The sequence below is a fragment of the Poecilia mexicana genome, unplaced genomic scaffold, assembly GCF_051168715.1.
Source record: "Poecilia mexicana isolate PSO_F unplaced genomic scaffold, ASM5116871v1 scaffold_19, whole genome shotgun sequence".
In the NCBI taxonomy this organism is placed as follows: domain Eukaryota; kingdom Metazoa; phylum Chordata; class Actinopteri; order Cyprinodontiformes; family Poeciliidae; genus Poecilia; species Poecilia mexicana.
The window spans coordinates 16,405,331-16,658,331 of NW_028263388.1; the positions used below are offsets into that span (position 1 = coordinate 16,405,331).

Below are 253,001 nucleotides of genomic sequence, written 5' to 3' on the forward strand. Positions count from 1 at the left end.
GCCTTTAACAAGAAATGTTTACGTTGTCATATACGTTAATGGGTGTTAAAACTACTGCACTGCCTTTACTTTACGCAGCTTCTTGGTGCCGTGTAGACGGATTGCTTTGATTTCTGCCGGCGGCCCGAGTCTTGTCAGGATAATCTATGCACAAACAAGGAAGAAGTTGAAAGATCAAGCTTCTGATCAAACTTGGTGAGTGCAGCGCTGCTGTGTTCAAAGACGAAAAACTCTCCTTCTCCGATCAGCCTGGATCTCCGTTTATCTTCCTGACTCCCGCCTCAACCCCCATCCCGCCTCTTTTTTGTTAGCTCTTTAGGCCTGTTTAGGTTCCATTTACTTTGCCTACAGTGCCGTCTGAGTACTGTGGGACAAGAGTCAGGACAGATTATTTTCGTGTTGATTTAGAGAGTGACAGCTGATGACTTGGACAGCACTACTTAGGGAAACTTATGAGAAGCAAGCTGTTTGCCTGCCAAGCAAGTCATGAAATTTCCATTAAATAAGGCAGAAACAGGATCTAATTACTGGCTGGGGAATGAAAGAGAGATGCAAAAAAAAAAAATTAATAAAGCTTACTTTTCATAAAAACAGACAACCAATAATCTGGACCCATCTGCAACATATCCAGACAATTGGCTAATATAAGTAATGAGTTGAGGGTTTTGTGTTTTTCTTCCTTCCTCTTCTGTCTGCTTTTGTCAAACTGTGAACCTGTCATAGGAATCCCTCCTCTCACTGTTAATCGATCAGATTGTCCTTTTAATTGTGTTGGAAGATATGATACCAAAAGACAATAATGTGCCAATAATGGAATTCAACGCTTTTGCCTGTTATTTCTTTTTTACCAGAGAAGTCAGGGTGGTACAGATTTCCCTGACATGTCACAAAAATTTGACCACATCAGTTTGGCAGCTTCAGTATTGAATACTAGGAAAAACACAGAATCCTGTAATGATACAGCTAAATGCATACACACCTTTAGAACATCGTGTGTCTTCATTCTTTTGAAATGCTGGAGTGATGGGCTGTTTCAGTTTCACCTAGAGGCAAAAAAAGAGAGAGACGTTTGTATTGAGTTAATATTGGAATAAAAATGTTCTCCACCGATAGATTTAAAGGTTTAAAAAAGAAGACTTTTGTACAACAATCGATTATGACTGTATGTAACATTTGCTGGTTGACTGGGCAGTCGGAAGAAAAGGGATTCGCTCTGCACATCAGTTCAATCAAACCCCCCCCCTCCCCCCGCCCCCTGTATTGCACTGCAAATTATTGATTGTGGAGACGTATTATAAGTTAACTGGATAATGCTGTGCTCTCATTGATTCAACTTTGTACATTTACTCGCATCCTCTCTGGGAGCTAAGCTCAATCTTAGCCTTTTCAGCTCCAAATTAGTCGTAAAGCTTTCGAGAAAGCGTCGAGATCCTGTCGAGTCGGCTGTTTTCAAAGGACGCCTGAGCTCTTCCATCTCCCTGAGTAACTCAGACTCTACACTACAAATGGCCCTGTCTGGCGCTACTACGCTCTGCCTGGATCCAAACCACCATCACCTTCGCAGCATGAGCCTTCGCTGCCTCACAAATATTACAAAATCAGAGCAACACAACCTGAGGGGATATCTTGTTACAGATTTGGGTTAAACAAGCTCAAAATCTTTACAGAATGTTTTCTTTTTTCCACAAAGGGAATATCCTCAAAGGTACAAAAGTTGTTCAATGATATTCTATGTCATGCTAATCAATGGTTATCCAAACTAATAGAGTAGAGAAAATCAAAGGATGCAGCTGAAACAGACGTAGTAAGATGGGAAAAATCAATAATTATGATGCTTCCAGTTTGTCATATATATTGTCTAAGGTTTTGGAGCTGTCTTTCCCTGAACACATTAACAAAGCTGCTTTTTACATAATTGTATAATGTGCCTAAAACATGTGTTTTTGTAATAAGTGTTTGATGAGATTATTGGGTATTTCGACAGTCCAAACTGACTAAGAGACACATGACATCACCATTCCAAATTCAATTAAATTTAAAAATACTTTATTTGTCCCAACGGGGAAATTAACTGTTGTCATAACTGGTGTCATTCAAGGATCTTCAAAGAGTCATTGTGGATGGTGATTCTGTCGGCAATGAGCCTCATCAATTGCTCCATGTGTTTGCTCTAAGTTTGCATATCTCTGATATTTAAAGATCAAAAGGGAGACAAAACAGTGAATAAAGAGTCCAATTTAGCTGCTCCTGTGTAAGTACAGTTATTGCAAGATGAAAATGTTAAAGATGTATTTCTTTTGGTCATTTTGTACCTTCCAGCCTTCCTTCTTGTGTCTTTACAATCCATATTATTTTTATTTCAGCTCATTTCTCTTTAAATGGCTCCTTTAAGACTTCTGTAAAAGACAGCTCATTGGTCAAATCTGACAGAGTTTTTATAAGTTTGAGGTGTGCTAAGCTGTTAATATATGAAGGTGCTTCATAATGAGGTCTTTAAATAAAGGCTTTAAACATTGAACTATAAATTAGTTGTTTAAAGAAGTTAACTAACAGTAACTGCTGTTCCTTAACAGCAATTAATTTTGGAACAGGTATTTTGATAGTAGGTATATTTTTATGAGAGGCAGAATGTCAACCAGAACAGGAAGACAAAAGAAATTTTAAATTTGAACCCGAAGTAAAACTTGACTTTCAGCTTTGGCCCAGAGGGTACACACAGCAATTCCTGTATTTGGTCAATATGTTTGCACACATCTCAGCAGGGATTGTGACCCACTCCTTTGGACAGAAGCTCTGGAAATCCTTTTGCTTTCTTAGCTGCTGCATTATGGCAACTCAAAGCTTTAGCTTCTTCCTTAGATTTTCTGTAAGATTTAGAGTTTGGCTATGCAGCTCTATGACCAAAAAGGAATTATTAGCATTTTGGACACACCGTGTCTCCATAGCAATAATTAGACCCCCTCTACAAGGGTCTAATAATTCAACTAATTATTAATTTTCAACTGGTTGTTTGGGAGCGATGGGAGAATAAAAACAACTTTTTCTGTATTGCCATGACAAACATGACTAACATGTGTCTGCTACAGTCTACTGGAACTGAGAGCTCTTATCAGAGAGCATTGTTTGTGACATTGTTTTTTGACAACAAAGACTTTTGATGGGTGGAAATGGAAATCACCTCATGCACACTGTCAAGTATGATGGATAATCTATGGTGCTGTGGGTCTGTTTCTCTTCCAAAGGCCTTGGAAATGTTGCTAGAGTGCACACTATTTTGAATTCTTTGAAATACCAAAATATTTTAAATAAAATTCTGCATATTCGGTATTTCTCTTTGTTCAAAACATGGCATGCTAATGTGGCTAAGTTTATGTCTGTTTTAGTCTTCACTTTGGTTTCATTTGACCACAACATTTCCGTCTTCTCTGTTATTCTACATATTGATTATTATTTTATATTTCTTACATTTCCAAATAGTCATATCAGTCCAAGTTAATGTTCGCTCTCACCAAGCTTCTTGCTCATGGTCTGCCATAGCTTTGTAGCCTAGAGGAGATCTGTTATATGTTTCCCCCTGGTGTCCTGTGACAGCTTTTTAGTCTTTCCCACAGTGATGGAAAATTGGCATAGCACAAACTTCACATGTTACATGCAAAATACATAATGGGCTGGAATCAGGAGGATCTGAAATTATGCACTTGTTTGACCAATATAATCTGTGACCCACATGAGTAAATATCCTAAATAAATAAATAAAATCAAAGTATGTCTTATATATAATCTGTTTTTGTTTTTTTTTGTTGTCGGTTGATCATTTGTCTTTTACCAGTAAAATGAAACTAAAGAACAAAATTCAAAACTTCAGAATAAGCACAAGTCAAACCCTTCTTCCCCGACCCCTTTCTCAAGAAGCTAAAACAATTCAGAAAATGTTAGGGAAAACTAGAAGGAGAGTGTGCATGATTTAATCCACTGTTAGTTACAGGGTTTGTGTCTATCTTACTTGGCCACCTGATGCGTCCAAGTGCTGGTTTTGGGCGCAAGTGTTCCCCACCATCATTACTCTTCTCTGGATTGGCAACCAACCAATTTTGACTGGAGCAAGATAACTGAGCTGAGCTTGTTCCTTTGATGGCGAATTCACGATGTGAGCTTTCTCCCAGCCTCCCTTGCGCTCTGGAGAGGGAAACCACACAGTTTGGAGGGACTCCTGGCTGCTGGGTGAGCTCTCACATGAAGACGAGGCTGCGCTGAAGGAAGAAAAGCCCGTCTGCCTCCATGCTCTTCCTGATGCTTGTCCCTCGAGAACAGGCATGGATGCAGTCCGATCGTCCAACGATGCATTGTGAAATGGTGATTGGCCTTTGCTCTGCATTGTCTTGAGGTGCTCCAGCCAGAAGTCCAGCTGGCGCCCCTCAATGGCGCTCTGCGGCCGAGGCGCAGGGGAAAACAGAGATCTTCGAGGTAAAGACTCTTCTCCTGACGTAAAGCTCTCCCAATAGGACTCGTCTCCTGACCTTCTCCAGCCGGGAGCCCTCCTTGGGTGGGCAGCTGGCTTGCGGAGAGTCATCTCTCGGGATCTCAAGTAACCACTTTCAGGTCTTGAATTTCAACCAGCAAATTAAGCCCTTTTACATAGAATCCATTTGTGAGTTTAGGCATAAATATTTGGACACACTCTCGAAGGGATCCAAGTAATCCTGAGCAAGAGTTAGCAACAGGTCATCTTTCCTGTTGATCTGTTGTGATAAGATATAAGACATTTCAGGTTACTATACCAGTGACTATACCAACAATTCCCTGCATCTATAAGATCATGTTTCTAATACTCACCAAATACATCCCTTTTTTTCTCTTGACTCCAACTCTTCTCAGTCCAAAGCTCTTGGGAAGCAAACACTGTCTGTCTTGGTGTAAAGTAGGTGCTGGTGGGTACTGTCTCCAGTCAGGCATGTAGCAATGTGAGGGATGCTTTGGCAAACAAAAGAGTTACTGAGCACAACAGCTGAACAGCCAATAAAGCAGGAAAAAGAGAAAGACACGGAGGGATGGGCTTGCTGGAGGAGAAAAAAAGAAAACACTTGTTGACTCAATGCATGCTCATCTAAAGGAGGACAGTAATCAACGTTGAAATTGGGATACCGTTTCTTAAACCAAAAACCATACAGAACACTGAATGCTTGTGAGGTGTTGTCACAAATCGAGGTGTATTTCTAATTAGTAGATTATCCGTGTTTTTCCATGGCTTGCTTTCTGCGTCATATTTTGTCTCTGGTGAATCCCCATCTTCTTTCTCCCCCCCGTCTGTCTGTGATCTCGTGGTCAGTGTCTGATGATAAGCGTTGTCACCCTCAAGCCTCCATTTGAGCCGTGTGACTCCAGCAAGACCGTCTTAAAATGGGCCAGTGTCTTCTTAGATAAGCAACTGTGACCCACATGATGTCCCATGCGGCATGTGGAGGCAGAAGAATTCGGCCCAGCCAATGTTTCTGTTTATTTTATTTCTTCGCAATAAAGAGATAATGTACATGGGTTCATAAAAAAGGGATGCAATTATTTCCCTGAGAGCTTTTGAAAACGAACCAAGTAGCAATGGGTCGATAAAGCAACAAAAATTAACCAAAACATTATTTAAATCTTCAGAAGAGGTTGTTTTAAATAATTTTTATTCAACCAAGATTTTAAATTAAATCTGTTTTTGTCAACATTTAATAAAAAATAAGCCTCGTTGGAACATATTTATACCCTCCTCAATAATACAAACAAATGGCATTCAGGAATTATTTTCATTTTTTATTTTTGGTGAGCTAGAAGTATTTGAGATTAGAAGGCCTCCTTATCATCACTCAAATCTTTTGCTTCCTCAACAGATATTCCATCAGATTCAAGATGGGACTCTAAAAAGTTATAATAATCATTGATCACTTTAAAAGATTACTTAAAACCTTAATCTCTCAGGGGGCATAAACAACTACTGTCTTAGCTGTTTGTTATTCCCTTCACCTGCCAGTGGTAATAATGTTATGCCTCGACAGAGTAATTTTGAAAGTAGTAACGCCCTCTACTGGAAAAACACCAACACAGCAAGTGAGGGTGTGAAGGTCGTGCAGCTGAGAGACTTCAATGAAGCACAGGATGGACCCAGTAGGGTTATCCATTCTGCAAACCAGATGAATAAAGATGAATGAATTCAAATGTGTGGAGCAGGTGCATCTTTCTTAAGGTTTGTTTAGCAAATCACAGGAGAGAAATCCCTTATTGGCTCAGGAGATAACAGGCTCGCTTGGATTCCTCTACTCTGCCAGCTTCACACCAGAAAAGTCAGATATTGGTGTATGCTCTATGCATTCTAATTCAGTGTTTGAATGTTTGCGATTGGAAGTTTTCTGACTTTCTGAAAGTGTTTCAAAGTTTTCTTTGCACTTTAGTTGTTTTTTTTTTCCTCCCCACCATCTGTTAGTAGCTGAATATTGTGTGGTATTAACTTGAATTGAAAAGTGTCAGAGTTGAAAACATCTGTTCTATTTGTTCATATGCATTTAGCTAAATGACTTTGCACAGTTTTTTATCTTGAACAAGCTGCCAACAGAGTGCCTACAGATCTAGTTCAGAATTGTTTTGTGTCAATAATATATAGACAAAAGTTCACTGGTATACAGGATGTGCAGAATTTGGATGTGAGAAGCAGAATTTGAGGTTTTTGTAAGTTGGTGCAACATTCCAGTCCCCTTTCTCATTAACCTGGTGAATGTGCTGCTGATGTTTTGTTTGTTTCAAGTGTGGCTTTTTATAAATCCAGTAGTTGTAGCTCCTGTCCTGCAAATGTTTCAGTGTGTTGGCCCTGGAACCACCAACTCCAGTCATAGTCTTAGCCTTGTAAGATTCCCAAAACACTTTTAAATGGACTTTGTATCACAATCCTCTCAAGCACTGCAGTTATACATGGTGTGTGTCCTTCCACTAAACTTTCCATTCACTTTGGATACAGAGCACTAGGGTTAGAGTCACATTTGAGAAATATACTCTTGGTGTTGGTTTTAGAAATAAATATTTGAAAATTTTCACTGTGTGAAATTATATAACACAGATTAAATTTTTTTTTTTTTTGGATAATTTAATTTAGTGGGAAGAAGTCATACATGCATAACATTGCATGTCTATGAAACAACGTTAAAAGCAACGATTATTTGCTTATGTTTTCAGTCATGCAGTGTCAGTCACACTTTTCAGAGCAGTACAAGTCGAGCAGGATGCCTCCTGCATGAACGCCTACTGAGTGAAAAAGTTGTGTTCCTTTCCTCCCCCTTGCGGAGCGTCCTGTCACTGTTGGAAAATGGCTGCTCGGAGCAGCTCCCCAAAGCTCAGAGAAAACTGAGGGGGAGAAAAAGTCTGTTTTGAAGTCAAAAACAAACGCTCGTTTTGACGTTTTCTAAACCGGCGACACAGGACGAAACTCGAGGAAGCCAAGCCTCGACTCCGAGGATGTCTCGCTGGGTGCCCTCAAAGAAGGAAAAGTATGGAGTTGGTACGTAACAAAAACTTGCATGCTCCCATCGCTAGCTCTCGCCCTAGCCCTCTGCTCTTCTATCAGTTTCACTGGACAAGTTATGGGGGGGTGGGGGTACTGGATTAGAAAGCGGCCGGCTGAGGGGGCTCTGCTAAGGCGGCGTGGGAGAGTTTCAGGTAGAAATGTGCCTGAACTGGAGGAATGCAAATCAAGAGTTTTCCCGCTAGTTCGCCTGAAATGCAGAACAAGGAATGTGCGTCTTTTGTGGGGAAGAGTGTGGATTGGGAATTGTTAGAGGCGCGCCTAGTTTCAGCGCTGTTTCCTGTGTTGTTGGGGCCTCGATTTGCTACAAATTGACCATCTAGTTCCAGGCTGCTCGTTATTTGTAGCCGTTTAGGTCTGTTGACTGGAAGCCCTGCCCAACACTCTAAACATAAGTTCGCGATTGCTCCTTTAATTCTTCCGCTTGCTCAGACGCTTTGCGACTTGGTCGGAAAACTTGGCTCTCCTGTGGGATATCTGGACTCGCAGTTTCTGTTGCTAGTGAGCTGTACACGGAAGAGTCCAGCTAAAAACGGACCATGCCATTTATCACTTGTGTTTATTTACATGGGAAAAGCCGTGATTTATTGCTGTGCTTTTTCGGAGGTTACCGTCAGCGCGCGGATAGACAATCAGAGATTAAAGCTACCCAGCAGTAGCCAGAAACACAGAAACATTGGTTAAAATCATGCCTATTATTTTCCTATCTAAACATAATTATAGACCAAAAGTATTGCACAGTTTGTCATGTTACAATGGATCAATATATAAGCGTGTATTATTGTAAAAATGAAGTAAATCATGCTTTCCCCTCTTTCTTATACAGTAAAGAAATTGTGAGCATCTTTATTGACTCACTAAATGTTTTTTTTTTTTTTTTTAGAACCATTTTGAAATGCAGCTTTGCAAATATACAGATGGAACATTTTATGTGTTGCAGTCATGCTGAATGGCGAAAGCCTGTGAAAACCTACTTTTAGGTTTTGCCACAGATTCTTGACTGGTTATAGGTCTGGACTTTGACTGGGCCATCCCGACAAATAAATGTTTTGAGCTCAACTTTGTAATTGTCCAAATTGTCCTTCTTCGAGATTGTAAGCCATTTTCGGCTTCCAGCAGGTTTTCTTCTTCCCCTCAGCGTTGTTGGGATCCTTGTTCCTTTCTGACAAAAAGCACTCCCGCAGGATGATGCTGCCACCACAAATTTACGCAATTCTTTTCAGATTGTTTTTTTTTTTTTGTAAAATGTGCACTTTGTTGTGTGGGTCTGTCACATAAATTCCCAAAAGTTTCTGGTTGTAACTGGAAGCAAAACTTTCAAGGCACGTCATGACTTTTGTTAGCTTACTAACCGCTGAGGCATTTCTGGATCACTTCCTCAACAGTCAGCTGGCCCGAGATCCAGGTGAAAGGGATGCACAGCAGTGACGGAGGCGGTTTCCTGTTAAAGGAGGGGGAATCTCTAATCAGGAAAAACCTCTCAAAGCATTTTAAGTTTGTCAAGTTGTCAACTGTTGACAGCATGTACAGCACTGACAATATAAACAAATACCCGGTTGTCCCAGGAAAGTTTACATAAAGTTTATGTTTGTGATGGTAGAAGAAGATGCCAATTTTCTGCTATAAACAATCAGTTTGCATGCCGATAGCATCTCATAGTTGTTTTGCAGACAATCTGGCCCCAACATGGCGCTTTTTGCTGTGCTAAAAGAAATGGGCTTCTATCTCTCGTCTACCTGTAATGTTTTTTTATTTTTTTAGAAGAAGAACTATTAAACAGTGCTTTATTTCTGCACTACATTTTACATTTTGAGCAATGCATTTTGCTCAAACTAAGGGTTGGCCTTGTCAAAATTAAGGAAAAAGTGTCGAATTATACTTCTGCAGTAAAACATGAATTTATTTTATTGCTTTCTTTGCATTTTAAACAATAGACCCCATAAAGGATCACATCAGTTCAACCAACTGTCTAATATAACAAATGTATTGCAAACGCTGCATGCTTTGTTGGCAGCCCTTTGCAATCAATGGGGGTCAAAAGAAGACAAATAAAAATTACAGTGAAACCTTCAAAGATTCAAAACTCTGGCAGTTTCGAGGGAGATATTGGTATGTGTTGTAGATGTCATGATATTAGAGAAATAAAAATGAAAAAATGGATAATGCTATTCTGTCAAACCTTAATCAGGGGTCTTCAACCTCTTTGTTCCTACGGACCAGATTTACTCTGTCCGACAAGTTTGTACCACTTTCGACACTGTAATTCAGAACATCATTTTATAACGGATTAATTGGTATAATGACATTAGAGGTGTTATTGTGCATTGGCCTGCTAACTGGGCATGCGTTTCTCTGAGCCAGTGGATGAATATTTATCAACTGTTACTCTATTTTAGGCCCCATAGTAGTTTCCTTATTATGCTACTGTTGGGTTCTTTAGTAGGTACCATATCCCAGTCAAGTGCTTTGCTGATGATACTCTAAATAATCATTGCAGTGCAGCATCTTGGTGCAATTTTATTTGTTTGAAGTGTGATATAAAGAAGATTGACATTTATATTGGCAACTACTTTGCTTCCTAGGACGGAAAAAAACATAAATGACTGGAGTGAAAATGTTGTAAACAGCCAAACAAAAACATCGGGGAGAATCGCATTTCTCTTGATATGTGGAAACACTTGAGCGTCACTGTCTGTGCTTAAAAATGGCGTTTTATATATTTCGACGACGACGGCGACACATTTTTCTCCAGCTTTTATCTCAAGGACTTATGCTGTTGATATCCCCCTCTGAGTATTTGCACGGTCCTCTGGATTTGTGCAATAAACACCTCTGCACTGTTTACAGGAATGTATGTGAAGGAGCAACCTCATAAAGCACTCCGATAAAACGAAAGATGGGCAGGAGTGCTTGCGTCTATTATCTGAGAGAAACACTGGTTAGCGTGTTGAATTTTGATGGCCTTGTAAAAAGAGAGTGTGAAATGGGATACTGACATAATCTGTCAGGCATTCCAAAAGTGGTATATTACGCATTCAAACGATAGCGTGATGGAGCTACACGTGGTTCTCCTGGAAATCCCACAGAAAGGTCCAGATCCAGTTCCTGGAAACCTTCATCCATTTGAAAACGGTTTTTCTTTGATTCCGCAGCAGCACGTTGGTTAATTTTAAAGCTAGCAATTTATGCCACTGCGGCCACGCTGAGCCCTTTTTTTTATGTGTGTGTCCATTAGTGAAAGTTTGCAGCCGACAGACGGGTGCTGATGCTGACTGATGGATGATTTCAGCAGGTGAAACTGAACCTTTGACTGCAGCTTTTAAACGAGCTCCGGTGTTTCCGATCCGGTTTGTGCTGTGTTGAACCCGTGTGTGTGTGTGTGTGTGTGTGTGTCTGAAAATGAAGAACCGATGCTAATGATTCCCTCCCCCCCCTCGGCGTTCTCGTGTAAATTAAAAAGTTGACTTTCCCTCAAAAAAATAAAAATAAAAAAATTGGAGAAAATTCTCGGTGGGCTCGCTGAATGCAGTCGTGGGATGACTCATTAGATGAAAGAAAAGCTGCTGCCACATCATGGTTGGAGAGGACTGGTAGGGTGCACAGCTGATGCACTTTTAATACTTCATGTGTTGACCGAGGAGTGCTAATGAGCACTCTGTGAGGCCTGTGTGGCTGTCAGTGCTCTCTATCTGCATCTATTTCTGTTTCAGAAAAACTTTTTTTTTTTTGTCTTCCCACTTAAACTGCTCTCATAATGGGCCCAATGGCTTTGTTGGTGGAGGTGGAAAAAAAAAAAAAAACTGTCTTTAAGACATTTTGCAGATGTGCTGAAAATAATTGCTGCTGGCTGTCTACAAAGTGTATTGTGTTTATTATCATGGTGGAAAAAAACCCCCCTAAATTGATTAGCTTGATTTGCTGTTGAATGTTTTTAAAACAGTTGATGTGATAGTTGTGCGAAAACGAACAAAAAAAAAAAAATGTTAGTGAGCACTGATCAAGAACCTTGGTTTTAAAGGCGATGCAATGTCTTAAATTAGCACGTTTATAGCTCTGGAAAAAAAATAGGCCACTTAAAATGATCAATTTCTTACTTTTTACAGGTATATGTTTGAGTTGTTCTTTTATTCCCTTACGTACTGACAGCATGTCTGAAATTCCAAGCAAAAATTTTGTATTTATTTGCAGACAATGAGAAATGGTCAAAATAACGAAAAAAGATGCAGCGCTTTCAGATGTCAAATGATGCAAAGAAAACAAGTTCATTCCATTAGAAACAACAACCATCACGTTTTAATTTAGGAGGAGTTCAGAAATCAATATTTGGTGGAATAAACTTGAGGTTTTCAATGGGGTTCAGTGCGGTAGGCTCTTCACTTTTTCCCGTGCTGGATATCTCTGTGTCAGAACCTGGAGGGTTTTACTTCATTTGGGGAGTGTCATTGGATTATCAAGTTTATTTTATGATGAATAATTAACTCTATTAACTTATTATTGAAGTAGAAATAAAGTATGTGTCACTAATTCCAGAAGGCAAATAAAAATAGGCTGAGCTCAGCATTCACGTCATAGAGACTTACAATTTTGGATAAAGGCTAAAGACTTTCTTTAATGGATCCATCAGAATGATTAATGGTGTGTTTTTCCTGTTTGCCAAGTTGCTAATTAGGCTTGATCTTGATTTGATTTTTTTTTTTCTTTTACAGTGATGACTAACTGCTTGACAGATGAGTCGAATTTGGTGTCGCCACGGCATTATGTTGTTTGCAGATGACTTTGCGATCTGTATTGAAGTAGGAAGCAGGTGGAATGGAGCTTGCACTTGTGGAGGTTTGTGCTTCTGAAGGAAATAAAGAAGACGAAATAAAGAAGCCATGTATTCTGACTCAGTTAGTCAGAATACTGAGAATACATGACTAACATGTATTCTCAGTTAGTCAGAATACATGGCTGGGGAATAAGAGAAAGGCAGGTGGAACAATGAAGCTTAAAGAACTTCGGCGAGCTTAAGTACCGAGGGAGACTGTCCAAAGCAAAGGGCGCTATATGAGAGAGGCGAAGAAGAGAATGCTGGAAGGAAGCAGTGGGTGGAGATGATTGTCAGAGGTAATTTGTGACAGAGGGATAGCTGAGGGTGAGGATTTTTCTGATTTATGGCTTTTATGATGAGGGGAAGTGAAGTGGAAAGAGGATGTAATCAAAGTGGAGAGAATTACAAACGAGGATGTTAAAGGGAAAGCTTAGGTTTAGCAGTTCTGTGACAAGGTCAGACTAAAAAAGGTGGAAACGGTTGGACATGGCCAGGGGTAGGGATGGTGGAAATATCTGACATCAGACAAAGAATACGGAGCTGCCAAAGGAAAAGTAGTGAGCAGCTAAAAGAACTGAGATGTGACAGACAAGAGCTTAGCTCGGTGATAAATGCAACTTCTGAGTTTCTTTCCTCCAAGTGCATAAATGCGTAACACATATAATATTATGGCTTCCCAAATATTGGACCCAAGCAGTCCTTTCCAACTGTATCGCATACTGCACTGGCATGTATGATGCGATACAGTATTTTGTGCAGCCCTACTTTTAAACTTGAATGTGTATTGCTTCTAGAAGCCTTCACATCAGGCTCTGGTTGCTGTTTATTTCATTATTATGAAAATATATTTCTACTATATTTAGTGTACGTTTTTTGCTTTAAAACGTGATTTATCAAAAATAAATATGGCAAAAAAATAAATTGCATTCTTATAACAAAATGCATGTCATATTAATTCAGCAGAAGAGAAAAAAAAAACATTTCTCTTTTAAAGAAAAGCAATTAGGGGATGTTACAGAGACTCAAACTTACGATTTAGTTTTGTCAGTGTCTCGTACATTAACATGGGGAAGTTGGGACTTAAAACTTGTACTTGACAGAGGCTTTGTTGTAGCTTCAACTTCCGGTTTGGTTTCGGCCTGAGTTTATTCAGTCTTTTTTGTGAGATCAACACAGAACAGCAATGAAGGCCATTCCTCAAAAAAGGAGTTTCTCATTTGCCTTTGCAGATTTTTATTTCTTGACAAATACCTAACAGCTAAGCATAAATTAGGGAGATCAAGGTTTTTGATGTTTAGTTATTCTTGTGGCATCCCTAAAATGACTCAACAAGGCCCCCGAGGAGATCTGTCTCGCTCTGTCGGGCTTCAGTGATGAATTTACCGGAAATACTTTTTGATGCTAATTTCAAATGTTGCCTCATTAATTCTGTTTCATCAGCATGTTGCTGTTCCTTAAGAGAGACTTCAGAGACTTGTAGCTCTAGAAGGAGAACCCAGGGAAAGCTTAAAGATGATTTAACTGAATCAACACGTCAGTTTTGAGTCTTAAGCACAGATTGCCTGTGAGAAATTCCTTCCAACTAGTCTCTTCTCTCTGACGTTTAACACGAGGAAATCTATTAAAATACCAACTCAGAACAGGAAATGTGGATTTTGTTTTCTCCCCCACCATCGTTTAAGATTTAGCCTAGGAGGAAATGCTTCCTGGGGGGGGTCAAATCACGGAGTGGCGGCTTATCTGAAAGGACAGTCGGTCACACGAGAACACACACTTGGATCTAAATTTCAGGACCCTTGTTGCTGTGATTCCCATTTTAAACTTGGAGCTGACAACTTCAGAGAGCTTTCTCTTGGAACAGGTTACTGATGAGTGACACATTGGGAGCAGAAAACAGAGATGCAGTCGCTCTGTCTCTTGACTTGAGCCAAAAGTGATTTATAAGAACCCTGCCCAGCACTCTTAAAAAAAAAAAAAAAAAGATAAATAAAAAATTGGCTCTCACCTCCCGAGTGCAGTAAGCTAACAAATGTGGCTGCAATTAAAGCGCCGTCTCAGCTACTTACTAAAATTCCTACCATATGTTTATTAAATTGCGCAGCCCGTCTTTTTATTCTTCTTTACAGCCCTGATTGAAGCAGTTTCTTGTGAAATGTTTTCCTATCTTTATTAGGCTGCTTTCCACTAATAACTTGTCTCAGGGTAAAATCAACATGGAACAGACATTCCCCTCCCCCACATGTTGCTGGCACTTGATGCCAAAAGGCTGCTTATATTTTCTCCCCCACTTAATGTCAATTTCTGGAAACCTTTTAAAGCGCAGAGGCCTATATTGTGTGAAATTGACAGATTTTTGATTCATGTTATAATCGTTCTGCAAACACTTAGCAGCCTTTCCCTAAGGCACATCAACAAAACAAGGAGCAGTTGGTAGACCTTCTCAGGTGTGGCCAGTCCATCAAAATTACACCAAGAGTGCGTCAACGACGGCCGTCATTGTGTGTGAAACGATTGTAGCGGAGTAAATACATTTTCGCGGCAGCATCAAAAATAAAACAATCAATCTTATTGATGACGCATAATCTGTCCTTTGTAGCTTTCTTGTTAGAAATAAAACCGGGTCGATCATATTATACATTTTCCGAAATAAAGATTTAGATTTTGGTGTGAATAATGCGGTAACTCCAATAATCCGACACCTTTAAGCGAGGTTATCAGTAGATCTCACGTTGGCTCATATCTAATATGGAAGAAGAGATGGTGAGAAAGCAATCCCTGCTGCGGTCTATTAAAATCACATCTAACAAAGAAACAACAGCTTCAGCAACAGTGCAGCTTTTTAAGAAAACCCCCCCGAGTTCCCTCTTTCTCAGAATAAACTTTGTTGTTGACTTGACAGAACATGACGGGGCCCGGCTTGATTGCAAGGTGAGACGCTCATTGAACACCAGGAGGAGAACTTTTTTCTTATCTTTTTGTAGTGATCACAGGGTTTGTCTGGTATGTCTGAAGTGCGCAACGGATCCACAGAGCTGTGTGGCGGTCTGTTTTGTTTTTTTGTTTTTTTCTTGACTCTCACATCCTTCCTTCTGGTGTTGTGCCCCACAGCTGTGTCTCTTGATAAGTGGGAAGTGTGTGACTGTCTCATCACTTAGCAGTTAGCCAGACTCGCAAAACTCAGCCAACACCACTAATTCTAATTTTATGTCTTTGTGCATCACAGAGTGAAATCATTTGTTTTCGAATACTGAAACCTTGATCCATGAGACCTCAGCTCTTCCAGGTCTATTCTTCCCCTCCTTTAACCCATCAGTGCTGCAGTTATTGACCAGATACGGTACGAGACCCTCTTTGTATAATAACCTTGAGTAAAACTGCCACAATATCATAATTTGTATGCACCCATGTTAAAACCAACACACATGACATCAACTACTGCTTTCTTGAGCTTTTAAAAAGTTGCTAGTAGAAGTGATTGTGTTTGTTACGTCATATAAAACATACATAAAAAATTTGCTCTGATCAGTTTACAAAGATAAAGTGTTAATCGCCACTCGTTTAGTTGAAAACTATTATTTTCTTCATTTTAGATTTAATTTTTCTTCTCCACTGAGTAAATGTATCTGCATTAAAGACAAAACTTTTGTAGAATGCTCCGTGCAGAATTTGTGTGAAAGTCTTGAAATAATAAGAAGGCAATTATGAACATAATTAAATCTATATTAAACCATTCATTAGATGGCCCTAATTTACCTTTTCCAGATACTCCAATAAAATCATCATGTTTCTCCCTTTCCCCCTTTGGAGGTCAGTGTGACTGTTTATTCATTCTGAAAGGGAATCATATATTTACTGCGGGCCGTGTTGCTCGGTGAGGCAGTTCTAATAGTACAGCTCCCAGTGGCTTGCTGTGAGATGGTGGCTAAGACAAATGACAGCTGGCCTATTTAATCAGTGCATAGCTAAGTGCTTCCACAGTATTTTATCTTGGCTCAACACTGAGACAAAGCTGGGACACTTTTGTGTCGAGCTCCAAAAAGCTCGGTGTGTGCACACATCCCGAAGTCACAACCCAAAATATGTAAACAATGTTGATTTCAGCCAACATGCCCTGAAGGTGAATAATCATCTCTGGAAGATGAAAGCAGAAGTTGCATCTTATTTGCTTTAGGTAGACTAATGAGGCCTTCCACTTGCTTTGAATGTTTATGGGACTTGATTGTCTCTGTATTGGTGGCAGACTCTGTGTCACCGCATCGCGTCTGTGGTCAAAGTCGACACTTGTAGGTATGTGAACTTTTATGACAAACAACAAAGGGCCTTTGTGTTCCTTTTTGTCAGACGAACAAATGCAGTGTGACAAGAAGACGGCGAGACACGTCGGCTGTCTTTCCCGCTCGGGTGTTTGGACGGGTGTCCTCCCCGGTATCCTCGGCGTCGATTGTGGACATTCCAAGCAGCTTGGGCCTTTGTCTGAAGTGAATCCTGCTGTGCTGCTCCGGCTCGCTTGACAGATGGTTAATGGTGTGCAACATGTCAAAGTGAAACAAAGGTCACGGATGCAGACATATGCTGTTGCATAATTTAGATGCAGTAAGCTCAGATTAGTAGGTGAGAGCCTTCAAACAGGCAACACCTTCAGTTACTGCACTCGCTAAGTTTGGACACATTGTGTGGTGTGAGGACAAAACATAGCCACGCATTTATTTAGTAGAAACAGAAATAAGTCTTTCAACTTTATAGTTTTTCAATTTATTTTTAATTTTTTTTGTATATTACTGTCTCAACCATTAGTTTGTCTGTTTGACCAGTTAGCACATTTGTCACTGAATAGATAAACTCTACTGCATTGTACTTTTAGCCTCACCCTACGGTGTGGATGTTGTTGCCGTGAGAAGGCTTAAAGTTACCCAATGTAACATTAACAATTAAGTATTATTAATGTTTTTATTAATAAGCACATAGATGTAAGAAATTATCTGATTAAAAAATGACTTCTCTGTTCTGATGAAAGACTTCAGCGGTTGATTGAGTCTGTCAAGAAGAGCAAGACTTGAAGCGGATAAAAAGATGGTTGAACTATGTACAACAAAGTTTTATTCTTTGAAAGCGTCATGGGACACACTGAACTTGCATAGCTAGCACATCTAGATTCTCCGGGCAAGACATGAGGAAACTACTGATGTAGTGATGCTGACAGCACTAGTTTCTGATATAAATTGAGGAGCATTAAGTTCAAAATGTCAACTCGCTAATATTATTTTTGTTTTAAAATATTGAAAACCTGCTTTACAAGAACTGTTTTATGCCTGCAAATATAGTTTTACAAGAAATTCTAATCATCCGCGTTAGCACCTGAAATGGACGACAAACATTTAATGGTGGCATCTATAAATGTTACATACGGTCCTCTGAATATCGTTGTTTCCTGTCTGGTGACCTTTGCTCACTCATCAGTCTAAAAACCTTTGCTACTGATAATATAAAAAACTATCAGCCTTCCCTGATAATACCTACTCTAAGCGTATTAATGTAGAACTGCATTAATAATAATGCACTGTATAAAAAAAACAAATATATTTTTTTCAGTTACAATATCACAGTGGCTACCTATTGATTATGACCCACTTTTTTTTTTTTGTTCAGTAGTACTTCAAAATGCAATACCTAGCTGTAAACTAGTGGGAATAATGGAGTATGCAGGCTTTAAATGTAATTACCAATGGCATCAACAAGCAAAATGTTATAAACTGTCCACGCAGCCCGTTTATTTTACTTACTCCAAGTTAAATTTTCGTATTATGCTGTATTGGTTTTGAGTCCTCTAATCTAATGTTGAGATTCATGCACAACAAAAATCACCGGGCTCAACAGCACCGAGGCTGCTCAGATTATACAAATGTCAAACCCAATATTAGCAGCAGTCCATATTAACGTTGCATTTGTCACCTTTAAAATGTCCCATCGGTTGTTGTGGAGACTTGTAATTGAGGTGTCAGTCATTGATTGTCGTTGCAGACGAGCGAGGGACGCCTGCATGCAGCAGGAGACGGCCCTTCATGAAGCCTGGCATTTGATGAAATGGCCTTTTGTGTGTTTTTTTTTTTGTATCTTGTGTGTGCGTGTGTGCCTAGCTAAATACTCGGAAAAAGTCAGAACCTTGCAGCTCAGAGACTCGAGAGGCACTTTTGGATTTCAGTGACTGGCAGGTCTACTTTGTGAACAACCTTAAGGGACTTAAATGAAGTTGTGTCGCAGATGTCACTGAAATGTAAATTTCATTTTATTTAAAAAAAAAAAAAAAAAAATAGGTGAACAGATTGGATTTTCATTGGGCCATCACCCCTTCCAAGTAAACTTGAGTACTCCTCTTTGCAAATTTAAATATTTGCGTGCAGCAGTTATGTTCATCAGGTTCCCCATTTTTGTTTTAAGATCTAATGTGTGTATATGTATGTATATATATATATATATTATACACTATAAACACAATTTAAGAAACCAGCAAGTCGTCTAGAGATCCCACAGAAACCACACGCATTATCTTTCTGCTGCCAATGTAACCACTGAGGTTTTGAAAGAAAAAAAAAATAGGTTAAAGCTCTGCAAACATGTCAACGTTGCTTTTGATTATAGATGATCCAATTACAGCTGCATCTTGAAAAATTGAGTAAAATCAAGCTGTTAATTTCTTCAATAAAACAAAAAAAGTGACTCAGTGATATGTATTTCTGACTCATTTCTATTCTGTTAATGATCATTTAAAGCTAATGAAAATCCTCCTCAAATAAATATTTGAAATATTTGGCCTATTAAAAAGTATGTTCTTGCAATGCATTGTATATGCACTCAAAATAACAGCATTATTAAGGTGAATTACCTTTTCAATATGTGGGCTAGCTTTCAATTATATTGAAGGGTATTAAGATGCACTTCTATACCCATCAGTTTTTATTGCAGGTTTCAAATTTGTCTCTCTTGCTTTAGTGGCAAAATCATGGGAATTTGTTGGACTGCTATTAATATCATGTCTTTTTAAGAAGGCGGCTGGTGTTATTTGTCTGTACATTGTGTTTAGACATGCAGTTCTTTTGACACGCACAGAGAGCATAGTCAATGGCAATTTCAACTTCTGAGGTCCGAATTAATCTTAAGGCCAAATGCAACATTAGTTCTTTGTTTCCCCGGGTGACCAACCCTGCTGCCCTGAGAGAGAAAGAGCTTCAGTGGATTATATTGTTGGTTAATTACCCTCATCTATCCCAGCAATTTAAAACAGGGAATTTTGCACTTGTGCTTAGTTTTTAAAATTCAGCAGAGGTATGCCGATAATGAAGGAGCATATTAGAGTTTGGGATTGGCGTTAGTGCATTTAACAATTTTCCAGCTGTCTCTGGAAAGCTATTTCATTGCAACAACACTCAGGTCTTTCAGGAACGTATGCGACATCTGTTACGGTAAGACGCGGCCACCAGTACAAGATTATAAATAGCAGCAGCGAAGAACAGGTTGCGAGCATTTCCTGTTGTCAGTCTGCACCTCTTGTTGCAGCAGATGTGAAGGGATAAAAGTTCCGAGTCACGACGATGAAGTCATCGTGTTGGCTGAATGTCAGCGAAGGTGTTTCAAAGTAAACTTGCTGAGTCAATTCTAGAGTTTCTCTATAAACGCTTAAAGGTAATTACCGGGTCCTTAGCCTTGCTACATGAGAGTCGGAAAGCAGAGCAAGAAATAATTGGTGCATATTTCTGTGCAATTCTAGTTTTTGAAAAAGCACTGCAAACATTTTTGCCACTACGTAAAGAAGAAATTATGCGCACCTCTTGAAACCTCAGTCTATGACTTATTGAGATATAATATGTTGAAGCAGCAAAAATGTGAATGTTGCGAAGTAGAAGAAAAATAAGTGTGCTTTTTTTTTTTTTTTGTTTTGCCTAATTTGCTTCCCTAAAAAAAAAAAAACTATTCAAACCTATAATGTGTTATGGACAAATCTATCTCGGTATGAATTGAACTGCCTTATGCATACGGTGGTGGAAGCATCATGTTATCAGGAAGCTTTTCTACAGCAGCGTGAGGGAAGATGGCCAGAGGTGGTGGGACCCAAACAAATTAAAAATCAAGCTTTTATTATTGCAACATTGCAGACATCGACATGGGAATGGTGATTTCATATAACGCTTAGCTTAGAATGGTGCAGTCAAATTCCAGCCCTTAATCCTGCTGTGAGTCCATGGCAAGGCATGAAAATTGATGTTCACCGATTCCCTCCATCCAGTCTGAGTTAGCCTGAGCTGTTAGGCAGAGAATGGGCAAACCTTTCAATCTCTGCTATAAAGCTGCTAGAGACAGAAAGGTTTGCTGCTGTCTTTTGAGTCAAGATACTAAACTGCATACCCATGCCACAGTTTTCTTTTTGTTTTGCTTCTAATATACAGTGACGCACTATGTTCTGTTGGTAGTTTGTCACAAAAGGACACATTGTCTGTGGCTGCAATGTGATAAAATGTGAAAAATTTTAAGGGGTGTAAGGACTTTTGCACGATGCAAATAATAAAAAAAAAGAAATTCATAAAACGGAGTCATGCAAAATCAAAAGATTACTCTTTCTGCAGCTCTGGATTCGTGTGCAAAGTGCAAGCTAGGCTGCTTTGCAAAGCCAGCGCGCACACACACACACACACACACGCACACACACACACACACACACACACACACACACACACACACACACACACACACACACACACACACACACACACACACACACACACACACACACACTCATGCACTCCCACAAATAACACTAGACCACTGTGTTGGAAATTCTCAGTGAAAGGCTTTGCTCAGTGCTCTGTAAAGAGCTTGGATCTGCTCGTTCTGTCTCTCTCTCCCTGTTGTACTACGAAGATGATTTTCAATTAAAGCTCCACAGAAGCGGTGGCAGTAAAGTTATTGCCCTGCCATATTGTGGCCACAGGCCTCTACAGGGGCTTGGTGAATGGCAGGAAGTTGTGCCAAAAGACATTACTGACTTTGGCGTCTAAGTCTGGCACCAAGTTGTTGCTGTTTTCTGCCACCTGCTCCTCTCTTTGCATTTCTTATCTTTTCATGCATGGAAAGAAATCCCTCCTTCCTTTCCAGTAAACAATAAAGTTTTACTCTCTTCACTTCTTTGTACATTATTCGCTACGTGAAGTATTGTTCAACTTCCTAAAGACATAAAAAGCATCAGCATTTCCTTCTGGAAGGGTCTCATCTATTGTGATGCAGTCGTATCTTCAGCAGTATTTCCTCTTGGGATTTTTTTATAATTTTTTTGAGAGCAAGAGTAACAATGTGGTTCTAGCCCAGCAACTTGGGGGGAGGGAGGGGGGGAGGACCTGTGGCTTTCTCTGTCTAGCAGCTCAGCTACACTTGTATTAATTTCAGTTTAATTACAATAGCATTATCTCCACTTTCCAACTGCAGACAAAGCTAAAAGGCTGCTGTGCGTAATTGGTCTGAGAGGAAATGGGTTTGTTTTGTTGGTGTTCTCCTCTTCTCTGACATCGCTGTCTGAGTTTCCCTCTAAATTAGAACCATCAGACTTCAGTCTGAATACTTAAACCTCTTATTAAACCTTATTAGAGAGGAACTTGAAATAATTATGCCTTCCTGCTTTGTAAGCTTCCCTTTATCCGAGTGCCATAAAGTTGCTGCATGGCTGATCATCTCCGCTCACATTGCAAGGCTCTGCTCTTGCTAATGCAGCTCTGTATTTGGATATTTTGGCTACACTCAGGTGAATCACTTTGTATCGTATCAGGAGTATTCAATGGAATATGGGGGGGGGACAAACACTTTGTCTCTGCTGTTTAAACAAAGTTTAATGGCGTGTTAGTAGATTGCTTAGGAGGACTAATGCAGGTTCGTATTGCATTGGTCAGTAGTTTTATATCTGCTTAAAGTTTCAATCTTGCTTTAAAAGTATCATTCTTCTGTTTGGAAAACATTGCAAGGGACCTACACAAATGTAGGTCCTTCTGAAGTTTTTTTTGTGTGTGTGTGTGTGTGTGGGAAGCGATGCAGACTCACCTCACTGTTTTTTTTTTTTTTTTTTTTTTTTGTAATTATAGCCAACAGCAATACTGTGTAGCCTTGTCTAAATTTACACTGGTCAAACGCAATATGATAATCAACAACACTGGTAAAGTTAGCCTTCCTGTGTTTACTCTGTATATTCCAGTACAGAGCGGCCAAAACCGCATCATCCTACCCAGCATGCATTGCGCTGGCGAAAACACGGCGATCTCTGAGGATGAACAACGTAGCAAAAGATGTGCATTTTTTGAAGTAACTATGAGTTTTTTTCCCCCATATCACAAAGAGCAATTTTTTAGTTATTAAGAAAATTATAACGCATTTAGGTCAACTAATCGTGGATCCCTCTATTTAAGAAGTTATGTCATTGGTCTTCAGCAAATTTGAGAGCGTGGTCTAAATGTGTATTTTAAAATGTGTTACACAATACAGTTATAAAATGATGTAGCCTCAAAATACTGAATAATAAGAGGTCCAGCTCGTCATTTACAGAAAGACATAACTGCTGTCTGTAATCTGTGTCTGTGGAGCTACTCTCTGCTAACTTGTCCTTCTTTCCTCTGAGAGCTGAAATGCAGCTGGAGTGGAATAATCATCCTCTATTCATTCTTGCTGCACAGAGAAGGGAGAGTGTTCGCAGCCCACTCTATGCTTGTTAAAGTCCACCTCTTTCAAGTTAAGCTCTGTATTAAATGTATATTTCCTTCTTCAGTTTCACTTCTTATTTCTATGTTTTTTTTTCTTTTTCCAGATTTTTGAACAAAGGCAAACCTTTTGTGTTTATCTACATATCCGTATCATTCTCAACGTGGAGATCTAATCAGTTTCACATCCATGAATCTGCATAGATTTGAGATTTCAAACGCTGTTGGTTTAGCCCGATAAGTTTCAATTGTAGCTTTTTAAGGGGAGCTACTTCTCTGCACTTTATGCAATCAGACAGCAATTAAAGGATAATTCTTGTATTCTTCGGTGTAGCTGAGACATACACGAGACATTAAATGCAAAGCGAAAATTGGAAAAGAATAAACTAGTCAGTCTGTATTTAAATAGAGAGATATATGTATCATGCCCTGATGCTGATTATTTTTTATCAGCACTCAGTGACGTAGCGCTCTTCTTGGTTTTGTTCTTTTTTTTTTAAGTGTCACTACTAAAAAAATAAATACCCTTGACTAAAGTCCAATGAACTGTTGTGACTTTATTGCGACTTGTATTGTTGTGTTAATGACATTAATCGCTGCTCATCGTCACCATCGTATTCTCGTTTTGCTTTTGTCTAAAATCAACAACAACAGGTTGACTTCAACCCTGCTTGCGCGAGCGGTTCTTTCAGAAACAAGAGATATGGTGAAAAGCAAACTATGTATGGTCTAGGAGAGTTTTCTGAAAAGAGAAATTTGGTGGTATTTGCATACAAGGATAAGTTATGAGATGCTGGATCACAATTTCTCCAGGAGAGGCAGCTGACAAATCAGCTCATTATTGCCACACATTAGACTGGAGGGTGAAACGTCGCTGTTGAATGATTCGGATTGTACAAACGCGAGCAGATACATTGTGGCACAGTCTCTGGATTTGAAAACCCCATCCGGTTTATTCTAAACAACATTTTGATACGAACCTTGGCTTCTTTCACAGATTCCCTTCCAACTTGCTTGACAGTTAGGTGGAAGTAGAAAGCCATTATGTTCTCTGAAACTTCTTTCATTAAAGCAGTTTCCACGCATTGCTCAATATTTGCATCATCTTTGAGTTCTCTGATGCTCGAAAAGATGCAACCAGGGCTTGACATTGAAAAACGATCAACCCAACGCTGATCCTCATTGGAACAGTGGGATATTTGCGCTGGAAGCCTCTTTTAAGTTTTAATCTAAAGTTGCACTTTAGCTCTGTTACTATATAGCAGCTCAGCCCATCCTGATTCAGAGTTGCCTCATGCTCCGCTTCTGGGTTCTCCCCTCGTAGAATCCATTTTGTCTGGGATTTCCTGGATGGCTCGGAGCCTCCTGCCTACTGGGACTTCAAACAAAAACCTCAGTTGACTCAGACTCTTTCCAGGGAGCTTTTTTTCAGAGCTATTCCTTCTTTCCACCCCTTCTTCATCAACCTACAATATTATCTTCAGAGTGTAATGATATGTTATACTGTGCGTGGATTAGTGCAGGCCATTGTCGAGTGCAAAGTGTAGCATTACAATCAGTCCACTATTTAGATGAGTCTGCTTATAATTGTAGAGAGGGCGTAGACGTGTACTGGCTAAGTAGATAGTTCCATAATTTGATTCCTAACTCGTCTCCTTTGATGATAATGTTTTGTGAGTTTACACGCCCTTACGCGAGAGGTTATGTATGGTAATGAGCCCACCCCCCCCAACCTCCACCTCACTCCCTATCAAATGATGCTGCTGTTTATCCCATTTCCAGAAAATAATTTGCATGCCACACTCGAGGGAAAACATGGTCCACTTCCTAACACTTTTCGTCTTCTTCCTCTGATGGATTTTCTCTCCCTCGCTGCTCCCTAATTGACATCAGTTTACTTGGATATGCAAATATAGGTTTATGAGTAATCAGAGCTGTCATTTAATCCACACGTGACTGGAATCTCTCTGGTGATTCCGGCAAACTGTGCAATGATTGCCTCGGATGTCAGGGCTGTGTTAGATGGCCGTCATTTAGTGCAGCATCTTCCCAGGGTTGTTTGTGTTCATTTGAAAAAATAAAAAAATAAAAAAGAAAGTTCTACCCAGAGAGGATATCCCTGGCTCTCCCAGCTTCCATTTGTTTGAAATCGGAGGGTCTCATTGGAAGCGATGACAGAGGCGTTTTATCATGTTCTGTTGAAATATGGAGTGTTTTTTTTTGTTGTTTTTTTTTTGCCAGAGCTCGTCTTGCCGTTTGGATAACATCCAAACATCAGATGAACTCGTCCAGGTTTCAATCAAGCACTGTGATTTTCAAGCTGATTTTAATATCTTTACGCTCATTGAACATTATTACATGTTGTCACCAGGCAACCACAAACTTTATTGGGATTTTATGTAATAGACAAACGCAAAGTAGCAATGATTGTGAAGAGGAAGGAAAATGAAAATTTTCTAATAAAATTCTAAATGTCTGCAGAGCATCCATATTCAGCCGACCGAGTTGGTATTTTGGAGAATAAGGTTGTACTGCAGCTACGGGTCGAATTCTTTTGACATGGATCTTTGCGAGATTTCAGCAATTGAAATACTTACCTCCTCTTCTTTCCAAATTGATAAAGCCTCAATCACAGCGGATGGAATATAAATTCTTGCCAAATATTCTCAGACCATTTTTAATGCTTGGATCTAAATCTTTCCTTTTGTAGCTCTGGCTTTACGTTTAAGAGGTCATTCTTAAACATGAAGCTCACATTCTGGAGGATTCGTCGGGCTCGTTAGATTGTTGTTGGGGACGACTAAATGCACTGTGGATGTGCTGAAAGGTGAACCTCTGCTTTAGTCTCGAGTCCTTTGCAGCTTCCTGCTGTTGTCCTGGCTTCCCTGTTTGCTAAAGAAACCCATCCCTTTAGCATGACGCTTACACCACCGTGTTTCACTGTAAGGATGCGATGTTTGGCGTGTGTTCATCTAGCAAACTGTTCAGCCTTGCTCTTTTCTGACCAGGGCACCTTTCCTCGCACATCTGCTGTTTTCCTCGGTCTTCATAATGCTTTGTCCACCAGTGTTCACCAACAGTCCTATGAGGTGTTTACAGAACTGCTTGTTTTACATTATGCGCTCAGTATTTCTTCCCTTTACTGATTAAGGGACTTTTGAAGGCAATTGACTGCAGGGGTTTTATTTAGGGAAATAAGAGTAAAGAAGTCAGAATGGAAACCCGTTTCGTCATAAATTCATCTGTAAGATCATTTTGAACATTTTGTATACTTTTCACTTCATATTTAGGCGTTGTGTTGGTTTATTTTTTTTAAAAATCTACAACATATGTTAAAGTTTTATGTGATCAAATTTAAAAAAAAAAAAAAATCTTTGCATGCATGCATTAGCTAGAAACGGTAATAACTGATCGTCGCCACTGCTGCAGATAGGCTATTCTGCCATTACTATTCAACGCAGATTAATCCCGCCTCCCTTTTGATTGCTCTGTTGTTTTCTATCTTTCTAGGCACCTTTTGTGTTTTAGTGGGGCTGGAATGAATGCCGTTGTCTTTGTTCTGCTGTCTGCCAATGGCTCACATTCTGGAGGATTCGTCGGGCTCGATAGATTGTTGTTGGTGACCACTAAATGCACTGTGGATGTGCTTGTGAAAATGGACAACAAAAACAACAGCATTGAATTAACAGGCGACGGACACGTTTCATGCTCTCTCTATGCCACACAGAAAATGGACAGCTAAATAGTCCACATAGATCAAATCAAATCATCTTTTATTTATTTTTTTTTGCATAATTAGCAGCATGCAAGCAAAAATTAGCGTAAAAAAATGCTTAAATAGATATGAACACACAATTGATGAGGAATTTTGTGTCACGTTTTGTTCACCACCAGTTTAACAGCCATCTACCTGTTGGGCTTCCTCCCTGTACATCAACCCAACATTCCCATGAATGAGTCCCGATATTGGATATTGCCATGACAACATTTCCTCACTTAGTTTTTTTGTCCTTTTATTAAAGTCTTCCTGCCACGATGTCTGAACTTTCAGATCTTGGTAACTAATATTCTTTGGTGCGGACATAAAGGGCAGTGAAACTCCACCCAAATGACTAAGCACATTATTAGCAAATATGACATCTAAGATATTTCGCAACTGCAATATTGCATGTTAATATTGCAACGACTTCTGCAATTCAACATGCTGTGCAAGAACACATGGTTTGGTTGTGGATGCTGTTACTGAGGAAGTAAGACTCAAAATTGTTATTGGTGAGCTGTTAATTAGGCAGCTAGAGAGATTATGTTGTGACATGCCGTGACTGCCTAAAAGGAAAGCAATCATCACAACATTACCACAAAATATTGTGATAAAACTTTAAGTTGACATCGCACAGCCTATGTTCAGCCTCGGTCTGTCATGGAAGGTGTTGGATTTGTACATTTTGCGTCAGACTCCTGGATCGAGACAGATTTGTATACGTTTCTGTAACATGAGATGTCAAAGGCAATTTAAAATGTCAACACGGAATAACATTTTTCTTTACCTTGAACATATTAGTAAAATGCTGTTCTTACGGTTTCTCCCAACTTCTTAAGATGATCAGAATTGGGGAAATATCAGTATCTTTGGTTGAAGCTTTCAAACCAAAGACACAATCATTAGTAGCTTTTGATTATATCTACTTCAGGAAAGGTCTGAAAATCAACCACTGTCCCCTTTTGCTCTGCCATGACAAACCCACCCACCAGGTTAACTGTTAACAACTCAGCGACTTTCTTGTTCTATTTAGCGACGTTTCAGACAAAGAAATTGACTAAAATTGGAATATGCAGGTCAGGTTTTTTTTTTAAAGATCGGTCATGACCGATCGCAATTTAGTTTGCATTTATTTATTTGCTTAAATACAAAAATTGTCGGTACAATAAAATATTTCTATAGAAATGTGACTTTCAACCGTCCTGCTGGTCAGTGAGTCTCAGCAACTGGACTTTTAAAAGTTTTACCGACTAGCATCTTGAACTGACTGACGTCTTGTTCTGGAAGAATCCGCTGCGGAAAAGACACGCTTTTTTTTAATTTCCTGTGTGGGAGCAAGACGCATAAAACGGTTTGGAGTCCAGCGGCAACAAAAGCAGAAAGACTTTGTTTTGCATGGCTGTCAGACATAAGCCCCCTAGAGCTAGTGGGAACCAAAAAGAATGGCATGTCCCACCTGACGTCTCTAATGAACTGTAATGAGCACTTCAAGTGGCAGGTGGTTCTTGGAGGGGGGAAATGGATAATACACTTGCAGGATAAACCTGCTGGGAAGGCTGCAGTGCCTGAAGCTATGGTCTTTTTTTTTTTTTTTTTTTTTTTTTAATTAAGCAGTCATTCACCTCTGGAAACCTCGGTTCAAGCGGCTCAGTGTGCATTCCCACACCAGGACATTGATGCCTTCATTTAGATGCTTATTTGGTTACTTTTCTGCTCACATATTCTTCTTTCTGCATTGTCTCGATTTTAATGCACTCTGTATGGTTCTTATATCGCATTCAAGAGGCTTTTTACCCCCCCATGTAATTCCCTCACGCATAATAGTGTTCCTTTCACCACGAGAACTAAAGCCCTCCTCCTCTTTCTGTTACAGCTTCATTACATGCACCTCAATTGGTACTTTTGTGCCTTACTCATCCAGCTTCTCTGCTGCAGTGGGGCTCCTTGAATACAGACAGGATTTGATGTGTTAGGCTTAAATATTAACCTTTGCGCTGTGTTATTATTGCTGTAGCTTACTTTCAAGCCACCATTTTTACCTTTTTTTGGTAACTGTCTAAAATCTAGACCTAAATGTCTCAAGTGATCATCATCAATGAAATATGTGCACATCAATTATTTTTCTCTTGTTTAATGAATTTGCCCTCTTTTTAAACTGTTTGTCTCCAATTGCACCTGTGATCAGATACTTGAAAAATATTTATAATTATTGCCATTTTAATTGTGTCATGTATTAAAATGGTCCCACATTCATGTAGTTTTTATTTTTTATTTTTTGTCTTGTATATACGGAAGAACCGATCAGCTTTTCCTGACCGATATCTATTTCAGTGTTTCTTTACATTCTGAAAAGAAACAGAATGTAAAGAAACATTACATTCAGGTTCTTTAGTAAAAGTAATAGTTTTGAATCCAGTATAAAATTAAGGAATTACAAAATCATTCTTAATTATGTCGTAGCTTATATCCTTGACCTTTTATTGGATTTTCATTAAACTCAAAAACTTAGATGAAAGATAATTGCTGTTGCTGATGGATTTACAAACTGAAACCAGATTTGTTCAACAGAATGATTGATTTTTTATTTTTATTTTTATTTTTATTTTTTTTGGTATTTCACCTCCTGATCACCAATCGAGAGAATATTGCCCAATTCAAATCTCTGAATTGACTGACTAGTGCATCACTTTTATTTTTTTGGACTGAAATTTTTGCAGTGCTCTTTTACAGTATCGTCTTGAAAAAAAAACAATGCTCAGGCTGAAGGTGCTTGTAAACAAACTGCTTTTTATTATGACTGCATATTGATTTTTCTCTTAAGATCCAGAAATGAAAAGCACAGCGTCTATAAAAGCAAGATGCTCCGTAAGACATTAGGTTATTATAATTTCTACTGCATGGCTAATAAAAAAACAAAATTAACCCAAAAAAAAAAAAAAAAGTAATCAAGTATTATATACTATTTTGTCTGGAGACAGTCCAGATTGCCATCAGATGTTTTGTTTGCTTCGTCTTGCTTCAGGTAACTTTGTCTTTGTCATCAGTGTTGTTTTTGACATCATTCTCTAGTATTGATTTCTCCGCAGTAGGTGGTGGAAGTGTGTTGATGTCACAGCTCAAACTGGTGCTACACCCAACCACCACACTGTGTCACAGAGTGTGGGTGCATGTCGTGTAAACGTGCGCTAACTTTTACTACACATCGCAGCGGCACACATTTGGAGCCTCGAGGGAGCCAAATACTTTATTGCCTTTTTCCTCTACCTGCACCTCTCCTTTTCTCATATATTGTCCTCTGTTTTTTTTTTTTTTTGTTTGTTTTTTCTTAAGCAATCTATAACTACGATGCCCGGGGAGAAGAGGAGCTGTCACTGCAGATCGGAGACACGGTGCACATACTTGAGACACATGAAGGTGAGAACGGACACTTGGTGAAAGCTGACAACCTGGAAATGAATATTAAGTAGCTTTTCACTCTCTTTTCAGACTTTTGCAAATAGTTTTAATTTGAAACGTTCACAACCTTGGTGGAGAGAAATGCTGTTTAATAACTTCTACATTGTCAGCTGGGTTTTTGTATGAAGGCCTTTTGCAATCTCGGTAAAAAGAAAGTTCAGTTCAGCTCCTGTTAAGTTATTCTAACTCTTGATTGGCTATTAAAAATACATTGTGTTGTGTTGAAGTTTATTTTTTAGTCTTACTTTTATGCTAAATAGTTGAAAACAAAATGTATTATTTTTGCTTTTCACTAGCCTGGTACAGAGGATACAGGCTGAGGAGAAAATCAAAAAAGGTAAGTGACTGATAAACAAAGACTTTGATTCCTTTGTGACATAATTTATTACAATTCTAGTGTTTATTTCTGTGAAACAGTGTTACGTATTTCTTACTTTCCTATTGCAGGGCATATTTCCTGCTTGCTACATCCACCTAAAGGATGCCACAGTCGAAGGCAGTGGGTCAGTATCTTTACCATCAGATGTCAATACAAGGTTGTCCTGTGATCAGAAATCTTGCCATTTACAAAATCATATCTATTGGAAATCGTAATGAGGGGGAATTTCCAATCTCAAACGATGATATTTCCCAGTTTTGCATGGTAATTAGAATACTAGAGCATAAAAGGTAGATCTCAAAATATTTTTATTTGCCTTTTTTCCATGAGGTGTTGAGGTTTTAAACAGTCTTAAAAAAGTCTTTAAAAAAATACATTGTATACTAGTGTAGCAGTTAGCAAGAGTAGCATTCCTATAATAGCAGGCAATGGCAGTAATTGAAAATGTAGATCCTTAGTGTAAGTCACCCATATTTCTAAATTCAGCTTGTTTCGCGACAGACAGAAGTTAAAAGCTGAAGTGGCTAAAAGAAAGCTGGATTAACATATATGCACTGATTTCAAAAAGGATTAGATGTCTTATTGATTAAGTCAGATATTAACTGAGACTAAGATGTAATCCAACACGGGTTTGACATGCCTCCTGAGTTCACATGTTGTTGTTTTTAAGGGAATAAAGTTGGATTGTCCATTCTTTGTTACTGCAGGCAAAAGGAGACTGTTATTCCCACTGAGCTGCCTCTGGTTCAGGAGGTTACAACAACGCTGCGGGAGTGGGCTACAATATGGAGGGACTTGTATGTGGTGAGTCATCCTACCACCCACTCACTCACTCACTCACTCACTCACTCACTCACTCACTCACTCACTCACTCACTCACTCACTCACTCACTCACTCACTCACTCACTCACTCACTCACACACTCACACACTCACACACACACACACACACGCACACACACACACACACACACATTTGGAAAACGAAAGATACACTCTCTTTTTGCTCTGGGACATTTTGTATCGGTGTGTTGAATCTGGACTTTTTTCTGTGTTTTTTTTTTTTTTTTTTTTTTTAATTTTTTAAGTAAAACATCAAGTGTACGAAACACAGCAGATTCCTCTCTCATTATCTATTAAACAGAGATGAAGCCATAATATATAAAAAAAAGATGTGGTTGAGAAACAAAGAACACCTTTTGAATTAAGATCCACGCTTCTTTATAACATTGATTCATTTCATTAAGCTTTAGCCACAGCTCTGTAAAGGTCCCACCATAACATGTTGATCAAGTTGGGATCTGGACTTTGACTGGGCCACTGGGTATTTTGGTGGTTTGCTTTTTCAGCTATTTTTAAATAAATTTGATTAGGAGTTTCTCAATGATTGTCCTGTTGATGTCTCTGTTTTGACCAAACTTCATCTGTAAAAACACATTATTTCAATGCAAGGCGCATCATCACCCCTCTACCGCTGTGCACGGTGGTTGCTGTGTTTATGCTGATGTGCTGCAGTTTGTTTTCAGCACACAAGGAGCTAATTATAATTGCAGTATTCTTTTCATAGAAGACAGACTTTCTAATCACAGTCCTTCCAAAAATAGCAACATTAATGAAATGTTTTTCTAACTTTACAGTGACTGAACAATTTAGCATGCTAACGGAGTCCTGTAGAAACAGCCCTTCTATATATACATGTTTTTCCTTTTATTTTAGCATCTCACTTTTAGGAAGAATGGCAATTGTCTTCTTCTTTTCACTTGTGAATAAGCATTTTTGCTGTAGAATGACAAACTTTAATTTAGTTGCTTAGCGTCTTATATTAATGAGTAGCCAAATTATTGTGGTTGGCATTACAAAAACGACAGTGTGCATTCAAAAGAATGTTAAGTTTTCCATATCCAGGACATGTGGATATACCACAGCAAAGGTTGAAACATCAAAAGATTAACAAGTGCAGAAAGTCCTAAAGTGAGTTTCTGACACCTTTTGCTGTCCGATTCTGTTCACCAGGGGATTTCTCTGCATATTCCTTGGTCATATTGTTCAGAAATAATCTCATATTGATGGGAAGCAATCATTTTTTTCCTATAAGTTCCTCGCTGATGTTTCCCACCATTGTGTGTGAGAATATAAATGTGTCCTCTGGAGCTTATAGGAACTACTCTTATGCTGCAGATGCAAGTAGCAGCTGCTTTTATATCTATGGAGATCCCTGCTGATAATTGTGTTTTTTCCTTTCCTTCATAAATCCCACTGAAGCACCAAAGATGTACTTTGTTTTTCCACACACAGCATTTTAAATATGGATTTTGGGTGTTTTTGTTTTGCACGAAACAATGGAAATGCTTAATCTATTTTGTTTGTTTGTTTCTTGTACATGAAGGTTAGATTTAAGTAATTTTGGACCATTATGCAAAATGTAAAACTGAATATATGCATAACTTTTGAAGTAAATGACAAAGTTCTATCCTTTTCCCCAGAATTTTAAACGAGACTTAATGCACATCGGTGAAGGACACAGAGACAGCAAATGTTTGTCTTTCTAAAAAAAAAAAAAAAAAAATGGTGCCAATATCCATCAGGCTGTACCAGTTTTGACATAAATCTATTGCATTATGTCCTCGCAGAAATGAAGCACAGAGCGGCTAACCTGCTGTTGAGATTTAGTACGTCTTGGCATGTAGTTTCTTCATGTCTTGATAGTTGTACAACATTCTGTCTAAAAGGGGGACAAGCGCGAGATGTTCAACTGTGTCCGTGACATGATCTACGACCTCATCGAATGGCGGTCACAGATCCTGTCTGGCACCCTCCCGCAGGACGAGCTCACTGAGCTCAAACAGAAGGTCACCTCCAAGATAGACTACGGCAACAAGTAAGCGTTTCGTCTTAAGGATTTTAGCCTCCACTTGTCCTGGATTATAATTCCTCTTTTCAGAAGAAAGTAAAAAATTAGCACATAGCTTCCTGGAAAATGTGCTTCATTGGAGTGGCGGTGTATGGCACTACATTTGAATATCTTTGAAACGTTAATCTATAATTCAGATTAAAAAAAAGTGAAAGCCATACGATATAGATTGTTTACACACAGAAGGATATATTTAATTTGTTTATGTCTGTTAATTTCAATAATTATGGAGTACAGTTAATGGAAATCCCAAATTTAGTTGGTCAGAAACTTTAAATATTACATAAAAGTAGAAAAATCTAAACATTTATTGCAGAAATGAACCACTTCAGTGTTCACAGTTCTGTATCCAAGCATATTAATGGAAAGTTTAGTGGAAGGAAAAATGCTTAATGAAAACAAGAAAACAGCTTGCTCAGCTGTCCAAATTCCTCTTTTCAGAAGAAAATAAGAATTGCATATTACTTTGAAAATGTTTAACATTTCCGAAACAAATGAGCTTTTCAGTAACGTTCATATTCATTAAGATGCAACTGTAGGAAGCCACTGTACGCCTGCCTCTGCAAACTCCAGGGTGTTACATCACGAAGTGATGACTTTCACTGTGTCTGCAGTAAGACAACAAAATTGTTTGGCAATGAGTTTTGTGGAGCTCCATTCTGCTGCTGTGATGAAACTTTAAATCCTGGTCCTGTAGAGATATTGCTTTTGCCACTGCAGAGGCAGATACTGATGTGTTCAAAAAGAAAACCATTAGGTGCGTGTTGGCAGCCCGCTGTTGTCTCTGCTGAGTCCCTCCGGAGCAGAAACACTGGAGGGAGAAAGAAAAGCCAGACGAGCTTTGAAAGAAAACAGTGGAGCAGAGGGGAAAATTATATGAGCATCAAATAAGGGAACTGACTGGGAGCACGCAGTGACTACACGCCGTTTGGTTTTTCCCCAAAAGAAGTGCACCCACGTGTTTTTGCCTTTTTGTTGTCGTTCGTCCTGACACGTTTTGAAAAAATGTTTCGCCGCCTTTTTCTTCTTCAATTCAAGATACTTGGATCTTGATCTGGTGGTCAGAGACAAAGATGGAAACATTCTGGACCCGGAGCTCACCAGCACCGTCAGCCTATTCAGAGAACACGAGGCGGCCTCCAAACAAATTGAGGACCGGATCCAAGAGGAGAAGGTAAGCAGAGGGGAGGATTGTGGCCCTCCTCTTGAATCTAAAACCAATTTAAAGAGAAAGAACGTGGTGCAAAAGAAATCCGTCATATTTATCTTCTTCAGAACGTCTGTTAAGGTCTTCTGTGAGTTGCTTAGCAAATTAATACGGTGTGGCATTTTCCTCATTAGAAATATGTTCTTTCTTTTAAAAGCTTTGGTGTCAAGTCTTAGCAGGAAATATGTTGTGAGGCATGCAATAAGAGGAAGCTCTTTTATTTAGAACAATTAAAGAATCTCTGTAACGGCGTTGGAGAACAAGCCAGCAGTAAATCGAGTTCATTTAGCTGAGTTCACTTTGATAGATGTATATTCTGCCATCATTGTGACTGTAAGGTTAACATGAACAGGTTGGTAGGAACTATTACCAGCCCACAGTGCTCGATGGTAACATTGAATAAAACCGGACTAACTTGGATGCTGTCGTTAAGCATTTTCACTGGCCAAGACTCTTTACAGAGAACCCAGAAATATCTTGAGAAAGACAATGCAGGTTGTTGTCAGGCTACAATTCTGTTCAGCTACAACAATGGAACACCAGGTTTTTAAAAGTAAAAAGTAGAAAATGGGCTAAATCAGTAAAAAAAAAAAAAGAGTTATTCTCGTTCTATTTAGTTTTATGGTGTGGAGGCCAGCTTGTGCATCTACAAAAAATATCTACGTTTTCTTTAACTTTAGCATAAAAAGCTCCCTTAAGCCTCTTATCCTTCTGCTACTGCTGAAATGCATTTTTTAAGATAAACATGTACTCTAGAGTTCATACAAAAAGATTTTTTTTTTTTGCATTCATTATAATGATACGTATGTTAGCAAGAAAAGATAATGCATGACATGTTCAGAAATAGGATGTTCAGAGTTGCCGTGGAGACTGCTTCTTCAGTCTCACCTCTCTTAGGTCTCCATCACCTGTCTCATCTTCTCACTTGCTTTGTCCTGACGCCTCTTACACCTTCTTTTCCCCTCTTATTGTCCATGATTCTTTTCCTCTGTCTATTCAATTTCCCATCCCACCCCAAAAAAGACCTTTTGTCAACTTATGTAACATAGGACATTTTCTCAATACAGTACAGAGCAATTTAAATTACTGTGTAAAAAAAAAAAAATTGGATCGATAAGAACATAAAAATGATCTTTCAAAGCACATTGGTACTCATCTGCTCCCTTCTTTTTTTCTTTGCTAACACATCCTTACCGCTTGCATAAAACAGTGTTAAAAACCAAAATCATTCAGGTTGTGATTGCATCCTGAATGATTTTGCATTATAATTTGGAACTACCACAATGAAATAATTTTAGCCTTTTTCTCTCTCAACAAAAAACACATTTAATATTGGCTCTTTTGTTTTCATCAGTAATTAGAAATTGTTAATGTTAAAATATTTTGCATAGTGTTTTTTTAAGAGCCCCAATCAAATCAATGTCATGTAGATGGCTGACAACTCGGTAACTTTAAAGAGCAGTTACATAACACAATCTATTTATTTAGGACTCAGAAGTCAGCATTAGATCCTCACCTGTATCTGTAGGATGAAAGATTTCTGTGTTATGAACTCATTTTAATTTTCTAAAAGAAATGTATAATTCTGTGTAATAAATCTGTGACTTTGTATTTTTAAATGAGCTAATAAAATATATATTTGTTCAAATTGTCTGAGCAGTTGAAGACACTCGCAGCATTTAATATTTCGTTATGAGGAAGTCTGTAATTCTCGTTTCTGTTTGCCAGCAGACACGACAATACAGAATATAATGTGACAACCGGATTAGAGGTGCGAAACATTTGTTTGAGAAAATCCAGACTCATTAGATCAACAAAATAATGGGAGTTGAAATATAATAGAATTTTAGTGCTGGGCTGTCGTAGGAAAATAGGCAGCTTTTTTTCTTTTAAATGCTGGTCGTGTCAAGTTTGACACTGAAATCACAGACTGCCAGCAACAGGGATCATAAGGTCAGCTTCAGTCACAGAACCAATACGCGTTATTTGAAAATTCCTTTATTGAGACCATGATTTGATAAATGGGATCCTAAAATGTTAAACATAAATTAAAAATAATAATTATAAAAAAAATAAAAAATCACGTGTTTAAGCCATTCAACTTTTTAGGGCTTAGGACTTTTTGTGATTCCCTTGTTGTTCGGGCTGGAACAGAGTTTTTTTTGGCACTCTCATCGTTTTAGTGTAAAAGTGGGGAAAAGTGAGTGGCCTCTCCTGCCACAAAGAAATAAAAGGTAAGAGAGAGACTGAATCTCAGCCATATTCTCATTCTACTTTTCTCGGCAGGTCAGTGGCTCTCCGCACCTGGTGGCGTTGTGCGCAGAGCGCTAAAAGACAACGCGCCCCGCTTTCATGTGGTCCCTCATCTTACATTTTCAATCATAGCTCTTTACTGGCTAGTTTAGTTGACCTTATAAATATTTAACGATCAGGTTCTTGCACACTTTAGATGAGTATTCAAAGTAACACGTAGTAGGCTATTTTACTATAGATAAGCCACAGCGGATTATGTGACTTTAAAGACTTTCTATACGGTGTTTAATACTGAATTCTGACTGATTATTTTTTCAGGAATGAAATCATTTTTGTAAGTCTCACGCTTGTTGTTTTTTATCATTAAACTACAGCAGAGCCCCAAGTCTCAACTGCACACGTTTGGTAGGAAAATCCAACATTCACAGCCGCTCCTCTGTTTCTCCGACAGTCTCAGAAGCAGAATATTGATCTCACGAGGCAAGCGAAGTTCGCCTCCACTCCGGCATTCGCCCTCTTTGTGACTCTGAAGAATGTGGTGTGTAAGATTGGTGAGGATGCAGAGGTGCTCATGTCCCTGTATGATCCAGTGGAGTCAAAGTTTATCAGGTATCCCATAAGTTCACATGGTTACACATTCCTCCTCTGTCTTTCGTTTTCTCTTCTAATTTATGTGCGCAGTCCTTGTCAAAACAGCATCAGTTGAGCCCTGCAGTCGAAGGATTTACTTTTTTTTTTTTTTTTCCTTTTTTTCCAAGGATTTGACATCAAAGTTGTATGATTAGAGGAGCTCAGTGGGACATTTCTTTTTTTGCATTTATCATCAGTCCTAAATTTTACGCAACTGTAATGCATAATTTGGTAGTCATTGCTAAACCCAAGATAAGGATCCCTTGGGAAATGTTATGTGGAAACTTGATTTTTTTTTCTTTTCCCCATGCCAAATTGATCTTTGCAGATCAAAAAAACAAACAAACAAACAAAACAAAAAAACCGCTGGCAGTTTTGTAGCCAGTTTCTTGATATGGTAAAACACTGACCCATATTTTTTTTTTTCTAAAACTGACTCCTAAGAATGAATTACAACATTTCTACATTTTTGCATGTTGGAAATGTTATATTTCCATGTTGAAGTGCTCCATTTTACATTCAAACACTATTTTACACCAATACAAAGCGGCTCATTAATAAGCTATGTAAAGTGGCAGTGAAACTGATCTGAGAAGTGTACCATGGATTTGTTTTCAGTCTCTCTTATCCTCTTAAGTAAAATCCAGTTGAATCAACTGCCTTTACTTAGTTTGAAAATGAAGTGTGCCGTTTAATCTCAGCATAAATTCAATGGTCCTGTGCAGTTTTAGTTGGAGAAATAAAGCTGCACATCACCCTGAATGTGCCATCTGGATGGTGAAATATTTCGATGGCAGCATCGTCCTGTTGGGATGCTTTTCTTCAGCAGTGACAAGACAGATGAATGGAGATAAATAGAGGGAGATATTTAAAGAGAGCCTGTTAAAGGCAACCAAAGATATGACTAGAGCAGAGGTAAATGTTTTTCAGCAGGACTGTGACAATTACAAATGGCCTAGTCAAAGTAGTACTGTCCATTCAGTTTGACTCAGTTTCAACTCATTTGCCAAAAAGAACATGTCAGGATTTCGATCTCTAGATGTTTCAAAGCTGGTAGCTGGCTTATCTTAAAATATTTTGTCTAATAAGAGGTTCAGTGTATGGACTTGACGGGGCTTAACACAAACTTTTTAGGTTTTTATTTGAACCATTTTCTTTCTATTTTACCATTATCCACTACTTTATGATGTTTTTTTTAAAACCACAGTAAAATCCATTGAAACTCAACCATGCATACTTTTGCAAAACACTTTGCTTGTCAAAAACAGTTTTAAGCTCTTAAAAGTCTGACTTTCCGTTGGAGGGAAGATTGGAAATGTTTTTTTTATTATTATTATTATTTTGCTCGTCTGTCACTCACAGTGAGAACTACCTGGTGAAATGGTCGAGCTCCGGCCTGGTGAAAGACATCGACCAGCTTCATAACCTGCGGGCGGTTTTTACGGTGAGTGTGTTTGGCTGCGTGAACGTTTGTGCGTGTGTGTGTGCGTGTGTGTGTGTGTGTGTGTGTGTGTGTGTGTGTGTGTGTGTGTCCATGTGCTCGCCCGACTGTAGTTCTGTTTATTCAGCCGTGTTATGAGGCAATTGGGAGCCTCTCTGCAGAGAGCCTGTGTTTGTTACACTCTCTCAGTAAGACCAAGACTTGCTATATGTATTTTCTGAGGCAGTCGCCTCTGTCTAATGGAAGCCCAACTGCAGCAGCGTCGGCGTGCACGCGCTGAAATCAACTCTGCTGGTTTTGGTCGACACCCCTTAAAGGAAACACATTTTTTGCCGCATTCTCAAAAGTAGCTGAAATCACTTTTTGCCGAAATGTTTGGCTGTTTTACAACGGTGTGAACACTTTTGGAAGTTAAATTAATTGATCTGATCTGTGACCGAGCTCAAACATTTATATGCATTTCTCTCATGGCGACGTACAGAAAGTCGTTCTGCTGAGACTCCTAATGCAAGGAAGGCATCGTCTGCCTTTAATGCTTTATTGAAATGTTCTTCCTCTGCAGGACTTGGGCAGTGAAGATTTAAAGAGAGAGAAGATCAGCTTTGTGTGTCAGATTGTCAGAGTGGGACGTATGGAGCTGCGGGACAACAACACCAAGAAGCTGACTTCAGGCCTGAGAAGACCCTTTGGAGTAGCAGGTAAACTGGTATCTGTCAGATTCAGCATTTAATGCAACACCTTGTGTGTTCAACGTGAGCAACATGAGCTCGTGTCCAACTGATTAAATATTACATTAGCATGAAAAACAGCGCTATAACACTTGGAAATCCCGACCCAGAAATGATTGCACTCCATACATTCCTTTGCACACGCTGATATTATGGTGACTATATTGTGGAGACCTGATTGAAGTAATAAAAAAACGCAGTTTAACACTCAGAACAATGGCTTTTCTCTACTTATTGTGTTGTGTCTCTGTACCATTAATAAGCTATGTCTAACTAACGTTTTCCCCCACTACTGTAAAAATATAGGGCGATTCTGTATATTAAGACTTTTTAAGCACTAATCAAAAAAAGAATTACACTTCAGTTTACAATGTTTAAACTGAAATAAGCTGGTATTTAATGTCACTTTGGATTAAAACATGTTTGTTAGTTTATAAACTACTGAATGCCTTGGCTCCGAAGTACATTAAAGATCGGTTGTTGCCAGATTAACCTTTCAGACCACTCGGGTCCTCTGGTTCTATTCTGCACAGAATCAGAACCAAACATGAAGATGCAGTGCTCCGTTCTGTTCCGAGACAAACTTCCAGGAAAGACTGAGTTAAATCAGGCTAAAAACCCATTTGCTTAGAGCTGCCTTTGATAACTGGAACATCATAAAGTGTTGTCTGTCTTTCAACCTGTCATTGTGTTCCCACTGCAATGTGATGTTTTTGCTCATTTGTTGTTGTTTTTTTTTCCCTTCTCATTATGTAAAGCAGAACTGTCAGCTTCTTGTACCAGAGCTGCCATCATATAGAACAAGAAAAGAGAGTGCCTCTGTGGTCCAGAATCAGGGAGTTTGCTTAATGACAAACATAACTGAATGCGCAGTTCCTACTTTGCTGTCTTGAAGTTTAGCTGGCAGGGAAATCTGAAGACAGGTCTTGGTGATTCCTCACATTGGCAATCAGCCCAAAAAGCAATGATTGATTATGTTTTCTACCACATTCTTAGAGAGAGAGAGAGAGAGAGAGAGAGAGAGAGAGAGAGGAGCTGTTATTGTAGCATTTCTTTATTGGGTGTGCTATGCACTACGCGTCTTTTTAACCTCATTGTGAATAATTTGTGTGGTGCCTTTGGTCCTTGCCTGACTGAGTAAATATTTTTGGCTAAAATTCAGAGACCTTGCTGAAGTAGAGAAACAAGAATTATATATATATATATATATTTTAATCCCTTGTTGGCAAACCTCCAGGTGTATAGTAAACTAATGAGATTGGCGTCTAGCCCACAGTTGTCCAACAGAGAAAATGATGTCTCTCTTTCAGTGTTTCCCCCTCTCCTCTTCTCCTCCCCAGTTCCTCTTGAAGGGAAGGTAAATGACAAGCTGATTTATTGGTGGCCTATCTTTAGACAACATTATTACAACTGTGCACAGCATGGAGATTTCTTTCTGTTTTAATAGCTGTGCCTTGCTTTGCCATTAGTTATAAAAGCTCTATGTGCATGTCCCGTAGCCTCTTGGGTAGTGGAGTAAATGTGAGGTCATCCTAGCGTCGTTTCTTGTTCTCATCATCTGTAAGCTGCAGAGACGTCAATAATGTGCCCCCTGTTCTCTGTAAAATACTGAGGGCTTTTTCAAGCTCTGCTAAAAGCAGTGGTTTTCTTAATGCATCTCTTGTTGTGGAATCGGGGGAGACGTCTCTCTAGCTGTGTGACATCGGTCCACTTGTTTTTGTACGACATTGTCGAAAGTGCAGCTTGACCTTTTGCGTCATTTCTGTACTTTTCATTCCTCCGTAGAAAGCTCTTCAGAAAACACTTTACAGGACAAGCAGGTCAAACTTATACACCAGGTAAATGGAGTCCAAAATTTGAATCAGTCGTTGATTTCATTCCACTACATACTGTCCAGCTAAGACAGTAACGTAGACTTGACTGCATTGAGACGACGCAGTCAAGTTTCAACTGATCGGACTGATTTGTCTGACGCTGAAACGTCTCATTCTGAGCAAGCATGCGGCGACGGCGGCGAGTCAGAATCCTCCAGCCGAGCAGCAATTAAAAAAAATAAAACACTGTTTGATTAGAACTGTCTGTGGGAGAGAAGACAAAAAGTAAGCAATGTTAATAGGAGAAGTGGATTTGTCAATGGCTTTGTCCAAGAAAGAGAGACAAAAAGCGCAGAAGTGCTGAGCCAAGAGTGCTTTCTAAAGAAGATAAAAACAGAGAGTACATACTGCCTGTTGGAACAATAACTTTGTTAGTGATACTGTTCAGGAAGCAGACACCGGAATAAACCCACCTACAAAAAAAACAAAAACAAAAAAAGAGAGTACACACATTCTGGCAACAATAACTTTGTCAGTAACTCTTTTCCAGGTCTTATCTGAACACAGATGCATGGGGCTGGTAGTGCTTTCTATGGGAAACAGAAATCAAAAGGAGCAAGCATTGTAACTGGAAGAATAGCTACTGTCCAGAAAAGAGACAGATCAAGAGTACTTTTTATTGTGATTAAAATCACAGAGAGCATCCTCTGGCAATGCCTCTGTCCAGGAAAGACATGCAACTAAACACAGATAGACATAACAAATACATAAAGGTAGCGAACGCTGAGTCAGTTGCTTTGGCAAAAGTAACTGTATAATTTGATCTACTCAGAAAAGTAACACATGCATACAAAAAGGCAGGGAACAAGAAGTACTTTCTGTTGGACGAGAAAGCAAAACCAGTGCACACAGTTCATTGCAGCAGTAGCTCTTTCTGTTTTGTTCAGGGGAAAGAATCAGCTAAGAAAAAGGTGCATGTTCAATTGGAAAGGCAGCAAAATGTCCAAAAGTTCATTTTTTTCTCACAGCGAAGTCGTTTTTTGTGGTGCTTTGTAAGTAATTTGAGATCATCTATGGGTGCTTTTTCCTCCCCACGCAGACTTACAGTGCAACTATCTCTATCTTGCATGCCTATGATACTTCATCCTCGCCTTAAAAGTTTCCAAACCTCTTTGTTTTTATGTTTGTTTTTACAGTAATGGATGTTACAGACATCATAACAGGCAAAATGGACGACGAGGACAAGCAGCACTTCATCCCATTCCAGCCGTAAGAGCTTTTTGCCACAAACATTGATTTGCTTTTAATTTAATTGTTTATATATATGTAAAATCTCAGAGTTTTAGTAGCTGCATTTACATGTTTCTCTCAAATCTTGAATCTTTGACACCAGGTGTTGTAAGATCTCCCAAATCCCATTATAGTCAAGGTAATCTTGTTAACTGCCACTGTTTTTGTGGGATTGTGTCCAGAGAAATCTTTTTACTTGATGATTGAATAATTTATGACCAAATTAGATTTTTAGTCACTGAATAAAACGCCTGGTGCCACAAAGTATTATTATATATGTTCGCTATGTGAAAGACCTAGTTGCAGTAATAATGCGGGCCACAGTAATCTATACAGGAATGGTAATGGAGTTCTAGAAAAACATTTTGTGATCTCCACGGTAACAGGGAGCATCCTTGACAGGTTGCCAGTAAAGCTTAGAAGTAGCAGAGGAATATAGCCTTTTATTGAAAAGTTATTTTTATGTTGCTTCTTTTTTTTTTTTTTATTACAGCTGTGCTAAATGTGTTTTTATTTTAAAAAAGTTGCTTTTTCATTTATTTATTTACTTGCTCAAATTTAAGTGGACCAGTGCTAGAGTCAGTAAAAGTAGTTTAATTTAACAATCAGACCTACCAAAACAATGATTTGTGGGTTCTCACGAAAACAGATGGGCTAGCAAACAAAAGCTGGCAACTGGTTAAATGTTACCATGAGCTTAAAAAAAAAAAAAAAAAACTTGACTCAGGTGACATGGTAAAATGCTTTGGACAATGTTTTCTCTCACATTTAGAATCCTGACATCGGCCATTGTCCAAGTATTTACTGTAAAATGTGAAGTTAAAGTTTGAACAAAATATATATAATGTTTGACTCTAGCAGTTCTGAACTTCGCATTGCTGAAACAAACCTTCGTTGATTTGTGCCTTTATGATGTTCATAGCAAAGCAGAAAGGACCAACTCCTTCTTCAAAAATGTGAAATGTGAAGGAGGAGTATATTTCTGCATATTTCTGAGATTGATCCATGGTTGCAAGCAAATATTACGTAGACACTGCACTCCCTCACTGTTATTTGTACGGTCTGCTTTTCTAACCAACCTTTTATTTAAAAAACACACACACAAAAAACAACAAAAAAAAACAACAGTAATCCAGTTGAAAAGGTTAGATTCACAGAAATTCATTGCATGAATATATAAATACGTGCTGATGTGTTGTATAGTGATTCGTTCCGAACTTCTGGAGGACCGCATTAATGTCCATTGGGTGGCGTTTCACGCCGAGATGAGGTGAAAACCAAAATAGAGAGATGTCTTCAGTCTCGGGCCTAAATGACAGCATTCACTGTTGTGTTTCCATTCCAACATTAGCACTTCTTCTCTTCCATTCTGCTTTCTGGCTTCATGAGAATCTTATGAACTACATAGTCCATCTCTTGGCATTTTAAACACATTGGGGGAGGACGGACTGTGTATGAAGCATGTAATGTACAAAGTGGCAATGAAGAATAGTAAAAGACATTAAGTAGCTAAAAAGTGTACTTAATTAGCAATTATAATAAACCAAAAGTGTAACTGTACCGCGATAACGTATAAAATATGTAATGCCAATATACTTAAAATACCTTCTAAATATATTTTAAATGTAATTCAACCACAATAATGGTACACTCAAAATATACTAATCAAGCATTTTTATATTGCATAAAAAGCAATATGCTTAAGGTATACCAAGTTTAACTTTAGTTGTTCCAAATAGGTACGTGAAAGTACACTTAGTACACTTTAACTTGTGCTTTAATACAATTTAAATACTATTAAAATACACTAAGCACAAATTGTTCCAAAATGTCACACTTCAAGTTAACCAAACCTAAGCGAACTTGAAGTATACTCATGATTAATCTGACTTAAAGTAAGAAATTTAACATACTTTGTATTTATTTTTCGCCAGGGGTCTTCCTCCCTAAATTAAAATTTTCTCTATCTCTACCCGTTCTGCCGACCGTTTACTGCTAACAAGTGACTTTATTGCTGTCATACTATCCACATCACTCCTTGGTGTGTGTCTCTTTTTCTCCCTCTCGTTCATCTCGCTTCTCTTCTCCCTCCCGCCAATTTGTTCACCTCTTCTCAACCCATTCCTCCTCTGCCTTTCTTCTTCCGTCTTTTTGCTCCTCCCCGTGGTGTTTGCCCGTTGTGTATGTACTGCAGGCTGGCGTTGGATGATGCCATTCGCCACAAGCAGCTGAACATCTCCCGTTTTTCACCCAGGGTGGCAGGGGAGAACGACTTCCTGCAGACGGTCATCAACAAAGTTATCACCGCCAAAGAAGTCAATCACAAAGGCCAAGGTACAGTGAAAAGTTTACACACGCACACACACTCATTCTCCTACTGGAAAATGTAAGTTTTATTGGTTTTGTCATTTTCTAGCTAAAACTGGAATCCTTAACATGAACTAGTTCCAGGTTTATAATGATAATTAGTCCTATCTTATAACCTGGGTAGAAGTGAAAATAATTATTTTGTGAAAATTAATTTTAGAGAGCGTGGAAGTTTTAATGAGGTATTCACCTGTTTTGCTTGGTAAAGATGATAAAGTGTTGTATTTTTTTTTTTTATTGTTGCTGTGATTTAGTTGAAGGAGAAAGATCCGTTATTATGACTTAAGATAAAAAACATCATTGGTTGCTTTCCACTGAAGGACATTGCGAATGAGGCCCATAACCCACAAATTTTGTCTTTACAGGTATTCCATACAAACTGAATGGAAGCACTGGCAGCAATCACCTCACTGCTGCCAGTGAACTTGGTTCAAATAAATTATCCTCCATATACAGGTGCTGGTCATAAAATTAGAATATTGTGATAAAGTTCATTATTTTCCATAATGTCATGATAAAAATTAAATTGTCATATATTTTAGATTCATTGCACACCAACTGAAATATTTCAGGTCTTTTATTGTTTTAATTTTGATGATTTTGGCAAACAGCTCATGAAAACCCAAAATCCCTGTCTCAAAAAATTAGAATATTATGAAAAGGTTCTCTGAACGAGCAATAAAAATAATCATCTGAATCAACAAAGTAACTCTAAACACCTGAAAAAGATTCCTGAGGCCTTTAAAAACTCCCAGCCTGGTTCATTACTCAAAACCGCAATCATGGGTCAGACTGCTGACCTGACTGCTGTCCAGAAGGCCATCACTGACATCCTCAAGCAAGAGGGTGAGAAACAGAAAGAAATTTCTGAACGAATCGGCTGTTTGCAGAGTGTTATATCAAGGCACCTCAGTGGGAAGTCAGTAGGAAGGAAAAAGTGTGGCAGAAAACGCTACACAACGAGAAGAGGTGACCGGACCCTGAGGAAGATTGTGGAGAAGGGCCGATTCCAGACCAAATTAAATTTTCATCTCCATAAAACTTTTCAGCAGATGTAAGCATGAAGTGCTCCAAAATCTTCTGATAGCTGCTGCATTGATCCTGCCCTTGATAAAACCCAGTGGACCAACACCAGCAGCTGACATGGCACCCAGACCATCACTGACTGTGGGTACTTGACACTGGACTTCTGGCATTTTGGCATTTCCTTCTCCCCAGTCTTCCTCCAGAGTCTGGCACTTTGATTTCCGAATGACATGCAAAGTTTGCTTTCATCCGAAAAAAGTACTTTGGACCACTGAACAACAGTGGTCCAAAGTGCTGCTTCTCTGTAGCCCAGGTCAGGCGCTTCTGCCGCTGTTTCTGGTTCAAAAGTGGCTTGACCTTTGACCTGGGGAATGCGGCACCTGTAGCCCATTTCCTGCACACGCCTGTGCACGGTGGCTCTGGATGTTTCTACTCCAGACTCAGTCCACTGCTTCCCCCAAGGTCTGGAATCGGCCCTTCTCCACAATCTTCCTCAGGGTCCGGTCACCTCTTCTCGTTGTGCAGCGTTTTCTGCCACACTTTTTCCTTCCTACTGACTTCCCACTGAGGTGCCTTGATATAACACTCTGCAAACAGCCGATTCGTTCAGAAATTTCTTTCCGTTTCTCACCCTCTTGCTTGAGGATGTCAGTGATGGCCTTCTGGACAGCAGTCAGGTCAGCAGTCTGACCCATGATTGCGGTTTTGAGTAATGAACCAGGCTGGGAGTTTTTAAAGGCCTCAGGAATCTTTTTCAGGTGTTTAGAGTTACTTTGTTGATTCAGATGATTATTTTTATTGCTCGTTCAGAGAACCTTTTCATAATATTCTAATTTTTTGAGACAGGGATTTTGGGTTTTCATGAGCTGTTTGCCAAAATCATCAAAATTAAAACAATAAAAGACCTGAAATATTTCAGTTGGTGTGCAATGAATCTAAAATATATGACAATTTAATTTTTATCATGACATTATGGAAAATAATGAACTTTATCACAATATTCTAATTTTATGACCAGCACCTGTATAGAGCACCATTTCACAGCAAAAAAATGAAAAAGCCAAGGGCTTTGCAACAATCATTGGACTGCATGCTATAAGCGCTGCATTGCAGAATCAGGATGCAGACACAGTTCAGCGTAATCTGCTAGTTTTGTTTGAGCAGGAACCTTTTTTTTTGTTTATATTAACTTGACCTGCGCACAGTCACAGTCGACAGGCTTTTTTGTGTTTGAAGGGCAACGTCAGAAAGCTTCTTTTTTTTTTTTCCCCAGAGCTTTAAGTTTCTAATCTACTGAGTCCAAAACAATTATCTGCTCTAAAATGTTGTAGGTAAGGCATTACTAAATTCACAGCGATAACATAATGACCTTAGTTGATTATGTTGTATGTGGGGTAAACGTGAGAATTGAAATAGTCTCTTGTCTGTCACTGGAGTTTGTGTGGAAGTCCTTATATACTTATGTGTTAAGTATAAACGGAGAACTACCGGAGGGTACGAAACTGTTTTTACCAACTTGCATTATTATTTGTTTTATAATCTGCCAATTAGCATTCTGTTATTGACTGCTGTCCCCTCAGTTTATGCCTAGAAGCTTTACAGCCTTTGGTGGTTTGAGTCATTACTGTGAGAAATGAAAAGTTGGAAAAAATTCTTTGTCAAATGTGCCTCCAGAGGTTTGGATATTGTGTGTGTGTGTGTGTTTTTTTTTCTTTTTTTATGTTTATTTTTGTTCCATAAATGTTCCAGAATGACTTTAGTTCTCAAAGTCAGTCAAATATTACAAATGAAGTCCCTGCTGATACATGGTTTTTATTTACAGCAGGTTTGTATCGATGCTCATGAAATTACTTTAAAAACGGACAGCAAATGCTCCTCAATGTTCCATGTCCTGTGTAAGAGATTTTTTTTTTTTTTTTAAATGACTGCTCATATTAACTTTAACATACCCGCATTTAAACTATAAAATATTGTTGCGAATCTCCCGTGAGCACAAGCCGACTTCGGCGATGTTGGGTCTGTTCTTGGTGGAGCTGCCTAAGCTAATCTCAGGGATCCGGGCCGCAGGAAGGAAGGGGCTTCCCTCTTCAAGTCTCCGCTGTATTGTCATGCCCAATGAAATGGTACTCTGATAAATGCTAGGTCTGCTCTGACCCGCACTGAGGGGAGAACAGCAGAGAGAGCAGATAGCAGCTGTTTCAGTCATGCTGGCATATCAAAGGGGTTTCCAGCTTCACCACTAAGGGATGTGTCACTCATAACAACACAGACTCTGCGAAGTAAAAGGGAATAAAGCAGCTGGCTTTTGTGGGCTTCTTCAGTCATCCCCATCTTTTCATGTCAGTCTTTGAACTCAACTTAAAACTCACACACACACTTTCTCATGTCTTGAGTCATTAGATTATTATATTTCTCTGTTTAGCATCTTGCCCTACAGCTGTTACATATCACACTGATAATTGTCAGTGGAAATTAGAGGAAGAAATCTTTTTTTTTTTTTTTTTTTTTAAGCCTTTTCCTGGGGAACGTCTTCTATCCTCTCACTATCTTATCTCCGCTACGTCTTTGCCTGTTTTGATTGCATTATCAGGTCTTTGGGTGACTCTGAAGCTACTTCCAGGAGACATCCATCAGATACGGAAGGACTTCCCTCACCTGGTGGATCGATCGACGGCTGTGGCTCGAAAGATGGGCTTCCCCGAGATAATCATGCCAGGTTCATTATTCTGAAAATAACCATTTTCATTTTAATGTCTGTTTTCTGTGCATCTGTTGTGTCGTAACAAAAAAAAAATATTAAGAATTGAAAGAAAGTGTATGCCGTTTTTAAATGTTAGTTTTTTTTCCCAATAAACAAACATAAAATGTTTGTTTTATGTCACCATGTACACTGAAAACAATGGATTTTCTCATCTTTGTTCCCTGAAGGTGACGTCCGAAACGACATCTACGTGACTCTGGTTCAGGGGGATTTCGACAAGGGGAGTAAGACGACACCCAAAAACGTCGAGGTGACCATGTCCGTTTACGATGAAGACGGCAAAAAACTGGAGGTACTTTTCCAACTTTCTGTGCTTTCTTTGGGTTGAACTCTACAACCAGTTGCTTTCTCAAACATATTCTGATTTAGCAGACTTTTATTTTTTTTTAATCTCACTCACCACATTAGTCTGCCTAACTGGCCTCCCATAAAGTTCGTCCTATAAATGTGATGAACAGCCCATACTGCCCACCTCTGTTGCCTGTTGGCCATGATGAAATGCAGTGTCATTGGGTTTGATTGAGTTGCTTAAAATTCACCTCACCGCCATCCTCAGCCACTTGCAGAATCAAGCTTTTAGAGAGAAACTGTTTAGCTTTGGCGTTTTATTTAGTTAGATTTTTTTATTTTTTTTTTGCTGGGTTAAAATTGACCTTTTGCTAGTCAAGTTTATATATTCTGGATGTTTGAAAACAATTTTTAAATTGAATATGCACTCTTGAAAAACTGCAGCCAACTCTGGAAAAAAAAAAGAAGAAACTTATTATGATGCTGGAGGGTACAATCTGTGTGGCACTACTGTCTTGAAAAATCTGCGATATATCAGCTATGATATATATATATATATATATATATATATATATATATATATATATATATATTACTTGCTCTTCTTCTTTCATAGTGAAATATGGAATCGGTGTGCAGCGTCATATCACAGGTGTCTAACTTGCATTTACTGTCTACAAATTAAGCTAAAATAAACGTACAACAGTGGCTGTCAATTTGCCAAGCTGCAGTACGTAAGACAAACTTGCGCGTCTCCGTTTTTCTCTCTGCCTTTTACATGTTGTGCAAACGCAGCAGGGTCTGATGTCCTAATGAAGGTTTTGTTTCATCTGAAGTCGCAGTGACCTCTTTTCTCTCATGTTTAATTACCGACGATCCCTGTTGACTCCGCTTCTTACGCTGCATCAGCCACAAATTAACGGAGGATGCGCGGAGAGCAGCTGCATATGAGAAACCAGTGGGAGGAAGTGGGGGCAGCGAGTCCATAACTGGAGCGTTTGCTGACATTTAAGAGGAGCCTAACTTTAAATGGTATTTTATGATCTTCAAATGAAAAAAATATTTGTGAGGAGTAAGAATGTAATCCCAAACCCAAAGCAAAAGCAACATATTCCCATGGGGGTATAAATAATTTTTTAAAGTGTCGTAGGGAAACAAATACTGCACAACACGGGATTTAATCCCACGTTTAAATGAATGTGCTCAACTGGATGAATTTGAATGTTGTCAGTGTTAGAATATGCTGTGAGGAACACCAATAAGCGGAAGGGGCTGTAAGCCATCATTCCTTGTTCCAAAGAATCTAAGTTCTTTAATGTTTTTGTAATATTTGGAGCTGCGGCTTAAAATAATCTTATTTAAATGTAATTAAGGTACCGTGCCCTATTACAGTGATGTAAGCGCTGGTGCAATTGGAGTAGGAGTGAATTTAAGTAATTTGAGATGACAGATTTCTGGTTTTAATGAGTCTTCCTGCAAACACTGAATCAGGAGAGAGCTTTGTTACCCTTGGCTGCACCTATTATACTCATTAGTTTTAAATTGAGAAGCCTTTTCAATGATTTGCCGCACCATGCTGAGGAAGTAAAAGGATTGCTGCTGATGACGCTTAGAATTAACCTCGATTTAGTGCAAATTGGTGACCCCTGTCATTTATAGAAGTGCATCACTTGACTAATTAGTTAATATATATAATAATCCTATTACCAAAGAACACAGATGTAACATTTTTGTTAGATTTTTTTTCCAGTTGTAGTTGAATTCGTTGTAATTAGTCTTAAAAGCAGACGCTCTGAAGATATTGGTTCATCACTCTCTTTGTGGTTTAAGAATCGTTTTGTATATACCTGTGGTATAATAGCATAAACGAAGGTTATTACACAACAGTCTTCATTGCTAGACTGCTTTTTAGAATAATAATGATGAGTAACAACACTCAACATAGCATTACTAGGTGTCCGATACTCTCGCATGCCCACGTTAGGCCAGTCTGCCGAAGACTTGTTTTGTAGCTCTAACATGGCGTGTATAACAAACGGCTATGGTGTAGTTAATAACTTGAAGATTTATGCAACAGTATGGAAAAGACTTGATCAATTGGGAGCACCTGACGTACATTTTGAATCATTTGGTTAATAATCTTGTGACTGCGTTTTGGGCATTGCGGTTTTGGTATTTGTTGCTTCCTTTGCGATTCTCCGCATACGCCTCATCCTTTCATACTCCTCCGTCCTTTCCTTTCTGCGCGTCTCTTCCGGCCTCTGGCCAACGTCATTCTTCCTCTCTTTCAGAAAGGGTTTGTGACATGCAGGACTGGCCAGTGACACCTTGACTTATGAGCACACCTCCAGTTTCAGCAGCCACTTCTCTAAGATATGATGCTGTCAGGAACCCTGGCCACTTAGTGAAGGGGGGAGATTTGAGAGATATAGCACCTGACCCCACCTCCCCTGTATTTGCTCAGCACAGCTGGGGGACACGGGGTCTGTTATTCCTCATAATTGCCGGCTGTCAGAAAGCATTAGTGTAGGAGTACTTCAGCAGTGTTACACTAGCAGGCCTGGGGAGTCAGCTGGGAGGAAAGAGGTAGGCTGGCAACAGATGGATGGAAAACAAGGCATGTCTGCCTCCCGCTGTCACTCCATCCTTCATACCAACTTCCCTACCGGGGCTTGTAGTTTTCTTTTCCCCTCCACAGCCTGACCTGTTGTAAAAACCGAAGAGCACCCAGTAGGAAGGAGCGGTTTTAAAGAGTGGTCCATCTGCAGCAGCTGGTCTGTTGTTTTTCTGTGCCCACCGTCTCTTAAAGTTTCGCTGCACGGGAGCGCTAGCAGCTCTTTCTCTTTTTTTATTTTAAATAATTCATTTCTAATTTATTTCTTCCACAGTACTGTCATGAGATTGGCAGCTACCACACAGGTGCTCATGCATAAAGTACATCCAGACTTTTAAAGGCCATTCTGCTAGATTAAGGCTTTCTGCTTGAGGGAGTGCACTTTATGAAATAAGAGGTAGTCAATTTTCCACAAGGAGGGAGCCAGTGTGGAAATGTTTCAGCCCAGTTATAGTAGATCAATTAATCAACTATACTTAACTATACTAACTGCTTATGAAAAGTACTAACCCCGTTGGATATTTTATCCTTTTCATTGTTCATTAAAAAATTGTTTGACATTAAAGGTTTTTGCACAATTTCTTTGTCAAAAAAATCTGATTTTGTTGCCGATATTTAAAAGGAGTGAAAAAGGCAAAGTATCTACAGAGGCGAATACTATTTTGTAGGCTCTGTGAGATCATTTCTATTTAAACATATGCATTATTTCCTCTCTAGAATGTGATCTTTCCCGGCGCTGGAGATGAAGGGATCAATGAGTACAAGTCTGTCGTCTACTACCAAGTAAAGCAGCCGAGGTGGTTTGAAACGATAAAGGTGGGGTCTTCCTAAATCATCCATTCATCCCAAAGAAAACTAAAACAAAATTTAGTACAGAGGAATGCGGAACACTTTGTGAAAAACACAAATACGTGTTCTCATGCGTACCAAAGCCCCCAGCCTCCTGTCCTGTTCTTCACCTCAGGTTGCGATCCCCATCGAAGACGTAAACCGAAGCCATCTGCGGTTCACCTTCCGCCATCGCTCATCGCAGGATTGTGAGTATAAATCTCAACTACTGGAAAAATGCATATTTCAGATGACCAGGTGTACAATGGGCTGCTAATCTGCTTACAACACACCTAATGGAAGACATGCGGCTCCAGCAGAGGCATTGCACAATGATAAATACTTCGCTGCTTACCCTTTGTCACATTAATCAGAAGTTGTAGTTTGCCTCTGCATAAAGCAGCGCCGTGGAATGGGTTGTCAGAGGCTACAGCTGGGATGTGAAAACGCCTAGCGGGGCTTTATTTATTGAGGCCGGTGTACAGTTGAATGCAACTACTGTTGTATTTCATTTTTTTTTTCCACATCTTTTTTTATTTTAGGAGTGTAAAGGGCAGGCAGTAGACATGCTGCTTCATTTATCTTCCAAATAGAAAAGGTCTTCCCTCTGACACCAGAAAAGGCTTTTGAGGAGTAAGAAGAGACTTAGGGAAGTGGTACCCATCCCCTAATCTTCAGCTGGTGTCATCATCCATTTCCAAAATCCCCTCGCTGTGTTTGCTTCTCACCTGCACGCAGGTGCTTTGGAGGAAATTGCCAGGTCTCGGAGCTCTGTGCTGGCAGCTAATCCACTTGGAGAGCCTTCTTGTCATGCACACCTTGGTTCTGTGGGGACTAGTGCTGTTAGGAGGCTTGCTTTTCAAAGTCTGTGATTTGCTGCTATCTGTCTGTAACGGTTACTTTAGAAACTCTCCTCAAGTTACTCGGGGACTGCAGAGGCATACTAATGCTGCTAAACTTCCAGTTCTTACTGAGAGCTCACAGCAGATGCGCGTTGGGAGAAGGTGCAACAGCTGGATTCTTTTTAAATTCAAATATTGCTTATTTTAATTCATCTGCCACTTTTTTCTTTTACAGTGTACAGACATTGAAATATTAAACATATAACATGTCACATATGTTACTTTAGCACTTACAGTAAATGCAAGCAGGCCATAAGGTGGCTAAGACAGACCTGAAAAGTGTGGCATGCTTTTTATTAAGTCCACTTTTCTCTAATACTCCCAAATAAAATCCAATATACCAAATTTCTATGAGAAGAAAACTAAGTGGTAAATTAACTCTACCTGATGTAATTTAATCCCATTATAAATCCAGATTTTAGTGATCAGAAAGGTCAGGTTTAAAATTATGAAGTTGTTAGACAAGGTAAGGTTATAAAGCTTTGAACATGCCATACAGCCCTTTTCAGTTTATCATCTAACACTTAAGAGTTTGTGACAACTTGAAACCAATGAATTATTGTTCATCTAAACTGACTGGGCAAGAAATGCATTAGAAGCAGCTGAGAACCCAATGCTACCTCTGGAGGAGCTGCAGAGATTTGCAGCTCTGGTTGAGTAATCTGCTGACAGCGTAAGCATTACTTAGCCTCTTCACTGATCTGTTCTTTGCGAAAGAGTGGCATTGCTTAAAGGAAACCAGAAGCAGTCCAGTTTCCTGGTTTGCCTCAGGACTTTCATGTGGAAGAAGGTAGTGAGGTCAAATCAGACCAAAGCTGATATGTTCAGACAGAAGACCCATAGCACAAAATCCCCACTGCGAAAATCTCAGTCTCCACAAAATAAAATATTCATATCCCTAAACAGTTTCTGCTGTAATTGCGGCAAGTATTGACTCAGGGGCTGAATACGAATACGCACCACTGTGCTTTTCAGATTTTTATTTGCAAGATTTTGAAAAACACGCATCATTTTCCCTCCACTTGGTCTATCGCATAAAATCCCAACAAATGACCTTTTTTCTTTCTGGTTGTTACGTGAAGAGTATGAATACTTCTGAAAGGCACTGCGTGAACTTTATTTTTTCCGAAATATGTGGACTGTCTTAACATTAAATGTTGCATTTAGATAAAGTTTATCTCCAAATATATTGAAATATTCACATTCTATTGCTTTCAGTTTAGTTTATCTTAAGCAGATTTTTTTATATACTTCCACAACTTTGAACGTAGGATACTTCAATGTTTTTATATAAAAATCTTTAAATACTTTTTATTCACTTGTGGTTTTACGGCCAAACAGACTTTATTCTTTGTACTCTTCAGTATCTCACTCAGAACCCTTTGAGACATAATGCAGAGTCTACATTAGCTTTAGATGTATGCAACGTTTTCTTATGGGAAAAGTTCATTTTTCCGCACTGAGGATAAGAAGCACAGAGATGGTCTGCCAGCACTTAGAAATGTGTGCCTCTGCTGTCATGTCGTGTCCTTCCTGCTTCCCCTGCTGTGCTCCTAGCAAGTGCTGAGCATTTTGTGGGAACGCAGAGTGACAGAGCTGTTCATCAAGGCCACTAGTGGAGTTCATGCGCTCTCTATTCTGAGTCCGCTCTCTGTTGAGAATAAGGCCAGCTCTCACACAGCGCCTCGGACTACCGCTGTAACATTGTCGGGCCTCATCAGACACATGGAAGCCACCACAAGCCACGCCTCCGCCGCAGAACACGGCTGCCATCTTTTCACTCGTTTTTCATCTGTCATTAAAATGCATTGCGCCGCCCGCATGGGAGAAAAGTGAACTTTATGGGGACTTCGTGTCATTGATACACTCGCACAAAGGTGCAGGTGTGAATGTGAAGTGGAAAGAAAGTGAAACCAAAAATAGAATCCAAAAATAGAGGGTTTTGTGAAGCCCTCAGTGGTTTGGTGATGTGTTGGTGACTCTCTGGGACAGGGGTGCTCAAGTCCAGTCCTCGAGAGCTACCTTTTAGATGCAGCCTTACTCCAACAGCTTGGGATCAGCTCTGACCAGACCTGCTAAAGAGCTTTTCATTTGATTCAGGTGTTTTGGAGCAGGGACGCATCTGAAACCTGCAGGATGGTAGCTCTCGGTGATGTTTACGGGCGCTCTACATCCGTAAACAGCTTGAGATGATGTGGGAAGAAGAATGAGCAAGCGTTTCAGTCTATGGTTTACCCGGAGACTGTAAGCACCGTGAATGGTTGTTCTACAATCAGACAACAAACCTTTGAGGTTTTTAAATGTCGGAGATTGAAAACCATGCAAGGTTCCCGAGTATGCACAGCTTTGTGCAGGTCTGTCACTGTGTTGTAGTTGTAAAGCGCCCAGTATTACCTGCACATCAGGTAATACTGGGCGGCATCCACACGGCGTTTTTTCCCTCCACTGGTTCGTCACCGGCCAGCCGATTATTCATAGCTGGAGATGCAGGCGGCAAAACCAATGAAGGGATTTATGCAGATAGAATGCGACGTATATTTTGATGAATCGCGCCTCTCTGCGAGTAAATTTGAGCTTGTTGATTCACCGTGATGAAATGTGGTTCTATCCAAACGCTTGGTTAGAGGACAAAATCATAATTCTCTTCCTTGTTTGTGCAGCGCGCAGCACGCTGGTGTGTGTGTGAGAGGAGTTTTCACCTTTTCTTCATTCTAGTGGGATAACTCGAGCTGTTTGCAGGCTTTTCTCTCACTCGCTATTAGCTGTTAGGACACTAACAAGAAAAACACGCAATATGCTTTGACCCAAACTGTTTTTCTCTGATGTTGTTTCATGTCTTTTTTTTTTTTTTTTTGCAGCTTATTGTCAAGCAGAGGCTGAATATTTTAGCTTGAATTAGCATCTGCCAGTCTTTTTTGCTGCCAAGCGCAACCCATACTAATACATTCTCTGTGTGTCTGACTAGTTTTATTTTTTCGGGGGGGGAAAAACAAACAGTCTGTGCAACGACACTTAGTGTAGGATCAGCTAAGACATGGAAAAAGTTTGAAAAGCAACTTATTTTGCCCACCCAAGAGTGGAGTTGAGGTACTGTGGTGCTGAGACGATCTCTTTTGTCGGTCTGCTGGCTTGTTTATTGCTTGTAAAATCAGCAGTCCCTAATAGTTTTCTGCTGTGGAATCTGCTTTGCATAAGCTTTCTCAACTAAGCGCGCATTCATATAAACAGATTGTATGCACATGTCTGAGATTTTGGTGTGTCAGTTTGCAAATTTGCACGAGAAACACAAGCTCTTTGGTGCAACATCATCAATATCTCCTGCAGCCTGTCAGATTTCTGTTTATTCATGTGTTTTGTTTTTGTTTTGTTTTTTTTTATCCTCCCACAGCCAAAGATAAATCAGAGAAAATCTTTGCCTTGTCTTTCGTTAAACTCATGCGGTATGATGGGACCACTCTGAGGGATGGAGAGCATGATCTCATTGTGTACAAGGTAAACGCAGACACATCCTCTGACAGAGTTTTGAAGGCGCACTGCTCCGTGTCTGCTCTGTGTTTGACTGACTGACTGACGCAGCAAGAAAAATCACAAAAATAATAGATTTAATATGCTTAACAATGTCAAGTTAACGTTTGAGAAACACCTTTTGATAAAACAAAAAACCAAACAAAAAACAAACCAGTTTAAATCCATGGCACGCATACACAAACTTTTTTTTTAAAATTATTTTTTATTGAAAAACTGTCCGTGTCTTATCATTAAAAACCAGGCAGAAGCTAAGAAGCTGGAGGATTCCAACGTTTACCTAAGCCTTCCCTCCACTAAGCTGGAGCTGGAGGAGAAAGGTTACGCCACCACCGGCAAAAACTCCCAGAACCTCGGGACCTGCACCATCAGCAAGGACTCCTTCCAGATCGCCACCCTGGTCTGCTCCACCAAACTGACACAGAACGGTAAGGCGCTCCAAATGTCTCGTGGTTTTATCGTCGTTGGAGATAAAGTAAACACATCATCTCTGTAACCAATGGCTTAAACCAAAGGATTTAAATGAGCAAATATCAAGAATGTTTTACTTGACAGGAGATTTTGATCCATACCTTTTAGAATGTAGGATTTGGCAGATAAGTTCCTGGCAGTCCCCACTAGGGCTGTTGTAAACGAATATTTTAGTAATCGAGTAATCTATCGATTATTCTTACGATTAATCGAGTAATCGGATAAAAAAAATTAGAAAATGAAATATTGGTAAATCTGGCATAATACCGGTGTTACTATCAGATATCAATATCAGTCCAATTTTTCATATTTGAGCATCCCTAACAGTTGCTTTTTTGTAGTTTAGAAAACTAACCTGTAACAATAATAGCTCACTTTCTAAGTTAACCAGAAGAAAAGTTATAGAAAAATCTGAAATTCTATTGAATTTAATAACAAAGAGGCAGGCTCACAAATATGCTTATAAAAAATGTCTACAATCCAGCTTTTAGTTTATGTATTCATCTTCAGTGAGTTTAATAGATTAATTAAACTCACCTTGCCACCTAACCTGTCACGCTTTGGGTTTGAAAATACGGGAAATGCCGCCTGGAGTGGGAGGAGAGGGCGAATGAACGAACGTAAGATGGGGTGGAGGGGAGGAAATAGACCAGCGGACTGACGAACCGTTAGACCGGGGGACGAACACGGGGGGAAGCAATACGGGATATTTACGACACCTTCACTGGTCACACTCAGAAACTCATCTACCAGCCATGTACGATGCGCTCCGCCACCCGTTTCTTCAGACCGGGATATGAAATTTATTGTGCGGTTCGTCGGTAAAGCTACATTTACACGGTAAGCATCAGCTACTCAGCCGCCCGCCCTGTTCAGGCTATCCGCTCACCTCAGCGCTCTTCCCGCCGTTCGCTTTCAACCAGCAGCCCCGGAGGAGAAATGCTGCCGTACTCCAGGCATTCCCCCAGTCATGTTAAGGATGCTTATTGGTTCCCCAAAAAACGATAAAAAGTCGGGCATTATCATCAATCAATAAAATCCCCACGGGCCAATCTTGAAGATTGGACTTTATGCCGCTGAGACTTAGCTTTTGTCAACAACTCAGAGGCGGAAGTGAGAGCTCCGCGCAACGCAAATGAAGTCCCGGCCGGAACACGGTGCGCTAAATAATAAAACATAAATTAACGAAGCTTCGAGGCAGGTAAATTTTCCTCGAGGAATTTTAGTAATCGAGGTACTCGAATCATTCGAGGAATCGTTTCAGCCCTAGTGCCCACTAAGCTCTTACTACTTACTTGTTACAGTGTGTTTTCAGATACATTTTTGGACTCAAAAATGGGATTCCCCCACTCATCCTGCTCTCACTTTGACCTACTTTAATTCCCTCAGCTGGTATTGTCCAGTTTCAGCCAGTTGTTTTAAATCCTTCTTTTTTTTTTTTTGCTGAATAATCTTTGGATTTATTCTATTTACTACTGCCAGGCTGTCAGTGTTTCTTTTTCTCTCCCCCTGAATGTCCCATGGTTCTGAGAAAATCTACACTTGCTAAACTAAGGAAATCCCCATCTCTGCCCTTTGGCTCATGGATTAAGGATTCTGGCATCTTGTGTTCCCACCAGCTTTCAGACATGTTTATAAATCCCTGCAGGCATCAATATAAACCCTCTTGGATGCTCTGGCATTTCCAGGGTGTGTTCATAACGCTACTGTTGTCTCAGTGCAGTGTGTGTAAAGAGCTGTTTCTCTGTCTGAGCGGTCAGATGCCTCTCGGTTGTTTTAAACAGAACCCTCCTCAGTGTCTCCGGTACCTGCCCACCTTGTATGTTCTTCTTATGCTCTGAGTCAGACATCGCTCTGTTTATAAATAAAGATTTATCAAAGGGAAATCTACATCATATATCGACTTTTCAGGAAAAAGGATGAAATTTCCCCCAGAAAAAAATGTGCAATAACCTTGATGCCACTGTAATAAACCTTTTTTTTTTTTGGATATCATCGTCAGCAGTGCTTTAAGGAAAAAAAAAATTTTTCTTTTCGTTGTCAGGCAGATATCGCATCTGTGCTGGGATCCAGAATAATGTAAGAACCTTCACTGACCTTGTGGCTCGTATAGGCAATATAATGAAATAGAAGAAAGGGGAAGAAAAAAAAAAGCCAAACACATTTGTCATTGTTGCTTGGCTGCAACTTTGGGTTGAAAGCTAAACTGCAGTTCATGAAGTTCCGGTAATAAGGCCACTGCGGACCAGAGAATGCAATTTGATTAGGTCCCCGGCACAAGGGAAAAATTTTGTTGTGAAAATGCTTCTTTACATCATGTGGAAGACGGGGAGGGGGTGTTCCATGCTGCTGCTGTAATTTCCCCGCCGAGACTTGTTAAGTTTAGTCTGCGGTGTAAGTTGTCATTTAAATACAGTTGACTGAGTGCCCTCCTACTCTGCTCAGGGGGTGAACAGTCTCAGCTACAAAAGCAGTGACTAACTCGCATCGATTGCATGTGGCTGATGAGCAAAATTATTATTTTAAATCGTTTTCTGTAATGTTAATGTGCAGATTCTGATTAGAGCAATCCCAGGTCGGTAATCTTGTCTTTTTCTTCTTGTTCCGAGATGGTTAATGGGGTTAAAGCTGTGTTCTGACAGCCAATCGATCTTTTTGTGTTGCACTTGTCGAGCAAGAAACCCTTAGCACAATATGTTCACTCACACAGCCCCTGAACCCTATCTCGTTTTGACCAAATTTAAATGCAAAAATAATGCATAAATGAACATAAATACATGGTTTTCAAATTTCTTCATTTATTAAAAGAAATCTGAATGTGCCTCTTTTGAGTACACGCATTCTGTTATTCTGCACCTCTTTGTGGTGTCGATTTGCAGGGCACCAGTAGGTGGATGTGATCACACAGCCTTGGCACAGATAGATGTGAAAAGCCCAGATAAATGGTTGTCTAATGTATCTTGAGAAATTTCAGCTTCATAAAAGTGAACAGCCTATAAAATGTTTAAAAATGACCTAAAATTAAAAATTAAAAAAATTTCATAATAAAATAACAGAATTTAGAATTTTTACATCTAAGTAAAAACAAACGAACAAAAAAAACAAAACAAACACGGTAACTAAGCAAGCAAATGTGGTTTAAATTTAGTAAAGATGAAGGTGTAGGATTACCATGGTTTTAAATCTTGCAAAAAAAAAAAAAAAAAAACATTCAGTAAGTTAGAAAACAGTCCTTCTCGCTGCAGGATGTTTCAGACAGACCATTGTTGCTGCCTTTCTGTTCCTCTTTCCACCTTCTTCACTAGTGTTGACTTTTTAAAACAACACTGCCTGAGCGAATGGGTTCAGGGGACGAAGCGCGCATCAATCTGGAGACCATGCAAAATAAAACATTTGGAAAGTGAAAAATACAAAAATAATACTTTTTTTTTTAGATGGTTTAGATAGTTTTGAGCCAAAATCTAAACTAGCCAGTACGTTTATTTAATTGCACTGCTGTACCTGGGTGGACAAGAACTTTGCTTTTACTACACGTACATACAAGATTGCTTGGCGTGACCAGGAAAAAAAAAGACAGTTGAAGATAAAGTTCACATTCAAGGAGCCATTTATCAGAAATGATCATTTAATTTATAAATCAGTTTTAAAAAAAATATTGATTCACAAAACAGAAAAAAAAAAATTTAACTCTGCTTTGAGCTTATACCCCCTGCATTTTAATTTCCTTTCTGTACTATGAAGCATTTTTTTTTTTTTAAACCTAATTAATATCCTCCTCACTTCTAACTAGTAGGTCTCAAAAGGGTTTGTCCTGACTCCTGCAAAGGGAGGAAAAACGAGCACTTCAGTGCCCCTATCAACAGTCTGCTTGCTTTATACACGACACTTCATCACTGATGCCCACAGGAGAGATGAAATACTCATTTTAATTAAGCTGGTTTGATGCAGACGGTCTCTCCGTGCAGGAAGCTGGTGTGAAGTGGCTGCTGGTTGGTCCCCGGGTATTTCCAGCATGGTTGGCTTCATGAAGCAGGACTGATGGTGGCAGCACTTAGAGGGAACATGGCTCTGTGAAAGCTTCTACCATTTTCACCTTAACTGAAAAGCAATGTTCCCAGCAAAGCCCACTGAAAGTAGTGAACGCTGTGTGTGAATTTGCTCTAACGTCTTTGTGGAGTTCTTTTAGGAGTTCTTGATTTTCATGAATAAACGCCGCTGTTTGAATCTATGCATTTGTTCTGCGGATGACAAAAAAAAAAAAAAAAAATCGTTCAGTGAAGCAAGATGTTTCATAAACATTAATTATGAGTTAATGGGAAGTGATTTGCATTTAAGTTGTGCAGTGACACTGTAACGGATTTTGCTGAAATTAATTAACCCGCCACCCTCCATCTGCCAGTTCGGTCTAATATTTTAAATGTGGCGTCCTGTGGAAGCATCTTTTATGAAACAGATGGTGTTTGTTGAAGATCCTCCGTGTTCCTTTATTTTTTATTTTTTCCTTCATTTTTGGAAAACAAGACCGATTTTCCTAACATTTAGCCGGTTTGGCCAGCACTCCCCCCCCCCGAGGCCCTAAGCTGCCAATGAGTTGTCCTCATTGTGTGTTCAGTGTGCGTCTCTAAGGAGCTGTTCTATCGATTTCCAAATCCATGTCTTTTTGGAGAGGATGACACCTGGACACCTGGACACCTGGACAAGACCATTGTGACTGAAGCATGATAGGCTGTCAGGTTTACAGACGGTAGATATCCATTCTGTGCTCCCATGCTCGACTGACTCCACCAATAACCAGCCGGGTGGATAGAAACAGAGCTGCAAGGGATGATGGTGCCAGAGATACTGGTAGGATGGACTGTGTATACACAACCCTACCGGATCATTGGCACCGCTGCCGAAGGTTTGTAAAAAAAAAAAATAAAATAAAATAATAATAATAAAAATAAATAAAAAATAAAACCTTTCAAATAAATTAGCCATTGTTGACAATATTTAAACACCCAACTATAGTCTTAAAAACAACAAATAATAATAATAATAAAAATGCAATTCAACTAAATATAGTTGTTTGCACATCTGTTAAATCCCAGGTAGGTAATGAGCCAGTGGGTTTTAAAACACTATGTAATGCTGCTCACACTTAGAGCAGGCCCGAGGCATAACTGCACATTTTAACGTGGCTCACAGATGTAGAAATGTAACATTTGTTTATTGAGAATGACACGTTTGTTACAGTAACTACAGTCTGAGTCTATGGCATAATACTTGAATCTGAGCTCTGTTTGTTCACAACTGCAACATATTTGTAAATGTATCTCGTCATCTCAGTAAAGCATAATCATCACCGAGTGCTTTTAAGTTTGGCTAATTAAACTAGCCACATGTAGAGGCAGATATTCAACCATTTGACCTTGTATCTAATGGAATAAATTATCCTATAAGTGGTCAGTTGATAACAATAACTTCCAGGCTTTTGTTTTGTTTTGTTTTGTTTTAGAGCTGATGGCTGTGTTTGTCCTCTATGTTCCTAATATGTGGCTGGCAGGGCTTCTCTAAGCTTGTAAGACGATATTGTATACACTGAGATTGTGTCTCTTGGTCCAGTTATAAATAGTTTCATAACGAGCCGACATGAATGTATTTTCTAAGCCTCTAATTTGATCATCCACCAAATGAATGTAATTAATCAGATTGTAACTTATTCTTTTGTTCTAATATTTAATTATCCCCCCTTTTAAAATAAGCGATCTGACAAATTGATAAACACTGCATTTAGTGAAATTTGCGTTTGGATCCCAGACTCGTTCATTTTAATTCATTCAGCTTTGACAACTTCTTCCCACGTTTTGTTTCTGGCCGCTGGATAAACGCAAACGGATTCCGCTCACACGCGCTATCTGTTTGCTTGTTCCAGTCGACCTGCTCGGCCTGCTGAAGTGGCGCTCCAACACCAGCCTCCTGCAGCAGAACCTCTGTCAGCTGATGAAGGTGGACGGCGGTGAAGTCGTGAAGGTCAGAGCTAAATCGAATGCCTTCGTTTGTTTTATATTTTGTCGATTTTGGGGAAAAGGTTTGTATTTCTTGTGGGCTTTATGCTTCTTAAGTATCCTGACATCTGGCAAAAATAAACAATCCAGTCGCAAACCTCTCTTTAGTAGCCGTGAAAGTGACAGCTTCTTGGCAGCAATTTCACTTCAGTTTTCTCTCCCTGTCGGGGGGATCAGATTGTCTTTTTTTGCAATTTTTTTTTTATGTCTCCTAGTGAGGAGGCAGTACATAGCACCAAACCCTGCTTATAAAAGGGAAGATGACTCACTGTCAGATTCAGTCATGCCATTTTAAGTGCTCAACATGGGGCAGATGAATAAATCGCATTGTACCGGATGCTTTAGGATGGGCTGTTTGGATGCCTTCAGATCACAGAGTATCTGTGGAAGCCCGACTGTCTTTCCTGTTTAAAACAGTGGATAAGTAAATAAAGCATTTTTATTATTAGCACTCAGTCTTTTCAAAATGTCTCATGGCCCTTAGTCGGCAGTTTTGTTTTAAAAAGTACAGATTTTATTTTAACACTTGACGTACACTGACATATATTGTTGAAAGCATGCAGACACAGTTCATAAATAACAGATCAGGGGCGTTTCTAAATGAACGGCTCCTCTACTATAACCCTTACTAAGCCTAAGTGAGTCAGGAAAGGGACAGAATTTAAGTATTTCCCAGATTTTAATATCTGTCTTGTTGTTTGAAAGTTGTATCCATGGACTAATTTCATATCGTTAAGCCTGAATGTTAAACCTGACTTTGAGACAAGTACTTTCAAATAAATGAATGGAAAATGTATTTATTTGTGGGTAATTTGTTCTTTTGTAGTCTTAAAAAAAAACCTCAGACGATGTAAGTTTGGAAAAAATGTGGAACCTGTTGCTAAAAAGAAAAAAAAAATGTCCGAACGCTGGAACGCTTTAAGCTCCCGGCTCTGCGTGTTACGTTTGCTTCTCACTGACAACATGATTAGCCTCATTCATCCAGCAGCGACAGACCAAACACAATACAGCGATTGTTGTGCTTCTGTCACGTTTTACAACTGTTCTCAGAAACGGCTCAGTTAATGGAGCAAGCAGAGAGAAAGGATATGTATAGTCTGTGCTTCTGAAGGTTCTGCTGACAGGAAAATTATTACATTCCCTAGTTGAGCCACACCAGCTTGTCTTCACGGCTGTAAAGAGGCGCTAATGGGGAGCGTGGAGTGTACAGAGTTCAGCTGCTAACTGTATAATTTCCTCATTATTTTGTTTAAATGTTTAAAACCCTGTTTTTTTATGTTGATTTTATGACCCTGGTCCACCCAGTCAAATTGCGGATAAAGAACACAGGATATTGTCACTATGTTATGAGCCAATAGACTAAGAGCCCTGGGTTTAAAAGGAGGCTCACTCTTGTGCCCCCTTTAAGTTTTTCTTCAACAGTCAAAAGAGGAATGAAGCCACAAGACCACCAACCTCTCTGTGCTGGTTTAGGTTACATGACGTTAATTTAACAGTTTTACCCGCAGTAATGTCTAGAACAGGCTACCGATTGGATTTTATGTGTTTGCAAAAAGCATTTACTACAGAAAAATGGGAATGTCTCGAAATACGGATCTTATTATGTATACTTGCAGTTTACAGGTCTGTCCACTAAATGGTTTCTTTATAGGAAACACGTGTTAGCATCTCTGCTGCTGTGTTGTAGCCCTGATTCAGTTTGAGAAAATTATAACCTTAATTAAAATGTTTGTTTTTTTTACACTATATACACAAATATTTGCCACAAAAATGCCATGCATCAACAGTTATTTTAATCTTAATACTATAATGTAATATTGGATACCGTTTGTATCTATTAGATACCATTTGTATCTAATAGATACAAATAGTAATTTTTTTCTGTAACAATTTTTGCTGTTGCTGTTGTTTTCAACTAACTGATTATTGTGCAAAATGTTAGATTTTTTTTTTTTTTTTTTTTTGCCCACTGCACTTAGTAGTTGTATAGGTGTTCTTGTCAAGCCTTTTCTTAATTCTAACTAAACCTTTCAGACATTATCGAAATGTCTGAAAGGCCACAATGACACTTAAATAGGGTTGTGTGAACTACTTAGTTATTCTTTTGTAAATGAGTGACATGAGTTTACCTATTTAAAGTAACAGTGAAATTGTGTCTTCTGATTAGATGTTAGGCTGACTAGTTGAAGTAATTAAATGCTGTTCTGTTAACCTCCTGTGCATTTCTTTCCTTCTAGTTTCTGCAAGACACTCTGGATGCTCTCTTCAACATAATGATGGAAAACTCTGACAGTGACACTTTTGATACATTGGTGTTTGATGCCTTGGTGAGCACAGAGTACAAAAAGAAGAACACAGCATCACTTATGATAGAGATCCTGTCAGTGGAAATAAACACTTGGAATATATTTGTGGCCCACATGCAAATAATAAATGTTGTGAAACATTCCATGTGCTCAAATACCCCCTGGCGGACGTCCCTCCACTGCTTGCAATGCATTTTGATCTCCGAAAAGATCTGTTGTGTATTAAATAACTTGTTTTCAACCATAAGCAGACACTCACAAAAGAAACAAGATTAGTTATACAGTCAAATATTTAAAATATGGTGAAATACATTTTTGGGGAATAATATGCTAGAAAAGTTGTATGAACAGAGATAAAGTCTGTTAAAAAAATTTGGGATACTACACACAGGCTGCCGTTGTCACTTTTTCCTTCCACTAAACATTACGTTGATACACTTGGATGCAGAGTGTTATGACCAGCCAACATTTTAAGCAATGGCCTTTTGTGGCTTATCCTTTTTATAGGGGGTGTAAATAACCATTTGTCTTCTCCAAGATGCTAATATATAATTTCTGTATTAAAAAAATATATATTTATGTGGTGTTGGACTTATCAGAAAAGCTGTAAATCATCAAATTTAGCTAAACTAGAAGCATAAAATGTGTCATTCTATTGAATCGATAGGATGTCACTGATGCTTTTAAGTGAAATCCGGAAAAAGTTCAACTTCTCAATAATTCATTTATTAAGTTTCGCCTGTTGTTGTCTAGCTCAGCTTTAGCTTTGTAGTTGTTACAAACGTCTCAAATCCATTTGAAAACAATCAGGATTTCTGATTAATTTCTGCATAGATTTGAATCGGAGGGGTCACATTTTTCTTCGAGTCGAGTCAAATGTTTTTACAAAGCCCCGAAAGAAGTGATCACATACTACTTGCACCTTGCTTGCTGTGAAATGCAGTATATTTTGCTTTTAATACATAACCAAGTATCGTGCTGAATCCCATCTCGCGTGGCATTGGCCAGCAGCTGGGGGTCCATCTCAGAAGAGAGTTTTTCTCTTTCTGACTATGTGCGGGGATAAATTGTGTTATTTGGGGGGTTTTAGATTATCATCGGCCAAGGGAATTGAGAGAAAATAGCTTTCTGCTCCAAGCCAATCTTGTGTAATTTCCCCATCTCTTTCAACATATTGAGTAAGACAGGTAATGTTTGGTGCTCTTCATTACGAGATTCACGGTTTTACATTTTAATGAGAGTGTCTTTTGTTCCCCCGACAGGTGTTCATAATTGGACTTATAGCAGACAGAAAGTTCCAGCACTTTAACCCCGTTCTTGAAACCTACATTCGCAAGCATTTCAGTGCCACGCTGGCTTACACGTAAGTTTGCTTCTCTCTCTACGAGTGTTTTCTGTTTCAGAAACAGTCTGCCCGGTCAGAGTTCACTGCAAAATCAATCTCACTTTAGATACAGTTTGTTACCTATAGAGCCAGCTTTTTGGCTGTAAAACGTCATTTAATCTCGAAAAAAAAATCACCCCAAAAAAAAAAAAAAACTTCCACAATTTCTCAGATGAGGCTTAACACTCATGATTAGAGTTCATTTAATTACATCCATTTGTATTTTACAAATTCCTCCTGAAAAGATGTTATTGCCACCTATAATGTTTACCAACTCTAGCTGATCAGATCCATTTTTTCTCCCCTTTTGTGATTTCACACAAATCAAAATTAGTGGTGGTTTTTTTTAATCGCGCTATTTAAAACCTGTGTTTTTGGAAATCCTGCTCAGAAAATTCATGCATTATTACCCGGGTGTTTTTTTTTTCTTTTCTTTTATTTTATTTTTAGTGCTCATCTGTTTGTGAAAAAAAAAATAAAAAAATACACCACTGCATGTAATCTTTAAGTTGCTATCTATCATGTTTGCAGGAAATTGACCAAAGTTCTGAAGAACTACGTGGAGAACGCTGAGAAGCTGACAGAACAGCTGCTGATGGCCATGAAGGCTCTGGAATACATCTTCAAGTTCATTGTGCGCTCCAGAGTTCTCTTCAACCAGTGAGTATTAGGGCATTAATACGAATGTGGTGTATTAGTATTAATTAATTAACTGATTACTAGTTGATGTGGGGGGAAAAAAAGAAGTCTTGGCAAACCAAACATTTTATATGGCAGCAGCTAGTAAATTAAAGGCAGCTCAGCTTTGAATACCATGTCAGTTTCCACTTAATGCTGTACTATTAAAAATTATATATTAGGGTAGAAATAATGCACAATGTAAACAAGTATTACATTTAAATAGTTTTTCCATCTAACGCTGTTAGACAATAAACTGCTACATGCATTAATCCGAGTCGATTCGATCTCGCTCGCCCTGCTGGCCGCAGATCTGATGCCTTTTGCAGTCCTGCTGGGCTCAGTTTGTGCTGCAGCATGTCCTCAGGCGACCTAACTTTTCATTAAAGCTTTTATTGCAAAAAAAAAAAAAAAAAAAAAGAATCTAATTTTACTTTATGGTGGTTTGTATGAGGTTTTTAGGCTTAAAATGTATATCGCAAGCAGTTGTTGGGTGAGAGGCGGGGTACGGCCCAGGCAGGTCGCCAGAGACACACGGGATAAACAAATACCAAAGAAAAATGTATGTAAACCTCTGACTATGAAACAAGTTGAAGTAAAATTCTCCAAATGCTGAAGGAAAAAAAAAAAAAAAATAGAAATCCTAACTGACCTAAGCAGGAAGCCATTTACTTTGATGTCTCAAGTAAATGAAATTTGAGAATGTAAAATTTGTGAAAGGCACAAATAGATTGATGGACAGTCAATTCTATTATTGCGTGACGGTGAACTCGCGTATCCGTCAACATAATGCCATGCACCTTCAGTTTCTTTGCGGCTGCAGTCAGAATAAAGCTCAAAACAGGCAAAACTAAATGGCATTTTAGTCATTTCTGTTGATCTGTTTATAATTGGTTTTGGGGATGTTAAATGGAAGATGGGGTTGTAGTGTGACAGAAAGAAGCTGTTGGTGGGATGATGTATGATCCTGGACTAATTGAGTGTGCAGCGTTTGATTGGTTTTCCTGGCCGATGTCTGGAGGACACGGTGCCCTCTAACTCTCATGTTCAGAGTGTGTGCCGGAGCAGAAACGGAGTCAAAATTCTTCCTAATGTGGAAAATTGGGTTAGTCGAAGCTCTCACTCTGCAGCCCTTGATGTACAGGTGCAAAGTCTCCGTTGACTGGGTCTTATTTTTTTTTATTTTTTTTAATGCTGTCTAGTGGAACATATCTGTAAAATTGGAGAGGAGCACCTTAATCACAGAGTGGCATGAGACTGCCCAGAGCCCCCTGAGCTCTTCAGTGCTGCGGGCGAGCAGCGGCTTTAAGTAATTGTTGTAGAGGGAGCTCTGAGACGCACGCCTCTAATCCCATGATTCTGTAAGCCCTCAACAGTGACTCTCCCTTACCATGTAATGCCTGGAGCCCTGTGAGATAGAGCATCACTAGACCCACCAGCATGGAAGAAAGCATGGGGGGAATCTAATGTACTCTGAGCAGTTATACCAGTTCGTCTCTCTTTGACCTGTAGCCTTTAGAGCGCCCCATCTTCCCCCGTTCCCTCTCCTCATATAGTTTTTGCCTTGATTATATTACTTTGCAGCAAGTAGAGCTTTGGCTCTTCCCACTTCATCGCCAGTTTGGGAAGATTTATGAGCTCTGTAAGTGGGAAACAAACACACTGTGGATTTAACACCATTTCCCATAACAAACCAGCAGAAGGAACACATTAGTGCAGCTCAGTAAATTAGAATATCATCGAGAAGTCAATTTATTTCAGTAATTCAAGAAGAAAGAAATTCCAATAGATTAAATACAAACTGGGTTTAATTTTATTTCCCTTTTATGATCAATGACATATTTTTTAATTGAACTGAACTGCGTTAACAGACTGCTGACTATATAGTTGTCCAGCAAACGGCACAGAAGCATTTTAATGGAAAGTTTAGTGGAGCGAAAAGATGTGGTAGGAAACTGTGCGAAAGCTAGATCAGTGTTTCTCAGTTCTGGCTCTAAGCCATAATCATCACAAGTAACACAAACGAGAGGCTTTAAATATATCACAGTCTCTGTGTGTGTGTTGTGGATCTCTCAGCTGTAGATAAGACAGCCAACTGCGGCCCCCGCGACCGTCTGCCAAACTAACCCTCCTCGCTTCGTCTCCTCGCAGGCTCTACGAGAACAAAGACGAGGCCGAATTCATGGACTCCTTGAGGAGCCTCTTCACATCCTTTAACGTCATGATGAACAGCAGCTCAGAGAACACTGGCATGGTGAAGGTAGGCTTGTTATCACACGAGTCCAACTGTGCGCCATCGCTCAAAGTCTCTGCCAGGAAGTGTCTAATGTGGCATGAATAGTAAATAACTGCTGCTGTGTAAATAGTAAATAAATCTGGAGTGATTAGCTTCGGATGACGTATTCTGTGAGGGGAGATGCACGAGTCCTGTTTCTCCCTCGGCAGCTTATTAGGCACAGATATCAGGATTTCTTCTTACAGATGATCTCTTTGTCTTCTGTTTACTGTTTTCATGTTTCACTCTTCAGATTTTCTTGGTATTCAATCCTTTTTTTTTCATTTTCTGTGTTGAAGACTGCACAAAAACAAATATGTGTAACTTCTGACATTAAAAAAAAAATATATATATATATATAATTATTATTATTATTATTATTAGTCATTTTTAGTTAGCATTAAATGTGTTGGAGTTAAAGAAAATCCCGAAATAAGATATCTGAAGCTGGTTAAGTGTTATTTTAGATTTATAGTATTTAATCTGTATAAAAAGCTGTTCCTCAGGAGCGTTAAGTGCTCCATGGTCCTGCTAAGGGTATAAGTACCACATAATCTGCTTTAAAATCCCCCAGTTGCCCATCCCTGGAGTCTAATCTGCCATCCAGCCTCACTTTCCTGAAGCAGGAATTTCGCCCGCCTTTTAATCTTTTCCACATTTTGCCGTATTGCAGTCAAAAATCTCAGTCCTTTTGTTGTTAATGCATCAACAAAAGCAGTTAATAATTATGTGGTGGAAAGGAAATTATTTTAGATTTTTTTTTTTTTTTTTTCTAAGAAAAACAAATAATGTGAATGAGAATTTGTGCTTACTCCTCCTGTGTGCAATTTAATCCAATTTAATAATAAAAACCTCAGACGGGTTGGGGTGGAAGCTGAAGAGAAGTTCCGTCAGATGAGAATAAAGCTCAGATTTTTGGCCAATGTAATATAAAATGCCATTTTTTGGCAGAAAGATTCTTTTTGTTAGGTTTTGATCTTTATTGATAGAAAGATGAATCGGGCTGAATGTACTTGATGTCTCCCCCTTTAATGATCAATGAATGTGTTAGATATTTACTTGTTGAGAATTGTAAAGTTGGCCTCCTGAGTCTTTTCAAAGTTTTGGGCAGGGGCATTTGTTTCTCTACGTTTATACCAGCTCTTTTTTTTTCCTGCTTGGCTGTGTGTTATCACACACACGTGTGCGCACACACACACATATACTGTATATATATTTATGCACTGGAGCAGAAAACTGCCAAAATCTCTGCTTTTATATTGATGGTCACAGGGATATTAGCTTTAGAAGCGGCTCCTTGCTGCTACTTCCCCAATTCATCATATAGAAACAAACCTTTTGTTGAATACATAAATAAAAAAAAATGACAGTGTGAAAGCAGTTGTGTGTCTTTGCACATGTGAAAGTCGAATTCGGTACATTTGCAGCCTGGTGAGGGTCAAAGTCGATGAGTCACAAAATTTTGACTGTAGCTCCACTATTTTCCCACTTTTTTTTTCATCTAATCTGCCAAAAATGTCAACGTTTATAGTTGTAAAATGCTTCCAGCTTACTGTGTTCTTTATTTTTCCCCAATAGCTGCTTCATTTAGATTTCAACATGCACATATTTAAAAAAAAAAGAAAAAAAAAAGATTTCTCCTTGCATAAGAAAGCTCATAAAAAATTTTTATTTTCTTTTAATAAAATAAAAATTACATAAGTTGATCAAAAGAGTTAAAGCATTGCCAATTTCCTAGTTTTTGTGCAGCCTTTTAGATCTTTCTTGCGTCGTCAGCTTACATATGTGTTGATTTCTGTTGTTTGTTCCTCTGTCTGTGTCTGTGATGTTCTGCCTTTCGTTTCTCTTTGACCTTGCCTGTCCTGATGTCTGGGTCTCCCCTGGCACTCTGCTCTTTAGCTGCTGCTTAAGGTATTTATGTCTCTTCCTTCCTCCTCCTACCTGTAAGCGTTGTGTTTTTGGTTTCTTTTTCATTTCGTGTATTTTGCTGTTTTCTTACTCTGAACTCGGTGACACCAGACTGCAAACCAACTGACAAGCTCGTGTTTTTTTTATTTTTTTATTATTATTCTGTGCAGTCTCTCTCAAAGGCTGACAGATGCTTACCTCGCGTACACCTCTGCTTTTAGAGATAACATAATCACAGGGTGCATGCACCTTGGAGCACCTACAGTAGATCCATGTGCCCAGTCAACCGTAGGGAAAGTTCAGGAGTCAATTAGGAGTCAGTTGCTGTGTAATTGGGTGAGATATTAACTTTACTGTCAGTAAATTAAAAACTGATCTTGAGGAACGGCCATGAAAGCGAGGATTCCCGGTCTCTTCCCAAAGCCGCCTCTCTGTGAAAGCATCGTAGCAGGTGGGAGCTAATGAGCAGTCCCTTTAAACCTCCTTGAAAAAAAAGAAAAAAGAACATCTGGTCAGACGTGCACGCACTCGTGCGGAAACTCGGATTGGCACGCAAATAGACTTAAACTTTGATCAACCCATACCAACAGATGCTTCCGCTGGTTGTTGGAAACAGACGGAAGCAAAGGTCTTTCGCTGCGACTTAGAAGCCGCACTTCAGAGCAGGTGGGACTTGAGCTGCTGATGGGAACAAAGCGAGAAAACTGTTTTCATGGCGCCATATTTGGAGCCAAAACAAACAACATCTGAGGAATTAAGTTTCCCCCGTCGTCTTGAGCTCGATTTTCTACAGACGGGGTTGCGGGGCAAACATTTTGCATATTAGAGTAAAAACAGATCTGATACGATTAGAGCAGATTAAATGGAATATCAGCTGGGTGTCGTTGCTGTCTTTTGAAAATACCGTGACAAGGACACAGTTTGTCCTCTAAAGTAATTCGACACGATGTTTGCAGAGATTTAACACAACACTCTGAACTCAAAGTCAGCACTTTGTTTTACAATTTTTCTGTTTGGACAAAAATGCCACTTTTTCTGATATCAGTCTTCTTTTTTTAAGTTACAGCATGTGCAGATGTAAGCTGAGTGTTCTTTAACTATTTGTAGCTGAGATTATTGATTTATTTCAAACATAAGTAAAAACTTTAGACAATGAATAGGTAAAAGTGTGTATTCCCTGTGCCCTTTTATTATAGTTACACCTCAGTAAATTGGGTTACGTTCAGACAGCAGATATATCCGAACCCCATCTGACTTTTTCATTGCTCACTGAACAATTCCAATGTTTCCACTACCCCAAAAAAAAACATTTAATTGGAGTAAATTTGTATCAACAGGTCTAAGATTTAGGAAAAAATATGTGATCAGAAATTGGCCACAAACATCATCCTAATTTTGAGATGTTGATGTATATATTAAAATGCCTTTTTTACTAGACTAGAGGAAATGCAAGGAGAAACTGCCTTCGATTCTCAGTTTTTGTCACTGTATGATCAGACGGGACAGATCCAGTGAACATTTGTCCAAATATTTGTTTTATTTAGGCTAATTTTTCCTTTGCTTCATCTCTTGAAGGGTGCTGCCTTAAAATACATTCCTACCATCGTCAATGATGTCAAGCTGGTCTTTGACCCCAAGGAACTGAGGTAATTTCACTTGTTTTGCATGATTTTCTTCTTCTTTTGGTTATTTAGTCACCTTTACTCATTCTGTAACCATTAACTGAGAATATAATCGGGTAGATGTGGACCTTTCCTGTCTTATGACATATTATATAAATATCTTAAGAGCTTTTTCTGTATGGATTGCTCTTAGAAATGCACCATAGAAGTTCAACAAAGATCATTTCTTACCAATTTTCCAAGTTTAATACGGTTTTATTAGTTTAGTTTTTCTCTTTAATAGTTGCTGATTCATATCAATAAATTAGAACCTTCTAACATATTTTCCGTCTACTATACTGTACTCCATCTTCTTATATACGCCTGTGTTTATGGCTTACTCTCCTTCTGGATTCAATGACTTGTGAACAACTGTCATTTAGGAGTCGTAGCACAATATTTCTATATTGAAACACCTTTTTTACTAGTCTTACAATATTCCAGCTTTCTGAGAAACAGTTTTTTTTTTTTTTGGTTGTTCTTGAAGATGAGCTGAATGAACGATTGATATTTGCCAGTTTGTGTAATAAGTTGATATATTATATATTTACCTTTTTTCAATTGAACTGGCGAAATAAACTTTTCGATAACGTTGTGATTTATTGAGGTGCTTTCCCTAAATCGAGACGAGCTGTGCTCAGATCTATTTTTTTTTTTTCTTCTGCCTAGCAGTGCTTTTATTCCACACCTCTACAGTCAGCAGCTGTATAGTTATGGCCTCTGCCCAACCACACTCAGGTTCCCTTGGAAACTCGCTAGCTGCTCCACTGAAGTGTTCATTTTAGTTAATGCTGCCCACTGTGAATGTCATCAGCCACAGCATAATGGATTCTTTATGAAGTGTCACACTCTTGCGCTCTGATCTGTTCATTTATGACATTAAGTCTGACGAAGTAGAAGATGTAACCTGACAATCTGTTCATCTGGATTACTTAGTGTCAGTTCAGAGGATTTCTAGGCTTTTTTCCAACAGACTGTTTTTGGGGTATAAAATTAAATTAAAATTAAATGCCTATTTTCTCAGGCACCTTTTTTTTCTTTTTTTTTTGAAAATCTATCTTTGCGTCTGTGAGAGAAGTTTAAAAAAGAAGTCCAGGGATTCTGTACTGTCTGTTTAATGTGTGACATTTATTCTCTGTGTTTTATGTTTCTTGATATGTATGAGAAACAGAAAAAAGTTTTTATATGCTCACCCTTGTTTTAGAGCGTAAAAGGTTTGACTTTATAAACCCGATTGCACAAATAAGTAAATGACAAATTTTTTTCAAAGTTTTAGTTTGCATTGTAATTTATTAGCAGTGTAATCTCAGAGTGAAAAAAAATTGAAGAACATCCAATCTGCAGTCGCACTTTTGTAGGTAATCCTGCTGGTAATGCTCTGTTAAACTGCCTTTTTACCAACATCACTTTTGCTCATTCCACAGATTTCTTTTATAGGATTCAGGTCTGAGGACTGACACAGCTATGAGAGAATCTGCATAATTCTATGTATATATATATTTTTTTTTTCTTTCTGTTGATTTGGGTCTGGCTAAAAGATCCAACAGTGATCGATTTCAGTTTTCCTGTTAAGCCCACAAGATTGTCATCCAAGATTTCGATGTATTTCAAAGAGTCCCTAATACTTTGCCTAAAATTGCTTCCAGGTCTCTTGGAAGAGAGACGGGACCGGCACAGACAAAATACGCTGCTGCTTGGTTTTATTATTTTTATTTTATGACAGAGCATAAAATAAAAATAACAAAACACCTGTCTTGGTTTATTAAAAATGTGACTGCTATTAAATTTGATTTGATAATTTCTGAATTGGTAATATTTTTTCACACTGGTTAAAATTTTTAATTCTGGATTCACTTTGGGAAAAGTGAAAAGTATAATCTTCATTGTGAGATCTTTGTGTTACAATCTGGTGCTATAAGTTTTTTTTTTTTGGTCAGCTCAACCCCCAGGTCCTTTTCTAGTCTGGTGACCAGTGGCTAAAAGAAGCGGATCTCTGATCATGTCATATTTATACCACAGAGAAACAGAAAGTCATGAATTACTCATTAGAAGAAAATGTAAAAGTGTGAAATATAAATAAAAAATACATTAGGTGCATTTATGCCAAAGCATTCCGCCCTCCCCCTTCTTCTCTCCCTACTGATTGAATGCAGTAGAGTTGTATAAATTGAATTTTTTCAAATTAGTACCAAAAAAAATGCCCAAAGCTTTCTGTTTAGGACTGTTTAGACGAGTTTCTGTTTCCCAGTTTTATATGTTTTAAATTGTAAATTTCCTAAATTAGATTAGGAATGAACAACATTTGCATAAAATCAAACCTAACCGCAGTTTCTGAGAAGAGAGGCTTTTAATGCTGTTTTATCATTAATCGTTAAATTAATCATAAAATCGTTTGGGGGGGGGGGGCTGACGCAGCTCGTCTAACTACGCTTGATGTGACTCCAGAGATCATGCCAAATAATTTACCGTCAGAAATCCCAATCCTGTTCAGATGAGTTATTGTAGTTGCTTTTTATCGGAATGGTGAGTCCTCCTGCATGATGGCTCTTTGCTGTTGTTTTCCTGTTTCCATAGCTGACAGCTGACAAATTTTGAGGGTTCATTTTATATTTTTCATTACATTTTATAACCACATTATGTAAATAGTATCTATAGATAGATGTATGTGAAAGTATTTCCTGCACAAAAGTTAACACACTGCATCAGCCGTTTCCATTCCTAACCAAACTGTGCTTTTTATTCAGTGAATATTTATGCAAGTGCACAAGCTACCAGAGGGAGGAACAAAAACCCTTTGATTTCAGCTGTTATTGTAATAAATTTGATACATATGAGCCATTAACCTGGCTCTAAATCACAGGCTTGACTCTTTGGTGGCTGAGCAAAGGTGGCTTTAGCTGTTCCCGTTAGCTAAAAGCTTGCCAAGAGTCTTAGCTGGAGGCAATCGGACCAGAGCCTTGGGGGTGGAGAGTGTTTCATGCAATGCCAGAACGTTTTCTCTCCTAGCTTTTGTCCAGGCCAGTCATAAGCATGTTGCCTGCCTCAGAAAACAGTAATGTACAAGAGTTATGTGTAAACAGGAGGGAAGATTTATGTTTCAACATTGCGAATGTCAAACAGTTTCTTCCTGATACTTAATCCTAACAAATCTGAGTATATTACAGACAGTGGGATATGTTTCTTGTGTAACAAATGTATCTGGGATATAACATAATGGCTGCCTGTGGAGAGGGTTGGATACAAGCCAATTTAATAGAAAAATGAGTGGAAGGAAAATCTGCGGGATAAAAATGTGAGCAAGCTTCCAGAGGATTGTGAAGCAAAGACCATTCAAGAGTTTAGGAGAGATTTTCAAGGTTCATGATTTGGGGAGGCTTGTCACCTCTTTTTATTTATTTTATTTGAATAATTTTATTTCATTAGTTATTTCCTTGAATTATGCAGATGAACAGACACATTCTAAAATCTGATATTAATTAAATATTATTATTATTATTATTATTATTATTATTATTATTATTATTGTTGTTATTATGCTTTTTTAACACTTTAAATCATTCCGTATTTTTTGTTCTGATCCCCATTTAGGCCAGATGTTTCTGATCTGAATATCGTGTCTGGAGCCAGTCGGCCAGCCGAGACGCCTGATAAATTTGACCTTTTCTCTGTTTGTCTCTTTGTCTACGCAGCAAGCTGTTCACAGAGTTCATCCTGAAGGTCCCCCAGGGTCGCCTGGTGAAACAGAAGCTCGACTGTCTGATTGACATCGTCCACAGCGATCTCTTTACTCATCACGGTGAGAGCGCAGCTGCACAAAAACGCCTATATAAACTGTACTGCCAGTTTCTCAGCGCTTGCAGTTTCACTCACAGCTCAGTAATTTAGGCAATCACACACACCACCTGCCTCCACCAGGCAGCCCTGTGTGAGGCTTCTGCAAAGGTCACTGGTGAGGCATGGTGGAAATTCTTCATGTTTATTGTAGGAGGTAGACAAGTCATCTGTAATAATCTTCTGCACTTGCTTGCTTCTTAAAATAAGGATTAATATCAATGCTGTCGAAAAGTTCCTCCTGTTTTATGGTGTTTTAAAGATATTTTTCTTCATATTTATACTTTTTTTTCCCTGTTATGTTGACAAAATGCGACTATACAAGCAATATATATATTTTTTTCATTATTTTTTTTTTTATCTATCTGAGCTTTTTATATCCATGTCCATCTTTTTGTGACAGTCATGGTCCTTAATTAGACATGAGGCTGGTCCAAATGTCAGTATGTGTTCATTCTTGAAAACTCTCGAGATGGAAAAAAGGGATGGACGAATGACTAGATGGATGGAAGAAAGATTGGATGGATAGATGGATGGACGACAGTGATAGATGGTCAAATGAATGGATTGATTAAAAAAATATGGGATGGATGGATTGGTAGGTAGGTCGGTGGCTCAATCAATAAAATTAGTTCAAATCCGTGTGTATAGACTTATACAGACTAGTGGACAGGTGAATGTATGGACGGTTGACAGATAAGTAACGTTTCTACCAGTCTACCCATAGGTTCATGAACTCTTCCACTTGAGGCAAAGAGCGACCCCTGACCTCTAGAAAACACTCCATCGTCTTGCGTTTGATAACTCCGCCTTGCCTTCCAACATGAAGGGACCTACGATTCATCTTTGGCTGCATGTTTTAAACACAACAAGCAGAATGTGGCGAGACAATTTTCATGAATATCATACTTTTTTTTTGTTCATTTCAGATTTTTGTTTGGGCTCAAATCTAAATTGGAACTCAAATTCGATTAACTGCGCAGCCCCGTGGGGAGGCCAGTTAAACTCTCTGCCTTGTTTATCAGCGTGAGGTGTTTAGATCAGTCTGAACGTAGGCAGTGAGCTGTGAACGGTTGCATGAACAAGGTGTAATTGGAAGTTTGTCCTGTTCAGTAATGTCTGATATCGAACACAACACGGTGTAAATGTCACCGCTTTCAGCGTAATGATCCGACGCTTTCATACTTTTCAAACATAAAAGGTTCCAGTTGGTGGCTGGGTCAGTTTAACGCGCCGATATTGAAGGGCAGCGCTCGCTGCGCAGCCCTCTGGTCATTACTATTGATCTATTTCTATAACTGTGGACGGGTGAACCTCCCCCCACCGATGCTTGGGAATGGAGCGCTAATCAGCAGGATGGGTATTTGCTGCGATGCAGATGCGGATTATCCTCTCTCTGATCTCTCGCTGACTTGAAGGTGCAGAGCCTTGCCTTTGTTGGGAATGCTTATTTACAGAAGTGATGTTGAAGAGGGCTAATTGCCAAGGACATTTCTCCTCTCTACATTAATATCAAGCTGAGCTCCACTTTGGAGCTGTTTCATTCAAGATTAAATCAAATGCAGATGGTAAATGAAGCAGGTGGACTGGTTTTAGGGTGGTCTAATCTGTTGCTCTAAGGGTCTGAGCATTCCTGCAGCCTGATCTACAGGTGGTCTCTAAAAAGCACTTTTGCCAGTCATGCCCAAAATCAAATGCCTGGGATGTTTGCAGTGAATTAATGCTGAACAGTTAAGCTAGGTGCTCTGTGTTTCACCACAGAGCTCTTAAGAAGTTTCTGCATTCTAAATTAATGCACTTTGCATGTGTTCGCAAATAGGAAAGGCTTCCTTTTCCTTAAAAAAATGTGTCAAAGCTTGTATATTTTACACCCGGCCATTGGAAAATAAAGTAATATCTCTCCCTAAGTGGCACAGGTTTAAAATTGAATTTCCGTGTATTGAACATGAATGTGAAAACATGTAAAAAGCTTTTCAGCACATGAAAAAATAATGATTTTAGATTGACTCAGATCAGGAAAAACAAAAACAAAAAAATCTTGTAAGCTAACAGGTTAACAGCAGAAGCTAAAATCCTGTTTGCACTGTACATTTAATTTGGAAGATTATTGTTTAGTTTCACTTCCCTCGTCTGCATGGTGTTATTTCACCTTTAGTGTTTCTAAAGGAGAAAGAAATGGAAACAGAATCATCTGTCTCCATTTTGTTCCATCCTCTGGATCCTCTACTTTCACACCAACTAACTTCATGTCCTCCTTCATCACATCCTTAAATCTTCCTTTTGCTCTTCCTGTCAGGCTCCTTCCCGCTGGCTCCAACCTCAGCATTCTTCTGCTGATATAATCGTTGTCTCTCCTCTGAACATGTACAAACCACCTCAGTCTGGCCTCTCTGTCTTTGTCTCCAAAACGTGTAACGTGAGCTTGTCCTCTGATGAACTCATTCCTGATGCTGTCCATCCTTGTCTCTCTCAAAGAGAACCTCAACATCTTGAGCTCTGCAAATTCCAGTTCTACTTCATCATCGGTACCATCTCTAAACCATCTCCATTTCCTTTCATTTTGCTTATATTTTTTTTAAGTCACACATTATGCGTGATACTTCCCCGCCTGTTTCAACCTGCCAGCATACACCTCTTTACCTCTCTTCCACACTCTGCTTCCTTGCAGCATTGATCCTAAGTAATTAAAGTCCTATACATTCTTTACTTCTACTCCCTGTAACATAACTATTCCACTTCTCTTCCCATCATTTACAAATGTTTATTTTGTCTTGCTGCCACTAATCTTCATCCCTCTCTTTTCCAGTTCATGCCTCTTGCATTTCCTCCACTCGTGCTTTGGTCTTCTTGCAGATCAGTGTCATCTGCAAGCATCTCCATAGAGACTCCTGTCTAACCTCATCTGTCCACCTGCCCATCACCAAAGCGTTGATGTAATCCCACATCCACCTTGAACTCCTGCCTATCCTGCAGCACACCTCACTGCCGTCTCACAGCACTCATCCATCTCCTGCACCACTCTCGCGTACTTCTGCCGTCCCAGAACTTCTCATGTGGTCGTATAACTCCGCACTAATCTAAATCTGCAAAGGCACAATGCATCTCCCTGTTAGATTAGATGTGAAGCGAAATTAGCAGAAGTAATCATTTGAAATAAGTAATTGTGTGCAATAAGTCTATGAATGAGAGTCTTACTTTTAAAACTAGCCTAAACAATTTGCTAGTTAGATATTGTCAAATTGTTTGACATGCAACTGTATGTGTATGAATTGTGCCACCTGATGTTTTTTATTTATTTATTTTTTTTTTACAATTTCTTGGAAAGAGAATGAGCCATAAAAACTGTATCAACGTACCTTAAACCAGATTTGTTTTCATTTTATTATTGTTGTTGTGCATCTATAGGTCATAAAGCCTGTAATTTGCGGATCTTTAAAAGGGGTAAAAACAGCCATTGCAATTAGGCTGTACCATGCAGACAGATAGCTTGGTACTGTATTGAGCGGCAACCCAAAATATCTCAGGGCAGACGTGGTTGTCACTTGGTGTCAAGGCTCCGCGTCGAATGACAAGACAAACTCTTTAATATCCAGAACATCTCCATTCCGGTGAGGAAAAATAACACCAATTATTTAAATAATTGCAATGCACAGCGGGTCAGTGCTGCAATTAGATTCTATAGAAAAGTGACAGCAAAGGATGGGAGCACAAACGCTGGCTTTCTGAAAGTGTTGCACAGAAGTTGCGTGTCTGAGTGGAATCCAGTTCTTTAGAAAACAAAGTAATCCTGTCAGAGTTTCAGAATTTTGTCACGATACTTAAAGGCATAACGGAAGCAAAAACCCACTGTTGATTTGGAATACAATCGCCTTTGTGTGCAATAAATACATTACAAAATAGAATCTAGCTTGTCAGTATATGTACCATGTTGGTTTGTGGTTCTTCTTATTTCACTTGACAAACATGAGCTTCATCTGTTCGCGCATGTTACTTTCATGAACCATTAAATTAATTAACTTTGAGGCATTTGTTCGGCTTCAATGCGGTAATCAGGTGTGAGCCTTCTCCTAATAATTGTAATCTAAAATGAAATTATTCCTACAACAAGCTTGTGTGGAAGAACAATAAATGTAATTTCGAACCTCTTTGATGTCTGACAACCTTATGTTTTCTTTTACTGGCAATTATTTTCAGCGTGTCCTACATGGCTCATGATTAGTACCTTAAATGTAGATAATCAGTATGAATTAAGTAGATATATTCACAGTCTTCAGTCCCTTCATTGTGTTCCTCACCCGGCCCTTTATTATTTGGCCTTATATTCTACTTAAGCTTGAAAAGATTTACATGCCAGTGTATTTTTGAGTGCTAAGGCTCACATTTTCATTTATTTTCGCTAAACCGAGGCTCTAGAGGATGAAGAATTATAGTCACAGACACTGCCTAACTTCTCAGTCGTGGGACAAAAAAAAAAAAAAAATCTGATCAGTCATTTAAGGTGAAAGCAAAAACAAAGGTCTCTGACACTGAAAGTCTTCCTATGGTTGGTTTGGTAAGACCTACTGATTTCTCATAAAATTGTAGATATGCGTCTGTCTAGTTGTATCCAATTGTCAGCACTTTAGCTGTTGACTGCAGTTGTGTATTAAATGGCCGTTTGAGGGAATGAATAAAGGTATTTGGAGTCTCCTAGACACTTTTCCTTTACATATAACAGAAAGATTGTGATTGAACCTGACGAGTCGTTTTTAGATGGTTTTCCACTGCTGACAGCGAATGGTTGACATCAAACTGACAGCCAATTGATTTTCTATCTTAATGACTGATGCCATTGGCCTGTGCTGTAACTTACAGTGTAATTAAAAGCAGTAATAATTTGCCGCTGTTGTAAAAGTTCAGCTGCCATATTTCAAGAAAGTTTCAGATGCTCTAATGAAATAATTAATTGCCTCGCGTGTTTTAATTTAACCCTCTGAGATCAGCGAGTCATTACTAAACTGCGTGCGTCTGCAGCGGCGGTGGCGAAAGCATATGCCGCACCGCTTCAAGTGATCCATCATCTGGTTCGTGCGTGTTAACCGGTGAACGTGGTGAACGTGTGTGTTCGTTGCTGTCCCTCCAGACTGCCGCGAGATCCTCCTACCGCTGATGACGGAACAGCTGAAGTCCCACCTGGAGAAGCAGGAGGAGCCGAAGGCCTGCTGCCAGCTGCTCAGTGACATCATGGAGGTGCTTTACAGGAAGGACGTGGTGAGAAACACGACACACATGCAGGACATGCTTTATTCTCGCCAGAGGTCATTAAATGTCAGTTTGCACTGACCACACAGCATTATGCTGCCACAGTCATGTTCTACCACACACTGGGCTTTACGTCTTGGCCATAAAATTCGGTGCAGTGTTTTCCAACATCGTCTCAAGATTGTCTAATGTTGTAGAGCCCTAGTCTTTATTCTTAAAGGGAGAGTATTATGTAAAATCAGCTTCTTTTTTTTTTAGCTCTTCTCATCAAAAACATACTGGGAGTGTTGCCTTGATTCTTTCATGTTTGTGAAATTCCTGAAATTGCCTGTGGTGATCATTTGGCTCTTGCTCTCCCAAAGTGTCAGCTCCTTCCACAAAGCTCTTCCTCTTACAGAGCACCCCTCCACTGCCCCTTCCTCACTCAGCTCCTTCAGACTAGCACCAGCAGCAATTGGCAAACATCAAATGGAACTGACTGTTTCATATGCTGAGCTTATCGTGCAAACTCTTTGTCAATCCAGTGCTTCTAAGAATGTTTGTCAACGGCATAATGGAAAGGTATTGTCGTAATGATGTGCTGAAGGCAGTGTTGGAAAGAACAGGAACTTCTTAGGGAGACAGTGGCCAAGTTATCAAATTACAAAGTCAAATTTCTTTTGAAGGTAACCGATTCTTGGTTGTGCTATAAAAAGTCACACTATGTGCCTGGACAATGCACATTTCTGTGATTACTGCTTGAATGGTTGTTGTTGCTCTCTAAATTATTTCTCGGATATAATGGAGGGAAAGATTAACACTACAAATGACTAATGAAACAACACAATAAGTTCTGCCTTGTCTCCTGGTGCTGTAGAGCCAGAGAGCCTTGAAGCAAGTGTTAAATAATAATGCAGTTTGTTAAAAAGAATTTGCATTTAAAAGTTCCCAGACCATGAAGTGATGCTTTTCAATTGACAACGTTATACACTGATATTAATACCACATAAATGGCTTCATTTAATACATTTCTAAATTGCTTCCTTCATTCCTATTGATGAACTACCAAATTAATAATGGATTTTAGCACAAATCTTCTCCCATCCCTCATACTCAGACTCCTGCCCTGGATCTGGCATGCTCGAATAGTTAGATACACACACACACACACACACGCAAACATATACTCAGCTGCTGTGTGAGTGTGTTTGATCGTTTTCCATGCCCAGACTCCTGATGTCCTCCCCTCGGCCCTCTCAGGCTCTCGTCATTGATCACCGCGGCCCGCCCTCCCACACTACACTTTGCTGGGATTATCTACCTCTCCCACTCTCCTCCAGCTTTTAAACTCCCTCTGCTGCTCTACAACAAATATCAGCTTCCTCTCAGAGTCTCACTTTCTCTTTCATATCTGTCTGGTGCATCAATACAGCCAAAGATTTCCCAGACTTACAAACACAGATAGGAGGAAAAAAAAAAAAAAAAAAAGAACAGGGGGCTATCTTAAGACTGGATCACAAACCCTGTGGTGTGGAGTACCAGCAGATCCTCCAACTACATCTGTTGTGTCTTTGATATCAGTTACTCTGAGACGGACTGAGAGAGTAAAACTAACAGCAGCTAGACTGTTGCAGCCGGTGTAACAATAACTGGACAAAGAAAGGCACCAAATCACGAGAATATTTCTGTTTACTCAAATTTCCCATTTAGCAAAATGAAAAGAAAAAAAATAAAAATAAATAAATAAATTAAAAAAAATAAATAAATAAAATTCCCTTCTCACCCTCCGCGGGTGGTCTCTTTCATCCTCTGAGCTCGGGTCCTCTACCAGAGGCCTGGGAGCTTGAGGGTTCTGCGCAGTATCTTGGCTGTGCCTAGAACTGCACATTTCTGGACTGAGATGTCTGATGTTGTTCCTGGGATCTGTTTGAGCCACTGCTCCAGTTTGGGGGTGACTGCCCCGAGGGCCCCTATGACCACAGGCACCACTGTGGTCTTCACCTTCCAGGCCTTCTCCAGTTCCTCTCTGAGGCCCTGGTATTTCTCCAGTTTCTCATGCTCCTTTTTCCTGATGTTGTGGTCACTTGGTATTGCTACATCCACCACAACGGCTTTCCTCTGTTCTTTATCCACAGAGGAAAATAAATAAATAAATAAATATATATATATATATATATATATATATATATATATATATATATATATATATATATATATATATATATATGAAGTGAATTCGACACTTTTCATTTACTGCAACTCTACCATGTTGCAGTAAAGTTGACCTCATTTTCCAACTGAAAGGCTGCCTAAGAGTCCTACTTTCTGGAAAATGTAAGTGAAACTTTCTTGTTTGAAAGGTAGTGCGTTCAGTGGCTGCTTTATATAACTTTGTGAATGTGTAAAAGCCTTATATACCTCAACAAGAGACTTGGGGTGCATTCACGCCAGCCCTGGTTAGGCTGGTTTAATTAACCTCCAGATTGTTTACCTAGAAAGTTCGGTTTGTTTGCGAAGGTGTGAATTCAAGACTCCAACTCAGGATGCATGCACATCTTTAATATGATCTCAAATTTCTTTGCACTGAAAAAATGGTATAAATCCAAACTTTACTTGGAATTTTTAAAAGATTTCTGGCGCTAGTGGTATTAATTTACAGAAATCAGCAAATTTGATAGGCTAGGAGTCCAGCACCACACTGCTGCATTGAGAATTAATAGCCCCTTTATGAACCATTAAATGAATTAATGAAAATTAATTTTCATTAATTTACATAGCAAGATCTCCGCTCTTGCTATACTAGAGCAGGAGATCTAGCATAGCAATAGATCTCCTGCTCTATTGCTATGCTATGCGACACCCTTGAAACGTCTTGTTGAATGTATTATTTACTACTTGATATCGATCAGAGTTTCACAGAATTTATCACTAGAAATACATTCTAAAATTATGCTACTCCTTCTAAAAATTCTATATATTTATATAAGGCTTTATACTCATTTTTCAAGATTTCTTTCTCGTCAGCTTTGGTTCCCTCCTCAGAAAGGTACAACGAGTAATAAAAAGAAAAAACATGCCAGAACTGTCTCAGACAGATAAATGGGACAATGCAAAAATAAAACGGAAAGTGCATCGGGTAAAGGTTTCTCTAAGCCCACAAGGGATTTTTGGCTCTACGTTCTTACACTTTATATTTATGCCATAATATATTTAGGCTGCGTTCTGTCAAGAAATACTTATTTTAAAACTTTTGTCAGTCGTAGCAGAACAAAAGTCACTAATGTATCATTACGTCTGCATAATACAGAAATAATTTACTCTTACGCAGCCAATGAAGTTTTAGCTTTTTATATTGTTTTATCATTTTCCTCTGCTGTGATGTCTCTCTATTCTGATGGATATTCCACTGTATTCTCTGCAGGGTCCCACCCAGTGGCATGTTCAAGTTATCATGGAGAAGCTGCTGAGGACAATAAACAGGACAGTCATCTCCATGGGCCGGGATTCTCCTCACATCGTAAGTTTTGTCAGACACCGATAGCATCAGCAGGACGGTCCCGTCTCCATGCCTTCTTTTTGTAGAAGGTTATGGATCGTCTTGAGACGTATACGCAAATATGCACCATCAGCTCTTATGTCTGCACACTATAGACTGTGAAACTCCGTACAGCTTCAGACTGACACGGTCTACCTCTGCGGATTCCTTTCGCATTCCTTCTTCATAAAAATGACTCGCATCTTTCTCTAGACACGACTGTATTTGAATGTGTGTTTTGCCTGAGCTGTTGTTTTTTTTATTTTTTTATTTAAACTGTGGCTTCCTTGTCTAAGTGTCTGATCCTCTTATTAGTGCACATCTAATGCTGCGCTCTGTAATCTAATTACTGTATCCCTCTGTTATCCCTGTGCGCGTCCTTCTTGCAGCCCCTCTCCGTCAGAGCTTCATAGTGGTTGATGCACTTATCGGTCTCTGTGTAAAGACAATGTCTGCCTTTGTAGATTCCTCTTGTTCGTCAGGCCTGAAATTCAACCTCCGACATTGTTTGGGTTGCATTTTTTTTTCCTGCATCATATAGATGCTTATCTTCTCTCTTTAGGTTATAGTTTGAAAGTTAAAATTTTTATATGCCTTTTGTGTTTTTGAGATTTTGCAGCCAGAAATACTTCTATGCCTGTATAAATAAAGTTACATGTAACGCTGATGATTTTAGACATCTGAGACTGTCTGGAGACGGGAGGAGCTGTTAATTGTAGCTCTGGTTGAACAAACAGCCGAAGGTCAGCAACTTTTTTGGGTGTTTTGCCACACAGTCTGCTCAAGTTTGGGGAATTACTTCCTGTTTTTGGGTAAAGATGAATTAAGAAAATTGTGAAAATGATTTGGTTTTGAGAATTCCTGTCCCATTATTTATCTATCAATACACATTAAGAATCAATCCATCTATCCATGGTTAATCCATCTGTTCCTCCGTCCATCCATTTGTTCATCTATCAACCATTTATAAACTGATAGTGAGTTTTAGTTTTAATAGAGCTCCATCTCTGTGAAAGGCCAAAAAAACCCTGCATAATTAGTTTACAGTGTCAGTAGTCATCCTGTTTTGTTATATTGCTGCCCTGTTAAACGTCAGCAGCCTCATTTTTCGTCTTCTCTCCTCCGATTCATTTCCTCCCAGGATGCCCACATTTTTTTGCAGGGTCCGTAGCTGTTCCTTCTTTCTGTCCCTCAAACTGTCTAATGGCATTCCCAGCTATGCGTCGAGCTAATTTTGTAGATTGGAAGCCCTTTGTAGGGTAACAGATTGCTTGTGTGCATCGCGCTGAATAATGTGAAGCTAATGAAGCTGTGAGTTCAGCTCAGACCGCCCTCTTGTCCATTTGTTTTTTTTTTTGTTTGTTTTTTTTTTCCCTCGTCGGAGATTTAAGATTCCTGATTGCTCTTTCTTTGCAGTTTTCCAGCAAAGAAAGGGCGTGTCACGGCCATGTCGAAGATCGAACGCTTTCCTGGTCCTGTTTGGCTCATATTCAAAACGTTTGGAAAGTGGAATTTCGGAAAAAGGCTTTATCCTCTGCAGTTATTTTTCTTTTCAGTTGGTTTGATCATGTATTTCAGATATGGATCTCCTTCCATTTTGTCTAACAGGCTGTCAGGATGAGGGAAAGTTTCCTCTGCTGTGTTACTTCTGTATTATACTAAGTGCATCTATTTCAGCGTTCCCCCGCCACCTCCCTGCGGTGGAGGTGAAACAGTGTTGCCTGCTTCCAGGGGTTGTCGCTGAATGGCACCGTCGGAGACCGGCGTCCTCTCTTACGTTCTGTGGCCCCTAATGAAACGATCTGCTCTGTACACAAATGCTGCTGCCGCCCTCTGACTCCGTTCTTATTTCGTCCCTTCTGACCCCTGCCATTCGTCAGCTGATTTCTCATTTTTCCGACTGGTCATTGCACTTGACTGCGTTGACATTTCTAAGTACCTGAATGGCATTTTGCATCATCGTGCCGAGTCCTTTTGTCCGATGCGGAGTTAGAGGTCACGTCAGTGTCTGTAGTTTGCATAATAAAACAGCATTGAAATTAAGTCTGTAAATCATGACCTGATGATCAGTGGGATTAGCCTGAATTTTTATGAGCTCTGGGAGAGCCTTCCCATCAAAGCTGCAGTTGCTGCATTTGGATGGCGCTGCCTCGTCTGCAGGCAGTGCTGCCGCCGCTGCAGCTACTGCCTGCCGACCTTGTTCTTCTGAGTGGCAGCCTCTTACATTTAGATTTATGCATTAACTTTTTGCTCCCCCACACCCCCACCCGCTGTGGTGGACGCAGAATGTTGATGAGAGCGATCGCAGCAACGACTTTGTGGGGTGGCGCTGGTTCTGCTGCGCATTGTCACTGCAGAGCTACGCCTGTTAGCGACTTAGACACAGCACCGTCATACGTTTGATTCATTGGACATCCTAGCGGGGCCTGCCTTTTGTATTCACGTCCACCCTCGCAAGTGGCTCTGAAACGAGCCTCTTTGAATAAATTTACATGAGGATAATAGGAGAAACGTGTTGCCGGGTCCTGCTGAAATCGCCAAGTTTTACCTTTATGTTCTTGAATAACATTTCCCTTTGCTGTAGGGATGGAGTGAACCCACAAAAAAAAAGCAATCTGTGTCTTCTGCCTTCCTGGCTGCTTAATAAGTAACACACTAAACCTGACCATTAGGGGGAATTGCCAGTGGTGCAATTGCTTGTCAACATCTGTTAAATTCTAATAAAACACAGTAGCGATATAAATTGAGCTTTGGATTTCACTGAATCACAGCGGGCTACAATTCAGATGGAGTTGAATATACCAGTCATCAACGGTGCATTGTACTGCACAATTGTAATCAAAACACTTCAAGACATAAAACAATGAATTTCTAATGCTGGATTTCACAAAAACACTAAAGAGTGGAGGATTTAAGTTAGCAACTTATGCATATCTCGATCATGTGTTGATCTGTCTTTCACGTTGTAATTGGTATCTTACACTGAATCCGTTGGACCTTCATAAGTCTGTCTGCTTGGCAGGTGTGGTGGGACTTTTGATCCTGTCAGGAAGCTAAAAAATCAATTGCTTCAATGTTGTTTTGTAGCAAATTATCTGGAATCCTCACTGTGTTCTTGACATATGGCTTACCCCCCCTCCCCCCGCAGCTGTGTCGTAAAAGAGTAGACCACCCTGAAGTACAAACAAGAATAAAAACAGAGAGAGAGAGATACAAACTGAAAAAAATGCACTCGCATAAAAATAGAAAACAAATTGAAAAACCGACCGTGGCGTTTTGTTTTATACAAGAACAATTTCGAATTAAGTTATTTTAGTAAAGCAACATCTCGCCGTCAGGTTTATGAATTTTTATTGCAAAATTCAGGGATGTAGATTGAGATGTTGGTTGTCAAACTACCGTTTCTCTTATTTAGCAACAGCGAAGCGCACCGTGCGTACGGACCGCTGCGCTCCCTTGAAGTTCTCCTGGAGGTTTCCCTGCAGTGTGCGGAGCTGCAGGGGAAGAACCCTGTGTTATTGATTGACAGCACTGGGTGGACTGGCTATAGGAGCTGGTGCTTGTCTTCTCTGCTGCATGCTCTCTGGATAAACAGCGTTCCGCAAAAAGCATCTGTTTCATTAAGCCTGGTCGGATCAGGATACTCCTCCGGTTTTCCATCTAATTTTGTTCCTCTTCGTCTTGTATGAGTTTATGTCTGTTTCTGTCCAAACATATCTGCTCACTTCTTGCGTCGTTCTGCCCGCGCGCGCTCCCTCTCCCTCCTCCTGCTCCGTCTCTCTCTCTCTCCCCTGCTGGCCAGACTGCTGCAGAGCTCACAGAAAAGAAGCATAGTGAGATATGGCGATGCATCATAATGCCTCAAACACCTTGTTATCACTCACTGGACCTCTTCTTCCCGATTCTCAACCACACGTTTGAGAAACGTAGCCTTTCTGAGAGAACTCTGTGAAACCGTCTGACACTGTTAAGCCACTAAGGACAATGTGTAAAAGACAGTAAGATGTCATGTTTGTTCTACTGTGCTTCATACAAGCACTTAAAGGAACAGCCCCATGGTGACACTCTTACTGTGACTCAGAGGAGGAGGAGGAGGAGTGTTGCCCTCCAGTCAAACTACCTAGCGCATCTACACAAGGATCTCTCCTGCCTCACTGCGTCTCTGGGGCATTTGTTCAGAGCTTTGTCCTCTGCTTGTCTCTGGTTCTAGTTGCACTTTGTTTCTGGTCCAACCGCATTACGGTTTTGATGTCCTCAAACAGGCTCCGAGGCAGACACAAGCGCTGCACTGCTCATCCCTTCTCTTGTATTCCACTCTCGTTTCTTTGCCGCCGCGCCACATCAAAGACGCAGCAGCGTTCCCAACCTAATCTTCTGCAGGTTATCGCATAGAAAATCTTTTTTTGTTGTTGTACGTATACGTACATTTGCAGACTCTTCTCTACAGATGAGATTTCACAAGGTTTGCTCACCAAAGGCACAACGTATTTTTCCTAGTTGATTTTCTGCAGCTTTTCAGCCTGCAGATGGCTTGGCTCGGATTTTGGCTCAAAATATTTAACAAATTTGATACAAAATTAGTTGAATGAAAATGTGCTTTGTCCCATTCTGTTTCGATAATTTGAGCTGCAATTTGCTCAAACTGGCGCAATGTGTGATTGATACTGTTGGACAGCATTTTATCACCCAGACATTTTAATTTGTGTTTGCATGCTTTAGTAATGAAACAGTCTTCTTCGTTTTTCGAGAGCTGTGTAGATGTCTTGTTTTTATTTATTTATTTATTTTCCATTTTTAGAATAATAAATAGCTTTATTTTAAGTCTCTTTTTTTCTTTAAAAACAGTATAAAATACAGTATTGCACATAGTAAATCAATTGCACTTCTGTAAGGTACAGATAAACATCTAGTTCTTTCTAAATGCTACAATATAACTACTGAAAGAAACCAACCTGGCATTTACAAAAGTGAATCACACGTAACCAACAGAGTGCAGCATGTTTAAGCTCGTGAAGTTTGAACCAGTCATGTCTTGTTTGGCAGATGGTCGTGTTTTCCCCCTGACACAATTTGGACACGTTTCCTCTTCTTTGGGGCAGTGCTTTTGCCTTTCAACGTGACTTTGGTGAAACTGGTAACTTTATTCTGTTTGCTTTCAAATACCGACTTCCTAACAGTGTTAGCCTTGTTTGGTGCTAAACCACATATTTGTACAAACAGGCATGGGCCGGCATTGGATTCTTTTGAGTGAAAAGAACTATCACTATCACTATTGTTGGCCTCTAAATACTTTAGCAGAATGATCCTTTACGCACCTTTTGTGTTTCAAATCACATAAAAGTTTTGGATACCTTTTTTTTTTTTTTGATGCATCAATGTTTTGCCATGTTTTGAAGATGTACTTTTCAATTTCGTTTCATATACTGGAAAGTGGCCCATGCCTATATGTAATATAATAAATGCTTGTGGTGTTTTAAATGAACCCTATGTAGAATACCTACACGAGTTGCCTTTCAAATAGATTCCAGACATTTAAGATGGGGGAGGGGGTGGAAACTAAAAGAGGCTTTTGCAGTTCTTAAAAAGTTTCTTGAAAAATTTAGAAAATGGCCTGTGAAGTCCAAGGCTTGTAAAAAGCATGCAGGGCCTTGTGCCTGCCACCCTGCATTGTAGGAGCCCTAGTTGTGATCAGAAGTGGAACATTCAGTCTTGTAGGATCGGCGTCACTGGCTGGAGCTGATATGAGACACTAAAGTGATACAATCACAGCGATTTTTCTCTTATTCCTCACATGTGCTATTATGTGTGGCATATATATATATATATATATATATATATATATATATATATATATATATATATATATATATATATATATATATATATATATAAAACCAAAAGTTACATACACTCATTGGTGTTTTTGTCATATTAATTTTGGATTTTCAGTGGGTTTTTTAAGCTGTTTTTACAAAGTGCAATGGTTATGTTTCAAAAAAGTTGAGAATTGGCTGCACAAGGTTGAATTAATTGTGGATTCTGAAAGAGTCAAATTTATACATACTGTTAACATAATATGTTATATATTTTGAAAGAAAATTGTTGGGGTGGAAAAGAGAGCGAGAATATGACTAGAGGAACCAGAGCTGCTCCGTAAACTGTTTTGACCCTCTTCAAAATAAGAGCATGGATGTAACATCTAACTCTTTAAAGTATTCTCAACAAGTTGATAACTAAAACCTCAATAAAGATCTTGAAATGTATTCAACTGAAAGGTTAGAAAACAACCAAGTAAATCTTTAGTTTAGAATTTATCTGGAAAAAATTCATTTAAGGGAAGCCAAGTGTGCTAAACAGTTCTCAAAATCACTAAAAAAAGACAAAGAAAAAAAAAGGTGCACAGTAAATTTAAACGTGTGCACCAAGTTAATACTTTCGTTAATTATTGGACCACCGTTGCACCTTGAATCCAGAAGTTCAAATTCACCACTAAAAACACAAAATATTTGACGTTCAAGCAAATGACGACGATACAAATTAATGATCTACAGTGTATTCTTGCGATGTTTTGGTGGTTTCAGTGACTCGGTGCACCATGGGTTCACTGAAAACTATATTTGATGGATTAAGAAGAAAGTACACACTTCCTTTGAAATGTAGTTGAACTACACAGCCCACCTTTTGCCATAGTTCAAATAAATATAATTATTTTCATCTTAAAGTGGATCTATATACTTAGATATATATTTATATAGAAAAAAGTAGAGTGACATTTATTTTCCAATGTTATTAAGAAAATAAGTGGTATTTATTCATTATTTTCTCCAAACTCATATGTTCTTTTGACACATTTTATCCATGAAAAGAAGGTTTTATCACAGAAGTCCAAACAAACGTCTCCAGCGTATTCCCCTTTAGGTCTTTTGCTAATGAAAATACTTGGTCCGTCATATATTGTTGGTACAAGACGGTCAAAAATGATTCTCTCCTATTACTTCTGGAGATATGGAATCCTGAAAAGTATTAATTGTGCTTTGCAGTACAATGATATGCTGTTTATGTAGGCCTTGGTGCTTCAGCATTGAGTGATCAGCCTCTCCTGGAGACTCGGAGGGAAGAGAAAATCCCAACAGCCGAATAGAAATATGGCGGACATCTCTCCGTCAACATGAAACGGGGACAGGTCTACATCAGTTATAAAAAATAGAAGCCAGGAAACAGCGACAAGTAAGCTCGTAAGCTCGTCTCCTCGATCTTTGAGTACGTTTCCCCTGTTGTTGTTTCGGGACATTAGGCAAAGTTATGACTTATTCCATTTTTGTAGGGCGTGACCGTGTTCATTGTCCATGCAGTCCACGCTTCTATCACTTCTCCTGCCATCTAGGTATATCCAGAGCTCTTCATTAAAAAGTGCCCAGCAGGTCTATAAAATCCTTCAGGTTGTAAAAACCAAAGAATGGTGAAGAAATTCAGATCCTTGCTTAAATCCTTTGCCAGTTTTTAGGGATCGGGGCCGGCCGTGCAGCTCTCACAGGAACCACAGTTTCCAGCGGGCGTGCTTCTTGGATTCAGCTTTGGACTTGCGTTTTGGGGTGGAGGTGAAGGCCTCCTGGGGGTAAGGCAGGGGAGGGAAGTGGGAGTCCGTTGGAGGGCAAAGCCTTTTCATCAGTGGCTGTAGCTTGTCCTCCTGCAGCTTGAAGTCCAGTTCCACGCTAAAGGAACAGAAAAAGAGACAAAAAAAAAAATAAAATAAGTGCAAACCATAGGGTGATGCCTGCATGATTTTATCTCATATAAAACCAACTCTACTGTCGTTTTTGAGTCTTGGGTTGTATTTAAGTAACTTCTTCACTGCAACAAATTAATATAATTGCTCTGAGTAATTAAATCAACAACCGATCACCCGAGCAGATTTATTAGAAATATCACAGGTGCAGCTCATTAAATCGGGAATATCATGGAAAGTTAATTTATTTCAGCACTTCAATTCAGAAATAGAAACTCATATATATTAAATAGACTCTTGACACCTCAAGTAATGAATTTTAAGCATTGATTTTGGTGATTATGGCTTCCAGCTAATGAAACCCCTAAATTGAGTTTTTCTTATTTTATTTTATTTTTATAGAAGTTAGTATATTATATTACATAAGAGAAAAAAACATTTTTTTTATTGCCTCCTTTATTGCCTACAGAGAAGTGGGGGATGCTGACCTGACAGTTGTCCAGCAAATTTTCACTGCTGCTCTCCACAAAGAGGATAAGCCCAATGCTCTTTCCCCAAAAACGATGGCTGTTGGCAGGGGGTTTTGTGCAAACATATCAATGGAAAGTTAAGATGAAGGAAAAACTGTGGATTAAATAAAAAAAAAAAGAAAAGGTGCTCAAACCACACTGACAACTTCAACCTTTAGAGGAGTGTAAGGAACACTCTTTAAGCAGCCCAAAGAGATTGGCATAACATGGACTGCTTTTTGGAGTTTTCTTTAACTGTCAGCCATAATCTTTAATAATTCATGACAATAAACACCTTAAATATATCACTCTTTATGTAATAAGTCTGAATAGTATACAAGTCTTATTTTTATATGGAGTTAAATGTACTTGTTGATGATTGAAATCAGATACTCTTGTAAATGTTACGTAATGACATACATGCTAATAGTTTAGTGCCGATGACTCATCCTAGAAGACTTAAAGATTTATTTTTATTTTGATCCATATTTGCTCCTCTAAATAGGGAGACAGTTTCCCATTGCTGCAGTTGTTGCACGTACTAATGCATTTTTGGCTGCCATATTGCTCTTACATCCATATGAAGCATTTCCAGTGCAACCTTTTCTCGCTTGACCTCTGCAGCTCATCTGTCACACCAGCGCTTAGCCTGGAAAAATGCCCTGGGTTTTTCATTTGCTTTGTTGTTATAAAATAGCAGAGGAACCAAATGCGTCTACTTTTGATTGCACCATTCAGGGTTACGTCTACTGCTGTCTCAGATTGGTGGAGCAAGAAGCGTGTTTCGTCAGTATCTGTCAGTATCAAGCAGTTGGTCACAGGGCAGAACGCTGAAATGCAAATGATTTGTTTTGCTGAATTCTGTGGATGCTCTTGTGACTCCTCAAAAAAATATTTCGAAAGATGATGGAAAATGTTAGCGATTTAATATGTTGGGATTTGCTGGGCGCGAAGCGCAGAGCTGTGTCCTTCTTAGCAGTCCGTCACATTCTCTCCCCCCGCCCCTCCCAAAAGCCCTGGGGAATTTATCTGGAGCCATCATTGTAATCCGACGCCCACACACATCTGACCACTAGGTTCTGCTAAGTAAAACTCAGATTACAGCCACAGCTGTGGCAAAGTGTGGGGGCTTTAATCTGCTAAAGCTATCTCCAGTCACTACCTGAGTCGGGCTTACTGGGGGGGTGACAGACTGAGTTACGTAACAGCTGCAGGGTGACTGCTCTGGTTGTTATTTAAATGCAGTGCATCCATTATCATTTTCAGTAAAAAGTTTTCATAATCAACATTGATGCATCTGCTATTGATTAGAGCAGGCATAAATGTGGGCGTCTGACAATGAGCAGATTGAATGTTAATTTCTTGAGTTTGCACTCAGCACTTTGCTTTTGTTTGACTCAGGCCAGCTTCAATCAATAAATCACTGGCTGGTAATTACATTGGTGTAAATTCACATTTGCGTATTTGTCCATCCACATTTGAAAGCATGTGAACAGATTCAGGTTGTGTGTTGGTACACACACACACACACACACAATCGACCAGTACAGTCTTGACATAAAAAAAGTGGAATGTTAGTCTCTCCCTAACCTAAACAATGTAGTTCTTTACATCAGATGAGCAGCTTGTCATTTTTTGCTCCAGATTTTTCAGGGTTATAATAATTATCTAAATCTTCTAGACTTTTATGCAAACTTCACTTAGAGAACTTAAGTATTGAAACATTTGGGTTGGTAATTTATAGAAAAGGAAATGATTGAATGTGCAAGATGGCATACAGACTTTTCAGTCCATTGTCTTATTATTTAAACCATTGAATGAACTCTGGTGGAGCACCATCCGGAATATTAAATACGATACAAAGGCCACAAATAAAACTAGCCCTTGCAGTTTAAAAAGAACCATCAAAAATTCAATCAATGTGTCTCTTCCCGAAATGTAAAAGTGAGCTGTTGATGAAGCAATAGAATGAGAATTTCATTTAGCCTTTTAAATCTCTTCAAAAACTCTGTTAATGCTGTTTAAAAGCACAAAGTAGCTGATCTCATTACCAATTTTTGGGGGAGTAAAGTAGTTTTATTGCTGTGCCATGTTGTGTGGGATGCACACGCACACACACGCAAACACACACACACACACACACACACACATATCACAAAGACAGATGAACAAAAAAGTAAGAGATTTACCCAAGTTGGTAAAGGAATTTCCCTGCTCTACCATGTAGGCATCAAATACGTATCGGATGAGTGTCACAGTTCAAACGTACACAGTGTTAAAAGATTTTGGGTGGATATGCAAACACCAGACTGAAGCGACCTGATTTCACTTACAAAGAGTCAACATTCATTACAAATATGAACATATGATCAAGGTCTTGTTCTTACTGGAGACTTTTTGAAAGACCAAATGGTCTTGCATAAAGAGATTGTGTCACAATGATATGTGTGCCTCAGAGAATGGTCTGACAGCACCAGTTATTACATACAGAGACGGAAATAATGATGCTGGGGTTTATTTGCATTTCATAAAATCTGTCACATGTCTGCATGCAGCAAAAAAGTCTCTTGAAGAATAATCCTGGGGGGATGTTTTTTGTTTTTTTTTGTAAATGTGTAAGAGCATATGTTGTTAGGAAGCATATACTATAAGGATATTGGTGGCTCTTCGCAACCATTTCAGTTTTAATATTAAAAGTATTTTAACCTCATGAATGACATAATGAGGCCAAATCTAACCCAGTTTCTTAAGCAAATCATCAACCTATTGTGGATTAACTTTCAATTTTGTTTCTTTTTTGGATTTTCTTTTCTTTTCTTTTTGCACAATATACATAAAACAGTTCAAACAAAGTAGGTTGGCTACCAAGTTATGAGAAATTAAAAAAAAAGGGGGGGAGGGAGTATTTAAGCTTGATACACTTTGCAATAGTGACTACAGTGAGTGAAGGAACCCTTGGGAACATAGAGCACAGATCAATGTTACTCAATCCCCCCAAAAAAGCCCACACATCCTGCCAAGTTTGTCTTGATTGTAGGCCTGTAACAATTCCTCGAATGACTTGAGTACCTTGATTATTAAAATTCCTAAAGGCACTGTGCTTACTTTCACCTCTGAGTTGTTGACGAATGCTATACTAGCAGCATAATCTCCAATTATCATGTTGTCCCAGGGCATTTTATTGATTGATAATAATGTCTGGGTTCCTATGTTTGTTTATTTTTTTTTTTTGAGGGACCAATAGGCATCCTTAAAATAATTGGTGTGATGTATGAAATAAGACAGCCTCTCTCCTTCCTGATCTGCTGCCTAGTGGCTGGTTCGGAGCGGTCAGCAGTAAAGAGCGCAGTGGGTGTATTTATACAGGTGGAACGAACGATGCAGGCTGCTGTAGCTGATGCTTAGCGTAGCGTAAGTGCAGCTTTGTGGACGAGCCGTAAAATAAATTTGCCACCATTGCTGTTGCGCACATGGACATAAAAGCTATGAATGGCTGGAAAAAGTGAGTTAATTTATTAAACTGACTGAAAACTAAACAGTGGAGTATAGACTTTTTTTTTTTTTTTTTTTTTTTAGGTGTGTTTTTGTGAGCCTGCTGCTTTGTTATTGCATTAAATATAATTTCAGATATTTGTATAATTTTTGTCCAGGTTAACTTACAAGGTGAGCTGTTATTGTTGCTGGCTAATTTTCTAAACTACAGAAAAGTAATTGTTAGGAATGCACAAATGTGAAAATTTGGGCCGACGTTAATATCCGATAATAATTCAGCTCTTACATGGTAGAATTTACCAATATTTTTATTATATATATATATTTATTTTTTGTCAGAATAATTAACTAAGATTAAAACATTCATAGTACTCCAAAACCAAAATAGATGGGCAAAAGATCCTTCAGCTGATTGGCATTTCTCAGATCTGGATGCCATACGGAGGATCTTGAATATGGATATTGAATTAAGCTTAACTACAGGGCAGTGATCCTTAAATACAGGCCTCCATTGCTGGTTCCCACCAACTTTTAGATCTGTCAATGGTCTAACACACCTGAGTCGAATGGTGGAATCACGTCATGCTAATGACTTAATTATTTGACTCGGGTGTTTTGAGGCAGAGACACAAGATCAAGGGTTATTTTTCATCTCCATTCTGTTGGGCCTTTTGCTGTCTTTGAGATAAATGCATGCGTTGATATATTTGAGAATCAAAAGTTAATGTACAAAATATATGCTTTACATATGGAGATTAATGTAAATTCTAAGTGGAAGGAGATCACCAAAAAGGAGAAATTGAACATATGTCAGTCTGAAAAAATAATAAACCCACAAGTATAACCTGGTCTCGAAAAGGCCTGATGTAGAAATATTTATTAGTTCCTTTGAAGTGTAGACCTCAGCGTTTCCCAATAAAAGTCTTGCGAGCCTTGCCATGTTACTGAGTTTTGCTGAAAGCAAAATTGGAAAGGTTGTTGGCATTTTCGTGTCCCTCCCTGCAGTGGTTTGTTAGATCAGAACAAGTGGAAGAAAGCACTTTGGACCCTGAAGCTTTAAATTCTGTCTCTGACATTCTCTCCTTGTTCTCATCACATCCCTTCTTTCTAATATTTCTATGCATTTAAACAGAAAATCCTCGCAATCCTCGATGTTCCTTTCGCTACCGCTTGAATAATGTTTGTTTCTTGACATCTTTTATCCTCATGCGGCTACACATTCTCCCCTTGTCGATCCTTTGTGTACTCTTATCTCTCGGAGGCGCCCGATTGTCCACACTGTCCCTTCACGCTATTTGTCCTGTCGAGAATTGCTCTTGTATCCATAGAAACCAGCTTGCCCACCATGTTGGAAAACATAATGCTTCAACAAAAAGAGATGTCCTCCTCCAAGTGAGTTGTTCGACAGAACAGCCTTGATCAGTAACATCCGTCATTTACATGTTGGTTGTGATCTTCAGCTTTCTGCAAACTAATTTTCCTAAAGCTTTGCACAAGAGGCTGAATTTTGAAACATTTTTAAAACCCATTTCCTTTGATGATTTTAGAATCTTTTTTTGTTTTGTATCTGTGCTGTTCAGTGTTTTTCAAAGAATTGTTGACATTGGATAACTAGTCTAATGATGAATTGTTGTGCCTGGAGTCAAAATTAAAAATAAGATGAGGAGGCAACAAACAGAATTGTACTCATGGGAAGCAACTCTAATTTTGTGAAAAACATTGGTACTCACTGAATAGAATGTCCTGAATCGACTTTCCTAATCACTGCCACTTAAGACTAATGTGTTTTGCTGAAGCATTTATAACCACTGAGTTTTGCTACGTACTATACTTAAACTTCAGGTGTTTTTTTTTTGTTTGTTTTGTTTTGTTCTTTAATCCCTGGACCTCCATAAACACTTTCTATCATAACCAGCAAATCAAAATACTGCACCAAATGGCAGTCATTATTAAACACAACTGTAGCATTTAGATAATACAAGAAATGCGGAAAAAAAACAAAAAAAAACCATATAATAAATACTTGAATTTGGCATACAAATACTGGTCAATACCCATTTTAGGCAATATTTGTTTTAATTGTATTTTATTTTTAAAGAGATCCAATTGTCGATTACTTTAATAGGATTTATCTGAAGTATAAAACGGTTATATCTGTTTCATTATAATTATATTTTTTATGTGCTTGTTAAAATGTTATCAATAATGTCTTCCAATGTCACAATTACATAGTCGTATTTTTTAATTACGTGTCAACTATTTACAATTCTCAACACATAAACATGGTGGACTGCACCATCAGCCGGCATAGCAAGTAATCTGGGGGAAACCCTGAGTGGGGCAAATAAATCTCAAAATAAGTGCAGCTGTTCACTGAAGATTGTTGGACAACATTAGTGAGTGAACAGCATCGTGAAGGCGAAGGAACACATGGGCAATGGGGAAGTTAAAAAAAAAAGGTTAGGTAATAAAAGAATATCCCAAGGTTTTATGGGAAAATTGAGCTAAATGGAGGGCAACCCTGGGAGAAACTCTGTTAAAATCTGTAAAAGGCTGTTACAAGGATGGAGATTCACCTTCAACAGGGCAATGACTTTCAGTTGTGATCACAGTAAAACTTACTGAATACAAATGCACACTATACTATTCATTTCTGAACAGATGGGCTGTATTTACTAAATAGATGACTTCTTAAGACAATTTGTTGCAGGGGATCAGATTAAAGGGGCTTAATACATCAAAACACCATATTCTTGTCATTTTTCCTTCAGCTGCACAGTTTCTTCATGTTGGTTTATCTCATAAAGTTTCAATAAACTTTACTTTTTTGTCTTGTGTGTGACAAAATATTAAAGTTCAAAGTATATAAAGGCATAGGACCTCACTGTTTGATCTGCACGCCAGCCCATACCTGCACAACATGAAATAAATGGGATTATTCTTCCTCTCTCAGATTTATACCTTCTTTGCGACTTCTTTTGTACTCTCACTTCTCCCCTCGGTATTCTGGGGTTGTATCAACCAAGACGTTTTTCTTAATCTTATCCTGGTTCAATGTCAGCTTCATTTCATTAATTCACCACTTTCATTTGAACTCACACTTTTGATGAGCAGGACATCTGGATACTAAGTAAGATAAATAATAAAAAAAACACATGGGATGAATTAATTTGAGATGATTAAAAAATGAGAAGCATGCGAGGACAAGAAACTCAAGCAGCTCATGCATTCTGTTTTGAAGTGCGAGCCCCTAGACTAACAACTTCATTAATCTGGCTGTTGTTATGCTAAGTGTTTGTCAGGATTATACCACATTCTCTTGGACAGATTGATTATTTTAAAAGACAGGACAGTTGAGTCCTGACTGAGCTGCAGGAAAATGATTTATGGACCCGTATGTTTCCTGGAGTCGTCAGACCGAGTTCAGCACAATAGCACTGACATGCATACAAATGCAGCTTAAACCAACACTAAGGGTGCATGTTGCACTAGCACAGTGGGCTGTGGCAGACTGACCTGATCATAAAGTGGATTTTATTTTATTTTTTTATTGCATATAAGTTCTGCTGCTTGTATAGGTCATGGGTTCCATCCATAATGGTTCAACATGCATTTTTTAATAGACGGGTGAAATGTCTTTGTACTGAATGATTCCAGGAAGTGATCCCAAGTTCGAAGAGCGTCTATCGTGACAGACTGACGCCTGCTTTTAATGTCGCACTGCCTGAGAGCGCAAACATTCAGTTTGATTTTCAACTGTGTGATTTGTCCATGGAGATTTCTCCAGATTACCTGAGCTTTTTGGATATTATGTACCAAAAACCACAAATCTTGGCAAAAGATTTATTTTACCAAATTCTTACACAATTTCCATTTGCCAGAACGATGTGCGTCTTTAAGTGGTTTTGCCCTTTAATGATGCAACGTAATCTGTTTGTTTCTGTTTATTTGCGGTCCTCCTACCATTGTGTTGCCCTCATTCAACCTTTTGATGATGTATTAAAACCTCCAATATTTTAAACCTCTGAGTATGCATTCAGCTCATGTTGAAGTGTTTTAACATCTTGTTTAAGAGCAGCAGTCTCAAAGTTGCGGTCGGCGCGATCACTGTTTTGAAAATCCAAACTTTTACCACATATTTACAAAGGATCATGTTAAAACTAGCCTCCAGTGGTAGAAGAGCTTGCTAAAGACAAGAAAATCCTGCTAGACGCCCTTGACAGCTATTCTTCCCACATACCAGAGCGCTGCATCCTTTTTATTTCTGTGCCTCTGCTTCCTATCCTGTGTTCTTCCACCTCCAGAGAGGTTGTTTTCATGGAGATCTGAGTAATTAGATTGCTGTTTAATCCCTCTGCCTCTGTGAATACAACTGCTATATTTGATTCTGTGTCCAATCAAAGCTATTAACCATGTCGAGTGAGTGTCTTCAAGATGAACTGGGGTCAATGTAGCAAATTTCAAACGGCTCTGTGGGAAATTTCTGCCCTTTATCAAGCGGAAACCTTGCCAAGCGCTGACAAGGTTTTGTCAAAAAAAATGAGCCTCGTTATGTGCAGAGTTTTCTGTTTTTCATCTCTCCTTCCAAAAGATGTAGCTTTCCGATTGATGGGTGCAGTTTTAGAAGACAATGTGGATTTCTCAGGTTTGCAGGTTTTTTCTCGTGTGTCATTCTCTCTGAAATCTTTTATATGACATAGAGGCAAAGAAATATAAGTGATGCGTTTTACGACTGATGCATACTATTTATTGGAACTTGATCAAAATGAAAATACTTTTTATAGTTCGTATTTGAAAATTGAAAGTCTTTATAAATATTTGATCCAGTGAAATCAAACATTTCATTCGATCAAATAAAGTTTCAGCCAATATGAGCTTTTCGCAACTGTAGGATTTTTCAGCATATAGAAGTAGAAGTTTAGCCAGGGGCATATCAGTTGCTGATTAAAGAAAGAATTGACATGGCTATTGAATAGGTAAGTTCATTTTTAACGTATTCACCCTGTAACCCTTTAACTTAATCATGTCCTTTTAATTAGTGCCCCGTCTGTGTAATTCATGTCAAATGCCATCATTCATCTAGACTCGGCTCGTCTCGCTGACGCCAAGCTGCCTTTAGGGCACCTTTCTCATGCCGTCGTCCCCGCAGTGGTTTGGGGCACCTGCAGAGATTGTGAAAGCACTTCAAGATAATGTGGAATTCCTCCGACTCAAACATTAGAAAACACACAGCTGTGCTGTGCATCTCGACTGAAGTTTAGCCAGAGGCTCATCAGTTATGGAGAGAGTTTGAGATAAAATATGATTCAAATGGTTCTTCACTCAGACTGCATGGAGCGGTAGTGACCATTAACTTAAAGCTTTGATAGCTTCTTACACTCCTTGCAGCTTAAAGATCTCCTTTTTTGTCTCCCATCTTTACCTCACATTTTTTTTGACCGCTTACCACTGGCACATATTCTTCTCACCTTGTAAAATTTCCTACGAATTCTTGAGAAAGTCAGACTAGAGCCAGGCACTTGGACTCTCACAGTGCCACTATGTGTTCATTGAATGTCTGTCAAATCTCTTTTTGCTGGATGTCTCAAAACTAGAAATGCTTTTTTTTTTTTTTTTTGTAAAGGTTTAATAAATTGCAGCAGTAGTTGTAAAATCTGCTGCTGCTATAAAATTGGGTTTAAATATTATTTGAACGGAAATCGTGAAATACTTATTTTCAGATTGAAAACTTCTTTAGGATCTCATGCTAGCTAATTTATGTAGTTTGTTGCAAAATCAGTGGTCTCCATGTGTATTTCATAGAGAATATTCCTCACTCCAAAATTGATATTTAAAAGTCAAAAACTAAACTCACTCCATTTAGCCTTCCTGTTGTCAGCTGAAAATTTTGCTCTCTCATGTAATTGAAAATTACACTGGATAGCTTCAAACATCTCCATGCTTCCCCCAGTCATATTATAATCCCCTCACTGATATTGTAAATAGCATTTTTCCCACATTAGCAGCTTCCACACTGAAGAGTGGTGGTGTAAGTGTTTATGTAGGCTGAATTCGCTGCTCACAAAAGTATCAGATTCCAACCAATCGGTCACCGCTGAAGCCCAGTCCAGCTAAATTTAATAATTATTGATTTCCTTATGTGCGCATGTTACTAGAAATGGAAAAAACTGCCCTGGAAATCATTCAATCAAATGTCAAGAGTCAGTTTTCTATCTTGAATTTTTAAAGGAAATAATTATAAGCTGCTTGTCCACCAGAAATAATCATTTTGCTCTGATGGTGTGAGAAAGCAAACTATTTTAGGCTGATTGAAGAGCCAGCACTAGAACTAAAACCACTCTTGTGATAAAACAAATACAACAACGAGACCTTACTTTTATTCCTGATTAACTAATGGCTTTGCACTCGTGTCTTTACAGCTTATGAAATTAGCTTACTGGAGGCTGAGCGTAGCTTTTGAGTCGGCATGGCAACTGGACCCACCAATGAAATTTTATGATGTTTGACATTAATTAATTTAACCTTTCACGGCCCCATGTTCACTCAATTTTCTTGCATGTGACCTCTCTGTATTTCAGCCGCGCACCCTTTCGTCCTGCTAACTGCACACCTGCTTGGCACCAGTCAGTGAACAAAATGGCCTGAGGGGATAATTGGACAGTTGGCTAAAGATGTATAGGTTTTGAGAGAGATGGTGCTGTGTAAACGTCCCGTGCCCACTCAGCGCTAATGAGCAGCATTTCACATTAGCCTTGCTTCCATTGCTGCTCCCTCTCTGCTCGTCCCGACCCTGTTTTACTCCGCTCCGCTCGCTCTCAAGGAGAGAAAGGACAGGTTACATGTGGATCTTTTTGTCTTTGAAGATGAACGACCACTCACCTGTAAATAATGCATGCGCTGTTCCGGCATGTGTCACAGTTGGCCGTGTCCTGTCCGGTTCGATAGGAGAGTCTGGGGGGGGGGAGATGAGAGTCGTGAATGAGTAATTACAGGACTTGTTAAGCTGCCGCCTCACACCTTTCCTTTCTCATCTTATTTGTCATCTTTCGTTAGGGAGCCTGGGGTAAATGAGGGTGACGAGGAGTTCCTTTGCCCTCCTCAGTGGCCTCTGCCCAGTAGAAAGTGCACATCGTCTTCCATTAGCTGTGGGTCATTGTATGGAGGCTGATCAGGTCAAATGGCAACTAAGGCAAGGTTGATATTTGCATCTAAAGTTTCACGTTTTAAGCAAGGACTTAAAGTTTGTAACGCTGCAAACATAGCACATTACTTTTGACATAAAATGGAAAGAAAAAAGTGGCTTCCGATAGGTAATACAGCGTTTTAAATTTGATGCGCAGCTAATTTTCTTTTCCTGCTTCCCTCTATTGTTGACCTTTTTATGTATCCGTTGCTGAATAATCTTCCCATTGATTATTCTGTTTGGTGCAGAGCAATGTCTTAAAGGAGCTGAATGAGTTATTACCTGTAAATTCAGAATCATTTTGGACTTCAGCTCGCTGGCTTTTACGTTTGCCTGTCTTGGTTTCATTGTGATGTATAAATCATTAATCATTAATGTGACATAAAGTGATGATCTTTACTGTGCACATGTATTGATTGGATAGAAAATACAAAAGCATCTTTAAAATCCCTTTACTGTCATGACGACATGTTGAATATCATTCAAAATGCATTTCAACCATTCAAGGTAAAAAAGCAGCAGAACCCCTGCCTGTTTGTGGTTCTTTTTTGCAGATTATGGTCACTGCTAGCCAAAAAGTTAGTGTTGCCTCATTCCTTGTTGTATAGACATAATTTGTTAGACAGATATGAACTGTGAAAATCTTCCTTTTACATATGAGAGTGATGTCTATTTCGGGTTTTTGAGTTGTGTGTGTTTGCCTAAGCCTTGGCATTTTTTCCCCTCAGCACAAGCAACAAAAGTTGTTGAAGACCAAGGTATTGGCTCAACCCCATTATTCTTGATAATGTTTGATAATACCTCTGAATATGATTCTTAGGGGCTGCAGTGGATATTGACTGAATTTAATGTATTATAGGCAACAGCTAACAAAAATTGCATTCCAAGCCATCCTTTCCATTATGTCCAAATTGATATCGCAATGATGATATATTCTCCAGCACTTATGTAAGACTGCATGCTTTGTTATAAACTCTATATTCATCAGTCTCTCCTTCAAGCATGAGTCATCAGAGGCGCATACAGTCGGTACTAATGTTGCTATACTACCAAAGAAATGACAGCTTGCGATTTCACAATAGCCGTCAAAATAAATGTCGGATTTCTTTTTTTTTTTTTTTTTTTTTTTTTTTTTTTGTTCCCTTACAATTGAAGGGTTTATTGCAATATAGAAATCATAAAAACCCAGAGTCAGTCAGGCTGCTGCTGACAACATTTGTTGGATAACATTACTAATGCAGCTAACTAAACAGGGAAAACAACAACAGCTGGCCTTTAAAATGAAGATTGTTGAGAGTTTGTCTAGACTTGAAGGAATATCCACGCAGCCAAAGTTTATAATTTATATTTAGTTCATTCTACTCAGGCCAGCATGTTGGAGCTCGCCTCTGTTGCCAATGTGATGGCAAATGAAGACGTTATGAGGCAATCAGATGGGTGAGACACAGACGGCAACAACTGTGAACAGTCAACAATGAAGTGAACACACATGCCTTTAGGCTGTGGAAAACAGGAAACTGTTACTTTCACTAAACCACGTCACAGCATCTTGGAATAAAGGCAAGAGACGTGCAAATAAACGGGGCTCGTTTGTTTAGGTGGATTTAAACATTTATCGGTGAAAGTCGCATCGTCAAACAGAAGCTGCGGTAAATGCCGCCACGTTATTCCTTTCAGCGAGGATATTTTGGATTCCCTAATAAATGTTGTCTCTCATCTCTGCAGCAGAGACAGCACTCAGCTCCGTCACCACTGCACTTGTCACGCTGCCCATCGGTTGCAGCACCTATAAAAATTAAGCTCCTGTCGTAAATTCCTCCTTTTTATCTACTGCACTGCCTCTTGTTCAGACAGGGGAGAGAGACGCTGACAGCAATATCGCAAGAGGTTCAGGTAATTGCAAACAGAACATTTCCACCGGGGATTATTTGTGTATAAAATGTCATTAATTGGCTTTTCAAGTTTATATTTTAGAGCAGCGTGAAAGGTCGTAAACTTCCCAGTCGGTGAGCCAATCAATACGTGTGCCGCGCAACTGGATTGAATCATCTGAACAGCTTCACAGTATTCTCTCAGACCTTCTCGGTGTCTTCCTACTCTTTGCTCTTGGCCAGCTGATAAGAGGAAATAAGAGACCAGGGCTCATTTTGGCAGGCGTCCCCTGGGAAGAGTGAAGCTAAAAGTGCCATTAAATGTATTTTTATACACCCTCCACCCTTGGTTACGACCAGGAGAGCTTTCTCAAAGGTCACTGTGGGTGGCTGTCCAGCAGTGAGAAAACAAGCACACATACAGAGTGCTAATAGACAGGTTAGCAACAAGTCCCTGAGAAAGTAATTAATTGGCTCTAGTCTGCCACCACTCTTATAACACAGCAATGTGCCCAAGCTGTGCAGTACGGATCCAACATATTTATATTTGAGCGCTTTACAGCCATAATGCTGCTTAGTGTTTTCATATGTAGGAATAAAGCATTTGGTCAGCTAATTTGTCTTTGGATTGGCTCTGAACAATCAGCAGGTCAAATAAAAAAAATATTTCCCCCCCCTGCCCTTTTCACAAGAAAAGTAAAATGAGAAACACAGTCGTTGCTGTGTAAATTAGCCAATGTCATTTACTTGGATGTATTTTTTTTAGTTTATTAAAATCAAGTTTGAGACATATGCTTTGATGGCATAAACTTGTAGTTTCTTCATTTTCTTTTGAAATCAAAACTACTCCTGCCCACGAACCTAATTTTTCCTCAATTGCTTGTTATCGTGGGGAAAAATAAAAGATGAATGAAAACCAATGAGTCAGACCTTAAAAACTGTAGTAAAAATTAAAATGTAGGTAATATGATCATTTTAAAGGGATTCATTTTTAATTTCATAAAGTGTACTTCATAAAATAGAATCAACCCCCCCCAACAAGCAACTTATATATTTTTTCTTTTTCTTTTTTTTTTTTTAGAAATATTCCATATGTTCCACTTAAGTTCCAAAAACACTTTTTGTTTTCATCCCAAAGAGAAATTAAATGCAAGAACAGTTTTGAGTAGCAGTCAATCTTACAACAAATCTAAAGATGACTCTGACTGAAGACTGTTGCTGCATGACATGCTAACAGCTCAATCTCCTGGCAGCAGAGATGGTATTTCACGGTTTCATATTTCTGGATGGCACTTCCTTCTTCTCCTTCTGCTCTTTTGTCCTTCTCTGCATCCAGGAAGCCTCCTTTTCAACTCATCTGGGATTCGGGGTCATAGTTAAGATCTTTAGACGCTAATCAGCTGTTCCCAGTTGTAAAAACAATACCTTGTTGCCACAGTTATACATCATAACAACTGCCTGGAAGTTTGCACAAAAATCCTTCAATCGCTCATCATCCAAAACCAGAGGGAGCAATTCTCCAAAAAAAACAAAACAAAACAAAAACAATGCCTCAACCAAAATGTTTTGAATAAAAGTCAGCAAAAAGTACAGAGCTAGTCCAACATACTGCTACCATGAGGGTGGCAATTCTAGAAAGTTATTAAAACTAAGTTGGGGGAAACTTGGAAAAAGTCTTGTTTTGGTTCTCCACACCAGTTACACTCACCCAAAAAGAGACGTGCTGACATGCCTCAAAATATTTGAAACGTGGAATAGCTCATAACTCTATCCTGAAAAAAATGAATAAATAAAACAAAAAATAACATGGAAAACCTCTTCAAATTCAACTTATTTTTGAGACAGAGCTTCCTTTTTTTTCTCATCCTTATTTTTTGAAAATAATTTTTTTTTACTTAGGGCCTTCTGTTATTTTTCCCTGAAGTCATATACAAGAGCAAGAGCAGAGAACTTTGTAGTTTTACTCAAGGTGGCAGGAACAACAACACATTTCTTTCTGTCCAGGCTACACCATGCTGTACAAGGACTCGAGTGCAGAACTCCTAGGTCTACATTGATCTCTCCCTCTCATATTTCTAGAATACCACACAGGAAAAACATTGTGTCCAGAATATGCTTCAACAGCAAGCTGCAAGAACTCCTATATCAAAATGATATCATGCACCTCTGGGAGACGGAACTAATTTCTCTGTTGTTGTTGAGCGTGTATTGAGCTATGTTTGGGGGGGAAATCACACTCATTAGATCCATACAGTAACGAGCCTCTAATACATATAAACGTTTAAGTTATTGTTATATATCTTAGCTTAATATTGCAGATATTTCACAAAACGCCAGGTATCAAGAGCTGAATTTAGTCAAGGACTCAAGATACAGATAATTTGAAAATGCCTCTGAGCCGACATGTTGCATTAGATCAGGTCATCTCCGCGTTAGGAAGCTGTTTAAAAGACATAATTCACCTTGAGCATATGGGTGGCTCCACCTTTTGTATGAGTTACAATAATAGGTAAAATAGGAAAACGCAGGATGGAGCACTGGTAACAGTGCAGATCTTAATCCCCACATTACAATAATGGAAACATGCACAAGAAGAAAACTGCATAGGTGGGAATGGGTTATTCTGACCCTGAATGGATTACAAGGGGGATTATGCTGCTCACTGACTCCAACAGAAGACAGGTTTTAGTGATTAATCATCAGAAACATAATGCTTTTTTTTTCTGCCTTCCTCTGAACATATGGTGTTAATAAACAGCAGCAACAAATTTAAGTTAATAAAACCTTCTCTTCCCCACCTGTCACTAGAGGCACATCTGATAAGGCAGATGTGCCGTGCAACACTGAAGATGGATTGCCGTTCTGCACCTCGTGTCTGTTTACTTTTTACTCATAGCACTTTTTTATGAGTTGGGTGATAAGAGGATTAGAGTTACCTTATGTGAGATTGCAGGAGGATAATTGACTTTTTAAGATGGTGTGAACTCCTATCGTTGCCTCCCTCATGCTGTGCTTTATAATTTAACCCTCATCTCATCAGTCATGTTCTGACCAAAACTAGCCATCAGACCCTTAGAGACATTTCTGATTTATGAGAAATAGCAATGTGTCATGTTTTTGGCATATTTTCCTCCCAACTTTGACCCAGTGCTGTTGAAAGCAGATAAGAATCTGAGAATCTGAGCTGTTGCATTTGGCTCAACAAATCGTCCTTTTTGTTTGCCGGGTCACTTTAGACGGACTGTCTATTTCGGCAGACCCGATGCTATCTGCTGCCCTTCTGTATAAACTCCACATCCATTGGACAGTAATGGCTTTTTCACAGTCTGGGCCTTTTGCTGAGTACTCGCACATTCCAGATAAACATTTGAGAGTGAGGGATAAAGTTGGACGTAATTTGCTGTCAAGTGGGGTGTTTTTCCAAAGAAATGAAAGAAAATTGATGTTTCCAAATAATGTGTAGTTTTTCCTCCTTCTATACCTGAACGTTGGCATTCTTACTTATTCCGAAAGGAAATGTGTGACCATACATCACATAAATACCTGAGGACAATTTAGAGAGACCAGTTAACCCAACAATCCTTTTTTTTTTGGACTGCGGGAGGAAGGTGGTGTACCCAGAGAGAGCACGACTTTCATAGGGAGAACATGCAAACTCCATGCAGAAAGACCAAGTCTGGGATTCGAACCCTGGACCTTCTTGCTGCTGTAAACGGTGCTACCAGCCGCTCCACAGTTCAGCCCAAGTCTCATTTAATCTTTGAATGAATCTAGTTATTTTATGAAGGCCTCAACAGTTCACTGTAGACGGAATAAAAAGAAAGGACACATATTCGGCTGAGTATTTAATTATATTGGGTTCTTAATCATCTCGCAGATCACGGTTTAACCAATCATCTGAAAACGGAAAGAGCACGGTATGACCGACAAGACAAGTCGTGACCGTCCATCTAAACTGACCAAGAATGTGGAATAAGTTGATTTTTGAACTTTTTGGCTTATGTGCTTATCTTTGTGTGGCCGAGCACTAAAATGGTGCAGTATCCTAAACACACCATCCCCACTGTTACATTTGGTGGTGGTAGCTTCATGCGTCATCAGCCTGCAAGAGGTTTAGGCCAGAGAAACAATGGATTGAATTAGATCAAAAGTAAATTATACCCACTTAAAGTCCAGACCTAAATGTTATTGAAAACCTGTGGCAAGGTATGACAGTTGCTGAACTCTGGCACTATTTGTCTAGTCTGACCGAGCTTGAAGATTTGTAAAAGAAGATTATACAGAAATTTCAGTCTAGACATTTTGGATGTTTGTTTATATATAACATCCCGATAAACAAATGCATTGCTTTGAGATGAATGGGCATTGAATTCAATTGAAATACGTCGAGGTTTGTGGTTTTAACATAACGTATAATATTTTTCAAGGCATCTGCAAGTATTCTCAGCAGCAGCTGCGGAATATCTGGAGGGAAATTATCATTGAAAATGTCATTACAATGTCAAAGCACTGCAAGGCATGTCTGTGAAAGCTGAAAAAAAACGAAATGTTGCAGTGTGTTTTAGTAGCAGCTCCAATGAGCAAAAATAGGATTAGCTTTGATCACAAGTGCTGACGTTAACCTCTGACCTCGGGCCCTTTAACACAGTTCCCATTGAACAATTAATTACACTGGGTTTAGCTCATGTTTTCTTTTTAGGTTTGAGGCACAAACTGGCTTTCATACATGCCTGTTCTTTCTGATTAAGCAAGTAGTTTTGTTTCAGTTTATTTACTTGCTAAAGTTGAACTCTTTCCAGAATAACTTAAGTGACGGCTGGCTGCAGACTCATTTTCAGAATGTCTGGGTCTCATGTTATTTGTATAACAATGGCTTTTATTGAGCTCTATGCAATTCTCATTATGAAAAAAAAGCTGAAATCTTTCTGTGACATAGCAGGAAAAAAATGAATGTTTGAATTTCTGGTGTTAAGATGCAAGTGAGGTCTCCTACCCTTCTCTGTGGGCCTCTCCCTTTTCCAGTTCCTGGATGACGCCCAGCAGGACTTTGATGGTCTCCTGACTGGAACTGATGAGGTTTTCCATGGCTTGAAGCTGTGCTTTTACATCCCCGTCCTGGTTTACAGGCACTATTTGCTTGCAGGCTTCTTGTGTTTGGTCGGAGGGAGCCCCATCAGCCTGACCGCCCATGCAGCCTGACGGAGGCTCATCCATGCCCCGCATAGGCCGGGCTGAAAGCTGTCCTGTACTGCACTGCGCCTGCGTTGTACAGCCCCTTCTGGCTCGCGGTAGAGTCTCGCTAGACAGTCCGTTCAGCTGCAGGCCTTTCTTCCTCTTGCTCTGCACAGACGGACTGTCCAGGCACTCCACCTGTGTGAGAGAGTTCCAGGCGATGGGGCCCGTAACCTTGGAGGTTCTGTCCGGGAGAGTTCGGGACGAGCCTTCCTCCAAATTGAGCAGCTGCCTCTTGGCCAGGCGGTCTACGTCGGACTCCCTGTGTTGTAATCCAGTTCCGGCTTTGGACGGGACGCTGCAAAGCTGGTACTCCCCTTGTGTTCCAGCTCCGCTTCCTCTCGGCGTACCCACAAGGCAGTCTGTGTCTGCAGTGCAACTGAGCAGCAGAGCGTCAGAGCACAGGCCATCAGGTGCACTGTGCTGCTCCACTGTGGCAATGCACTCATTAGTATGGAGCAGAGCCCTGGTCCTCAGGACTCCTCTCCCTCTGCTCGCTCCCTCCTCCTCCTCGTCTAAACCCTGCTCAGCCGCTTTGGATTGCTTCGCCTCCATGACAAAACCGTTATTGTGACCTTTATACGTTTCCACAGCTGCCACGTGTTTAAATGTGTGGCCTTTTTTGCGCTCAAAGGGAAAGGTCTGGTAACGTTTCTTTAGGTCCGGGGACGTCTGGACGCCCGTGCTCCTGGTGACGTTTGGGATGGACCTGCGGGCAGGGACGGTCATGTACTTGCGGTACGCCACTTTGTACGACATTGGCTTGCCGCCTTTCCCCGCCGCCTGCAGCTCCGCCTCCCTTTGCTCGTTCTGTGCCTCGCAGATGTCCTTGAAGCGCACTTGCAGGGCTTTGTTTCTCTTCCTCACCTGTCGACTGGCTTCCAGGGAATACTCCAGTGCCAGGGAAGTGGAGGGCAAAGGCGGTGCCTCTGAGTCGGACTCTGAGTTGGTGAGCATGCATTTGCTACCCTCCTTGCTCACCATGTTTCCTAAGAGACATGAAGAGAGATGCTTTGTAAAAATAAATAAATAAATAAATAAAAATCTGTCAAGAATCACAGAGACAAGCAACTTTTCCTGAGTATTACATATAACAAATAAACACAAACATACAGGATTCTGCAGTTGTTTATGCATCATGATTCTAGGGGTTTTTTGCAGATCTGTAGGCAGGCTTGAGAAAAGTTTTTCAGAATTGAGTGTTCTGAAGCAACCCTTTTTTTTCACCATTTTTAGACTTTTTCTTCTAAAACTTTGCAGGTTTTGATGACATCATGACTAAGTGTATTGCAGGCACATATCCAGAATGCACTCAATCTCTATAAAACTAGCAGCACTGTTTTAGCCTCACTTTCCGTTTTTTATTGTTGGCAATTAAATAAATGTATTACCTGTTGTCTTTATCTCTGTTCACCACTAAGTCCATTAGTGATATTTGCTAGTTTGCTTTTTTCAATTAAAAGCAAACTAGTTCTTTTAATACACTTTAAATGAACCACATACACACTATAGTGAGACCACTGCATGATCATACCCTTTTTAAATCAGAATGTAAAATCAGGTTTTAAAACATTTCTGTGCCCTCCAAATGAAGGCACTTAACTCCCATCCCATTCCCAGAGGTGGTGTAGTTACGATAAGTGTGCTGCTGTCATAATGTAGTCTATGCTGCCCTGCTAGTAGGCGGTGCACAGTAAATATTACAAATCCCAGAATGTTCTCCAGCTGCATCGGTATGTCAATTAGGACCCATGACCCCAGTCCTCTGTTGAGATATACTAGCACATCAGGCCACACCCTCCCAAAAATGGCTAAAAGGAAAGATGGAAAACTTGGTTTGGCTTGGTTTTGAAGCAGATCGCGAATGAAAATATGATGCAAAATGAGCAGAAACCGAAATTGAACGGCGCTACAGCTAAATGCGCTTTTTATTTTGTTAGCAGTGATATTTTTGTAGCTTTAAAATATTTTTGTCCATCATTGAATACAGTGTCTTTCTTGGGATCCTGGTTTCTTGTAGTATTGTTACAACTTACTTTGTACATGCACAACTGCAGAAAAAATCTGAATGTGTGTTAATCTTTTATCTCTGCAGTAACATGATGACAATGTAGTAATTTGCAGACCTTTTGTTTGCTCTGATGAAAATCTTCTCACCTAGCTGTGTGAAATGTTTAAAGTGGGTCCAACAGCAGGGTCATCCATCCTATTTTCTCAGTTAATTGACATCAATATTTGACCACGTGGTGGCTCTCACAAACAGTGCACAGAGCATTAACATTCACCCCAAGATGGTTGGACTTTTAAGTGTGAGCTAAATTAAGAACCCTCTCATCAAACAACTTAACCTGACAGTGAATTTTATGCACTTCACCCAAGATACTATGCATATTATACAAAGGAGGGATGGATCATAAGCATGTTTTGCAAAGTCTGCATAATTTCTTTACGTTTCGACCCCCACAAGATTCACTTGACATCCACCAAAATATGTTGCAAGACAAAAACTGACTCCCACTAAATATAAGTTGTTTTATAGATGTTACAGAATGAATCTGTTATGATCTAACAATGTTTGAGGTTTCCCAGCTGAATTTCTTCAGTAGTGTCCAAAATAGTACTTTTTTTAACACCTGGCGATAAGCACAAGGACATACCGTTGAGCGCTGCGCTTCTTTAACAGATACAAAAACGACTTGTTTCTTAATCTACTTTCTCAGTTATCAGAATTAAAGACAATGTCAGTTTTTGGTACAACAGAAGCATGAGAAAAAGCTAGCAGAGATGATGAATTATTACAGGTATGGTGCTGGCATCGTGACTCTGCAGCTTGTTTTTGAGGCTCTGACAAAAAAAAAAAAAAAAAAAAATGGAATAGAATTCCATCTCTGCCTGCTGATTTACAAAAAGCAAACACGCCACATGCTCACAGACGTCGAAAAAGATAGAATAATTATACTTTGATGGCCGCTCTCTGACAAAGGTAAATGATGTTCAGTTTAAACCGTGTCTCCTTTTTTCTCACTTGTTTACTAACACTCTGTTTCCCTTGTGTTCAATTGTGACATTTTTAGCTCCTTTAGAGAAGAGAGACTAGGCTGTATTTGAATGTCATTTATCTGCCATAATAGTTTTGCCTGCAAAAACATCTCTAAATACAGAAACGTTATATTTTGGCAAGAATAATTCTTTCTTTTCTCCTCTAAGCAAGGCATCTCTTTCGCTTTCATTTTACTGAGCTGTATCCATGTGGGTAACGCCTGACTTTCAGGGAGTCTGTCGCCAGGTGACGTCATCCGTAGCATGTCCCGCCTCCACAAACTATCGACGGCCCTCGTTTGTGGAGCCAGTTGGCCAGCAGTGTCACCGAGAAGCAAGAGCATAACACAAAGCACCTTTTATACAAGCTGGAGATGGCAGCCTTCTGCTGTGCAAGCAGATGTTTGTTTGATTCTCGACAGGCAGATGATTACTGAAATGACCACGGCGTTCTGTGAGGAAGCGGTTTTCAGGATGTCTGCAGAATGCTGCAAAGCACCAAACAAATTGGGAAACCTCAGAGACTCTGCTGTGAAACGATGCTGTTCTTACTCTATTAAGATTGCAAATGCAAAACCTACTCAGAGAAAAGTAATTATCTTCACACACAGGTGTTTGTATTGAAGTGAGACTTGTATTGATTAATTACACACTGAGTGATGTATTTCTCTCAATTTTGGCGGGGAGACTTATGTTCATAAACTGCACACTATATGCACTCTGTACTTGGATGGGCCTCCTTTTCGATGAATTACTGCGTCAATGCGACATGGCATGGAGGTCATCTGCTGAGATTTTAAAGGTATCCCAGGTTGCTTTAATAGCAGCCTACAGTTTTCCTGCATTGCTAGCCATGGCGTCTTTCATCCTCGTCTTTATAATAGTCGATAAATTCTAATGGGGTTTAAGCCAGGGCACTTAGCTGGTCAGCCGAGCACGGGGAGACCACGCTCAATAAACCAGGTGTTGGTACATCTGGCAGTGTGGGTCAGGTGCCAGTTCCTGCTGGAAACTGAAATCAACATCTCCATAAAGTCTGTCAGCAGGGGAAAGCATCACACGCTCTGATGTTTTCTGGTAGATGTCTACATAAAACGGACAAACACCGGCAAATTACATGGCTGTCCAAACAATCACTAACAGTGGAAACGTCATACTGGATGTCAGTTATGTTGGATTCTGTGTCTCTCCACTCTTTGCCCAGACTCTGGGACCTTAAATTCCATGAAAAGCCCCATTTGAAGAGGACTTTGGACCACCGAGCTAGTTCACTTTATTTATGTTACACCAATACACAACATGTCATCTTCAAAAAAGTCATTTTAATTCAGTCATACATACAGCTCAGAAAATATTGCTACCAGAATGTAAAGTAGGAGAATTCAGGCTGGATGTCTCCACCCTGACCATTCCTTTTCCAATTATTACCCCCCCCTGTCCAGCATACAAAGCCTTTCTTTTGAACAAAGGCTTTTTCCTTGTTCTTTTGTCTCTTTGAACATGTCAACGTTGTTTTTTGTCTCCTTAGCTCAGGTAATATGCTTCTAGTGGTGTCATTGTTTCAGGAGTACCTTAACTCATAAAATGTGGCAGTTGTGGCTCATGTCCTGCATATGCGTAGTGGCCCTGACTAAAACCTCAGTTCGTATTTTGTAAATGTCTTTTTAAAAATTCTTCTTGTGGTTATCCCTATTGCTTGTGTTATTTCTACCACCGTTTTTTTTCTTTCACTAAATTTTCCAGTAGTTTGCTTGGACATACCCAACTTCCTAAAGAGTGACCTCGGTGGCCTGTGGAGTGTGTCGGTGATTATCTGCTGGATGATTATGAGGTTAACTGTCTTTCCTATGATTCTGTAGGTCGTAACATTAATAATGCAATTTTTATTGATCTTTTGAAATACTTAGGGATTTTATATTTTCATTACTCAACAACTAAGCAACATATTTTTTACCTTTTCAGCTGAATGGCTGAAATAAATAACATTTTTGATATTCGGCATTAAGTCGTTCCAGTGTGTTGTATATTACTTTCCATACCAAGCAGTTTGTTTTGAAAGGAGGCAAAAATAAGAATCAAGGTTAGGGGATTATATTTGCTTTTTTTTTTCTTTTTTTTGAGAAACCTGTGTTCTGTTGAGAAAGAATTATTATCAAGTGGTCCATTGTAAAGTATGAATAAAATTACTGAATGACTCCTGACCTCTTTTCCATTAGGTTGATTGAGCTGAGAAATTAGAGCGCCACCAGAATGTAAAGTAGGAGAATTCAGGCTGGATGTCTCAAACCCATTCATTTTCCAATTATTACCCAGACTGTCCGGCATACAAAGCCTTTCTTTTGAAGAAAGGCAGATCTTTCTGTGCTCTTCTGTCTCTTTGAATAAGTCGGCGCTATATCTGTTCATCTGCAAAACTCTGTGCTCTCCTGATCTCTCGCTGCCAGTGTCCTCTGCATGTTTATACAGATGGTGACATTTTCAATGGGAGATAAAAGCATCTGACATGCTCTCTCCGAATGCACTCTCCGAAGAATTCTGCCTTGTGAAACGAAACCCTGCATTTGTTTAAAATTAGAGGACCTTCTGATTTTTAATCATTTCAAATGTGATTGTAGATTTAGCTTTTCAAAACAAACATAGCAGATCTTTTTTTTTTTTCTTCGTGCATATGCAGTTGGATGTCGTCGTATCATATTTGCACTAGAGCGTAATCCTTTCTGACACATCGGCACCATAGGCTAAATGAAGTGTTCCGGGCTCCACATATCTGATTTATTACCCATTGGGATCAGACCCCGGACGACCGCTGCAGCGCTCGTTTCTCACCTCTGGCTGGAACATCACCCCATGGCCTCTTCCATAAACAACACAATTCAGCACGTAAGCTCCGACAGCTGACCGTTTTTTTTTGTTTTTTTTTTTTAAATGCACGTCTGCTCTTTTTTACATCTAAGGGCACATTTGTCAAGCGGACTGACCCACTATTTTCTACCCAGACCTCGCAAAAACGGATCTCGTCGAGTCACATGCATATGGCTAAACACATCAACATGCTCACATCTGACCTTGTTCTAGAGGCACAGCTCTCTTGCCTGTCAGTCAGGCACTATGAGCAACTGTTTGGGCATTTCCTGGGAGATTATTGCATTTGTCCTTAAGTTAAATCTTTGGAGTACTGCAAATTCAATCTAGGTCATTATTTCTAAAAAAAAAAAAAAAAAATGTCTTTATAAAAAGCATAGTTGCCCTTTTCCCCCCATCACTCATGCTCATTTAAGGCATCGCACCTTGAATTAAAAATGACCTCTCATTACTTGCATTTTTTAAACTCCACATGAGTCAGCAGAGCTGTGAACGTCACTCTGCTGATTTGCCTGTGGGGAATCTATTAAATGTGCAAATTTTAGTGTCCTCGTTCAACCTGTGGGGATAAAGTATCTACCGTAACTTCTAGGCTGACTAATTTTGTTTTATCACTTCGGCTCCACCAAAGGGAAAATCCATTAATATAACATGCATCACAAAGCCGAATTTATTAAACGCAGGAGCCATGGCTATACATGTCAATTAGAGGCAGCAATGCAACAGCAATCTTTTTTGCCGAAGCTGTTTAACGTTGTGTTTCTGGCAGGCTTTTTTCCATTATCCTCATTTTTCTTTTTCATTAACAACTAAACGCTGTAAAGAAAACTCTGTGAAAATATTGCAATAGTAGTTTAGTGCAAGTGGAACAACCCATGGCTATTTACTCATCTGATTACATTATTTTTTCTTAAAAGCACGTTCTTATAACATGAACCTGTTAGTTGTAGCTGAGTGCTATGCAATTGCTAAATGCTACTATAAAATTAAAAACAAAATGGCTAGGGTTAGCTAGTCTTTAGCTTTCAGAACCTTCTAAAACCTTTGCCGAACTGTGCCTGGAAATACTATTTTCCATTTTTGAAAGTTGGGTATTGATAATTTTAAGTAAAAAAATTAATAATAATCACAATCAGCTTTATTGGCCGTTGTGTGCACAAACAAGGAATTTGACTTCTGTTCCAAGTGCTCGCAACCTACAAGACACAAAGTATAAAGATATAAACTGGGGTCCTTCTGCTTATTGAAACGACGAGTTAAGACAATATCTGTGTACTTTTATCCTTGACTTTGTAAGGTATGCTTCCTAATGTCTATTCCAGATGCCAGTTACGTCTCTTCAGGTAAAAGAAATGCGGCATAAGCGGTAACCCATTTCTGCCACCAGATTTACTGCGTTATGAGAGAAGCTTGTTGTCACAGTACGTAATATGTAAATACCCCTGATCTCTCAATGAGAAGTATGTTAATCTCATACTTAATGAGTGTTATAGTTTTGAAGTCCATAATTATGTGAAGTCATGCAGATAAAGAAAGCAAATAGCTTTAATCTGACTCTTTGCTACATGAAAACAATCCCCTCCGCAGTTTCGTATTGTAGCAGCTCAGATGCTCCATAAAGAAACGACTGACAGCATCGTCTCAGTCATGGAGGTTCCCAACTCCTCAGTGATCCATCGCTATCGTTTCTTGTGTTGTTTTCATCTTTTATTCCCTTTTGTCGGCTTCTGCTCATAATTACATGGGGCTTAGTCGTGTTTGGAAACATCTTTGATTCGTCTCTTAAAAGCGCAGCAATTATTGCAGTGAAACAAAAAATTGTTGCTGGGGTCTCTTGTAGTAGCACTGCTGATTTATTGTTTGGATTTTCACTTTATTCCTTGTCTGCGGTTGTAATGTACTATGGTAAAAATGGATATGGCGCTGTAGAACTAAATGCCTGTGCAAGTCAGTTTTGAGGGATAACATTAACACAGTGCAGCAAATCTTTTGTCAGCGAATGCCGGAAAATTGTACTGTTGCAGGATTTTAGAGGATCCAGCAATGTCTGACCAAGCATTCTGTTTTACTGCTCTGTTCATAGGCCGATTGAAATAGTAATCATATTCTCATAGTCTTAAAGTAGGAACTTGAAATTTTAAAATGACTGAGATTTTGATTGAAATGATCAAATTAGTGATTTGTGCCTTGTAAAAAGGTTTTAAATATATATATTTTTTTCATTGAAATCGGGGGGGAAAAGTATGTGAAAAATGAACAGCTTTAAATGTTATGTTGAAGAGCAACAAAATTAGCAGGAAGTAGCTGCAAAAAAAAAATATTTTTTTGGGAGCCACTTTGGTCAAAGAAGGAAAAAAGGTCCAAAATGATGGTTAATACTGTGCAAACAGCTTGAATGCTATTTTTAGTTTTAAATTAATAGACAAAAAAAACCCTGTAATCTGTTTTGACTCAGAATAACTGTAATTTTAATCAACAGGGGAGATATGGCTTGAGCAAAGGCCTGGTATTTATGTTTTCGTGTTTTTTTTATTATTATTTTTAAAGTTATAGGTTGCTGTAAAATCTTTTTGTGGAGATTCTATAAAAGTGACGAGATGATTTAATGTGCAGTTATGATTTACAGGACCTGTCTGAATATTTAAAAGCTCAATGCTGAGCTAAAATAAATCAGGTCTTAGAGCTTTAAAGTAAGGTTCTCTGGCCATACAAATGGAAAACTGCAATCCTCCATCTCACTCTCCCATTTATCGTGGAGGTAAAAGTGTGTCAGCTGGAAATACATGCATTACCTGCTCGGGAGTGTGTCGACAGCATGCAGTTAGCTTAATTGAGAGGATTAAAAGCACAGCTGATACTTACACTCCCATAAAAAAATTGCATATCTGCCTTTTGAGTTAATGGCATTTTGAGATTTTCAACCACTGTCTTTTTGATCCTCATACCCATATTGAATGCTTAGAGTGGCTGATGTGGAAGTGGACTTATTTAACATCTACGGCGACTAAAACTGGATATGGAGGACAGAACAATCACCGGTGTTTGGGGGAAAAAAATGAAACAAGAAGATGGCGTCAGCCAAATTCTGCCTTTTCATCTCTACACAGTTGTACACTTAAATGTCCCTTCATCCCAATGCAGAATTTGCAACCTGGACACTTTGTGAGCTGTGTGTCTTCAGATTTGAACATTGGTAGAAAGTAACAGGCTAATAAGTAGTAGTCAAAGCAATCACACTAACGGCGCCGTTCAAGCAACTAATGGTGCTGTTAGGGCACATAAGCCCTACCCTCTGCTCAGCTCACTGTTGGGGTCGTCGTAGCTTGATCGTTCAGGCGTACCCCTAATGAGTTGGTGCTCACGTGTCCTATGGTATGAATTGTTGGGGAAAAAACAAAAAACAACAACAAAAAAACAGCTGGAAATATGTCAGGGCTGCAAAGGAGGAATTTAAACGTCTGAGGTTTAAATTGTTGAATTTTGGATTCTCATATTTAACATATTTGACTTTGTTCACTCCTCTCTCAAACTAACCAATTCCCCTACGCTGGTTCTACACATTGCTGTTATGAAACAAGTGCCCCATCTTTGAGATGTGGATAAGCTGCTGATTCTTGCTGCCGTTTAGTTTCTCCAGTTTACAAGTCTGAACGTTCATCAGCATGCATATGACACCGACGACCAAAACCATGTAACAGAACCTTTTGGTTTTACACCAACTTCAAGAAAACGGTTTTTAAGTGCTACTTAATAGGAATATAATTTATGGTAATGTCTGCATCTGGGATGTATTTTTGTGCCTTGTTTGCACAATTTTATTAGTTATTGGAGAGCCTGTCCATTTTTTACGGCATTGTAAAGACTGTATACTGTTCAAGAGACTCTCATTGAGCCTCCTATTCTTGGTATGGGTGTTGTGCACATCTTCAGAAAATGTTCCCCTCCTCTACTGTGTAAGGCCCTAGAAATTACAGTCATAAAAAGATAACATGGTAGTCTGTATTTATGGGCTCGTCTCATCCTTGGACTGTAGCCTGCAGACACTGTAGCCTTATTATTATTTTTTTTACTCACCTGGTCCCTGCTGAATAGTGCTTGTTTTTCTTGGTACGTCCCCTATTCCTGGTTGCTAGTCAACATATGTGTCGTGCTGGTGCCCAGGTGGGTTCTCAGGAGTTTGATTAATTCTCAGGAAGCCTGTCCATACATCAGCGAACATAGCGTCTGCCGTAAACGGAGAGCAGACCTGAGGAGAGGATGTGTTCTGCAGTGGGCGCCTGCTCTAATCAGAATGCATCAGATGGCTCTACCTTTTTGCAGCTCTTCATCTTTCAACGCAACAACCTATCCTTCATGTCTTTTCATGCTTCCCCCCCCCATCTTATTCCTCTCTATTGCCTTTTCTCTTTTTGTCTCTCTCTTTCGTTGCTTTAAGTTTCACACTGGCTTCAAAGCTCATAGGCAGCTAAAGAACTCCCCTGCCGCTTTCACATAGGCATCTCTTGCAAAATAAAAAAATAAAATAAAACACATTGACAAGAAAAAGAGGAAAGAGGAGGGGGCATGGGGGTGTTGAAGAGTAGAACAAACAGGTGCAGGAAGAAAGAAGTTGTCACTATGTTTGGGTGGTGCAGAGTTGGATGTGAGTAAAATGGAAAGGGACTGATTTGGAAAAAAAGAACGTGACAGAACGGATTGAGATCTGAGCTGAACATTAGTGAAAGATCACAAGTCAAAAAGCTACCAAAAATCATCTTGGTATGGTATTTAGAGTCACCCTAAATCGCTCTTATGGTTATTTTTATTGTGCAAGTAACGAATCATGCTGAAAAAGATAATCATACAAGTTTGTTTCTTAACAAATTCAGCCAAATAAACAGTTAATCTCTTTGTGCAGATGGTGCACAGAAAATCAAATCTAAAATCATAACAAGGAGCCAAGGTTTTACATTCGGGGCATTCAGATGCAGATTGCGTTGTGCTTTATGTGACTGTGCCAAATGTTTGGTTGTTTCGTGTAACTTTTTTATTTTTTGCATGTCAAAGGTAAAAATCAGTTGTTTTTTTCTCCTTAAGGTGGTATCTTCACATACCAAAACCACTGAGCACATTTGCAGTTGTCATATTTTACTATCAGAGCTTTTCAGATGAAGGTGAATTAAGAGCCACTTTTTTGGGACGTTTCTGACCAAATTTGACAGCCGATGAGCTAAACTAATTTCATGTGAATCTAATAGTCCATTGTAAGAAAATGTGATTATTCATAAGTCATTTTCCATTTTACTCAAGATGAAGTCTAAGGGATGACAAAGTCACAAGGAAACCCCCAGAGATCCCTCTTCTCAGTAACTCTCTCCTCTCCATTCTGGGGTTTCCCAAGGCAATCCCCGGCTAGAAAGGGGGAAAAACAGTCCCTCCAGTAAGTTCTGGGTCTGCGCTGGGAGCGTTCTGGTCAGATTCCCAAACCACCTCATCTAAATCCTTTTGATGTGTAGGAGCAGCAGCTCTACTTTCAGAATGAGGCCTAACGGATCTCTCTCTCTTTCGTCCTTTCTCTCTCTCTTTCTTATAAACAGTTAATAACACCATAATTAGATACTTACTACGAAACATTCTTTATTTTTTTTCCTCAATAAGCAGTTATGGACAAGTTCAACGGGATATTTATGAATCACTTTTTTGCCAAAAGCAGCTTGTTTATCTCCTTTGTGGCTCTTCAACTGTTGCACTAGAACTGCATCTTATTTTGCTTTGTAAATGTAAGTGTCAGTCATTAATGAGGTGAATGTTATTGCCGAGTGCTACTAAATAGCAATGCTTTAAAGGGTGACATTGGTTTTAATATAATTGCATTTTAATACCTGCAGAGGTAACTATAATCAACCCTTTAACTTTTCTGACTGGCCTTATAGATCAAAAATATTTGGTTCTGCTTAACAATTAACCTGTCACCCCCAAAGATGTTGACCCCGCAGTTTTGTTCTTCGCCGTCTGAGAATCAATAATTTGTGTCTAAAAATAGCCTCAGAGCTATTTATTAAGTCCCCAACCTTGCTCTGGAAAACATGCAGCAGCTAGGAAACTCTGACTCGCATTTGCTTCTTTCATCACTGAGCATGCAGCAGGCAAAGTTCATTTAGGCTTGTTGGTTTATGTATTTATTACTATTTATTGTTGTTGACTCCTGGGTCCCCACAACGTCTCTTCCTTTCCTTATAATTGTTGCAGCCTCTCCAATTTGTAGTGATGGGCCAGATGCTTTCTGTCGTTCCAGTGATTTCATAAAATCAGTTATGCCATTGCAAAAAATAACAAAACAAAACATCTCCTCTTTTAGCCCAGCAGTTATTCCCCACATCACATAGCAACCAGACCCACAGCACTGTTTGCCCTTATCTGTTTAGATATTTGTGCTGAAAAATGACTTGATTTTGTAAAATGCCAAATTAATACTTAGAAATTATGTTGGCTGTATGTCTCTTAAATATATATATATATATTTCAAACTCGATCATTCTTGCAGTAGTGTTTTACTGACTCTTAAATTCAACAAACCCAGTTTTAAGCCTTAAATACTCTAACATATTTAGATATTGCGTACAAGGGCTGTAAATACTGTTGTTTTAAATGTGTCTATTGACAGATTTCTTTTTCCATCTACTTTTTCGTTTATTGCTCTAAAACCCCTTTCTGCTGAGACTTGCTTGACATAAATGCGCACTATGAAGTTTACTTTATACTGTAAGAAACATAAGGTTAGGTCAGTGAAAATATATCGACTAAAATTGACAAATCACATTTAACTTGATCAAGTTAATAAATATGTTTATATCTAATTCAGAAAGCCATTAAGTTGGCGTTTTCGTCCGTCTGTTTTGGTCCGTTTTGCCTTGGCTCATTTAAAGACGATATAAATTCCACCAATTCTTCGTATCGACCTCTGGGCCATTTGTCGCCTCTGCTGACTGGGCCGCTACCACGAAGCAGAGTGAAACACAAGCTTTACACACTCACACATGCGCCAGCTCACACCAAACACCCGGGAGAGCTCAGGCGTGAAGACGTACAGCATCAGTCACATAAAAAAAACAAAAAAACCACTTCCTCCTCAGCCACCCTTATGCACGTTTCACCTGCGCTTCATGGTGCTCCCTCAGTAAAAAAAAAAAAAATCTGACTGTTAATTAATAATCCTATTAGCACATGAAAGGCAACATCTGGCTTGTTCCAGAAGCAATCGTTCTTTCATAGGGCAGTAATTTGTTTTCTGGATGAATGAGCATCCGTCCCGGTGAGGCGGCGGCCATGGGAGGTGGAGTTGCACTTCGACCTTCGTTAGGACGCAGTCTTTGCAGGCTGAATGTAAAAACACTCAGACTTGAGGAAAAAGTAGACTTTTTTTTTAGTTAAACTTAAATGCTTCATATCACTAACCATATCCATCAAAAGGTTTTAAATGCCTTTTAGTTGGGTGAAAGAAATAGATTTCATTCTTTTTGCTGATTCGTGAACACTGACTAATGTAAATGTGGTCTGTAGTGCTTCACATGTTCTGATTTTTTTTTTTTTGTGATCTCCTTGGTGAGTCAGTGGTGCAATCTTGGAGTAATTTTGGGAGTTGATCACTCTTGGGAAGATTCACCACTGAACACTGTTTTCTTGTTTAAGGATAAAGGACTTTAACTGCGGTTTTCTGTAGTTTCAAAAATGTTTTTCTTCAAACTGATGGATGTCAGTGACTTTGTTCACATCTGTACCTGAATGTCTGTAGACCGAGGGCATAGATTGTTGCTTTCTGAGATGTATTAACCTACTTGATGTTGTCAGATTGGTTCCATTTGACTGATTTGGGTGGGGCTTATGAAAATTACCCAGTAAGTTCCTTTCGGAGCTTGTGACTGCAGAAACATTCCAGTTTCCAACAGATTGACAGGGTCAATATTTCTTCCTGCTCAGTTTCTCAGACTTAAAATACTGTCGTTCATCTCTTTTTTTTCCTTCCATCTTTCTTTTTTCTTTGGGTTTGTTGAAAGTGAACCAAAGCCGTAGGGGGGAGATGGCGTCAGAGCAATGACAAGAGCCGTGGTTGAAAGAGAGACAGAGCGATGGATGGGAGGAGAGTTGTGAGGATGACTGTGACTGGTGCTGGCTTTGCTGTGTGGAAGCTGAAGGACATTGGACACATGAAGGTTTTCTCTTCATCATTCCTCGCCACACATCTGCAAACCCCACCTACTTTTGATCTATAAGAAGATGCCTTGATTATCTTCTAGTGTCAGCTCTCACTACCTTTTCGTTCTGTGCAAAAAGCTGGCTTGAATTTTTGAAGGAAATGCTTTGTCTTTCAGTTTTGCATTTTATTTTTTAGGTAGCTTTCCATCTCATGCAGCTGCAACATTGAGAGGAAATTGCAGCATCATGTTAGACCCTCTTTTATCTGTTTAGCTGATTCAGTCAAGTTGAATGTGCATCAAAAATGTCAGACACAAATAAAAAAAAAAATAAAAAACTCACCTCACATATTTTAACTCAGTTTCTCTGAAGTACATCCTACAGCAAATCCTCTTCAACATTTACCCCATCTTCAAGACTGATATTCTCTTCTGCTAAACATATTTAATTTTTCATCGGATGACCTTAAGGGGAAATCTTCTGCAAAGATATTCCTCGCTACCATATTCAAGACTTCTAGATTTCCTGGATTTCCCCTCCATCCGGAGGTTGTTTGAGCAGACTTTCCTCTCTCGCGGATGCAGACTGAGTGATGAAACACAAGAGAGGACGAGAGCAAAGAGGCGCAACTCACCTCAGACTGAGCGATGCTGACGTAAAAGATGCGATATCCTAGATCCCCGCTTGTGCCCCTGCATGCCCGTTTCCCTCAGCGGATTAGAGGCGAGCTGGAAGAGGAGGCTTTTCCATGGCAGAAGTTGAGAGGACGCGGAGGCATGCGGAGCAGCGGCGGCGGCAGCAGCAGCTGTTCGGAGTACTTGTCGCACATCCGCGTCCTCTGATCCTGTGGCGTCCGGACTGAGTCAACACTCCTCTGCCCCTTCTCACCGTGCCGATTGCTTTCACTCACTCACGTCTGAATGCATGCACGCTCACACTCGCTCACACACGCACACACACTCACACACACGCACACGTAGGAACGCGTGCGCTGTAGCTGAACTCCGGACACCTCAGTGGCGGATCCCACGCAGGCAGAATATCCCCATCATGCCGTCGCAGTTCCGCTGTCTGGCTTTCTCCTCTTTTTCTGTGTGTCTGAGTGTGCATGAAGGTGGGTGAGAAACACACAGAGAGGGAGAGAGAGAGAGTGAGAGAAAGAGAGAGACGGGGAGAGATTAAGTGAAAAGGGGAGGGAGTATGGGAAGCAGAGTTGGAGGGAGGAGGGAAGGTTGCGATCTAGAGCTCCAAGGTTTGGCTTCATCTGGCAGCTTCATAAAGTTCCAGGTGATCACGATAAGTTTTTCGTAGTTTTATTTTTGCTGTACTTTTACAAAAAATGTATTTCTTACGTCGTACTTTTCTGACATCTCTGCATCAAAGACAGCAGCAGATGTGTTCCTGACGTGCCGGTCTTCGTGCACACCTGTGTCTTTAATTCCATTGTGTTGCCCGGCATCTCCATCGAGCCGTGCCTGTCAGGTGGGATCATTCTTCGGAGTTTCATTACAAGACCGTTCACCTTCTGTCAACTCACTTTTTCCAAGTCCTTGGAGCTCTTCTCCTTTTGTGTGGGAAGACGATTCCATCTGCTTGTCCCTCGCTCTCTGGAGCTCGTTTGCCTGATCTCTTCCCAGCTATTTATCCATCTGTCATAGGCGAGGCAGTAGTTTAGCGCCTGTTTGTTCACAAGGAAATCTGTTTTTCTTTCCAAACCTACTTAGATTTTGTAGTGTGCCATAGATGGAATGGATTAACAAATGGATTCTTCGACAGGAAAGGGCTGGCATTTGAATAAAAAAAAAACAAAACAAAACAAAAAAAAACTTCAAGATGTGGAAAAGTATGGAAAAGGATATTAGTGTGGAAAATGTATTTTCAGATTTTATTCCCTATTCACTGGTTCAAAATATGGGATTAATAGATCTATCGCTCCTTCCGCTCATTCATTCATCGTTCTTTGATTCATCGGTCCATCTGTTTTTACATACATCCTTTCGTCTGTTCATCCATGGATCCATCTCTTCATCCATCCATCTATCCATCTGAACTAAATGGAACTAAATTGATTCTGACCATTTGTGTTCATGCGACTTTAACCATGCACAACCAATGCCGCACCAATATTCCTCGTTGAGCCAGTGCAGATGAAGGGCCCTGAACAACAGAAGGCCTGCACTCATACTTAAAGCCAGATCACTTAACTTTACAAAGTAGATAAAAAAAAAAAAAAAAAAAGATTTCAAAACTTTGAGAAGCAAAGTGGTTAAAAGTTTTCATTCACTCGATATGAACCCTAAAACAAAAGGAGGAAGAAGGTTAAATTATCCCCCCCTCCGTCAAATCCTAATCACATCAGAGTGGCTGTGTGAGAAACCAGCTGACTCTTTTGGAGACGGCGCTGTCCTTCTGTGTCGGGGAAAACCCGAGCTCTGCTGGAAGCCTCAGGTCTCATGATAATGAGCTGCGGCTCTACAGACAGCAGCTGCTACCGAGTGTGTATGCGTCTGTATGTGTGAACGACTTCATAGCATTACTTAACAGAACAGCAGACAGCTTCACAGCTTTCCTTCAGCAAAGTATTAGAAGATCTTTCACCTCTCAGAACCTGTGAAGACATTGTGTGTATTATTAGTTACAGGGTCAGAAATAAAGCAAACTATCTCTAATTGTTGGATCTTCAATGTGCTTTTTATAGTCGTTTGTGGTTGGCTTGTTCTCTAACCCCATTTTTAATCAAATCTTTTGTCAGCTCCTTTATTCAGTCTATTAAAATTATATATATATATATTTTTTTTTGATTGCTTTTCTTTATAATTGCTGCTTTCTTGTTTATCAAAATAATCATACAAACTAGTTTTGAAGAAAAGTAGACCTGGATGAATGAGCTGGGGTCCACTGAGGGGTAACAATGGGTTCCAGGTTATGCTTAATTCAGTGAAAACACTTAACTTCTTTTAAATATTTTATCCTGGAGATAAAATAACAAAAACATCAAACATTCTTACATATTTTTTTAGATATACTAGACTAAGTTAAAAGTGACATTTTCCTAAAAAAAAAAAAAAAAAGGCTTTATCTGTAAAGTCTGCCGTTTGCAGTCTTCTTATCAATCACAGGTCTTTAAAAAGCCAGACCTTCCAATTCTGATATTGGTTAATACCATTTTTTTAAATTCTTTTTTAAATATATGTATATAACTGGCACTGTCAGGTGTTAGAGGACAAAGGTACACTTTCAATTTTCCAATCTCATTTTATTTAAAAGCACTGAGCAATACACATGAAACAACACAAACTTGTTTTAGCTGCACGTGAGGAACTTCTCTCTAATATGAATAGTTTAGAGCGGTGGTCTCAAACTACAGTCCTCGAGAGCCAGAGAAAAGTCCATCTTAGAAGTCTTCACATTTTTTTTAAGCTAAATTTCTTCTCCATCCATTGCTTCTGCTGTTCAGGAGAGTTCATATTTAACATAATTTGTGTTGGAGAAAACGGCCGTCGGTGAGATTATTTTACATGTTTCTGTTTAAAGGCAGGCAACATAAGCTAACTTGTGTGCAAAAATAGTTTATTCAGGTCCCAGAGCCATGGAGAACAACAGAGCACACATTGGCTAAGCGGATGTCTGGTATCCGCAGGGGTTGGAGACCACAGCCGCTTGTGAATAGCAGAAATCTGCAAATGCTTGACCAAGTGCAAAACTCAAAGGAGCTTTCAAGATCAAAAAGAAATTTGTTCCTGAGTTATTGTTTGCCAGGTGCTTAACAGTGCACAACACGGTGGTATCAAACTGGCTGCTTATTTTAGACTGACAATAACACATCCACCTCAAAGCTTTGTTATTGCGCTGCCAAGCAGCAAGAGGCTGCAATTTTAGCACAGGAGAAAACTGAATATATTCAGTAATAATGTGACAGTGGCAATGTCTGGTATTTTACTACCCAAATTGATGTCACTTTTTAATGGCTATAAATTGCCGTCCTTGTTAAATATCATGTGCTTTAATGTTTTTTATTCCTAAACCAGGCCTACATTTGTTCCTTTCTATAAAGACATTTCCACCTTGCACTTCTGACAAATGCCATTCATTTTTAAGGTGCAACTGAAATACTGCTCAAGTTTTCATTGTCTTTTTGCCGAAAGCTTGTTCTGCTTTCATGCTAACTTTTACTTTTTCTATTTCTTGGAACAAAATTTGCAGTAGTTGCCAAAAAAAAGGGGAACGTTGTTTATTTTCTCAACCTTTCTCAATTGCAAATATTTGCAGTTCCTCCCTTGCGAGTATTTGCATTTTTAGTTGACCCGGGTTCGTTACCAGTCTGTCACATCAGCTGCTTTGAGTGTATTCAGCCACACAGCATGCGCGAGAAAGTTGACTGTCATTTCTGTGTTGAGTTGGATTCCTCGAAGGAGACGAGAGCTGTCAGTTTATTCTGGCCTGGTAGCGCAGCAGTCATAGGAGAGAAAAAGGAAGAGATATATATATATTTTTTAACCTTTTTTCTGCTGTGTGTGTTTGAGAGAGAGCGTGTGTGTGAATTTAGAGGCTGATCTGGTGTGTCTGTTGTGCAGCAGCAATGCCACAGGAAGTCTCTGCCACTGACAAGAAGCCGAAAACGTGTCCACCAGATACGTCAGAGGGAGTGTGTCCCTTTCTGCTGCAATTCCTAAAGGTCTTTTCATCAAAACTACACCAAAAGAGGAATTTAAAAATCTCTTAAGGAGGGCTTAAGCATATTTACCAAAGTCTGAACTTTGACTGGGCCATGTCAGCACAAAAATATGCACTGAGCTACCTACATTGTAGCTCTGGATGGGTTGCTTTCTTCTTGGAGGCAGAACCTTTCCTCCAGTCTCAAGTTTTCTGCAACTGCTAACACATTTTTCTTATGGGATTTACCTGTATTTAGCACATTCTATCTTAAATCTTTAAATGTATCCAAATGGTGATCAAAGAAGTATATTTCGATTACAAACCAAGTACCTGTGTCCTGTTTTTTTTAAGAAAGTGGCATTTTATCAAAGGCGTTGTCCTTCCTTGGTGCTAGCTTACAAAAAAAAAAGAAATATGGATTTCAGTTTTTGTCAAATTATTAGTAGAATACCACCTGCATACAAATTGCACAGGCAAAGAATAGAAAGGGATGGAAAAACAGCAGCCCTTGAGCACTTCTCGCACTGGCTTGTAAAATAGAGGCAGAGCTGACACATACAATACACTGCACTTGGCCACTTGTGCATGATTCAGCAAACCCACTTGGCTCCGACATGAGGCCAACAGAAAGGCAGCGAGAGCCCTCTTTCCATTGAATCGAGGAGGGAACTTGTCAGAGGACAGGTAAAACCATCCACATGCTGTTTGTTTTTTTGTTTTTTTAGCAGCAGACATCTTTACGCATTCTCATTTCAAAAGAGAAAACTCTGGTTTGTATCGATTCCTGATATCTTGCGGTGTACGGAAGCTTTGAAGGGGCATTTCACACCTCCTTGGATGAATTCATTATGTTTACCTTAACAGAAACACTCGCCTAAAGAAACTTTAACATGTGCAATTGAGCGAAGGACATTTTTCCTTCACAGCAAAGCTCGTATGCTCGTCGCCAAGCGGGAATCTTTGACTGGAGGGGGAAAGAAGTTACTCACCAATCCTATCAGAATGGCAGACAGGGTGGATTTACCGGAGCATGAGGGGTTTGTGTGGGTCAGTTAATGCACTCTAACATTTTTCACTAATTAAATAAAGCTATTGTTGCAGAGAAATGTCCACATCAAGAGATTTACTGTGCTATGAATTCAACATAATATGTGGAAGTAGAATTTTTCTGTTTTTATGTTTGAGATCTCTTGTGGTTTCAGATCAAACCAAACAATATTTATTAATAAAGATAGTTAAATATTGACTTTAATTGTTAATGGAAGGAATATGCACATCCCCACAATCTCCCTCTCCCAAAAACATATGAAATTAGGGGTAACCCTTCTTCTTTTATAAATTTCCAGTGTGCATTCATTTATTTACGCAAGTAAAGCTTCCTTCCACGTGTAAAGAATTCTGTCTGCACGTCATTTCCTTTAGTAATCAGCCAGCTAAGTCATGTAGTGTCAGGCTGAGAGTAAAAATAGAATAGGTAAGTCATTTTGACTGCTGGTGGTCATCAAACCCTCTTTCTCTTTATTCTCTCTGCTCCCTTTGCCCGTCCTCTCCTCTCCAGAGATGTGTGGCAGCTCAGGACATGGCTCAATATAGACTGGCGTGCCATTTCCCCACTGGCTTAATTAAAGGCCTAAAACAATGATCAGCTAATGCAAAAGCCCTCCCCAGCTTGTGCAAACATCGCCCTCCCAGCCCCCCCACTTCGCTTCTGTCAGGCGCTGAAGTGAGATGAATTATAAGACAGACACAAGCTTGATGGCAGCTTGTGATGCATCTGGCTTTGTCCTCTAATCACAGATTTTTCATTTCCACTGAAATTCTGTTTCATTTGCCCTCAAGCATAAGATGGATATTGAGTCTAGGTTTGGGAAATCTACAGCTCCTAGAACTGGTGATTGATATCAGGGGCAAAGTTTCCTTTATTTTCCGAAAGAACGGTAGATGCTTTGCATCTTCATCGTAGCGGCATGTTAATATGTTTTGTGACCCTTGAGTCTGATACACAGTGCCTATTTTTATTGCTCATCTTGTGAATCAAACTAATTTTGACATTTTCTTTTGTTTTTTGTTTTTTACCAAGAACTTATTTGGGTTATTTCACAACTATAGGGAATTAACACAAACATTTTGATTGCATGTACTTATTTTCGTATAATATCTCTGACAATACACAAAAACGATCTCTTCAGTCCTTTCCAGTTGGTTTTACTTCAAACACAGCACTGAGATTGTCTTAGATGACACACACCTTAACAGTGATTCAACTGAAACTTTTGTGTTGGGTGTAGTTCACCATAAGATACTGGTTGACACTGTCAAAAGGTGGTGTGAACCATATAGTGCTAGATTGGTTCAGATCTCACTTGTAAGTCTGGGACATCATTTGGCAACGATTGTATGTGAATAAAGATCACATGTGGGGTTCCTCGAGGTTCTCCTATTATCTTATGTAATCTGATGTCACAACTCCTTATCATATTTATGTTTCTAACACAGAAGCCCCTTTTTTCCCCATCACAGTACGTCCACAAACTGTTACAGTTTCTTAGTCAGCGTCTATCCGTTGTCTCCGTCTCATGAAATCAGGTTGAGGTGGTAACGGGTCCAAGGTGGAAACCAAACATCCCTTTCCCTAGTGACACTGCTGCTCGCTCTGGTGAATGCCAGGGCCTAAGTAGATATACACTGACTGGCCACTGCATTAGGTAGAGTACCACTTGTTGAAACAAGCAGTCACCTGCCACCCAATTGTAGCATTTAGAAAACCACTTGCTGAAGCTCAAACTGAGCACCAGAATTGGGAAGACAGAGGATCTAAGTGGCTTTGATCATGGCAATGTTGTCGGTGCCAATATGCTAATCTGAGCATTTCAGAAAGTTGAGGTCAAAAATCATATTTTTGATTTAATGAGGATCATCCCAAAAAAAAAAAAAAAAGGGGAGAAAATATCTCCTTTGCATGATGTCTTTTTGATGTCGGAATGAAATGTGCAAACAGGTTCAAGATGACAAGGCAACATTTGCTCAAATGACCAGTTTGATATCTAATATATCTGGAATACTCTCTAAATGCACAGCAAATCAGCTACAATGGCTCACAGTTATCAAAACTGGCCAATAACAGATTGGAAAAATTTTTGCAAATGTGTTACGAATTTGACATGAACAACATAAAGTCATAGATCCATCCTGCCTTGTATCAACAATTCAGGCTTGTAGTATAATGGTGTGGAGGTTATATATCTTGATGCATGTTGGATCCTCTTTTACTCTTTATGTAATAATAAATAATTTAATCTTATGACATTGCTGGAAATTTGCATGACATGTAGAAAAATGCTGGTCAGTTAACTTTGTGTTGGCTCAACCTGCCCCACCCCCCTCCAAAAACAGAAACCGCTGAGTTATTAGACCTGACAGGATGTGCAAATACATTTTTTAGCTCAGTTCTCTCACATATCCTCATACATACATCAAAGAGGCAATTGATAGACTCTGGAAATAGTGCGGAGGAATATTTTGTCCTATCTCCAAATCATTTTTTTTTTCCTCAAGAAGGCCTTATTTGACCTACCTTCCTTTAACTCCCCCGTTTAAAATGAAAGAGTTGTCATGGTAACACTACTGGTGTCATTCCAGTGAGAAAAGTGGAGAGATGAGCCACAAGAGCTCTGGCTGGCCTTAGAGAGCTTCTGGTTTACTCCATACACAGCTTGTCACTTTAATAGACCTGCACAGACTGTGAGATGAGTGGAAAGATTATAACTTTACTAAACTGGGCAACTGTGAACTGGACTGCAGACCCTAAATATTTCCATTTGCAAACGGATCTCACATCTTTTCCTTTCATTACCCCTAAGCAGCTTCTGTGGCATGTGTTTCTGTTTTATATTTAGATCTAGATGTGTACTTGCAAGATCTATCACCTCTATTTACTCCACCATCCGCTGATTAAAGTACTTTGAAATCGGTGCTTAGCAGAAATATTTATGCCTCTTGACCTTTTTTTTAAATAATTTTTCATTCATTGCATTTTATGTATCAGAAGCAAAGTAACATTTGTTTCAACTTCTTTTGTAAATGAAACTCTAAGTGGCGGGCCAGTATATCCTGTCCCTTTTAATGGAGATACCCTAAATAAAACAGCTGTCACCGAAACAAGTAAAATCCACAAAAACATGAGACCCTTATAATGAAAGACATTTCAATAGTTCTAACAAATATATCCTAATAGTCCTTGAAATAGGCAAATCCTTTAAAAAGTTTATAAATGCATATTTTATAAGTTCTGACTAAGTATACCATACCATTAGTGCTGAAGCTGGCATCCACAGTCTTCCTTATCACCGCTTTCAGGAGTTCACTCAGTCAGCGCCAAGGAAAATGAATGGCACTCCTGGACTGGCTGCTTTTGCAAACGTCAACCAATAGTGTGTCAAGTAGCATTGTTCCTCGGCGTTTAATCTTCCCAAGATGCATTTTCTTCAGCATGTTTTAGATGTGCTGTATGAAAAAAAATCTTCAAATTGGTGAATCGGCAAATACTGAACCACGACTACCAGGGGGTCCACTGCAATGTACAACTGTTGTGGAAAAGCAACATTGCTCATACCCCCAGACACACAATCCCTACGGTTAGATTTTCATAGCAAAACTGTGCTCTGGGGATGCTTCCTTCCATAGACGATTGTAAGAGAGATGAAGCTAAACAAAGGACACTGGTAGTCTTCAGGAATAAAGTCACCTGTTCACCACTGCAGGTACATCACTTCTCCTTTGGCACTCTTGATTGAAAACTAGGAGTCAGCTTAAGGGGTTTACATTTGTGTGTGTTGCCTCAGAACCTTTTTGCAAGTCCCATGCCAACAGCGTGTAAAGTTTGCTGAGGGCGTTTTATCTTGAGGATTCATTCACAGCTGAAGAGATGCCGCGAATGAGCAAATATGGGATACCCTCTGTCTTTTTTTTTTTTTGCCTGGCCGGGAGAGATGCTGCAGAAGGCTCCGAGCCGATTACTTCTGAAGATTGTTGCCTTCTTTGAAGCCCTTTGCTTCTTTTATTAATAAATTGACTGCCAAGCTTGTGTATACACTGCTATTGCTGGAAAAATCCAGCCGCCCTTGGTGACAGGGCTATTTGTGAGTATGGGAATGAATAGTTTGTTCTTCAGTTTGGAGAATAAAACTTTCCATTTTCCTCTTTTATATGCTCGCTTGAACAGTTGTCTTTGTGCTACTTTCAAATTCTTTCTTAGCTTTTAATGCTGAAGAGCTGAGGCTAACTGAGGCTTATAAGCCCTCATTGGTCAAAGAACCTCTCTACTCTTCACTTCACTGAAAAACATGTCTGTGTTTATTTCGCAGCACTCACGTTTCTGTGATGCATTACAGAAAGGGAAGTGAAGTGGTTCTTGCATTGTATGGCCTTAGGAAAAGTGAAGGAAACAAACATAATGAGTTAATGCAGTTGGCTATTGTAACGGTAGGACAATTTGTGTTTTATTAACATTATTCCATCAAGCAAGGAAATAGTTTCTACTAGTTATAAGATCTGGAATGCAGATCTGTTGTAGTTGCAGAAGAACCCGAAGTCTCCAGCAGAACTGAATGCCTTGTGAATGTTGGAGACCATTAAGCCGCCGGGTTACATCGCTTGCATGATAAATTCACTGTCCACCCCGACTTTTATCATGATATCCCTTCTCCAGATTTCCCCTAGGTATCGATTTGGTGAAGAACTAATTTCTTCAAAATGGCATAAGGTGCACTTGGCAATCGACTGACAACAACTTCGCTAGCCAATAGAGCAGAGACTACATTCGGATATTTATCAGGAACATCATAAAATCCACGAAGACCAGAACATAAAATCCCCTACCAGAATATTTGATCTGTCACAGTGTTGGTATTATAGGTTTTGGGCTTGCTGTTTGTTTTTTTTGTTGTTTTTTTGTCATTATTAATAAGTCCTTGCATGAAGACTAGCGGTAGTTGATTAGCTAATTTAATCACCTCCTCTACATTTTCAAGGTTTATGTATGCAACTTTGTATACATAATAAAACTAGCTTCAGCATATTGCATCAAAGTCAGGAAAGTCTAAAGTTTTTGAAGTTCAAGATCTTGTGGTACGAAACGATGACTCACTGTAGTGTTTTTCTTTTTGCTCTTCATGCGAGTCTTAACCAACTTTTTATTTTGTTTTTACAATATTGCTTCAGATGTTCCAGTTTACCTTAGACACTTTGAAGAGCTGCTGTTTAATTTTAATCAGCACCCACATCTTGTTGCTGAACAATGTCAGTAACTCTTATTTAACTTTTTGTTAAAACGAGTTTCCATTTACTCCCACATCTTTTCTTACTTATTAGCAAATATCATCACTTTGCCTGTTTTGTGTTCCTGCTTCTCTTTCGCTCTTGATTTTTTTTTTTTCTCGGTGGCTGATTATCTTGATTCTCTGAATAAATCTCTTGAGTAATTACCCTTGAATGTAATTTTCCAACACAGTGTCTCATCAGAAAACACTCTGTGTTGTTACATTAATAATTAGAGGAGCGCTTATACTGTGAAGCAGTGACAAAACAGACAGACAGCATCGGCTCATTTTCTATCGGCCAGCCGCAGATTGACTTTTCTTTCGATTGGCATCAAATTTACAGCTCGGACGGCAAACTGCAGCGCTAAAAACAGAGCTGTTGGGAACTCACAGGCTTTACAATCAGTGAAGACAAAAGAGCGGAGGAGTGCAGGGCAGCAGGTTAATGAGATCACCCACTAGGTGAGGTCGCCCACCTCGTCAAACCGGGGAAGGCCGCGACTGCTTCAGGAGTCGGATCCAATCAGCGGAGCTTGTCGGAAGCCATCAGAATCAGAGTCACGGACGGAGTCATTCTTCCCCGGTTCTTTGATTTAAACCCGATTGTTTATTGAATCCACTTCCTTCTCGTTTCCAGGGCAGCTTTGTGGCCTGCATGACTGCCATCCTGAGACAGATGGATGACTATCATTACGGTCATCTGATCAACACTTTTGGCAAGATAAGAAGTGACGTGGTGGTGAGTACATCGTAATATGTCTGCCCTTTTCTATAAGATATTTCAGTCTGCATTTGGTCATGATAATAAAAAACCTCATCTTCTTCTGTTGCTAAAAAATCGGAAGGGTTGTTATTGTGGGTATTGCTCAATAGAATAGATTAATAAATATGTAATTTGGTAACTGGATTCATAAATAAATATAGTTTTCATATTCAGAAAGAAAAAGTCATTTGTTGCAGTTAAACAAATGAACGTTGTCTTAGTCCTGGAAGAAAATTTGTTTTCCAGATGAAGAAGAAGATCGGAAGCCTTACCCGACAATAGTTCACCTTACCCTCTTTTGCTGAAAAACCTTTAGTAGGATACTTTTTGTCGCCATGCACCAGTGTCTCATCAGTCTGAGGAAACTTCCCCAATCCGCTTTTAGACACGAGATGTTTTAAGAGTTCCTTGCATGAGGTAAATATCTCAGGTCTCATTTATAAAACACTGCATATGTTCTATACTAAAAGTGCAAATACGCCCATATGCTAAAAAAAAAAAATCATGATTTATAGAACCGTTCTCACAGACACCAGAAAGGACTTTCTCCTTTATAGATCACAGCTGCACCGCCTTCTGTTCCGCCTTCTGTTCCCCACCTCACCATATGCGTTGCCAGTTTCCCCCACTGCCAAAAAAAATAGCGTTTGCGTGAGCAACTTCACGTTCTCTCATCAAGTTTGTTTTTTCATAGACTACGGCCTTATAGGGAAAGTGACGTTTCAGGCCTCGTTCTGTTGCAGTCTAGTTCCATTGGAGATTAAATACTTTGACAAATGATGTCACATTTTCCTCAAGCACCCTCTGAAACATGGTCAAATTTATTCAATAGATCTGCAGCAAAAAAAAACCCAACCATGAAACTTCCAGCTCCATGTTTCACCATCTGTATGAGGCTCTCTTTCCTCAATGCTCTGTTTGGTTTCTCCAAAGCACGTTCTTTCTCATTGTAGCGCCTTTGCAATTTAAATATCAACAATCTGCTGTAGGTCCTGTGTTTGTGCTTATTTTTGAGAACTCTTTAAATTCTTTACCAAACTCACAAGTTGGTGTAACTTTGTGTCTGACGGGCTCTGAGAATTGTTTTGATCTCAGAATTGTTTGCTTTGCTTTCACTTATTTTTACATTGTTTGGCAGCAACGTTTTTTTTGTCATGATTTTGTGTCAGTGACTGTCTAGCCAGCAGTCTTCACCATGACTAGGTAGGCTACACTGCGGTCATAACATGTAATTTCTGTATTAAAAGTCTCCTTATGATACTCAAATTTTCCAAGAAACTAGATTTTGTGTCTTCATTAACTGTAAACCTTAATCGTAGTGACTTGCAGAATATAAATTATAAAAGATGCAACTCTGTACTATATGTGTATCAATTTTTGAATTGAATTACTGGAGTAAATTGACTTTCTGAATTTTCCTTATTTATTGAGAGGCATCTGTAAATTCTTGTCCTCCGTTTAGAGGTATGAAATTGAATTTCTTAAAGACCCTGCCTTCAGGGTCCTACATGAACAACAGAAACTGAGGAAAATGGATTACTTATTGCAGCCAGCATGTAGTGGGAGAGCAGGGATAAATCCCAATGATTTTGGTTTTCAGCCCTAAATAATCCTGCCCTTGGAGCGGCATTTCTCCAGTAGCTGTTGCCAGATTAGCATTCTATTGCTCCTTCCCGATAAATAACAAAATCAGTTTGTCAGGGAATTGGGGAGATTATGGAGCAAGGATCAGATATCAGATTAGCTTCCCAGGTACATCTGTTGAAAATACAAGGAGTCGTTTTGGGATTTACCTTACATGACTGCAGTAGTTGTTGACCTTATTTCATTAAACTCATATTTGCCAACATCCTGATTGGTATCATTATATTATAAACAACAAAGATATTATATACTTTTACAGACCTGTAAACAAACTATCATAAACACATAAAATAGTGTTTTCTGATATGTTTGAGACAGATTTCTGTTAAGGGAACATATTAGACTCATACACATTTCAGTAACCGGAATGACTTTGTTGTTCTGCAGTTTTTCTTCATGTGCAAACTCACTTATTCACACAAATTCATTTAACTAGATAAGATAATTTAATGCCAGTAGCCTGCATATTTACGTTGCTAGTTTTTAGACGCTGCTGTTAAGAAGAAATCTCCCTAAAACTGAGAGATTTTGTGGCCAGTTTCTGATCACTGATTTTTGTAAAGCTATGACCCAATTTTAGCCAAACATAACTTCTCTTTCAGAGTAATTTATAACACAACTTAAACTTCTTTTTTTTTTTTTTTTTGTCATGTTACATCAACAAACTTAAAAAAAGAAAATGCTTCAAAGCCTATCAAAGTGTGGAAAAGTTTAGTGGCCTAAACAAAGAGATGCATAACTCTTTAGAATTTTGCAATATGCCTTCATAAAATAGAATGTTAATGAAGACCTCTTCATAGTGCTCTGGTTTATGAGGTCAGACAAATAACTGTTCTCATTTTGACAACTTTCTCTCTCCCACAGGATTTCCTTATGGAAACATTTATCATGTTTAAAAATCTCATCGGGAAAAACGTCTACCCCTCGGACTGGATCATAATGAACATGATGCAAAACAAGTGAGTGAAATGTTGCTGAATTAACACGCACTCCAAACACAAACACGAAAAAGTAAAGCAGCTTGAAAACGTCCATCTCTGTTGTTGCTAAGGAACGGCAGTGGGGAGCGAGTGAGAATTTATTTATTTATTTATTTCAAAAATGTTTTTCTCTCCATGCAAATATCGGCACAAGGCCTCAGCAGTGTAGCAATCAGATGAGCAGTCAGCGCAGCCTCAAACAAATGCATGAATTATAAATGCTTTGGAGTATGTTGTCTGCTAATCTCCAAATTTAGTCTCAGCATCTCTTTACTTTGCTGCTTGTTGTGCCACAGCAGCTTTCTGTTTTATTAATGTTGCCTTGCTTGAGTTTTTTTTTGTTTGTTTGTTTTTTAAAATAAAGTAAAAAAAGATTAAACACATGTTTTAGTTCAGGAGTTTAGTCATATGTCACCTGAAAATATTTCCTTTTCATAAGTGACTTTTGCAGTAACAGAACCTGTTGTGATGCACTGTTGGGGGTTGACACATCAGAAATTGACTGTGAAAATCCGGAGTCGTCGTATTTCTCATCTACATGCATCTGAGTCAAAGTAGATTTCTTGTCGTCTCTGTGAAAATTCCAGATAGGATGAAGACATATCTGCCTTTTAAGATTTTTACTTTCCTTAGTACTTCTTTTGTCTCATGAAAAGACTTGAAAAACATCAGAAGACATGCTGTGTTTTCTAATACTCCCTTAATTCTGCCTCCCTGCTGCTGTTCAAGTTGTCTATATATCGTGAAAGGACTTCAGCCGTTTGTCTCTCACGAGGTCTTTTTAACATGTTTGAATGGAAGAGCACCCGCAGAGTTTATTCAGGATGGATGGCTGGACAGTAAGATGAATGTTGGGACGGATAGAAGCTTGGATGGATGGATGGAGGGATGGATGAATGCATAGACAAAAAAAAAATCCACCAAAGTGGGTAGAGCCAATAAACTTATCCTCTTCTCGCTATACAGTATTTGGCATCTTTTCAGACCCCTTCATTGATTTTTGAAAACGCAATTAGTGACAAATCTAGTGACTTTTTTCTTATTGAAGACCTTTATGGCAACATGTAAGCCCCTTCCATTTCTTAAAGACTTCAATCTATCTTGCACTGTCTTCCTGCAGCATACCACCACCAGCAGTCAGAGCAGAGGAGAACTCATTCCACCCCGTATCCACACTGCTAATGAATCATTTTTTGTGCAAATCTAAGAAATTCTAAAGAGCCATCCTTGCAACATTCATTATTCCAAGCCATGACTCTCCACCAGAGAGTGTGGACACAAACCAAGGTGTATTGTTGTAACCAATAGGGAAATCCAACCTCAGTAGCCTCCGCTCAGCCCAAGGAGGCCAGCACTGAGATGATTTTAGGAAAATTACACACTCAGAACACAAAAACATAAAGACAACACCCTTAAAAATTCTTAAGGTTTCAAAAAAAGTTGATTTGGGGTTTAGTTACACTTCAAAGACCTTACATTTTCTTCATTAGAAGCTTGATGTGACAGTTATTGTACTACACAAAATTTCTTGCAAAACTTTGTTTCCTCAAGCTGCTCGTTTTGAGCTCATGTTGTACAAGAGGATACAATTTATTTATTTTTTTTATCTTATTTCTTGAACTGACTGAAACAGACAGACATTCCCTTCGGCAATGAACAATGAATCATACTTGAAACACTTTTTCTCTGGAACCACTGAAGATTAAATGTTGTTTTTTTTTTTTGTTTTTTTTACCATGTTAGCAAATAGAACCAATTATGTACGAATGCTTAAGTTGAGTTCTGTTTTTGTAACATTTTTTGTTGTTGTTGTTCTTGCTTGTGTGGAAAAACAAGGTGTCAAACATTGAATCTGACAGTATATGAACCTGTCTGTATACTACAGGTACTGGCCGTGTGATAAAACTGCAAAGCCTGCTTATGAACCCTGCCCACATGCATCTGCAGGAGGTGGTAGAACGACTGCACCTCTGGCTGTTTAACAATCTGAGTGTCTCCTGGTAAACTGGGGTCAAACGTTTGTTTTAAACAGCACTTGCATTAGTCAGAATTTGTTTTTGCGGGTGTGGAAACCAGCTATTTGCAGCAGGTGCTGTGCTTATTATGCTGGCCTCTATTTGACTCTGAGCAGTTTTCAGCCTCTTCCTATTCCTGCCAGCAGCAGCATCTCCAGCTATGGCATTTGACTACAGATTGCATTGCTAGATTTAGATTATATCGCTTTTATTCATCCAGTTGATTGCTGCATGCCGTATTCCTTTCTAAGGGAGACAGTATTTGATGCCTGTGTCACAAAGCAAGAAACATTGAAGTGTTTTGCTGCCAGTGAGCAGTGACATCTGTTTTTGTGTTGGCGAACAAGGGAGGCCTTATTGACCTTTCCTTAACCTCACACTCAACATTTCAACATGACTCATTTTGCATTTAACATTAAAAAAAAAGCTCATTTAACAACTTATGAGCTGATGTAACCCTGTGATTCAGCCAGATTGAATACACCACTGAGGTGCCATCAGGTTTTTTTTTTAAGCTGCTGCTTTGTACCGCGGTGCATAAAGAGTTTTATTTTTGACACCGACTTGAGACCAGTGTGTCATCCCCTTTGCCTCAGCAGACTCTTTGTCAGCTAAACCTTTGTACGCTTGTGCATTTGTGACAGGCAGCCAAAAGATTAATTCAGCATTCGAGCTTGTGCGTTCTGTCACTTGCTTGAGGTAAATTGTTATTTATTTCAATGAAAAACAAGTCTGTCAAAGCCTGACTCATCTCACCTTCTTTATACTTGAGCTTGTTGAAATACTTCAAGTGCATGCTTCATGACAAATTAGCCAAACTCCTCCATTTGTTGCCATCTGCCTGAGAGTGTTTGATTGGATGTGTTCATGCCTCCTCACAGAGCAAGGTGACACAAGGCTTCATTCCATGACAGCGCAATTAATGTTTTGCAAAACCTTTTTTTTTTCTTCTTTTAATTGCCTTAAGCAAACACTGAAGTTGGACCCAGGTCACAGTAGCATATCAAGTCTTGATTAGAGCTGGGCATTGTTAGGAAACTCGCTGTTCAATTCGATTTTAATTCAGTATTGCTTTCAATTCTTCAGTATTGACTTAACATTAAGTTGTATGGAAATACATAACTGGATTACCTATAAATGACTTTATGTATTACTTTTTTTCTAATATTTCCGGCCCATATAAACAGCCATGGTGGTATGCGTTACTTTAACAGTGTCTACATTCACATTTTTTATCTCAAAATTAAAACGGTAGCACAATAACACTTGTTTTAAATGCAAATATTGTATTAAAATTGAAGTAAAGTGTATGCAAACATAAAAAAAAAGTATCCTTGTAGAAACTGAGGCTACTGTTGCAACGTGCAGGAGAAGGACATGCAGTCACTGTTTTTAATGAAGATCTTTGAGCAAAGGCATCTAACACTAGTACACCAATATTCACTTTTCACATTTCAGCAGACAAATAATTGCTTTTTATTTCACTTAATAGGACTGTTATGGTATTTGATCTTGTTTTTAATTGTAACATCTACCGTGAAAAGAGCTTTATGACATGCTGGAATGCTCTTCAGGCTTCTTCATGGGTGTCTTGATTGTGATGAACTCATGTCACATTGAGCTCAGTGATTTGAAACCCCTACTGTCAGCAGATGGCTTCTGTTATGTCCCCACATTGTGGTAGCACCGCTAATGAGACGGGCTTAACCTCCTACTCTTTCTCCGGCCATCAGTTCCTACTTTCCTCCGGGTAGCAAACGGATTTATGGGCTCTAATTGCCCCGGTGACAGCAGCATCAGCGGGGTCAGCCACAGACTGTCGTTTACCACTGCGCCAACTGGCCACGACTTGAGAGTTATGATTAATTGGCAATGGAGAGCGTCTCACATGTGTTCTCTGAAGCGACATGAAACACGTTTGCTTGTTTTGATCATTTTATTGAATGTCTCTGATGTGGTTACTTCTGATGAGTCAGTCAGATTTTGTGTTTTATGTCACTCCCTTTTTGACAAACACAGCAGTGGCAAATATAATACTTCATTAACTGATTATTTAAAAAAAAATCATATGATCCTTTTTGTATTCATGGTCAGACAAATAATCAGAGTGTAATTGGGGCCTGCATTGCAGTGCATAGGAGAGCATTGACACTTGTAAGACACCATGCCAGTGATGCCCCACATGCTACTGATAGCATTTAGGCTAACATTAGCATTCTGGCTAATTTTAGGTTATATACTAAGCAAAAATTAGTATATAAGCTAGCATGGAGTAAGTCCATGTTTCTCAACATGCTTGTGACTCTCCACATGCTATTGAGGACATTGTAGCTTACCTTATGCTACAATGCTAATTTTTAGCATCAGACTGCTGGGTTCCAACCGACGGGCACACTTTGGCAGTCCCCAGTTTAAATTTCTTCAGAAATGTTCTAGTTAGTGACATTTAATGTGCTCTCTCACTCTTGACTGCATTACACTTTAGCCTGTCACCAACGTCTAAAAGCTATTTAATTACTCAGGTAAATTACTGTTTCATAACATGACAAAATTAGTAAAATTTTAAAGTTCCAGTTCAGTTTTAACGTTATGAAAGTTATGTGGTCGAAGGAAATGTGTGAAGTAAGAAATGGGAACGAAGAAGCTTTTTAACTCTGATATTCATTCCATCATCCTCTTCCTCTGACTCATTAGCTGATGTTTTATAAAACTGGGTGGCTGCCATTCAGACTTTCCTAAATAAGTAAAGACTCATGGAGGATCAGGAGGGCTGTTCTGCAAGGCAAAAAAAACCAAACAGGTAGTCGGTTTGAATAAAGTTATTTAATTTGTAAAGCTGTATGTTCATAACCTAGCATATAAAAACTTTTAACAATGTCCCTTGTTTTATATCTGACTTTTTTTGAGAAATGTATCTTACTTGTGCCATGTAAGATAGATGTAAGTGGTCCCACTTTTTACATAAACACTGCTAAAAAAAAACACACACACACACACTTTGGCACACATTGCATCTACTTCCAAAAAGTTGATGCTACCAAAATGCCTAACTTATTTGTCTGTTACGATTGAGCTGGTTAAACACATTTTGTTTGCCTATGTATGGTTTCTTCTGAGGTAAAAGTGTAAACTGCACAAGTATATATCTAGAATGGTAATGTACTAAACAATGTATGAGTCTGTATGGGCGTTTGTCCCATTTTTAACCCCCTTCCAATGCTGAACTTAATTGGTTCAGCAGTTATACACATCATCTCCTACTTGTTATTTCCTCTCTTTTTTTGTCATTGTAAACCAAGTAAAAGTGACATTTATTTTCCCAAATTACATCCAATTACCTCCATTTTGGTTACAATGGCCTTAAGCACTGTAATCGGCAGAGCACAGTGACATAATGATAACAGCGGTCTTAATAAAAGGCTGACACAAAGACACTGGTGCATGTAATCCATCATAACAGCGTTGACTTAATTGCATAGAGTCTAAGTTTAGAGTTTCCATTTGGTCTTTAAAAGACTTTTTAAACCAGAAAAATCCCACCATACAAATGAAAAGTTATACTTGAGGAGATAGCAATATAATCACCTTTATAAGTGTGAATATTTAAAGTAAAATATGAATGGTAAAATGTTATTGTAAGTGTGATTCATTTCAGCATAGTTTGGTGAGATACGCCTAGCACAAACTCTCTTCCAGCTTTATTAGGTGTGCAGTTCCGTCAGGTTCTCTAAAACGCAACAGCTGGGAAAAATGTTACTTGGTCTCAGTTTCACCTCCAACATTTATTTAGAAGGTGAGGTCAGAACTGGATGGGAAAACATGAATGCAGAAACACTTCTGTATAGTCAATGTTCAGGCTATCGGTGGTAACATAATGGCATGGGTCTATTTTCTTGACACTCTTTGGGTCCCTTAGGTACCAGCTGATTCTTCTTTAATGGATACGGCCTACCTGAGCATTGTTCCTCAGTATTTCTATTCATTGTAACTTTTTCATGTACCTGCAGTTTGAACATAAAACCTCCGTTGAACCCGTTATCTCATTTAGATCACCACTGTCGAATTGAAAGGTCCCGTTTCATGACTCTGCGTATCTGGAATTCAAATAAGTATTGATGCTCACAGCAATCAGCTGTGATTAAAAGTGCTACCGTGCCATGAAGATTAGCCTTCTGTTATTCTGAAACCCTACTTTGCAGTCTCATAACTGTGTTAAGGATCCAAGCTGTCTCACTCTATAAAATTTAGTTATATCTTTATTAAATGACTTTGAGAGAAAAGGGATTTCATTTTATCCTTCTTATCACTCAGATGTGTCTGTGTGCAAAAAGTCTCATTCCCCCCCCCCCCCCCTCTGTTATAACTTGTGCATTATGAAAAGACAAAATGTTAAAGGTTTCACCGAATGGATTTTGTTTTAATTGCTTCGTTAATATTGAAGCACGTAGCACCATTTCATTAAATGTTTGACATGAACTTTGCCACAAACGGCAAACTCCGGTGCAGAAGGTGAACTCCCTTAGCCCAAAGTGCGAGTAGTTCTGCCTAAGCCTGTTTGTTCCCTCATTAGTAACCCATTCACTTCTTCACGCATTTTCCTGAAATGGGAAGCAGCTTCTTTTCATTACAACAGGTGATATGTCTGTAATTTCAGGCACCCAGAATGCAACTTTGAGGAACTCTGACATTTGCATCAGACAGCAAGCTGCCAAGTTTGAGAGGACTGCAACCTTTTCTCACAATATTTGCAAAACCGACAGACCAACTGGCCTGCAGATTCAAACTGTAGTTAGTCACTTTTTTATCTACTTCCGTCATGAGGTCTGAATTTTAAAAAACTGGTGGTTCTAGTAGATTTAGTTTGTAAATACTGCTTCATTAGAGCAGTATCACTTCAGCTTCAAAACCTGATCTTACCATTATTGTAATTCTGATGTTGATGTATACAATGATAGAGTGGATGGCATTGTATTACAATAGTAGCATTAAGATGTGAGATCATGAAATATTTCAACATTGCAATGATATCCTAAAATTGAAAGACCAAGGTATCTCTCACCATTGCCAGATATGCCAGCTACTCAGCAATAGTATGCAAATGGGTCACGATGATTATCGGTGATGCTTGCTGAACTCAATTAGCAAGTATGATTGGGTGATAACTTTTTATTAGCATAAAGCTTAGGTGCAGATCAGATGACAGCTCAGAGCTTTGTACCAGAACAGAAAGTCAACTTATTTAAATAATCTAAAAAAAAAAAAAAAAAAATGGATGTAAAATCAAATCGTCTGTCCTGTGTACGGATGTAAACTTGCACACACCCATCAGCCCGTGCTAATTGGATGATTTTCCTGTCACTGATGGTTTGATCAAGCATATTTATCATAATGATGGCCTATGAGTGCTGCCTGAAAATGACTCCAGTTGGGTAGGAGGTGATGCGATGCTTTTGCTCAGCCTAATTAAAAAAAAGTTAAAGCTATGTTTTTGTCTCTCTAAGCAGAAGTTAATGAAGTCTGGTGTTTTGTTGAGATAATTAGAGATACCTTCGTTTCTTGAAGCTGAAGAACCAAGAAAAAAAAAATTCAAAAACTAACAACTTACTAGGGTGACACATTCGGGTCTTCCCCAAAAACCTTTTATTATGTTAATCACTTTTATTTCTGTAGCTTAAGTTTTCCTGGAAAAAAATGTATTCCTTTGTAATAGACTTGGGCCGGGGTACGGTTTTTACTCTGATTAAGTCATGTCCAGATTGACAATTTGTAGCGTTGGTAGAAGATGTTTGCTAAAGTAGGCCAAACGCCCTGAAACCAAAGAAAAGTTGCACTGTCATAAAAATTAAGGTTAAACTGTAGAAACGGCATGAGACAAAGTTTTAATTTTCTTCAAATTTTCTCTTTCGGAAACCATTTTGCACCTTGAAATATCTTATCTTTAGTTGGTACATTAGAGAAATAACTTCTCATCCTTTCTCCCTTTTTGTCTTTACTCATGTTGCTAGTTGTGTGCACAGACTCTCCAATAATGTTGTTAGACTGTATTATTTTATAATTTATTCCTTTTAACCTGAATATATTCTAAACTTTTATTAGTATTACATTTCAGTGGGGACCACGACTTTCAAATTTCCACACTCTTACACCCACATTAAAAATTATATATTGTAAGGTTTAAGAAGAAGGACCTAAATTGCTTTAATCTTGTTTGAAATGGCCCTACAGTAATGTCTGCGCAAAGTTCACCACAAGGGAGAGCGCATTCTATTTTCATCTACCTCATTAAGTTTTTCACAGTAATTAATGGCAGGATGTGCTCACAGAGGAGCTGTCCCGTCTGTTAAAGCACATGATACGTCTGCAAGCGGAGGGACTGACTGACTGACTGCTGGTTTCCAATGGGCCTTTTACTTGACATATTTTACGTTAACATTTGCAAGGAACACTTTTAAGCTTATTTGTGGGAAAACATCCACTATTTGTGCATGGACGGTGATGATCAGTTGTGTAGAAGAGGACAGGAAATTTCATCATGCCGCATCAGAGATCAGTTAGGAATGAAACTGTGAGGGTTTGTTTCTTACTAAGAGGGGAGATCAGAAGAAAAATAAAAAAATAAAAAATGTTGATTACGGTAGACTTTAGCATGTTGAGTCATATTTTGCCAGAAGCTGTGAGGAGCATTGATGTAGCTGTTATCCTGACTGTGTGACCCAGAAGTTAAATCTGCATGCAGCACTACTAACACCTCGAGAAATTCCGACTACTGATGATTATTACAATTAATCACTAATATAGTAAGACCATGTATGATTAATGTATTTCAGTAAAAGTGTTACAGTAATGCAAACTTGCAGTTCCAGTAATCATTTTTAATGATTCTATTCTACATGCATATGAACTTTGGGGGTGTCCTTCCAATGACAGGAGAAACGGTATCATTGGTCCTTCCTTTAATCCACTCTTTTATGTTGGGCACGGTTACAGACAGAGCATTGGTTGAACTCCAGTTGGTTTTCTGGTGTAGCTTTCTTATGGTGAGCTGATTTGAGAAATCAGCAAGTAAGTTTTTGCAACCGGGGTTTATGGGTGGATTTTTGTTTGTTTGGTTTTTCCACCAGTCTGTTAGATTCTGACAGGACACTGTGAGTGATAGTGGTGTGGTATAGTATCATCCTTCAGGAGTTTATAAGTCTTGACCTTGGCATGGCTTGTTTCTTGTATCTGTGTTCTTTCAACGCCACAGAGGCTTCTGTCCACATACGTGACGTCCAGGGAGGGCTGCACCTGGGCTTGGTGAAATTCCCCTGGTTCTCTCACTCTTCTTATTCTTCCCTAAAAAAAAAAAAGCCATAAAGAAAAACCTTTTTTCAGCAAGTTTCCAATGATACCATTGCAATGCTTCAAGGACATCTACAGTGCTCATAACTCAATGGAAGGTTTCAAAAGTTTGTACAGCTTGTAGAAAAAAGCACAATCTTATGTAAAATACATCTCTCTGACCTTGAGTAATCAGCGAAGCTTTTCTCTCTTTTTTCTTTTTCTTTTTTTTTTTACATTTATTATATGCGAAACCTAAAAACTTTAATGGAACCGTCACAGTCTCTCTAGGGTAATGATCTACGGACAGAGATAACCAAAGTAGAGAGCTCTTTGAGAATGCACTGCATCAGTCACAGTATGTAAATGATGAACGCAGGCATCTGCTGTGAAGTGAAGCCAATACAGCAGTGCCTTAAGGTGCAACATTACTGATGGCTTCTATGTGTGAGGGCTTTTAGTGCATCTCTCCAATAGACCACCCATTGAAAAAAATAAAAATAAACAACTTCTCACGTGACGTGCAAAGACGACAGATGTATTCGAAAAGTCGGCGTGTTTTTCTTTTGTTTAGTTTTTTTTTTTTTTTTTTTTGCTTTATTCAGTGTGTTTGTTGTATTGACAGGTTGTCCTTAAAGGATAACCTTGTAGTGTTGTTTAATTATCAATTCCAGAATGGCTTCTGTTTTATAATTACATTCAATTAGAATATGATGTAACATACACCTGTAAATGAGAAACAATCGGTACATTTATAGAAAACAGGTCTGTCTGCATGCTGTTTGTTACCAATGGCTAAAATGTTTGTCCATATTCAGAAGGCAGCTTCAGGTTTCCATGATTACAGAAGGCTTGCTGCCTTTTTTTTTTTTTTGCTTTTAGGCAAAGCAAATGTTAGCCTTACAATTCTGTCTGATATCTGGCAATATATGATATTCCTCTTTGCGTTTCATGTTTGAAGAAGTCTTTAATGAATAATAGAGTTTTTTTTAATTTTTTTTTTATTCTTCGGTCTCCAGTCATCAAATGAACGCGAGAAGCTTATGTAAAAATAGGTCAGCAATTAGCTGCACATATCGAGCATCAGTTCTTTCTTAGCTCATAGGTGCAAAGGAAGGAAATACATTTAAGCATTAGTCCAGCATTGGACCTATAAACTATATTGGCATGTTCACAGCTGCAGAAAATTGAGTAAGGTCTGCTGAGGGGGAGCCTGTGCGGGAGCAGACAGGATAGTGATAATAGGCTGTCTGAGTGCTTGGAAGATGCAGAGAGCTGGAGGAATGGAGTTCTAATGGAATATCCAAAGGTGTTCAATGACAGTTAACCTTTCCGACTAATGATTGGGGTCACAGGGAATGTGTATCGCCCCCTCAGATAGCGTTTAGTCAGCAATGGAGATATATATGGGCGATGAATATTGTATGACCTGAAAATACCGGCGGTCCCACAGCTCTACTGTCGAACCAGTTCTTTTATTCCTGTTCAAGGTCAGTTATGCCGGGCAGTGGGAAACCCCCGGCGCCGTATCCACGGCATTAAACATTAGACCTTCCACTGAGCTCAAAGATCCCTAATCCCGTACAACTGAAGGAGAGTGTAGGAGATTTAGAGATAATACACACGAAGCAGCCAATTCCCATCATTATGTGATCCTGTTTTTAATGAGTTTAGCGTGGGTGAGGAGGACATGGCTCTCTTGAAGCCACCCCTGCAGCAGATGTCTGCTCACCTGCCAGTGTTGCTTACACAAGTGTTGCATCTTAATGCCACTTTGTTGCCTGCTCATGAAACTCTGATGCAATCCACTCAAGGGGCATCACAACTGTCCTCCTTTCCCCTCTGCGATTTTCAGCACATCCCTGAGGCATCATTATTTGTTAAATTAGACAATCGGGGATTTTGCATTCATGTATAGTGGATTGCATACCCAATGCCTCATTGAACTGATTTTTTTTTTTTTTTTTTTCATTTAACCGACACAAATGACTTTGTAAGTGTGAAGTGGAGGGAAAAAAAGACATGTTTTATTTTGCAAATGGAAAATCTGAAAAGGGTAGAGTTAATATATTCCGCCACACTCGGTCAATATTTTGTAGGAACACCTTCTGTTGCGAGATAACAAGTTACAGTACCTTGGACAACGGATCTTTAAATAAGTATTTACTGAATATGCTGTGTTTTAAAGTAGTTTTTTTTTCTTTCTATTGAAAGTACAGTTTCAAGTGTGATTCTTCACGATTGGCGCACACATTATTGCACCACAACTTCTTCCAGGAAATAAAGATAAATTAATCAGAGGCAGAGGATCTCTGTGAGTGGCATTAATAATTTGCCTCTAAAAGCTTCATGCCACTTAAGTTATTAACATTTAATTCAGCAGCGTCGGAGTGGATTAACCTATCAGCCAATGTACCGCAGGAGATGTATTTCTAGTGTTCCTGCTGTCTATTGTGCCTCCCATGTCGGTTCACAGAAACGCTGACCCGCTGTCGAGATTTGATTTAATACTTATAAAGGCAAATATACAAAAGTAGATTGTGCGTTTTCTTTTTTTTTCTTTTTTCTTTTTTTCTTTTTTTTGTTGCCGATTTATGGCCACGTTGACAAATGTTTTCAGCATATTTAGGTTTTTCTGTCTCTAAAATATAATATCTAAACCTTAATCTTTCTTTGTATCGACACATTACCAAAAAAAAAAAAAAAGTAATTTTCAGTGTCTTATTGAGCGACTTCAAAACTTAATTCTTGAGCTTTAATCTGTCAGAACTTCAAACATTTGAAGGGAGCAAATTAACTCAGAAATATGTTAAATATATTTACATTACACTATTCATAAAATGTTTTTAAAAAAGTCAGTTTTGAAAAAGCTCAATGCATAGCCCAGCTTTTTAGTGCACTGCATTAGAAACCCTCATCCCCACATTTTAAAACCTTTTTCATTCAGCGCAGCGCAGCTGCGTCCAAAAGATGTAAACCTAAACATTACAAAGGAATCCATAAATCAACCCTGTGCCGAAGTGCTGCCAGGTTCTCTGGGCACAAGCTCTCATCACACATGGACAGAAAGACAGATGAGGTCTGTTGTTTGGCTGTGTCTTTTGTTTACAGTGAGTTTTACAGCTTTTTTTCTGGGTATCCATGTCATGAATTAATTTTGAAAAAATGTGTCAACCACCCGTTTATAAAAACTTCTTTCTCGCTGGGATCAAAACATCCCACTGAAAAGTGTTGATATAATGATAAACATAACTTGTTAAGCAGGTTTTAATGGAGTTTAAAAAAGATCGGTAAGATAAAGTTGTGAATGTTGCTCTGTGTTGTGCGTCAGACGGCGTTTATTAATCCAGCATTAAAACTTTCAGAAAAATGAGAGAAATAACAAGCTTATATGCATAACAGCATCCATCTTGAGACTTTATTTCTATTTGTTGTGTCTTACTATGGGGTCTTTGCTGGGACACCTCAGTTGACTATATTCATTCTGTAGCAGTGGCATCTACTTGCGGTGTATGTGTACAGAAAGGAGTGAGATTGTCCTCACTAAATGACACTTTGAAGCCTTGTTACTGCCACTATAACTAAACAGACGATTTATATTTGCCGCTGTCCGTTTCCTCGTATTTTTCAAGGCTGATGGAAAGGAAGCATTCTGCATCAGCTTCTGATAAACTGCTCTCCTCCCTTTTGTTTCCAGGGTTTTCCTTCGGGCTATTAGCCAGTACGCAGATGTGTTGAGCAAGAAATTTCTGGATCAAGCCAATTTTGAGCTAAAGATTTGCACAGATGTTTATAATATCTTCCTCAGTTTGTTACTTTGCATCAGCTCCACAAAACTCCAAATAATGCTCCTTTTTTTTTTTTTTTCGTCATGTCAACTCTGGATGTGACATTTGAAGCATTATGAAAATTGCAGAGAGAGAGCGATAGAGAACATCAATTACATTGTAATAGCCTGCAATTTTATGTCCATTGCTGAATATTTTACCTGCTTCCCTTTCAATAAAGTAACAGCTTTTTTTTTTTTTTTTTTTTTCCAATATCTGACACATGAAAGAATGTTGTCAACACCTAAACCCCTCAGAGATTTCAAAGCCTTTATGGACTGATTAATGTAGCTTTGTTTTAGTGTGACTCACAGCACTTAAAGCTGTCTTTGTGGTTTAAAGAAAAAGGTTACATCTCAGTTTATCAGGACAGAAACAAGTGTTTTCCTCCAGGGATCCTATCCATTCTAGGAAAAGTGTGGAATTTAAAGTTCTCTCTGGATCTGGAAAACTATGGGGAAAGAAAAAAGGTTTTGGAATTCCAGACTTTATTCCACATCCCATCTCATCTGTCCATCTTATCCATCCATCTGTGCATCATTTTCAGGCTTGATATGATGTTGGAACCCTTTTAACTCTCACACATACACTTATAGTTATGTAATTAATGTTCATTGCTTGCTTCATAATTTGTGACTGAATGATGTTTTTGTGGCATAAAGCACTTTGAACTGCCTCGTTGGTGAAACGTGTACAAATAAATTTGACTTGACCTTATACTCACAATGCAATTCTTTATAAGGAACCGTCATTTCAAACATTTTACATTCAAAGAGTCACGCAGGAATGAATAAAGCTGCAGAGTTCCCTGACGGAAAACATCCTGTGGGTGACATTGACCTAAATCAACAACCTCTGCATCCATTGGGACAGCTTCCCAGCAACAAACTGTAACCGCCTCATCTGCAGCTTTTGATTTAATGAAACCATAAAGCTCTCCTGCCCACACTGTCTAGCACTGAATAACATTGTTGTAAAACTGGCTTTGAGCTGTGAGTGAAACGGTCTCTTATTCCCCATCCGCCTCTCTCTCTCTGCCTTTATCTGGGTTAGCTGTGGAACAACTACTTCCACTTGGCCGTGGCCTTCCTCACCCAGGAGTCGCTGCAGCTGGAAAACTTCTCGAGCGACAAAAGAACCAAGATCTTCCACAAGTAAGTATGGCGTCACCCTTAAATCCTCGGGACATCCTCGTTTTACCCTACTACAGCTTAGATTTCCTGTCCAGGACAAGTACATCAAAGCCTGCAGGGATATCAGACACCCTGCAACTTCTTGTATGAAACTGTTGTGGTTTTTTTTTTTCCTGTTCTGATCATAGCACATTGCTGCTGCAATGTCTGTTATGAGGACGTTCTGTACCTAAATGTCTCTGATCAAGAAATGTTCTGTACCCATTCCCTGGAGAGAAGGTTCAAGATGTTAAAATATAATTTACTACTGTGAATATATTTTTTTATTTTTTACAATAGTTCAACTTTAAAGTTAGGACATTTCTCGTCTCTTCGCACTTCTCCGTTCTGTGTTTCTGCAGCGGACACATTTATCTATATTAGTACTTTTCAGACAGTCTGATAAAGCATTCAGACGGGCAAATGCTTTCTGGGAAGATGTTGAGCATATTGGCGCTTGTCTTCATTTGGAGGAGTTTTTGTCAGTGAATCACACATCACACTGGCTGGATGCCTGACAGTGACGCTGCTTGTTGGTCAGCGTTTTATCACTTGCACTAATAAACTTGCACCAGAAAATAGAAATCACCCCCCTCTGGCTAGATATTGATTACAGAGCAAATGTATTCACCCACTTTGAACTGTTTCACATTTTATCACCTTACTCCCACAAACATTCATGTGTTTTATTGAGGTTTTATGTGATGGACCAACAAAAAAAGGAACAAATAAATGGAAAGTGGAAGGTAAATTTCCTCTTTCAGCTGTTTCAGCTGCTTCGTGTATTGGGTGACGAATGCAAAACACAAAGAGTTTCACAAAGTGATTTAAAGTGGATTTGCTTTAGTTGAATCTATTTAGTTCTGTCTTTGAAAACCATCATAGATTAGATTTTGCAGACCTGCAAAATCATGATGTCATGACATGATATAATTTCAATATGATATATCACATGACTGGTTTCATTTTAACATTTCTTGGTAGTTTTGTGCATCTTATTCAATTGGATTTGCCCCTAATTTCATCCAGATTGACAAAAACTAACTTTCTATCTGTAGTAGATTCAGTTCAGCCATTAAAATCATCATAATGATTTTTGTTTTTTCATTACCTGCAAGCTGCAGTCATCAAAATTATATATAAAAAAGCCTGACACACATAATACCATGTGTAATGAATTCCATTTTATTTAGATCAATGTGGAAATGTTTCACTTAAAAGAAGATTAAAAGTTCATAAAAGCCTGACATTTTGACATGAAACTCGTAAACGTTTGAGAGCCACTGTACATACAAGCGCCGATGTTTCTACTCAGATTTCTTTCGTGCACACGTGGATACAGCTGAGCAAATGAGCATGCGGCCGTGTCATTGTCATGATTTGCTGGAATGAGTGATGAGGAGAGAGGGGAGCCTCACATTGTCAGGTTTGGTGAACGTCTCACTCATCTTTGCTCGAGGCTTTGATCTCATCCGAGTTGTCTTTACCAGCTCCCGCTTGTCAGTCACACGTTTTTTTTTTTTTTCTCTATTTCTCTTTCTGTGCCTGCCACTCTGTATTTTATTCTCCATCTCTTCTCTTTCCCATCACCTCATACCTTCACATCCAATCTCCCTCCTTCCCTCTCAATCACGATCTTTACGTCGTGACCCAGTTGCATTGCTCCGCTCAGCCTGCCGGGACCTGCTCTGCGTCGACCCCTCTGCGAGACGTGATATTGTTGTTTAACCTCAGCGGGAGATTTGCGCACGTCGCTGACAGACGCGCGTTGTAGGTCCTGACAGCCGACAGTCACAGCTGTCTCCGGGTCTGTGACGGAAAAGCGAGCTGCATCTGTCTCGGCGTAGATGAGAAAACTGTGCCTCGTGCACAGTCATCCCTGCGTCTTAATGTGGGAAACAAGCCTACTTCCTGCCAGTCACACACACACACACACGCACGCACGCACACACACACACACACACACACACACACACACACAAGCATGCTGTGAGATTTTTTTTTTTTTCCACACACACACAATGAGATGCGAAAAGACTGAAGGATGGTTTATATATAATGCATGCAGCCACAGAATCATTTAGAGGCCAGCATTCATTAATACTGTATTTTATAATTCTGCCAATACTCTCCCCACAATCAATCCCTGGGCTCTGCAACACTTCTCTCTCTCTTCGACTGCAGAATGCTGTGAACAGCTCTAACCCGATGAGGCTATAAAGAGGTGATGCAGCTTCTTCTTTAAGACATCTTTCAGTGCACTGATCACTTACGTCAAAGTGCATTACTTTCTTATGGTATCGGCACACCAGTGATTTGGGTTTTAAAATGCCGCTACGTCCTCTGGATCCTCTGAAGTAGCACATTATGTGAGGGGGGAGAGGGAAAGGCTTGGAATTGATATTTGTCGTGGGTCAGCAGACGCTGCACTTGTTCCTCTGTAGAATTGCAACAAGGTATCACAACATCAGTGTGCTTTGTGGAGGATGAGATAAAGAGGTCACCGTGTCCCAGAGTCAACCAGTGGGATTCAGTCGTCTTGGACAGGCTTTAATCTGAGCATAGGAGGACATCCCAGAGGGCACCTGGTGGAGAAGTACGGTCTAATTCAACTATAAAGCCCGTACTTGTAATTATCTGGTTTAAACTAATTAATCTGACTTGAATAACAATAGAACATTTTAATGAATTTGATATATTTGTAGGTTTGGAATTTTGTTGGGAGGCAGTACAGAAGATAAGGCATTTTTCTTTTTTTTTTCATTAGAAATGTTTGTGTACTCCTGAGAAACTTAAAAATACGTAATAGACCTCAGCAAGCTAAAAAAATGATTAAATATAAATAAGTTCTGCATCTTCCCTTGCTGATCTGTAATTTCAAGATGTTTTTTTTTTTTTTTTGTATCTCAATCACTGAGCGAACATAAGCTGCAGACGCAGCACAGCTGTTCGGATAGATTTATGCAGCTTATTTCTTTTCTCTTGCACATCTCTATCAAACTGCTGAGCCACACAGCAGCGTTGGGAACAAATATTGAGTTCAGTGTAGTTATTCCCAGTGGTGAACCACCAATAAGAATACATCTAATTACTTTGTCAAGATGCTGTGGTACCTGGGTAAGTGTTCTTCAATAAGCTTAGTTAAACTAAAAGACATGTTGCGAAAGCTCCACCTCGGGGCTGTTGCTTTTATTCTCCTTCTCATTTTTAAAGCTGTGTCAAGCTGGAGTTTAGCTCCTTAGAAAACGGTTTCTTTCTTTCCTTCTTTCTTCCTTTCTTACTTTCTTTCCTTCTTTCTTTCTTTCCTTCTTTCCTTCTTTCTTTCTTTCTTTCTTTCTTTTTTTCCTTCCTTCTTTCTTTCTTTCTTTCTTTCTTTCTTTCTTTCTTTCTTTCTTTCTTTCTTTCTTGGCACCGTATGTTTAGGGTTAGGGACTGGCATTACGCAACACAATCCGTTGTTTGAGGGACAGAGACACATCACTGCTTGCAACAAACGAGAGACATACTAGTCAATTAGACGTTTGGGTCTAACCCAGCGTGTCAAACGAAGGGGGAGTGACCTTGTTCATAATTGAATGACACGTGTTTCTGTTAAAAATAAAAGTTTTCTGTCCTCTTTAGTACCAGGTACTACACTATCTGTGTAGTACCGGCTGCTTTTGGTTGTCCCCATAAGTAGGCTGAAAGTCGAAGAGAGTCTGTCCCCAGCCTTTAAAGACATTCAAAAGTTCAGTATGTTTTTGATTTTAGTGCTTTGCTTCTCCTTTTCTCATTTGCGTTGTTTCATTTAATGGGTTCTAGTGTCTCAGATGATGCTTACCTTTTTAAATTAGAGCAATATAAAAACGAAAGTACAAGTTTTATTTTGAGTCTCTAAAAACATCTATTCCTTGTTGGCTTCGACACAGTGCGAGTTGTGTGTCTTATTATTATTATTATTATTATTATTATTATTATTATTATTATTATTCTGTGTCTTATTATTCTATTTTATTTTCAGTTTTACTTGCCTTCTTTTACCCATGTGGTATGTTTTATATCTGTTTTTATTGTTGTTTAGTAATTATAGATTTTTTTTTCCATTCTTCAAAGTACACACCTTGGTTGAACTAGGTTTTTTTTTGTTTGTTTTATAAAAAAACTTGCACTTGAATCAATAATAAAATTTACTCTTTGATATATTAACTTTACTTTATAGTGCTCCCATTGTTACAAAACTTTAATAACATTCATAAGTGTCATGGATTTATTTGGAAAAAAAAACATACAATATTTTTATATTGTTGCATCTTCATTTACTTTTTTAATGTTCCAATGCAAAAAGTTACTCAGTCTGGCGTTGTCCATTTTCACTGACCTGGCCTCACTTTACACCTATCCCTTCCCTCCCGTCTTTCCAGTCTTGTTAGTCTCTCCTTTATTCATCATTTGTCCTCTCTGTGACCTGGGACGGTGTTCGAAGATGGGAGACAGGCACCAGGCGGTCCACGGAGATCGGTTCATGACCTAAGCATGACAGAGCTGATCAGCTTAAAAGGGCTCAATTTAATAAAGCCAGACAGAAAAGGCGGATGGGAGTGATCCTTCTGTATTTCTCTGGAAATCTTTTATATGAGACCTCCTGTCACAGACAAAAACTGTTAAAGACTGCACAAACAAACTCTGCTCCTCGTCTAGCCGTTGTTTTTCTGGGTCCTTAATGACATAACCAGAGCAGAGGGGAGATTGTAACTGACAGCCAGTTGACGGAAAGCAAGTGTGTCTGTGTCATGAACTTGCTCAAGTAGAAATATCTCATCATTTTGTGTTTGTCTAGCGGATGCGATCTTGGAAAAACAAAAGGAGTTATCTTACCATCATCCAGGCACATTGAATCCATTGCATTGGTAATCTCACTCCATGAATCTCATTTGTTTTTTCCAATATTTGTTCAGTTGTCCAGAGGAAACCAAACAAAAACACTTTGATACATTAAATATCGCTGTGTAAATGTTGTATTTAGGTTCTGCGAGGCAGTAGAGATGCTATGAATGCTAGAAATCAGAGATTATTTTTTTATTATTGTCCCGCAGTGATAGGTGAATAAAAACATGTAGATTCACATAAAGATAAAAAATGAATAAGAAAAGAATGAGACTTTACAGTAGTGACAAATGGGAAAAGTGTTGCAGTTATTGAAAGTAGCATATTCACATCCAAAGCAAATTTCTTTATTCGTTCCCCAACAACAACCACCAAGGGTGGTCCTAATATCAATATATTGTTGGAAATGCACATTTTTTCAGTTTTCACACGTAGTGTAAGACTCTCATCAATCTCAAACTGTGTTTTAAAGGACCTCTGTATGATGTAAAATTCAGTTAATTTTGGATTGTGAACTTGAGATGATTAAAAGCAGTCACGATTACTTAAAAAAAAAAAAAACTATGTAATTGCCCTTTACTAAAGCACCAAGTCAGATGCAGCAAGTCGGATGGCAGCATAGCTACATCTTTATATTTGCATGTTTAGCTTTTTTTATGGTACTCACAACAAAGCAAAGTTTATGGTGGGCACAACTGCAATTTCGCAGAAAGTTATCAAGAATTCCCGAATCCAAAACTGTCTCTGATGATTTTGCTGAAGGAACTACTGAAGACTTTCATTTCACTTCATCAAAATGTTAATAAGATATTTTAAAATGTTCTAAAATCTTTTTGGGAAAAGACAGTTTGATTCTAAATTCATGCACTGTAATCAGTCAGAAAATAATATTTTTAAATATATAGTTTTTTTATGGATGTTTCAAGAGTGGAAAAATAGTAAGCAGTTGTCCATCCTCGGTCACCGGGGCCTTGGAAGAGAAACAGGCCCACAGCATCACAGATCCTCTACTGTACTGAACATTGCACTTTAGGTACTTCTCACATAATCACTCGTAGTATTTGTTGCCAAAAAGCTCAAACCTGGAGTCCTGGAAACTCTTATTTTCAAAAATGTTTTCACTGCATTAACACATTGACATACAGTAATTAAATGTTAATTTTTAAAAATAAAAAAAAAATTGGATGTTTTCTATAGGTCCCAATAGGTGTATCATTATTTGACAGCATGGATAATTTTTTTTTTTCTTTGTCATGTTTTTTGTTTCAGGTACCAAGACATGAGGCGACAGATCGGCTTTGAAATCAGGGACATGTGGTACAATTTAGGTAATTTTATTGCATTTACTTTGTTCCTGAGGTCACACCTCTGCCGTTTACAGCTGATATGATCACAATTAGCTCTTCCACAGTCCTCTGGCAGATCATATCTATCCGGAAGGCAAAGATCTTTTGTGAAATATATACAGTCCAAGTGTTAATTAGCGCTATAATGTGATGAAAGACTCACTGTTGACGTCGGGTCTAAATTTTCCTGTAGTAAAAGGAGGCGGTGTTGAATCCAGTTTATTGTGCCTAACACCATCTGATCCTTTAATTTGGAAAGATTAGACTGGATCATCCTCTTGAGGTACTTTGATGATTTTAAAGGTTATTTACGGCTTACGTTCTCCAAAAGGGGAGACAGCTTCATTCTTTGGAGCTAATCTGAGATGACACAGTACACATCAAAATGGGGGAATTCTACAAATTATATGTCACAGATTACTTTTTTTCTTCCACTTGTTTTGTCTTCAAGGCCCCCACAAGATAAAGTTCATCCCTGAGATGGTGGGTCCAGTTCTGGAGATGACCCTTGTTCCCGAGATCGAGCTGCGAAAGGCCACCATCCCCATCTTCTTTGACATGATGCAGTGCGAGTTTCACTTCACATGCGGCTTCCAACGGGTGCGTATTCTGGAATATTTAATAAATACAGTAAACCAGATGAAAGGGTGTTGTCTGGAATGAAAGATCAGATAGAAAAGCGGGGAGGCGGCACACAGCGGCCCATGTGATGGTGAGTTTCGTAGCCCACAGCCGATTTGTAATTCTGCAAATCTCATTTTGTTGTGTCACAATTATCAGCGGCCACGGTGAGTGGAACTTAATATTACGCCTTTCTGCAGTGGAAATTAAACCTTTCTGCGCGAGTAAATCCACTTGGTTCCAGTTGTTGTCATGAATATGTTTCAGCCCTCGGAGAGAGGCCGAACATGCGCAGTGTCAGTCCATAGGCACTCGTCTAGGGTGTGAACATCCAGTTAACTTATGGCTTTAAAAGCTGTTCTTTCTTCAGTGTGGAGTAAATATGCAACAAACAACTTCAATTTAAAAAAACAACAATTGCATGCACAAGTTTAAGTTGCAGAAACTCAGTTATTCACTTAAATATATGCACACTCCATGAACTAATATTTTGATACACTTTCTTAAATTAAAGGGAAAGCACACTTTTGGTATTGCCAGGAGGGAGGTTTTGACCTACTTCTGGCTCCGTGTTTAACAACTCTTAATTTAAATGATTTCTACTGAACGGCGCCCTAACATTCGGATTGCTTAATTGCACAAAAAGTTTAATTTCAGTGCCGCTTTTTGGGGGGAACGTTTTCTAAATATTAATGTGATGTGTCTATATTTTTGAGCCTGCATTATCGTTAAGTCTTTGTGGAGGAGAGAAAAGTCACAAATCATTTTTAACTTCTGTTCCCAGATCTTGTTTTTAAAGAACATTGAAGCTGCATGCTGTGCAGCCAGTCCACCCTGAAAGACCTTAAAAGCGCAAACCTAAATATGTTGTTTCCCTTTAAACTGTACCGAATTGCTGTGCACAAATTTGACCCTTGTGGTCTTTGTATTACTGTGAAGATGGCAAGAGTTTAACCAACGATCCTCTGAGATCCTTTTTTCCGTTTCTTTGTGTTGCTGAGATTGGACTAAAGTTTGCTGTTTTAGCTAATGTGCCACTCCGATTGGAGCTCATTGGAGTTCAAGCCTAATCTCTCAGTCTTTCCTTCTTTGTCTCGGCCTCCTTTAGGCTCAGAGCCAGTAGCATTTCCTCTTTACTGACTTTCTGTCTTTTTTTTTTTTTTTTTTTTTCCTCTGCTGTAAATCCTCCACTGAAACAGACACCGGAGTTTATGTCACGCCTTGCTCAGCTGTGTTCTCCTTCTCTGTTTTTGTACCTGGTCAAGTACATCAAGAAGTCAGTAAAAATGTTTTAGTTTTAAGCAATAAAATCTAGTTTTGATACAAATGCTGGAGAAATGGAGTCAATGCATCACTGTCAGCAGCCTCAGCAACAACGGAGCAGAAGGAAAAAAGCGATGTGTCTCACGATTCAGCCTCGTTCTGTCCTGTAATGAATTTTTAGCCGTTAATGATCAGATCACAGCCCGCTGCAGTGACGAACGGGCCGGTGAAGGAAGAATCCGTAACCTTCCTCAGCTCAGACTTAAAGCAGTTGAGGATGAAGGGGGTTGTTAATGAATTGGGGAAAAAATGAACCGCAGTGATTATTTGTGTCTGCTCCGTCTAATTGCAGTTTGAGAACGAGATCATCACCAAGCTGGATCACGAGGTGGAAGGGGGCCGAGGAGACGAGCAGTACAAAGTTCTCTTTCAGAAAATGTAAGTGCTGATTATTGGGCAGGATTATATGGCTGAGCCTCTCACAAGTTGGATCGCTCTAATTGCAACATCGCACTCCTCAAAATAACCGCCGTTTGCTGATAATCACGCGACTTCTCGGCTCAGCTTTTCTCTTGCGACTCCTGATGAGCGATACCCGTTCTGCCTGGTTGGGCAAAAAAAAAAATTTCAACAATTTAACAACTCACTGTTAAAGAACTTTTTGTTCGTTTTTGTTTGTTTCTCTTTTCCTTCTTACTTGCGTGCCACCAGTTTGTTGGAGCACTGCAGGAAGCACAAGTACCTGGCCAGGACGGGAGAAATCTTTGTCTCTCTGGTGGTGCGACTCCTGGGAAGGCTGCTGGACTACAGGACCATCATGCATGACGAGAACAAGGAAAACCGCATGAGCTGCACCGTCAATGTTCTAGTAAGATCCCCAAAACACATGGTTGGCAGTAAAGGATTGCTGAGACCTTTTATGACTTCATCATTAAGATGATGTACAGATTTTTAAACTCCTTTAGAACTTGATCTAACGTCTGCATCTGTTTTTTGTTTGTGCTTTTTTTTTTTTGTAGAACTTTTATAAGGAGATAGACAGAGAGGAGATGTACATCAGGTAAGATCCAAACCTAGTGTTGTCTTTCACAGTCGCTGTTTCAATTTGGCGTTACGACAATTTTTTAAATGTTTATTCCTGTTGTATGATTTCATTTTGCTTGTTGAGTGTATTTTAGATAGGACAAGTTGTCAGATCTTATAAGTATTATGATTCAGTCTCCTGTCTTTGCCGATAAACAGCCACTAAGTCCTTTCTGCATCTTGCCAGGTACCTGTATAAGCTGTGCGACCTCCACAGAGAGTGCGACAACTACACAGAAGCTGCCTACACCCTGCTGCTGCACGCAAAACTGCTCAAGGTACACAAACCGCACTAAAGACTGAACATGGAAGCGACATATTTACACTGCTCAGCTGTCGCTGGGCGAGTCGCTTTTAACCTCAGGCAAGATACTAATATAATTCTCTGAATTAGATTATGCACAGATTTGAAACGGCTCGGATCGTTTTAATTGAACCACGGGATGAGATGGCTGCTGAGGAGGCAGAGGAGAGACTTTCTCACCGGGGTGAAATCTGGTCTTTCATCCCAGATAGAATAGGAAGTAAAATAAACCGCTCTCCTGCTGAGCTTCAGTTGTGGATTATAATTACAGCTGCACCAGTTAATCTAGATGATTGAAATCAGCAATTTTTTTCCTTGATGAGTAGGTGGGAAAAAAAATGAAAAATGAGATAATATTTCTCTGCTTCCCGAATTTATCGTTGCCTTTTTTCTTTTTATTTATTTATTTTTTTTTTTTGTCCTGTAAACACATCATGGCATAATATTCTTTCAGACACTTTTCATTTAGATCCATCCATGGATTATTGTCTGCTTAATCCGGGATTGGGCCGTGGCCCTGTCTTCCGTCTGCCCAGTCACTTGAGCCAGCTCTTCCCAGGGATTCCCAAGGCGTTCCCAAACCTGCCAACAAGCACATTCCCTCCAGCATGACCTGAGTTTCCTCCCGGGTGGACATGCCCAGAATACCTCACCAGGAGGTTGTCTAACCAGATGCCTGAGCCACCTTAACCGGCTCCTCTCGATGTAGGGAAGCAGTGGCTCTACTACGAGTCCCTTTTGTTTGACCGAGCTTCTCACCCTGTCGCTAAAGAAGAACTCTTTTCAGCCGTATTTGTTCGCAATTTCTTTCTTTTGGTCACTACCCAATGCTCATAACCCTAGATGATGGTGGGAACTTAGATTGACTGGTAAATCAAGACTAATATTTCTTTTCACCACAAAAAAAAAAAACTGGTGCAGCTTCTTCATCGGTTAAGATACTGCACTATCAACCTTCTGCTCGTTTATTTTTTTTTTCTTCATTTATGAACAAGTCCTCAAGATTGTTGAACTCATCCACTTAGAACAGCACCTCATCTCCAACCTGGAGAAAGCAGTCTAACCCTTAACCAATTCAAGACCATAGTCTCGGATTTATAGACGCTTATTTTCATCTCGGGTGCTTCACATTTGGCTTTGAAACTCTCCAGTAAAAAGCTGGAGATCGCTGTCTGTCGGGATCACATCATCTGCAAAGAGTACAGACATGATCCCGAGGTCATCAAAAAGGATCGCCTCAACATCTTGACTGCAGCTAGAAGTTATGTCCATAAAGGTTATGAACAGAATGGGTGGCATGGAGCAACCTTGGCAGAGTCCAACTCTTACCGGACAGAATCTGAGGCTCGACTGTCTGAGAGTTTATTAACAATCAGATAAAGTTTAGGGAACCTCTGCATATATGGGTAAATTAATAATCTAATGTTTCTGAGTAGCCGACATAATATTCTTGTCTTTTGTCTAAATTTGCCTTGTTTACTTGTGGATTTAAAGCTGTAATTTCCACAGCTGAATACTTACGTGTTGCAGTTGAGAATTTATAGGTCAACACTCTAATCAGTATCAGTGAGTAAAAGCCAGATTCGTTCAACTCTTCTAAGTTATGATGGTGCATATTTGTTACAAGTTTGACTTTTTTGTTAATCTTACTCTCTCTGTGCCCCCAAAAAAACCCACCACGTCACCAAACCAAACATCCTTTTTTTTTTTTTTTTCGATCTGCAGAGTCTATTCCCAGCTGGGGGGTTAGTATGGAGTAAGTTAAGGAGGGACTCCTTTTATCCAAAATTGTATCATCTTACTTCTCAACTGAATTTGCATAACTATCCTGCTGTTTGAGCCTTTGTAGTGGTTCTGTCAGGCGGGAGCAGGTTGTCACTGAATCCCATTTTCATCACTGTCGCGCTCGCGGGAGTTGATTTTATTACTTTAAATCTGTAGATCTTTTAGCACCTGAGTCTTCTTGATTGTGGCAGGAAGACTTTTTCTACTGCTGTGCTTCGGAGGCTGAACATGTGTCTGGATTTTATTTTGTGGCTTAATATTTCTTGAAATGCCACTCAGACATGTGGTGGGCTTTGCAAAAAGTAAACGTTAGTGTATTTTATGATATACCAACAAAAGGCAGCTGTCAAGTGAAAGAAAAAGAATACAGATTTTTTTTTTTTTCAGTAAATAACACTTAAAATACGGCAAAATGTCAGCTTACATTTGAATTTATTTACAAATGATATAAATTTGAATATATTGAGGAAGTCAAAACACAGCACCTCCCCATTCCTGGAGAATAAATTGAATCCTTCAGCCGCCTCATGACTGCTCCACTAAATTATCAGCGCTTTTTTCTCTGCCTTTTTAGCTGTGTGCGGTGTCAGTTGCCATTAATGCATAAATGTGAAGGTCCTCTTTACAATGTGAATGCTGCAGTCAAGCTGTGAAGAAATCAATAGGCTGAGCCCAAGCGTCCCTCTTTCTATACCACAGCTACAGCGTGCAGAGGCACTTTTTTTTTTTTTTCCACCAATGTGGTCATCACACCCTTCATGTTCATCCCAGGATAAAATCCTGCTGGTTGGTGGTAAACACGTCCTGACAAATATATAGGGTTGTAGATGTTCTCATAGTGCTAAGCAGCTTCCATCTGTCAGAAATCACATTCTTCTTTATGCTGCTTTAAAAATAAATAAGCACATTATCATGCTTATCCTGGTGTTGTTTTATCTCTGCCTACGGCTCTGTTGTATAATCAATTGCTCCCCCACTCTATTGCATACGGAGTTTATATGCAAACAGGTCGAAGGGATGCTTCTTTGCTTACTTAGCACATTTTCCTCCAGCAGGCCAGTCCGCTGGAGCTCAATGTCTGCCAAATTTAAATATTAAAACCGTGTGTCAAACACATATGCAACAACAAATGACATTTGTCTATTGGGCTTCCTTTAAATTCACTACACGACTAAAGAGAAGTAGAACATGTATTGTGCCCTAATAAAACAAACCGTCATCCGTCAAAACTTGTGTAACTGCAAATTAAACTTTCACAATGGCTGCAGGACCGTTTTGCACCGATTCTCCTTCTGAACTGTTCAATGGATATCGATGCATGCATCACTGCCCGCATCGTAACTCTTCATTTTGCTCTGTGCAGGACTGTGTTCAAGGGAGTCACACATCAATATCCCTCATTTGCATTGCCTATAAGTCATTGATTGATTTCTTGTCACCTGTTTGACTTTTACCCCGCATTGTTTTGCACAGCATTGACCCCCGGTGCTCATTTGTTCCCTGTAGTGGTCGGACGAGCAATGCGCGGCCCACCTGACCCAGAGGGAAGGTTACCAGGCCACAACTCAAGGACAACTTAAGGACCAGCTCTATCAGGAGATTATTAATTACTTCGATAAGGGCAAGGTAAGAGGCGCTCTAGAAACCCTGACGCTGTTTCCGTGGCGCGTGGATTGACAATAATCCATTTCTTGTGGATGGATGAAGAGGCGTATTGGACTACACGACTATTACTTTTTTTGTTATCCCTTTTATAGCATAACCTTTTCTAAAAGCCCTTCCCTCACTTCGTGTCCTTTTTCTCTTTTACCTTAATATCACATCAGCGCTGCGCTTTAATGCCATCGGAGCCACTTGAGAGTTGGAAAATGTCCCGTTTTGTAGGAACTTTTGTTTTCTACAAGACGAATCGGAGGAGAAATGCACGGATCTCCTTGGAAATGAGGTTCTAAGGCTTTGGATGTTACGTCAGGATTGGGATTCTTCTCAGTAACTCGTCAAACTTTGGCTAGGAAGCAGCTACTTTGATGAATTTTGGAAACAAACCAATTAAATAACGGTTGATGTTATGAGGCATTAAATTGGCACTCTTTAGGAATTCTCAGCAGCTTGACAGGATCTTCAGTCTTTAAAGAATGCATTCAGATACAACTATTTTATTAATATAAACTACATTAACCGTAACAATATAATGTAATGTAAAATATCAACTGGTCGTGTTGAATAGAAGATGGCATCGAGGTTTTTCTGTCTGCCAAAAGGATGAAATAATCTTATCCTGATAAGCTTGTATTATACAGTATGACCTGCGTGAGACTAGCAGTGAATTCAAGGTACTGTGCTACCAGGACGTTAGCTCTCTATCATTGCTTTAATCTTTGAAATTAATTCTTTTTTTTTTTTGACTGTCTGTGTCCTTTCTAGATGTGGGAAGAGGCGATTGTGTTGAGCAAAGAACTGGCTGAACAGTATGAGAATGAAATGTTTGACTTTGAGCAGCTTAGTGCATCCTTGGTAAGTAGGATTAATGTGTCGCTTAACTGCATTTCCGCTTTGTACACTGTCACTCCTCTGCTGCACTTATAGATGGGGGGGGAAAAGCACAAGGACAGAACCTGCAGGACTATTATGAAGCCTTTTGTTTTATGAGGGGAAATTGAAGCAATTAGTAAGGGGGGACGGGGAGAGATCAACTACTTATGTACCTGGAAAGAGTGGGAGGAAGACTGATTGTGTCTAAAACAAAGAAATTTCATCATGATGGCTAATGCACCTAGTGGTAGCCAGGATTTAGAGTTTGCAGCTTTAAAGAGAAATATAAGCAAGCAGGAGCATCTTATATTCAAGCATATTTTTTCAAGAATCAAAGAAAGACAGATGTAATAACAACAACAAAAAAAAAAAACATCAGATCTCTCTCTGGAATGGCTTTAAAATGCTTTATCAAACATTAAAATGTATGTTAAAATGCTGATGTTGTTAAACTTCTCCACAGCGGAAGCAAGCTCAGTTCTATGAGAATATAGTGAAGGTCATCCGGCCCAAACCGGACTACTTCGCTGTGGGCTACTACGGAATGGGGTTCCCGTCCTTTCTGCGGGTGAGTACTTGCATCGACAGACACTTCTTCTTGATCTTGGGTACACGATACGCTTTCATGGGTGGGCTTAAGAATGTATACCCCTCTTTTATTAAGTGCCTAAATATAAATCTGCATTATAAAGCATCTGAGCTGCTTGTCCTCCTTGCTGAGGAGTTGTCAACAGTGGCTTTCGCTAAATACGGTGCTGGGTATAGTGCCGAACAAATGTTCATGTTTAGTGCTTTACTTTTAGTTGGCATGCCCAAATATTTTAAGGCATCTCTTCAAATCCTTTGCCAAGTCCAACCAAATTCTGAGTTAAAATTTCATTACCGTGATTTTGAGGTGACGTGGAGGGAGAATTAAATCCCTTTTTTTGTCTTTGGACAAAGGCATTAAAAGAAGGTACACACTAAAAATGGGCCACAATGAAAATAGCATCTACCGTTAAAACATCCAAATGTCTGGATGCAATCTGAGCAGCAGATGGTCTTAAAAATGCTGGCACCAAGCAGAGAGCTGTGCCAGCTTCCTAAAATGTGACCGATTATGAATATTGAAGTGTTGGTCAAGGCAATAGATCCCACCTCCTTCATTCATTCACACAAGATAGGTGGCCTCTTAACCTGAGCTGATGTTTTTCAGTGCTAAATATCCTGACTGGACACGGGCCAATCAGATCACAGCTTCTCACAAATTAAGTAGCCGTTTGATATTCATCATCTGTGGAGCCGCCGTGTGCATGTCAGACCTCATTACCATTTAATGAAAGATGTATTCCTGATTCCCCAAAGCTCTTTGTTTAAAATAAAATTAATTGCATCTTTTTTTATTTGTTTGTGCATCGCTGTGTGAGAGAGGGTTTAATCTTAAGCCAGAGCTTTTTGTTTGTCAGAGGGAGAAGCAGCTGCAGTGCTGACAAAGGCAGATTTGTTTGCCTTTAATGTATTCTTGGAAGAGCTCTTGTGGTTTTTGTTTTTTTGTTTTTTTAGCCTGTCATTTGGCACGTCACCCAAGGTGCTGTTTTCTTGTTTAGAAGGATTTCAGTCGCTTATCACTCAAGCAGCACACTAAATGGCTCTCAGAGTGATGATCCCGATCATGCCCTTTTCATTCCATTATGAACAACAGACCTGTGAGCTGGGACTTTTGCTTTGCTGCCGATCACCATGTGGACCTCCTAACCCTTTTTATCTGCCGGGGCGCAAACTCCATTACAGACGGGGCAAGCCGTGTTGGCCTAATCTAACTGGCTCTTTAAACAGCCTTTTGGGTTGGACGAGACTTCTTTATTCTTTTCGTATTGGACTGACCTTACCCAAATAACAAGGGCAACATGAATACCAGACTTGCTTTCCCAGCGGGAGCATGTGTGAACTCTTCGTTGGCTTATCTATTTTTGCTATTTCCTGGGCATTACAGGACAAAACATGTTTTTCTGTGCCTTACATAATTAGTCATACATTATGAAAAATACACTTTTCACTAAAACTGAACACTTTTGGGGTTATGTTTTGTATCACTCTGTGCTTCTGGAGACTGAAATTTTTACCCTCTTTACGGAATTGCTCAATCTCAATCGGACTGAATTGAGAGCCTCTGTAAAGGTCGGTTTTCAAGTCTTGCTTCAGATTCTCAGTTGGATTTTAGTCTGGATTTTGATTGGGTTATTCCAAAACTTGAAATGCATTGATTTAAATCATTCAGCTGTGGCTGCATTTGCTTTCTTGTTGAAACATAAACATGTGGGAGCGTCGTTCCATGTCCATTTTTAGTGGATGGATGTGATTTACTGATATCCAAGCAGTAAATCACATCTGATTTACTGCTTGGAGTAAACTCTGATTGCTAATTAGCTCACTTCTGAATGGAGTTGGTTGCGGTGGATTTCACTTAGGGGCCTTCAGCTAAAATTGTCTGAAAACCAATGGAAATAAATTCTTCAAATCTTTTTTTTTTATAAAAGAAAACCATGAAAAAGAAAATGTTCCCACCACAGTTACTATGTGCATTTAGAATACATCTGTGTTTCTGCTTTAATTATGGTAAAATCTAAAAAGCTCAAAGGGATTACATGATTCACAGTGTTGGGCATGCGTACTTATCCTATCAGATGTTACACTGTTTTTACGTCTATCTTGCATTGCTGTTGATAAGCAGCTATATAAATGTTGCATCTTTTTTGTGCAGCCTTTTAAAAATGATCCAAAGAGACTTTCTTGAAAGCACACAAAGAAGTATTCAGTTGAGATTTGGTAATTACAGTAATTACAGTTTTGAGGCTTTCTCCTTTCCCTCTCTGTGTTTCATTTTGTCTTGTAGCATCATTGTGACCCTGGGGGGAAAAAAATCTGCTTTTTTGGGGGAAAAAAAGAGTCAATTTTCTTTTAAAGATATTTTGTTTCCAAGCCTCCCTACAAAATTGATTTCACGCAAGAGTGCGTAATTTAGCTTCTTATGATCTATCACATGTTATTTAGCTAGACACTGGGGTATTTATTAATGACGAACTGTTTTAGACCTAATAATCTGCATGCTTCGGTGCATGCTTCTTCTGGTATCCTTGTGAGGAGTCGGTTGACTCTGTAACATGCTGTACAGTTCCTCTAACCAGGTTAAGTTAAAGCACCAAAACCAGTATTTCTGCATTTCAAGTGAACTATGTGTTCTTTAAAAGAACCATTTATCCATCTCACTGGTCATTTATCCATAAGTAGAATATAAATCTTTATTCTCATTGTGCCAACATGTAATGTGCACTAGTACAACAAAATTGGTCTATTGATCAACCTAAGCTGCATGTAGCTATGAAGCCCTTTCTCCATCCTACTGTCCACTTCACTCCCTGGCCACATTCACCAAATCACACATCCTCATACATAATACACAGATCAGTTGGCACCTTTGGATTAAGTGCCTTGCCCAGGGCACATCAAGATATTAAAAAGGTCAGTTTGTTTTCTGCTTGTTCTTTTATTGAGAAGCGGCTCGCCACTGAACCACAGTAACCCACAAATAAGGAAAATAAGATTTCTATTTGAGTCTGCAAGATGAGCGAATACGGGCATTAAAACTGTGTCCACATTCAAAACAATGTTTAAAAATTTACTGATTGCTCAATCAGAGAGCCTGTTCATCAGTCTGAGTAAGTTAAAAATGTAAAATAGATCAAAGTATCCATGTTCCTCTAGTTTATGTGTATATAACAACAAATTGTTCTGTATTGATTGTCCGAAAAGCTCTGATCTCAGGGCCTCACAGATCTTGATCTTTGTCATTTGCGGGTTTCAAATTTTCTTTTAACCGACTGACTGAGAAAGAAAGGGCAATTTTAGCATTTATTATTTGCATTTTCAAAAATACCCAGTTGCTTGTTAAAAGGATGACACCAAAATCCTGAGTCTTTAAGAGAAATTGTTAAGATTGTTTTCTACACAAGTTCAGTGTTTGGGTGTTAAAGATTCAGATGACTTGGTGAACAAACTACAGCAGAATTTTGCTCGGCTGATGGGAAGGATGACTGTTGAACCCAATCCTCTTCTGTCAATTTGTCAATCACAGCACATTTTGTAAATGGCCCCGAGCAAATATCACGCCTACAATACATCTAATTAATCGGGGAATTGAGATGTGTGCTAAACATAGGAGCGGAGCTCTCTTTGTGTGCACTTGCGTGCAGTAATAAGCTAACATGGATGGAAGCAAATATTACATTTGTCATACCCAAAGTGCAATCCTTCAGCTCATTTACTCAAAACCCTGATTAAATTTCAATCAGATTTTGGGGAAACCCTTGACTTTAAAGGAATGTATTAATAACAAAACAGTCTTTCAAGTGTTGACTTGTAAATCTTAACCAAAAAAATAAACATGGGCAGTGATCTTTTTTTATAAGGTGACATGGCTCACCACCCAGGGAGCCATTCCATCAAAGGGTGGCACAAACACTCAAAAAAATAATCAGTTCTCTGTTGGATAGTAAATTCCTTTGACACTTTCTTTAAAGAAATTTGGACCACAGTTGGCCATTTCTACTCCCAAATATAAATCGTTAAACTGGCAAGTTCTGATCTGGAATGATCTACTCTGAAATAACACTCTTTAAGATTTATTTCATCTACCAACTTCCGTCAACTGTTTTTCTTTGATTTAGATGTGGACTTTGACTCTTCACCCTGGTACATTGATAATCACTGATCTAAACCATTTTTTTTGTACTTCTGTCTAAATGTTTAGGGTAGTTCTTCTGCTCTATTGTGGAATACAAAACACACATGTATGCTTTCAGATTTTATCTGTGCAAATTTTAAAACCCTGAATTGCAGCATTTCATAACATTTCACAACTAAACACATTGAGATATGCAAGATTAATCAGATAAAGGGATGTGAATACTTCTTCACAGCATTTTAACTGTGCAACATCAAACAATTTTCTTATGAAATAATGTATTCCATTAGATTTGATCAGATACTGTGACATCCCTCAGCTAATGAGGAAAAGAACAATTAAATGTCACCTTTCACAGGAAAACATATGGTGTTTTGTGTAGCCAGCTGCAGACGTACAAGCTGTCTTTATATTGTATAGCTTAATGTCTGCATGAAACTAATAGATGAAGTAAATTATGTTATTTTGTTTCAAACAGATGCACTGTGTTCTTTTTTTTTTTCAAGCGAATGGAGATGAAGGCCTTTAGACAGCCATCCTGATACAGTACCTATATAAGTGTTCGCCGTCTTGCATGTTTTACCCTTTTTATTGCTTTTACAAATAAATCATGGTCAACAAAAATGTTTTTGCCAAACATAGTTTCCAAAATAAAAAAACTATATTAAAAACACTTATATATGTTTTAATAATTATTATTTGTATTATTTTATTATTATTAGTTATTGTTATTATTTTTAATTAATGGAGATCCACTGAGTGCAGTGAGTTTGCCTCAAGTGTTTTACAGCATAAAAAAAAAACCTAAACACTACATATAAGATAATATGTTGTTGAAAAGGATAAGTCAGGGGATGGATACAAAAAAAATCTCCAAGGCCCTGAACATCCCCAGAACATCAGTTAAATCCTTCATGAAGAAATGGAAGCAATATGGCCCATATTTAAATCTGTCTAGATCAGGTTGTCCTTTAAAACTGAATGACAACGCAAAAAGGAGACTAGTGAGAGAGGACATCAGGTTACCATGACTATGCTGAAGGAGTTACGGGCTTCAGCAGCTGAGGGAGGGACTCATCATCTGTTGCTCAGGCTCTTCACCAATCAAAGCATTTGGCAAGAGTGGCAATGAGAGTTTTCCTCACTGTTGAAGAAAACTTATATTTAAGTTTGACTAGAGTTTGCCAAAAGGCACGTCTCCACTTTTTTAATGATGTTTCATGTTTAAAGCAGTAGAAAGGGTAAAACATCCAAGGGGGTGAATGTTTTTTATAGGCACTGATTTCCTGACAGTGTTAGAAGCACTAGATTATTTTTAAGGCAGCTTCTTTGGCTGCCTTTTGTTTGAGTAAAATTTGAATTCGAACAGACATATCTCATTTTATGTGTGTCTAATGTAGAGTTCGTATTGATGCATTTAACTTTGCTATGGTAAGAGACCAAGATCACTTGCAGAACCATGGGAAGTGGTGATGTTATTTTAATTTCTGTTTTGACTTTTATCCTCAGATGAATTTTTAACCACCAGATCTTGTAAATTCTCTTTGCTGTCCCTGCCCTGTCATTTTTCCTAGTTTATATTCATAAAATGGGTATTGTGTGCACACATGTGTGCAAATCAGCCTGTTTTCTTATGGACAGTCAAGGTCTCACTGGTTTCCTCCTTTTTCTTCAGAACAAAATGTTCATGTACCGTGGGAAGGAGTACGAGCGCAGGGAGGATTTTGAAGCACGGCTGCTCACACAGTTTCCCAACGCAGAGAAGATGAAGACCACCACGCCGCCCAGCGAGGACACAAAAAACTCCTCTGGACAATGTATCCTCAGCATGATGTCCCAAAGTCTTACTGAATTACAGACAGGGCAGCAGAATAGTTCTTACAGATGGAAACTATGCTTGGACCTTCACTCTGCCTTAGTTTATTCAGTTAAAATAAAAGCTATACAGTAAAACCTGATGAATCTAAAGCTTGGATGATGAAGAAATAAACCTGACCCTTTTGGACCACATAAGACAGGAGGTTTTAGTTAATAAGGTGAAACAGAATAATATTTATGTTTGTGCATACATGGGAAAAAAAAAAGATAAGGGGCAAGAAATCTAAACATAATTTTACTTCTAAATATTTGATCCTTTATATGCACTAAAGAAACATGTTTGCAGAGTACACAAGAATGTTTTTCTATTTCTGAAAAACGAAAGTAGACTGTAGAAAATACGGATTTTTCTTAGTTGACTTTCTGCCTCTGTCTGCTGGCCCTTTTCTGCCTACTCGGCACTTCTTGACTCCATCCAACCACATGTGAATAACACAGGAAACCTGGGTCTGGAAAAGTAAAGAACTTGGTCATAATGAAGCAATACTAGTTGAGCATTGTTACTGGTTTCCTTGATGTATTTTTTCTGCTCAGACATTCAGTGTTTCAAAGTGAAGCCCATTCTCAACCTTCCGGCCAAGTTTCAAAACAAGCCTGTGTCGGAACAAATTGTCAGGTAAGCTGGGCACTGCAAACTTCTTCACAGTAACGGAGCGTGTAAGCCAAAGTCACACATCGTTTTCTTCAATCCGCCGTCGCCCAATTTGCTTTCCCCAGCCGCTCCGACAGTTCATAGAGCCTGTGATGACATGCTAGCGGTGGATTGGGTTTGCTTTGTGCCGTGCGCACAGAAGCGCCGGTATGAAGGTGATTAAATCTTGATTTAAATGTGGGTCTGTGTTGAACAAACGCTGGTTGACCTTCTTGTTGTTCTAGAGGCTATTAACTTTCACCAGCCATCTGCCATTAGTCACTGTGCCAAGTACAACATTGTTTCTCTGCCATCGTTAATAGCATTGTGTCAAGCACCGGGGCCACAGCAAACAAGGCTCCCCCCTCGTCCGTGTGCCAGCCGGGCGCTGCTGTGCTCAGCTGTGCAAATTCGCTTTGATATCCCACCCAACGCTTCAGTGGACATGATTAAAAGAAGGCGTTTACTTGGAAAAACCTTTAGGCAAATTTACCTGGGCACTGATCTTATCATCGCCCTGCAGCAGTGGGCTTTCAGCAGCCAGTTGGCTTGTTTGCTCACTCTGTCTGATTGGAACATGTGACTCTGTTAATGGCCCAGATTAGACAGTCGTGTTTAGACACAGACAGAGAAATGTTCCACGCCGGCTGCCCGTTCGCTTTTTTGACGCCAATTTGGCCTCTACGTCTCTGGCTCTCCCTGTTCTTCTACCACTTGCCTCTCTGTCCCTTCTCTCTGTTTTCTCTCATTTATTCTCTCGTTCGGCAAAGAGATCAGCAGTGCATAGCAATGAGACCGAGCCATTTGAGCTGAAGGGTCAAAGCCACAGGCAGAGCGCAGCCCGCTTTTGACCTTGCCGTGCCGGACCAAGCCACTCCATCATCTTTAGCCGGTCTGCCAGCTAATGACCTGTAAATGTCGTAATTTGGGTCACAAACTGATTTAAATCTGCAACATTAATCTGTTTTATTAGATCAGAAGCCATTTTTGTTAATGCTGCCGTTTCTTGTCTAATCCGTGAACGTTGGGGTTTAAATGGGTGCCCTTTATAAGAATTAACTGTGTTAAAAGACGTTTTTATAAATTTTCTATGGTACGTCCTTCTTGCTTTGCTTAAAATGGCTTTATAGTGTCAGGAAATCTACCTGTTTTTGTTATAACCAACCTGTGGTGTATTTACAGGTAAATCTCAATAAAGTATAGTATCGTTTAAAAATTATTTTATTCATTAAATCAAAAGAATGAAACTCCTGCAGATTGATATGACATGATATTATTGCAAATATGTGTTGCGTCGGGGAGGTGACCGGAAGGAAGCCCTAAAAGTACCTGTATACCTATTTTTAATACTGCACTTTTTTCTTCCACTCAACTTACTATTCGTATCTTTACAGTAAGCCCTCTGCAAAAAAATAAATAAATGTGGGCTTTAATTTTCCATCCACATTATTTGAATTAACAGAAAAAAGAACTTGAGGTATATAAATTACATAAATTTATGCATTATACGTACTTTATTTATTCATTTATTTTTTGATTGGCTGACTTACCTTACCTTTAAATAATACTCAAATTTATTCAGATCTACCTGTTTACGGATATGAAATGCAACTTCTGTGTTCATTTCCACAAGGGAGGAAGATCCAGTCAGCTTTTCCAACCTCTGCTGTGGAACCCCGTTTTTTTCTTTCTTTTTTTCTTTCCCAGACTGAAAAGTCTATTAACCTGATCAGGCAAAGTTCATCCCTGCTTGTTGCAAGCCTCTGTTGCATGGGCTGCAGCTTATCTGCATTTCTGACAAGTTGAGCTACCTTTATAGCCTCCCAGTGATGTTTGCGAGGCATTTATGTCCTATGTTGGTAAGGCGAGCCCCTTCTGATGGAGGTAAATCAAGCTTGCTAATGCCGTAGCGTCTGGCAGGCCTGGCCTAGAGCGGGTTTGTACTGTGTTTGACCTGAAGCAAAGCAATCAACCTGTACCAATCAAGCCATAGATTGCCAGTAACAGTTTTAATTTACTGAGGCTCAGATTTTCTCTCTCTCTCTCTCTCCAGCTTCTACACAGTAAATGAAGTCCATAAATTCCAGTATTCCAGGCCGGTGAGGAAGGGAGAAAAGGACCCCGACAATGAATTTGCGGTACTTTTTAGCATTTCTTTATTCAACCTGCATTTGCTCTGTTTGTTGTTTGACAAAATAAGATTGTTGCCAGGCATAGCGAAACCACCTTGAAGGTTTTAGTATTTGGATGGTTGTTGTGATTGAAGCGTAAGCAGTCAGAATTTGATTGCTGATTGCCAATTTCTCTCCAAGAGCATTTTCATATCTTTTAGAGTGGCCATTACATCGTGAGCCGTCACCATTTTGTATATGCTCTAAAGTAATTATAGCTTTCAACGTCTTAAATTGGTAATTAAAACAGTTTTAATTGCTATTATTACCTGAAATCTGAGATTTCCACAAGCATGACAGCCATTTCCAAATCCTTTGTGTTTTGGGAAGACAGAAATTGAACATTTGACTTTTCAACCAGCTTATTACATGTCAGGGCTAGTCAAGCTGAAAAACAGCAATTTACAGTCTTCAGCGGGTTTATTTTTCTTTTTCTTTCCAATTGTTACACTTACGTGAATCAAGACACACCTGCATGATGCACATTTGGAAAACCTTCCGAATTAGATTTGTATCCCGCTGAGCATGTATTGTACTTATAAAATGGAGTCACAGTATTAAAATCAACTACAGAATGATGATGCAGGCAGTTGAAACTTTACTGCCGAACAACTTCAGTAAGTAGTTACATCGTAAACAGGTTTACAGAACAACTTTCGACGCGGGCACAGAGATCCCTCCACCTTTACTGACTTTTATTACATTAGGATAATGTGATGCTGAGAAACTTGTAAAACCAAACTTCAATTTGAGTAAATGTTTTTAGTTGAAATTAAAAATAATAAAAATTATTATTCTATAGTCTACATTATTTCACAATAATAGAAATTCGTGGTGTCACAGTTAGTGGCACCTTCTTCTAAGTGAATCCATCGGAATCGCTTTTGGTTTTATGCATTTTATTTTGTAGGTAATCCTCATAAGATCAGGATCCACCTAAAGCGATAAAATATATCTTCAAATCTTACTGCGAGGGAATTTCAGCAGGTTTTGTGTAACTCTGTACCTACTGCTTGACACAACTTAAGCCTTGATCTAAGTTTTTGCAATGGATCTTCCGTCCTAAATAAGTGCAATCTTTTAAAAACGTTGCACGTTTTTCCTGCTTCAAATATTATGGAGACAGATATTTTGATGCAAAAACAGTGCCAAGTTCACTTTCATCTGAAATGACTTCTGTCATTGTGTTTTCAACAGAACATGTGGCTTGAGAGGACCACGTACACGACCGCATACAAGCTTCCCGGCATCCTACGCTGGTTTGAAGCCAAATCAGTCTCCACGGTAAGTATGAAGGAGCCTTCGTGTCGAGCGGGCCTTCTAATCAGATATGGCCCCGCTTGAAGGCAGCTGTTATGATTAATCTACATAAGCGGTATGGACAAGCGCCTGGACACCGGCATGCCACTCTTCGAACTTTACAACAAGACATGCTTTCTCTTTACGCACATCGATTTGCCAAGCCCTCCCGTTTCCACCGAAAACAGCCAGGCAGCACAAATACTGCTGCAGGACTGTTCAGACCTTCCGTCACTGTTGATTTTCTGTAGAATTACCTGGATTGCTGTGTTGGAAATCCTTTGGTAATAAGGTCAGGCTGGAATCCGCGGCTGAACCACCTAGAGACGCTTTGCAATTTAGCCCATTTCGCTCGCTTTCGATAATTTGAAATGCTGCTTGCGTGTCCCAGATTTTGGGGCTGAGCTGTTGTGTGGAGAGTGGAGAAATTAGTTCATCAACATAATTTGGAGAGGAAGTCGCTGTGTCACTTGGAGCAAAGACACCCACTGTATCTCTTTTATTTATTTATTTTTTTAAATCTCCTTACTTTGTCCCAATGCAAAGCCACTGCTTAGTTTGATTAGCCTGGCGGAAGTATTCTGCTATCAATTACCCTTTGCCATAGAAACAGACACACTCAGTATAAGTAGGTCTCTTTTCACCTCTACTTTATTTATATTGCGTTATTTTGTCAACACAGTTATTTTCTTAAATGTATTCAATTATAAAGCTAAACAAATCTAGCTAAAGTAAGTTGGATGAGCTTCGTTTAATTACTTGTGTCCAAACAAAGCAGTTTATTTCAGCTGGAGATGCATTCTCTGTTTTTTTTTTTTCCAGCGTTTGTTTAGACCTGACAGCTTTGATCCGGTGGTTCTTGTATTGAAAAACTGACCGCAGCTAAATCCGTCTAGAAATTCGAGCCTTGTCTCCACAAATGAGAAACTTGTAGGAACCGCGTGTTGAGGTGTCACTCTTCATCCGTCGTCAGAGTGACTCAGAGCAGACATCCCCTCCTCCAGGCTGGCCTGAAACTCGCTGTAAGTAGCAGCTTGCCCCCCATATGAGCCGGGGATAGGCCGGGTCCCCAAGGTCAGACTCTTCTATTTAAAGCTTAATGACGAGGCTGAGATTCACCAGGCCTAATCCCTCCATCTGACACTTCTTTTTTATCATGGCGACCTGAAACATAACAGCGCAGATTGGAGATTTGTCTTTGCTTGCCTTGGCTGGGGTCTAAATCTGACATTTGCTCAACAAGCCCCTCATCTGTCCTCTAAACCCTTACTTAGAGGGAGGTGTTTATTTATTTTTATTTTACTGGGATTGATCGTACATGGCGCAACATATATTTTAGCTGGAATTTTGCTTTCACACTGTGATGGATTTATAGCAGCTCTTCTAAATACTGTTGTTCTTTGATTTTGCAACCACTTTAGCTCAATTATTTGTTTAGCACTAGCAAGATTTATGAAATAGTTTGAGTGCAAAAAAAAAATGAATTTGTTTCTGTATTCTGAATGAATAAGTTGATTTATGCTGATACCCGTCACATTTTCTCAACACAGAGTAACAGTAAACGGATAAATATGTGCTTATCATTCCGGATGTCCCTCTGCTGCACAGGAGGAGATCAGCCCTCTGGAGAACGCCTTGGAAACGATGCAGCTGGCCAATGAGAAGATCAGCAGCATGGTGCAGAGGCACCTCAGTGATCCCAATCTTCCCATCAACCCTCTCTCCATGTTGTTGAATGGGATTGTGGACCCTGCTGTCATGGGAGGTTTTGCTAACTATGAGAAGGTGGCTAACATTGTTATTTTCTGTTCCCTTATTTTATTGTCATCTGCAGACATCATTTTTTTCCTTATTCTTTGTGTCTTGGATTATTGGATTATTATTTGAATAATAACCATTTGTTAATAAGGTTTGAGATATACAATCTCTTTTCAAGAAGAACCTTGCAAAAAAAAGCATAATAAAAAAAACAAGCTAAGAATATCAAGAGAATATTTTTTCAATTAAAGTAATTTTGCAAAATTTTAGTGGTTTTGAGTCAGTACAGCATTTGTAGTATTGTCATGTGAATCCTCATTTTGGAGGGATCTTTCAGAGTAAAACTTTGCATATTTCTTTAGGATTTGAATTTCTGGGGCATTTACAAAGATCAGGGCACATCGAACATTAGAGGGAGCTAGAGGCAAGCAGCTAGTATCTCTCATAAATTATCTTCCAAAGCATTTAGAAACTTCATTTTGGACCGTGGAAAACTTTAAACCACAAGAAAAAGATTAACATTCCGTGTTTTTTCTTAAAAGTTTACAGAACAATTTGGGTAGTTGGATCTTTGTTGTTTAAGCCGCTGGACTGTGTTGGGATTTAACGTTAATGCCTCCTTAAGCGCTTATGAAAGCAGTTCTGTTTGCCTCAGATTCAGCAACAAATTGGTACGAAGTAAGTACTAGTTCTGGTTAGGCACTGGAGCCAGTTTGGTGGGGGGGGGGGAAAACACCTTACACGTGTTTAAATATTTCTTGTTCTTATCAATTTTCTCCTTTTATAGCTCTTGTGAAAATCCTCATTGTTGCTATTCTCCTACAATTACTATCTTTGAAGATTGTTACTTTCCTTGAAATAACTCAACTTTTTGGGGGTTTTTTTCAAAATCTCATTTCCTATGGAGTGCACCCAGTGACCTGTGTGGCAAACAGTCATTCTTTTTGAGTTACATTTGATAGAAAAACTTACAGATAACACATTTGTTCCCCAGTGCTCATCCTTACCTGTGATAGATTTATACTGGTCTCATGAAAGTCATTGTTTGAGTCTAAAGCGGAGCGATGGGAATCCCTTGCCCTCTGGTCACTCTTTTATTTCCGTGAAGTATTGCAGGTGGTGGAGAACAGACTGAAATCTAGATTAAATTTACTTTAATTTTATTTTAGCAGTGCTTGCCTTGCCTAGTCAGATTTTATTCCCCTCTGTTTCTATGTACCTCATAAACTTTCGGACATCTCAGCCTCCCTCTGAACCTTTCCTTACCTTCTTAACAGAGTCTCTCTTCCCCCTTTCTCAGGCCTTCTTTAACGACAAGTACATGCAGGAGCACCCAGAGGACCACGAGAAGATAGAAAAACTGAAAGACCTCATAGCCTGGCAGGTGAGACTGAAGCTGTCAGAGGCGCTCTCTGTTGTTTTCTTTCCTTTTGTTTGCTTCGGTGTTTCCTCTTGGATGTCGTAGTTCAAGACAAACAGCCGTGATTGCCTTGTCACAAGTTGTTTACTTTGAAAAGATGATTCATTCTGTGTTTATTATTACGGTGTCACCTGTACTGAGCAGAGGACGACCTGGCCTACAGGCTGCAAAACGTAGGTGAGGAGCAGGAGAGGCATGATGATGCACGTCCAAGGCCCCTTGGCTTTTTTTTAGAATAATTAAGCCATAATTTACACTAATCTGGTTAAGAAATATCTACATTGCTTCCCAGGAGCTCAAACGTCTATAGAAGATCTCTGTTTTATTTTTATGAATATCGCTTCAGAGACTGAGCGGCCTTGGTTGAACAGCCAAAGCCTTTGCATGTATCACATTGTGTGTTTTCCTGTGTGAAAAAACCCTCTGCTATTATTGGGTAGCATAAATGCTTTTATTTAAAAAAAAAAAAAAAAAAAAACTCGCTGAAGTGCTTTTATTACAAATGGAGGCAAATTAGAAGCTCACAAGTGAAAATTTAATTTCCAAAAAACGGGTAAGTGCTTTGTTTGGAATGGCTGTGGCTGAAATGAGAAGGATAAATTGTGTTAACCACTTTATATAAGATAATGGCAAAGAAATGTGATGAGGCAAACTTTCAGAGGATGTTTGGAGGCGGCTGAAATGTCTGAAAGGTCTCACCGATCCATTTCCTGACTATAAACCTCCACTCAGAAGTTTACATATGTGCATGAATTGCTTTGTTTTTTTGTTTTTTTTTGGGCTCTAAGTGCCTTATTTCAACTCTATTTTTTACCAGAACTGAATGATTATACACCATTCAACTTCACCAATTAATTGCGAATTAATAATTAATTGTGTTACCAGTTGTTACTGCAGTTCTGGATGAGCATGTGGTTGATCACGTGCACTTCTTTCTTGATCAAGCTTTCTCAAATCTCTGGAATGACTCGGATATATATAAAAAAAGTGTGCATTTTCTGAAACTTGCTAAGGGACATCAGTGGTGGTGTTTATTTGGATTTGAGCATTCAGGTTTTATTTTAATAATGTAACATGTTGGGAGTATAATCAATACATTGTTTAATAAACAGCTAAGAATCTCAAACTCATGACATCAGCGTCTACTGTGAGTTTATGTACACTCGTGACTAAAACTGAGCTTCTTAAGAAAACACACTTTGAAACAAACTCGGCAGCTTGTCTGTGCCAAATCGTAGTTTCATACACTCTTGGTTGTCTGTTTATCTGCAACAACTTGGGATTTGAAAATGCTGCCCTGCAAGCTTTGTTTTGCATCTTTTATTGCTCTTGCTTCGCTGTATAGCTCTAAACTGTGGGTCACTTTAATATTCAAGAAATCATAGTTTCCTGGTTTATGGTTCACCCAGGAGTTAAGCACACATACAAGAGGTATGTCTGTCGCTTCCTATTGTTGGCTGCAGGGGGGAATAATTATATTTTCAATCGCTGTTCTTGTCTTAGTTCCTGGAAAATAGGTCAGCTTTAGGCTCCACATCTCTGGTAGGAATGAAACTCTTGAGAAGATGTGCTATTTTGTGGTGGTGAACCCTTTTTTTCTTCACAGGAAAATATGATTCATACAGAAATACCCATGTCTGCTTCACTCTTTCTGCACTGATGTCTTTGAAGCTCCATATCCTTTTGAATTTTTTTTTTATTTACTTTATGCAGCTATTTCCATTTTTACTTAAACTTGGGGAAAATAGAGGAAATCCCCAAACTAGTTGAAGTTTACAAAGTAGCTTTGGATGACCTAGAAATTGCAAAAGTCTCTATTTTATTATAAACATCAAAGTTCGTTAAATGTGTGGATTTCAGTCTGGAAATAGATTTTACCATTCCAGAGGTTTTTATTTTTTTAGATTTTGAAGCAAAGGCATGCTTACTTTGTTTTGAATAACTTTGTTTGAATTTGTTTCCTGTACTCGGCTCAGATGTCAAAACTTCAAAGTCTTCATCAGGTACTATATATATATTTTTTAGCCTTAAATCAGGTGAAGACCTGGTACTAGAAATCGTTTTTCATTTTAGCATCTTTCTCTTCTCGCTGTCTTTGATGTATCAGTGAAATACAGCATACGGCTATGAAATACATGAGCAAAGTTCTGGCTGTCTTTTTTGAGTTAGAAAAGATTTATTATCCATCCAGCCGTCCATACTTGGGGCTGCACAATGGTACAGCAGGTAACACTGTTGCCTAGCAGCAAGGCGGTTTTGACGATTTTTGCTTTATAAAATAATACTAAAGCTGTGTCCGAAAAGCCGTTATGTGTTTTTTTTAACAGGAAAAATGTCTTGGAACCCCGTTAAACAGTATGAGCCGTCCTGTTTTCTTGACCAGCACCCTTGTTTGTCTTGTCTTTTTGGAAATTCTCTAAATGAAGACAGACACACTCGAAAGGAGGAAGTGAACTCAGAGAGAAGCATCCGTGTGACATTGGCTTTGTGCTCATCTAGTAATTAGAGAAGAAATGAGGGTTTATTTACCGGCGAATTAAGTTCTGGGGAAAGCTGTGAAAAGACACTGGGTGTTTTGCTGGCGTTCATAAAGAGTGGATGTCAAAATGACTTTCTAAAGCTAACAACTTTTAAATGAAATGTTTGTCATGCACAGTAATGAAAGTAAGCAGCAAATTATACACATAACTAACATCCAAGCATCAGCTGCCTATTCACAAACACAAAAGCGGGTCCCTTTCTGAACTGTAACAGTTGTTTTTTTGTTTTTTTCCCCCCAGAACGCTTTCTTTTGACAGGGGCTTTTACTCCAGCTTTTGGTGCCTTCATCTCATAAAAGCTAGCCCGGGTGCTTATTAGTCTGCCTGACTCACCAGTAGCTGCGTGGACCTTTTGGCCGTCATGAAAGGTCTTAATATGTCATCTCAGCCCAGCTCTAAGCGAGCAGCAGCGTCTCAGCTCACCAGGCTGTTGATCAGAAGGCTGTGTGGTGAGGCAAACGGGGACGGAGTGACGGGAATCAGTTTGGCACAGACTGATATTAAACAGCAGTGACATTCCTGTCTTACTTGTCAGCTGCTAATGTTGGTATGTTGTTCTTCATGAACTGATCAGTGGTTTATTTTATTTTATTTTTTATTTTTTTGTATCTTCAAACCCCCTGAAAGCATTTTGAGAAATATATGTCCCTTGTGTGTAGAGACACACAACCAACAGCTATAAGTAGTTGTGAATATTCTTCAGAACTTATTTACATTTTTCCTGCTACAGCTTTGTCGTCGTTTTCGGTGAACTGTCACAACAACCAGTTATATTATGCCACGTTTAAAGAAACCCTTTATGCTAATTTCTAGATATACTCTCCTTGTTCAGAGGCTCTGCAGATGTAGCTTTCCGACTTACTTTTATCTCCGCATTTACATATCCATCAGTGTATTCTTTGCCTAAGGTTTTGTGTCCAACACCTTAACGCCAACCTCTACCATTTAGTTCAAGCTCCTGGTTGCTCTCGCTCCACTGGAGGTTCCGCAGACAGTTTTCAAACTACTGAAGCATTATTTATTTACTATGCATCAAATCTACAAACATAAATCCAATCAACAGCTGCAATCTTATTAATGTTTGGCGCATAACATGCTATTTAACCTTTTTTTGGGGGGGGAAGGTAATGTGCTCACATTGTCATTCATGTGTTTGGTTTAAAAATGTTCTGTATAAATCTGGAACAGGCAATCTATAAGTAAGAAAAATAAGTAGCACAAGATCCTGTCTACAGTGTGACCGCTCTGTTGTAGGTAATTATGCAAAGGAAGAGAGGGATTCCATAATTTCACTCATTTTTTACTGAATACAGAGTGATATGTGGCTGTTCATTCAGTTTAGTCTTCTAAGGCATATCATTAAATCTAGAACATCATTTAAGCAGTTTTGCACAATATTGCACTGGATACATAGAATAATTTGCAGTGTGATGATCTAATATAATATGGATCTTATCTGGCACAAAAATATAACTGATAAATATTTCCATTTGGATAGTATGCTAAGAAAATTAAGACATGAATCAATCCTTGCAGAAACTTTTTGTGCCATGTTTCAGGTTTTGTTTGTCTTTTTGTCATCACAGTCTACCTACTATATATTTTTTTTTTTACCGACTTTAATTTGTTTATGTTAATTGGCTAAGTTCGAGGTTTGTCTGCTCGAACGCTTCTCATGGCATGTGACTAGGGTTTTATTCCTCACACCTATTGAGAATTGTGTAATAATGACAAGAGGACTCTTGACTTTTGGTCAAAAGTGTCCCACCCTGAACAGCCAGCTTAAAAAATCTCATTTTAAAATAGGAAAGAAAAAGGATAAAACTTTCACACTCTCAATTTAAAGGCGTCACTTTATTAGTCTTGAAGAAAGCAGAATTATACGCTGACTCTAAAACACTCTAGTTTTAAGAATAAATCAAAAGTTTAAAATGTATTAGTGTTGATTGTTTTAAAAAATTAAACAAAATATTAGCATATGCATATTAGATATGACTTGAGTAAAATAAATCTTGTACGCCAATACATATCTAAGTTTGTTTAAGTTTGTTGTAGGCTGAGAGGATCTCGTGTAGTGGTTCTGTCATTTTCCTTATTTTGTAAGGAGCAGGCCCCTGAGGAGAACCTGCCTTCTGTTTCAAGTTGTTGAGCTTTTTAACGTCACTAATTCTGCTGCTGCTGCCCCAACAGATGACAGCAGGAGAGAATAGAACCTGTTTAGAGCAGCCTGAACCGTCTCATTATTCGAATCTTTGAACCAAAGATCAGACACAGGAATATGATTTATACTATGTGACGGATAAAAGGAAATATAAATGATAGCCTTTCAAGTTCCCATTAAAAAAAATATATATATATATGGTTCTCCCATTTTAACCGTATTTATGCATGTCTGTGTACTATTATAAGGAAAATATACTTTGATCATTTGCTTCATTTTACTGGCCACAGTAAGAAAATACATCAAACTTTTGTCAGGTTTACAATGAATTGAAAAATATAAACCAAATTACATGACAATAATTAATTTATATTGATGTGAAAATATAAATTTGAAGTTCAAATGTTTATATTTGGCGAGTACGCTGTTAAAATAAGATGATGGACATCACCTTCATAACCTTTGTTGTTGTATGAAAGCTGTTGTGGTGATTGGTTGGGAGAGTGGAGGTTAGCTTTTGTTGATTGCTTTAAAAAAAAAAAACCCTGGTAATAAAATCAGTAGCTAAAAAGATGTTTTAACCTGGAGATCAACTCTTTCCAGCAGCCTTTACATTCTGTGAAGCTCATCGCTGTCTTGTGCTGGTCAGAAAACATTTGGCAGCCTCAGCTTGTCCGGCCTTGTTAGCAAGCTGTCTGTAGTCTTTTTTTTTTTTTTACGAGGTACAGTGACTCTCTGCCACAGGTGTTTCTGAAGGTGAGGCTGAATATATGGAGCTACGACGTCATTGTTTCAAAAACACCCGCTCGCTTGCACACACTGAAACATGAAAACTGTGTTTTGAAATGTAGTCACTCCAGTCCCCCATTTAAAAAAAAAATCGTTTCTGGTCTTCCCAAAACTGTGGATCCATGCAGAGGCGCAGCCTAAACAAAACACCTTTGGATACACATAATCTTGGCTCCATGTGGATTGTGCCGTAGTTTTTCGTTCCCATGAAAACAAACTCGAACATAGAAATAATTTCGAAAAAATACAGGAAAAAAAATTAAAGTTTTCCCCATGACTACTTTGCAAGTCACGGAAGCTTCCTTTTTCCAAATACTGTTGACATACGGACTGGAGGAGTCTTAAAGTTTTTCTGTTTAATTAAAGTAAACATGCCTGTGTGTGTCTTGGCCCTGAGCCTCAGAGTCGTACACAGAGTTTATCAGCGTACAACCACCAAGCAGAACTCTGTTGCCATGCCACCTCTCAGTCGCGCTCAATCGTTTTAAGGTCTATAAAAAGATGTGGGTATCCTGGGAGACGTGAATCTTGCCTCAGCTTTCACTCACTGTTTTTTTTTTTGTGTGTGTTTTTTTCTTTCTCCTGTCGTTGCTTTTTCGTCTCACAACACTTCGTCCTTCTGCCTCTTCTCCCCATTCTTTCTTTCACCTTTTAACTTATATGCCCCCTCCACCTGAGTTTCCTTTCTTTCACCTTTTTCTGTCTCAGGCTCCTCTCCTTTATTGTCTTCAAAATGCCCCAGCAGTGATGATGATGAAGGTGCACAATATCAGGGGAAATCTTTGCGCAGTGTGTGTTGCCTTGTCTCATTTATCTTCCTGCGCCTCGCTTTGGTTTAGTGGAGCGCAGCACGGCTACTCTCATTGGCTTTCAGTGACTGTGATACCTGCGCTGAATGTTTCCTATCTCAAGATGATTAGTGCAGCATGTTGCATAGGTGGAAGAAAGAAGTCCTGATTATATATATACAGGTGCTGGTCATAAAATTAGAATATTGTGATAAAGTTCATTATTTTCCATAATGTCATGATAAAAATTAAATTGTCATATATTTTAGATTCATTGCACACCAACTGAAATATTTCAGGTCTTTTATTGTTTTAATTTTGATGATTTTGGCAAACAGCTCTTGAAAACCCAAAATCCCTGTCTCAAAAAATTAGAATATTATGAAAAGGTTCTCTGAACGAGCAATAAAAATAATCATCTGAATCAACAAAGTAACTCTAAACACCTGAAAAAGATTCCTGAGGCCTTTAAAAACTCCCAGCCTGGTTCCTTACTCAAAACCGCAATCATGGGTCAGACTGCTGACCTGACTGCTGTCCAGAAGGCCATCACTGATATCCTCAAGCAAGAGGGTGAGAAACGGAAAGAAATTTCTGAACGAATCGGCTGTTTGCAGAGTGTTATATCAAGGCACCTCAGTGGGAAGTCAGTAGGAAGGAAAAAGTGTGGCAGAAAACGCTACACAACGAGAAGAGGTGACCGGACCCTGAGGAAGATTGTGGAGAAGGGCCGATTCCAGACCAAATTAAATTTTCATCTCCATAAAACTTTTCAGCAGATGGAAGCATGAAGTGCTCCAAAATCTTCTGATAGCTGCTGCATTGATCCTGCCCTTGATAAAACCCAGTGGACCAACACCAGCAGCTGACATGGCACCCAGACCATCACTGACTGTGGGTACTTGACACTGGACTTCTGGCATTTTGGCATTTCCTTCTCCCCAGTCTTCCTCCAGAGTCTGGCACTTTGATTTCCGAATGACATGCAAAGTTTGCTTTCATCCGAAAAAAGTACTTTGGACCACTGAACAACAGTGGTCCAAAGTGCTGCTTCTTTGTAGCCCAGGTCAGGCGCTTCTGCCGCTGTTTCTGGTTCAAAAGTGGCTTGACCTTTGACCTGGGGAATGCGGCACCTGTAGCCCATTTCCTGCACACGCCTGTGCACAGTGGCTCTGGATGTTTCTACTCCAGACTCAGTCCACTGCTTCCCCCAAGGTCTGGAATCGGCCCTTCTCCACAATCTTCCTCAGGGTCCGGTCACCTCTTCTCGTTGTGCAGCGTTTTCTGCCACACTTTTTCCTTCCTACTGACTTCCCACTGAGGTGCCTTGATATAACACTCTGCAAACAGCCGATTCGTTCAGAAATTTCTTTCTGTTTCTCACCCTCTTGCTTGAGGATGTCAGTGATGGCCTTCTGGACAGCAGTCAGGTCAGCAGTCTGACCCATGATTGCGGTTTTGAGTAATGAACCAGGCTGGGAGTTTTTCAAGGCCTCAGGAATCTTTTTCAGGTGTTTAGAGTTACTTTGTTGATTCAGATGATTATTTTTATTGCTCGTTCAGAGAACCTTTTCATAATATTCTAATTTTTTGAGACAGGGATTTTGGGTTTTCATGAGCTGTTTGCCAAAATCATCAAAATTAAAACAATAAAAGACCTGAAATATTTCAGTTGGTGTGCAATGAATCTAAAATATATGACAATTTAATTTTTATCATGACATTATGGAAAATAATGAACTTTATCACAATATTCTAATTTTATGACCAGCACCTGTATGTATTAATTTATCAACTTTACAGTGAAAACCTGCTTCAAGCTTTAATATGAAAAGTTAACCTGAGTAAACGCACAAGGCCTTAAGTATGCAAACCAATCTGACCTTATGTGGAAGAGCAACTGTCTCTAAACCTAATAACTGCTTCTTAACCCTAACTACGTGGTTGCAGCAAATACCATTAAGCATTTGTGATGATTTACACATGAGGATTTTTCATGTGTTGAGAAATATTCACCCACTCTTTATTGCTTTAACTGAATTCAGAAACATTGAAGGTTTTCCCGACGTGAACGGCCTGTTCCAGGCCATGACACAGTATCTCCATCGGATTTAACCCCAGACTGGATGGTGTGCTTTTGATCAGAGTTCACTTCATAACAAAAGTCAACTTGAAGCTGAAGGTCAGACATTAGACGATCTACTACTGGAGATCGCCGCCCTGCTACTGCTTGAGAGGCCTTTTCACGGTTCCATCAATTACAGCATGTCGTCCTGGTCCAGAAGCAAATCGCCCCCAGATGTTCACATTAATATCACCACCATTGTTTGACTGTCCCTTTCTAAAACGCTGTGTTAGATTACCCCTCTAACAAGGTTCACACCTTCAAAAAAAACTCATCAGAATGTATTTGAAGGAAATATAAGAAATAGCTTTTCAGTCTTTTTGTGTGTGTGTGTGTGTTTTTTTTTTTTTTAGTGAACCATTTTTCTGAAATTCTAATTAGTAACCCATGACTTTTTGTTTTCTTGGTGCATAAATATGAGGTGGCACAGAGAACCTTTTCTGTTCTGCACAGGACCGTACAAAGACCAGACCTTGACCCTCGCAGAGCGAGCAGGGAGCAAGAAAAATCTCCAAAGCTCCCTGTTACAGAAATGCAGTGCAGTGGCATTTCGGGGTCACCAAGTCGCCATAACAATCATGAAGCAATGTGAACAAAAGCATTTGGGTATAAATTCAGCTTTTTTTCCACAATCTGTCTCCCTCATAAACAGTTTGCCAACTTTAGGTTTACATTAAATACAGCGTACTTGCCGCCAACTTCTCTTCTCATTTTGGCCCTTTCTACTTCCAGTTCCAAGCTGTAAACAAACGATCTCATACAAGTATAATTAAGACATGGCAAATCAGCTTTATGTTTGTTTTTCATGTAGCTATCCATCCTTTTTTACAGTAATCGGACTGGAAATGGGCAAAGACTGCAAGGATGGTAATTAAACGCCAGAAAGTGAGGAATAATGGCTTCCTCTCGATCACTATCCCCCAAATCAGTTGATCTTTTTTTTTATTTTAGTTGGATATTTCCATGAATTAGAGATAAAAATGTCTTTAAAATTGAACATTCATAAAATATAGCAAAACAAAACCCCTGCTTCAAAGAAACAATGTCTGAGTAACTGCCTGATGATATGTATTACGTATTTTTCGTCGCATACCTACATTTCCTCACATCTGACTAAATCATTTAAAATCTAATTGGTCTGTATGACAGAAAATGGTGAGTTGTCATCTTGACGAAACCACTTTTTACCTGTAGATTGATTTTTCTGTTGTGTGGCTAAGACCATCACAGTATTGTTGAATACATGCAAGTCCTGGTAGTGACACTGAGCAAGAAAAGTCCCTACTTGTGCAATTAAACGCTTTTTGATTTTGGTTTAAAAATCTACATACAGACAATTTTACTTCTTTGAAGGATTACCTGAAAACCCTGTTTGTGTTCCTCATCACAAACTGGTTTGATAAAGGTTTGGGATTGTGATTCTTTACCATGAGTTCAAATAGAGGTATCTGGCTAAATGCTAACATATACCAAAACCCTGGATTGAAAATGTCTCCGTTTGAGATGGTTACAAAACGTTGCGTCACAAAACTATAAAGGTGCTGTTTTCCAGCAGAGTGGAGCCGGTTCCTTCTGTCGTCTGCTGTGAACGGGCAGTTTCCCCTCAGAACAAAGATCTGACCCCAGGGATTGTCAGCTTAAGACATACAGAGAGCTTATTCTGTACTGTCCTACTTTGCTGATGTTTCACACACCGAGTTCTTCTTCCATTTGCTCTCAGTTTGAATGAATTTCTTCCCCGTAGAAGATGGCGTACAAGATGTACTCTTCGGCTACAGACTGTGATTAGCTATTTAAAGTTTAGAGACTGTTTAAATCAGATTCTTGTCGTAGGAGGAATTTTAAGTATGAGGGTTCTTTGTGTTTTTTTTTTTGTTTTTTTTGTGACAATACATCTCATTTTACCCAGCCAAGCAAAAAGAATTACTCATATGCTGCTCAGCAGCTGAGGAATGCTGCTTCCTCCTCTCTCTAGATTCAGTCAGCAAAGCTTGCCGACACTGACTGTGCCACCGGGGGTTTCCTAATTACCAGTTTTCAGCAGTTTCAGTCTCTCCTTCGCTCCCCTTTTTTACCTGCAATGCTGCCGCTCCGTGCTAAGGTTTCGTTACTCACTGGCTTCCCACATTCTGAGAGGCAGCAGTGAAGTTGAAAGGCTGCACTGCGTCATTGTTTGCGTCAGCGGCGGAGAAGCAAACATCCATCACATCTTGTACATGCCCGTGGATGTAGCCTGTCTAAACTTTTGCATTTGCGATTCTTCTTATGTACGTGTTGTAAGGAGGTGATCTCTGTGGCAGGAAGGGGGGGAGTTGTGCGCCATGGCAACAGCTTCTGCTGAAGTTCACTTGGCAATGCCTTTCGTTAAAAATATCAAGCTGGGGTACATTCACCGATTAGGCAATGAGAATAGCTAGTGTCTTGTGAAATATTAATATCCCTTGAACTCTTTCATGTTTTTTTTTACTTCACAGTCACAAACTTTCATTTATTTTACTTATTTAGAACAGTGCGTAAAGCAATACATGGTTTAAGATTTCGTTTTTCAAATATCTTCTAGAAATGATATATGCGTTTATATCCAGTCCTTATGAGTCAATATTGACAAAAACTCTTCGCTGTAATTACAGTAGCAATGTCTTTTGAGACTTGAGGCTGGTTAAATGTTTAAAGTCATCGAACTCCTGGAAGGTGAACATTCAGATTCACAACTTTTGCAGGTTTTCTTGTTGGGAAAAACCAGCTTCACTGTCCTTGCGGAAGAGGAGCATCCTCGCATTATGATGCTGATGGTAGTTTCAGGGCGATGTGCAGTGTTGGTCTGCCTGTACACAGTGTCGTACATGTTGACCAAAAGGAATTTCTAATGGCTTTCTGTCAAAAATTGCTTTCTTCTGTCATGTCAGCTTACCTGGATGGCCATGTCTTGGTTAGTTTGTAGTTAAATCGTACTGTTTCCATTCTAAGATGGTGGCGTAAAGGGAGTCCTGTGAGATGTTCAAAGCGTGTCGGAGTAGATTTTACCTGAATACAAAGAAATGCTACAGTTTTCAGATGTTCATTTGTAAAATATTTTAGAGAAGATGTAGCATTAGCCTCCCAACTCACATTTATGAACTACTAAGAGTTGGTCTATCACAAATCCTAATAAACTAATCAAAGTTAGCTATTTCTAAAATGGCAAAAGAGAAAAAAGTTCAAGGTTTGTTACCGCTTTTGCAATCTACTGTATGTTTGGTAAGGAGGTGATCTTTTGTAGCGAATATAGATTGTCATGGCAACAAGTCTGGCTGTACTCTACCAGCGCTGGGCTTATTTACAAGGCAAAGAATGAAAATCCTTCAGAAAGACAACAATGACTTCCTCTCATGAATGAATTGTCTACATGGGACATGTTATGTTTTTAACATTAATGTTGAAGGATAATCATGTTGTTGTTTTCTCTTCGCCAGATCCCACATCTCGCTGAAGGTGTTCGTATTCATGGTGAGAAGGTTACCGAGGCGCTGAGGCCCTTCCACGATCGCATGGAGGCTTGCTTCAAACAGCTGCGAGAGAAGGTGGAGAAACAGTATGGTGTTAGGAGTCTGGTAAGACTTTTTTTTTTTTTTAATTCCGTCCTTGATTTCTTTCCTTTCATGAATAACAATTTGCTGCTCAGCATGCTAGTTTTCGCTCCTGTCAACTGTTAGATTGAAAATATTGAAAAAGTTTTAAAGTTCATGTTGGAAAGACTTAAAAGTCAAAGCAGGGAAAGGTTAAAGTAGTTCAAACTGAGCAGGTTTTAGCTTGTAGACTTGAGCAAAATGTGATGCAATAAGTGGCTTTATTCCACCACAAATGGAGGCTAAAACCAGTGATTTCCCCGGCAAAGCAATTGAGTTTTCAGAGCAACAGAGGCATTTTATCTGTCTTGTAATAGAGGTGGGCCTCGCAAAGACGACCCCAATATGTGCATTTGACATGAACTCAGTTTGTGAATTCATAGCTCAAGCCCACTTCGGTTATGCAGCAAGATGGACTGGTTAAAAAAATTACAAATAGAGAGTTTTTAAGTGGCCTAGTCAAAGTCCAGACTGGTTGAGATGTTCTTCAAACAGGCTATTTATTAAAAGCATTGTTTTTCTTATTCTGATTGTTTTAATATTATTTTTTAAATAAAAGTTTAAAATAAATCTAGTGTGTTTCAGTTGAACACTTGATAACAGTTCTTGCTATCAAAGGTGTAACAACCAACTATTAGGTTTAGGGACAATTACTTTGGCTTGGATCAATTTCTTTTTACCTATATGAATTAAATCCTTATTAAATTAAGATATCTTTGTCTGATATTAACATTTTCTTGGATATTTTTCTTTTACATCTCCTATCTTTGCCATTTCAGCCTTGGCATATTGAGAAGATGATTGTACGTGCCAGGACAGATTTGCTCTACAAAAAATTTTATTTTAAGATGGCATCCTAATTGCGTGATTGATTCTATTAAATCCAGAGTGCATCCAGCATTTAAAAAGGCAGGCTAAGTTGGTGTAATAATAACCTATTATTGTATGACTTTCAACCATTTATTATACAGTTTGGAGTTTCAACAAAAACAAAAACCTCTCAAGACATCTTCAAAGAGTAAATACTTTTTACAGCCTATTTTAATATGAAACAGTTAGAATTATTTAAACTGTCTTGGTAGACAAGTCTGGGCATACAGATGAATTCACAGTTCAGCAGGCTTTTTTTTTTTTTTTCAGGGAAAATGCAAGGTTGCTTCTGTGATTGGTATCAGCCTGGCTATTTATTTGATGGGAAAAAAAAAAAAAACAGAAACTCGTTGCTGTCAAGCCAATAGTTTTTCTCTGCAGGTCCAAGGTTAATTCAGCAGAACGACATCAGACCTGATTCTGCACACTCTTGGTTTCTGCTTTGAAAAAACTGGCTGCAGTCGAGTTTTTTGTTTTCTGAAAATGTACGATGAATCACGAACGGGAGGATGGGGTAACAAAGATCAAGGCATGTTGAAAAAATCTTTATGGATACAGATTCCTCTTGCGGATCTTTTAGCAACATGGTAAATAGAGTAAAACTAAGGTTTTGCTGAAATTTTCCCACAGAAAAAGTTTTACAGAAATCCACATTAAAATCCAGATGTCAGAACACTATAAAATAGATAGTCTGCACTGTGAATCAAATAGGGATTTTGCAACAATTTCATGAAGCAGTCCAACAATTTTAAGACTAAGCGACCAGGCTGTGATGGTATTTTACACCAGCTGGTAAAATTTTAATCACAAAACTTGACAAGCACATGACTTAGATTTTCCTTTTCAGTAAAGAGTTTTATATCCCACCTATGCCTTTTTTTTTTTTTTTGCTGATGTCAGCTTTCTGAAGGAGGTTGCTGCTGTGGGACTGCTTCCCACTTCTTCTTCTGCTGCTGCTTCTTCTTCTTCCTCCTCTTCCTCTTCTTCTTTTTTACGGCTCTAATTGTTGCTTGGTCAAGCATTTCCTTCTATCCTGCCAGAGGTAAAGAGTTGCTCCCTAAGTTAAAAGGAAAGGGCGGCAACCTTTCAAATGAGAGAAAAAGCCATCACTTCCCAGAAATTGATAAGAAGGCCACTCCGTCAGATATGTGACTGTCTGTCAAGAAAGTCTTTTCAAGGCTGTGGGTTTAATTATTCTACCCACAAGTTCCAGATGAAATTAAGAATGCCTCAGAAGTTTTTGCTGTCACCTGCCTTCGGGCGATGATGTTGCTGCTGTTGAAAAAGAAATAAAACTGTCAAATGTATAGTTTGTTTGATGAACCAACTATATTGAGTAGCCTAAATAGAATGTTTTGGTACCAAAAATAAACTTTTTCTCCATATTGATTTGCAAACCAGTGCCTAAACTACGACTTGCGAGTTAGCTATGTAGCCAATTAGCTACCTAATTGGCTACTCTCACTATAATATCTTAAGTTAATTTGGTAACTTAATATATCTCACCATAATAAAAAAAACTATTATTTTCATAAATAATAGTTTGTTTAGTCAGTACTAATTAGCTCAGTGTAGAAACTTCTGTATTACTATACTGACAAGTTGCTAAGCTAGCTGTACTTGCAAATTAGCTGCCTACCTAGCTTACCGGTGCTAACTGCGGTAAAACAATGATGTCAGGGTTAGGGTTAGACTTTAGGACTCCAACCGTAAATGGGACGTGAACATCCCCCCTTCCTTTAAGATGTCTTTCTTTAAAAAAAATCTTTGTAAACACAAGTTGATTTTTTTTTTAGTTAATGTCATAAAATAAATAAAAATAACTTAACCGATGCAAATTAATCGAAAGATCATGAATCCCTTCTTACTCCCCTAATCATTTACAGTAAATACTGGAGATTTTTATAACCCTGATAATCAGCGGCAAATTATTTCAACAGTGGAAGTAAATTTTGCTTTTGTATGTTTCATCAAAGCAGTAGTAATTTTATTTATTTATTTTAAATATAGAGCCAACTTCTACTGGCTCCAGTTGAATTCATGTTGAAGGCTTTGACAATAAGTGTATCCTGTGTGACATTAATTATGAAGACACGTGATTTGACTGCAACACGTCTAGAAACTCAAGGCATTTCAAAACTTCTATTGTAAATCTTTTGTTTTCTCCTCTGTGGCGCTAGCCGTCAGGTGACGAGCGACGCGGCCCTCGTCCTCCCTCCATGGTGCGCTCCTTCACCATGCCCTCCTCCCAGAGGCCGCTGTCCGTCGCTTCAGTCACCTCGATTTCCTCTGACAACACCCCGTCCAGGCCTGGATCTGATGGGTAAATCCATCATTCACTATTTCTCTGGATGTAAATTATCATTAAATGTGACTTTTATTTGTTTAGCAGATAATGGTTGGTTGTTAGATCTAACAGTGCAATTTTTTTTAGGTTTGTACAACTTCCGTACTTTGTTGATAGTATTTTGTTGCTGCACCTGTTCATCATAAACAGGTGCAGCAGTTAAACTCAAAAAGAGAAGCTCATTTGTAGATTGACTACACTTGATTAAATATGTTTACAGATGTATTTTACTGCACTTTGGAAGCACAAACTGCAGTTTGTCGGAAGATTATAACATAATACAAAGCCAAAAAAAAAAAAATGTCCTTTAAGACAAAAAAGCAACACAAACACGGAGAGCAATTACTGGCTTGATTATTGTCCAGCAGATGGTCAGCGATTGTCTCCACACAGGATAAAACCTCTTAATTGTCACCCCTAAAAATGGTTACATATTATCCAGTGGCTGTTTGAGGACAATGGTGTCCTCATGACCGTTAAGTCACAAAAAAGGTCTCTCCTGAAGCTGGCTCCTCAGACAGCTGTATCCAAGCATATTAGTGGTAAATCGAGTAGAAGAAAAAAGTATGGCAGATGCCAAGGGAGCACAATAAAAGCAACCTGGCCTTTCTTAATACCACTGCTGTGCTACACCACTCTGATGCAGTTATCCTTGCAAAAGGAGCTCCACCATCAGACGAACATTTCTGTTTTAAAAATGTTTTTTACTCTATGAATTATTTAATATGTGTGTTTCTGAACATCTGATTTTAGTGTTTTTGTGAGCTCATCATTTTTTGAGCAGTTTTGTCGATATTCTAATTTACTCACCTGCCCCGACTGCTTCCTGACAGAATACAACATTCAGCCGTTCTCGTTCACAACCTGTTTGAACCCATTGGGCGTATTGTCTTTCCTTCAGCTTTGCCTTGGAGCCCCTTCTACCAAAGAAGCTGCACACGAAGTCTCAGGACAAATTGGACCGGGACGAACCAGAAAGGGACCGCAAAGAGAGGAAGAAGGAGAAGAGGAACAGCAAGCACCAAGAGATTTTCGATAAAGAACTCAAGACAGCAGACATTCAACTGCAGCAACCCGAAGCTGTCATACTCTCAGAGACGGTAGTGTTCATTATGTTTTCTGAGTTGGTTATTATTCTGTAATTTGTGACTCTTTTTTTACCTTTCCCAGGATTATTTAGTCATCCTTTCTGCCTCTATGATAAATGTACGGTTACAAAAATTGATTCCTAGCTGTATTTGTCTTTTTTTCTACCCTTTCTACCTCCTCTGTTCACATTCCGCCTCACCACTGCTCTGTCTTTTACAGCAAAGAGGTGTGAATGTACTCTTTATGTCCAGAGGGGATACTCCCAGGCTAACAGCACAGAGCTAAGAGAAGTAATGTAGCTATTTTATGCCTAAAGGGTCAAGATCAGAGTTCCACGTAATAACCGTTTATTAATGTTTATATAGTTGCTTTATTGGAACTGATATTTAACGCTGTCATCAATATAGTTCATGTTGTTTGTGTACAAAATTACATGCTGCATTTTCCAGTGTCTCCCTCATAGCCGGGTGTTTGAATTTCACCGATTACGAAGTTATTTGTTAATGTCGCCTGCAGAGCGGAGTAGCCCCAAGGACATTTCTTTTCATATTCAAATTCGAGCCACAATAAAGTAGGGAAAACGCACTCATGCATGCAGATAATTGTTAGTAACCACAAATAACACCCTCCAACCCGACAAGCGCATTTATCTAAATGGGTTTTTCCTCTAGGAATATAAATAGTTGTTTTAATATGTGTGTGGAATGACACAACCACCCCAGAGGAGTTGTGACGCCACATTTCTGCAGTGATATTTCATCCGAGTCCAGGAAAATGTGCTTGAAGTGCCGCTTTATTGACTTGAATGGATTTGGTTTTTCAGTTTCGGCGCACAGTAAAGACTTAATCTTTCATCTTTCTCCACCACTGACCTGACAGATCAGCCCCCTGCGGCCTCAGAGACCGAAGAGTCAAGTTCTCAACCAGGTGGCTGGCGATCGCCGTCTTTCTGTCTCACCGGGACCTCCTTCTTCCAACTCCTTACCTGGTCCCCCACCCATTACACCGAGGAACAAATCCACCTTTAGCCTGAACGCTGTTTCAAGTAAGAGCAGCCTCCACTCTGTTCTTTTGATCTTCTCCGCAGTTTAAGCAGTACTTCCCCTCCCTCACTTGTTTCTGAAAGCTGTTAGCTTTGTCTGTCAAGATCAGAATCAAGAAATTTTTGCCACTGTTGACAAAAATCCTAAAACGTTCTGTGGTTTTTAAAATCCTGCATTACCACAGAGTTTAGCTTACTTTACTTGTAGAGCAAATCGGAAATATACTGATCACAGAGCTGACTGTAAAAATAATGGCAACAACTCGACAAGCACAACAAATAAAAATAGTTATGGAATAAAAAATTTAAATAGTTATAACATCAGAAATGTATTTACAACAACTCTAATACTTCTAGAGGGTAAGCATATACAGTTCAATGTAACCGTAGTTAAAGAAATTAATCAGAAATTATTTTATATTTTGAGGTGAATGCAGTTTGTAGCCATTAGGCTGTGATCATTTTTATGTTTTGACTGTTTAATTAAAACATGTCCACATTTTGCTCTTACTCATTTCCTCCAATTTAACTCTTAAAGCTGCTGTCAAAATCCAACTAACTGTCATTTTAGTGGTAACAAAATATATAATTTTTTTTTTACTGCAATGCTTTACATAAAAAAAAGAATTTGATGTCCTTAAAGAAAGTATCACTAATGTCTCCGCTTAGTTCAGCCTGAAATAAAATGAGTTTATAATTAAAGCATGTTTAACTTTTATCAGTGTGTGAGAAATTTAATTATAGAAAAAATGTGTTTTATTAAAGAAAAAGCATTGCATCTTCTTCTAATAGTTTTTTTAGATGATTAGTTAGTTTTTACAGAAACTAAGACATGTTTTAGCTTTTGTATTTTATAGGTTATTTAATTTTGGTGTTTTCTAATGACGTGAGCGTTTGAATGTGTGTGTGAATGGGTGAATGACTGATGGTTGTGTAAATCCCTTTGGAGTCTTCTGACATGATGAAGCTCAGGGCATTAAAGAAAGCTTTTTGTTTAAAAAAGACATTTTATATTTTTGCATTAAGTTCACCTTAGATGTGGTGGTGCTTGAAAACTTCATTACTTAGATTAGTGTAACCTGGAACTAATTATTCTACACTAAGCACAGATTAATTAACACATAGTTTTGTTCAAATCTCACTTTTTGTGAACTGAAGTATTCTGTGTCTTGTTGTCCGGGGAGCTGGATGCATTGTAAAGCCCCTAGCAGTCGGTCTCAGTCTTTTAATGTCTTTTGGCTGAGAGCCCTGATCTTTCAGAGTCCCTCGTGAATTTTGTTGACGAATGTCTGCTGATGTTGGCCTTTTTTCTCTCAGGTCTGGAGCTGAACGGGATGGGCTGCAACGACAAGGGGGAGGCCCCTCCTCCCCTGCCGTTGAAAAGCAGCACAGGAGATTACGGCAACCTGCTAGATAATCAAGACTTGGCGAGTCCCTCGACGCCTCCCCCGCCCCCACCGCATCAAAGAGTAGGTGTTTTAATTGGGGCCCAGCGTAACTCCCTAATGATGCATGGCACTTGGACTGAAACGAACGTCCGAAGCTCACACTTGACATTTAGTTCAACCTCCACCGTAACTCCTTTACCGTCCACCGCACCATTCATCTGTTCTTGCATGTCCACATGCAGGTTTTCACAGTTTAATTTAGGGGGGGTGGTGTTTCCTCCGGTTTTCTGCAATATGTGCCACAGAAGAGTGTAGGCATTAGTCAGTTAGCTGCCCGTCTGCCCTGCCGTTATTTATGCTGGTACTGCAAGAAGGCCCGGTGCTCAGCCGTGATTGATTGGATGATTACTTTACCTCTCCCATTCATCAGAAGCCCTCCAGCTGTTAATCAGTGACTCATCTCTCCACACTTGCTGACTTCTACTCAAGCCGTCTTCTCGCCTTGCCTGGCCTGGCCTGGCTGTTAACTAATCTTATTTATCCAGTGTCGCGGCCCGTGGACAGGTAGTAAAACTGAGCACTGGCACACGATGTGGCAGAAGACTGACACTAACGCAGAGAGAGCAACTGTTCTGAGAGGTTAGTGACTGCCCTTCTTCATTTCCAGGCTTTTATGGAGGGAGAGGCGGTGCTATCGAGGAGCATCACTCCTCATCTGCTGTTAAAGGCAAGAGGCCTGCTTAACCAGCTGAGACATTTTCTGTTTAGACTGAATAAAGAAAAAAAAAAATACCTTCAACATATCTAATGTATTCGGAACAAAATCCACTCCTGTAGTAAATTATTTTTTGCTCTTTATACAGTTTAGGACGTACAGCAACCAGCCTATTGGCTCTTGCAGTTACAGCAATACACTTGCCTAAAAATTTCTGCAGAAATAGTTTTTTTTTTTTTTTTTTTTTTATTGTTGCATTTGTCATTATTGCAATCAACACCACAAAATATCATGGTAATATGTAGAGGTGAGACTTTCCTAGAGCAGGAACAGGGAATCAGAGTTGAGGGGAAGATGGCTGCAGGGCAGTCCCTGATGCTTGACTGGGTTGGTTTTGACCTAAATATATTCAGTAATTAGAATATCTCAAAGTCCAGATATAAATCCAGCTTAAAATATGTGGTAAAACTCCTTGAGACATACCCCAAAAGACTCCACCAGTAAGTATTGACTCAGGGCTTCTTAATATAAATACACAAAAAAAAAAAAATTCAAAGAATTGAAAACTTTTGAAAACTCTGCTTTGTTTTGATTTGTTACATAAAATCCAAATAAATTCCATGAAAGTCTGTGGCATCTTCTCCAGGTCTAATTACAAAGTGGGATTCAATGTTAGCCTTTCAGGTCTAATGTTTGTCTTACGTTATTACTACGGTGCACTCGTGTGTCAGAACATATCACAAACTAACTCTAACAGCTGAGGTCTGATGACACGTGTCAGAACATGCTCTACAACTTGTCAATCTGCTGCAAATCAACAGTAGTGTCTCGGGACGCCGGTAGTGTTATGTACTGTAATCTCTTCTCAAGAAAGCAGCCGCTCCCAGCTGCGTTCTTGTCTCTTCGCACAGTCTGACACATAACCCAGCTGCTAACTTCCTTTTTTCTGCTCACAGTCACACAACACTTTAACTTTTTTTGAGTCAGTCTTTTTTTTTTTTTTTTCAGATGCTGAACAAAACAGTTTTGTTTAGTCTTATTTGTCTGCATTACCTTATTTCTTTTGGTAGATATATGAATCGAGTCAACTGTCTTTTTTTTTTGTTTTGTTTTGTTTTTTTGTTTTACTTTTTTGCTGGTTTTAAGATTATTTAACAATAAACATCTAAGTCCAGTTATAGTTATGAAGTTATGAAACTAACTTCATAACTCATTCTATTGTATATTTATTACAATAATTGTTGTTTTTATCCCCTTTTGTGCCATTTAACTAAAACAAACACGACTGATTAATCTGATCAAATAAAAGTAACTTCACCGACCACCTTCTTGTAGATAATTTTTGGACTCTTAAAACCATATCTCCTACCACAAACCATAAGCAAATTAAGTTATGTGTTGTAAGTGCAAACAAAGTGTCTTTAACACAAATATAAATTGGGACAGTGAGGAAAACAGACTGGTTTTTGTACTCTAGTTGGGCTCAAACCAACCGAAACTGCAGACATATTTCTTACCAAACATGTATCAGCTCAGATGGGGCAGGATGTTCCTGTCAGAAGGATGTTTCATGTTGACCAAACATCAATTCCAGTTAGTGCCAGCTAGTGCCGTTGGCACCTACCAAGGGAGCATTACATATGCCAGGTTTCCTGCAATACGAGGACATTTCACTCCAACTAAACGTATTTTTTTAAACACCATTTTTCTTTGCACATATTGACATAACATTAATTCCTACTTGCTAGGAAGTTTGCTACAGTCCACACATCACCTCGTACCCACCTTGGGGGAGATAAATTACAGACCAGGTGTCTTTAATATCCACCAAGGGCACATTTGCTATCAATCATGCAACATATTTTATTGCTAGTGGTATCCTTTTAACTGTACGACTTCATACCCCCGAGGGGAACATTTCATGATAACTATATGTAAGTTTGTCAGTGTGAGCTGACCATATATCAGTTCACACCTGCCTGGAAGCCATTTCGTACCAACCCTTTATAACTTTGTGCCCAGATATCCAGGGGGATATTTTGTACCAACCATTTGTTAGTTCCTGCCTGCTTGAGGGATCTTTCCTACAAATCACTTGTCAATTCATTCCCACCAGGGAGACATTTGGTTGTTAATTGTGGAACATTTTTGCATCCCCAGCGGGATGTATCCTTTTGTCCATACATCATTTCATACCGTCAGGGGGACATTTTGTACCAACCACCTATCAGTACAGACTGGTGCTATAAACCGTGTCCACTGTGTGTCTCCACTTTAGCACACCTGAAATAAATAATTAGGTCATTTGCAGGACTCTTGACTGGGGAGGCGCGTCAGCCATTTGGTTCATGTGTGATGGACACCTAAGAGTTGCAGGACACTGGCCTCTGAAGATCGGAGTCTGACGCCCGTGCTATAGACCACGGGCGTCCACATCCAGTCCTCTAGAGCTGGTGTCCTACCAGTTTTAGATGCGTCTCTGCTTCAGCGCAGCTGTTGATGCAAGTGATCCAACTACTGTACCTCAAAGTTCTGCAGAGTCCTGATAATAAACCATCAATCAATTCAGGAGTGACGAAGCAGAAAAAAGACTAAAACATGCATGAGACCGGTCCTTAAGGACTGACTTTGGACAAAACCACTGTTTACCAACCTTACTTTGAAAAACCTGCCAGCTGGATGTTTCACACCGACCTCTTGTCACTTCCTACCCACCAGAGGATGATTTGTACCCTCAATGCATCACTATGTAGTCGTCAGACGACATTTTGTACCAACAAACGTGAGAGTTTGAGGCCTTGAAGAGGACCTTTGAATTTGACCTTGCATCAGTTCATACCTACTAGAGAGAGGTTTTGTACTAACCATACATCAGTTTGTACCTGTTAGGGAACATTTTGTGCCAACCACCCACAAGTCACTTCATGCCTACGAGAAAACATTAGGTACCGACCGTATATCAGTTGGTGCATGCCAGAGGGATGTTTTGTAAAAACTGCACATCATTGTCCACTCCAATAAGTTATGTCTAGAAGCATATCCAAGACACTCAACTGGCCCAACTGGGTATCAGAACCAATATTAAATGAACTAGTGGCTAAAAACAGGTTTATATGTAAAGTTTGATCAATTTTATATCCCTATTATTCACGAAATTTTTTTAAGTAAAGACTGGCATGGGATGGTTTAAGTAAACTGATATTAAATGGGTTTTTTAAATTTTTGTTCATGTATGAAATGGAATAAATGGTAACTTGTGCGTAGGAAATGCTGGTACAGAATAGCAAAGAGGCGCATTGGCTTGGAGTCATCATCCTGTCATTTCTCTCTGCATTAAAAATATTTCTGAATTAAACTGTTTTGACATGAGAGAAATATAATCCCGGGGTTTCTTTTCCTTTTGTCTTGCAGCACATTCCACCTCCTCTTCCTAGCAAGACCCCCCCTCCTCCTCCACCCAAGACCACCAGGAAACAGGCCTCCATCGATTCAGGAATCGTACAGTAAACAAAGACACTGACAGAAAGACCAAACAGCACACTGACAACAAAACAAAAACATCAACAGTAAACGTTCCCACGGAAAAAGAGAAAGGGAAAAAAGAAGGTTGTTTTCACCCACACATCCCTCGCTCCCCCGTCCCAGCTTGACAAGATGAATACCTCACCGCCGCCCGCCCCCTCTTATCGTCCTTAAGTCTCTCCTTTAGTCTTTCCGTCTCCTGTTTGATGCCGTCTCCAGCAGGGAGCGCGTTTCACAGATGAATAGTCACTGAACTTGTAGATGCAGTCTACAACCGCCACTTTGCCACTTTGCGCTTTTTTTTTTCTTTTTTTTTTTATCTTGACATGAGATTGTGCTCAGACAAGATAAGCTGGGACCAGCAGCTTCTCAACACTGACCCACTGTCAATTGAATGAAAGCAAAAAGTTCATTAAAGCATTATTCCTGTCTCTGTTATTCATATTCACCCCCACTATGTACAGAGGTATGTATATATTATGTTATTTTATTTCAGGTCTCTTTGTACGTTTTTTGATCATGACATTTTTTCTTTTTTTTTTTTTTGTATTAACGCATCACTAGATTAGTGGCATTTATATATGAAACAAGAAAAGGGCTTGTAGGTTTGGATTGACGGGGATTTTGAAGGAACCTATCATGAATTTTATCGGTAAAATATCTGGAGTGCACATCCTGCTAACTCTTATTCCATATATTCAAGCATCATTGTTTAGACCATGTCCCTGATTGCTGTAACCTTGGATTTCAATAACACTGACTGTTTCCAGTTCACTACTGACATGACTTCTGAATAAACTTTCAAATGTATGTATTTTTAAAAAGGAGAGATGTCTTCCTCATTATCTCTGCCTACGTGGAGCGACGCCGAAAATAGATGTCTGCGCTTTCTGGAAGTAAAAAAAAAAGAAAAAAAAAAGAAAGAAAAAGTAGCAGAACAACCTGACAATCTTTATATGCTCTCTCACTTTAACTGAACACTGAGTGGTAAATCTTTCTGCTTCCTTGACTGGCAGCTATCACAGCAGTTTCTGCATCAAACATGCATGAGCTCTGTTTTCAGAAACGTGCTACTCGAGTGAAAGTGGAGTTTCCACGTAGCTGAAAAAGCTCGAATCTTAAATTTGCTTCACCTTGAAAAATAATGGAGCAGTGTCTTTGCTACACCAAAGTTTTCTTTTTTATTATTAATGCTTTTCGATACTCAAAATCTCAATCAAAGCCACGGTTGAAGGTCGGGTAAAAAAAAAAAAAAAAATTGTTTTTTTTAAAGCTTTTCTTTTATTTTTCTTTTACATAACACGCCGTACAAGTCGGGCTCTCTTCATGCCATATTTAAGGAGAATTCATGCATAATTTGTGTGGTCCCCTATAGGAATTTGTGCAATGAGAAGTAGTTTGTTAATATTCGTATTTCTCTGAATTGAACAACCGTTTTACAAAGACGAGTATAAAGAAAATCAGAATCCAAGTCGAGATGAAGCGTTTCTGGTTCCACGTCACCCAAGGCCTTTTACTAAAGACGGCGCCAGGATCTCCTGCAGCTTCATCATCCTGACTGTCACGACAACGCGCTCTTTGAACTTTTTATCAGTCAACTCAGAGAACCAGCACTTCTGGAGGGTTTTTTTTTGTTCCACTTGTGGCTGGAAGCTGCTGTAAAATTTTCTGAACCACCTTTGTACATTTGGTGAACGCATATGTGGGCCTTATTTTCTGTGTCACAAAACCAGCTGGTGGGACCTTTTTTGAAGTACTTGCCCCAAGTTGCTCCTGCTCTCCTGCTCTTGTATTCGGCTGACACTTTTTGAGCGGGTGTCTGCCTGAAGGGGGGAAGAAACGCTCCGAATGTAGCATCCGTTGTTTGAAGGTGTTTTTATCTGCACAAGATGTGGCTTTTTAAAGCTCTCTCTTGTCCTAATTAGGAACTCTGAGTGACACTTTTTCCCCTCTGGTTTTCTTTTTTTTTTTCTTCATACGAGACCACTTGTAGCTCTTAGTCTTTGTGAACGCATTTTGTCAGATAGTAAAATGCCTCATTATTGGTAGTTGGTAGTTCACTCTGATCAAAATGCACAGCCATGTGTAGTTTCTTCATATACAAAGTATACCAATTACCAAAAGCAATAAATAAACAGCAAATCAATTGTCACTGTTTTTTTGTGTAGCTCAGGAGAAAAAATAAATTTAATCTTTATGTTATTCTGCACTTTACTGTACAAAGGGAAATTTCGATGCATCTTAGCACTACCTTGCTGCTTATGCTCGTTCCCGGCGAGCTGTTGGAACTCCATGACATGGTCAAGGTGGTTTTGTCCATTTTGAAAGTGCAGAAAGAAAATGAACCAAAACCAAATGAAGATGTGACATTTTTCTGCATCGTCTGGCTGATTGAACCGAGACGCCTGCACTATTCTAGTGCCAAACAACATTAGATATAATCTGAAGACTGAAGCTTTGATAGGAGATGTACATTTGTCTTTGAAAAGGTGAGTTTCATGTTTTGTTTTTTCATAAAATGTTCATTTTAAATGTAGCTAGATAATGACGGCTGTATGGATTTCTCTCAAGCTAAATTTTGAATTTAACGACTGGGTTGTTTCAGAAATGCAAAACTAAATCTTACGTCTAACATCTCATTCTCTAGCATTTATTTCGAATCCATTTATGACTTTTCATAATGAAAGTCTGATACTGTCATTTACTCATTGTGTTGTCTCATTTGAGAGGGATGGATGTACGGATGGATATTACTTTGTTAGACATGAAGAATGATAAATGCCTGTGACTTTCTGATCTTTTTTGTATTATTTAAGCTATAAGGCATGTTCCTGTTTGATATTTAAGCAATATATTCTACAGATTGTCAAATTTAAACATTTTTAAGAGGGCAAATAATTTTTTCCACAGCTCTGTGTTTGGAATTTGATGGAAATGATATTAAAAAGGAGCCGGGTGAAAGCAAAAGGAAACCCCGAGGTAAGAAATAGAAATGTTAAAAAACTTCATGGAATCCCTTAGAAAAATATACTTTGTTTTATAAATCTATGTTAAAAAGAATTAGAAATTAAGTGTTAAGTTTTAAAATAATTTGCAAAATGTGTACAAAAAGTTTTATTTTTTTTTTTAAACTACAGATAACATCAAAATGTTCCTGGTGACAAAGATGGACATTAACTAAATGTGTAAATTTGATTCAAATATTTGTACTTTGGCTTATTCTTTCTGTTTGAATAAGTTAGTTGGTAGACTCTTCAACTTTGGCAGGTGATGGTTAAATATATTTTATCGTTTTTATTATTATTATTACGCCACCGTGGGGTCACAAGGGTCATGGTTGATGAGTTTTAAAGCTTCATTTCCTCCACAGTCATTTAAAGTTGTAGAACAATAAAAGTCAAAGCCCAGAGGGGCCCCATTCCTGCTTCTTAAACTACCTTATTGCATTTCAGCGATGTGTCCAGTCACTCCAATCTCTTTGAGAGGGAAATAAAAAGTTTCATCAGTGTTATAATTCACTTATCAAGAATACCCAGCACACTCCCCATATCTGGCTTTGCAATTGAAAAGGGATAAAGAGTGAAGCATTTCAGCTAGTGGTAATATTACATGGTTAACTGGCAGCTTTTTCAATAGGCTCTCTGTGATTTGTGCTCAGCCATTATGCTTTAGCCTCTCTCACTCCTTAAAGTGGAGGCGAAGGGGGAAAAAAGCAGACTTAATTGAGAGGATTTCTAGAGACTTTGCTGGGAGGAGGGGCTCCTTCTCCTCAGCAGAAACGTATTTACAGCGAACTCCATCCTCATCTCATTTGTCATTTCAGCCAGGGATATTGTGTGTGTGTATTTCTCTCCCTGTCCTCCGCGACACACTTTCATTTGCCGAGCGGCAGCAAGCTTGTGCGCTTCTCTTTAAATGTCTCTATCGCATAATAAAAGAGGACAACATTTCCATATATCAGCGTACCTGTCTGCTGTGTTTTTTTTGTGGCTTTTTCCTCCCAAATGGAGTCTGGCTACAGACTCTTGTAATGCACTTTGTTAGCAGTTGCTTTTAAACTTTTCGATCTGGCAGACACTTGCAGGATTGTACAGTGACGGCACAAAAGAATCACTGCGCACTTTCTTTCGATTCTCGGGCTCGTCCTGCATTTGTGTGAGGCCCCTGTAATTTAAAGCTTTGTGGAGCTGACTCTTACTGCAGTGGCAAGTGTTTTTTTGTGTGCGTCTGCCAGCTATTGCACTTCTGCACACTGAAATTTTTTGCCCTGTTCGTCTTCGCAAAATTGCTCCCGTTCAGCCAGAAATGTTGCTGAGAATGGGTGAACATTAGTTGTTGTTTTTTTTTAATTCTTGCCACTGATTCTGGATTCTGACCAGCTCCATCTCCTGGTAAAGAAAATAATCCCTGACAGCATGATGCTGCCACTACTGTGTCACTTCTCAAATGATGGGGTTGGGATATTGTTTTATAAGCTAGTTCTGCTTTAAACTTCGTCACGGATAACCCACTCATAAGCACGAAAGCGCCTTAAACTTAATCCATGTTTGGAAAATATTGTCACTCGATACATCATTCTGTTCAGGAAAACCACTGGCATTCCTGCCTTTTGTGGCCATGGCACTGGACCGATTGGTGTTGTCGTACAGTGGTGAAGAGCTTTATGTAGCCGTCACAGATAGTGTCTTACAGAGACTACAAAAGCCGTGTCTGTCGCAGCAGAGTTGTCAGGAGGCGCCTCAATAAACTGACTGAGTGAATTGTGTTCAGTGACGGAGCCAACATGACAAGTGCTTGAGAAGTAAATCTTCTGTCGACTCGGCATGAATGCTGCTCCGCGTCTGTACGACTTTGTTTAGTTGAAGTCGGAAACATAAATGGGAGACGCAACCGTAAGCCGGACTGCTTGGTGGTCTGCAGGCCTGTTTCCTGGCTTTCCAATATAAACGCTTCAGGTTTCTGAACTGCTGGCGACACCTCTGTGTTTAAAATATGACGCTTTTGAAAGAAACTCATTTCATCGCACCTGTTAAATTAAACCTCTTATTTATATAAAGTGGACATTTAGATGTGTCAAGAACAATGCTGGAGCTCTGATGTGCTTTAACTCTCTTAAAGGAGTTCAAAAACGCTGAAGGAAATGAGACGAAGGCAGAGAACAAGACATTGTCATCCTTTAACAAATAACCTCTTCGGATGAGTTTGTCCTCCCAGGGTTCATTTTTATTTTCTATCTCTGGTATTGAAACATCACGCCTTTAGTCATGTGTTCTCAGCAAACAGACAGAGGGATCTTTTGTCATTTCTGTTTGACTCGGTCTCTCTTGTTCGTCCCGAGTTCTGTCCTCTGTTGTGCTTCCTTCTTTTCTGCTGTTTTCACAGGTTTTCTACCAGATTTAGTTATCCCTCTGTCGATATGGGCAGGTTTAGCCCAGTAGGTCATGTGTTTGTTGAACATTGGCATACATCTGCCTCACTTGGATGGGACGTTCTCTCAGTTTTTGTCATTTTGCAGATTAAGGTCGTATTCCCGTCCAAGGGAAATCCTGAGATTATCTTTTAATTGCAGAGAACCTTTTTAGACTCTTCACAGATATTTCCCAGGGGTGCCATTAGTTGTTGAATCGATTGGAAAAAACCCCAGAAGGTGCAGACAGGGGACTAACCTTTATCTGAGCCCTTTAATGCAGCTGTTCTGCACTTCTTCAAACTTTACAAACTCCTGCCTGATGCTTTCTTTTTTTCTGACCAAAGCTGGGTGTCACAATCAGCTTCTAAAATCAAAGAAAGTTGTCACCCCCTGATGTCATTTTTGGAGATTTAGATTCAAAGTTTAACCCCATGTCCGTTCAAAGCTCCGGTTTATTTTCTGTTTTGTTTTTTTTGTTTTTTAAGGGAGAAAGAAAGAGAGAGAAAGAGAGATGGGAAACCAAGTGGTGTTGATCTATATTAGCTGAGGCTATTATAAAGCTCAGGGCTTTCCCAGGCAGTCAGATGGATGTGTTGCTAGGAAACTCACCTAGAGATCGGGGGTGGAGAAGTGGTTTGATGAGAGGGCAGAATTCCCAGCTTGTTTGAGCATTACATGAAAATAACTAATAAGAGCCAGCGGCATTTTGGCTCAGTGGAGGAATATTGATCCTAACTTGTTTAATGACATCTATGTAATTAGGTCTCACGTCTATATTTTCCTCATATCTATATTTTATGTATTCCATTTGTTTTGTGTTTTTTATTAGTTTATTATTTTTTTTAATTTTTATTTTTTCTTGAATTCCTCTAATGTAATGATTAAGGACCAGAAGTTGCAGTGCTCTTTAAACACACATTTATTTGCAATAATACATGACAGGATTGGTATCGACAAAAGCGCGAGTGTTTAGGAAAATTAAACCCTCCACATTCGGATAGTGAACTTCATGACAGACACATTTTTCACTTGTTTCATTGTTACTTTAAATTCTGACGCTTCTCTATTTCTCGACTCCAGCGAGATTAAAATCGATACACTGATCATATTCTGGGTTTTGATATATTTTACCTCCCAGAAAGCTGCACAGTTCGGCTTGATGGATGTGCTTCGATTTATTGCGCAACGACGTGCGCGTGTCACCCCTGAGACGATGCTGCCCTCCCCTGGAGAGTGCGGTCACTGCGGCCTTGTCTTTCACATCGTATTGATGGCGCAACATAAAAACTCCATGATTTTGGCTCTTGCTGACCAGCAGCATTAAGATGCCCTGCAAGGATGTAATCAGGAGCAGAGGTGTAAATCTACCAGGCAGAGGAGTAAATTGGGTTAATGCAACCTGCAGGAGTCAGGCAGGAGTCCCAGCTGCTTGTACTTCAGTCTTGGTTAGTGCTCTTTTTCAGGACTGGCAGCCTAACGCCTTCAAGCAGACAGGTTGTCAGGGCAAAACCGTAATTGGTCAAAGGGGAAAACACAGAAAAAAAAAAAGCATCTAATTGCCAAGAAACACTTTCTCTGGGTTTCACTGTGCAGGTAGAAACCTATCTTCAGGCGCTTTTCCACATGCACTGTTGATATTTACGTTGCTGCTTCAAACAGTCGTAAGGCAAACTTCATCTCAAATACTTTTGAGAAATGTTGACCTTTGTTGATTAATGACATGCGAGGGATAAAAGAATGAATTCCTTGCATGTAAGGTTTATATATAATAAAACAGCAATGTAGGACATAATTGTGACGAGGGGGGGGGGGGGGGGGAGAATGCAATGTTTTTAAAATCTTTTATTATGCAACGTATTGTAGTTTTCAGACCTATTTACTTTTATACCCCTAAAGAATGAATAACCGCCCATCGCAACCAGGCTTGTTCAGCTTCCAGTCCTGCTACTGATTTAAATGGCTAAATTATCTGTTTGGCGAACCGTTTAGTTGGGAGTGCTCGTGTAACAGATGATGTTGGCCAAGAGACCAAAGGTCTCAGAGAGTGTTTGTAACTGGAATGATAGATGATAAACAGTGAGGAAATTATGGTCTCCACAGCTACATTCCAGTCAAAAATACTTTAGGTGTTGTTAAAGGGAGCTAGCCGTTTGCAACAAATTCATGGAAGGTTGAGTGGAAGAAAAAACTGTAGAAGAAAATGGTGAACAAGCAACAGGAATAAATTGTTTCCACCCTGGGAAGATTGTGCTTCATAATTCATCCAAGGGTTCTAGGGAAAATCCATAAAACATTAACTGACTGAAATTAGCTCTTCAAGAGCCACAGTACATGAACGCATCAAGGACGTCCGCTGTAAAGAAAAGTGAAGTGCCAATTTCATTTTTCAGCAGGTTTGGGCACCTTCCCACACTGTCTTCGCATTTGGTTTCCAGGAAGGAGAAATGGATGAACATGAAGTCTTTTTCTGATGAAGCGCGCTCCATAAACACATCGCCGGTTCCTGCAGGGATGGTGGTGAGGTGCCAGCAGTTTTCCCAGCCGTTTTCTCTCTCCTGTTTAATTTAAAACTATTACTCACCTCGTGAACTCCTTTAAAGAGCTAAAGACAAAGTGCAAAACTCAGCTGGAGTTTGAAATGTTTTATGCAGTGGGTTTGTCTTTGCCAACTTTAGGAATGACAACCATTGAGTTCAGAAATAAAGGATTCACAAAAGCCAAACCACAGCAGATTCAAGGCAGGTACAAGAGGAATGTAAATTGCGTGAGCAGTCAGCGAAAGCAGTTCTTATTTCTGCATGTAGTTTCGTCCTCTTAGGCTGTGTTCTGCATTAATAAGAGTTAAACAGCAGTCCTTTATTCCTCCACTGGAGGGAGACAGTGAGCAGAACAAGCCTCTGGCCACCGGAATAATTTGTTTACACAGACAAAATTAATGACTTTATCGCACCCTCTCCTGATTTTTAATGGCCTTGAGTGCATCTAATAGTCCCGTAATTACTTTAAAGCAGTAAACAGTTTGCAGATGTCAAAGTCATACAGCCACACAGTTAAAGCTGAAGCAGTCTGCAGAAAACAAGCCTTATTAACCCAGAGGGCCTTTGTTTGCACCAGCGGGAGTTGAGCTCCAATCCTAGTCGTAAAATCCGCTGATGTATATAAAACGTGTGGCATTTCTTCCATCACGTACAACAGGGATCTCACATACGGTCAGGCTGAGGAGGGGCTCTGATGGCTCTGACCTCTCCATATTTGATATGATCTCATAAGGAAAAGCTTGTGTCACCCGAAAGAGCTTTAGAAAGAGGATCCATATCAGAGCGTCAGATAAGCACAAAGAAAACGTAGGGACTGACTCGGCCTAACCCCCACTTACCTGAATCTTTTACACCAGCGGTGTCTGACTTAGGGACAGGTGTCCCGCAGGTTTGAGACGTGTCCTTTCTCCAGCCTCGACAGGTCACCTACTTCTACAGTGGCCTGATGATAAATCAGTCACTTGATTCAGGTGTATTAAATCAGGGCTACAACTAAAGCATGAAGGATACCGGGCCTAAACTGCTGACTTTGGACACTACAGTCGTGGATGGTTTAGTACCAGACATCATGTTCATTTTCCACACAGAGGCATTAGAATGTAAAAGTGATCCTGCATTCAGTCTCTTAAACGCAGGTTTCATTTTGAGTCTTTTGCACATCAAAAGACTGAAAATGTTGACCCATTTCTCTTTGCAAAATATCAAAAGATAATGATCACTTAGATTGGATGTAAAGAGTCTTGGCAGCACTTTTCAGGTACCCTGCTAGAATCTCAACTGAATTTAGGCCTGGAATTTGACTGCGGCGTTCCGTCAATTAAATATGCCTGGGAAAGTCTCTGTTGTAGCTCTGGCGGTACCTTTAGGGTTGTGGTATAGAAAGCGAACCCTTGCTCTTTAGGATAATTCTTGCTCTTCATTTAGACACAAAAGTTTTTGCTTTTTGTGTTTTTTAATTATCCAAATATTCGCAAGTGTGTTCCTTCTATTCTGTCATACACTGAGTGTGGCTTTAAAAAGTTATAAAACAAGAACAAGCTAACTCAAAAGAAGATAAAGATGTGAAAATTTCCTAATGACATTAAATGCCACATTTGGTGCAATATCGCTGCATGTTGCACCAAATATTCAAACGTGCTAGGAAATATTCCAGCACATTTGAAACCATCTGACGTCGACTGTGCCCTGACTTGGCTAACCTGCATAAACTGAAGTTACAGAAATATTTTTTTTTTTACTTTTTAGTTTTGGCTATGACGTTTATTAAGTGCTCATGTTTTAGCGTGAGCAGTTCTCATGCGCTGCTCCATGGTAGTAAGTGTAAAATATCAGTTAATGTGCATAACACTTGTTTTTTTTGTTGTTGTTGTTTTTAAAACACATCTTGTGAATGTATTCACACCGTTTGAGCTTTTTCACACTTAGTCATGTTACAACCTCAAACTTTTAGGATTTCATATATTAGACCAACATAAAGTTAGTGCATAACCCTAAAGCGGTAAAAAAAATAAAATAAACAAATGTAAACAGTGATGTATAATTTATATTGAATCCATTTGAATCAAGAATCAATTTTCCCCAGCAGTCGCTCTTTTTAGATCTAACTAGAGGCAGTTATTTATTGTTATTTATGAAAACTCCTTAAACTCTAAGCCTAAGACTTGTCAATCCTCAGTTTCATTAATATCCTTCTTCTTGGCAGTCATCCATAAAGGATCTGTTGATGGATTCAGCTACCTGAGCTCTGGCTCTCTGCAGCTCCTCCAGCACTCTTGGCAGCTTCTCTGACTGCCGTGCTCCTTTCCCAGCCTGATGAACGGCGGAGCTCCCTCATCAGAAAGTCATTCAACTCTACAGAGGTAATGACTCATTCATTTGATTCAGGTGTGTCGAAGAAGGGATGAATCAAAAAGCTGAAGTAACTTTTGAGGACTGGACTTGGGCAAAGAAGCAGCTCTCCAAGCTGGGTGAAGAGAGTGAGGGGCAGAGATGAGCAGCGTGTCCCTCAAAAAGAAGCCAATAGAGGGCGCCTTTTCCCGCAGACAGGAAAACGGTTCTGATGATCAGCTGCTCTTACATTCCCATAATTTACTCTTTTTTTTTTCTTAATAGTGAAAGGGGATTGAAATTTGATACAATGACACCCATTACAGTAAGAAATCATAGAAAGACAAACAGCCCGATTTTCATGAACACAAAGTGCTTCCTTGAGCTGTTTCTGAGCCAGGTGTACAGTCAGGAGTAATTCCCAAATGCCGGGTGTTAAGACACCTAAAAGGTTATGTTTCTTTCATCTCGGGGTTAAATGCCACATCCCTCCCCGCTCCCTGGAGTCCGTTACATTCTGCTGCCATGCACAACTCTCGGTCGGGACAACACCTTGGAGCCAAACGATTACATCAAGGTCATGGAGAGGAGGAATGTTCCCCCGATTAGTGCGCGGGTAGTCCAGCCGCATCCTGCAGGGCAGAGCCCACCACCACGTGTACGACTGCAGACTCAATGTGCTTCTTTGGAGGGCTGTAAATATAAACTTAAATACAATCCATACAGACAGTAAACATTTCTTAAACCCTATAGAGTGAATGTTTGGTTAAATCTAAACTGCAGAATCGTTTAATAAATCTCAGCCATTTTTTGCTCCAGCTGGTGTCGCCGTTCATCAGAAGAGAAAAAAATGCCTGTTTTGCTTGAGTTTGCCTTCAGATTTGAGGGTTTTGAAGAACAAAGGGCTTCAAATAATCAAACTGGTGCAGCGGCAGTGAGCTGAATTCTCCCTCTGTCGATCAGAACTAGTTGCTGGCTGAGGAGTTTAGGGCAAACAAGTAATCTATCATTTGTATAAAAAAATATATGTGTTCATACACCTGACCTGTTGGTTTGGGGGCCCTGAGCTGCTTAGTTTGGTTATGCCTTGGCCTGGCTGCTCTTCAACAAACCAGCTCATTCTTGCATGGCTGATTGCTGCATATAAATTAACTCCTTGTTATGGAAAAATGTTTTTGATATGAAATTACTGTGCCTAATTTTATGGTATATTTTTCAATGACTGGTGTCGCTTCAGTGGAGAGGGAAAAAAACAACAACATAAAAGTATTAAAGGTCAATTTAATGCCATCCAGATCAAGCAGTTTCTTTTTCAGACGATTTGGTCTAAAGATAACAACTTCTGTCTTGTCAGAATTTAAAAGCAGATATTTTAGTGTCATCCAGGTTCCTGCCTGTAATCTGCCCACCTGATTGGATTCATCACGATTTATGTATAGAAATATCCTGGTGAAAAATATTTGTCTGTAGAAAAAATCGTACAGGTTGTTCCTCTTCAGATCTAAAAAACAAAAAACAAAAAACATTTTATTAAAAAAAATGACCTAAACTGAAGTTAACCACCTGAAAATTTGTAGCTGTTGGATCTCTGCTCCTTCAGGGTGAAGGGGCGTCCTGCTATGTTGACAGTAAAACCTAAGGAGCCTGTCAGATGTTTGTTGTAAACAAATTTCCCTGAAGATAAAGAGATGCTCCACATACCCAACACAAGCACATTTGTTTGGATCCAACACTGTCGGTCTGACACTCGAGCTTTAAAAGAATGACATGGATAAATTACCTTAGCCCTCAAACTTGGTTTTTTTGTTGGTTTTTTTTTATGAAAATCTGTGCCATCCAGTTTAGTAGTTCACTTGAACCTACTAAAAAAAGGTGTAAGTAAGAATTTGTTAAAGGTATTTTTTGTTGTTTCTGTATCTCCCCTAGGAGGAAGGTCTCTTAGTCTTGCATTCATAAGCAACGATGGAAAAAAAAAGCAACGTACTGGTCCATTTAAAAAAAAAAAGAAAAAAAAAAGAAGCTGAAGGTTGTTGGAAACCAGAAACAGTTCCTGCATGAACGACACTCTGGGTGGGGCCCCTATTTCTGCCGTTCCACAAAACCCAAACACAACACCCACTGCTTATGGCAAACCCATTCTGCAGGAAAACCCCCCATAACTAATTTAGTTATCAGAACTAATTAACTAACATAATGCTGCTGGTTTGAATCTCTGCTTTGACTGTCAGTCACTGTGTCCTTGGGCAACACATTTAACCCTCCCTGCCTGCTGGTGGTGGTCAGAAGGTCCAGTGGCACTGGGCAGCCTCACCGCTGTCAGTTTGCCCCAGGGCAGCTGCGGCTACCATGTAGCTAACATGCGTGAAAGGGGCCTCTGGACTTGATAAAGCACTACAGAAGTGCTGACCATTTACCATAAAGTGTATCTGTTCATCATAATTAATCTATTGCTGTTCTTGTCAAGATCCGTGTTTTTGTGTTTATATTTGAGTTTTCTGTGTTCAGTCCTGTTTCCCTGAGTCTCTGTCCTGTCCTTCCCGTTGATTGCTCCCCAGGTGTGTCCCATTCCCCTGATTACCCCGTGTGTATTTAAACCCTCCTGTTGTCTGTGTTCCTCGTCGGGTCCTTGTCGTCGTTTGTCTAACGTCTTGTGTTTGTTTCCGTTCACTCGCCAGTAGAACTGTTAAGTCCTGGTTTGTGTTTGCTCGCACCAAGTCCTGTCGTTCAGTTGCTACCGGTATTTGGCTGTGTGCCTGTCTCTCTGCCGTGCTGCCTGTTGGACTGTTTGAGCATCTCCATTAAATATCTTCATCTTCACCATAACCTGGGTCTCAGCGTCTCTCCTCACCACCAACCATACCACACCACATGATAGAAGGACCCGACCATACAGAAAGTGAGAGACGCATGATGCGGACTAGACGGTGGAGCGCTTGGCGGTGTTTCGGAGCGGTCCCCTTGGAGGAGTTTTGTGGCGGAGCTCTTCTGTGGGGATCGCGGCTGGCGATCCCCCTGCCTGGAGTGGAGCAAAGCCGTCACCGCAGCCCTGAGCCGCCGGAGGTCCCGGCCCCTGGGCGAAACTCCCACTGCCTGCAGCTGCCTCCGGTCCCCGCACCGAGGCATCGTCAGTCCCCGCTGCCTCCGGTCCCCGCACCGAGGCGGCGTTTGCTCCCGCCCCCAGAGTTTCCCGAGTTCGCTGAGCCCGCTCCAGAGTTTCCTGTGGCCCCGCCCCCTCAGTTTGCGGACGAGCCCGAGTTTCCAGAGTCTGCTCCCCCCGAGTTTCCAGAGTCTGCTCCCCCCGAGTTTCCAGAGTCTGCTCCCCCCGAGTTTCCAGAGTCTGCTCCCCCCGAGTTTCCAGAGTCTGCTCCCCCCGAGTTTCCAGAGTCTGCTCCCCCCGAGTTTCCAGAGTCTGCTCCCCCCGAGTTTCCAGAGTCTGCTCCCCCCGAGTTTCCAGAGTCTGCTCCCCCCGAGTTTCCAGAGTCTGCTCCCCCCGAGTTTCCAGAGTCTGCTCCCCCCGAGTTTCCAGAGTCTGCTCCCCCCGAGTTTCCAGAGTCTGCTCCCCCCGAGTTTCCAGAGTCTGCTCCCCCCGAGCCCGCTGCTGACGAGCAGCCCGTCCCTGAGCTTCCAGAGCGTGCTCCGTCTGAGCCTCCTGCCGGCCGGCCCCTCTGCCGGCCTTCTAGGGCCTCCAGCCGGCCCCACGGGCCCGAGGGCCTCCTGCTGCGGTGGCGGGAACCACCGCACCCGCCTCCACGTCTCTGCTTCCTGCGCCGGCGGAAGAGACCGCCGGACCCGCCTCCACGTCTCTGCTTCCTGCGCCGGCGGAAGAGACCGCCGGACCCGCCTCCGGGACTCCGGTTTCTGCGCCGGAGACGCCGCCCGCCGGACCCGTCTCCTCGCTTCCTGCGCCGGCGGAAGAGACCGCCGGACCTGCCCAAGGGGGTCCGCCTCCTTCGCCGGCAACGTCCGCCGGATTAGCCTCCTGGTTCTCCGCCCACCCCGTTGGGTTGTTTTTTGTTGGACTGTTTTTTCTATGGACTCTTGCCCTCCTTCCGTCGCCCCTCCACCCACCCTGTTGGGTTGTTTTGTGTTTTTGGACTTTTCTGTTTTTGTGGGCGTCTGGTATCCGCCCTTGAGGGGGGGGTACTGTCAAGATCCGTGTTTTTGTGTTTATATTTGAGTTTTCTGTGTTCAGTCCTGTTTCCCTGAGTCTCTGTCCTGTCCTTCCCGTTGATTGCTCCCCAGGTGTGTCCCATTCCCCTGATTACCCCGTGTGTATTTAAACCCTCCTGTTGTCTGTGTTCCTCGTCGGGTCCTTGTCGTCGTTTGTCTAACGTCTTGTGTTTGTTTCCGTTCACTCGCCAGTAGAACTGTTAAGTCCTGGTTTGTGTTTGCTCGCACTAAGTCCTGTCGTTCAGTTGCTACCGGTATTTGGCTGTGTGCCTGTCTCTCTGCCGTGCTGCCTGTTGGACTGTTTGAGCATCTCCATTAAATATCTTCATCTTCACCATAACCTGGGTCTCAGCGTCTCTCCTCACCACCAACCATACCACACCACATGATAGTTCTATGCACGTCTTTTACATTATTTAGCTGTCTTACACAGTTTGTGTGCATGTGTGTGTGTGCATGTTTGAGAAAGAGAGAAAAAGACTAAATAAGCTTTAAGCTTTCGACAGTTTTTTTTTCCTTGAATATTTGTGTAACTGTTGCAACCTGTCCCACGTGAATTCAAGGTTACTTCTGACCTTGAATGTGCCTCCAAGCAGCAGAAACTGGGCATGTATTTTTTTAATGAGCGCTCAAGAGAATAAAATAGCAGTGTTTCTTTTATTTTTCATCTCTGACATAATCTTTGATATTGATGACATGACTCCTGTCAAGCACTTGTCTAAATCCCAGCTTCTGATTTAGCATTAAATTAAATTGGCTGTTTCACTTTTTGTTTAAAATTATCTGCATGGTAATTTATTTAAAAAAAACTCTTTTGGCTGATTAAAATTTAAATGAATAAACATTACTTAACACACACACACACACTTAACACACACACGAGATTTATAATTAATTCTGCTAGTAAAAAACAGCGTTTTCCAAGGTTTTGGCACAAGGTCCTCTTTAAATAGAAAATCATATATATATATATATATTTAAAATTCTGTATGCATCTATTTATAGACAAGATTTTTTTTTGCTGGGGTCTGTATCTGGCGGTATGAATAGCAAACAAGTGGTTCGCATTCATGGAACAACCTCCACTGTTTCTGAACAACCACTGCCAGGTTATTGCATGTGCGTAATTGCGCACGGTCCTCTTTGAATAGTCTACATAAAGACGCACAAAGTATCAAAACTCCTTGATGGGTGGATTGGTTGAATAAAGACTTAAGGACAACAAGACTGAGCAGAGGGGTGTGTCCATCCAAAAGGTTTTCCTCAATGGGCTACCTGTAGAGGCTCTGGGCGCTGCGCATAAATACTCCCCCCTTTAGAGAGAGGCTTCAGTCCTGAGGGAGAGACAGAGAGGCGGCACTTGTTTCAGGGACTCTGGTTTGGGTGGATTATGAACGGCTTTGGACACCAGCCTGCATCCAACCACCAGACCAGTCCCATTCAGCACCACAGCGCCCAGGAGCTCCTGGACATGGCCGTCTACTGCGACAACTACGGCGTGTACCAGCAGAACCTTCACCACCACCCACAGAGGCCGCCGGCCCACTCCTCCAGCTACGGTCTGAGTGACTACACCTCCCCGTCCGCCAACCCCTACCTGTGGCTTAATGGACCGGCCATCAACTCCTCTCCGTACCTCCCCGGGAACAACAGCTCGTCCTACATGCAGCCCGGGTACGGCTCGAACCAGAGACAGTTCCTCCCGCCTCCCACCGGGTTCGGTGGCGCCGACCTGGGCTGGCTGTCCATCTCCAGCCAACAGGAGCTCTTCAAGATGGTCAGGCCGCCTTACTCCTACTCTGCCCTGATAGCCATGGCCATCCAAAGCGCACAGGACAAGAAGCTGACTCTGAGTCAGATTTATCAGTACGTGGCTGACAACTTTCCTTTTTATAAGAAGAGCAAAGCCGGGTGGCAAAACTCCATCCGGCACAACCTGTCTCTGAATGACTGCTTCAAGAAGGTAGCGAGGGACGAGGACGACCCAGGTGAGTCCGCAGCTTCATTTGCCAAACTAATTCTACACACATTTTGATTACATTTTTAAATTATTATTTATAATAATAACTTGAGATTTGTTCTCCATAATGAGAGTGCGTTATTTTTTTTATTTTTTTTTGACTCCAGGAAAGGGAAACTACTGGACTCTGGACCCGAACTGTGAAAAGATGTTCGACAACGGGAACTTCAGACGGAAGAGGAAAAGGAGATCGGATATAAACGGCTCTCTCCCGGTCAAATCAGAGGACGCTCCGCATAAACTCTCCGACACCGCCAGCCTGCTGACGCCTTCCCCGTCCAGCCTGCACGGATCTCCGGCCTCCACGGAGCCAAAATCGTCGCCGCCTCCCTCTGCGGAGCACAGCCCATGTTTCAGCAGCTTCGTGTCAGGCGTCAACTCGTTGCTGGCGGGCAGCGACGGCTCCGGGGCCCCTGGGGGACTGTCCCAGAGCAGGGAGAGCATGTCGGGACTGGGATCCTACTCTCCCTCCTTAATCTCCCCTCTGAACTCTGACAACAGAATGAACTATTACACATCAGCGCAGAGCCTCTCCAACCACTTCAGTGTAAATAATCTACTATACAGCCGGGAGGGAACAGAGGTTTAGGCGGTTTGCTACTTCTATGGTATGGAGCTCACAAAGTGCCATATTTGGATAAATAAATAATTACACCGTTTACAACATTTGTGTCAAGAATTATAACATACAAACATATTAAATATGGCAAATTTAGTGTTTATAGTTTGACAGAAATATCCCCATGGCTCTCTACGGCCATTTCAATAATTAAAATAAATATAAATTCATCAAATTTGCATTGTACCAAATATGCCTTAATATTTACTTTACTAACCAAAGAAAAAGGAGGGAGGAGAGGAAGAAATCACAATTCTTTTATTTAATAGCTGTGCATTGTGGAGTTTAAAAATTGTCAGATTTCACAATAATAAATTATGTATGAATTAAAAACAGTTTACACAAATACATAATTTCACTCTTTGTCAAATGCTACACACTTTTTTTTACATCAAAATATTCTGGAAACCAGAGTTTGTGAAACAAAATTGAGTAATATGGAGATCCACAGGTGCCACATAAATAAATAAATAAATACCATGGTCATAATAAAATAAACCATTTGTTATGCCTGTATTTTAAGAAATCTGTTGTTTGAACAAGATAGTTTTTTTTTTACTTCATTTTATTTGCCAGACTTGCCTATCAGTCGATTGGTGAGATAATTATTCTGAAGTAAGACAACTGTGTAGGGAATAGATCACATTGTTATTTGACAAACCACATAAATGGTTTGTTAGTTTGTGCTACCCTGCAGAAAAATCACAAGATAATTACTTACTGCAATAGATTTTTCCAGTTGGTGAATAAGGCCTCAAATAAATCATTAATCTCCCAATTGACCATTGCATGAAAAAATACATTAACTTATTTCCAGGTTCATTTTAACTAAGATTTTTTTAGATTTATTACATTTTGGCACGTTTGGCGCTCCTTGTCATAGAAGCCTTCATGTTTCTTATGTAAATATGTCTGGTTTGGATTACCTCATTGCAGCTAACTTGAATGGATTTTTCTATACTACCTTTTTACTCAAGTAAAACTACATGTAACTGTATCAGACGCAAGTTTGAACTTGCAGCATTTATATTTTTATATAAATGAGGTGCTTCAACTCAGGCCTGGATGGGTGCATATTTCATTTGTTTTATTTCTACTCTTCAAATGTTATTGCAGCTGCTCGTTTTGGTCTCAAAAATGAAGACATTTTTGTACAGAAATTATTTTTGCACATAAGAAATAAGACAGGACATGTTTTTTCTTTTTATTTAAACTCACTTGGATGCTTTAATAAATCTCATTTATTTGACCATCAGTTTTCAGTCGAACATTTTTTCCTGAAGCTATTGTTTAATCTAAAAATTTCACTATATAGAAACGTGCATGCAAATAATTAAGTATATTTTTCTTGACACACTTTCTAAAATCATACAAAGCCTTTTTCTGTCCCACTTGAAAACCAAAAGCCCCTCCTCTAGTCTGGGCACCGGTTTGGAAATTTTCTGGTGGTTTCCAAATCCTTGTTGCTGCCGCAGATTTAGGAGCTTGAACCTTTCGTGTGGTGGTTTTGTCATTGGACAGTGAAATCATCAAAGAACAAAAGGTTATTTGACTTCCTTCCTTCTTTCTTGGAGGAAATTTAAATTGAAAGTTAAATCGTGCGTTTCAAATATTTTTTGTGACCTCCTGCTGAGATGTTTAAATCTTAGTTTCATCTTGACCCCAGAATAATAACAAAAAGATCACGTCTTCAAACAGGTTCTAAGTCCACATGTGCAGCAGACTAAATGAACCAGCAAACACAAGAGCTTGTCAGGAAACTCAGAGAAAAGTGGCTGGAATTAGGAAGGTGTGTAAGACAGACATTTTCCGCTTGTCACTTCCAATAACATGAGATCAGACCTTTAAAGTTACTTCAGTGAAGTTCAGTTTTTTTGCCTGAGCTGGAGGCACCTGCTAGCCTGTTCAGCCTGAAAATAATAATAATAAAAATAAAAAAAAAACAAAAACAAACACCCAAAGTATTGGCATTCACAATGCTTTTTCTCTCCAAAGTGCCTGTAATGTGGGTTTTGTTGTTCTGTTGTTGGGATAGAATCTCCAAATTGCGCCACACAGAGGAAACATTCATGCGATCTACCACCCTCCTTTGGTTTTATTTCCAAACAACATCCATACGCACGGAATCAAAGCATGTAAACAACGGGAAACACCTCCTAATTGGTTGACAATTGAATGCGCTCAGGCGCTCTTTGCTCTGGAATAAAGGGAAAAATTAATTGACAAGACTTTCGTGCTCCTGGTCAGGGTACAATGGAAGCTGGCGATTGAACAGATCCCCTCCTGGGCTCAAATAAAAATATTACAATCTGAAGATCTGGGAACAAATTATCCCCCCCACCTCCAACCCACCAGGCCACATTTTGCTCTATTATCAGCGGAGCAAGGCCACGGATCAGACAAAGAGGATTTTTGTCATCCAGGAGCTGGTTCTCACAGTAACAAGTTTTCTGATGAAAACCTAATCATGTTCAGTGAATAGAGGCCTTTTAGGTCAGATTACCAGCAAATCCTGGTCACTCAGTTGAATTATTCTGTCAGATGTCAACACGGAGGAAGAATCGTTTAAAATCAAAATTTCTCACTGAGTGGGCTGCCTGTTAATAATATAAAAATCATTTCACTCTGGATTACCTTCCTTTATGTCTGCGTTCCAATTTAAGCAAAACTACAAGTTCACACACAGGTATTCATTCTGCTCAAACTGGTCCACATTTTGTTGAATTTCAATCACAAATCTCAGGGTATTTTATTGGGATTTGATGTGAAAGAGACAAAATAGTTCACAATTGTGAAGCGCAGAAAAGATGAAACGTACAGAAAACTCTTCACCTCTATCTAAAGTTGTTTTTGGACGTTTTTTCTCTGATTGTTTGTAGATCTGTCCACGATTCCGTCAACTGTGACCAGCTTCCTCATCACCTTCCAGCTTCCATGTCATCTGAATGATGCTGCCACCACCGTGTTTCCCAATAGGCCTTGTTCTCTTCAGGGCATGTGCTTTATTGGTTCTCCACCAGATTTTGCAATCAGGCCAAGAAGTTCCCGTTCTTGTCATCTGACAAAGGCGTCCTCTTTTACATGCCCTCTGTATCCCCTATGTGGTTGAGTCAAACTGTAAACAGACTTTCAGCATTTTTTTTTCTTACCTCTATTCATAGGCCAGATTTGTGGACTGCAAGTTGTTGACAGATTCACGTGAGCTGTGGATCTCTGCACAGTTACCTGATGCCTCCATCATCCTTCAGTGATCAGTTCTGTCTCTGGAACGGTGCTTACTAATTACTTCTGAAGGCATTTTTTTGCGAGTTATTTCAGAGATATCTAAGAAATAAGGGCCAAATACAAATGCGTGCCAAATATTTGACTTTTATTTGTAAAACAAACTCTACTGGCCACGCAATCTGTGCTGTTGGTCTTTTGTATAAAAATCCCAATAAAACACATGGAAATAAGTGGTTATATGCTTTATTTGTCCAGATAAAATGTCTCATTGAAGCCTGTCAAAATAGCATTTGAAGTAATTTAACGTAACAAGCTTCAGAGCTACTCCAGAAACACATGTATGCAGTATTTGACACCTTCCACTCCCTGCTACACCCCTACATTTCCAAGATTGATTCACTCCGTTCATTTCTCAGAAACGTAACGCTCCAGTGCCCCAGCTGTGCCTGAAGGGCACATTCACCTGGCCCATATGAATATCAGTCAGGCCACCTTGTCTCAGCTCCGTGCCTGCTTCAGGGGCCCCTGGCACCGAGGACTAAAGACCCAGACCCATTAGAATGCCTCAGTATCATCAGGGTGGCCTCCAGGTTTCTTACCCACATGCCTCGTGGGCTAAACCCATAATGATGGGTTTTGTTCTCAAAGGGCTGCCTCTCCAGAGATGATGCTGGCTTGTAATTGAAGAACTTGTTTGAGGACTGAATTATTTCACTCCTTCTTCCTTCATGGGACTAGAAACTGGTGGACACGTTTTTAATCACTCCTTATTTCTCTATGTTTTTTGACTACAAGAAAACAGACGGTGGAGGTTTGTAAAGTTGTCTTGCTCGGCTGTTTCTTTTCAATGCTCTTTTCGTTTAGTCTCTGTCCAATACCTGACCAGTTTCTGCTAAAATTAACCAGATTGGTCGGAGAGTGTCTGTGAAGATCAAATCTTTGCCACAGATTCTCAGGTTGGTAGTTGCACCATTTTCATTTTATTTTCAGATGATCGATAAAACGGTCCTTTGTGAGACCTTTAAATGTTGGGATATTGTTGTGTGTCAGAACCCGCCTTTAAACCTGTCCACAGCCATGATCTGTAATCCGTCTGCTGATGCTTCCTGCTTTCTGATGTTCTCTAACAAACCTCTGAGTCCTGAAACAAAACAGATGGATTTGCTGTATATTTACCCAAACTTGAACTGTATTACCAAGTAGATGGATGCAGAAAGCAGTTGTGGTTGAAGTGGACTTTACTTAGGGGTATCGGAATTAAAGGGATTAAATATAAATGGATGCCACACTTTAGGGATTTTCGTCAAAAATTGTTGGAAACCATGCCTCTTATTTTCACTTTTGACACCAATATGGTATTTTTGGTTTGGTCAGTCCCAATAAAATGCGTTGAAGTGTGTGGTGGTAATGTGACAAAATGAGAACAAGTTGGTTTTGCAATAATGCTTGGCAGAGGAGCATTTCTAAATTGCATCTTGTACCTTCAAGCTGTCACAGAAACACAATTTGTTCCCATTTTTGTATCTGTGTCCGTTTGACCTGATATGCTGTTTTAACACCAACAATGTGATTTTCAGAAAGTTACTCACTGAAAACTTGTAGATTATACGTTGAGACTGCTTTTTCCTGCTGTGATTCAGCTCGATGATTACATTGTTTTATTTTTTATAAACAAATATAACTTCTCAGATGCTCTAGTGTTGAGGGGGTTTTTACATATGTGATTTTTAGTTTTTTATTTGTTTGATTCTTTATTAAGACCAGACATTTTGCTCCATGTAAAACATTCTGAAGCCACTTCTGCAGACCAGTGTTTGGTAAAAGTTTGGGAGAATTTTGATCAAGATGTAAACCATTTGAAGACTTCAGATAAGATCCATAGCTTCGTGATTCTCCACAGACCATATAACGCTGCCACACAGGTAAATCAGATGTGGAAATGAAACCTTGGTGCAGAACATGATCGCTTTGCCATGAAGACACTGATTAGAGTCTGGATCTACCCTGAAATCTCCACATCTGTTTGTAGCAGTCAGTGGGCATTACAGGGATCATTTCTTGTATTACAGCTCAATCTCTTGAGGAAGTTAAATATTAAACAGAACAATATGACGACAGCTTCTTAGGAAGCAGTCATGAGGGTGATGGGACGGGGGGGGGGCAGCTCTGCATGACACACTTAAAAAGGATCGAGGCTGCAAACGATAGCTGAGGAGAATGTCTATCAAGTGGCATGACCTGATTCAGTTTCATCCATCACCGTTCGCAGGGGCCATAAAAGGCCTGACGTATGGGCCGACAGCAGCATGAGAACCCTGCTCCGAACGAGCGGACATATGGATTATTTTATACAGAACAAACTATTCAGCTGTTCGGAGCACATGAAAAATGTGGGACAAATATCCCTGCGCTATTATTCAATTTCTTTTTTCTTTTTTTTTTTTTAAAGTGTGCTCCACTCCTGTTAAAAACAAGAGAACACCCCATTCAAATTTAGATTTTTATTCAGCAGGCAATGGCTTCATGAAAATATCTGCTTAACAAAAGCATCTTCAGTCAGAGCAATAATAATAATAATAATTTTTAAAAAAACTGACAATGAAAACTGCCCTGATACACAGAGATGATAGAGGAAAATAAGGGACATAAAAAAAACATCCCACTAATGCTGACTTTTAGAGACTGAGTGGCATCTTGAGTTCATTAAGATCCCTTAAAATCCATAAGTTTTCATCTACATGCCAGGAAAGAGTCATGTCAGACCCGCCATCCTAAAAGTAGACGTCTGCTTATTCAATGCTATTCTCTGAGCAGATGAAACAAGATTGATTTTCAGCCTCAAACACCATTGAGATCAATCAAAACAAATGATTAATATGTGGAAAAATAACTCACGTCGACTTATGAGTAAGGTGAGGGTTCTTTGAGTCCTCCAAAAGCCTATTACATTACATGCCGTCGTAAAACATTTGAATTGTCACAGGATTTTAAGTAAAATCTTATTTCTGCCAGGAAACTAAAAGTGGTTGATCTCTGAGCTCAACAGTGATCCAAAACAAATGGTTCAACCAACCAAAAATGGTTGACCAGACGTGAAAAAATAATTTTCCTCCATGAACATTACAGTTTCAGAAACCATGTCAGATGAGCAGAAGAGAGCAGAAATAGTCTGTGGATGATCTGGAAAAATTGTAGTTTCTTTGAGATTATGCAAAAATACTAACAAAAACAGCCAAAAACTTTACAGCCAGGGATGTAGTGAAACTCCCCCCCCACCTCCCCCAACTTGCAATAGGATTTGTTCCCTTGTCAAAACATAAATGCTTGCATTTTTCCAACATTTTCAGTGTGAAATTATGCAGCTGCAACAAAAACTGAATTTCTCTAAAATGCTTAAGTGCATTTTTGGGGGATGAAATTGACTGAGGAGGCAAAAAAACCTACTTATTCAGCCTAGTATATATTAACTTAAGATTTCTGCATTATTGCAACTACATAGTATTTGATTTTACGCGGGTGCTTCATTTCTCTTGCCATCAGCATTTCATTAAAAATAAAGGCTTCTGTGTGAATTATTGAGGATCAGAGGAAGTAAACCCACTTCAGAGCTGTCAGGGAATGCCAGTTAAGGGAAGCCGCTGAAAGAGTCAAAGAGATGCAAGGATTAACGGACTAGAACGATTCCCAGTAAATCCACAGCCGGGGCCTGTCTTCACGTCGCTCTGTCTGGAAAACCTATCCCCCAAACAGTGTAACCTATCCCCCCTCTCTCTCTTTAGCTCCAATGTATTTGGACACAGTCTTTGTTCTCACATTAGGAAACTGCGGGAAGATCATCCGTTATCCGTGACCTTTGTCATAACAACCCATGGCAATGGTTTTACACACCGCTGAGAAGCAAGAAAGGAGCTTCCTGGTGTTTTTTGGCTGATCTGAAGGCTCTTGATTTGGTTTCGAAATGATTTTCCACCCGGTTTCCATGAAGTTTTCTAATAATGGTAGTCTTCAATATTCTGAGACATGTTGGAGTTTCTCTTAAGCTGTTCGGTAAATCTCCAGCCATTCATCACCTTCCTGGAATTTCAAACTATGACCTTATGAGAACAATATCCAGCATTCATGGAACATCAATTTCTAGGCGCAGTGCAGCAGAACAAATATCTGAGTATCTGCCAATGTGTAATCATTTCCCCCCCCGCTCAGATCTTCAGGTCCTTCAACAATACCTGCACCAAGTGAATAATCTGGAGAGACATTATTTCACTATCATCTCTGTGTTCCTGCCGCAGACGCACTGCTGCAATACCACCCGGCTTGCAGCACCTGCATGCTGTCATTGCTTGCTCATCACTGACAGGAAGGGGCGACAGATGACAGAGGAAGTAGCTACCCAGAGGGAATCTATTTTACCAGCTCCAGCGGGACGAAAGGAAGGAGATCATTTGGTACTCAGGGGGATCCTCAAGCTGTCTTGTGGCGTGAGCGTCAGTCAGTGCTGGATGTTTTCAGAGGAGGAGATCTCTCAGTTTAGATGCTGCATCAGAGGAAATTTCAGTTGTTAAAAGATCCAGCCCACCTGGAGCAATTTGTTCTTCTGCCGCTGTCTGGATATTGTCAAGATGACTTGCTAAGGGTCAAGCTAAGCATCGGAATGGTGGAGAAAGGGGATTTAAGTGACTTTAGTTGTGGTGTGGATGTTGGTGTCAGATATGCTTGTATTAGTAGTTTACAAGCTGTTAATCTAAAATGATTTTTGCACAAAACAATACAGCTGAAGAATAGAGAATCCAATGAAAGCCAGTTGTGTTGACATTAAATGAAGTTTGGATGAAAGGTGTTAAAAGGACAACACTAGTAAAATAATCTCTCACACCCAACCAATCGATGTGGAATACCATCCAGAGCCGGCCCAAGGCATAAGCAAACCGAGCAGCTCCGTAGGATCCCATCGTCCTTCAGGGGCCCCATAAATTCCTGAATTACAGCATGAACATAGATCTAAAATTTAAAAATGTGTTTGGAAATTCTAGAACTGTTAAATCCGATTTAACAGTTTAAGCATATGTATACCGAACTATTTTAAATAGCCTAACATTTAAATTCGTAATTAAATTGGCAAGTTAGTTTGTACAAGTGCAAATAATCATCTTCATAGTTTTATTGTTTCAATCTCATGTCACGTGTTTATTCTGATTGTTCACAAATGCATCTCTGCAATTATTAGTGATTGCTTTTAAGCTCGGGCAATTACTCTAGGCCTCCTCAGCCAGATCCCACTAAATCTGTATTGAAACACTGTTAGTAGAGGCGGTGAGCAAGAGAGACCCCCAAACATATTCTGCTTAAGGTCCTATACGACCTGCAGAATTAACCAGCAGCAGATTCATGCTGCCATCATGTAGTAGAATCTCTGAGATGTTTCTGGCACCTCGCCGAATGTAGTCTACAAAGAAATTAAGCAGATCTGAAGGAAAAAGTGACCCCAACCAGGCAGCAGAGATTCTCCCCATGGTCTGCAGGTAGACGCTCTTACCCTAAACCAGCTGTCCCCTATGGCTCCTAATGAGACCTCCTGCCTCCTAGCTCAATTATGAGGGATGCATACCAATAGAGAGACAAGAGAGAGAAGGCAGGCTGAGTCTCCCTGGCCCAAACCATTAAACCCCCCCCCCACACACACACACATGCAGTCAAATAAAGGGTCTGATCAACACTTAACCTAGACTTCACCATGGAAGTTCCTGATGATCCACAGCTGAAGGCTCTAAATGATAGTCTTTAAAGAATCCGACTTGACCCCCCTCTTCACATGCTCCTATTGTTCTTGCCATTAATCCCCTCACCCCCCACCCCCACCCCTGCACTTCAAGGCCCTGGCTCACCTCTGAAGCAGCTACTATCAGAGTTTAAAGAGGGGCCGGCTTTAAAACTGCTTTAATCTTTAAGATGTATCATTTTGATAAGATCCTCGCCCTCCTTAAGAATCTAATAAACTTAAATGGTTTGTGCTTTCAACTTTATGTTGCGCTCATTAAAGCTGCCATTTCTTTGCAGCACACAAAATGTTCGCAAGACCTGAGAGCCACAGGCAGAAAAGCAGAAATGAGACGGCTACTGGCTGGAACATCAGCTCAGGGCAAGTGTGATGTGTCGAATCTGGTCCTGGAGTCTCTGGACCCCAAACAGCTTCTGTGTCGACCACAAACAGGCAACATGCAGCGTGGAAGGAAACCACATAACTGACTCTCTGTTACTTACGCCATGTTTTTTCGATCAAAAATCAAGAGGGTTTTTTTTTGTTGTTGTTTTTTGTCACTCTTGTTGATTGAGTAACTCGCCAAGAAAAGTAAGTTCCCTTTTTCTCTGATCTGGCATTTTTGCTTTGTGACAGAACTCAGGATGTACATGTGCATGTTTGTGTGTGTGCATCCACAGAATGCTAAGGCTGATAGCACAGCTGAGAGCCAACATCTTCTGCTAAAGTGTGTTGACATGTTCCCACTTGACAAGGAAGCTTTTTTTTATTTTTTTATTAATCAGCATGAAAGTAAGTTTGCACAAGCTTGCAATAACCTGAGCACATCCCATCGGTACCCAACTTTGCAACTTGACACAATTCGACCAGAAAAGTTGTTTTCCTGGCAACTGCCAAAAATCAGACATGTTCGTTCAGATCTGAGACGAGTCCATCTTTCCAGAAAATGTTTCTCCCTTAATCTAGAGTTCGGTGGTGTCTTTTCTTTACCACCTTATGCAGTGCTTTGTATTGTACAGTGATGTAAGGCTTGGCTGCAGCTGACCTGGCAATGGCAAACACTTCTCTTAACACTTACCCTTTGAATTGTTGGTAAAAGTTAAGCAGTTGATAAGTCAGAAAATCTTCAGTTTTTTCTCTTTATAACTCTGTTAGAGAACTAGTGTTAATATCTTTGCTATATCTATTAATGTTTCTTTTCCTATAATCCTTAGGAAATGGACTTGAATTATTCATAGTGAATAATTGAGTTGGTAAAAAATGAATGTTAAATTTGTAAAGTATGTGTATGCAACCATCCTTAAATGTGTGATGAAATCATGCATTAGAAAAGGTGTTTTCATCCTTCAGAGAGATTTCTTGAAATTTTGATGGATCAAGAGACTGATTTTTTTTTATATTGATATAACTTAATGTAGTTTCTAGCACGTCCAGGTTGTGCTGTTTAGATAAAGATTTTTTATTTTTTTAGAAAACATTTCAGTTTAAATAAATATTTGTAGTGTTGATTAAAGCCCTTTCCTAAATTTCACCATAGGGAAACATTCAATTTTGTAAAATATCCATCATAATGTTCACAGAGCCTTTAACGTCGCTTTAAAAGTGAAGCAAGTTTGTCGTTTTTGTGATATTTGCTAATTTTTTTCCCCCTCATTTCAGTTTTTATGTGAATAAACAGTGGATTAGCATCTTTGTTTAGACGAGCAGTCTGACGTTACATCCCAAAATAAAACCGAATAAACCTTGTTAATAAACTTTGATTAACTTGGGCACTCCCTAAAGCTAATGGACTGTTATAATAGGTGTTGGGAGACACACTTTTTTATTTACTTCCAACTGCCAGGGACCAGCCGCTGACAAGGACATCAAGATTGATGACATGCCGTCTTCATTAGGAGGGTCAGGGCACGGCCAGATAGCTTTGTGCTACTGTCAGTGCCCCGCCCTTTATAAATTGTGTAATTATCCCTTTCATTACGGTTCGCTTTCAGGCCACCTGATAGAATTCAAAGAGAGGTGTCACTGTCTCTTATCATTATGCTAATGGGCGCAGCAGTTAAATTACAATGACAGTGGAAGGGAGGCGGGGGCTGAACAGCGGCTATGTAGGTAGTCTGCCAGTCTAGAGGACGATCCCAGTCAGGAACCAGTGTGTCTGCAGGGTGATGGGCCGTGACATGTCCTACAGGCCCGCAGCAGATTCTGATCAGCAAGGCAGAGCCTCCACGGGACGAGACCTGGGGAGTGGGGCCCACGCTTCTTGACCTCAATCTGCATGCCACAGCTCAGACGCCTCCTCCTGGGGTTGTTTGAATATGACTTCACATTAACGGCCGTCACGAATGCTGTGATGTTTGAGTGGATGTTGGTTTAGGATTTGTGGTGAGCGGCATCAAACGTGAACCCACTGCGCACAATAAAAGTGGTACCTGTGTGGACGCGTACACGCACACACCGAGTTCACGGCTCAGAGCCGCTTGATGTCTGAGAATAATTTGTACAGGAAGCACACTTTCTACTGGTGTACTTTTCCAAAGTTTTCAGATCTTTTGAACTTTGTCTCATTTTGTCCTGTGACAGCCACAACTTTCAGTGCATTTTCCTGGGTGTTTATGTGACAGACAAGCACAAAGTAGAGCTTAAGTGTTAGACGCCATGATTGTTCAGTATAATGGTTTTTACTTGTTCTTTATATTTTGGTTATGTGACTTAATTTCAGAACTTACTGCAGATTCTCAGTTGGATGTCAGTATGGGCTTTGACTGGGCCATGAATATGCTTAGATATAAACCATGCCAATGTTCCATGCCTATCTGCCCCCCCACACAAAAACCTTTCATGTGCTTGCTGTGTCTGCTGAATAGTAACATGCAAATGGAACTTGCTACAGGCTACTCTTCCATGAAGAAGAAGATGATTTGTGAAGTGCATTTTTGTCCTTTGAATGTACCATCCTCAGGGGATATTTTTCATAAAAAGAACAATAATTAGATTTATTAGCAAGATGACTGAAAATAATGTGGGGAAATCATGAAAGAAAACCCTGACAAAGGACTTGAGACCGAGGCAGAGGTTCATCTTCTATTCAGACAACAATCTAAAACATGCAGGCAGAACTGCAATAGGATTGTGATTATCAACTGGGCCGGTCTAAGTCCTGATATATATGAATATACGCACAAGACACCGTCCATTTTGATCCGTTTATGAGAACCTAATGTTCATAGAAATAAATGTCCTGGAAAGCAAAAACACAGTGATGGTACATGTGGAACAATGTCTGACTTTACACTGATCCGACAATTAGGTCAGGTGATCCAGGCAATAAATATAATGAGGATGAAGCGCAGAGTTGTGCTATTTTTTTTTTAATGGTGTGCAATGGTACAAGCGCTGACAGCATAATGGCTCCAACTTCATCAACTTTTCTCATAACATGGCAGCGTATTCCTCATCCAATCACTATATTTAACCGCTGTAATCATCTCAGACCCATATTACTGCATAGCCTTTAATGAAGAGCACAGTCATTAGGCATTTAGGTTTAATGAAAAGAACCACCTGCTGAAGTGCATGAACAGACCTTAGAGACAAGTAGCCATTTTAAAGAGATCCACAGACGAATCATGCTACCCACGGTCATAATTAATGCAATAAACGCATGTTTTTGACTGCAGCATAGCAGGGGCCTTCTGGTGGATTATTTTGTAACTCCAACATCAGATGCTGATAAAAACTACTCCAATGCAGAGAATAAAAGTTAAATACGCAAAAGAAAACATGCACGCTTTGCTGTTGTAACAGATGGACAATCACTTGGCTCTGGTCGCGTGTAAAGTTGAGAGAGACTAACCCCAAATGTTTAGCCAGTGAAAAATGTTTTCACATCACATTAAAGCCACTTTGTGTTTGTCTGTGATGTAAAATCTCAGTAAAATCCATTAAACATTTCAGATGATTACAATGTGTAGGCATTTACCTAAGATCTATCAAAAGAGCAAATCAATTTCTGATTGTTAATTTAGAATAAGTTAACTCAATACAATCTTAGCATATTTTTTTTAAACAGATTTTTCATGTTTACCTAAGAAAGAAATCTAAATCTTTGGACGTACTGAAAAGTTGCTGTAATTTTTCCTTTCAACTGGTGGGGGTTGGGTGGGGGGACACCTGCATGTCAGATGCATACTTACAGTAAACAGGTCTGAAGATTAACATAAAGTTTCATCTGAACTTGTCTTCCTCCTGGCTGCTGGATGCCAAGAACTAGGAAACATTTCTATCTGGTTTTACTATGCACTTATTGAAACTGCCTAAAAACGAGGAGACGGAAATTAAATTTGTCCTGTGCATACACGAGGGCAATGAGGGTAAAAGAAAAAGTCCGAATTCCCTGTTGGAGAACTACAGCAAAGAGGAGCATCTTGTCGCCATAACAATCATCTGTTTTAGGATAGTTCTGGGATTTCAGTTTAGTTACTTTTTAAAAATATTTTGTGTACTTTTGGTTGCATGGTGGTGTAATTGGTAGCATTTTTACCATTAGGCAAGAAGGTCCTGGGTTTGAATCCCAGCTTTTCTGTTTACATCTTGAACTCTCCCTTTGCATACAACAGTAACTCCAGCTTTCTCCCTCTGTGACTTTTAGGTTAATTGGTCTCTGTAAATTATCTTTATCTGTGTGTGAATACTTGTCTTGTGTGGGTTTTTTTTATCTGCTTTCTGTTGCTGATTAATAAATAAACTAATAGATTCAGCTCCATATTTAATTACCTTTACCTCTGATTTCTTTTCCTCGACTGCTAACTTAGCCTTGTCCTTCCAAACAATTTGCTTGGCGTCAGTTGGAGGTTGGGTGTACAGTTCTTCTTTGTTTTTTTTTTTACTTTTAATATCAATAAATAAAGTAGCTGAAAAAACAACAAAATTAAAACCCCACATTACCCTCTTCTGTTTGCATCTGGATATGCATTTCGATCCATTTTAATTAATATTTTGCATCATGAAAACAGAAAATTTAATAACACTTTTTTTTATTGTTATTATTCCCATTATTGGTGAGAAAATCTTTCTGCTTGATATTAGCGTCATACATTTCCTCCATGTGCATGTTTGTTTTGTGTTGCTGTCGGTCCACTCCTCTCATAGCCGGGGCCTCGTTTCTCCGCTCACACGCTCTGGCTTTGTCGTACATTATGATGACCTCTTTGAGGCCGCGCCAGCACTTCAGCGTTTTGAGCTGATTATTTTGACGGCTGATGGCAAGTAGAACCCTCTTCTCAGTGGGTTGTGCTTAAGCACAGTGAAGAAGCATTCCTTTGTTAAGTGTTTTTGTCGCACTTAAAGGATTAGAGAACTTCCAAACAGCACAAGAAATAGTGCTTGGAATCGCCAGCTGAATGAGTCTGCTGCTCAAAAAAAAAACAAAAAAAGACTTAAATATGAAATCCTCCCAGAGACGGTGATCGGGCTCCCATCCAGGAGCTGCAAGGGGTTCGCTGTATGGTGTTGTACGTTTCACCCGTCTGATATTATATCCTTTGACAGATCCTACATTTATGTTGTCATATTTTAAAGATTCTGTCAAAGCGAATTTAGTTCCTTCACCTGTATCTTACATCTAAATCTCCACATGCAGCCATGTCTGAGTTTGAGGATTCATGCTGGAATAAATCAGTGGAGACGTTTCTAGCTCGATAGTTCCCATAGATCTCAGATTTTACTGTGCTGCTTCATGGCGTGGCGCGGAGAGGACAGGGAACGACGACCTCTGCTGGGCTGGTCCAATGAACTTCCAGTACAAAAACTGCCACATGAAACAGTACAGCATGACACAGTGGCAGAACTAGACGATTAGCTTGTCTTTGTAGCTCCAGAAAGCAACAAAGGCATCTCAGATTATTGTCAATCTCTCTTAATTAAGAAGCCACTCTTTTCTGCAGCTTTCTAATAGTGAGATTTGAAGATCGCTTTTTAATCTCCCTTATCATGCTGGCCTTATTTTTACACCTCTGGAAAAAATTAAGAGACCACTTAAAATGATCCGTTTCTCTGGTTTTACTCTTTATAGGTAAATGTTTGAGTAAAATGAACATCATTCTTTGATTCTATGAGCTACTGACGACATGTCTCTGAAATTCCAAGCAAAAAATTTTGTATTTTATTTGCAGAAAATGAGAAACGGTCAAAATAACAAAAATGACACAGAGCTTTCTGACCTGAAATATTTCAAAGAAAAAAAGTTTATGTCAATTTAGAAACAACAATGCTAATGTTTTAACTCAGGAAGAGTTCAGAAATCAGTATTTGGTGGAAAAACCAGGAGGTTTTCATTGAGTTTCAGTGCAGTGGGCTCTTCATTTTTTTTTCCAGAGCTGTACTTCTGGTAAATCAGAATTTATAGATTACTTTATTAGTGGTTTCTAGACACTCAGATCAATTTAAAGAGAGTATTCAAAACAAGTATGAATGTCAAAAGTACTTCAGTTACATTTACTATAAACGGATTTAAAGATACTAATTCTGCCAGTCGTGATTATATGAAAACCTAAATGTGCTCATCCCTTGTATTATTGTCTGTAGATTAGAGATGAAGAGGAGAGATTCTCCTTTAAGGGCTATTTGAGGTTGGAGTCACTTGTTGTTCATCCCAGAGTCACTAGGAGTTTTACTGAAGTACCTTCTACCTGCATCGTACGATTTTTGGTTTGATGTTGTGATGTTGCCGTTAGTTTTAGCTTAGCAACTTCTTTTTTCATGTTATTTACTGTGTTTTTTTTAAAATACATATTTTACATCTTACTGGATCTTTGCATAATTTAATCTGATTCAATCTCTGCTAATGGAGAATATTTTCTGCAAAATCCTGAGCCTTTTACTTATTCCTGTCTCTTTCTTACCATTTATTGTTCGTTAAAGACGTTTTTGGTCCTCCATCAAGGCATCTTAACCAGAGGTGCCAACAAATGTCGCCGGCTTTGTAGATGTATCTCTTTCCTCCTTTCTTCTTTTGTGATTTGAGTGCACAACTTCTTCCAATAGTGGATTTTGATGAATAGATCACCTGAAAGATCCCGTGTGAGACGTTTCAAAGTGTCCGTCATGCTCTCCAGTTTCAGCCCTCGGTGACTGAGAGGAGATGAACATCACTCAAGGATCCCCAAGGGGAAGAAATTCCTCCAAGACTTAGTGCTTTTTCTTGCTTTTCCTCACAAATGAGTTCCCAAGCGATTTCCATTAAGAGAACGTCTATTCGCAAGTTTCACAAAACCTACGAGGCATGGATATATGTCAAACAAACCTCTGAAGATGTAATTCATAGTCAGAAAATTTCTGACCTTTGTCGGGATCTATATGATTTTTCTCGCTCAGTTTGAATTCTAGGTGTATTTTTAAGTTCAGATAAACATCGAGTCGGATTGCTCTCGTCTCAATCTGAGTAAATTTAGTTGAAAATATTTAGTCTTGTACTTTTTTTTAATTTGCTGTTGCCCCTATCTTTCTTGTCTTTTGTCTACAGTTTAAAATGCATTTCTGCTAAACAGTGGGGAAATGTAGGTAAACATGTGAATATGAAATTATTTTGGTATTGAACAAATCAGATTACCATAAATATTTCCAATTTATGGCAGCCCAGAAGGGTCAAAGCTATGATAAACATCATAAATATCGTTGTGGGTTTTGTTGATGTGTTATGTATTTTGCATTTAATTGACCCTTCTGGTCCACCGTAGTAACAGATTTAAAACAGAACAGTTTCGGTCTGATTTCAAGTCAGCAGATGGAATAAACAACTGCATTTCTTTTAATTCAGTTTATGTTACTTAGTCGACGTGTTTACAGGACAAACCAGCTGCAGATTGGATTTTCGTGGAAAACTTCATATTTTTGTTGCTTAGAAATGTGAAGATTGTAAAATAAAATAAAATAAAATAAAATAAATTGATGGAGCTCAGAGTTCTGATGTCGGCCCACTGGCAGTCTGCTCCAAACTCAATTTCATTTCTGTTTCTTTTATATCTGAAATGTTTTTTATGTAAACTATTTTTATAGAATAAAATCAGACTGAAAATGTTACATAAATAAATGAATTCATAAACAAAAGAATGAGAATCTGCAGAGATTAAAACCTGACTGAACTGTCAAGAATCATACAATGTCCGCCTTTGCCAGTCAGTTTGAGTATTTTAAAATACAGATGAGCACTGAGTCAGACTGTCCAGTCTGGGTTTAAATCACATGAGGAGAAATGACTGACAAGTCTTAAATGTTTACATGTGGCCCCTATTCTTCTGCTTTAACCTGATGGACAGGTCGGCAGTGCAGAGTTTCCCACTCCTCGCCTTCTCAGAGGTTGTGTTACTGCGTCCATACATCTTCCTGCCACCAGTGCACTCACTGAAACGGCCCGGCTCAACTCTGTCTCGGTATGATGACATATTTGCAGTCACGTCAGGGTGACAGGCTAAAACTTTATCTCCATCTCGTCACTGTCCCTGTTCACATTCAGCAGATCAAACTAGATGTCTTCTCTCGAACTGTAGTCTGGATTTAAAGGAAATTCATCTCATCGCCGTCCTCCGAGGACTTGACGGATGATGTTATCGCTGGCTGAGACTCGGACACTGATACTCGCTTGACCTTTTCCTGGGAGTCCCCTTCAACGCGACTTCCCTCGCTCCTCCTGGGGGTAATGGAGGGAGGAAGAATGTGGAAGGAGGAAGTGGGATTCCTCCAGGCACATTGCTGGATGGAGAGGCTGAGAGATGGACAGATGACAATAGCAGTGGAGGCCAGAGCCAGAGTGTCGCCTCAGGGAGCCTTGCACCCTGCTACGTGTTGGCTCTGGCTGCGGCGCTAAGTGCACCGAGGGGACGCCTTCACAGTGGATTTGGCAAGGTGATCCCTTTCACCCACACCTCCCCCATCCATCTCCTGCCAGCCTCTTCCTCTCTTCGTTGACACGCAGGCAGGAGGTGATGAGTTGACGCAGAGGGGTGAAGAAAAGTGTGGGAGTGTGATCTCCATTGCTTCACCCTTGATTTGTGGTTTTATAGAGCAGTTTTAGTCATTTCCTTAACAACTCAACAAGTGGTTGTGCTTAACTGGATGGAAAGAAAAATCTTGACTAGAGGTAAACTAATTTGCAGACTGGGGAGGATATGCAGCTTTTTATTTTCGAAAGCAGATCAGAATATTTCAAATAAGGGATTTTCTGTTTGAAAGTCCAAAACAATATAGAAGTCAATAAAACAAAGAGCATATAAGGAATGTGCTTGAGTCCTGTTAGAACATTGGTCTCTGCAGGACAGCCTTGATATGCTGTTCAAAAACAGAATAAGCAGGTGCAGGGCACAATCTGGGAGGTACAAGGCTTCATGACTTGTTTTTAAGTAAACACATGGACATGAAAAGGGATTTCCCTCTTACAGATTCCTTCTGTTTTGTGGTTGTTTTTTTTTTTGTTTTGTGTGGGGTTTTTTTTCACACTTAAACTTTTCAGATTATCAAACCAGTTTTAATTCGAATCAAGAACGGTACAAATTTGTCTCGTCAGTGCAGCCAGAATAAAAAGATAAATAAATGTTTAGATTTTCACTGATAAAAATGGAATATATTAAGTATTTGTGTGTCATTAACCATGTTTCTTTGTAGAATTTAATAGTAAGGAGGACTAGAAGTACTCAAACGCATTCTATTCGTTAAACCTGGCTAAGCTCAGCGAGCCATGTCCCATTACTGTTGTGAGAAGTCTGATTTCTTTCCTAAGGTTGGAATAGAATAAAAGAAATAAAACAAACTCTATGCATTTTTTTTATTGAGACAAACATGTTGCATCCTTTTTGTATCAGATCTAAAACAATTTACAGATCCCTTTTCAAAAACTTTGTTTTGCTAAAATAGTGCACATCTTAGATTAAGTTTGCAAAAAATAAAAAATAACAATAAACATTTGTTTTGTGCAACAATTGCATGTTGCCTCTTGCAGCAAAAAGTAAAGATTATTACTGAGAGGCTTGAATTGAGCACGTTTAATTTATTCTTCATTTTGCCCTCTGATTGCTTGCATAGGAGTTTTTCTGAATTATTTTTATTAAATGAAAACAAGTAAATAAATAAAGTATGTAAAAAGGCTAAACTTGAACTGTAATTACCATGCTTTAAAGGGAAGAGGTCATGGCCGTGGTCACCAGGATGCACAGACTGACAAATTGTTTCACATACATGTAAACAGGCCTAAAGCAGAGCTGATTTGTCTGACATTCAGACAGCCTGTCTCCACGTCTGTGCCAAACGAGACGCAGCGCTGCATCCTGCAGAGAGGCCGCATTGTCTCTTATGCAGGAGACAATATCAGGTTCTGCTCTATTCAAAGAGGGTTTTTTTTCTTTTTTGAAGAGACAGACAAGAAATCCTTTTTTTTATCTTCTTCTTCAAGAATACAGTAAAACCACAGCAATAAATCAGAGGTGGAAAACTTACTGATGAATGGAGTGAGATTGTGGCTGTATTGAATTGCAACAACATTCCTGAACCCGAACATCAGCGAGCGAGCGAGCAGAGCCGCCGTGGGTATCTGCAGTATCTGATATCGTGGATTTAAATCTCGTCTCTCAGTCTTATTATCCGAGGTGTTGATGTGGAGCTGAATGACTTGACAGACGAAGTTATACAACAGGACAGCGGTGTGTTACGACATCGGCACTGTAAATTCGAAGCAGGTGTGACAGTGATGGACAGCCTTATGACAGAGCTTTGCAAATCCTTTAATCCGTTCGTGATGCTCAGTAGGGGGCACCTGAAGCCCGTTATTGGGCAGCTTCTCCCCATCTGGCTTCTGTAAAAGACATTCATTGCCATTAGATGCTTGAAATGCTTCACAGGAGCCTGAACTTTGTAACCTAAAAATCTGGGTGTTTTGTTTCCTCCTTTAGGTGTAGTTTTATTCAGCCTTTGGCAGACTTTGGTGATCGCAAATCTGCTTTATTAAAACTGGCTAATAGTCAGTTCTTCAAAGACAGTTACACAAATTGTGTTCTTTTTGCTGATAATATTTCTTCTATTGTTCAATTTAAAAAAAATTCAGACAGGATTATTATATATTTTATAAGAGAATGTACAAAACTGGGTTTTTTTGTACATATTTGATCTGATGATATTGCATGTTTAGTTTATGAAGCAGGCAAGGAAAACAAACAAACACTTTTTGTAGTGAATTTTTTTCTTACCATCTTTTTTTTTGTACAAAAACTTTACATACCCCTGCTCTAGATGATGCACTCTCTGTCAGACGATGCACTGAAACAAGTTCATGCCAGAATTTTCAGATTTCCTCTTATTTTCTCTTCTACATCATAACTATGCAGTATTTTGTGTTAGAATGTTGGACGAGGCATTAATCCAGACCATTAATGTGAATACTTTAGAATAGTTTAGATGCAAGACTAATAAGCTTAATCTCCCTCAAATGATTTTAAATGCTTCCACTTTTTTAGATCTCTTCTAGACTAAAAGTAGTTTGAAAAATACAAGCTCATTGTATTTTTCACTGATCTTTCTGATTGACTGTGATGGATGTTAACAGCTTCTTTTTTTTTTTTTTTTTCCTGCGTTCAGGTCAAAAGGCACCAGGTTAGTTGAACCGTGTGTTGTGTCAGTCGGTTAACTGTATCCCTGACCCTGTTCGCTGCACCCAGTGACATACATCCCGCCTGTCGATCAGGACTGCATTCATCAAGAGCGGTGTCAGGCTGCATGGGGCAGAGAAAGTGCTCGGTCCTCCTTGCATCCATCAACCTGGCTGTAAAGTGTCACATGGCATCAAATTGTTCTTAAACCGCTTACCGAATGGCCTTTTAAATTCTGCACATGATAATCAGAGCCGGACACGTCTTTGTCTTTTCCTCTGGCTCTCTCGGTCCCGACCAAGTAAAGTGGAGAATTGGCTGCAGGTGATTTTAAGTAGATCTTATCTCCTGTTAACAGAGGCATGACACCATAATGGAGCAGCGGGGTGCAATTACCTTTTAGTCCTCCACCTCCTCCTCCTTGTTCTACTTCTCTCTTCTCTCTCTGCCTCTGCCCTCACCTCAGCCCTGCCTGACAAATTTAGATTAATGGTGGAGATAACTAAGGAACCTGCCTACCTTTGCATTTCAGTCACTGGACTCAATGTGAGAGCACGGCGATACAGACGCCTCCAAGCAAACAGAGAAATTCAAATTAGATTATATGGACAACTTACAAACCCAAGTGAAGCACTTTGTTTCACATAAAAATATTGTTATATTATTACTAATATTACTGGTGGTAGTGGTTAATTTTCTCTTTGGTATTTTTCCCACTTTCTTTTTCTGAAATATTTTTACTTTTTTTTTATTTTAAATGTCTTTATTTTTCTCTTTTTATTCTGCTTTTTACCATGATAATGTCATTTATGTATTTTGCCATTTTTAATGTACAATATATAACTTTCCTGTAAACTGCTTCTTAATGAGTTCCTTTGTTTGCTCTTTCTTTTTACTTTTACTTTTTTAGTTTATCGTAAATATCTTGTATTATAAAACACTATGAAAAATGAGAGAAAATTTGCTTTTGTAAACATTTTCTCTAAGAAGGAGCAGTTCAAATATATTTAATTACCAATTTGATAAACTGGTTATATGAAACATAGAAATGCAAGCCCAGGTATTTTTACAAAGTGGTTTTCCTTAAAAAAATATATATATATTTGTAACACTGTTAGCGTTTCTATATTAGCGTTATTATTTCCAAGAATGTCTATATGTATGTTTTAAACTCACCTTTCATTATTATACTTATTCATACCACTCACAGGTATGAAATCAGCTCCCGGAGGTGAGCTGGACCGCAGTCCTCCATCAGGCCTGCAGCTGGAGGTGTCCGTTTCACAGGCTTCTGTGATGCTGGGCCTGGAAGGATAAGGTTTCACAGGTACAAAAGTTCCTACTTTAATCCTATCATGCAGAGTGAATGGTCAGGGCTTAGGGCTCCTGCTTTAATCCGTTGGTTTATTCTCCATCCCGGTGATCTCTGAGGTGGAGAGTTTGCAGGGAGGAAGATATTACTGACCCGTCGCTGATTTTATTCAATCAATGTTTGCACAGCAAACAAGAGGTCTGCACTGCGGTGCTCCCAGAAGAAGACAGAAATATCCTCCAGATGCTGTTGGTAGTATTCAGAACGTAAGCTTTAATAGTGTCATGCTAAATTATGTTTACTATTGCTCTTTAGTATTCATTGATTAAAAGTAGAAAATGACTGAGAACTGGATTTATTTCATGAAACTCGTCACACAGAGCGTAACGTACCGAGTGCTTTTTTATTTAGTTTTTTTTATTTTTATGTGTTTGAATAACGTTATTCAAATGTTACAGCTAAGGAAAACACCAAATTTAATTTATCTGAAAACTATAATATTCCATAAATCCAATTAATGCAACAATGATGTGTTGTGGCCGTGTTATTACTCTTTCAGTGATGGAGCAGACAGTCAGTGACACCTTCCACAACAAAGACAACCCTCAAAAGAAAATGGTTGATCAAAGTGATGTGTACAAGCATAATAATAAGAAGAAAAAGAAAAAGCGTGATAGAAGAAGTGATATGCTTCTTAACTACATTGTTGCAATAATTCATGTAAAAGAGGCTACAACTAAATGTGTGGCTTTGATTTGATTTGATTTTACTGAACATGTTTTTCATGTTTGAAGCCCGTCACTCATACAGATTCTTTTCTACTTCTGCTCGTCTCACAGATGCTTGTTGGTGAAACTTATTTTAATAACTGACAAAGAAAAACTTGAGTAAGTAAAAAAAAAAAAGAAAAAGCAATAATTGAATGATTGTTTTATTTATTAAGAGATTACAAACCAGTTTAATCGACCTGTAACAATGTAAATAAAATATTTGTTTAGCTTGTTCTTTTAGAGAGCTGAACTCATTTTCACTAGTCACACCAAGGCCTGAACAGAAAAAAAAACTGTTTAACAACCTGTATGGGGTTAAAAAACATCAATTCTTTAAGACCTGATCTAAAGAAATTTAACAGAATTTTTTTTATTGGTATTGAGCAGGGTGTAAATGGTTTTTCAACTCCAGCAAACCACAGTAAACCACAAATGGAGAAAACAGGAAATGGTGGTCAACTTTTCCATGAGTGGTCAGTCAAATAAATTACTCCTGGAGCGCAGGTAACAAAAACCCCTGGAGGAAAACATCTGCCGATCAGCTACCTTCGCTACCTCCATTAATTAATTGTAGTTTGATGCAGGTCACATTTATGGAGGATAAAAATATTCACAAAAATATCTAACAAACTGGTTACACTTAAAACACCTCAGAAAACATGGCTGATGTTGCCCTCTACGAACGGACCATAAATGTCTTTGATTTATTGTAGAAAACAGACGTTCCCAGAAATTTAATACATATTCACTCTGACAACAACAAAGCAAATTGCTTCATCCCTCTGCAGGTTCCTTGAAGTGTGAAACTTGAAGGAAGAGTAGCTCTTTTGAAGGCAGGTAGAAGGCGTTGCAGGGCTGAGAGGTGCTGGAAAGGGCATGTCCAAACAGACTTTAGTCCCTGAGTGATGGGCCACGGGAAAAGGTAACGGGACACCTTGGCCTTGTTGCTCTGATGTCAACACAGTCATGTGAATCCCAGCTGTGAGCGCGGAAGAAGGTCCAGGAGACAATAGCAGGATCTGTTTGAGCTTTCACAGAATCAACAAGCTTTGTTGCTGTCACTGCAGTTTGTTAGCAGAGAATGTTTGTTTCTACCTTTGAAATGAAATAAGATGTGAAGTTTCACTTTGTCTCCCATCACAGATGTTTAAAGCTGGAAAGGTAAAAATCCAATGTAGGAGAGAAATACCTTTTCAAAGGTCCAATCTGATTAGAACAGATAGGTTTGCTGTAGCTCCCTAACGGTTGGATTTGATAGGGATGTTCCAGAAGCCTGATGTCAGCTTTAATAAACGAGGTCTGATCGTTGTCCCGTTTTGGGGTTTTTAATGATTTATGAGGATTAAAAGCAAGAATTGGGCTCAGAAGCCTTAAATTCAATTCTCATTTTATTTAATCCACAGGTTCAAAATGATACACACGGGCTTAAATACATATATACACCACAAGTAATATTTGGCTATATCCTGTTGCAAATTACTAAGAAAGCACATTTCATTTTAAGACAAGAGTTTGTTTTAGTTCTGGTTGGTTGTACAGCCATGCCTTTTACCACAGTTGGTAGGGTTCATTCAAACTGGCTGCACAGACCCAGCAGGTTCTTCAGTGTAATCTACAAAGTCTGATAGAGACAAATAATTGTGTTTTTGGAAGACCCAATCTGTCATGCCCAAATGGCAGAAAATGGTTGCAGGGTTCAGGAACCAGCCGTGGTTTAATTATGTCCGTCTCACCCGTCTCTGTGTTCGCAGGAAAAGAAGCTCAATGTTAACGTGGACTGACAGAGTTTCAACCAAGAAAGAAGCAAATGCTCTACAATTGATGCCTTTAAACCTTTATCTCCGTGAATTATGCTCATGCATTATCAAGAAAGATCCCAGGACCTTATTGGTGACAACAAAAAAACAGTGGTTTCTCAGGAGGATTAATATACAGTAACCACTCAGGTGGTTTTAAACATGCTTAATGCACAAATTTGCACTAAGAACAATATCTAACAGAATAATTCCAAACTGTGCAAGAAAAACATTCCCTGTTGTCACAACCTTCACTTTAGAGGGATAAGATGTCTTTCTTTGATGTGTTACAGTGGCTCTTTATCCAAATAATGTTAATTGTGCAACATATTTCCATATAAAGGCTGGTAAACCAGAGGAAACTGAGGATCCGGAAATGTCTCGGCAGTGGCATTTGACTGATGTTGACTCCTTGCAATTGCATCATATCTCAGAGAGAGGGCAGCAAACATCAGTGAATATCATTACTTTGTTAGTGATTTTGATCAATTGATCTTTTTTCTTTAGAAAATAATTTGATATTAAACTGAAAAAAAAAAAAAAAACAATGGGTAGAAATTGCTTTCATCCAAAGAGATGCAAATGGATGCATGCACATTATTGATTAGTAATATCGGTGCTGATGCTGATTTGACTCTTATTTTATTCTGAAAGAGATAGAAAGGTATCGCTTTGCACTAAGAACTATTGTATTGTTCATATATAAAATAAATACGTTTTAAAGAAAAATATTATGTGAAATATTTTATGAGAAAAATATAGAATAAAAATTATTAATTTGGCTTCTCACACTTTGGATAAATTAACTTAAAACTGAAATGCAATCAAACATTCTCTCTAAAATGTCAAAACCGAATGCAATAAAATCAAATCCTGCACATTGTGCATCAAGCAAGCTGTGCATTCATTCTTTTCTGTACACCACCATGATCTGTAATAATCTATCGCAGCAAGTTTTCCCAGAAAGTCGTTAGGAAATGAGAAAGTGTCACTGGCGTGATTATCGCTAGTACATCATGATCTCCTTAGGGGCGTCCTCTGTGGGCCTCTCCTGTTCCCGTCTGTGGGTGTAGGCTGCGTGGTCGTACAGGTAGACGAGCAAGATGGCCAGCAGAGAGAGCACCGCGTAAGGGATGAGCAGGAAATACCCAATCTTCACCTCCAGCCTTTTATGAGTCAGCGTCACGGAAGTATCTGGAATCTCAGCAATGCTGGGAACCAACTCCTCTTGCATTTTGGTCAGAATGTGGTTCAGCACGTAAATGATGAGGACCAGAACGGACGAGAACGCTGCAGAGAGAAAAGATTGCATTCAGCTCAACTTCACATCATCCAGATGTGACGCAGTTCATTACAAAAGTATTCCTACCCGCTAAGTTTTTCCACGTACACAACGCCACGTCTTTAATGTTTCTCATGTAGGTTCTAATTTGAGATTGTCGCTTTATTCATGGTTTCCCTCTGTAGGCCTTAGATCCTCATTTAGCTTGAAAGTGCAGTTCCTGTTGCAGGTTTTGCTCCATTTCCTTCCAGTTTCTTTGGTATTTTCTTATTTTTGTGTCAGGGTTTGTTCCCACTGGCCTGAGCATATTTTCTGGCTTCTGCTATTTTCCGACTTACTTCACTTAAAGCTGGCTGTCTTTTTTACATTTTCTAACCACAAATGTCCCATTGAGATAATAAAATATCTTCTGCTGTCTCGGTCAAGATGAGCAGCTGCAGTTTCATTCATAAAAAGACAAACACTGTTATCACTTCACTTGATAATTAAGATACCAAAAACAACAAAAGATTAAAAACTTAATTAATTCTGCTCTTGCGGTCTGTTAATTTAAAAGTTTTAATAAGTACCAGACCTAATCATTAACCTGATTTTCATTTCAAGAGTCAACCTCCCAGCATTTATGTTCACATGTTACTTTTTCCTATAATTCCTCAACTTATGTTTTCATTGCCTAAAGATTTTTATGAAAGTTTTTTATGCTCTCATCTTTGGCTTGCTTCCACCTGTGTTATGCTCCTCCCCACCTCCACACCACATTACGCTCATCGTCCAGCCAGTCAGCTTTGAGGTAAGGCCTTGTTTTTATAGGTTTGCAGCTGTGCCAGCCTCTTTCATTTGTTAGATTATTGATTAAACATGAAAAAAACCAAAGTTTCGGATAATGTTTTAATTTTATTCAGTGGTACAAGATTAAAGGAGTGAAATACGAATGCGAGTTTGACCTATGCTGTAACACTTTACTATTATTTACTGTGAACATAAAATCAAAATTAGATCCTCAGACTCTTGTGGTGTGTGAATACTGTTGTAGCACCACTCACCGCTGATGGAGGAGCAGGTGTAAACCCCGTTGGGGCCCATGTAGGTCTCGTAAGGGTTGCTGACGCTGTTGTAGAGTGAGACGAGGATGCTCAGGGCAGAAGTCAGGAAGCACAAACCCAGCAGGCCCAAACACAGACCGTGGAGAACCTGAGGAGTCACTTCTATGCGTAACAATGCTGGAAACACTGCAGACAGACATAAAATACGAGACTAGTAAGTCCTGTAATGCATCCGTGTTTGAAGAATACACAATAATCTAATGAGATTGAAACTTATTTTGAGTTGATTCTACTTGTGAGATCTTAAACTTTTACAGAATACAGCCCATTTTTTTTAATAGTTTGTCATCTCAAGGGATACAAGTGTGACGCAACTTATGTCCCTTAATAGCCCAAGAATAATTACCTGAAAATGAATCCCCACTGCCAAAGCTGGGGCAGGAGTCTCTTATTAACCTTCCATTGAAAAGGCCCATCGTTATTTCTGCACTTCCAGCAGTTCCATTGATCCCAGATCCTTCGCAGTCCATTGTCGTTTTAGACCATGTCGTGGACATGGCAAAACCAAGCAAACCGATAGAAATGGCAGTGAGCAGCCCGCTCAAAAGAAAATACAGAGTCTTTGTTAAAGATGGCATTTTTCTCTATTTTCCAGATGTTCTTGATAAAATCCACGCGTCTCTTCGGCTAAACACCTCTGAAGCTTAGGGAAAGGAAAAGGAACCCTTTTTCAGTCTTCTGTGAGCTCTATGCAATGGTTAGCTCTCCTGGGTGGAGTGAAATGTGGACTCATTGGGGTGTCATAAAATCTCCTGTTTATGACTGCGACCTTTGGAGTGACAAGAGGAAAGACTGAGGTGGTTGTCATAGGAGAAACCGTTTCACCCAAACACGATAACGTTGTCACTTCAGTGAAGAGCGTGTGAAATAAAGAACATGTCAGCGGTCTCTGTGTAATTCAGGGATTTTCTTATTTAGGAATAAGAGAAAGGATGCTGTTACTTTGACTTCATAACATTAAAAAAAATAAAACATTTTAAAGTAAGATGCACTTTGAAGCTGCTTTTATTGATATGTTTCTTGTCTTGGATTCAAAGTCCTGTTCTTTATATTCTCATAAAATCAGATTAATAATTTACTTTATCCTAAAAAAAGTTATTGGAAGACTAATGATCACTGAATCATATGAATGCGTCACTAGTGAGGGCTCTAAAACCACGGCAGGCGGTGGCCATGATTATGTGATCATAGAGGCTGTAAAGGAACAATAACAGAAGTGCAGCCATGAAGACAAACATTGAATAAAGGACATTGAAAGAGAAAAACAATTGTCATGTTTTGTTTTGTACTTTATCCAGCTGAGAACCATCCAAGAGGAATCCCGGCAGGAAACTTGAACAAAATTAGAATTTGCCAGCACAAATTATGTAACAATCAGATCAGACATTTAATTCGGCTAATTTAAGAACTGAAAGACAAATAAAATCTATTTGAATACAAAGCTTTACTAAAACATGAACTGCATCTTTAGCGTACTTTTTACTCAAACTATTTAATAACTTGAAGTAATTTTATTATGAGGTGGACTTTAGACTAGTTATGGGCGACCTTTTCCGGTTCATTGGTGGAAAATAGATTTGATGATAAACTTAGTCATGATTTTTATGAGCTGCTGGTGACAACCATTGCAGCTGATATTGTAAATATAAAGCAACATGCCACACTGGATTTTCTGGTAGACTTCATTGTGTTATGGAAAGTCATCAAACCTCAAACCATCACATTACCACCAATAATGTCTGACTGTAGGTATGATGATCTTTGGTTTGTGATTATCCCTGTTATGTTATTTCAACCCAGTTTTTCTTTTTTTCATACTTTAAACCAGGCAAGTATTGCCTGTGGTATTAGAGATGTTGTTCTTGTTTTTTTTGTGTGAGTTGGTGATTCATTGGTGGCCTCTTGGATTAAATTTGGAAGGTTGGCCACTTCTGGGGAGGTTTCTTCATTTATCCATATTTTCTCCATTTATCCATAACGGCTCTTGGTCCTTTTCCCAACATCTACTCAGAGCAGCTCGATTCAGCTCTACTCACTTATGATTGTTTTCCACTTGTAACAGGTACGTAGCACCGGCTTGTTTTTTAGTACCTACTTCATTGGGGATCCAAGTGTACGAGTCAGGCTGAAAACGTGACTTCAGAAGGCAGTCGATCAATGATTGGCTCAGGGCGGAGTCACTGGTTTTATCACAGTCTCCTGTTCTTCTCTACCCAAAGACTTTCTTCCTTTTCGAGTCAGACATAAAGACCGGCAGACTGTTCAACATAGCTTCCATGTTCACATTGTTGTGTTTATGTTGCGTACAGATCACTTCGCGATACTCAGACTCAGGACTTGCCCAAGTACAAGACAACCCCACCCACTATAAATTGTAATGGAAAACCATCTGAACCATATACTGTAGAGATGAGCGGAGTTGAGTCACGCTGTAGAAGTAACAACTAGTGAAAAAGGGCCAAGTGTGGTTCACTGGAGTCTCAAAGCCTTAGAAATGACTTTGTAACTATTTTCACGCTAGTAGATGTCAATGAAGTATATTCTTGAATGTTTTTAGATCAGGGCCTGATGCATTACATTTTAAGATCTTGTAGCCTTGATGTTGTCAATCAGATTAAGAAGTTTTATAATTACACAAGTCTGATAGCAATCAGGCTTTGGTGTGCCTAACAAAGGTAAACCACAAAATGTGGCTAGTCAAAATCAATTCATCAATTTAAACATGGGGCAGTGACTTTTACACATACAGTAGCTGCAGGCTGGTTGGGATCGTTTTTTTCCACCTCATAAAATCCTAATATAAAAACTACATTTTGTATTTAATCGGGTTACATTGCTTTATAAAAAAAATTAACTGTATACATTATATTTCTTTAAATAATGAGTCAAAACAGATCTGATCTAACTAAAAAAAAAAATTGAAAATGGACTAAAACACGTTTGATTAATCGATCTTTGTAAACAAAATAACACATTTAAGAAAAATACATATTCAGAAGAAACATAATGTAAACAAAACAAATGTAAGA

At 39.4% G+C, this 253,001-nt stretch overlaps 5 protein-coding genes across 5 annotated transcripts in view; 2 read left to right on the forward strand and 3 right to left on the reverse strand.

Annotated features, from left to right (window-relative positions):
* cunh10orf90 (chromosome unknown C10orf90 homolog) overlaps window positions 1–4,570 on the reverse strand; it is a 15,577-nt gene extending 11,007 nt beyond the window's left edge. Inside the window, exons 1-2 of the mRNA XM_014982577.2 lie at window positions 4,004–4,570; window positions 980–1,043 (exon numbers count right to left, since the gene is read on the reverse strand). Coding sequence (XP_014838063.2) covers window positions 980–1,043; window positions 4,004–4,570 — 631 coding nt within the window. The remainder of the gene's footprint in view (window positions 1–979; window positions 1,044–4,003) is intronic.
* A 2,384-nt stretch (window positions 4,571–6,954) lies between these two features.
* Window positions 6,955–206,842, forward strand: dock1 (dedicator of cytokinesis 1). Its single transcript, XM_088001004.1, has 52 exons — window positions 6,955–7,525; window positions 30,177–30,260; window positions 30,599–30,639; window positions 30,750–30,805; window positions 31,389–31,485; window positions 33,412–33,560; window positions 34,632–34,767; window positions 37,505–37,662; window positions 39,046–39,127; window positions 39,687–39,822; window positions 42,863–42,935; window positions 45,211–45,290; window positions 48,940–49,065; window positions 49,278–49,402; window positions 52,730–52,828; window positions 52,977–53,049; window positions 57,131–57,234; window positions 57,512–57,695; window positions 63,653–63,750; window positions 66,023–66,112; window positions 67,354–67,454; window positions 68,007–68,135; window positions 70,305–70,413; window positions 73,912–73,982; window positions 77,687–77,793; window positions 82,951–83,078; window positions 86,470–86,565; window positions 138,280–138,381; window positions 140,914–141,008; window positions 154,062–154,152; window positions 155,245–155,345; window positions 161,496–161,554; window positions 162,024–162,172; window positions 163,809–163,894; window positions 164,168–164,324; window positions 164,476–164,516; window positions 164,727–164,817; window positions 168,135–168,254; window positions 169,053–169,142; window positions 169,624–169,728; window positions 175,556–175,697; window positions 176,293–176,374; window positions 178,443–178,527; window positions 179,758–179,844; window positions 181,468–181,644; window positions 182,918–183,001; window positions 194,893–195,030; window positions 198,096–198,238; window positions 199,164–199,362; window positions 200,231–200,396; window positions 201,711–201,862; window positions 205,908–206,842. Exons 1-52 carry the CDS (start codon window positions 7,483–7,485, stop codon window positions 206,001–206,003), a joined length of 5,613 nt encoding a protein of 1,870 aa, XP_087857130.1. The 5' UTR covers window positions 6,955–7,482; the 3' UTR covers window positions 206,004–206,842.
* insyn2a (inhibitory synaptic factor 2A) lies at window positions 93,938–113,580 on the reverse strand. Its single transcript, XM_088001005.1, has 3 exons — window positions 112,358–113,580; window positions 105,190–105,261; window positions 93,938–94,295 (listed from the first exon to the last, which is right to left on the reverse strand). Exons 1-3 carry the CDS (start codon window positions 113,578–113,580, stop codon window positions 94,112–94,114), a joined length of 1,479 nt encoding a protein of 492 aa, XP_087857131.1. The 3' UTR covers window positions 93,938–94,111.
* A 14,945-nt stretch (window positions 206,843–221,787) lies between the features above and the next one.
* foxi1 (forkhead box i1) lies at window positions 221,788–223,252 on the forward strand. Its single transcript, XM_014982575.2, has 2 exons — window positions 221,788–222,451; window positions 222,591–223,252. The coding sequence occupies exons 1-2, from the start codon at window positions 221,854–221,856 to the stop codon at window positions 223,070–223,072; spliced, it is 1,080 nt and encodes a 359-aa protein (XP_014838061.1). The 5' UTR covers window positions 221,788–221,853; the 3' UTR covers window positions 223,073–223,252.
* A 23,909-nt stretch (window positions 223,253–247,161) lies between these two features.
* On the reverse strand, window positions 247,162–250,810 carry clrn3 (clarin 3). The gene is made up of 3 exons (XM_014982599.2): window positions 250,319–250,810; window positions 249,913–250,098; window positions 247,162–248,877 (listed from the first exon to the last, which is right to left on the reverse strand). The coding sequence occupies exons 1-3, from the start codon at window positions 250,548–250,550 to the stop codon at window positions 248,594–248,596; spliced, it is 702 nt and encodes a 233-aa protein (XP_014838085.2). The 5' UTR covers window positions 250,551–250,810; the 3' UTR covers window positions 247,162–248,593.
* Window positions 250,811–253,001: the final 2,191 nt, after the last annotated feature.

Coding starts and splice junctions, on each gene's coding strand:
- insyn2a (XM_088001005.1), bottom strand. CDS start 113,580: ATGGTGAGCAAGGAGGGTAGCAAATGCATGCTCACCAACTCAGAGTCC. Junction 105,262..112,357: donor GGAGAGGCCCACAGAGAAGG/GTAGGAGACCTC, acceptor CCCCCCCCCCAG/ACTCTCCTATCGAACCGGAC. Junction 94,296..105,189: donor AGCGCATGCATTATTTACAG/GTGAGTGGTCGT, acceptor CTGTTCCTTTAG/CGTGGAACTGGACTTCAAGC.
- foxi1 (XM_014982575.2), top strand. CDS start 221,854: ATGAACGGCTTTGGACACCAGCCTGCATCCAACCACCAGACCAGTCCC. Junction 222,452..222,590: donor GAGGGACGAGGACGACCCAG/GTGAGTCCGCAG, acceptor TTTTGACTCCAG/GAAAGGGAAACTACTGGACT.
- clrn3 (XM_014982599.2), bottom strand. CDS start 250,550: ATGCCATCTTTAACAAAGACTCTGTATTTTCTTTTGAGCGGGCTGCTC. Junction 250,099..250,318: donor CAGTGGGGATTCATTTTCAG/GTAATTATTCTT, acceptor GTCTGTCTGCAG/TGTTTCCAGCATTGTTACGC. Junction 248,878..249,912: donor CACCTGCTCCTCCATCAGCG/GTGAGTGGTGCT, acceptor TTCTCTCTGCAG/CGTTCTCGTCCGTTCTGGTC.
- dock1 (XM_088001004.1), top strand. CDS start 7,483: ATGTCTCGCTGGGTGCCCTCAAAGAAGGAAAAGTATGGAGTTG. Junction 53,050..57,130: donor CCATCGCTCATCGCAGGATT/GTGAGTATAAAT, acceptor ATCCTCCCACAG/CCAAAGATAAATCAGAGAAA. Junction 169,729..175,555: donor GGTTCCCGTCCTTTCTGCGG/GTGAGTACTTGC, acceptor CTTTTTCTTCAG/AACAAAATGTTCATGTACCG.